Below are 286,620 nucleotides of genomic sequence, written 5' to 3'. Positions count from 1 at the left end.
TTGAATATCTATAAGTAGCACAATGAAAGAAAACCCAACTCTGCAATGTTGCCTGTGAAGTGGCACAGTGAATTAAACCAACACCTGCAGCACCAGCATCCCACGAGACCTCTGATTCAAGCCTGGGCTGCTCCACTTCCGATCCTGTTCCCTGTTAGTGTGCCTGTGAGGAAGACCTGGATAAAGTTTCCAGTTTCTTGATTCAGTCCGGCCAGTTTGTCCATTTGAAGAGTGACCCAGCAGATGAAAGATCTCTCTCTGTCTCTCTCTGATTCTCTCTCTATATATCCTTGCCTTTTAAATCAATAAATATATCCTCAGAAAAATAATTCCTTCAAAATGACATTGGCTGCAATGAATATTGGGCAAATTCACCTGTCTGGACTTTAGTTTTCTTACAGATATGAAGGGAAGGTGAATGCTATAAAAATACTTCAAAAAACTTACAGAGGGCCTGACGTGGCCCCACCTTGAACGCACCAGGATTCCATATGGGCGCCGGTTCTAATCCCGGCAGCTTCACTTCCCATCCAGCTCCCTGCTTGTGGCATGGGAAAACAGTTGAGGACGGCCCAAAGCCTTGGGACCCTGCACCCACGTGGGAGACTCAGAAGAAGCTCCTGGCTCCTGGCTTCAGATCAAGCTCAGCTCTGGCCACTGTGGTCGTTTGGAAAGTGAATCATTGGATGGAGGATCTTCCTCTCTGTATATCTGACTTTGCAATAAAAATAAACAAATCTTTTAAAAAAAACCATACAGAAATATTGCTAGCATTGGACATGAACTTGTGGAAGACTGGTAGAGAGAGATCAGCTACTTTGTCCTACACAAAGCCCACCTGCCCAAACAATGTGATTCTCACCACTGCCTGCCCAGGTCTCCTCCAGCAGGGAGCACAGATTTATTTACATGTTCTGATTACAGTTTTTTAAAATGGATGATTTAGCCAAATCCATATCTTACACACACAAACACACACACGTATATATACACATATATACACATATGTATATATATAATTATCTTTGATGTATATAGATGTATATATATGTATATATAATTATCTCTGGTATATATATAATTGTCTTTGGTATATATATGTAAAAATTATAAGTTATCTTTGGTGCATAAAATCATTTGAAAAGGATGACACCCTAACTACCCACTGACATTTGAGCATGATGGAGAGCTACAGTCTCGGTACACAGTGCCCTTCGCTGCTTCCTTATTTTTACTGCAACAAATCACCCAGTGAAGAAAGACCTTCCTCAGGGTCACACATCTCAGAAGGCTTCTTGGGGACAGATGCCAGCCCCGCAGGAGACATTGGAGACTGGTCCTGGAAATAGGATCTGTCCTGTCTGTCTCCTTGGGTCAGGCTGTCCCTAGCAGGGGCTGCATTTTCTTCATCTTTGCATTTCAGCCCCCCAGCCGCAGTCTACAAGTCAAATCCCACCGGCAGTGCATGCCCAGCACATATCGGGTTGTGCGGTGAATGCAAAGCAGCAGAAACCACAGCCCTGATCATTTCAATCAGTTTGTCTGCGATTCAGTTACCTGAATATTACTGTTGGTATCTGAATTTTGTAATATTAGTTCCAGAACTCCCAGTTTCAGAAAAGCATATGCTGCAGCAGAGAAAACACAATCCATTCACTCATACATGAACAAATTGATGTGTGCATGTATTAACTGCCTGCGTGTGCCAGGCAGGGGGGATACGATGGTGAGAACTGATTCCCCCAGCTCAGGCCAGGAGAACTCCATTAACAGATAAGAAGCAAAGCCATGAGCCAGAGCAGTGGCATAGCCAGTTCAGCCACTGTCTGCAACACTGGCATCTCATACGGATACCAGTTCAAGTCCAAGCTATTCCACATCCGATTCAGCTCCCTGCTAATGCACCTGGGAAGGCAACAGAGGATCACCCAAGTGTTTGGGCTCCTGCACCCATGTAGGAGGCTCAGATGAAGCTCCTGCCTCCTGGCTTGGACCTGACCCAGCCCTTCCCATTGCAGTCTTTTGGAAAACAAACCTGCAGATGGAAGATCTCTCTGTCTCTGTAACTCTGCCTTTCAAATAAATAAATCTTTTTTAAAAAAATGCCAGTGTGTCTTAAGGCTGGAACAGATCAGCCAGGGCCAGGATGAGCTGAGAACCCAAGGGATGTGAGTGTAGCCTCCTGGCCTGTGAGCTGGTGAGAGGAAGGGGACAGAAAAGACCTTGGAGTGAGGTGGCTTTTGGAGATATCTTCCAAGATGATTGCTAGTCTGGTGGACTGGGGTGGAGCATTGCAGAGAGTAGAGACAGGAGACCCAAGGAACAATAGCCTGTTGGGGTGGGGTGGCAGCAGGAGGTGCCAATCACATGGCAAGATGAAACTCTGAAAATGACACTAGCAATGAAATCCAGGGGACCCCAGGGGCCCCAGAGGACAGCCAGGAGAGCCAGTGCCAGACTGGGTGCTTTCTGAAGGTTCACTGTGGCAGCCAGCATGACGGATGGACCGAATGCCTGAGAGTCTGTAGGAAGGACATGGGAGGAGAGAGCAACGCCATGGTCAAGATGAGAAATGAGGAGCTGCAAAGCAGGGCAGCGGCAGAGAGGGGAAAGGGGGCTGCTCTCAGAGTCACAGGGGGCCATGACTCAGAGCTGTGCCGAGCAGTTGTGAGCAAGGAGGGAAGGCAGGGGGGGACGTGAGGACGCCCCCTTCAGCCTCAACACTCCTCCTGCTGGTGGGTCAAGAGCAGGCCCCATCACTCACAGGCTAAATGATCTTGAGCAGGCCACCTCACCTGGCCCTGCCTCCCTCCCCGCACGTGGGATGAATCCAGCGTACAACCATGTCTCCTGGATGGCGAGCATCCATGAGTAAACACAGTAGCACAGATGTCCTTTACACCTCCAGGGGTCAGCCAGCATCAAGGGGAAAACATGCCTCAGGACTGAGCATGGAAGACTTCCTTTCTGTCATTGTCCCCTGAGCATCAAGGTCCAGCGATCACTTGCACGGCCTTTACTTAGCATTGGTCATCAGAAACCATCTAGAGATGATGCAGGGCAAGCAAACGGGAGGATGGGGTGGACTGTGCAGATAGGACGCTGTTTAACAGAAGTGACTTCGGTGTCTGCGGGTTTGGTTTCCTTGGGAGCTCAAGCCCCATCCTTTGCGCATATGGAGGCAGACACACTGTTCATACTAAGTGCTTAGGGGAGGCCTGGTGCATAGCGCTCAGGGCTTCGCAAAGGTTGTCTGGTATTTATTTCCAGGCAGGAACGGAGTGATGGGCACTCCTCCACCCTGAACATCAGCTTGCCAGGCTGTCTTTTACCTGTGGGCACTGCCCAGCCTCCACCCATCCCCCTAATCCCACCACTCCTGACCCCAGGGCCTGTACTCACGGTGCAGGCTGTATTTCCAAAGGCTGTCAGAAATGGGAGCTAGGAAGGCAGTAGCATGGAACAGCATGGAAGTTCTGGGAGGGAAAGAGGGATGTAGGCTCGAAAACATCCATGGTTGTCTTCGATTGCTGGAGCTTTTCACTGAGCAAGGATTATTTTGCTCAGAAAGATTGGTTTGCTTAGTTCTCGTTATTATTGTTATTAACAGGCAGGTCGACAGGGATCTTTAGTCCACTGGTTCACCAATGGCAACAATGGCCTGAGCTGAGCCAGGTTGAAACCAGAGGCCTAGAATTGCATCTGAGTGTCCTACATGGGTGTAGGGGCCCAAGCCCTTGGTCTATTCTCCACTGTTTTGGCAAGTGCATTAGCAGACGGCTGGATCAGAAGTGAAGCAGCCAGGGCACAATCAGAAGAGGATGCTGGCACGGCAGGCAGCAGCTTAACCAGCTTTGCCAGAGTGCCAATACCTGATGTCACACTCTTCGTTTCTTTCTGATTCTTTATTTTCTAGAATATTCTTTCGTATCTCTTCCCTCCTGAAGGACATCAGTTAGTTTATGTCACTGTCTTATTCTGCTCTTTGGAATGTCTGCTTCTTCGGCTGCTGGCTCCACTTTCTGTTCCGCACAGCAGAGTCTTCCAAGCTCCCTGTGTTTCCGTGACAGCGTCAGGTGCACAAAGGCTCCCTACCAGCACTCTGAGAAGACCCAGGAAGATCTGTTTCTGTTCTGTTGCTTCCTGCACTTAGCGGTGTCCCTCGGGGTTCCCTTTTCCTCTTTGCTCAGATCACTTTGGGCAGTTGGCAGCTCTCCTCCGATGCCGGGTGAGCCTGGTGTGCGTGTGCACGCGGCAGGTGGCATGGCGCAGGTGTGCTGCAGGGCGGGGTTCACCACAGGTGCTGCTCAGCAGCACACGCTCCCACCTACCCCAGCTTTTCCCAGCTGCCTGGTAGCAGGCAGAGAGAGCCCCGGGACCATCTCTACTCAATGAAATGTTCTCTGTTCTTCTCAGCAGCCATGGAAATGACTTGCTGGATCACAGAGCCAGGCGATGGAGTAGAGTCCCTGAGCCTTCAGTGAACATGAGAGGAAGAGGTACCCCACTGTGATTCGAGAACCAGCTTATAGTCCTCGCATCGCCTGCATACCTTGACCACCTGCCGGAGGAGCCTACATGCTAACATCTGGGAGAATTTTTTTTGTTCTTTTTAAGAGCTGTTCAGGTTGTCAGAGCACAACCCCTGGATCCTTGTTCTCTGGGAGTGGGATCCACAAGGGGCCTGGGCCCTGCCTCCGGTGTGAGATCTGCCCCATTCCCTCTGCTGTGCTGCATGTGCCGAGTCCAGAGAATAACCGGCTCTCAGTCTCCAACCCAGGAAGAGCCTATGGCCCCCAACACCCAGGAGCCTACCATTTGGGGCTCATGTCTCTGCCTGTTCTCTCTCCTCCTCCACTGGAGCAGCCACCCCATTCCTGGTGCCTACTGAGGGCATCTGCAGGTTTCTGTCCGTCTACCCTCACCAAAACATGCTTTAACACACCTGGAATGAAGACAAAATCCTAACAGTTTTGAGAGAAGAAAAAAATTAGTTTATAGACGAGAAAATAAAAATTAGAATGGGCCTTGACCCCACCTAGAGATTTTGTGAGCCAACGAACAAACCATTGGATAAGTTCTTCAAATCATCAACAAAGATATTGTTAAAACAGAACTCAATATTAGGGCTGGAGTTGTGGCATAGCACATAAAGCCACCACTTGCAACATTAGCGTCCCATATGGAGGCTGATTTGTATTCCGGCTGCTCCACTTCCAATCCAGCTCCCTGCTAATGTGCCTGGGAAAGCAGCAGAAGATGGCCAAAGTGCTTGGGCTCCGGCACCTATGTGGGAGGAACTGGAAGAAGCTCCTGGCTCCTGGCTTCAGCCTGGCCCAGCCCTGGTCATAGTGGACACCAGGGAGTGAACAAGCTAATCAAGGTTCACTCTCTCTCTGTAATTCTGACTTTCAAGTAAATAAATGAATGAGTTTAAAAACAAAATTCCATATCACCAACACTGTAAGAAAGAGAAATGGAAATTTGCAATCATGTACTTTCTAAGCACTCACACTTAGGAAACGTCTAGAAATCCTTCTCCTTTGCAACAAGTCAGTGAAATCAGAAAGTGAAAGCCAAGAAGCTAGCAAAGAGGGAAGCCATGGAATGGAGGCAAAAGAAGTTTCCCTGGGCCAGGACAATGTCTCAACCCAAGCGGAACTGAAACTTCCAGAAAGGGGAGGGACCCTCTCTGAGAGGCTTCAAAACAGGGGGAAAAAGTAACACAAGGGAGTGAGCATTAAGATACAGTGGGGTCGGCCCACTGTATACACGCCCGGCATGGTGGCCTAGCGGCTAAAGTCCTCTCCTTGAAAGCCCCGGGATCCCATATGGGCACCGGTTCTAATCCCGGCAGCTCCACTTCCCATCCAGCTCCCTGCTTGTGGCCTGGGAAAGCAGTTGAGGACGGCCCAATGCATTGGGACCCTGCACCCGCGTGGGAGACCCGGAAGAGGTTCCAGGTTCCCGGCTTTGGATCGGCGCGCATACCGGCCCGTTGCGGCTCACTTGGGGAGTGAATCATCAGACGGAAGATCTTCCTCTCTGTCTCTCCTCCTCTGTGTATATCTGGCTGTAATAAAAATGAATAAATCTTTAAAAAAAAAAAGATACAGTGGGTCTAGGAAGGAGCGTGCAGCCTGAAGGGTGTGGGAGGGTGCCGTTTCAGATAAGCGGCCATTAGGGAGGGAGGGGTCAGACGGCTGGAGGCAGCTCCTCCTACAGAGAATACAGCCCCAGTGCCCTAAAAACAGCAGGCAGGTGAGCAAAGGGAGGCATGGGGAATGGCTGGTCAAAGTCCAAGTGCACAGGGCCTCAGCCGCCTGGAGCGCCAGTGAGGTGGCGATTTGGATTCCTGCAAGAAGGCTCAGGAAGCTGCCCCCTTAGAAGGACCCTCTGGATGGCCCCTTGCAGAGAGGAAGGGTCAGAGCAGAGGCCTGGAGGGGGCTGTCTCACGAGTGAGGTGAGAGGGCCCACCTTCCAGCACTCCCCAATCCTCCAGTCTACAACTCTAGTCCTCCTCCCAGTAAGCAAGGGCTGTTTGCTGGAACTCAGTAGGAGATGGACAGACCCTGAATGTGTAAAATCATTTTCACATTTCAGGCTCTGTTAAAGATACCAATTTTTACATAGTCTTTTTTTTTTTTAAAAAAAAAACAAGATTTATTTATTTTTATTGTGAAGTCAGATACACAGAGAAGAGAGACAGAGAAGATCTTCGGTCCGATGACTCACCCCCTAAGTGAGCCGCCACGGCCGGTGCTGCGCCAATCCGAAGCCGGGAACCTGGAACCTTTCTGGGTCTCCCATGTGGGTGCAGGGTCCCAAGGCTTTGGGCCATCCTCGACTGCTTTCCCAGGCCACAAGCAGGGAGCTGGATGGGAAGTGGAGCTGCCGGGATTAGAACCGGCGCCCATATGGGATCCCAGTGCGTTCAAGGCGAGGACTTTAGCCACTAGGCCACGCCGCTGGGCCCAATTTTTACCTGAACCCACATGGGAAACCCAGAGGAGGCTTCGGGCTCCTGGCTTCAGACTGGTGCAGCTTTGGCCAATGCAGTCACTTGGGGAGTGAATCAGCAGATAGAAGGTCTTCCTCTCTGTCTCTCCTCCTCTCTGTATATCTGACTTCCCAATAAAAATAAACAAATCTTTTTAAAAAATGTTAATGTAAAATGGAATTGGGAGAACTGTTAGTACAGAAAATGTTGAAATACTTGTAGAGAAGGCTACAAAATTTTCAAGGGAAATGCACACTATGAGAAAAACTATGGATTCTCATTTGGCAAAATACATTTATGTATATTTTTAATTCACCATCAAAAGGAAGTGAGTTCTTAATAATCTGAGAATAGCACTTCCATTCTGCTCTCCACTTTTATTTAGTGAGCTTTTTGGTGGTAACTGAAACCAAAAGATGACATGGCCCTTCCTTGTGGGGGTGGGGACGGTGCTATGGCTCAGTGACTAAATCCCTGCCTTGCACACACTGGGATCCCATATAGGTGCTGGTTCATGTCCCGGCTGCTCCACTTCCCATCCAGCTCCCTGCTTGTGGCCTGGGAAGGCAGCAGAGGATGGCCCAAACCTTGTGACCCTGAACCCATGTGGGAGACCCAGAAGAAACTCCTGGCTTCAGATCAGCTCAGCTCCATCCATTGTGGCCATTTGGGAAGTGAGCCAGTGAACAGGTGGTCTCTCTGTCTCTCCTTCTCTCTGTAAATCTGCCTTTTCAATGGTGATAAATAAATGTTTTTAAAAAAGAGGCCAGTCTGGTAACAAACAGGTATCTTTGGAGGCAGCAGGTGATGGATCAAGGGGTCGGACCTCTGCCCCCCACATGGGAGACCTGGATGGCGCCTGGCATGGTAGGCTTTCAGGACAAATGACCCGGTCCATTAGAACTGAGTCTCTCTGCTTCTCAAATAAATATATTTTAGGAGCTGTATGGCATGGACAACACCGGGGACTGAATGGGGCTCTCAGGATGTTCCCAAAGCTATAATGAGAACCTACCACACAGAGCCAATTTCAGGCAGACCACAGCTCTCCACTGCTCCCCCCTAAACCTGTAAACAGTTCTCTGGTAGGGACCAGACCCCAGGTGATCCACAAAAGAAGCCCAGCTCTGCACTGCCCCACACTGGTTTGCATTCTGCTAATATTCACTTCCACCCAGTAAAATTGCCTTAAAATCACGAAGAAACAAACACAGGGTTCCAGACGCTACCCCAAGAGTGACGGACATTGCGTATCCCCACATGTGGACACACAGTCCTCAGAAGGGCGGGGGCATGCCTGGGCATTGCCTATCCCCCCCATGTGGACACACAGTCCTCAGAGAGGCGGGGGCACGCCTGGGCATTGCCTATCCCCCCATGTGGACACACAGTCCTCAGAGGGGCAGGGGCACGCCTGGGCATTGCCTATCCCCACATGTGGACACACAGCCCGCAGAAGGGCGGGGGGCACGCCTGCTGAGGAATCAGCTCTTCACCTCCAGGGCTCCTGCGCCGGCTGCAGTCTCCGCTTTGCACCTGCGGAGCCCCATCCACAGAGCTGGACGGCTTTGCTGCTGGGAAGGAATGTGCTCAAGCATTTCACCCCGGGCTCAAACAAAGCAGACTGCACCAATACAGAGTGCTCAGAGGCATTTAACAAAGGGTGTACTAATGCCTGCTGGAATCCACATGCTGTTTTTAAAAAGCAAGCCTCCACCAGCAAGCAGGAGTGTTTTTTGAAGTGTCAATGCGTCATCGGTGCTCTTGTTAACACACACACACACACACACACCGTAGGGGCTTGCGTTGTGGCACAACAGACTAAGCCACCACTGGTAAGGTTGGCATTCCAAACCAGAATGTGGGATCCAGTCTCAGCTGCTCTACTTCCCACCCAGCTCCCTGCTAATGCATAATGCATGGGAGATGTGGAAGAAGCTCCTGACTTCAGTCTGGTCCAACCCTGGCTACTGAGGCCATTTGGAGAATGAAGAGCAGATGGAAGAGTGTGTGTGTGTCCCTTCCCATCACTCTACTTTTCAAATAAATACATTTTATTTAAATAAGTAAAATGAATGAGATATGGCTAAACCAAACTAAGTATTGGCTTTGAAATCATTAGCCACTGATTTTTCAAATAAGTAAAAATTGGGGCAGATGTAACCCCACGAGGGACATGCCTGCCTGAGGAATCAGCTCCACCAAGTTCTTTGGCTGTCAGAAAAAGACCCCACGTGTGACTTCGACACGGACAAACCCCCACCCGGCTAGCTCACTCTTCCTCCCCACCACGCTCCAGCCTGTGCAGACTCTGCTGCCACCTGGTGGCTGACAGCGCACAGGTGCGCGAGACCAGAGCCGGCTTCCCAGCGGGAGCGTGCAGATGGTGGAGAGCAGTTACTGCGCTCAGGGTGGATAGATGAATGGCTGGGACATGTACAGGTTTGTGCCTGGGCAGGCACTTAGAGAACTCAAGCTGAAAATCAAGCCTTTGCCAAAACTTTTTCTTCCCGAAGATTTTATGAGAGGACTCCAAAAATGTGTAGAAAATAGAATTAAAAAGTTTGGTTTCTTTGGGTCTTGAAAAATCTTATGCAAAAGCTACTGATGGGTTTGTAAAACTTTCAGCACCCAAATAAACATATGCAATAGTTCCCTTTTTACTGAACTTTTTGCAGTGCCTTCCTGTTTATTCAGGCAACCTCTGATTCTATTCATTCTTGTATCCCATCCGTCCTCATTTGCACAGAACAAAGGGCTGGCTATCCTCTCGCGCATGGGAAATGTGGGTTGTTCTACAGCCATACATGAGCCCCTTGGTCTTTGCTGGGACAAATTACAACCGCGGTCTGCCAGGCAACGTGTTCAGGATTCGCTGCATCCCAGGACTAGCAACCTGGGGAAGCAACACAAAAATGGAAGGAGAGCCCTCACAAAATGAGAGAGCCCTCGCAAAGTGTCCTGAGAACTCTGCTGGACTGTGTGGCTGATCGGCCAGTGACAGGGAATCATTGGCAGAGGACCTGCCGGGTCTGTGCGAAGAGGTCTGGGCCCGCTGCCCCGCCCTTGATACCCAGCGTATATCCTAGATGTGACCTTTTACCCAGTGTCCACATTTCCTGGAAGATGGAATTGCCATTCTTTCTTTAGTGAAATAGAAGGTGATGGACACTCTCCCCCCCAGATAGACCGTGGAGTACTTGTTACAGGTTCACGGAAAATGCAATTAAAATGATCGCTTATTTGGGGAGGAAATTGAAATTCATGCACCGAGAGGTCTTCCAAAAGTTCATGTAGATGCATGCTATGGGAAAGCTACGCCTGGATGTCAAAACCTTCTGCACCAAAACCAATGTAACTTTCAATCCCATGTTGCACATTTTGAAGTATCTTTGTGTTTTTCTTTAAAGATGCATTTACTTATTTGTGAGACAGAATTACAGAGAGAGGAAGGGAAAAAAAAAAGAGACAGAGATCTTCCTTCTAATGGCTTGCTCTCCAAATGGTCACAATGGCTGGGGTTGGACCAGGCTAAAGGCAGGAACCTAGAATTCCATCTGAGTCTCCCATGTGGGTGGTAGAGGCCTGAGCACCTGGGCCATCTGCTGCTGCTTTCCCAGGTGCATGAGCAGGGAGCTGGATGAAAAACGGAGCAGCCGAGCCTTGAACTGATGATATGGGATGCCGGTGTGTCCGGTGGTGGTTTAACCAGCTGCGCCACAAAAGCGGCCCCTGTCCTCTACTTTTTTTTTTTTTTTAAGATTTTATTATTATTGGAAAGCCGGATATACAGAGAGGAGGAGAGACAGAGAAGAAGATCTTCCATCTGATGTTTCACTCCCCAAGTGAGCCACAACGGGCCGGTACGCGCCAATCCGATGCCGGGAACCAGGAACCTCCTCCGGGTCTCCCACGCGGGTGCAGGGTCCCAAAGCTTTGGGCCGTCCTCGACTGCTTTCCCAGGCCACAAGCAGGGAGCTGGATGGGAAGTGGAGCTTCCGGGACTAGAACCGGCGCCCATATGGGATCCCGGGGCTTTTAAGGCGAGGACTTTAGCCGCTAGGCCACCATGCCGGGCCCTACTTTTTTTTTTTTTTTAGATTTATTTATATTACTTGAAACTCAGAGTTACAGAGAGAGAGAGAGGAAAGACAGAGAGAGGTCTTCCATCTACTGACTCACTATCCAGACAGCAACAATTGCTAGAACTGAGCTGGTCCAAAGCCAAGCCAGGAGCTTCTGGGTCTCTCACCTGGGTGCAGAGCTTCCAGGTATTGGGCCATCCTCTGATGCTTTCCCAGGCCATTAACAGGAAGCTGGATTAGAAGTGGAGCATCCAGGACTCAAACTGGTGCCCCTACAGGATGCCAGCATCACAGATGAAGAACTGACATGCTATGCCACCGCACCAGCCCCCACCACCCCCCTTTTTTACTTATGCCATGCACTGAGCTAGGTCATCACCCGGAGGGCTCAGAGCAAGCCTAGGCCAAGCTGCTTGCCCAGTCAGGCCAGTGAAAACTAGCAATTCTGCACACTTCCAACCCAGAGCTGTCTGACTTCAGAGCCAATGCTCTGTCCTCCTCATCACGCTCGCCTAGAGCAAACACAGGAAGGCAAATACTTCAATTCATGCCAAAGTGCACCATTTGCCTTTTCAAATGTGTATGATTTTAAATGTCACCACAAGTTCACTTCTAGGTCACTTTTCAAGTGAGTCACTTTGCTTTAAGGCAAACGGGGGGGGGGGGGGGGAGGGCGGGGCAATCCTGCTGCAGGTGGCAGGGCTGAGCACTCCACTGCTCAGCTTTCCAGGGACAGCTCAGAGACAAACCACCCTCTAGGACACACATCTTACTTGTTGCGAACCCACCCCGCTGGCTTTTCTTTCTTTCTTTTTTTTTTTTTCCCCAGCCAGTGGGGCAGCCTTTGCTAGAGGCTCAGGATTGCCTGCAGGCAAACACGGGACCTGCCTGGGAGAGTACTACCAACCGCAGGAGAACGGCAGGTGCACTGGCAACTGCGTTCAGATCAACGCAAGCCGACTTTTTACACAGCTTCTGTTCTGCTTCCGCCTTCTCTCCGGAGACACCTGGGAGTTCTGTTCTAAAGCAGCTTGTTTCACAGTGCGATGTTTCCATAGTGTCAGGACGTATGAGAGTGGGGCCTTGTTTTTTTTTTTTTTTTCTTAATATTTTTTAACGATTTCTTGATTTGTGTTGGAAAGGCAGGTTTATAGTGAGAAGAAGAGATGGAGAGAGATCTTCCATCCACTGGTTCGCATCTCAAATGGCCACAATGGCCAGAGCTGAACTAATCCAAAACCTAGAAGCCAGGAGCTTCTTCTGGGTCTCCCATGTGGGTATAGGGTCCCAATGCTTTGGGTCATCCTTTACTGCTTTCCCAGGCCACAAGCAGGGAACTGAATGGAAAGTGGAGCAGCTGGAACACGGCCAGTGGCCATACGGGACCTTGGAGCTTGCAAGGAGAGGATTTAGGCGTCCTCCCCACCCCCTTTTTAAGAATTTATTTCTTTGTAAGGCAGACAGAAACAGAGATTTTCCATCCACTGCTTCATTCTCCTTCAAATGGCCACAGTGGCTGGAGTTGGGCCAGGCTGCAGCCAGGGGCATGGGACTCCATCAGGGTCTCCCACGTGGGTAGCAGAGGCCATCTTGCACTATTTTCTCAGGTGCATGAGCAGGGAACTGGATTGGAAGCAAAGTTTCCAGAACTCAACCAGCACTCTGATATGTCAGTGCTGCAAGTTGTAGCTTACCCCACCAAGCTATAATAGCAGCCTACCCTAAAATAAAATAAAATAAAATAAAATTAAATTAAATTAAATTAAATTAAAAGGTAGCCTAACTTAATCATACATTCAGATATGACTTTTTAAGGAGGTATAGGTATTCATATCAATATCCTTCTAAAAATGTTTTTATTTTATTTGAAAGGCAGAGACAAGAGAGGAGAGCTCCCTTCTGCTGATCCACTGGCCCAAGGCCCATAAATGTCTGCAACTCAGTCCAGGACTTGTTTGTGTGTAGCAGGGGCTCAAGCACTTGTGTCATCACCGGCTGCCTGCCTAAGCAGCACATCGGCAGGAAGCTGAAATCAGAAGCAGAGCTAAGACTCAAAGCAAGCACTCCAATACACAGGGACATCTCAAGGAGTTTCCTAACTGTTGCACCAAACAGCTCCCCGCTTTAATTTTTAATCTCATTCCCTCAACTCCACTTGAAATACACATGCACTTGAGACTGCTGACCAATTCAGCCCAATATTATGTCTCTGTCGGTTGACAGGTGTGGCTGATAGCGATTTCACCCAGCCTATGTGGATCTCCTTATCTATGAGGCAAGTGCCAAGAAGTGTAAAGGTTTTGTTGTAACATTCACAGGCAATCTCGAGGTCGCTCATTCATACGAGGAACATTGTGCAGGCCTGTTGAGTTGGAGCCATGATTCTACACTGGGGATATTGAGATAATGAACAACAGGTCAGAGCAAGACTGTGCACATAATGCTAGTAAGTGAAGTGAGAGGACCCAGCAATGCTGTTGCAGGGCACGACATGAACAACTTCAGGTAGAGTGAACAAGCGAGGGTCTCTTTGCACGTGCACTCAAATGCTGAGCAAGGAGCGATGGCCCAGGAGAGTAAGCGTGAACAAGGCTGAGGCACTGTGAGCAGAGGCTAGGACAAGAGTGCAGGCCCCGCAGCTGGGCTGTGTTTGGCACACACGAGCAAGTCCACTAGAGCCCAGGTGGTAAGAGCAGAGCAAGGGGAGGCCGGAGATGCGGCAGGGGTACTCACGCAGGGGCTTGAAGCTTGGCCAGTAAAGTGGCTTTTGCTCTGAGCAAGGACTTTGAGTTGAGCATGAAAAGGTCTGACCCATGTTCCAGAAGACTCAAGATGCTGACCCAAGTGGTTGGGAGACCCAGGCACATTCCTGGCTCCTGGCTGGGGTGAGCACTTAGGGAGTAGAGGATGCAAGCTCTGTTTCTTTTTCTCTTTCTGCTCTGCTTTTCAAGTAGGATAATGATTTTTAAATTAATTAAACACAGTTATAACACACACTCTGTACACGCACGACTTCTCAAAGATCCCCCTTTCAAATGCCATCAACATGTAGTTGGAGATTGAGTTTCCAAGAGACTTTGGGGGAAACAATCTAGCCATTGCAAAGGGCACCAAATGGTCCCTTGTGCCAAAGGCTGCTGATGGGTGAAACAGTAAGAAGTAGATCGAGCACCTTGGCCAGTAGAGTGATGGGGCTGGATGCCCGGCTAGAAAGTGTTCAAGAGCAAACAAGAGAGACAGCGGAGGAGTGGGGGTGCTAAGGGCTTGTGCCAGAAGGGGGAGATAGAGTAGCAGTTGTATGTCTGTGTGTGTAGAGGGGTAGTTAAGATGGAGGACATGCCAGCAGGTTTTAGGCTGCTGGGAAGGACTCCACTGGTTGGGGATGGGGTAGCTTGCTTCTGCACAGCATTCACGAGTCTACACAAGTCAAGGATGTACTTGAAATTCATTCCCCAGCACAGGGCAGAACCCTGGCACCCCAGAACAATCAGAAGATTAGGTGGTGGAACATTAAGTGTGACCCCCCCTCCTATTCCTGATGTCCTCTGAGATCCCATAAGCAAGGATGGGGGCCTGGAATGGTAGCCTAGTGGCTAAAGTCCTCGCCTTGAATGCACTGGGATCCTATATGGATGCTGGTTCTAATCCCGGCAGCCCTGCTTCCCATCCAGCTCCCTGCTTGTGGCCTAGGAAAGCAGTCGAGGACGGCCCAAAGCCTAGGGACTCTGCACCCACATGGGAGACCCCGGAGGAGGCTCCAGGCTCCTGGCTTCAGATTGGTGCAACTCCAGCTGTTGCAGCCACTTGGGGAGTGAATCAGTGAATGGAAGATCTTTCTTCTCTGTCTCTCCCCCTCTCTGTATATCTGACTTTCCAATAAAAAAATTTTTTTTTAAAAATTTAAAACAGAAAAGAAGCAAGGAGATGGTCACTCAGAGCAAAGGGGTGTTAGGATCAAAAGCTGGAGAGCTAGGACTCAGAGCTAGAAAGCATGGGACAGTGAATGAGAGCAGAAAAACACATCCACAACTTTCCAATGATTCACATGGTAGCCTGCAGGCACACACCCTGCCCACCCCAACCCGCCTCGCCCTAAGGGTCCCATGGCAGCACCTCCGGACCTCTGGAGCCTGCACTGGGTCTCCTCTGTCTGGATTCACCCGAAAGCTGGCAGTCAGGGCAAGAGCAACACACACCCTTTCAAGTCATTGCCCAGTCCACGATCCTCTGGCAGACAGATGACCAGGACATTAGTCTCTGCACTCTGATGTTCATTCTTGAGCCTAAGATGCACAGCTGGGTGTGGGGCAGGAAGGGGTGGTCTCAGGTTTGAGTTCACTGCATTATCCTTCTTTTTTGGTGGAGAGAAATGACACGCGGTGCCTGCCTCCCCACCACAGCCTTACCTCCCACAGGTGCAGCCAGCACAAGGGAGCAGCCATGGGGTCAGCATGACAGGACAGGGCGGTAAATAGGAGCTCTCCAGGTCCAATGAGACCTGGTGCTGGAGTGTCAAGTACTCACCTTGGAGCAATGCAGCCAGGAGTCCACTGATTTGTTCCAGCTACCATTGCTAATCTGACTAACCTTAAGAATTTCTGAGAGAAAATGAGTGGGGGCGGCCTGAAGTCAATAACCAGAACCATGCGGTCAGCATGTTGACTCAGTGGCTAATCCTCCACGGGCCAACATCCCATATAGGCAACTGTTCATGTCCCAACTGCTCCACTTTTCATCCAGCTCCCTGCTTGTGGCCTGGGAAAGCAGTGAAGGATGGCCCAAAGCCTTGGCACCTTGCACCAGTGTTGGGAGACCTAGAAGAAGCCGCTGGCTCCTGGCTTCAGATTGGCTCAGCTCCAGCCATTGTAGCCACTTGGGGAAAGAGTCATTGAATGGAAGATCTTCCGTCTATCTCTCCGTCTCTCTTTATATCTGACTTTCCAGTAAAAATAAAAATAAATCTTTTAAAAATAATAAAATATCAGAATTTTTTTTGAAATACCCATAGGAAAAATAACCCTGGGCCCAGTTTTACAGTACAGAGGGCTACAGCCGTCAGCTGCCACCATGATATTCCTTACCAGAGATCCAGTGGACTTCCACCTATTCAGCTTATGATCCAGGCCCCTGCGCATGTGCCTGGGAAGGTGGTGAAGGATGGCCCAGGTACCTGGACCCCTGACACCCACGTGGGAGACCCAGCTGGAGTTGTAGAATCCTGGCTTCTGCCTCGCCCAGCCTGGTTACTGCAGTCATTTGGAGAGTGAATCAGTGGACGCAAGGTCTTTCTCTGTGTCACTCTGCCTTTAAAATAAAAAGATCCTTAAAAAAGAGAGAGAGAGAGAGAAAGGAAGAAAAAAGAACCCTAATGGAAATAGCCAAAATGTTCAGAGCAATTGCCTACTTTTTTTTTTCTGCTGCCTTTGATTTCTCTGCTTGTATTAATTTTATTTCTCAGAATTCACAGTACAAGGACATTCTTCTCGTAAAGTTCAAACGCCGTGGATATGGATTTTTCCCACCTGCCCCACCCCACGGGTAGTCTGTGTCACTGTTCTGGGGGCTGTGCTTTCGTGTTACGAATGTGTACCTGCAATGCAAACATTCATACACAGAGTCTTACTTGGTCCCTTCTTCTTGCTGCCACATCCCACAGGCTGGGCGGCTGACCCACACTAGAAAACCTGCTTGTCACCGTTGGCAAGCTGAGATGCCTGTCACCGAGGCCCCAGGTCCTGGCAGGTACAGTGAGGTCTCACAAGGGCTAGGTCCTCTAACCTCACACAGGGAAGGCATAAAGGGTCTCTCTCTGGGATGTGTCTTTTCAGGCTACTGACCCCACTCCAGGGGGAGTGCTCCTCTGTGGTTTTCCAACAGATGGCAATGCGTGTTCAGCCCCTGTATCATTTCATCCAGTCAACATGTTAGCAAACAAGAAGAAAACCCTCAGTGTTTCAGGTTCAGCAGGAACCCCAAAAATAAAGGGACTTCCACAAGTTCACAGGAGACAGAAATAAAATCCAGGTTCATTTTGATGCAGAAACCTTTGAAATCCATGTGTACAGAGTTTTCAAACAATCAAAAACTCATGGAAAATACATAGTATGAAAAAAAATTATATGTGGAATATTTGGCCCCCAGGTAAACATATTTTCTAAGTAAATTTTTTCTGTAAACTGCATCTTACTTCCTTCTGCATTAGCTAGGTCATCTGGTTAGCACTTGGCTGGACAAGGGAAACAATGAGTAAAACCAGTAGAATTCCTGAAGGAGACTATTAAATGTTGTTGCCAAGCAAGGTGTCCTTCTGCTCATGGCAGCTGATTTTCTTAGGGTGGAGGGGACTCTATCTGGAGCCACCGAATGCCTCTAGGAGTACTGGCTGCGCATCCTTGTGCTGCGCTGGTGGTGAGCAGTTCATAGGAATCCAGAGCTTCAGCCGCACTGTGCTGAGGGACCCTCGCTTCCAGGGATACACCTGCTGTCCACGAAGTCTTCTCCCCTGGATAAGAACATTCTACTATTTTACCTCAAATCAATAGGTCTGGTTGGGTGAGTTTGCTCCTGAAGTCAGGAACATAGTAGAGGGAGGAGGAGGTGGAAGAGGGAGAGAGGGAGGCAGGGAAAGGGGACGGGAGGGAGGTAGAGAAAGAGGGAGGAGGGCCCGGCGCCATAGTTTAATGGCTAAAGTCCATGCCTTGCGTGCCCCAGGATCCCATAGGGGCTCCGGTTCATGTCCTGGCTGCTCCACTTCCATCCAGTTCCCTGTATGTGGCCTGGGAGAGCAATAGAGGACGGCCCAAAGCCTTGGGAACCTGCACTCACATGAGAGACCAGGAAGAAGCTTCTGATCCCTGCCTTCAGTTCAGCTCAGCTCTGACCACTGCAGCCACTTGGGGAGTGAACCAGGGGGTGGGAGATCTTTCTCTCTGCCTCTCCTTCTCTCTGTAAATCTGCCTTTCCAATAAAAAAGAAAAAGAAAAAAAGCAAGGGGGGAAGAGGGAAAGAGGGAGAGACAGACAAGAAAGAAAGGAGAGATAGAGGGAGAGAGAGAAAGGGAGGGAGGGGGGAGTATTGTTAATATTATTTGCATAGGCTGAGACACTAAAAATAGGAAAGTGACCCTTCTCCACTAGAAAACCTCCCCACCATCAACTTTCCATGCCTCCCAGTATGTACTGCACACTCCCTGAGCCAGGAGATGGCCTCGACAGTCACGCCAGATGTAAGGGCAGCCATAGCTGCGCACGCGCACACACACACACACACACACACACACACACAGAGGCCAGCTTGACCTCAGCCTTGGGACCTCTGTAATGGGCTCACCAGACAAATCACCAAAGCAGTTCCTAACACCAGCAAACAAGGTGCATTGTAAAAACCAATATTCCATGCTGGCCTCTGAATCCCACTTTATTTCACTTTCAGGAAATGAGATTGCTTTCTTATAATACACTGTATTATAAGAGGAAATATGGAAGGGGGAGTAGGGGCAAATGGAGAGCAAAGGACGAGATCTGCAGAAAGAGAGAGAGAGAGAGAGGCAGGGAAATCACCAGCCTTCAGCTCCCATGGTAGGGCCTGGCATGAATTTTGTTTCCAGATTCGTCAATTTCCAAAACTCACTGGTGGAATAAAGAGCTTAATCCAGGTTTGCGGAAAGGAGTCCTCGAGATGTCTTCACCAGGCTGAAACGGGATTAGCTTTGTGGTTCTTATAATCTTCTTCACAGAAGAATGCAACTTCAGTCTCACTGGCTGGAAAAAAAAGAAAAACAAAAACAACTGAAATGGGGAAAAAAAAAAAAACAGTGTTCATGTAAGACTAAATGGTAAACAAGCAGGGTGACCTGTTCCCGGGGTCTCTCTGTGAGAAGGGTCTCTGTGCCAACAGCAGGGCTTCACTGGGGCTGCACGGCCTGCCCTGCCCGGGATCCCTCCGTGAGAAGGGCCTCTGTGCCGACAGCAGGGTTTCACTGGGGCTGCACCACTTCACCAGGCCCCCGGGGAGATGCCGGGGGAGGGGGCAGCTTTCAAGACCCTCAGACTCAACCAACTGAAAAGCAACAAAGAGTAAGAACACGCCCCCCACTCCACAAGTAAATTCGAGTGAACATCCAAATCTAGACTTTAGGAACTCATCAAATTGCCCCTTTACCACCTAGAAAAATAACAAACCTGGGTTTTATTTTAAGTACACTACTCAATTTCTGAAGGGGGAGGGCTCATCCCCTAGCAAAATTAGCCTGTAGGTATAATAATTTAATACTTAGAGGATCAGTAGAATATTTTACAGATCACTTTACATTCTCCCTCATGACCCATCAAAATCTGTATCTGAAGAAGTTAATTTTTTGCCCTCCTCATGACTAATTCATGAGGCTTCAACAATATGCAAAGTGAAAGATACAAATTGGCTTCTACCTCAATACCTTCAAATGCTTCTAATTATTCACAGGGGACAAGTGGCATAGCTAGAGGACCCGCAAAAGTTCAGAGCAAGTCACAATTCTTTCAACCTAGCAGGGTCAAGGACTCAGTCTTCTAAAACAATAAAGTCAGCAGCATTATTAATTCAAGGCTGGAGACGGAGCTGATGGAAAGCCTTCCAATTATTAAACATGCAATTCTTTAAGGTGTTGCACCAACAAGTTCCGCATTGGTTTTTTAAATTAAACCAGAAGTTAATACAGTCAGCTTGACTTCTACAGAAAGAGCAAAAGGGCCTTCGGAGTCTTGAGGAGAAAACAGACAAGATTATTTGTAATGAATACTGAGTGCTCAATTAACATAGGCTCAGAGAGCCAGACAAGTAAAACTCTTCAAGACAAATAAATAGGATAATAAGAAAAGGGGCCAAGGATTACCACCCATCTCTTCCTTTGCCACTTTCATCTCATCCATTAGAACTTATCACCAAGGAAGGAAATTAAAGAGATTAGCATGAAATTTCATTAGAAATGGTTTTGCTATTTTTTTTAATAAAGAATATCAAATTTAATATCACTCCGGCATAAGCCACCCATGCTCATTACAGAACATAAACAAATTCTGAGACAAGAAAATACAATCAAGCGGCATCTCAAAGCCTCATTTCAACTCCACTACATCTTCCAGATTAAATTTAATCACAGTCGATGACAATCGGATTCCAAGCTCGCATCGCTGTGAGCCAGGGAGGGGCACAAATTGCACCCTGAGCAAACAGTTACTGTACACTCTCGTTTACAGCAGAATAGCCTTGCGAAGAAAGGGCAAGAGGCATCGACCCCTGTATCATGTATCGTATAACATGTTGAGCATCAGTAACATGTTGAGAAGCAGACCTTGGAAGATGGTGGCCTAGCCTTTCTTCAGAAATCTCTGGAGGCTTCCTTCCAAGAAAGGAAGCACACCCAGGGGGTACACTTCGATCATCTGCCAGTGATTCTAATCAAACTTCTCACAGTGAGTGAGCATAAGGCACCCACTTTGTCATCAGTGCAGGAACAAGGCTTCCTTGGCCATGTGCTATTTACCCACGGAATCTGACCTGCACGTGGCCGCTGGCACAGCAGCGCACCAGGCATGGTGACAATGTTCACTTACTGCACTTGACATTTGCGTCTTCCCCTTTGGAGAAAGTCAGGTGGCGGAGGGCAGCTCCCCTGCACGGGGAAGAGTAGGATCAGGACGCAGACTGGAAGCCAGCACCGCCAAGGTCTCCTGGGTCTCATTAACTTCTAGAGCGGTCCGTTCTCTGTATAAAGCATTTATGCCATTTCTCATAATACAGGCTCAGCATGTGATTATCTTAAATTGTATCGTCAGATGATTGCTTTTTTTTTTTAATTTTCTTTTTGTGGGGGGCAGGAAAACTAGACTGACACATGGGTTAAGCTCCAATATTGCTGGTTCATGAAAACAGTTCTCACTCTTAACAAATTGGAAAACGTGATTACAAGTCACCATGAACATCCACAAGTCAAACACAAAGTGGATTTTAAACTTTGGTGAAATCCTCCATGAGAAGGAGAATCTCATGTGTTTAAATCTTTTTTAAAGATTTATTTATTTTTATTACAAAGTCAGATACACAGAGAGGAGGAGAGACAGAGAGGAAGATCTTCCGTCCGATGATTCACTCCCCAAGTGAGCCGCAACGGCCGGTTCTGTGCCGATCCGAAGCCGGGAACCAGGAACCTCTTCCGGGTCTCCCACGCGGGTGCAGAGTCCCAAAGCATTGGGCCGTCCTCGACTGCTTTCCCAGGCCACAAGCAGGGAGCTGGATGGGAAGTGGAGCTGCCGGGATTAGAAACGGCGCCCATATGGGATCCCAGGGCGTTCAAGGCGAGGACTTTAGCCGCTAGGCCACGCCGTCGGGCCCTGATGTTGAATTAAAAAAAAAAAAAAATGTACAACTGCTGAAAACATCTATTTTGTTCGTGGACTGTCACATTGCAATCTGAGTTGCTGATTTAACATTTTATTTTTTTAGTGGACACAGAACAGTGATCCAGTATAACAGTGCACAAGGTGCTATTTCAGAACAAACACGAGGATCAGATGGGGTAATTGGCACATCCCTCACCTTAAGTGTTTATCATTTCTGTGTGTGAGAACATTCGACTTCAGTGAAAACAAATTACAAATGATGCTGGAGACGTCTACATAATCACTCTTGCCATCATTAGCCCTTAAATGCCTACTTTCCAGAATTTGATTGCAAATGGTTCCTTTAAAAATGGCTGGGGAAGAACCCCTGCGGACGTCTACAGTGTGCTGGTCCCCCAGGGTACCAGATTTTAAATTAAATGTGCTGCGGGCGCAGTCAGGTACAGAGTGCCTTGGCGTGGGAATAGGAAATGAATGTGCAATCTAAAATCCAATAAATGCATTGCCACTTCATCCCTTCGTCCTCCTATCAAATGGAATCAAGTTAAGAACCCTCCAAATACATTTGTGGATCATTTTAATACTGATGCTCAAGATAAATGAAATGAACACAGGGAAGAACATGCAAACTCTGGATATGAAACTAATTGTATCATGCTGCCAAATGGGGCAGACAGATGGACACACACACACATCCCTTTAACAGAAAACTAATTATAAGACAATAGCATGCTGGACTTTCTACCACTGTCCGTACTTACAATGTCAGTATACGCTTAAATAGCTGAACGATGAACTTATGGCTGTTTATGAAGGACTACACTATCATAGTGATACAGGGGAAAATCAGTGGAGGGGTGAGGCAGGCAGACTTGGGGAGGTGGGGAGAGAAATCCCAGAGTCTATGGAACTATATTATCAAATAATAAAAAAATAAATTTTTTAAAAAGAAGAGAAACCAATTTTAAGTGTGAAATCCTAAGAAATGGTAATGTATTTAAATCCCTCGATGGACCCATCTCAGTAAATGCATCTGTTGAGGAAGATTTATTGCATCTGTCTTCGGTGTCCTGTGCCTTGCTGGTAGGAACCAAGGTAGGACAGGGCACAAGTTCTGTGCTCTGGAGAAAGGACACCGCAGACAGTTCAATGGCTCATGGCACAGGTCGTCCACCATCAGGGAGGCCGTGAGTGTCAGGTGTAGATGAACTAGACATTGAGGATAGGCCGGGGTTTCTGTGCCAACCTGAGACCCAAAGGACAAAACTGCACCCTTTCTTCTACTCCAGGGATATACTGCATCCTTCTAAATCTCACGGAATCCTAATTGCCACATCTTTCCAAAGCCACACTCACAACTGTGTTGTGCTTCCAAGTTTTCTACCAAGAAGAGGAACAGGATCCTGTTACATGTCCCACGCCTGACTTGGGTGGAAGCGCTTGCTTGAGGACTTCCTGCTAAATACACCTGCTTTGGAGTAACTGGCAGAGAAGAGTTCAAATGAGAGTTGGAAGGAAACAAACAAGAAAACCTGACCTTTGATGGACGAGGCACCGGCCTGTGATATCCACCCTAGGTGGTATGGCAGGGGCTGGGGTGGGGTGGGAGGAAGATGAGGCAGGGGAAGGAGGTTAGCAAGGGAAAGACCATCTTCGGGGGTGCATCCTGACACCCTGTTTTTTACTCCATTTCCTCACATGCCATTCACACTGTGGTACCAGATTGTCTCACTGTTATGAAAACAACAAAAACAAAACAAAACAAACAAACAAAACAGGAGAAGTGCGGGGAGAAGCCCGCAGTATTAGCTGTTGCATACAGACAGGCGAGCAGAAGGTGCCAGGTGAATGGTGAGGTTCTGGCTAGGGGCAGACGAGAGCAATGAGGATGCACAATGAACACAAACCACATGGGAGCTTGGGGTGATTATAGGCCTCGGCTACCAGGAGCGCTCACAGCTGGGCCCAGCTGGCATCTTGTTTGAAAACAGCTCCCATCACAACACAATCAGCTGGGCAAGACTTTCACTGCCACCAATTGTTTCTGAGTCCTGAAGAGCAGTAGGATGGGAGACAAGGAAACTAAAAAGATCCAATAACACTTCAAATGGAAAAAACATCCTACCTGTAAATTTAGCACTTATAGACTCTTAAAACTAATGCCTAAGAACAAGGTTTTCTTTTTTTTTAAATCTTTCGATTATAAATAATGGTTTTAGGTGAAAATCTTCCTTCCTTCCTTCCAAAAAGTCATTTTCTAAAATGTGTGTATTTAGTACTGAGTCCACAAACAACCACTTTTACGAGGTTGAGTGTGGGCTGTGCAATACAAACCTCCAGGGCGCATTAAAGGCCTGAGGAGAAAGAGGGGCATTTCTCCATGAGAACAGAGACCTCGGATAAGCTTCTTCCCCTAACTTGCACCTCTGACAGCCCAGCTTTCCTTTCACATCTCCTGTGGAAGAGTCCTAATAAATCGGTTACACTGGCATCATTCCCATAGCAACTGGCGATGATGGGGAGCGACAGTTTTACACACAGCGAGAACAAGTGGTGAAGAAGCAAGAGCGTGATGCCTTCGAATCGTTCTTTCAAACCTCTCATATGCCCAACCAGACACCACATCAAGCCACAGAACAGTCCCTAGACAAATCCCACACTCCAAGTGCCACTCTGACCGCTCAACTCTGGTTTAGAACGTTCTGTTGCTCTCTGCGGACACTTGTCTGCTTCCCAAGGCACAGCCCGGCCTCGTCCCCCAGGATATGTATCACTGCTCTCGGCAACTAAGAGGAAAGAGCTGCTGGCAGGGAGGGACTGTCACCCACAGCCAAGGGTTTTGAGAGTGGGCTGGAAATCCTGGGCCACCCTGAAGCGAGTGGAGAGCTGTGAACAGGATTTGGTGTTGATCAAAGTCTTGTGACCTGCAAACAAGAATGACAGGGCTTGACAATGTGGTGTAGTCAGTAAAGCCTCTGTCTGCAGTGCTGGCATCCCATATGGGTGCTGATTCATGTCCCCAGCTGCTCCACTTTCAATCCAGCCCCCTACTAATGTGCCTGGGAAAGCAGTGGAGGGTGACCCAACTTCTAGGGCCCCTGCTCCCACATGAGAGACTTGGAAGAAGCTCCCTGCTCCTGGCTTCCATCTCACCCTGCCCTGGCTATTGAGGTCATTTGGGGAGTGAACCAGCAGAAGAAAAATTCTGTGTGTGTGTGTGTGTGTGTGTCTACGTGAGACTGAGTGTGTAACTCTGTCGTTCCATATATAAATAGCTCTTAAAAAGTCAAATAAGGATGACAACAACAAAGGATCTGATTCTCCCATTCACAGATGTTCCATTAAAACCAACTCAGCCTGGGGGGGAGCCCAGGTGAGTCTGAGCTGGAAGCACAGGTCCTCAACTCCCCAGCCACGTGGCTGCCAATCAGGAAATCTGAGCCAAGTCAGGCTCAATGCTTGGGATCCTAGCTCTGGCCACCACTGCCAGCCAGTGGGCAAATCCTGAACTTGTCCCGAGACCTGAGAAATTGCTCCTCCCATAGTACTCACACTGTGTGTGTGGGTGGATCTCTGAGCAGGCACAGGACCCAAGCTCTGCACACCACCATCATCTTGATGAGGGGAGCTCAGGTGAGCCTGAGCTGGATGCACGGGTGTGCAACCTTCCCAGTTGCATGGCTGCTGCTGGGGGAATCTGGGGGAATCTGGGTACCAACAGTGCTGGGCCAAGCTCGCAGGTCACCCAGCAATGTGCTCTGGAAACTTGGGGGTGTGGGTTTACAGGGAGTCTGGGAGATGGCACAGGTGGGAATTAGCAGGGATCTTAGGGCTTATGTCCAGGTGAGGAATAACTTCCAGGTGAGGAATAACTTCCAAAGACAAGGCCACTCTACTTGAAGGGCTACAATATGGAATCCACCAGAGAGCATCAGAAAAGGTAACAGGCACTGTGAGGTTGGGCTATGAGGTTGACAAATATGTGAGTGAATCAGGTCTGGGTGCAGAACCTGCAGGAGAATATGCAGGCTCACCCATGTGGAACAGCAATCCCCATTGGCAAACACAAGAACTGTGACTGAGAATAGGCCTGGTTGGGATCTAAGGGGACACCCTGGATGGGCTGGAATTCCACATTGGTGAACATAAGAGCCAGAATTGGTGCATCGTCCTGGGCTGAGCATGGCTGTAATTTCCCTCGGCACGGGTTGGGCCTGGGTCTTGGGAGGGCTGGGCTGGGCTAGACTCCAGCACCCACTGGTACTCGTGAGAATCAGAGTGGGTATACAATGGGCTGGTCTAGGTCTTGGCTCCTGCTGAACCATGTGAGAGCTGTCTCTGGGTATGGACCAGGTGTAGATGGGCTGTAACACCCAATAGTAAGAATCGGAAAGGGTATGGGCCAATTGGGCAAAACATTGTTCCTGCCAAGATAAGAGGTGGACAAAGTCAACCTGGGCCAGGGACCCATCAGTATGTGCAAGATCTGCCACTCAGAGAAGACCGGATAAAGGAGTTTGTTGAACTCCTTTGTAAGGTTGCAGTCCCTGCAGGTAAGCGCAAGAACCAAGGCAAGGAGTAGCCCAGACCAGACCAGGTTACAGTACCAGCCAGCATACATGTGGGTCAGGCCAGGGGGTGGGCCAGGCCAGTTCATAACACCCACTGGCAGATCGAGAATCAGGATGGCATGCAGGAGTGGCCAAACAGGGACATATCACAGCCAGTTCACACTGGAGCTGGGACTGAGGGCTGACTGGGAAAGGCTAGGCTGCAGCACCAACCAGCACAAGCTGGAACTGGGGTCAGGCTGGACTGAACTAGGCTGAAGCACCACTGGTGGATGCCAAGGCAAGATGAGCCATGTCAGTCTGGGAGCAGTGGATGCCAGGTTCGTGAGCCCAGGAACAGGGGTCCAGCAGAGCCCAAGTCCTTGGGTCCACCTGCACGGTGGGTGCTGGATCCATGAGCCCCAGTGGTAGGGGGCATGAGGGGGCCTGGGTCTCCTGGTCCAGGTCACTGAGCCCGCCTATGTGGAGGGGGCCAGGTCCAAGAGCCCCAGGAGTGGGGGATCCACAGGTCATGGATTGCATGGCCCGGGGCCTTGTGCCCACCTGCATGGTGGGTGCTGGATCTGTGAGCCTCAGGGGTGAGGAGTCTGAAGGAACCTGGATCTCCTGGTCCAGGTCCTTGGGCCCGCCTGAGCGGCCTGGGTCCAGTTGTCCTAACACTTAGAAGTTGTCCTAACACTTAGGAGAACTGGTCCTCCTCAGTGTAGAAGATGGAGTGCTGGACAACAGACCATGGTGCACACAGAGGATATGATAGCCCGCTGGGGCCTGCAGAGGACATCTGGTACCATAGCAGAAAATGGAGAACAGAACATATGGACAACTACCCCAACCAAATGATGACAGTTAATATCTGGGTGGCTGGAGACTCTAAGGTTGACCGTGTCAGCCAGTGGACATTGAAGGGATTTCTCATCCACAGATCAGCAAGATCAACAGCATTTCAGAACTATCAAATCCACCTGGGCAGAACCTTCAGAGCATGTGCCACATTGTGATTCTGGGTTGATATCGGGTGGTCTTTCCCTATCCTCGGGTACTGGGATGGTTGGGAAGCTGGGTATGGCCTATCCCCTTATTTCTCCCCTAACCTCAGAAATGGGAAGAAGAAATAGAAAGCCAGGAAGCAATGATCACAACCACTTCTCCCTAGCCCTAGACCCTTCCCATTCTGACTGGCTATGTAAACATCATTGAAAAAAAAGTAAAACAAAACAAAGCAAACAAAGAAACAACAAGTTAACCTAAAATAAACAACAATGAGACCACCAGGTCAATGTTTAATAAATTCAAAATATTTGCAGGCAACAATAAAGGCTGCCCACATCCTGTATTGGAGCATGTGCCAGTTCCATTCCCAATTTAGGCTTCCTGCTAAAGCAGATCCTGGGAAGCAGCAGGTGATGGCTTCAACAGTCGGGTCCCCACACCCGTGTGGGAAACCTAGACTGAGTTCCTGGCCATCGGCTTTGGATTGGCCCAGCCCCGCAGACATTTCAGGAGTGAACCAGCAGGCAGTACTTCTTCCTGCTCTTCAAACACAATAAATAAATACATGTTTTTAAATTGCCAATTGCTTTCACCTGATGATTTCCAAATAAAACAAGAAATTCTCAAGGACCTTTTGCCCACACTGTTCCGGACGCCTCCACTCTTCCTCAACCCTTACTTAGAACAATCTCCTGGAATATTAACACTATCCCCATTTGTTTGTTTGTTTCTATGTTTTTACAAAAACAACGTTCAGAGAGGCTAAGAGACTTACAGGCCACAGAGCAGGTCAAAAGCACAGGCTTGATTCAAGTAATTTTCCCGAATGTCAGGGGTTTTGTTCTTTTTTATAAAAAGTTGGCTTTACTACAAGTAATACATACAAATGGTAGAGAGAAATGGCTTCAAATTATAACAGCTCAATAAAACAGAGAAGTTAGGAGGAAAAATCCAGTATCGGCAATGGCACTATGCTGAGGAGCCATTTATGTGATTATTGTGTAAGATCTTCCCCCCCATAAACACACACAAAAATGTCATTACAAAACACATATCTTTAAACAATGATGGTGTCACACAATGTACTCTGCCTTCAGAATACGTTCAGCTTACAGGTTGAGATGCCTACATCTCACACTGGACTGTCTGTTTGATTCGCAGCTCCAAACCAGAGTTCCAGGTTCCTGTCAATGCAGACCCTGCTGCAGCAGTGACGGCTCTGGAGACTAAGTCCTTGCCATCTACATAGGAGACCTGGACTACATCCTGGCTGCTGGCTTTGGCCTTGGCCACTGCAGAAATTTGAGGAACCAGAAGATGAGAACATTCTCTGTCTCTCTGTTTCCCAAATCAATGTAAAAGAATACCAACAGTTTAAATTAAGCAGCAGAACTCCACACTAGCAACTCAGAATCGGGCAAGGCGCCAGCGAGCCCAGGTGCCCTCCTCAGAAGGCTCAGCAGCCTCCTAGCCGAGGAAGCATCCTCCAGTTGGCACAGGTAGGACAGAACGTGCAGCCAGGCCTGCAGAGTGCCAGGTAACGGCACGGCGGCCATTCCCTCAGGAACTCCCTTGGATGTCATCCTTCTCCTTCACCTTGCTAATCTCATGAAAACTGGGGTGTTCCCAAGGTCACCCAGAGAGGACAGAACAACAATCATGGTTTGAACCCATACACGCTGGCTGTAAACACTGATCCTTCTTTTAAGATTTTATTATATATATATTTAAGTTTGTAAGGCAAAGTTACATAGAGAGGAGATACAGAATTTTTTCATCCACTGATTCACTTCCCAATGGACTACAAAAGCCAGGGCTGGACCAAGCTGAAGCCAGTCCCCAGTACACCATGAGTAGCAGGGGCCCAAGCACTAGGGCCATTCTCCATTACTTTCCCAAGCGCATTAGCAGGGAGCTAGACTGGAAGTGGAGCAAGTTGGGACTTGAACTGGTGCCCATATGGGATGCTGACATCACAGACAGAGGCTCAAACTACAACACAATGCCAGTACCTGAGTTCTAAGGCCTTTTTTTTGTTTAAGATTTATTTCATTTTTATTTGAAAGGCAGAGTTACAAAGAGAAGGACAGAGACAGACACCTGCAGCCCTCTGCTTCACTCCCCAAATAGCCGCAATGGCCAGATCTGAGATGATCCAAAGCCAGGAGTCTACCTGAGGCAAGTTCCTAAGGCAAGATCCTAAGAACTCAAGCCATCCCTCCACCGCTTTCCCAGACCATCAGCAGAGAGGTAGGTTGGAAGCAGAGCTACTGGAACAGGACCAGGTATCCACACAGGATGTCAGCACTGAAGGCAGAATCTTAGCCTACTATGCCACAGCAAGGGCCCCATGAACTCTAATTCTTAATCACCAGATGATATTATACAAAATATTTTCTAACGTGTACTCCTATAATTATTTGTAATATAAAAATATTTTTCCTATCTTAGCTATTCCCTCAATCAATAGAAACTTTTGCTTTTGTTTTTGGATTTTCCAGTCTTTTCAAGAAGCTGTCATTTCCTACACTGATGACAGTCTGTTAGAGTCACTGTAGCTGATGTGTCTCAATAAAACAGGTGCTACCTGCTGTAACAAAAAAAGAGCATTTGAAGAAATAAATGCAAAATGAAAAACTGTTCTTAAAGAACAACAACCTTAGATATTCATAATACAGAAGAAACGAATTCTAGTATCATGAAAAATAAGTCTAAGATTTCACAGCATGTTATTTTAAATCCCATTTAAACGGGAAGATGCATGCCAATAATTCAAGTTAGTCGCATGAATCGTTTGGAAGTGAATTCCTGACTTGTGTGGTTAAAGGAACTTCATAGGGGCTGGTGTGCTGGCGCAGCAGGTTCAGCCGAGGCCTGGTGATGCCAACATCCCATTTCAGAGCACTGGTTTGAGTCCTGGTTGCTCTGTTTCTCGCCCAGCTCTTTATGAATGTGCCTTGGCAAGCAGTGAAGATGGTCCAAGACCAGGATGGAACTCTTGCCTCCCATTCAGCCCGGTCCAGATCTAGCTGTTATGGCCCGCTGCAGGGTAAGTCAGCTGACAGGAGATCTCTTTTTCTCTCTATGTCCCCACCACACCCCTTTACTCTGCTTTTCAAATAAGTAAAAAGATAATACATTTTTAATTTTTTTTTTTACAGGAAAGGCAGATTCACAGAGAGAAAGAGACAGAGAGAAAGATCTTTCATCACTGATACACTCTGCAAATGACCACAACAGTTGGAACTGAGCTAATCCAAAGCCAGGAGCTCCTTCAGGGTCTCCCACGTGGGTGCAGGGTCCCAAGGCTTTGGGGTGTCCTCTTCTGCCTTCCCAAACCATAAGCAGGGAGCTGGATGGGAAGTGGAGCAGACAGAACTCGAACCCATGCCCATATGGGATCCCTGCGCTTGCAAAGTGAGGATTTAGACAATTGAGCCATTGCCCTGGGCTCAAAAAAATTTTTTTAAAGGAACTCAACAGAACACCTGTCAAAAAGCAGAAATGTTTTCCAATGGGGACCACACTTTTGAGAGTTTTTTGACTATGTACATCAATATTTTTGACAAACATGAGATTTGTGACACCCATTGTGGTCACTGCCCACAGAGCTGTGTGATGGGTGCAGGCCCTTGCCCTTCTCAGACAGCTTAGCTCATCACTGCTTCCATGGCAGGATTGTTTCAGGTGTTCCCCATAAGTAGAATAACAGTGACATCTAATGGTCACAGGACATGTCACACAGCAATTCTTCCAAACAGAGCCAATGCAGGATCGGGCTGGAGAGCTCCATCAGGTCATTTTCCCCCTGCGCAAAGGCCTCTGGTTTAAATTCCCTGCCACGGTCAGTCCTGAGTGACTCAGATGAACATCAGGCCCCACTGCATATCCTACAAACGCCCCATTTCATCGTCCATATGGGTTCTACTGTGCCCATTTCTCACGACCCATCAGCCTAAAAGACCCTGGCAAGATGAAGCAAATGTGGTGCAATGACCTGTCAATCACTGAAAAATGAGCCTCTGCACAATTCTGAGAGAACTTTCTGGAAAGAATGATTTGCATCCTGCCTGTGTGGAGAATAGATGTCCACAGTTCTGGGTCAAGAGATCCTAACACACACTGCCACCTTCAACCTCCTCTGAACATGATGGGACAGGGTCAAGGGCACCACCATGGGGCATATGTGCAACTATCGCCAACCAGGCCATGAGGCACAGGCTGGCGAGATGAGGAGTCCCTCCTGCAGCCCCAGGCCTCTGGCTCACCAATGCCGGCTGCTTTCAGAGTGCTTGCTTCTTCCAGCAGGAGTCTGTCATCATCTTCCAGGCTCACCACAAGGTCGTTCGTCTAAAAAGAAACATCATCAGCCGTCTAAATGGTGTTTATATTGGTTTTTAATCAACAGTGCATCTAAAAGATCATGGGCGAATGGAATGAAGGGGCTGACATCCCATACTGGCGCCAGTCCACGTCCTTCCTGGCTGCTCAACTTCTGATCCAGCTCACTGCTTATGGCCTGGGAAAGTAGCTGAGGACGGCCCAGGTGCTGTGCCGTTGCATCAATGTGGCAGACCCAGCAGGGGCTCTAGGCTCCTAGCTTTGGACCAGCTCAGCTCTGGCTGTTGCAGCCATTTGGGGAATGAGCCAGTGGATGGAAGAGCTTCTCTGTCTTTCCATCTCTCTCTGTAAAAGTCTGCCTTTCAAATGAAAATGACTGAATCTTAAACAAAAAATGGAATGAAAAGTAAACCATGGGGACCCAGTGGCGTGGCCTAGCGGCTAGAGGTCCTCACCTTGAACGTGCCGGGATCCCATGTGGGCACCGGTTCTAATCCCGGCAGCTCCACTTCCCATCCAGCTCCCTGCTTGTGGCCTGGGAAGGCAGTTGAGGATGGCCCGGGGCCCTGGGACCCTGCACCCGCATGGGAGACCTGGAGCAGGTTCCTGGTTCCCAGCTTCGGATCGGCACAGCACCAGCCATTGCAGTCACTTGGGGAGTGAATCACCGGATGGAGGATCTTCCTCTCTGTCTCTCCTCCTCTCCATATATCTGACTTTGTAATAAAAATAAATAATAAATCTTTAAAAAAAAAAGTAAACCATGGGACAAAAGTTTTTTTTTTCTTTTTCAAAGATTTATTTATTTCTATTGGAAAGTCAGATTTACAGAGAGAAGGACAGAGAAAGACCTTCTGTCCATTGGGTCACTCCCCAAGTGGCCACAACAGCCAGACCTGCGCCAATCTGAAGACATGAGCCAGGAGCTTCTTTCGGGTCTTCCATTTGGGTGCAGGGTCTCAAAGCCTTGGATTGCCCTCAAATGCTTTCCCAGGCCACAAGCAGGGAGCTGGATGGATAGGAAGTGGAGAAGCCAAGGCATGAAATGGTATCCATATTGGATCCCAGAGCATGCAAGGTGAGGACTTTAGCCACTAGGCTACTGTGCCAGGCACGGGACAAAAGGTTTTCAAAACTCATGTGCTGTGTTCTCATAATATGCATTTCCCTATGTGTGCATTTCCCAATTTTCTGCAACTAAAATAATAAACAACTTAAATTCATTTTTTTCTGTGAATGTATGAAAGCGTCCTCGCATTTGGCAGCACTTTCCAAAGAGGTAGAGCTGTTACTTGGAGTCACAGTAATAAACTAGGGCACATTCTACTCTCCCTGAGGAGCCAACCCACACAGCACACACCTACTGAGTACATATCCAGGGGAGGCCCTGTAAGGGCAGGGTTACACAGTGGGCTTCTGCAGTTAGACATGGATTCGAATGCAGAAGATCACCTCTTTCAAACTCACTTTTCCTCATTTCTAGACAGGAGTGATGAGGACAACACAGGAGGAAGTGTATGTGAATCCCTGCCCTCCCATCCCCTCAACATGGTCCCACAGAAGGCTCTCACAGTGTTAGGGATCACTGAGCTGCCCCCCTCACAATGACACAGAAGGAATCAGAAAGGTTGAGGCCCAGGTCCAGGCCCAGGGTCGACGGCCACTACTCAGCCAGTGGAACCCAGGTTCATGTTCTTGCCATCTGAATATGGGAGACAAGAACAACATCCATGTTCTCTAAAAGCTGTCCCCAAGCTTTTGTCCCAGGTCATGCAACCCGTGCTGTGTCTCTGTGTGACTGGGTGTAGGGGTGGATGAGTTTCCTTCCCAGTAATATTCATGAGTACAGTTAAGACAGCCTAAGGGCGGGAGAACATTTGGAGTTGCTTGCTGTCCCGGAATAGCTCACAGAGGTGACCATTAGCTGGGCATGTGGTACCACCTGTCAAACAGAAGGCAGCTGTTTAGCGATGTGTTCTATTTTTAGCCTGTGGCTCAGACAGGCAACAGAGAGGCCAGTTAGCAGCAAGTTCTGGAAGACAGGGTCCTTGGGATGCAGTCACCAGGGAACAGGTATATCTGAGCTCCATGGAATTCAGATGATCAAAGAAAAACTTCAGGAAAAGCACCATAAACCATGACACCCAGCTCTCTGAACACACAGGAGAGGGCGCTAGGCAAGCTCGGGGGAAGCCTCTTGGAAGCTGCGTTTACAAGAGGATTTCAAAAAGCCCTTCTAAAAATCCTTCAAAAAGAAAAATGTCTATCATAAAACTATTAAGCACAGATTTTTTTTTCACTGAAATACACCTAATCTTAGTGCCACTATCCGTGAACATGGCTAGATGAGGGAAAATCAATTCCTGCACATCCTCTGGCAGAGGCCTCTGCATGTGTCACACTGGCAGGAATGTGACTGTAAAACAATCTTCACACATACAGCAGCACATTCTATGCCACGTGCTAAAGTCTTATTAGTTTTTCTGTCGTAATAAATACAGCTAAAAATCACCGTATGTTGGAAAGAGCTGCCCCACCATTCATCAGAGCTATAGCATTTTTCATCTTGAGGACACACACACACACAGTCCTTTCTATGAACGTATAGCTTGTTTCCAGAAAGGGTGCTGCACTCACCACGTGGCACATGTGTAAGGTATAGCCCCAAGACTTACTTCTGCCAGGAAAGCTGCTGGGTCAGAGTGACATGTGACCTATCATTTTGACCAGTGTTGCCAGGTTACTCTCCAAGACGGCAGCGCCAATCCACTCTATGCTACCAGTTGCCAGAGTGTCTGTTTCCAAAACCTTTGCCAGCACAGCCAGCTGGCAAATCCCTTGCTCTCAGCCAGACCGACAGATGCAGATGTCAATGAGCAGGTACTTTCTTAGGAGTGAGACTGAATAGAGTTGCAGGATAACATATCTATTAGAGTTATAGAATATCTTTACATACTAAGGGAATTAAGCCTTTTCTGTAAGTCAGAGAAATATCGCTTTGATGCTCAGGCTCCCTAGCCATCAGGGAGATGCAAACAAAGACCCCACTGAGGTTCACCTAACTCCAATGAGATTGGCTCACATTCAGAACTCTAGTAACAACAGCTGCTGGTGTGGATGTGGGGAGAAAGGTACCCTTCTTCACTGCTAGTGGGAGTGTAGGCTAGTATAACCACTATGAAAATCAGTATGGAGAGTGCTTAGAGAACTGAAAATTGACCTGCCATATGACCCAGCTGTCCTGCTCCTAAGAATATATCCAAAGGAAATAAAAACTGTAAATGAGAAAGAAATCTGTAATCCTATATGTACAGCAATATAATCTACAATAGCAATGACATGGAAACAACCCAGATGCCTGTCAAAAGAGGAGTGGTTAAAGAAACTGTGGTACATCTACTCTGTGGAATACTACTCAGTCATTAAAAAGAATGAAATTACACCATTTGCAACCAAATGGTCCCAACTAGAGACCATTATGCTCAGTGAAATAAGTCAGTCCCAGAAGGACAAACACCATATGTCCTCTCTGATATAAGGCAACCTTCATGCAAATTTTAAGATTATTGTTTTTGCTGCAACCCATGGGTTTTGTTCTTATTTTTATTTTCACTTCTTCTAAACAGTTTTTTTCTCGTATTAAGTTCTTCACTGACTCACAGATCACACGGTAGCATCATTTTCTCCAAGAAGTTTTTTGTGATTTCTTTTTCATTTCTTCATCGACACATTGGTTATTCAGTGGCATGTTGCTTAACTCCATGGTGCTGTTAATTTTTTGTTTTAACTTTATTCCTGTTGTTGAGTTTGTTTCATGACTTCTCATTTAAGGGAATGTATAGTAACTGTGTAACAGATATTGTCATATCCAGATGTGAAAATACAATGCAGTATGCATCTCTACTTCCAAATCAAAGATGGACTCCCAAAAAAACTGTTGGATATATGTTAACAATAAGATGCTGGACTGTCTGGCATTTTCTGTATCAGCAATGTCAGGATACACTTAAATAACAGACTGATGGACTTATGACTGCTTATGAAAGACTACACTATTGTAATAATATGGGGAAAATCAGTCGGAGGAAGGGAATTTGGGCAATGGGTAGGGGAAACAGAAATAGAAAAAAATATCAAAAAGAGAGAAATATCTCTTTTCATCTGTTCCTTGATTTTTCTTTTTCTTTTTTTTCCTTTAAATCGATGGTGTTAAGTAAGTTTCTGTTAATGTATTAAGCAAAATGCATCCATCTTTGGGAGTTTCTGTTTTTTTTCTTTTTTAAGGATTTATTAATTTTTATTCGAAAGGCAGATTTACAGCGAGGAGGACAGGCAAAGAGAGATCTTCCATCCACTGGTTCACTCCTCAAGTGGCTGCAATGGCTGCAATGGCCAGAACTCAGCCAATTAGAACCCAGGAGCCAGAAGCTCTTCTGGGTCTCCCTGTAGGTGCAGGGTCCAAGGACCTGGGCCATCCTCTGTTGTCCTCCCAGGCCACTGGCAGAAAGCTGGATTGGAAGTGGGGCAGCCACAGCTGGAGCTGACGGCCACATGGGATGCCAGAGGCTGAGGATTATCCTACTGAGCCACCACACCAGCCATGGTCACTCATCTTTTAATCATGCTTAGAAAGATATTCTCTACTCTGAACTATTCTGGAATTTTGTGTTTTCTTCAAATTTTTAAATGAATTTTCTTTTTAAGTCTTTACAGAGGAATTTCACACCTAAAAGCCTTATAGGATAGGATAATAACCTCCTCACCCCATACCTATCACCCGATTGAAACAACTTGTCAACTCTTTGCCTGATTTGTTTCATCCCTAGCCTCACTTCTGGATTTACTTCTTACAGTCAAGGCATTGATCCAATGCGGATGCATTATGGTATAAAGACATGGATCTATCTTAACCATTAGCAATAGAAAGGATGCCTTCCAAACACAAAATGCTTTCATAACGCAAACTATTTCAGAAGTAGAATGTATGCTCATTCACTGATTCACTTATTCAACCAATTCTATCCATTTTACGTACCTTTGATTTATGTGCTTGATGAATAATCTTCAGTTTATCTAGAAGAGAAAAGCAGAATGTCTTTGTATAGATTACACTAAAAATTTCAAATTACTAAAGTTGAGATGGAGGGTTACTGTAAAATTGAGAAATCTCAGTCTTTGCCTTATTACCAGTGGTCTTAAAACTCACCTCTGCAAGGCACGACATTAAGCTGAAAGCACAAAGATGTGCTAAGACCTTGAGTCTGTGGTGTAGCTATTGAGGCCACAACTGGAAATCAACACAGTACATTTTCCCTCAGACTAGCAGACGAGCAAATCACATCCCTCTCTCTCTGCACAAAGACCAGAAGAGCAAATAATGCTTAAAAAACATCAAGACAGATGCTAACAAAAACATTTTTTACAGCATCTAAATGAATTCCTTGTTATACATATGATGACAGATGGTCAAATGAGCCTAACTAACAAGTGTTACCTCTCTCAAAATCCAAGCATTATCCAGGATCAGTGGTAACTGACGCAAGGTCACAAAAGCCCACAGAATACCCATGTATCTGCCCTCTGGTTTTCAAATCCCGCACAGGCTCAACCAGCTAATCTGCTTTGCTCAGATCTGTTTATCTGAAGTCAGGCTACACTGTGCTTCCCCAGTAATTGCTCCACACTGGGGTAAAATTTTAACTCTGTGATAACCAGCCCTTAATTAGAGAACAGATGAAGTCATTCAACTGGTTTAAATGCAGCAAGTTTTCAATTCTTCATTTGATTCCAAATCTCAGCCATTTAATCAGTGTGTTACCATAACAGGGTGTTATATCTGAATAAACTCTCAACCTTCAACTAAAATTGACTTCTATCAATCACACCCTGACAAAGACTCCCAATGGTGATGTGAAACAAATAACAGGTGTTATGATTTGGACCACACAGTGTGGGTGACTGTAGCTCAGGAAGATGTAAAATGATACTCTGTATAATTAACCAGAAGAGGAGGGCTGATAGGCTCCAAATAAAAAGATTGGATTGAGAAAAGTTGAATTGGGTCCCTTACAAATATGCAAGTACTACATGTTGGCCCTTTACAGATTTTTTAAATTGCAATTCCTAAAAGCAAAAAAAGCAAAAAAAAAAAAAAAAAAAAAAAAAGTCAGACCTAGATTGTGTGCTCTCCCAATATAAGCTGTTTTCCTAACCAGTTAAGGACTAGAATTCCAAAATACCCATCTTTTTAAAGTCAACTTTCAAAAGACCTATCCTTTTTAACACAAGCTTAACATAACTGTACAACTATAACTCTGTTTTCTTAAAAAAGAATAAAAATAAATCTAACATAAGTAAAATTCATGAATTGGACTACTGGTGTCCTATAGAGTAAACAATCCCTAAGAAAATAAATGTGACTTTTGGGTTCTCTATCATATTGAGTTGCCTACAGCAATCTTTTCCTCTCTATACACAGATACCAGATTATTGCTGGAGACAGAGAAGCCAAAAGTACATTTTTAAACAAGAGGTTAAAGTCTGTTATAATCCACCGGCAAAACGGCAGCTAGACCTTATTAAATATTAATCATGTTCTATATATTTTGCTAATAAGCCTTTAAATTAGAAATAGCTTTGCTTTAACAGGCTTGGCAAAGCCCCCAAAAAAGTAGATTACATTTTTAGTAGTGAAGAAAAAAATGTATTGAGCAGAAATTCTGCCTGGATTTTTTTTTCCCCGACTGTGTTCATGTGAGGCCCGAGAGGAAAGAAAGCAGAAACGGCACGCTAGCCAACGATGCTGCCATGTTAATGTCTCCGCCTGCACCGCTTCATCTCCTTCACTTGTTATTACTTCTTCAAAGAAATCCTCACCACAGCAAAACCATCAATGGCCCATGCTTTCTTAATAGCAAATTCCCTGCAGGAAACAACCTTAATAAAAATGATATATTCATCGGAATGCTTATATGAGTTGCCACATGCATTGTTTAATCAGATCTCACCACAACCTTAGGGCAACATATAGGGATTAGCAGCCTTACACCAGCAAGCAACCTCTTTCTACATTTGCATGCATGGTGTCTAGGCAACAGGCTATTTATCTTTATTTTTAAATCTTAGGTATTTATTTACTTTTTCACAACATGACTCTCCACTAGTTGAAGATATCAACAAATAGCAAGAAATAATTTATAATAATAACAAAGAACAGAAAAAAAAGCCAACAAATGATATATTACAAAAATCTCCTGCTCCTCGGGTAGATAAGCAAAGGCTTTGGGGCTGGTGCTGATACAGTAGGCTAAGCTCTACCTTTGGTGCTGAAACTCCCAGGGGCACCAATTCAAGTCCCGCCTGCTCCACTTCCCATCCAGCTCCCTGCTGTGGCCTGGCAACGCAGTGGAGGATGGCCTAAGGCCTTGGGACCCTACAACCGCAAGGGAGACCCAGAAGGAACTCCTGGCTTCAGATCAGCTCATCTGTGGCCACTGCGGCCATTTGGGAAGTGAACCAGCAAATGGAAGGTCTTTCAGCCACTCCTTCTCTATGTAACTCTACTTTCCAATAAAATGAAAATAAATCTTAAAACACACACACACACACTCTCACACTTTAAAAACAGCAGTACAAGGTCCGATGTGGTAGCCTAGTGGCTAAAGTTCTTGCCTAGCACATGTCAGGATCCCATATAAGTGCTGGCCACCTAATCCCGGTGGCCCTGCTTCCCATCCAACTCCCTGCTTGTGGCCTGGGAAAGCAGTTGAGGACGGCTCAAAGCCTTGGGACCCTGCACCCATGAGGGAGACCCAGAAGAAGCTCCTGGCTCCTGGCTTCAGACTGGCTCAGCTCTGGCTGTTGCCGCCACTTGGGGAATAAATCAGTAGGCAGAAGATCTTCCTCTCTGTCTCTCCTCCTCTCTGTATATCTGACATTTCAATGAAAAATAAATAAATCTTTAGAAAAAAAGGCAGTATACAATAATCAAAAATCCCAGAGTGTCACTCTCGTACCAATAGATTATATTTTTTGTACACTATGAATTAGTTAACACAGATCAGGGAAAATACATATTTGTCTTTGGGGACTGACTTATTTCACTAAGCATAATAGTTTCCAATTGCATTCATTTAATCTTGTCTTTTGCAGTAAGGATTTAAAAATAAATAGTAGCCTGCATGGTGAATCAATAATAGATGTGGATTCCAATTAAATGGTAGGAAGGGCTCTGAGAACTCCAAGACTCTAGTTGGCCAAGAGAACCAGGCCCTTGCCCCGGGGCAAGGAGACAGTAACCATGGAAACTGAAATGGGACCCTGTGCCCTTCCCACTCCCTGACACCAAGGGCAGTGCTCTGGCAGAAAAACAGATGAAGGGGACAGGCAAAAAAAACAGCACCTTGGCTTTTCTTACTGAACACAAAGCAGCAGGTTGTTCAAGTGCCGTCCGGGGGCAGAGCTCCCTGAGGTCTAGCAAAACCCCAGGGTTGGATAATGTCATCACAGCCAAAGCTCTCACCTTTTCTGCCAATCCATGTGAGCAGCACAGAAACCCTGGGACCGACGGGTGTTAAGGGGATGGGGCTGTCTCTAAGGCACAGAATCTTCCACAGTGAAGCTCTGCAATATGGATACTCTAGTGCTTTTATGATCTAAAACTCATCTTTCAGGGAAACTTGCATGGAAGGCAAAGTTGCATATAGACACGTAGACACACACCCAGGCAAATACCACGCTAAAGGGAACCCTATGGATCTACCTCCATGGCTAACAGCAGGGATTCGGGTTCAAGGCTGTGTTTCAGGGCATTCTACTTTCAAAGTCACAAGAGTCACAATCAAGGAATTTCGTATTTGCCTGAACTATGCACTTTTTCTTCCTTTTTCTTATTGGATATTGAGTATGTAAATTCCTCAAGTCCATTAAATCAATGTACTTTCCATTCAGCACCTCCAGTGTCTGCTTGCCTGCCCCCTCTGGACCTCGCAATCAGTCCCAGGTGGTTAAAAGGTGTACACACAGTCAAGACTGTGATTTCTTTTTTTCTTTTTAAAAATTTATTTATTTTTGGAGACTAACATATCCAGATGTGAGAATACAATGCAGTATACATCTCTACTTCCAAACTAAAGATGGACTCCCAATGAAACTGTTTATTATAAGACAATAGGATGATGGACTCTCTGCCATTGTCCATGCCCGCAATAATGGACATATGACTGTGGCGTATGAAGAATTATACTTTAGTAATGATATAGGTGAATTTGGGAGTGGGGGGAATTGGGGAGGGGATAAGGGAAATCCTAGGGGCCTATGGAACTGTATCACAAAATGATAAAAATAATAATAATCATAATAAATAAAAGGTTTTTTAAAAGATTTATTTATTTTTATTGCAAAGTCAGATATACAGAGAGAGGAGGAGAGACAGAGAGGATTAATTCCCCAAGTGGCTGCCACAGCCAAAGCTAAGGCGATCCAAAGCTAGGAGCCAGGAGCTTCTTCTGGGTCTCCCACATGGGTGCAGGGTCCCAAGGCTTTGAGCCGTCCTCAACTGCTTTTCAGGCCACAAGCAGGGAGCTGGATGGGAAGTGGAGCTGCCGGGATCAGAACCAGCGCCCATATGGGATGCCAGTGCGTTCAAGGCAAGGACTTTAGCCACTAGGCCATGCCACTGGGTCCAAGATTGTGATTTCAAATGACTTTAGGTCATGGGACATTTTATTAAACGAGACCAGAATGAATAGCCTCTCCAAAAGTAATCCAATCTGATATAAATATTACGCTTTAAAATTGATTCTGCTAACTAACAGAAACATTTATTAGGTGTGTTGTAAGTTTAAGTAAAGTTCGGTGATTGTCACTGCACTGAAGGTTTGTCACTGTGCTGTCTTTATACAGGGCTACTGCACTCAGCTTCTGGCTTTACCACAACATTTTTAAATCATCAATAGCAACAAGCAAAACTGTTACTGAACCAGCTCAAGTTATTACCCTTCCAAATGTTAAATCTCTCCATTCTTCATCTTCAATTAGTTTTCCTTCTCGAATTACCTGGCAAACAGACCCATTTTAGAGGCTTTGCCAAAAACGCTGTTCCTCACAATTATATCCCTGTTGCAGTTAACTTCAACAATATGCAAACTCTGTATTCCTAAACTCCTAAATTGGTTTCCTTGTATAGTCAGTCAATTCACTTAAAAAAATTAAAACAAAACAACGAATGCAAAATTGTATCAATCTACGTTTTAAAAGAATAAAAACTGGTTACCGTATTTGTAGTTTCTGAATGGTGGTGGTAGGCTGGTCCTTAAAGGTATATCTACAAGAAAAAAGTCTATTATTACTACAAAATATTTTAATAGCTACCCATAGTATACACATAATCTTTTGATTCTCTTGTATCTGCAGACTAGGTTACTTCAAGAAGATAAAATGATGCTAGCATGCCATCAAAATCTAAAAGTCATCTAAAACAAATCATCAAAAAAATAAAACAATAGACCATCCATAATATGCTGAGTTGTCATTAACTGAATGAATTTAGTAACACTATAAAAGAATTGGCATTTTATTAAATGTAGCAATGTCCATGTACATCTGAGATATATTTCATACGTTTGTGAGATACTTTTTTATTTTCCATATAGTTTATATTCAGACTTAACAGTAAAAAATAAGCAACTATGTTGGCATACTGGCATAGTTAACACAGAGCTGGCATGAACCAGACCCAGAACGCCAGCAAGCTACTGGCTCCTTTCCTTCCAGAAGTGTGACACTTGTCTAGCTACAAGGTGACCTAGGCATTTGCCAACAGCTGGGGAGTGTGTTTTCATGTTAAACCCACACGAACATATTATCCATTCAGAAAAACTAAACAAACAAAACATCATACATCTGAATTAGGAAACTTTAGAAAATTAACTTCTTTACTTATTAGAGAAGTGGGGTATGGCAGAAAGAGCAAGGTGGAGGTAAGAAACAGATACAGAGAACTGATTCCCATCGCATTGGTCCACAGAACTAAATACCCGCAGAGGCTGAAACTTCAAGCTGGGAATTCACTCCAGGTCACGTGAGTGTCAAGAAACCAACTACTTTAGCCATTACCTCTGTTCCTCAGGAATTACACTGGACAGAGCAGGAAGTCAAACTCAGGCATTCCAGCGGGGCACCCTGATCAGCAACTTAACGACCAGGCAAACATCTGCCCTGTAAGATGTCAAACACCCCAGTGAAAACAGAAATCACATACACAGTAGGTACCTTGAGCAGAGCAGCCAAGAACACACGCTGGGAAAAAGACAATCTCTTTGGTGGGAAAACTGGTGGCAAGAAAAGGGGGTATCGACATGCAAAAGATAAACATAAATCCAAAACTGTTTAAGATGATTCTTAGGCATGGGGCCTGAGAGGTGACAGCAGCTGAGAGAAGCAGGCCCACCAGAGGGCACTGTGGTATCCATCAAGGGGGGTCCAACCCTCAGTTCCGATGGGACACAGTGTCAAAGGGGAATGCCAGCCCAGAATGGGAGGACCTAAAGATATGAACAAAAATGGTCAAAGTCTGAGGGCAGAGGTGAGGTTTCCCAGTGTGTGAAGCCCGGTGGGTCAAAGAACACCCTGGGAGCAGGGCTGGCTAGGCAGACACCACCCTAAACCCCCACGGCATAGGCTCGCCAGGACACACACACACTTTATTTCATTCACATCTCTCACTCACTTATGAACTAGGGGGCCAAGGAGGTGTCCATCACGCATCAGACAGGAGCACTAGATCCACTTACTGCAGTGGCATTCAGATTCCCTGGAATGATGACATTCCCTGAAGGGGGGCGGGGACGGGCCCTTACCAGTTAAGAGACGTCGGCTCTGAACAGAAACCAAGCCAGTCTCCTGCTCCACCTAGACTGGAGAGTCAGAGAAAGTGAGTGAGTGAGTGAGAGAGAGAGAGAGAGAGAGAGAGAGAGAGAGAGAGAGAGACCAAGACGAGTGAGCACTTTTTCTCTTTCCCTTTACCTCTCGGCCAGGCTGTCTTGTTCACCTGCCTAAAGGGTTTTCCCTCTAATGTCATCTCCCTCCTGCTTTTTCTTTTTTCTCATAACTGCAGTTGTTCTGTTTACTTATTTTGGTTTCTCTATTAATTAATACACTCCCTGACATTAGAGTCCTACGGGCCATCTCCTCCAAACCTAGGACAGTATCTGGTCCCTAACAGATTGGTAGACCCTGGTTCCGTGAGGGCAGGGGATACAGGCTACTCATCGTGTGGCTCTAACAGGCACTGGCCCATGGCCTGGGCTCAAAAATATTCATGAATGAATATTCAGAGCAGAGTGGAAAACACTGAGGCCCCAGGAGCACAAGCTGGTCAGGCCATTCCAGATGTCAAGGGCTGGACCTGACTGCCACTCTGCTGCCCCAGGAAGGCTGGGAACCAAGGCAGCTGTCGTCTGCAGATGTAGAGAGAAGTCACTAAACACATTACAGCATGGTAAGAGGGTAGCAGAAACACACATTAAAACACACCCGACAAGAGCACTGAGTGTTGAACAATAGCCTGGAATTCCAGACGGGTTTCCTAGATGGGTGGCAGAGGCCTGAGGTCTCCCGTAATCACCTCCAAGGCATGTTAGCCAGGAGCTGGATTCCAAGTGGAGCACCCATAACTCATACCAGCACCCCATGGGATGCTGGCATCCCAGGAGCAGTTTAACCTGCTATGTTACAATACTGTATATCTACTTTTCTGTTTTATTTCCTTAACCATGTATTTTGAAAGCCAAAGTTCTTTATTTTGCTGAAGCCCGATTTAATTTTTTCATTTACAGTTTGGGCTTACTACACTGCATGTAAGAAATCGTTATCAAAGTCTAATTTTTCCCCTATGTTTTCTTCTAGATGTCTTACAGTTCCAGCTTTTTCATTTAGGTCTTGGGCAATTTTTGACTTATTTCTGTACATAGTATGAGGGATGAGTTGGGTTTTGTTTATTTGCATATGGTTATCCAACTGTCCTTGTACCTTTCTGGAAAGATTATCTTTTCCCCTAAATGGCCTTGGGCAAAAATCCACTGAACATGCTTTTGTCTATTTCTGGACTTTGTCTTTCATGATACGTACATATTTCTATCTTGATTATCCTGGATTTACAGTGTGGGCATGGATTCAAGAAGTGTCAACAGCTCCGATAAGTTTTCCCTTTTCTGTGAGTTGTGTGGACTATTTTAGATCTTTTGCCTTCACCTGCAAATTTGAGAATAAGCTCCACGTTCTCTGAAAGGGGAGTGCGGTGAAGCTGCTGTAGTATGGAACTGGAGTGTATGTACCACTTTTAGGAGACATGGCATCTTAACAGGGCTGTGCCCTCTGGTCCATGAACACGAGTATGCCTTCCCCCATTTGTATGATGTTTTACAGTTTCTCTCAGTGATGTTGAGAAATTTCAATGTCAGTGTATTTCCATCAATTACATCCAAAGTATTGCATAGGTTTTGATGGTTATAAATTTTGTTGTGCCAGTAATCAGAAATACAACTGACTTTTGTATACTGACCTCACATGCACATGAAGACCAGCTTATTAGTTCCAACAGTATTTTTTATGGATTTTGTACAATTTTCTATCTAGCTGTTCACATTGCCTTTTTCTTTCTTTCTAATGGGAATGATGATTTTTTTATTTCTCTTTCCTGCTTTAAGGAACTGGCTAGACCTGCGGTAAGTGTGAGACAGAAGGGAGTGATATGAGCAGGTGTCTCCGACCCTTCCCCATTAGCTGTGCTGTTAGCTCTCCATTCTTCATGAATACCCTTAATCCGGCAGAGAAATGTTCCCTTTTATTCCTAGTTCTCCAGTAAGTTTTCAGCAGGAGTGGATTTTGTTTTCATGGATAAAAAATAATTATATAGTTTTTTTCCTTTTTTTTTTTTTTTTTTTAAAGATTTTTTTTGTTGTTGTTATTGGAAAGCCGGATATACAGAGAGGAGGAGAGACAGAGAGGAAGATCTTCCATCCGATGTTTCACTCCCCAAGTGAGCCGCAACGGGCCGGTGCGCGCTGATCCGATGCCGGGACCAGGAACCTCTTCCGGGTCTCCCACGCGGGTGCAGGGTCCCAAAGCTTTGGGCCGTCCTCAACTGCTTTCCCAGGCCACAAGCAGGGAGCTGGATGGGAAGTGGAGCTGCCGGGATTAGAACCGGCGCTCATATGGGATCCCAGGGCTTTCAAGGCGAGGACTTTAGCCGCTAGGCCATGCCACTGGGCCCCAATGAGATTTATCATATTAAATAACTTAAAAGGAAAATAACTGGGCGGCGTGGCCTAGCGGCTAAAGTCCTCGCCTTGAATGCCCCGGGATCCCATATGAGCGCCGGTTCTAATCCCGGCAGCTCCACTTCCCATCCAGCTCCCTGCTTGTGGCCTGGGAAAGCAGTTGAGGACGGCCCAAAGCTTTGGGACCCTGCACCCATGTGAGGTGCAGGGTCCTGGCTTCAGATCGGCACATACCGGCCTGTTGTGGCTCACTTGGGGAGTGAATCATCGGACGGAAGATCTTCCTCTCTGTCTCTCCTCCTCTCTGTGTATCTGACTTTGTAATAAAAATAAATCTTTAAAAAAAAAAAACTCACTTTTTTTCGATGAACTCAGCCCTGCATTCATAGGATAAACTCAACATGATCAGAATGTATTCTTTATCCTTTTAAAGTACTGCTGTATTTGACTTGCTAAAGTTAGGTTAAGCATCTTTACATCTCTAGCCATGATGGAGACTGCCTAGCGTTTTCCAAGACTTTGAGCATCAAGGTAAGGATGGCCTCTGTGTAGTTTAGGAAACATTCCCTGTCCCCTGCCATATTTTTTTAGAGATTTTTTTTTGGTAAAAATTTCTATAGAATCAGGCTTATTACCTCCTTAAACATTTGGTAGGCTTTACCAGCAGAGCCATTGAGGCCTGGATTTTCCTTAATGGGAAGCTTTGATTAACTGCAATTTGTTTTAACAAAATTGCTTGATTCTGATTCTTTAGGGAACTTTGGTTGCTTGGGTCTCTCAAGGTATCTATTGGCTTCACCTAGAACAATGTATGTATTGATGGAATTGTTACAAACACCCCTTGTCCTTTTTTAAACATCTGTGACATCACAATTGGCATTTGGTTCTGATAGCGTGGGTCCTGCTCTCTCATCAGTCTGGCTAGTGCGTTCTCAACTTTCTTGCTCTCAGAGAATTAACTTGGTCTGTTAGTGATTTTCTCTGTGATTTCTCTACTTTTTGCTGTGGTCTTTGTCATTTCTTTTATTCTGTTTGGTTTGTTCCTGGTTTCTTTTTTTAAAGATTTATTTATTTATTTATGATTATTTTTACATAGTTAATTAGGGTAATAAGGGTCAAGGGCTACAGGAAAGTGGGTGAGACCATTATTATTCCTGGTTTCTTTTTTTTTTTAAAAGATTTATTCATTTTTATTACAGCCAGATATACACAGAGGAGGAGAGACAGAGAGGAAGATCTTCCATCCAATGATTCACTCCCCAAGTGAGCCGCAACGGGCCGGTACGCGCTGATCCGATGCCGGGAACCAGGAACCTCTTCCGGGTCTCCCACGCGGGTGCAGGGTCCCAAGGCTTTGGGCTGTCCTCAACTGCTTTCCCAGGCCACAAGCAGGGAGCTGGATGGGAAGTGGAGCAGCCGGGATTAGAACCGGCGCCCATATGGGATCCCGGGGCTTTCAAGGCGAGGACTTTAGCCACTAGGCCACGCCGCCGGGCCCAATTCCTGGTTTCTTAATACCCATCTGGAATCACTGAACTTGACACCTCTTTTAGACATTCTAGGATTTTCTTCAGGGCCTGTTTTACACAAAACGGTAGAAAGATGCACAAGCCTTTTCACTGCATTCCAAATACTTCTCTGGGGCCCAGCTCAGTGCCTAAATCCTCGCCTTGTATGCACCAGGATCCGATATGGGTGTTCCATCGAGTCCCAGGTGCTCCACTTCCCATCCAGCTCCCTGCTTGTGACCTACAAAAGCAGTCGAGGATGGCCCAAAGCCCTGGAACCCTGCACCCATGTCGGAGACCTGAAAGAAGCTTCTCATTTCTGGCTTTGTATCAGCGCATCGGCTCAGCACCGGTCATTGTAGCCATTTGGGAGTGAACAGTGGATGGAAAAAGTCTTTCTGTCTCTCCCTCTCTCTGTATATCAGCCTTTCCAATAAATAAATAAATAAACCTTTATTTTTTAAAATAAATAAACCTTTAAACAAAAATACTTTGCATTCTGATCTCTGTTTTGACCCAAGGCTTTTTGGAAGTGTGCTGTTTGATTTCCAACATACTTAGAGATTTTTTTTCAGAGCTCTTTCAGTTCCTGGCTTCTAGCCCGATTCCACGGTAGCCAGATCGCGTAGCCCTGCATGACTTGAATCCCTTTAAATTCACTGAGACTTGCTTCACAGCTTGGAACACAGTTTCTGGATGAACACCCCCATGCAACTGAGAGGAACATGTATGTTCCCATGTTGCACACAGGTTTCTAGGAATGTCAACCAGATGCTAATGTTCACACTCTGTATGCCTACTGATCTCCCACTTGCTTATTTCATCCATCTATTTGCCCTTACGGTGCTTCAATTTTTTTTAAAGGTGTTTATTTGAAAGGCAGAGCCACAAGAGAGAGAATGAACTAGTGTGAGAGACAGAGAGGGAGAGCGAGAGCAAGAGAATATCTTCTATCTGTTTGTTCACTCCTCAAATTCCTGCAAGAGCAGTGCATGGGCCAGGCCAAAGCCAGGAGGAACTCTACCCGGTTCTACCACATACTCAGGTCATTGTGTGCTGCCCTCGGCCTGACCTCCCCCCACCAGACACATCAGCAGGAAATTGGATCAGAAGTGGAAAAGCCATGACTTGAACCATTCACTCTGACAGGGAATGCAGGCATTCTAATGAGCAGCATAACCCAGTGCCCCATGAGGGCCATTCCTGAAGTGGTATAATTTATAATGATTCATTCTGTACTGGAACTACATCTAAAGACTTACAGGAAAATACAAAACCACAAAACCACAGAATTGGCTAACTCGGTGACTAATCTTCACGGGCACAAAACAGGACAGACTCTTCTTATCTCAGCCATCTTCCACCTTCACCCAGGACAACCACTCACCTGTGACTGCTTCCATAGTTTTGCCTTTTCCACAAGGTCATGTGGTTGGAATCACACTGTACTTAGCTTTTTTGTATTGGCTTTTAAAAAAAAAATGTACAGGGCCCGGCGGTGTAGCGTAGCAGCTAAAGTCCTCGCCCTGAACACCCTGGTATCCCATATGGGCGCCGGTTCTAATCCCAGCAGCTCCACTTCCCATCCAGCTCTCTGCTTGTGGCCTGGGAAAGCAGTCGAGGACAGCCCAATGCTTTGGGACCCTGCACCCGCGTGGGAGACCTGGAAGACCTGGAAGAGGTTCCTGGTTCCCGGCATTGGATTGGCGCGCACCGGCCCGTTGCGGCTCACTTGGGGAGTGAATCATCGGACGGAAGATCTTCCTCTCTGTCTCTCCTCCTCTCTGTATATCTGACTTTGTAATAAAATGAATCTTTAAAACAAATGTATAGACCCATAGTAACTCTATATATGTATAAAGTAGAGTATAAAAACATGTATATAATGTGTGGTGAAGAAATCAGGATAAGATAGGTGTCATTCCAAACATTTGGCATTGTTTGGGGCGGGAACATTTACCATCTTCTCTTCTGGCTGCCTTGCAAAACACCACAGGTGATGTTAGCAAGGGTCGCCCAGCTGTGCTATGGAACAACGGGACTTAGCCTTCCTCCCTCATTGCATTTGTCCCCCTTAACCACCCTTCTCTATTCCTCAACACAGAACATTAAGCAATACCTTTACAACAGAACCATCTGAAGGATGGCGTGTCACCAGCCCCGTGATGCAGTGAGGCCTGATTACTGCACTGGAGTCAGCAAACTCAGACTCCTGTGCAATTTCTGTGCCAAACAGCAGTAGCAACGCATGACTGAAAGTGCATGGCCGTGCCCCCATCACATTTTACTCACAAAAACAAGTGGCAGGCCGGAATGGACCACTGGCTGTCATGCGTCAACTCCTAACCTATGGGGTGAACTTGGCAAAGACAGTCCACTGGATCTAGAATGATGGTGAGAGAATAATTCACACAAATCCAAGTTAAGAATGTCCTATATAACAATAGCATAGCTTCCCCCTACCCCGTTTTTTTTTCCCCCTTTAAAAAGCCTATATAATGCGAGGCGAAAGAAGGGGGAGAGTACTCATATAAAATGAGATGACTGGTCAGAAATCTCAGGAAAAGACACAAAGGAACAGTACATACATTTTTTTTTTAAGATTTGTTTATTTTTATTGGAAAGGCAGATACAGAGAGGAGGAGAGACAGAGAGGAAGATCTTCCATCCGATGGTTCACTCCCCAAGTGATCACAATGGCCGGTGCTATGCCAATCCGAAGCCAGGAGCCTGGAACTTCTCCAGGTCTCCCACATGGGTGCAGGATCCCAAGGCCTTGGACCATCCTCGACTGCTTTCCCAGGCCACAGGCAGGGCGCGTGATGTGAAGCAGGGCCGCCGGGATTAGAACCGGCGCCCATATGGGATCCCAGTGTGTTCAAGGCAAAGACTTTAGCTGTTACGCCACTACGCCGAGCCCCTACACATTTCTTAAGTACAGGAATATGATTATGTGAAAAAAGCCAGTTTGGAAAGACCATATGCTAGGTTTCCAGCTATGTAACAGGCTGGGGAAAGCAAAACTATAGACGGGGGGCAAAAATCAGTGGTTGCCAAGGGTGCAGGAAAGGAGAAGGGGCAAGAAGAGGCGAAGCACAGGTGTTCTGGGCGACACCACAGGGGTGGCCACTGGGCACCGTACAATTCTCCAAAGCCCACAGTGTTTCACAGAACAAAGAGCAAACACCAATGCATGCAAAGTGCAAAATCAAAATAATTCAGCAAGTTGGAGGGTCTCAGGAAAGAATGCAGCTAGTCAACAGACAATCTAGTGGTATTGCAGATTTACAAAATGACCTAAGCCAAGAGAGTGGAAGGTGCTAGATGAGTTGGCAAGGAAAGAAAGGTACACTGTTTGCTTGATACCAAGTTGCTTCCCAAGAAGATGCTGTCCAACACATGCACACTGGAATTAAATGAGTCAAGGGACAGCGGGTGGTGATGGTCACAGGTCTCACTGTCGGAGTGGGAATGGATGGATGAACTACAGCAGAAGCCAGAATGAGCTACGTGGGAATAAGTTAGAGGTGGAGATTCCAGCGAGAACTTACATTTCACATTGATACAGATGGCTATGCACAAAGCACAGATCTGTGTACATACAACACATGGTGTTTGCACACAGAGTCCCTGGTTCTATCTGTAAACAGGGCCTAAAACAATGACATTGCAGGGGCTGGCACTGCAGTACCAACATTCCATATGGACATCACCTTGATTCTTGGCTGCTCCACTTCTGATCCAACTCCCAGCTAATGCACCTGGGAAAGTAGCAGGAGGTGGCCCAAGTCCTTGAGTCTTTGAACCCACATGGCAGACCCAGAAAAAGCTTCTGGCTCTTGGCTTTGGTCTGATCCAACCCTGGTCACTACAGTCATGTGAGGAATGATACTCCAATAACAACATAACATCCTCCAACAAAACAAACCAGTGCTTCTTGGGGGAAGATGGCTGATGCTGGGATTGGAGCAAAAAAAAAAAAAAAAAAAAAAAAAACAGATGAGCCTTGAGTATATCCTTTGGTACAAGAAAGAAACTATTCAAAACTCTCTCTCTCTCTCACTCTCTCACTCCCTCTCTCTCTCTCCCCCAAGTCCTTAGGCCCCTTCACCTATGTGGGAAATCTGGAAGACAGGCAGACTGATTCCACGCTGGTCATTGTCCAGTGTCTCTCTTTCTCTCTCTGTAAATCTGCCTATTAGATTAAAAATAAATAAGTCTTTTAAAAGTTTTATAGGACTTCTGTAATCACAATATCTGACTAACAGATTTCCCAGATTTCAACAAAATATTTATTATATTTATGAATATTTATTATACTTACACGTAAATGTATTTATGTACTTATATCTTGATAAATACACACAGCTTTACATATTACATTTTTATGACTTTATGTTTTAATGGCCAGCGATTCTTGATGAAGACTAAATCAAATTGATCCAAAGTTTCTTGGCAGAAGTCAAGTTGTCTACACTCCCACTAAACTGAAGTCTTTTTGCCTTTACTTAGTAAACTTCTTATTCAGTGAAATAGTAAGCCACTTTACTGTAATGCAAATTTAAAATGTTATCTCAAAAACCAAAACAGAAGACAGAAAGAAAAGGAAAAGAAAGGAAGGTGAGAGGAAGAGAAGAAAGGAATATCATTATGTTCCTAGAACTCTGTCTACAAAATCACACGAATCTGTTAAAAATTAAATATATGTTAAAAATATTTTAGTGCATTTTTTTAAGTTTCTTGGCAGAGAGAAAACACAAATGCAGTTGCCAATGGATGACCAAAAACAAAACAAAAAGTGACAATGATAAGAGAAAGAACAGTATGAAAGTAAAGAAGGCCTCTAAAATAACCCCAGGAGATGTTTGTGGCAATGACCATCTCTGTCTGGATGAAATGCACTGTGCCGTGTTGTTCAGCCAACCTTCTCACTTTCAGTACTCCAAACACTCTCAGCCAAATGAGCTACACTCAAAGACTGAGACAGAGTGAATCTTCTCATTTCGGAGCAGAAGCAAGCAAAACAGAAGAATGAAGAATGGAGAGGTGATATAGTGAGTTTTTTTTTAAGAGCACAGACCTTGTAGTCTAACTGCCCGGTCTTGGTTTGCTGTGCTGCTTTTGTTTAGCCACATAACCAGAGGACAGTTTCTTAGGTCTCTCTGTTCCCTAGTTTCTTTATCTGTAAAATGGGGCCAGGAATGGTTACTCATCTGGAAGGCTGCCATGAGGCGAGATAAACCGGGTACAGTTCTTAGCACAGTGCCTGAAACACAGTGATGTTACCTCTGGCATTATGATTATTATCTCAAAAAGAAGCCCTCACTATCAAGCTACCTGGTCTCTGTTGGGAACATGAGCCATTAAGGCAGGTGCATGCCCGCCATCGGGGGGCAATCACATGACAAAAGAGGGGTCTGGACACAAGGACACACTCAAAAGAAATCTGCTCCCCAAAAGTTCACCTTTTAATGGGCAGGACACACATCCCTTCATGGGTAACTGAAGCAAGCTGTGCTATTACTTTGGTGAGAGATGGGAGCAGGCCTGAGGACCCAGGTACCCAGGAGGCAGCTCGTGGGACCTGGCAGAGAACACAACAAGCCTGGGAAAAAGACATCTAAGGCTGGGACTCTGACAGCTGGAGGATTCTGTCCTATTATCAAGGACTCTCAGAAGCATGACAGCACTTGCAGTACCTACAAGAAACACTGTAACCCCTCACACACAGAAAGGTGGGGAAGTAGAATTAGAAACTGGAGAGCACTAACCTCCTACTCTGAAACCTGAACACACTTGAGTAAGATATTCTTAGAAGCAGGACATTCTGTAGTTGATATTGTGGGGACCACAACAGGTCACCCCAAAAGATGCCTCAACGGTGTACAGACTGTTTGGGGGGGCGATGCAGAGAGCTCTCTGCCCTCCTTCTGTAAGCTGAAATGCAGGACAGGGATCTGTAACACAAAAGCTGCCTTGCCTCCCCTCTTTTGCAGAGAGAACGAGAGATCCACTGCTGAAGACAATGGCAAGCTCTGTAGGCCTGAAATTAGCTTTACTAATGAGCACCTGTCAAGGGCTTGCCCTCACTCACCTTGCGGTCTTACAGCCACCAGACACTCAGTGTCCTTTGTCTTTTCTCTAAAAAGTCAGCATTGTTTGTTGAAGATGCTTTAGGAGCGGGAATTCAAAGTCACTTCTTAGAGCAGTTACTCATCCCCTTGGTGTCTCCCTTGTGGATATGAAATATGCATGCTAATAAACTTGATTATTTTCCTCTTTAAATACAAGTTAACAAACTTGTTTTATTTCTCTTGCTAACCTTTCTTGATAGGATGAAGGCAAGAAAAAAAAATTTTTTCCGATCCTCACAAGATTCTCTCAGTATTGGGACTGGTGTGCCAAGATCCCATAGGGGTGCCAGTTCATGTCCTGGCTGATCCACTTCTCATCTAGTTCTCTGCTTGTGGCCTGGGAAAGCAGTACAGGACGGCCCAAAGCCCTGGGATCCTGCACCTGTGTGGCAGACCTGGAGAAGCCTCTGCCTCCTGGCTTCAGACCAACTTAGCTTTGGTTGTTGTGGCCACTTGGGGAGTGAACTAGCAGACAGAAGATCTTTCTCTATTTCCTTCTCTCTGTATATCTACCTTTCCAACAAATATATCTTTTTTTTTTTTACAAAAAAAATCTCTCAGCACTGACAACTTATTTATTTATTTACTTACCTACTTACTTAATTATTTTTTACTAAGTCTATGCATTCTTTTCTGGCTGTTCCTTAGTCACATGGCCCCCATCTCTCAGCCAGTTCTCAGTTCCAATACAGGATTCTTCACAAAAGAATTTTTATACTGCTTGGTAATAAAGCGACAGTACTGGCACAAGCTCCCACTCTCTCTGCCTTCCTCAGAACACAGATTCAGAGCTAGCTGCACTCAGGTCTCCTGAACAGCAATTCCAAAGGTCTCAAATAGTGCTTTCCCTTCTTGCTGTCTCTGAGTATGAACTGAGCAATGCGATTCAGTGAGAAACCCCAGTGGATGCTCCTGGAGGCCTGGGACAGAAACACACCTAGCACTTGACTTACAGTCCAGGTGAGTATCTTTCAAAAACTATTACCTGTAACATTTGTGAGAGATGATGATTGGATGGGCCTTTGACTAAGAGGTTGAGACCCTACCTGGGGTGCCAGCAGCCCATACTGAAGTGCCTGGGTTCAAGCCCTCGCTCTGCTCATCCAGCTGGGCCCCTGCCATGTGTGGGAGGTTCTGGAGTGAGTTCCCAGCTCCTGCTTTGGCTATGGCTGAACCTTGGCCATTCCAGTCATTTGAGGAAAAAGAGAAAAACACCACATGGGAGAGTTTGCTCATTTTCCTTCTCAAATAAATATATATTTTTTAAAAGTTGATGATTATTAATGTCACAGTCAACTTTTAATACTAATAAAACCAAATGTAACATCGCCTACCTTGCTTTAGGAATACTATAAATTCCTTTACAGTTTGGTCCAAGTTAACCCCATGATACACAACAGGTCTGAAGTTGCGGTGTTCAAATGAACGAATGAGACGGACTGTGATGGTCACTTCTTCTGGAGCCATGTGGAGAAATCCCTGCAGCAGAAGATGCAAAAACCTGTCTAAATGAGTTCAGCCCACAATTGCCCACGCCATATTCCGCCCTCAGCCTTCTGCACACCCTGCCCTCCCCTCCATGCTGTATGGCTATCAACAGAGCACCCAAGTGGATCCTGGGTTCCAGGGCACCCAAAAGGAGACCCAGATTATGCCTGTCCACTCGGGGATCCTGGATAGCGCTGTGAGGGTCTCAGAGGTGTGAGTGATAGAAGGCTTACTTGGCACAGAAGTGCCTTGAGGGCAAGCATGTGTGTCCCTTTGTGACCAAATGCAGATTCCGTGGCAGACATGTGATATCACTGGGCCCTGAGAAGGAACTATATTGAGACTGGAATCAACTGTCAACAGACAGCATGTTCAGCTTAGCAATTCTACTGCATTTCAGGACTGATCATTTACTTATACTCCATGTTGTCACTCCCTTCTCATAATCTTCAAGTGGGTGTGGATATTCCATCCTAAAGCTATGTACAAGGCCCATCTGCCAGATGTTAATGTTATCTCATTTTCTGACTAAATCATTTGCTTTAAAAAGAAAAAAATGAGGGGCCAGATTTGGAAAGACTGTATAAATTACCCAAGGTCATGTAGTTGGTAAGTAGTGAAGACAGAAATTCAACAGAAAATTAATTTGGGGGCCTAGGTAAGTCTGAACAGTGGAGCAATGTGGCTGGGAGAACCCATGCGATGCCAGGCTGCCTGCTGAGGATCCTAGCTCTCCATCTACTGCTGCTAGGTGGGGAGAGGGTCATGGGCTTGTGGGTGGCCAGTGCACCAATTGGTGTCAGGCTCTGCCCACTGGTCACTTAGCAGCAAGCTCTGGGGTCCTGGTGGTATCAATTACTGCCTAGGGACTTGCATGGATAAGGCCACTGTACATGTAGATGAGGAATGAATCCTGAGGGACACGCAATGACAAAGCCACTGTACTTGCAGGTAAGTGAAGGAACTGAGACCTGGTGGGTTGGAAGGGAGAGACAGTAAGTTCTTTATGGGTCAGACTGATTGACCAACCCACATGAGAGTCCTGGGTTGGGCTTGTTAGCATGGAACATGACTGACCACCACATGCCAGCACACACACAAGCTATGGCTGGGGGTCTATCTGGCAGGGCTAGATCCCAGTACCTGACAGTGAATGTTGGATCAGGGAATGGGTCACACCAGACTGGGCCATGACACCAACTAGCAAGCAAGAGAACCAGGTCTGGGGATGGATTCTGTGGGGGACAAGTAGGCCCAACACTACGGAACTACAAGTCCCACTGGTTAGCTTGAGAGTTGGGTTAGTGATAGGCTGAGCTAAGCATGACTATGTAACTCACCGACACTCACCAGTACTGGGGCTGGGTCTATGCTGCAGCACCCGTATGAGTACCCTAAAACAGGGAGTGGGGCAGGCTGGGCCACACCAACTCATACAAAGGCTGGGACAGATGGGGCAGGCCATGCCAGGTAAGGGCCAAGCACCCACTAACATGTGTGAGATCTGGGTCTGAGAGTGGCATGAATGGGGGAAGCTGGGAAACCCCCTAGTGAATCATAGCTTCCACTGATGAGCATGTAGTTCAGGCCTGGGCGTCGGGCAGGCTTGGCACGGTAGTTCCATCTGTTGGCAAGTGTGTGAGTTAGTTTTGAAAGGGGGTGGACCAGGCGGGGCCGAGCAAACCATACCCCACTGGCAAGTGCAGAAACCAAAATGGAGCGCAGATCATACTGGGCTAGGCTGTCATACCTACTGGTTTGTATGAGCCAGGGATGCAAGCAGACTGAGAAGGGACAGGTTGCAGCACCTGCCAGCGAGAACTTGGACTAGAGGCAGGTAGCCAGGCCAGGCTGTAGCTTCTGAAGGGAAGGGCCAAAACAGGGTAGGGACTATGCCAACTGGGTCAGAGTAACCACTGGTACACACGTAATCTGTGGCTGGGATCAGGCCTGGTTGGTGAACTAAGGGGATGCTCTGGCTGGGTTATGGTGAGCTCGGGGCAGCAGTGGGGGCTGTGGTCTGGTCTGGACATGGCTGCAGTATCTCTTGGCACAGATTTGGACTAGGTCTTGGGTATGCCAGACTGGATTAGACTCCAGCACCACTGGTGATCATGAGAACCAGGGTGGGTGTAGGATGGGCTGGGCTAAGTCTTTGCCCCTGCTGAGCCTTGCTCGAGCTGTGTCTGAGAGTTGACTAGGCTTGGCTGGGCGGTAGCACTCAATACTAAGAACCAGAATGGATGAGGGCCAGTCAGGAAAGGCTACTGTTGCTGCTAGGAAAGGAGGTGGACTAAGCAGGGCTAGCCTATGAACCCATTGGTGTGCGCAAGATCTGGCACTGGGAGAGGTTTTGATGGGGGAGCTTGGGAAACTCCTCTGCTTGGACACAGTTCCTGCAGCTGAGCGCAAGAACCAAGAAAGGGGGCAGCCCAGAACAGGCCAGGTAATGGTACCCACAGGCTTACCTTTGGCTCAGGTCTGGGGTGAGACAGGCTGGGCCAGTTCATATCACCCCCTGGCAAATCTGAGAGCCAGAATGATGTGTGGGTCATGCTGGGTTGGGCCACAATACCAGCTAGTCCACATTAGGGCCAGGACTGGGGGCTGTCCTGACTGGCTGAGCTGTATTCCCCACCAGCATGAGCTCAAATTAGGGAGGGACCAGGCTAGGCCAGGCTACAGCACCCACTGGCAAATGCAGAGATAAGGCAGGCCATACCAGACTGGGCCAGAGCACCCAACCAGCACACGTGAGACCTAGGGGAGAGCAGGCTAATCTGTTAGAGGGTTACAGGGAGCTCCCCTGATGGGCCACTATTCCCACTGGTGAGCGTAAGAGATTTGGATTGGGGCAGACCAGGCTGGGCAGGGCTATAACACCTGTTGGCCTGCATGTAAGCTGAAATCAGGGAGGGACCAGGCTAGACAGACTGTACCTACTAGTACATGCAGAAGTCATAGTGTGTGTAGGTTGACTGGGCTTTGCCGAGGCATCAGCTGGCAGATGCTAGCACAGGGGGAAATTTTGTCAAGCTCAACTACAGTATCACCTGGAGAGTGCAAGCTCCAGGAGTGGGAGTGAGCCCATGAAGAAAATAGTGGGCACCTCCCTCTTGGATTGCCACTCCCACTGGTGAACACAAGAACTAGGACTAGGGGCAGGCATAGTCAAACAGAGAGTGGTACCTGCCAGTACATGTGTGGGCTGGATAGTAGAGTTGGTTGGGTTGACCACTGACATATATGAGAATGTGGGACAGACAGGACCAGTCTGATATACATACTGGCAAGCACAGGAATCAGGGCAGGGGGCAGGCCTGTGAAAGTTATTATGAGTTGCTCCAACTAGGTTACAACTCCCACTGGTTTGTGTGGAGGCCAAGTTTGCAGTGGTCAGGATCAGGCTGGACTGCAACATCCATTCATTTGCATAGAAGACAGTGATGGAAACAAATGACCCAGCAATTACAACTATCAGTGTACGTGAAGACCAATTTGGGTGACAGGCTGTGCCAGACCCTGTACTGACAAGCACACACAAGAATCAGGTAAGGGATCACCTCAGTTGAGATATCTTTGGGAATCCCCCAACTAAACTGCTGAACACAGAACCCCAACCATGGAAAGAATTACAGGTTCCATGGTCTGACTGTGGAGTGCATGTGTCAGAGCTGGGCCTCCTCAGTGGCTTAGTCGAAGCAGTGGACAACATATCCAGAAGCACATGGAGGATATGGCAGTACATTGGAGCCTGCAGAGGACACCTGGTACCATAACAGAAGATGGAGGGCAGAATCAGTCGATCAACTACTCCAGCCAAGACTTGGCAGTGAATACCTGGGCAAGTGGAGTCTCTAAGGTGGACTGTCAGCCAGTAGATTCTGGAGAGATTTCATTGTGATTGGAGTGGCAAGATCGGCAACAATATAGAACTGATGAACTATCAAAATCACTTGAGCAGGACCCTTGGAGCATGCCCCACTCTGGGGACCCTGGGATGGCTGGGAGGCTGTGTGTGGCTTCTCCCCTTATTTTTCCCCTTCCCCCAGATACAGGAAGGAAAGAAGAGAATGGGAAAATAATGGTCTCACCCACTTTCCTCTAGTCCTTGACCCTTCGCACCCTAATCAAATATGTAAAAATTATCAAGACTAAAATATATACAACAAAAAAATTAATTCAACACCCATACTTTGTGATATGTTATAAAAATAATTCCAAAGTTATTTTTTCAGAAAAAAAAATCTGCAAAGTTTCTAAATGTGTTAAAGATACAAGTCTGGTACGATTCTATTTAGTAGTAGCCACTCCAATGCTATTTCCAACTGTACACGTAACTGTTAACCATGTTATACAGTAACAGTCAGTCCTCGTTACCCCTGGGGGCTTGACGGCAGCATCTCCCACAGGTACCAAAATCCATGATGCTCCAGGCCCTTTACAAAAAGGCATAGTGCTTGTACAGCCTCACCTAGCTTCACTGTATTTTTTTTTTTAAACAGCACATCAAAAATTCCTTGTACTGCAATTTACACATTTGAACCCCAGAATATTTAATTCTGTGCCCTAATTATCAGGCTGAGCCAAAACAGACAAAGTTTTCTCTACATTCCTTTCCCACAAGTTACTGTGCATGTCAGTTCTTGGTGATAGATTTCATGCCATTGACTTCAGTTACTAAGATAAATGGGAAAACTTGAAACTTTCTGCAGCTTCTTCTCTGGGTCAAATTAAAAAATACTGAAGGAGAGGGAGTCGTTCAGATACCTTCCAACGACAGATTTCATAAAAATTACTACTGTCACTGCGGGAGGGAGAGACATCACAACTCATCTCCTCAGCTCCCACAATGATCAGTTTGTAATTCTATCTTAGCATAGAAGAGTTTTCTCTATCTTCTACATGAAATTACAAGAACAGTGTGCAAATAAGGTGTATGCTTAACCTGACCCTCTGATAATCCACTTGCATCCTAGCATTCTCAGAAGGTTCCTAGCCACGATACAAGCAAGAACTGTAGCAACACGCTGTTCCTGACTCATTCTGATCCCAATTAAGACCCTGGGTCTGGTGCAACGGCTCAATTGGCTAATCCTCCCCCTTCATGCACTGGGATCCTATAAAGCCACTGGATTGCGTTCTGGATGCTACACTTTCCACCCAGCTCCCTACTTATAGCCTGGGAAAGCAGTGGAAGATGGTTCAAAGCCTTGGACCTTGCACCTGCCTGGGAGATCTGGAAGAGGTTTCTGGCTCCTGGCATTGGCCATTGTGGTTACCTGGGGAATATACCAGCAGATGGAAGATCTTTCTCTCTGTCTCTCCTCTCTGCAACTCTGCCTTTCCAAGAAAAATAAATACATCTTGAAAAACAAAATCACTCCTTGTGCTCTTGTTTAAGCTCAGGGTATCTGCTCTTGAAGAAGCATCTCAGCTGTACCAGTCTCTCTCTCCATTTAGAGAACAATGTCCTCATTTCCATCTTTCTTTAGGCTGTTGTGGTGGACCTTCCAGTTCTGTGGAAGGGAATCTGTTGGCAGGAGTAAGAGCCCAGTTACCAAGGTCCTGGAGAAATAAAAGGCTGAATCCTGAGAATTTCCAACAGTGGACATGCAGAAAGACTCCGGGTCAAGGCTGGGTTAAGCATTTATAGTGGGTCCTTAATAGCCTACTTACAGCTCTTACCTGTTTGGGTGTCAGGGAAAGGAGATCTAGACTCTCTAGTTATTCTAAGGTCACCTGAAAAGAAAGCTAAATCACCCAGAAAGACCCTGAAAAAACCCAGTCTCCAAAACATAGAGGTGAAATGAGCCAACCTAGAGCCAAGATTAAATTCCTCTCCAGAGGTGTTAAATAATTTATAATTCCTAATACTGTATAAATGCTATGCAAATTATTGTTAAATTGTATTTTAGGAAATAATAGCAAGTAGAAAAAGTGTACATATGTGTATGGATGAGACTCTCGCTGTGGTATTTTCCTGTTTAGTTGAGTCCAGGGCTGCTGAACCCAAGATGCAGGATTAATGTATATGGAGGATCGACCGTAATTCTGAAAAGCCACATGGGATGCTACTAAGAATAAGGAAAGACAACTACCCAACTACCCTTGTTAATAACCACAGAAACTCAAAATAACAATGATATCTCTTATTCATCATATTGACAAAGTCTGATGATATCTGATACTGACAGGGCACAGTACAAGAACCCAGTCAGTGCAATGAGTACCCAAATGGGTAATCTACTTTCAAAGACAATCAGACAATACACACATACCTTTCAATCCAGCATTTCATTCAACAGTAGGTATCCTTGGGTATCTCTCACATACGTGTATCAGGACAACTGTAAAAGAACATTAACAGAGTTCATTTAATACACATGCAAAAAAAAAAACCTGGAACAACTAACTGCTTATCAACAAGAAATGAACATGCAAATGATGGCACACTTACACACTGGAATATTACATGCAGAAAAAATGAAGGGTCTACAACTGCATACATCAACATGGCTGAATCTCTAAAACCCTATGCTGAGTGAAAAAAGCGAGTTGTAGGGGTAAATATTTGACCTAGGAGTTAAGATGCTGATTAGACACCCTCAGCCTAGTCCACATGGTCCTGATTGAACATCTAGCTCCAGCTCCTGATTCCAGCTTCCTTCTAATACAGATCCTGGACAGCAATGGTGAAGGTTCAAATAACTGGATTCCTGCCACCCACATGGGAGACCTAGGTTGAGTGCCTGGCATCTGGCTCCAGCCAAGGTCAGTACAGGAATATAGGGAGTGGGGAGTGAACCACTGAATGTAAGATAGTGCATACAGTCGGGGTGTGTGGGTGTGTCTTCTTTACCACCCTGTCCCCGCCTCTGTTTCTCAAATATATCCTCAAAATATTTTGAAAGTTATAGAGCAGAGTTTACTACCGTTTATACAGGTTCACGTACACAGCTCTTAAGCCAGACATACAATTACGCAGCTGGAAAAGAGTACACAGGAGCTCAGTGATACTGCTAATGTTCTTATGTTCTAAGCAGGATGTTAGGCAGATGGACAGTGTGAGTCTGTTATTATTCATGCCTTTCAGTATGTTTCAGATAATTCACAACATCTACAAGCTACATTAATTTGGCCTGGAAAGTGGCATAACCAAGAAATATCATACAACTCTTACACTAAATCTGAGAGCATACCTGACACCTTGCCTATGAAAAGGTCCCAAAGTCTGAATGCTGTTGTAATTAAAGCTGGCATACTGCTTGTATTACGTAGTTTTAAAGAACCTGAAGATGGATTATGCCCCTAAAATAAGGTGAGGATTTTCTTTATAATCTTGTTTAAGGAGCTTAACAAATCCTGTGATAATCTACTTTTTGGTTATTAATATTATTTCTTATTAAGTCTGATTTGCAATGCTCCCCAGAAAATCTGACCCTAAATTCTACCAAATAATAACGGCTCAGCCAACATCTACAAAATAAAATACTGAAATCATTGAAAAAGAATACAGACTACAAAGGAAAGGATATTCTAGAAGCCCCACATTTTAGAAGTGTTGGTAGGTTTGCTAAAGCTAGGGCTACTTCTACCTTCTCTCTCTCTCTCTCTCTCTCTCTTTCTCTCTCTCTGTCTGTCTTTTAAGACTTATTTATTTGTATTGGAAAGGCAGATCATATTTAAGGAGAGAAGGAGAGACAGAGAGAAAAGTCTTTATCCACTGACTCACTCCTCAAAAGGCCGCAAAGGTCAGTGCTGAATCAATCCAAAATCAGAAGCCAGGAGCTTCTTCCAGGTCTCCCAAGCAGGTGCAGGGTCCTAGAGCTTTGGGCTGTCCTCCACTGCTTTTGTAGGTCACAAGCAGGGAACTGGATGGGATATGTGGGATGTGGAACAGCGGGGACACGAATCAGCATCCACATGGGATACTGGCACCATCCAAGGCAAGGATTTATCCACTGAGCCATCACACCAGGCCCCCTTCCCCATCCTCTTAACCCCAACCCAAAGACACTCAACTACAGCTCCTACATCCTCCCACCACCTGTTTAAACCCACACCTTCACCCATCATGCCACAGGGCCCATAGCACAGACCAAGGCTGCAAAGAGCCAAGAGCTAAACATATTATATTACATGTCAGGTCTACCACTTATCTGCAACTAGCTGGTATGTAAAATGAGAACCCCTTAGAAAGTTGCTTAGTGTAAGATGGACATTGGCATAAAGGTTAAAAAGTTGCTTGGGGTTCCCACATCCCGCATCAGAGTGCCTGGGTTTCAGTCCAGTTCTGTAGGAGGGCAGCAAGTGATGGCTCAAGTGCTTGGGTCCCTGCTACTCAGTGTGGGAGACACTGATTGAATGAATATCAGACTCCTATTTTCAACCTAGTCCAGCATGGCTATAGGGGCATTTGAGGAGCAAATCTGCAGATGAAAGAGCTTCTCTCTCTCTTTCTCTCTCTCTCTTTCTCTCTCTCTCAAATAAATATCTTCTTATAAAATAGTGTTCAGTGAATCTTAGAAATTAACATGTTAAACACTTAAGACAGCTCAATAAACAGTGGCTGCATGGAGTAAAATAGGTATGAGCATAAAGAATGGTCAGGCAAGCAGCAGATAAAAATGATCATTCCCAGGAACAATGGACGAACCAAAGAGGCTGGGCAGGCAGCACAAGCACACCTTACGAAACTCACTTATAATGGCAAGTCTGGGGGCTGACCCTGTGGCGCAGCAGGTAAGTCTGTGATCCTGGTACTTGTAGGTTTAAGTTCTGGCTGCCCCACTTCCAATCCAGCTCCTGGGAAAGCACGGCCCATGTCCTTGGGTCTCTGTACCCACATAAGAGTCTTGGCTGAAGTTCCTACATTCAGCATGGCCTAGCCCTGGCCATTGGGAAGATTTTGGGAGTGACCTAGCAGATGGCAGATCTCTCTCTGTCTCGCCCTCTTTTGGTGTATTTCTTTCAAATAAATTTTTTTTTTAAGTGTAGTACTGCTTTCTCACTTCATCAGCAACTATCCAAATGTACTGAAATAGTTGACATTTTCAATTTAAAAACTCCAAATTAGCATTAATATTTACTTTTGGTCAATATGTTGTCATTTTCTTCAGAAGTGGGCAGCAATTTATGCTCAGTGACTAAACAACAGCAACTTGACATGGAACCGTGATCCAATTTGCCTGAGGGACAGTGGCCAGTGCAGCTCATTAGTTTATGGAGGCTGACTCTCCCTGAAAACTGCTATTACAGATTACAGAATCTGACATTTTCCCAGAAGGCTTGACCTACTTAAAAAAAAAAGAAAAGAAAAAGAAACGAAACTGATCAAATTTAAAAGGCATGAGAAACCAACAAGAATCAACTCAGGGATAAATACATTTAAAATTTTCTAGAACATAAAAGATTGAAGTAAATGAAACGAAAGATGCTTTCAAAATACTTTTTCTCTGCTCTTTTCTTGGGAACAGAGGAACTTTAATTTGTATTATTCTCTAAAATGATTTTATTTATTTTTTATTTGAAAGGTAGATTTACACAGAGGAGAGACAGAGACCAATCTTCTGTCCACTGGTTCACTCCCTAAATAGCCACAACTGAGCTGGTCCACATCCAAAGCCAGGAGCTTCTTCCCCACATCTCCCAAGCAAGCACATGGTCTCAAGGCTTTGGGCCATCCTTTGCTGCTTTCCCAGCCCACAAGCAGGGAGTTGGATGGGAAGTGGAACAACCAGGACACCAACTGGCACCCATATGGGATGCTGGTGCTTGCAGGTAGAAGATTAGCCAATTGAGCCATGTGTTGACCCGAAAATAAATACATCTTAACAAAATTTTTTTTATTTTTTTAGAGGGTTGGAGGAAGGGAAGAAGAGGTGAAAAGAGATGAGGAGAGTTGGTGACTGGGGATGAAGAGAGAAAGAAAGCTGCTATCCTTTGTTAGGAAAGTCAGAAGAGAAGAAAGACTGGTGGCACCAATTATTGAAACATTGCAAAGTAAGACACCCAGGAATAACCTGGTAGGATTTCCACAATTTTTCAAAATACAGTAATAAAAATGCTCATGGAAAATCAAGTTACAGCAATTTAAACTGTGCTACTGGTATGGAGTGGACAGAGAAATCCATAATGGCAAACTCAGATTTCCCTAGTCCTAATGAAAACAGGCCATCCATGGAACAAAATAAAATCACAGAGAGGCAAAAACAACAAGAAGAGGTGGGCCTACTTTTTAGAATCTTAAAGTAAGAAATGCTCTAAGCACAAAGAAAGCAGTAATCATCAAATAAAATGGTCAGCACAAGCCAATATCCTAATAGAAATAAGGGTAAAAAATAATTAATGAGCAAGCGGCCAATCTTTTTTAAAGTCAATGTCAAAAGATCCACTTTACTTACAACTAAACAACTGCAATAGAAAGAATATAATATCAAGTTTGCCATCAATTTGTAACATGGAAAAAAATGAGCAAACCTGTTTTGGCAAGGATATTAAAAAAAACAGTATTTTTATAGGTTATTGATAAATACACACAATGGTAAAGTCTTTATGGAGACAGAGCTGGCAACCTGCACCAAAATTCTAAATTTATATACCCTTTGATATCGTAATTTCGCTCCTAACACTTCACCTTGATAATCACATCAAATATTCTTTTCTTTTTTGAGGGGGGGAGGAAGATTATTTTTATTGGAAAGGCAGATTTACAGACAGAAGAAGATTTTTATCTGCTGGTTCACTCTCCAAGTGGCCCCAACAGCCGGAGCTGAATCGATTCAAAGCAAGGAGCTTCTTTCAGGTCTCCTACACAGGTGCAGGGTCCCCAGGCTTTGGGCCGTCCTGTACTGCTTTCCTTGGCCGCAAGCAGGGAGCTTGATGGGAAGTGGAACAGCCAGGATTTGAACCAGCACCCATCTGGGATCCCGGCATTTGCAAAGTGAGGAGTTTGCTACTGATTCATTGCACCAGACCCCTATAATGTCTTTTAAAAAGCTAGTTAAGGACAGGCCTTGGGCCTCCAGGTTAGCGTTCCATACCTAGATCTGGCTGCTGGCCCCAGCTTGCTGCTAACACAGATCTTGGGAGGCATCAGAAATGGCCCATCCACATGAGAGACCTGGACTGAGCTTGCAGCTCCTAACTTCCTCCTGGCCCAGTCCTGGCCAGTGTGGGTATGTGGAGAGTAAATAAGAGGATGGACGCTGTCCTTCTTTCTCTCTGCTCTCTATCTCTATTCATCTCTTCTTCCCTCCTTTCTGCCCTCTCAAGTAAATAAATAAATAAAATTTTAATACAATTAATTGGGTTCCCTAAAAATTGCCTTACCAAAGAGGACAGGGAAATGAGAACAATACTCAAATATGTTATCCCTTCCTTTCTTGTTCAGACCATCCTGAGGGCTGGTGTCAGGATGGGTGTTAGATATCTCCCAAAGGCCCACATGTGAGGGATCTGCTCCCCAAAGTTCTATGTTAATGGCATTAAGGTGGCAGAAGCTTGCTGCAGGTATAGTGTCTGAAGGTGGGGCTTTTAGGAGTGACTGAATCAGACTGGGCAGTTAGAATGCAGTCACGGTTAAATCTTGGAGGCTGCCTTAGACACCACCTGGGGTCAGATAATACATATGATGCCCAGTGCCAGCTCAGGACTCTGCCTACAGGGACACCACCACCAGAGGCCAAGCCAACAGCCAATGCACCTGACAATGAACCTTTGGGCCATGAACCAAGATAAACCACTTTCCTTTTAAGTGGCTTCTCTCAGGGATTTTTTTTTTTAAAGACTAGTTCTGTTTATTTACTCATCTATCTATCCATCCAGCTAGCTAGCCAGCTCCCACATGGGTGACTGGGGCCCAAGCACTTAGGCCATTATTTGCTGTTCTCCCAGGCAGATTAGCAGAAAGCTGCATTGGAAGCAGTGCTGTTGAGAACCGAACTGGCACTCCCAAATGGGAAGCCAGTGTCACAAGCTCTGGCTTAACCCACTGCACCACAATGGCAGCTGCTGTCTCAGAGTATTTTCTTTTAAAAAAGCTGACCACCACAGTCTGCATTGTGAGATTATTAAACCGCTAGAAAGAACAGCACTTTGTAGCAGAACTATCGCTAAAAAGTACTGACAGAATGACTGGATTTAAAAACTGTCATTGTCTGGCTTGGTCTCTCTGCTTCCCAAATCAAATAACAGTCCTTTACACACCTGTCAGAATGGCTAGAAGAAAGCACAATGAGAACTCTAACTGTTGGGGAGAAGGCAGAGAAGTTAGAGCTCCCATGCATTGCTGGTGGGAATGTAAAATAGAAATGACCATGACAAACATGTTTACCATATAACTCAGCAGCTGCATTTTGTACATTAATGCCAGAAAAATGAAAACTCAAGTTTGTTCACAGCATACCCATTGTGCAGTGGGAAGCAACCCAAATACCCATCAAAAGATGAGTGGCCAAACTGCTATACTCATTTCATTAAACCTACTCAGTAATAAAGAGGAATGAAGTACTGATGCTTGAACAATCTGGAAGGAGAATCAAGCTCAGTGGAGGGGGAAAAAGCCATACTCATACTTGTATACTGCCTCTAATTCCATGATAATTTTTTTGTAATGACAAAATTACAGAAACAGGGGGCCAGCACTGTTGACACAGCAGGGCGGGGCCAGGCTGAAGCCAGATACCCAGAATTTCATCCAGGCCTCTCCTGGGGGTGGTCAGAACTCAAGTACCAGAACCATCACCTGCTACCTGCCACGCCAAGGTGGATATTAGCTGGGTTAAAACCAGAGAACCAGGGACGCAAACCAGGCACTGTGATATGGGATGTAGGCATGCCAAGCAGTGACTTCACAACAAAATACCTGTGTGTGTGTGTGTGCGCGCGCGCGCATGCTTGAATGCTCTCTATAATTCTATGCAGTTCTACTCTATGCAGATAAAGATGGGTAACACCACAGGCAAAAATCAGAACACTTCTATCAAAAGAGAGACAGATGCACAGAGAGATCTTCCATCTGCTGGTTCACTTCCCAAATGGCCACAACAGCCAGGCCAGGCCAGAGCCAGACATCAAGAACTCCAACCTGATCTCCCACTTGGGTGACAGGAATCCCAATACTCGACCCATCACCTGCTGCCTCCTTTGGCACATTCATAGCAAGCTGAATCAGAAGCAGAGGTGGAATATGATCCCAGGCACTCCAACATGGGACATAAACATCCCAAGTGGAGGATTAACTCACTATACCACAACAGTCATCCCTATAGTCCCTTTCTTAAAATCCTGAGGAAATGAATACATGAGCATCACAATATAATGACTGTTATTTGCTTTCAAATACCCTGGAAGAGGAAAAACAGTTGTGTGAAACATGTTTCATACACAAATGAAAACAACAATAGTAGGATACTATTAAAACTGTTAAAATATGAAGCATCATTTAAGTGCACAAAAATATACATTTAAGGAAGGTTTTCTGTCATTAAAGTATTTCTTTTTCTTAAAAACGTTTTATTTATTGGAAAGGCAGAATGGCAGAGACAGAGTGAGACTGATCTTGGAGCTGCAGGTTCACTCCCTAGTCACAAAAGCCACGCCCAGGCCGGGATGAAGCCAGGGCTCCCATGTGGGTGGCAGAGGTGCCAGCACTAATGCCACCACACATGGCTGCCTAGGTGATTTAGTAAGGAACGGGAATGGAAGCAGAACAGCCAGGGCTCAAACTGGCACTTCCATACAGAACAAGTTGTGCCACAACACCCACCCCTCACTGAAGCGTTGCTTAACCGACAAAACTGGAATCCATCTACGTGCCTGTCAGTGAAAACTGGCTGTGTAAATTACATCCCAACACACACCCTACAGCCACTGAAGCATGATACAGATCTCTGGATATCAACTTCAAAAGCCAGCTAGGACTTATTCATGGACAGAAAGACAGGCTGGAAATCCACAGGTGTACTGGGTCTCTATACTACGTCATGCAGATACTTTAAGGACACATACACACCGAGACACTGACAACAGCATTCACCACAATGACAGACACTCTTACTGGCCAGAGTAAGCCCATGTGGCTGCCATGAGCAGCAGAAGCCCAAGCATGAGCTGACCATGAGCTTTTTCGGTCGGCTATTTTTCTGGCATATTTATATCTGCTCCTTGATGATGCATATCTCACGCATCAACAAGTTTTACTTCACAAGGTCAGCTATTCCCATTTCTTTTAAGAAAGCCAAGATAACTGGAAAGCAGACAAGAGAGCACTGACTCAACACTGGAGAAGACAGGGAGTGAGGGGGCGCTAAGCCACAGAGCTACCCTCCTGGTAAATACCAAGGGAACCAATCACTCCAAAAGGCAGTCGGCAGTCGCAGGCGGCAGAGGCACATCACAAGCCCAGACAGAGTCTCTACTTGCCCAAGTAACACTCTGTGCCTTCCACACTGGGCACCTCCTTGCGTCTCTGGGACATTTATCAGCAGCACTATCTACCCTCCCAGCCCTGCGGTGACTGCTCCCACAGCTGCTGTCAAGCTTCCACCGCGCCCTCTCAGCCCCAGCTTCCCTCCAAACCCCCTCACCGCCTTCAGCAGGACTCCTCCAAGGCCACCCCTCCGCTCCTTACCCAGTATCCCTCTTTCTGCCACAACACCTGCACTTTAAGGGGTCTGGCCTGCAGGCTTCCTGAGGGGCAGAACGGATAAGCAGATGGAAGAGGGCCAGAATTCTTCCTTTTCCTAAGCAGGTACTGACAGCGATTCTGCACCAATCACACAGGGACCAAGACAATGTATGAGACCTGGGGGGCGGGGAGGGGCGGGAAAAGATCTTATTTCTTCAGAATACAGAAATGCTCTAATGGAAATTAACACACAGTGAAGTATGGATGCAACAGTATGTTTCCGCAGCAGTCAGTTCACTCTGTAATTCCGTATGCGTCTGATTCAGCATGGGACACGCCGTATGTTGGATAATACATTTCATGATGCAGGGTGAGGCTTCTTTGTGAGACTGCCTTAACAGCCTCCTCCCGAGGTCTGCAAACCTCAACGCTACCTCAAAAAAACCTGTTCTGGCCTGGACCTGACCCAGCAGGTTTGGAACAATGAAGCAAAATTGGTGATCCACAAAAACAGAACTCTTAGAAAGAAACAGATACATCCTCATAGGAACTCTCTCCTGGGAAGCTCTCACTTCCCTGGCTAGGCACATTGGGAGGTTGGGCCAGAAACCCCTCATCCTACAGGTGAGGGGCACTTCTTGGGTTCATGTTCCAGCATGGCAGCTGGGTCGGCTGGCTTGTGGGGCAGTGTCCAGACCTGTCACTCGGAGGGACCTTCAGCCTGTGGAAATCCAGCCCAGCTGCTCTGATCCCCATGCTGGCTCCTCTTCCCGGGCAGGTATCCAAGCCAGGGATGTGACCCAGCAGGGGTGGGCACGGCACGGCAAATCCCAGGGCCGGGCTTGCCAGCAGACAGAACATACATCCTCCCCCAAACGCTTGACTTGACACTGATCTCTATCAGCTACAACACCACGCGGGAGCTACAATCACTTCTGGTTACTAGCACCTAACAAGCCAGCTGCAATCGCTGAACAGGCAAATCCACACAGCCCCTGCTGGGAGAAAAGGTGGGGGAGGCAGGCTCCCAAGGAGCCCCTCTGCTCCCAACCTTTTCATCCCACCATCAGGCAATGCACAACCGTGTGTGTGTGTGTGTGTGTGTGTGTGTGTGTGTGTTTGTCGCTGGCCCTTCAACACTGACAGTCAATGCCAACAAACAAAGCTTAAACAAAGCTTATCAAGTATTTACCCAGAAAGGCACATCACAGCCTTCCTTTGTACAGGAGCATCAAACAACTCCTCAGCACTACACCTGGGGGACACTTTCTACAGTTCTATCTTTATTTCAAGATTTAATTATCTGAAAAGTAGAGTTGTAGAGAGATGGAGGGGAAGAGAGGAGGGAGAGAAGGAGAGATCTTCCATCCACTGACTGACTTCCCACATAGCTGCAATGGCTGGAGTTGGTCCAGGTATAGGAGCCTGGAACTCCATTCTGGACTTCTATTTAAAACAATTATGTCAATAAAAAGAAAATTTTAAACATAGACTTTTCTTTTATATGAAAAACAAATCAGCATAGATGACCAAGGATAAAAGCTAAAAAGAGTTTTTCGTAAGGATGAAAAACTTACACTCAATTCATATTTAAGACTGAGTAAAAGGAGACAGTGCTATGGTATAAGCTGCCAACAGCATTAAGCTGTCACTTGTGATGCAGGTATCCCCTCGTATCCCACACAGGCACCGGTTCAAATCCCAGCTGCTCCACTTTCAATCCAGATCCCTGTTGATGAGGGAAGTCCAAGCTACAAGCAGGTCAGGCTGATTCCAATCCTGCAGCCCCTTGCCAACACGGACACACTAAACAAAGCAGGTCAAAAGTCCTGCCTGACAAATATTTGCCTGTGGACAACAGGATTTAGGTTTCGAAAGGGAAGAGTTAGAAAGGGATCCATTTATCCGCCCTGCCTTCAAAGTAGCAAATATCCCTGGACTGCAAGACTTGGTCTCCCTATTTCTACCAAGCCCTTTGTTCACTCAGACTCCTTTTATTACTTAAATAAAACTTCACTTCTTTACTCTCACTGCAGTATCTGGTCTTGTAAATTGATCAACACCAGACTCACTGTACCAGTTTTCCCGTAAAATGAGGAAATGGGAAATGGGCCTGGGAAAACTGCAGAGAACAGCCCAAATCCATGGGCCCCTGAACCCACAGGGAGACCAGATGAAGCTCCTGGCTTCAGCCTGGCTCAGCTCTGGGTGATATTGCTAATTGAGGGAGTGAATCAGTGAATAGGAGCTTGATATTTTCTTTCTCTCTCTCTCTTTCCCCCTTGAAACTCTGCCTTCCAAATAAATTACATAAATCTTTCTTTAAAAGCTGACTAAAAGTAAAATGTTAAGTTAATTTTAATCTACTCTGGTTTACTTCAAAAGTACAATTATTTTTAAATTGTTAGATGAAGAGTGAAATTTTTTCTAAAAATAGAGCTCAGTAATAAATACCAAAAACTGATCATTGTAACAAAGAGGGGGGAAAGCAGAAAAAAAAAAAAAAAAGAAAGAAAAAAAACTCAAAATTTCTTCAAAAGTATATTCTTATAAATAAAAGAAGAGCAGCTGGCACCCCGTGTGGGTGCTGGTTCTAGCCTCAGCTGTTCCATTTCTGATCCAGTTCCCTGCTAAAGTGCCTGAGAAAGTAGATGATGACCAAGTCCTTGGGTCACTGCACCCACATGGGAGACCTGGATGAAGTTCTAGGCTCCAGACCCAGCCCTGCTGTTCCAACTGTCTGGAAAGTGAACCAATGGATAAAAGATTCATCCCTCTCTGTCTGGTCTCTCCCTCTTCCTCTCCTCCTCTCACTCTCTCTCCCACTCCCTCTCTAAATGATGAAAGCACAGTAATCAAAAGACAGAGGGATTGGCACACTGGATTAATAAAAACACGACCCAGGGGCTGGTGTAACTGCATAATTGGCTAATCCTCTGCCTAAAAGTGCCAGCATCTCATACAGGTGCTGGCACATGCCCCAGCTACTCCACTTCTCATCCAGCTAACTGACTATAGCCTGGGAACACAGTGGAGGATGGCCCAAATGCTTGGATCCCTGCACTCATGTGGGAGACCTGGAAGAAGCTCCTGGCTCCTGGCTTCAGATCAGTTCAGCTCTGACCACTGCAACCATTTGGGGAGTGAACCAGTGGATGGATGATCTTTATCTATCTCTATCTCTCTCTCTTTCTCTCTGTAAATCTGCCTTTCCAATAAAAATCAATAAATCTTTGAAAAAGAAAGAGAGAGAAAGAAAAGCCCGACCATACAAAAACAATTCCAAAAGTTCACAGAAAAATTAAAGTGCATTTCATTACAAAAATACCTGAAATCCACGTATTGTTCTTCTACAATACACAGGACTCCCAGTGCGCATGGATTTTAATTTTCTTATTCCAAAATAAACCTCTCTTCTTTTTCGATCTCATTTCCCACCAACTCTGAAGTAGCCTCATATGCTATAATATTAGAAACTTCATCTCAAAGAACAATCTAGGCAACAAGGGGGAAGTCAAGGCATTGAGGGAAGATGTATCTCACTACGAAAGCAAGAGAATGAACAGCAGGAAGTCAAACACTTCCTACACACGTGCACAACAGCACTGTTCACAACAGCCCATGGAGTGAACAGCTCAATGCCCACAAACAGGAATCAACAAGACGCAGCTCGTCCCTGTGAAGCAACAGAAAGTACAAGAAAATGAACACAACGCCGACCAGTGCCACAACACAAACAGACCTCAAAGACATTATGGCAAGTGAAGAAGCCAAGGATGGATGGTCACATGCTGCATGACTCTACTTTCAAGAAGTTTCCGGGCTGGCAAATCCATACAGGCCGAAAAAAAAAACAAACAAACAAACAAAAAAAAAAAACTAGCAGGTGCAGGGACTGAGGAGGGCCCAGAGAGACAAGGGCTTCACTGTTACAGGGTTCCCCTTTGGAGGATAAGCTTGTATAGAGTCACACAGAAGGGCCAGCTGCCACACTCTGTGAATATACTAAATGCTATGAAATTAACCAGACATTTAGAAATGGTTAACGGCTGTTATAGATATCTCAGTCTTATCTCATTAAAAAACAAAAATGGAAAGAGTGGTTTTGTAAACATCAGATAACAAATATTTTAGACCAAGGAGATGACCAGTCAGACATTTTGTTTTACTAATATAATTGGTTTGTGCACATGACACAGCAATCCTAATGTGTGCAAGTGTGTCACAGCAATAAGACGTAAAAAGTAGAAACTGACAGAATTCAAAAGAGAAATAGGTAAATCCACAACAAGTGACAAAATAACAAGGAAGACAAGCAGTAGGCCACAGAACTCAACACCCCGATGAAGCCAACAGCTATAACGGATATTGGTGGAATGTTACCAATCACAGCAGAGGGCACACTCTTTCTAGGGCCCACAAAAAGCACACCAAGACGACCAGATCCTGGGTCACAGGGACAAAAGCATGCCAGATTTAAACAAGTGATAGCATCCAATGTGGTCTCAGATCACAATCAAAAACCAAAACCAGAAAGAGCTCAGAAAGTCTCCAAACACTCAGAAACTAAGCAACAGGCAGCTAAACAAGCCCTGGACAAGCAGGAAGCTTCAAAGGAACTTTACAAGCACACTTGGCTAATAGAAAATGAAAACACAAAGTAACAAACTTTGTGCGCCATCCTTGAGGTTCAGCTAGGAGAAAATTTCAAGTTAGCTATTACGTCAGAAGAAAAAAAGATTAACAGCAACACAAAAACACAAGGGAAAAACAGAACCAATTCAAGCAGAAATAAAATTAAAAACAAATGCATCCTTACCAACTATGTAAACATCATTAAAATTTTTTAAATAAATACAAGGAAAAAAAGAAAATTAAAAACAAAAAGAAATCAATGAAAAGACAGCTGATTATTTGAAAAAAAGTTTTAAAAACCTAATAAATGGGCAAACACTTCACAAAGGAACAAACCCAAATGGCAAATAAACATATGAAAAAATGCTCAAGTTCCCTGGCAATAAGGGAAATCCAAATTAAAACATCAATGAGGTACCACCTAACACCAGTAAGACTGGCCCACATGAATAAAAGCACCAACAACACTTGTTGGCGAGGTTGCGGGGAAAACGGATACCTACTCCACTGCTGGTGGGGCTGCAGGCTGGTACAGCCTCTATGGAAATCAGTATGGAGAATATTCAAACAACTCAAATTCAACATACCGTATGATCCAGCAATAGCACTCCTAGGAATATATCCAGAACAATTGTTTTATGAGAAACCAACATGCACTCCTATGCTCATAGCAGCACAATCAGTAATTGCAAAAACATGGAAGCAACCAAAATGCCCATCAACAGAGGATTGGATAAGAAAGCTATGGTTCATCTACTCCATGGAATACTACTCAGCTATTAAAAAAAACAAAATGCAGTTCTTTGTGGCCAAATGGGCCAAACTGGAAACCATAATGCTAAGGGAAATGAGCCAATCCCAAAAGGTTAAATACCACATGTTTGCCTTAATTTATGATCTTCTGTATAACATGTTATGTTATGAATGTTATATGTTGTGTATAAACTAAAATTGAAGTGTAGGTGCGGTGGTCACAGAAGGTGGCTGGGAACTCGCATTTACTTTTAACATATTGGTTACTCATTACTATGTCAATTAATTCCATAATGATGTAAATTTTTGCTGATGGTATGTTGGAGCTTTCAATTGACTGGGATGATACTCTGCTGGCTCTGTCTTCAGACCAGAGAGGGTATACCTAAGAAGCCGTTGAACTTGACTGGACAATAAGATGCTGGACTCTATGTTTGGTATACGCTTGCAATGGGGGAATCTCAACTGAACTTGAGCTGTGGTTATGCAACAAGGTGGAGGAATCCACCATGGTGGGAGGGTTTGGGGAGGGGTGGGGAGAACCCAAGTACCTATGAAACTGTGTCACATAATACAATGTAATTAATGAAGTAAAATAATAAATAATTAAAAGAAAAAAAAACCTAATAAATGTTAAAAAAAAAAAAACAGTGGGAGAGAGAGGACAGAAATGAAACAGGAACAACCTTAGAGACAGCCCACATGTTAGGAAACCAGGAAGAACAAATTCACAAATATAAATTGTACAACTCGCCTGAAACTGACCATGCCCTCCCTCAGAAACACAAACGGCATTACAACTATTCTGACTGCTAATGACACTGAATTTGCAATATTAAAATTCCCCCAAAAGGAAATCTCCAAGCCCAGAAAATGTCACTACAGAATTCTAGAAAACCCTTGAAGAATTAACACCAGTTCTACATGCATGATCCCTTCCAGTTAAAAGAAAAAGGGGACATTTTCTGATTCATTTTGTAAAACTATTATTTCCACAATTCCAATGACTACAGGCCATAATCCTTATGGATACTGACATAAAAATCCTTTGAAGTGCTTACAAATTAGCAGTATATAAATGTTGAACTCCATGTACAGTTCCTCCATAAAAATTGGAAATATATACGGTCCAGTGCATTAGCCAAGTGGCTAAATTCCTTGCCTTGCACACAACAGGATTCCATGTAGGTACCAGTTCTGATTCCAGCAGCCCCACTTCCCACTCAGCTGCCTCTTGTGGCCTGGGAAAGCAGTGGAGGATGGCTCAAAGCCTTGGGATCCTGCAGCCATGTGGGAGACCCAGAAGAAGCGACTGGCTCCTAGCTTCGTATCAGTTTGACTCCAGCCGTTGCGGCCACTTGGAGAGTGAATCAGCAGACAGAAAATCTTCTCTATCTCTCCTCCTCTCTGTATATCTGCCTTTCCAATAAAAATAATTAAAAAAAAAAAAAGAAACAAATTGGCAATATGTAAAACTAAATATACATTGTGACCAAATGAGTTTTTCCCCTAGGGAAAGCAAGACAAACTAAGTTCAAATACTGGAAAATTAATCAATGTAATCCACCATAAAATCACTTTATCTTATCAGCTGATGTAGAAAAATCAACATGCATTCATAATAAGGACTCTCAGAAGGAAAAAAATAAAAAGGCAAGGGAAAAGGTAACTTGCTCAACTTGACACACAGCATGTACCAAAATAAGCAAAAACTCGCATTTGAGTACAGGCTTGAGTCCTGGCTGTTCTACCTCAGATCTAGCTCTCTGTGAAGGCTCCCGGGAAAGCCGGGGAAGAGGGCCCAGTGCTAAGGCCCTTACACTACGAGCAAAACCTGGATGAGGTTCCAGGCTTCTAGCTTCGCCACGTGAGGAATGAACCAGTGGATAAAAATTCTTCTCTCTCCCCAACCCTTAACTCTGCCTTTCTAATAAATGAATAAATACGTAACAGTGAAAAAGACTTTTTTTTTTCACTTAAGAGCAAGGCAAGGCTATGTGCCCTGACCACATAAGGATCAAAGTTCCAGGAAGTGCAAGAAAGCAGGAAAAGGAAATGAAGAGGACACAAAAAGATATAAAAGTCTCTCAAATAATCTGTTTCTTATATGTTACAAGCTGCATTCTTTTTATTCCTACAAACACACAAAATTGCAGAAATAAAGAAGAAATTGTTGCCAGGCATAGGGCTGAGGAGAGCAGAGAGGGACAGGAGTGAAGTGGCTGCTGTAATAGGCCAGATTTTGTCAATGTTGTCTCAACTCAACTGTATCAGCATAGGTGGACTGCGTTATGTATTAGGTATGCTTTAATACGTGTTATTATTGGGAGAAACTGAATAAGGGTTATCTCTTGATTTTATCTCTTGATTTTTTCAACTGCATGCACATCTACGATTATCTCCAAATAAACATTAGGGGTTTTTGTAGGTGCCATTGCCCTCCAAAGGAATTATCAAAGCATCTGTCATCACATGTTAATATTTCCAATCTTCTCGCTGACAGGTGACAGAAGGGCTCACAGAGAAAACCGACCTGTAGCGACCTAATCCCACCGTATTTAACAAGGACACTTGTCATAGGCAACTCGCTGCCAAGGAAACAAAGGCACAGATGACAGTGCTGACTGAGAAGATAACAGGTATTTCCAGTGAAACTGTACAAGAATTAAAGCACTGGGCTTTATCCTTCATCAGATGCCTCATTATTCCTATGCCTAGAGCCTATTTCTAATCAGCACAGGTACACCTGACCCACATTATGACCAACCCAGGACACTTCCCTACCTCTTACTCCCTGCCCAAACCATCTGGGTCCCAGGGTGCCCAGCCTGCCACCTTAGCTAGGCCGAAACAGGAAGGTATAAAAAGAAAGAAAATGGGGCCTGGCGCGGTGGCCTAGCAGCTAAAGTCCTTGCCTTGAGACCACTGGAATCCTATATGAGCCCTGGTTCTAATCCCGGCGGCCCCACTTCCCATCCAGCTCTCTGCCTGTGGCCTGGGAAGGCAATCGGGGACAGCCCAACACCTTAGGACCCTGCACCCGCGTGGGAGACCTGGAGGAAGTTCCTGGCTCCTGGCTTCTGATTGGCGCAGCACCAGCCACTGCAGTTACTTGGCGGAGTGAATCATCAGATGGAAGATCTTCCTCTCTGTCTCTTCTCCTCTCTGTGAGTTTGACTTTGCAATAAAAATAAACAAATCTTAAAAAAAAAAAAGAAAAGAAAAGAAAAGACACAGATGTAGTCCACACAGGGCCCCCACTCTTCTCTTGCAGGCACCTTCTTGCAATTGAACTTTTATTATGGGCTCCTTAAGAGGACAGGTCAGGAGCTTGCCAAGCACTCCAGCTGTCAGGCCTCCTCTCTCCATAGCTGGGAGCAAAGCCTCTTGCTTGCCCAGGGCCCTCACTAACAAAACAACACCCCTGTTGCCTCCACCACTCCCCCCTTGGGGCCCCCAGACTTGCCAAGTGCCCCTTTCCAGGTTCAAAGGCTCCCAGTCATGCAGTCCCACTCCAAGAAACTGTTACCATAACCCTTACCTTCTAGCAAAAATCTCCCGGAACTGTAGCTCATTTTGTAACGACTGGGTTACTTGTATAAATTAAAGGTTCTGTTTTACGCTGAGAAACCAAATACTGAACTCCTTTTCACTTTTCACGCCCACTGACAAGAAAGGCTTTCAACCTGTTTTTGTTATCTTGTATCTTGCCAGGCTAGCTCTCAACAGGGAGGCCTCGGGGGACCAACAGTGGTGTCCCAGGGATGTGAGGGCAAGCTGAAACAACGGCCTACTGTTTGGCAAGGTTGGTCTCTGATAAATCGGCTGCTCGGGTTGGCTGACTGAAGTTCCCTAACTTCTCTCCATTCCCTGAGGGCCCGTTTCAAATGCCAAGAGTGGTTCAGAGCCTGGAGGCCCTGGCACCTCAGTCCACCTGCATTAAGTCCATGGCTTGGTTCTTTCCTAACAAACTTAGTTCATTTCCAAGCTCATGGCCAATCAGAAGGAAAAAGTCTTCATGGAGAGATAAGTGCTTTTTCTCAAGCACCAAGTGTTCGCTAAATGTTTGACAAATCCCTGCACAGAGATTAAGCAGTGGCCACTACACAGTGACCCCCTATTCTCTCTGCTTTAAGTAGGAGCAGGGACTCAACACAGTGACCTGACAATAATTCTAAATAAAAGAATGACAAGGTGTGACAGAGGCTAACTAGGACGTACAGAGATAAGGATCTTCAAATTCCTCAGGATTATGAAATGGATAACTATACTATACTATAATGGATAACTATACTATAACTATACTATACTATAGCAGCGTAGGCTAAAAAGCCCATACAAATCACTGAGTCCAAGCAAACCCTAACATTAATTTTCTTAGATTTATTTATTTTTTATTGAAAAGTCAGGTATACAGAGAGGAGGAGAAACAGAGAGGAAATATTAATTTTTGAAATGTAATTTATATGAGTGAGACTGACATGCTGGGATTTAATTATTGTCTACCACCTTTGTCTTTACCCCCAAGTAACAATAGGTTATCTTTTTATTTTTTTCTACTTGCTACATGTTGATAACTCTACCTAATAGAGTGTTGAGGCTGTGATTGCAAAATGAAAGGAAATACACCACTAAAAAAATTAAGGGGGGAAAGGAAATAAGGCAGGAGAGTGGGTGGGGAATTCGGACAGGAGGGAGGGTCCAGGGGGAGGATGGATCGCTATGCTCCTAAACCTGTAATGGTCAATGTTCACTTCATATAAAAAGAAACCATATATCAGTAAATGCTGTCATAAGAAACTATCCGACAACAAAATACACATCTTTGACCCTTCTCTACGAACTTTGAAAAGATGAGTTGAATTTAAAATTAAGAACTCATGAAACTGCAGCTGCCAATGTGCTACCATTTCTTTATGTCAACAACAAAATGCTATCCCAACTCCCCGGGGCAGAGGTGCCAAGAGGAAAACTCAGGCCGCATGTTCATACCAAAAACAGCCACTAATAAGTGAGGCAACAGAGCAGAAAGTAGGTCAAAGAGCACATCTTCGGCTATTTTGAAATCTGGCCAGGGGGCAGGTCCTGTAGCAAGGAAATACACTCTCTCCTCCTTTGCAAGATCATTCAGCGTCCAGACTCAAGGGTTAAGAGACCTGTGTGCCACGTCACAATGCCCAAAAGCTACCCACGTCCTGGCTCCAGCTTCCTGCTCCTGCCAGCCAGTGGTGATGGCTCAAGAAAGGGATGGCTCTTCAAGAAAGGGATGGTGGGGCCCAGCGGCGTGGCCTAGAGGCTAAAGTCCTCGCCTTGAAAGCCCCGGGATCCCATATGGGCGCCGGTTCTAATCCCAGCAGCTCCACTTCCCATCCAGCTCCCTGTTTGTGGCCTGGGAAAGCAGTTGAGGACAGCCCAATGCATTGGGACCCTGCACCCACGTGGGAGACCCGGAAGAGGTTCCAGGTTCCCGGCATCGGATCGGCGCGCATCGGCCCCTTGCCAAGGCTCACTTGTGGAGTGAATCATCGGATGGAAGATCTTCCTCTCTGTCTGTCCTCCTCTGTGTATATCTGGCTGTAATAAAATGAATAAATCTTTAAAAAAAAAAAAAAAGAAAGGGATGGTGGGAGACCTGGGCTGCATGCTGGGCTCATGGCCAGGACTACTGTGGACATCCAGCAAGTGAACCAGCAGACAGTTCTTTATCTCTCCAATTTAAGAAAAAAAAAAATTAAGTCTACCAACTTTGTAACATTTAGAAGTTCCCTACAAGGCCACTATGTGGGAAAAGTTTTCAGCAACATTTTAGCTTGTTGGATTCCAACAAGCAGTTGACAAACCAACTCTGAAACAAAACTACTCCTAGACTGAAGACTCTAGATGCGTTAAGTATTAAACACACTTCCCTATTAAATACCTCCTCCAGGCTTTCCACCTCAACAGCCACAGCTGGGAAGTGCGGGGTGCAGGTGAGCACTGAATAGGGGCATCCCTCTTGCCACACACTAGGAAGTGGAGCGGACAGGACCAGGGACGTTCCCTTGGTCTCCTTGCATTTACCAACTCCTCTGGCCTCTCAAGCACCACTCTGACTCTTGCATCCACCTGGGCAGCTGCTCTCTTATTTCCATGGAGATCAGCCTGCGGAGGCACCTTCAGACTCCCCCTCCCTTCATCTCACTTCAAGTCCATGTCACTGACACCCCCGAGCCAGTCCTGCAGCAGCCAGCCAGCCTCCCAGCCCCAAAAGGCCTAGCCACCTGTCTTTGCATATTTTTCTGCCTCATTCCTGGATTTCAACTTTACACACCTCTCTAACGCAATGCTCCCTCCCCTTCTCAAGGGACCAGGTCATACATCCACAGTACCAATTCCGCAGTTAAAACTATAAATGGCCAATTTTTTTTTTAAGATTTATTTTTATTGCAAAGTCAGATATACAGAGAGGAGGAGAGACAGAGAGGAAGATCTTCCATCTGATGATTCACTCCCCCAAGTAACTGCAGTGGCTGGTGCTGCGCCAATCAGAAGCCAGGAGCCAGGAACTTCCTCCAGGTCTCCCACACAGGTGCAGGGTCCCAAGGCTTTGAGCCGTCCTCGACTGCTTGCCCAGGCCACAGGCAGAGAGCTGGATGGGAAGTGGGGCCGCCGGGAATAGAACCAGGGCCCATATGGGATCCTGGCAGGTTCAAAGTGAGGACTTTAACCACTATGCTATCACAGTGGGCCCAAAACAGCCAATTCTTATGGCCCCTAAAAACAATGACTGCAAGGAGGGGGTGGTGTTGTGCCAAGGGTTAAGCCACAGCCTTAACCCACAGCAGTGCCAGTTTTTCATATGAACTTCAGTTGGAGTTCTGCCTGCTCTAATTCTGATCCAACCCCACAAGAAAGCAGAGGAAAAAGGCCCAAGTGCTTCGGCCCCCAACACTGACATGGGACATCCCTATGAAGTTCCCAGCCTGGCTTGGTGGGACCCAGACTATTTGGGCTATTTGAGGAGTCAATCAATAGATGGAAGACTTCTTGCACTCTCTATAACTGCTTTTCAAGTCAATACATGTATATTTGTAAGAGCCATGTGCTGGGGCTGACCAGGCTAATCTTCCACCTTCAGTGTCAGCATCCCTGATGGATGCCGGTTCACGTCCTGAAAGCTCCACTTCCGATGCGGCTCCTTGCCTGTGGCCCGGCATAGCGGCGGAGTGGCTCAAGTCCTGAGAACCCTGCAACCGTGTGGGAGACCTGGAAGAAGCTCCTGGCTCCTGACTCCCAATCAGCTGAGTTCTGGTCTTTGTGATCTTTTGGAGAGTGAGCCTTGTCCCTCTTCTGTGTACATCTGCCTTTCCAATAAAAACAGTCTTGTACTATTATCTCCAGACCAACTTTTATGATGACTGGGATTCGTTAGTTTTACCCACTGCTTGTCTTCCAAGAGTTCAATAAACACTTGGGAAAGAAGATAAGCATCCTGTGTATAACGTAGGGCAGACACCTGCTCCATCCGTTTTCTTCTTTAGACAAAACTGCCCCCCCCCATTAAATGAACCAAGCGGAAAAGGGACGCCCCCACCCCACGACCCTCCAAACAGAAATGTGCAATGCAGGACTAAACCCTGGCGCCCAGGCGGATCGCAGACCCGAGCCAGGAGCTCAGAGCTGCAGAGCTGAGCTGGGGGGGTGGGGGGGGGCGATGTCAGAGGATCCCGCTCGCAGCTCACGGGCCCCAAGATGCCCCCTGGAGATGCCCCCTGCCGCAGCTGGACGCCGGGCAGCCGACCTCGGAGACACAACCACAGGCCGCCCGTCCCCACGGCCTCCTATCCTCCCTGAGCGCCCGACCATGAACACAGGCGCCCGTCCGCCCGGACCACCCCGTCCCCCACGGCCGCCCGTTCCCCCGACCACCCCGTCCCCGCTAGCCTCCCGTCCCCACTGGCCGCCCGTCCCCGACAGCCCCCGGTCCCCCACGGCCGCCCGTCCCCCAAGAGCGCCCCGTCCCCCGTGGCCTCCCTGTCCTCCCTGAGCGCCTGACCACGGACACACGAGCCCGTCCCCCTGACCGCCCCTAGTCCCCCCGGCCACTCCACGCGCGCCTCACTTCCGCCATCCCCACCTGTTCCCGGCGGCCCCTGCGGCTCTTGCCGGCCCGCCCCCTCCGCGCGTGCGCGGACGGCCCCACGTGGGCTCGGGCGGGGCCGGCCACGCCCCCAGACGCGACGCCGGCTTCCGATTGGCTGCCGGGCCTCGGCCGAGCGGGGCAGGGTCGCCCCGGGCTGGTACTTGTGAGGGCGCCTGCCAAGTGGCTCCTACGCGCTCGCTTTCCTCTCGGCTCCCGCAGGAGTCTTCACCACCGCCAACATGTCTCAGGTAGGACGCGTGCCCGGCCAGCCTGCGAGGCTGCCGCGGGGCCGGGGCGGGGTGTGGGCGCCGAGTGAAGCCCGCGGGTGTCGGCGGGGCTGGGGGGTCCCTGCCGCTCCTCCGGCCGCGTGCCCAGCCGTGGACCGTGCCTAGGAGTAGAACATTCCGTCTCGGGGGATGTTGTTCTGGAGCTGCTGCCCGCTCCGCTGCACCTGGAAAGTTGCCCTTGGGGTGTGGATTGAACACAAGTGCCTCAGGGGTGAGAGTGAACAAGTCGCAGCTGTAAAGAGAGGGGACATGGAGAGATCGGGGCGATCAGCAGGAAAGCCCAGCCCCTCACCCCGTGCAGAAGCAGCTCGGGGTGCACGAGGGGCGTCCAGTGGGAGGGAAGGAGGAGGCAGAGGCTACCAACTTGAGAGGGCAATGCAAGCACAAGGGCCAGAGGAGGTGACCTTCGGCCCATCCCACGTGCCTGCCCCTCCCCAGCCTGGGCACCAGGAACAGAGGGCATGCAGGGCCCCAGAAGGGCAGAGGGGAGGGTGGTCAACCGCCTCGGATACCCCAGCTTGCATGCCCTGTCCGCGTTCGTGTACAGGCCCCGAGCTTCAGGATCTGCCCTGTGACCAGGTAGCTGGCCGTCTTGCTGTCTCTATAGCCAAGTGCATGCATGCCTGTGGCCAGCAGCCAGCCTGGGGTTGCCTCCTGCCCCTCGTTGCTTGGCTGCGGTCTAGCAGCCTGGTGGAAGGAGCTTCTCCTTCTGCCGTGTGGTGGAGCTGGCTTTGCTGAAGGAGGAAGTGCCTATGGTTCCATAGGCCGCCCCCACCTGCAAAAAGGAGACCCTCATACGGCCGCTCCTGCCCGCACAGGCTGAGTTTGAGAAAGCTGCTGAGGAAGTTAAGAACCTCAAGGCGAAGCCCTCTGACCCGGAGATGCTGTTCATCTACAGCCACTACAAGCAGGCAACTGTGGGCGACGTGAACACAGGTATGTCTGCTCCCCCCCCCACCTCCTCAAGGTGGAACCCTGGCCAGTTGGCTTGGTGGCTCCAGCATGGGAAAGCCTGTGGGAGTGCCCCCACACGGACCATGCCAGGGGAGGCGGGACTCGATCACAGGTTAGGTGGTGCTGCTGGAGTAGCTGGGATGTAAGGTTGGGATAGTTCCCAGGAACCCTGTTTGTGGGTGTCCAGTGGCTCAGGGAGCAGAATCCACATCCTGCTGTGTAGACCACCTTGGCCACCACCTAAGCGGGCTTGGGGGCCTGCAGCAGAGGACAGAGAAGCCACCGGCTCTGAGCGGCCACTGAGACACGTCTTGGCTGACCACGGTCTGGGCTTTTCAGGGGACTGTTTGCTCCCTGGTTGTGGTTTTTGATGGTGGACTTCGGGATAGTCATGTTTGGTAACTCGTGTGTTGCCTGTCCCTCCTTGGGCAGTGTGCTCTGTGCTCCTGAGCCCCAGAGACGAGGGTGTATCCCAAGGCAGCCTAAGCCAGGTGCATTCTGTGAGAGAGCCCAGACCTGCTGTTCACGGCCACCTCTGGTCAGGCGTTAGGGCAAGCAGAATCGCCGCTAGTATGCTGGAGGGTGGAGCAGGTGGGCTGGTCACTGGTCAGCTTAGGAAGTACCCAGGGCTAAGGAGAACAGGCAGTGCCAGGCGGGACCCTGGGGTTGCACACCCAGGCTTGTGGCAAAGCGGAGTTTTTTTCAGTGCCTTTGCAAGCTGTGTCCTTGCCCCGGGGAGGGTCAGGGAGGACAAGAGCCCCTTTGGAGAGGCCTCTGCCCTGGCTAGAGCAGGAATGTGGATCCACTGGCTCAGGGGCTAGCTTTCCCTAGGGCTAGATTCACTGGAGCTGCGAGTCGTGTGTGGCCTGTCCTGTCCATGTTAACTTGGAAGTCAGGGGATGATGGTGTGCAAAGCCCCCACATCGCGGGGACCCCCAGATTGGGCCTTGCAGATCTGTTGAGGCAGAGAAGGGCTGAGGGGTGCGTGGAGTGCCTGGGATGAATGCGTGTCTCCCAAAGGACTCCAGCTGCTTGCCATGTCTCACATGCGGTGCTCTGGGCTGGCCGTAGACGGCTTCGTCACTGCCCCTGGGCAGGCAGGGTTGTCATGAGCCTGTGTCCCCGCTGCAGATGATGGGTGACAAGTCTAGGAAGTCCAGACTCAGCCTCAGCAGCAGCTACCACAGATACGCAAGAGACAGCTTTAACCATGGGGTGGAATATGCATGGACAGCCCTCTCCCTGCCAGGGACACCCAGAAGAGGCTCACGGGAATGCAGCAGGTAGCCGAGAGAGCAAGGGTGGGAGGAGGTCTGGGACAGCAGAACCCCCCCGAGCCGAGCCAGACCCCTGCAACTCCAGGACAAGAGCCTTAAAGGCTAGGACGTAATGAGAGATGGCTTTCACGGGGCCATCAAGTTGATCAAGTTCTCTGCTGGTACGTGACACGGCTCTAACTTCTTCTCTTTGAAGACCGTCCCGGGATGTTGGACCTCAAAGGCAAGGCCAAGTGGGATGCCTGGAACGAGCTGAAAGGTAAATTGTTCTCGACAGCCAAGGCTTTGCCTCTATAGAGATGGAGTGCAGAAGGGGCGTCACCACATACAGATACACACACCACCCACCCCCAGCGCTGGGGACCAGCCAGGCCAGGGCCCCCAGGAACTCAGGGCCATCTACTGTCTCCTGCTGCTGTGGAGACCTCCATAAAGCATTGTCTCTGACACCATTGCCAAACAGGGCCTACGATGTCCTGGGACACAGTTGTCCTGGGCCGGTCCTGTGTGTGTGTTCAGACCAGCCTCACGAACAAGGCCAGGCAGAACCCCTCCCTTTCCCCAACCCCCGGCCCTAGGGCAAAACCGCTGCAAGGCTGTATGAATGGAGCTATTCTGTACTAAGTCTCCAGGCTCCCACTCAGTCACGTGCCAACTGTGCCAGCGAGACCCCAAAAGCTGGCAGCAGAGCTCTGTCCGGGCAGCCTTTTGTGTCCTCGCTTAGCCGGCAGCTGAATAAGCCCTCTGTCTTGTTGCGAAAGGAGAGGCCCTTGAATGCAGGAAGGGGCGCCACACACAATGAGTCCACTCCTAGGATATGCGAGGAGCCGCAGAGGGAATGACCGCCCGTCCATTCCCCTCAGGCAATCCTCCAGCCCCAGGTACTCTTTGCTGGTGCTTGAACCATGCCCCCGTTGCCCTGGCATCCAGGAAATGGGTGAGACAGGCCCCGGGTGGTGCATTGGAGCAGGAAGACAAAGCTGGGATTCGCTGCCCTCTGAGGAACAGCTGCTTTCACTTTGCAGTCTGCGCAACTTTTCCCAGGCTGCTGCTGTCTGGAGAGGAGCCGGGAGGGTTGTGGGGGCTGGTGCTGCCTGTTCACAGCCAGCTCAACAAGCCCGGGGAGATAAGAGCCTGGCAGAGCAATGCTTGATAAGCCAAAGCCAACCAAAAGAGTGAATCAGAACTAGCACTGCGCGGATGGCTAGCTACCAAGCCTTTCTCCCGGGGTTCACACTGGCCCAATCCCCTGCCTCAGGGAGCTAGCAGGCCGGTCATAAAACCTCAGGTCAGGCCGTGAAATGATCCGGCTAGACCACGCTTCGCCTTCTTCACATGCAAACCTTCATAGGTGTCCCAGGTAACAACGATCCAAGGTCTTACAGGTGCTAAGCATTCCAGCTCTTGGTTGCCCTACAAAACACCTGGCACAGGTGACTTAGGGAGGCAAAGGAGGTCGGTTTAGCCCACGGTCTGGGAGGCTTGGGGTCCAGGTGGCATGGTGTGGGCTTTGTGGGAGGCTGGATGGTAGAACAGGGTCGCATGGCCCAGATGCTAGCGTCCATTGCAGCCTTTCTTGCAGGAACTTGAGGTCCTATATGAATGACCCAAGCTCTGGTTCTTGACCTGAGGACCTAGCCTGGGAGGGATGGAGGGAGGCTGGGACATCGGGTGCCTATGTCAGAGCACCCGAGCTGTTGAACCACCTGCTGCCTCCGGATAACGCATCCCGTGGGTGGCTTCCAGGGACCTCCAAGGAGAGCGCCATGAAAGCCTACGTGGACAAGGTGGAGGAGCTGAAACAGAAGTATGGCATCTAAGAGGCCGCGGGGGGTGGCACCCGGCTGCACGGATAACCAGAACCGATAGGCCTTGCTTTGCTAACACCGCAGACGGACAGCGTGACCACGCGAGGAGCCAGCCCGTCCAGCCCATGCCCAGGGCTCTGCAGCCTGGGTCTCTTCACAGAGTCAAGTCGCGAGGGATTCCTGCCCATCCCAGAGTAGTTTTTATCCGAGAACAATTAAAAGTTCATTTGTTACTGTCAGTGTCCAGGTGTCTGCTTGAAATGACCCTCGCTTGCTCTTTAGAAAAGCTATTCCCACAATCCTCAGATTGCTTTGGCCCCATTCTACCCTACACCCTGACCCCATGCTGTCCCACTTAGCCTGGTGGGAGCTCTTCCCCCTGCCGTCTGGGTAGGGAAGAAAAAGATTATGGGAGTAGCTTTTCCTACCCATCATAGTCACGCTGAAGAGGGTCAGGTGGGTGGGCCAGGGCTACAGTCTGCAGGTGCCTCTTCCAGCCAGCCCCTGGCTGCAGGGCACAAGTAAGGGCAGAAGCCACCATCAGGAATAGAGTTAGAGACTCCGACACAAAGCCTTCTTCGAGGGGCTGCTAAGGGGCTTGGCCAAAGGCAGCCAGTGGAGGAGGAGAGGGCGACAGTCTAAGGCTGTGGGTTGTTGAACAGCTCCTGCAAGCCCTGCCAGGAGGTAAGAACCTGCCCATTTAGTGGGTGGAAAAACTGAGGCAGGAGCTGCTATCCGAGGCCAGGCAACCCTAAGCCTCTCCCTTCTCCGGGGCCTGTGCCCCCAGCCTTAGCCATTGTCCAGCCTCATTCCCAGAAGAACAAGGGCGTGATGAGACAAACTGCCAAGGATGTGAGTGAAGAACCAGCTTAGGGACACACATGCCCTGGTTCCAAGACATGGGGATGGCTGCTTGGTTCAATCTTGGTTCGGTCTGGGGTGTGGAGTCTCCCACCAAAGCAGGACCTCGGTGCTGCACAGTGGGGGAACAGGTGGGCAAGGCAAGAGCATAACGGATGTGGCTGGCTCAGCAGCCCTTGAGGGCGACAATGCCTGAGGTTCCGGCCCAGCCACTCTGGCGTCCAGGGTGCTTCCGAAAAGTTCCTGGAACAGAATTAGATGTGGGTGCACCCAGGTCGGGAGGTGCGTGCATGGTTTTTTTCATCCTACACATTTTCCCTTTTTGAAGACTACCCACTACACATGGATTTTGAAGCACTGGGCACCCCGATGGTCTCTGAATTGCATTTCTACTCACCAGCCTTGTGGAGAAAGGTTGCTCCAACACAGCTAGAGTTTGCGATCTGAAACCCAGCTCTGGGTGACAGCGGCATTTAGTTGGGAGTTCATCATCTGAAGTGCTGATGAAGTTCAGGGTCAATGAAGCAAGGCGCCCTCCGCCCACCCTGCAACCAGGCTGGCTCTCCTGCCTCAGCCCCTCCCAAGGAGCTCCGGTCCCTGGGTAGCATCCAAGATGGAGACACTAGGGAGCTGTAGCTTCTCACCTGCCCCCCGCCATCTGCATCAGCTCCCTGGCCTTCAGGAGTAAGTCACTGGCAAGACAACCTTAAGTGAGATCTCAGATGTTCTCTCCCAGCCAGTTGCTGCAGGTGGATCCTAGCCCACCTGCCCAGAAGCCAGTGGTGAGCACTGAATGAGTTGGGAAGCCCCTGGCATGAAGCAGGTGCCCAGTGAAACCATGTCATCTGGCGTGTTTTTCCCAGCGGATCTCCAGCCCTTGCAGCAGCTGTTGAGTGGAGGACTCGCACTACGAGCCAATGGTCACTTCTGTGGTAGCTCAAGGTGAAGAGGGGGTAGGGACAGGTGTCCGGCCAGTCTTTGGAGAGGCAGCTGGGCCCTGCAGGCAGGTGATCAGATACTTCCCTGTGTCTCCTATAGTGGCCGGACACCAGAGAAGCCCAAGTGACCTGGGCCAGAGTGACGTTCTGCTTACACCAGCTCGATGACAACTGAGTGACATCTGGGGCTGACTCACTTTTCTTTTGTTGTTGTTGTTTTCAATTTATTTGAAAGGCCGTGTTAGAGTGACTCAGACACAGATCCTCCATTGGCTGTTTCACTCCCCAGCTAGCTACAATGGCCAGAGCTGGTGCCTCCTGAAGCTGGGGGCCAGGAGCCTCTTCCCGCTCTCCCATGTGGGTGCAGGGATGAGGCACTTGGGCCATCCTCCACTGCCTTCCCAGGAGGACCAGCACAGAGTTGGATCAGAACTGGAGCCCCCAGGACTGGAGCCAGCACCCCATCTAAGATGCTGACACCTCCAGCCCTCACTCGTCTTGGAGCCTCAGTTTTCATCATTGTGGAGAATGAGTCGTCTCTGCCCCTCAAGGGCAGGTGCAATGGGTCAAGCGCCTAGCACAGCACACACCAGACAAGGTCGGGAGGAGCTTCCTGGCCCGGGGTGAGGGGGCAGCTTCTCTTGTATAAGCTGTGGGCTGAAGAGAAAGCCACGCCCTCACCCCTCCCCTGCGCTCCTTGCAGATGGAATCTCTGCTATCGCCCTGGTGTTCCGGTGGTGGCAGAAATGCCCTGTAAACCCTGCTGGGTTTGCACAGCGTCCTTTGCATTGCGGAGAGGAAACCATCTTGCGTCGACCCCGTCTCCAAGGCACCACTCTGACGCCCACCAGCCAGTTCTCTTGGCTGCTCCTCAGCTCCAAACTACCTGTAATTCCCTTCCCAGCGCCTTTCATCTTCTGGCTGCCTCAACCACCCCCTCACGACTTCCCAGGCCAACCCTGGGTCCCTGGCCAAGCCGCCCTGTGGCCTTCCTTATTCCTGCTTCCAGCCTCCTGCTCAGGCTGCTGGTGTGGTGGAGGAGCTGGAGTTTACAGAGGCGGTTAGGACTGGGAAGGAGGGCGTGGCAGACAAAGAGGTGCCCCCTCTCCCTCCCTTTGCTTTTCCTCCTTCTGCCTCTTTCTTCTCCTCTTCCTCTCTGTTTTTTTTTCCTGTTTGTTTCTGGTTTAACACTGCCCTCTCTCTTATGGCTTGTAATTCTGCTCTTTTTTCTTTTTAAAGATAAATTCCCCAAGAGCAGGCGCTGTGGTTTTTGGTTGTTTTGTTTTGTTTTGTTTTGTTTTGTTTGTTAAATTTACTGCAAGGGACTTTATATAAATAACTGAGTTCAACAACAGCAACAAAACTGTAGGGGCGAGCTTTATTATAGCTCTGGTATCCCATATGGGTGCTAGTTCGAGTCCCGGTTGCTGTAATTGCAATCCAGTTTCTTGCCAATGTATCTGGGAAAGAAGCTGAAGGTGGCACAGGAGCCTGGGCCCTGTCACCTACGAGGAAACCCAGAACCCTTGTCTCTTGCACTTGCTCAGTAAGTGGGCTGATTATTGCATGAAGGAGCTAGGATAGGGTGTCTAGATTGCAAAAAAAAAAAAAAAAAAAAAAAATGGAGACCAGGCGGCCCCCGCTTGCCCCGGGAGTTCCAGGTTACCCTGTGCTTACACTGCGGTCTGCAGCTGCCTACAGAATGTGCTGGTGCACAGCCACGGGTCAACCGGAACGTTAAAGAAACCTTTTAAGGGAAGCATTGGCGCTCCCTCTGGTGGTTCTGGGCGGAATTACAACTGGACCAACTCCTCCGTAGGGGTCACACAAGCCAAGTCTGCCGCTTGGGCTGACCTGCAGTGTTTTCTTAGAGTGGCTGGAAATGGCACTGAGGACGCACATTTCTGCTGAATCCTAAACTGCTTAGGCAGATCTCAGTCCTACATCCCCCTGCCTATCTTGGGGGCCGAGGAGATCCACAAGTGCCTTTTTCTCCAATTCCCCTCTAGGTACTGCTCCACCCCAACTTCTCCATGTCCTCCTGGCCACAGGCTATGGCATCTTTGCAGGCCCTTGGAAAGACTCTTCCCCATTCTCCCCGCAGTTACTGGTTCCTTCCTCTAGCCCCTGCATGATCATGGGCAGGTTCTCAACAGCAACTGATTTGATTGTTCGACCGATTGATTGATTGATTGCAAGAACAGACTTACAGAGAGGAGAGACAGAAAGATTTTTCCATCCACCACTTCACTCCCCAAATGGCTGTAATGGCCAGAGCTGAGCCTTCTGAAGCCAGGAGCCAGGAGACTCTTCCGGGTCTCCCGCGTGGGTGCAGGATCCCAAGGAGTTGTGCTATCCTTTGCTGTTTGCCCAGGCCATAAACAGGGAGCTGAATGGGAAGTGGAGCAGCTGCAACATGAACTGATGCCCGTATGGGATGCTGGTGCTTTAAGGTGGAGGATGAGCCTGTTGAACCATGGTGCCAGTTCCAGTAGCTACCTCTTGATGCAACAGAGTTCCATTTCCCACTCCTGGGAAGCCCAGCACAGAGTTGCTGCTTCAACTGTGGCTCCCCCCAGACCCTGGCTCTGCCCTCCTCTGCAACCTTGACACCTGAGAGCAACAGCAGAGGAGTTCATGGGCCAGGGTATTCGGTTGAAAGGCAGAGTGACAGTAAGGCAGGGCAAGAAAGAGATCTTCCAACCAATGGTCTTCCCCTGCCCTGCCCCACCCTCCTCACAAAATGGCCAGGCTAAAGCCAGGAAGGATCCTGGAACTCCGTCTGGGTCTCCCGCATGGATACGGGGACCCAGGCACTCAGGCCACCTCCTGCTTCTCTCCCCAGAGCAGCCAGCACTGTAATTGGCAATGGAATGACAACCTTCTGGGCAGCAGCAAACACAACACTGGGCCACAATGCTGGCCCCTTAAAAATATATTTACCCTGTGGCCCTTTAAGAAAAAGACTAGGGCCAGGCAACGGTGGTCTAGTGGCTAAAGTCCTCGCCTTGAACCCACCAGGATCCCATATGGACTCAGGTTCTAATCCCGGCAGCTCCACTTCCCATCAAGCTCCCTGCTTGTGGTCACCTGGGGAGTGAATCATCGGACGGAGGATCTTCCTCTCTGTCTCTCTTCTCTGTATAGCCATCTTTCCAATAAAAATAAATAAATCTTTAGAAAGAAAGAAAGAAAAGAAAGGAAGGAAGGAAGGAAGGAAGAGAGAGAGAGAGAGAGAGAGAGAGAGAAAGAAAGAAAGAAAGAAAGAAAGAAAGAAAGAAAGAAAGAAAGAAAGAAAGAAAGAAAATCCATAAACAGTTTACTCTGACTAGGCTCCTCCATCTACACAAGCAGATCGCCCCTCCTCCTGCCTGCAGCTTCCCTCTGGCGAAGTATCAGCTACCAAGGGACAGACCTGGTCTGCAGTTGTTAAAAGGGAAATTCCAGACATGAGCAGTGTAAGTCAGTTCAAGCTGTGTGCTCTCCTGCAGAGCATGACGGAAATGACGAAACTGCGTGCTGTCCGGCTCTGTCCCACCCAGGGCTTGACTCATCCCTCCATCCAGTGCCCCTGCACAGTAACTGTACCCAGCCTTGCGTCAGCAGCCACCTCGGTGATCAGATCGGCTGCCACATCTGAGTGTCACAGCGCGTTCAGAGGAGAGACAGAGAGGCCGTATACACTGAGGTTTTTAAAAGGTATCTGAAAGGCAAGTCGACACGTGGAGACAGACAGTTGCCTGCAGTGGCCCAGGGCTGGGCACTCAGACCCAGGACCAGAGTACTCAAGCTAGATCTTCTGTGGGTATTGTCCATCATTTGAGCCATCACCTGCTGTTTGCCACAGTTCCCCAAAGCAGGAAGATAGAACCAAGAGTGCAGTCAGGATTCAAAGCCAGGAACTTCAGCACTGCAGCCGTGAAAGCCGCTCACATGAGAGTGTATGGTCATCACGAATGCATTCTATTATCAGGTCTCCCCATTCATCTCTCACTACGCCCCACTTAGGAACTGGACTTTATCACAAGCAGGCATCCGTAGGGGAAGAAAACCTCATCTTTTGGGCCAAGTCCTATTTATGAGTCAGGTATTCTCTGCTGGTGGGGGAGTGGGAACCTATCTCCCCCCCACCCTGAGGATAAAGGGGACCTCCAGCCACCTGCTGTAAAAGTCACACTCCCTGGGACTCATTCTTATCTCAGTCGCACCAAGAGGTATAGCAAAAAGACCTTGAAACATGACTTTTTTCTTAAAAAAAAAAAAAAAAAAGGAAATATTTTCCTTGGGATTCATTGTGATTCATTAGGGAAGCTGGATTTTCACCTCCAGAACTCAAGGAGAGAAGCATAACCTCGTCCATCCGGGCCACACAGTCCAGTGTGACTGACTGCCAGAGGGCAGGTCCCCCTCCTCGCCTGTCTCGGACACACCTGTTCATCTTTCCCCACTTCCAGGGAACGTCGTGCACAGTTGTATAAACTTCACAGGGGCTGGTGGTGTGGCATAGTGGGTTAAGCCACAGCCTGTGACAACATGCATCCCACATGTGAGTACCAGTAGGCGCCCCCGGCAGCTCCACTTCCATTCCAGCATCCTGCTAATGCACCTGGGAAGGTATCCGGTGATGGCTGAAGTCAGCCAGCCACATGTTATACCTGGATGCGGTTCTTGGTTGGCTGACCCAGATGTGGCTGTTGAGACCACCTGGGGGTAAACCAACGGATGGGAGTGTGTGTGTGTGACTCTGCCTTTCAATATATAACAATTTAAACATTGGAATGCAAAATTTGAAAGCTTAGCTTTGCATTTGGCCTAGGAACTAAGAGGTCCAACCCTGCCCAGCTCCAGCCCTGCCCAGCTCTCAGCCCTGCCCAGCTCCAGCCCTGCCCAGCTCCAGCCCTGCCCAGCTCTCAGCCCTGCCCAGCTCTCAGCTCTGCCCAGCTCTCAGCCCTACCAAGCTGCAGCCATTGAGGTACTTAAGAAATAGGATGGTGGACAGAATGAACACTAGGTATCTTTCAAATAAATAAACAAAAAATTTAAAAGACCTTGGCGCTTAGAAGTAGGGAAAAAAATTCTGTGGCAACACTTATGGTTTCCAGGCCTCAAAATGAAATGCCTTGTGAGTGCACTCATATTACAAGTTGATGTTTTTAAAACATTTATTCATTTGGGCCCACTGCGATAGCCTAGCGGTTAAAGTCCTCACCTTGAAAGTGCCGGGATTCCATGTGGGACCCGCTTCCCATTAAGCTTCCTGCCTGTGGCCTGGGAAAGCAATCAAGGACGGCCCAAAGCTTTGGGACCCTGCACCCGTGTGGATGACTCGGAAGAACTCCTGGCTCCTGGCTTCGGATTGGCTCAGCTCCAGCCACTGTAGTCGCTTGGGGAGTGAACCATCGGATGGAAGATCTTCCTCTCTGTCTTTCCTCCTCTCTGTATATCTGCCTTTCCAATAAAAATAAATAAAATCTTTAAAAATATATTAATTTGAAAGAGTTACATACACACAGAGCAAAAGCGAGATCTTCCATCCAGAACAGCACTCTGCTGATGGCGAATCGTGGTCAGGCCTATGTCGGGCCAAAGCCAAGAGCCAGGCCCTTCTTCCGAGTGTCCCACAGAGGTGCGGGGGTCCAAGCGCTTGCACCATTTGCTGCTGCTTTCCAAAGCACATTGGCAGGGAGCTGGGTCACAAGCAGAGCAGTCGGGACACAAACCAGTGGCCATATGGGATGCTGGCACTGCGGATGGCAGCTTGGCATGCTACACCACAACGCTGATCCCTCAAATAGTCTTGAAAGGCTGACTTTCCAGAAAAAGGAACTTCCAAGAACTTGCCAATATTTTTCAAAAGCAAAGAGGAGAGATAACTGAGAACAGCAAGCTCACAAAAGCTGCTGTGTACCGAGGGTGCATGGTGAGGGCCCGGGGGTGCATGTGTCCACAGTGGTGGACAGGGAGGTTCCTGCGGGGGAGGGGAGCTGGCAGGGGGCTGCCAAGGGCAGTGAGGGATACTCCCAAGGAGGGTGGATCAAACAGGGGTCCCTTTCTACTTCCCAGGATGCAAGACACCCTGTACCTGCAGCGTACCCAGCTGCGGACCCCGTCTGCTGATGTTGCGAGGGGGCCCTGGGGTCCTAGTCCCTCGGGAGGGCGTTGATGGTGCCATGGACAACATCTGGCTATTCAGCTAAACACCATCTCCCAGGAAACCCCAGGCCCTGAGGAAGGAGCTGCCATCCCATCCCCCTCAACAGGTTACACCCACCAGCAAGTGGCAAGGGGACAACAACACGTGATGGAGATACCCCCTCCCAGCCCTGACTGTAGGCTCTAGGAGCCCTCGCCGCTTGACCCTCAGCAGCTCCAGCAATCTCGTGGCACTAAGCTCCAGCTGCGGACCCCAGGATTGGGGGGTACCTGGAAGCCAGACCTTGAAGGACAGCTGTATGCAGGACGCTGGAAACCAGCACACAGGCTGGGGTCAAAGGCAGACGCAGGCCCAAGGTCAGACAGTCACCACACATCAGTAAGGGACTGGGCGGCCAGCACCCGCTGATGAGGGGAGAGGCCTTGCCTACCCCGTCTCCCCCAGCCAACCAGAGTCCTGACGGGAAATCTTACTCACAGCTCCAAAACCACGCCCACCCTCAAGGTTCTGGAGGAAGGGCAAGCTGAGGCCGGGCCAGGGATGGGTCATAAAAGGGGCACACTTAGCTGGACTTCTCCTCCTGTCCCTGAGCCTTTACTTGGCGGTGGTGATGAGGTTACTGGCGTCTCCCTGCAGAACTGGCCCCTCTGCAAGTGCCTGGTCCCTGGGCCTGCAGGAGCGAGGTGTGCGGCCCCTCTCTACCGCGGCCTAGCGGCCTCTAGAAGGCGTGCCGAAGCGTCCCCACCCCTAGCCCCACAACTCCTGAGCTATCCCCAGACGGAGGCCGCCTTCCTTGTGCAGGCTGCATTGCAGTGACTGTGCAAATGTAGCTTTTTAAGCATCTCAGTGTGCCTTGTAAACACGCATGTCCCGCACCCGGTGCGAAAGCCTAGTAGCTAACTCCTTGCCTTGCACGCACAGGGATTCCACATGGACACCGGTTTTAATCCCGGCAGCTCCACTTTCCAGCTTTCCAGCCAGCTCCCTGACTGTGGCCTGGGAAAGCAGCAGAGGAAGGCCCAACTCCTTGGGACCCTGCACCTGGGTGGGAGACCTGGAGAAGAAACTCCCAGCTCCTGGCTTAGGATCTGCTCAGCTCCAGCCATTGCGAACACTTGGAGAGTGAACCAGTGGACAGAAGTTTTTTTTTTCTATATCTGTTTCTCTCTGTAAATCTGCCTTTCCAGGGCCCGGCAGCGTGGCCTAGCGGCTAAAGTCCTCGCCTTGAACGTGCCGGGTTCCCATATGGTCGCCGGTTCTGATCCCATATGGGCGCCGGTTCTAATCCCGGACGGCCCAATGCTTTGGGATCCTGCACCCATGTGGGAGACTTGGAGAAGGTTCCTGGCTCCTGGCTCCGGATCGGCACTGCACCAGCCGTTTAGCTCATTGGGGAGTGAATCATCGGATGGAAGATCTTCCTCTCTATCTCTTCTCCTCTCTCTATATATATCTGACTTTGTAGTAAAAATAATAAAATAAATCTTTCTTAAAAATCTGCCTTTCCAATAAAATAAATCTTAAAAATCACGCCACCACCCTGGAGATTTCTGAGTCCCCACACCCATATGTGCTTGCTGTCCCCTGGAGAATGGCGTGGGAGGTCTGGGTCTCCAGGACCCTGGAGTGGTCCGGGAGTTGCATGTGCTCAGAGCCACACACCTGTAAACCCCATGAATGTGTCCCTGCTTGGCTAGGCCAGAGGAAAGCTGTCCGCCACAAGCTGATACCTCAGCCTCCTGGAAGTCTCCCTGCCTGCTCCAGATGAGGGACCCCAAGCAAATGTGCTGTTCTGATAGACAGGGAGCTGAGCTGCAGCAAGAGCCCCAGCTGAGGAATGATTTGGGAGTCATGCCTAAGAAAGGGGATCCTTAGCCATTCCAGGGAGCAGGTGCCCAAACAGCCCCCCTTCACCCAGAAGGTGAAGAAAGTTGCAACAGGGTCAGAGTTGAGCCAGGACCCCACCCCATCCACAATGCTGCAGGGTGACTCCATGCCTCCTCCTGCTGACCCCTGCCCAACCCCAAGGTGGGAGTAAGGATAGCGAAATAAATAAATGAAACTTAAAAGAAGAGAAGAAAGGGCTCGGCAGTGCTAATCCCGGCGGCTCCACTTCCTCTCTGTCTCTGCTCCTCTCAGTATATCTGACTTTGTAATAAAAATAAAAAAATAAATCTTTAAAAAAAAAAAAAAAAGAAGAAAGAGAGAGGAAGGAAGGAAGAAAAGGAAAGGAAAAAGTAAATGTGGAAGGTCAGAAAGCCCAGGTAGGGCAATTGGAAGTTGCGTGCTCAGATGGGATTCCACATCCTGATTTGAAGGAGATAACATTTTAAGGAAACAATGAAACAGATGGGAAATTTTTTTAAGATTTATTTATTTTTATTGCAAAGTCAGATATACAGAGAGGAGAAAAGACAGAGAGGAAGATCTTCCTTCCGATGATTCACTCCCCAAGTAAGCTAAATGGCTGGAGCTGAGCTGATCTGAAGCCAGGAGCCTCTTCTGGGTCTCCCACGCAGGTGCAGGGTCCCAAGGCTTTGGTCCATCCTCGACTGCTTTCCCAGGCCACAGGCAGGGAACTGGATGGGAAGCGGGGGCCGCTGGGATTAGAACCAGTGCTCATATGGGATTCCAGGGGTCTCAAGGCAAGAACTTTAGCCATTAGGCCACTGCGCTGGGCCCCACAATTAGGAAATTTGAAGGCTGAGAGAACACTTAGTGACAGTAGGAATTACTGTTCATTTGGAGAAGTGTGATGCCATTGTTTGGTGGGTTTGTTTGCTTTCTTCCTAGCCTGGACATCGTGGCCGTTTGAGCCACCACTTGGGGTGCCTGCATCCCACATTAATGTACCAGTTTCAGTCCTGGCTAATCCACTCTGACCCAGCTCTTTGCTGATGAGTTCTGAGCAGCAGAGGCTCAGCCAAGTCCTCGGGTCGCTACCACGGGAGAACTGCACGCAGCTGCAGGATCCTGGCTTTGACCTAGACGTGTGGCTGTTTGGAAACTGAATAAAATGGATCTCTCTCTGATGTATAAATAGATAAAAATGAATAAAAAATCTTTTTTAAAGAATTGTGCTATGTGTATTTTACAGTTACGCATGGAATTATTAATGGGTGAACTACTACGCGCTTGCTTAAAACCCACCTAATGGGAGGTAGGGGAGCAGGTGTGGCTTGTTCATAAAACCTCACTGGCCGGGGGATCCTCATTGCTTGGGCACCTGAAAGTCTCTGTGAGATATGACTCTTGCGAGTCGGAGAGCAGAACAAGATGAACCTGCAGGACTTTTCCCATGAACTTGCCCTAGATGCAGACGGAGACTTACAGCACCATGTACGCAGTTAAAATAGACTGAGAAAAACGCCAAGATGGCTAGCTTGGGACCTGCCTTCTTCTTCTTCTTCTTTTTTCCTGTGTGGGTTTCACCCATTAAGTCCATATCCTGGAGGCTGTTTTTTGTTTGTTTGTTTTGTTTTGTTTTTTGTTTTTGTTTTTTTTTTCACCAGTTCTCGCTGACTTATCAGAAAGGAATGGAATGCATCAGTAATTCGCACTGCTGGCCAGAGAACACCATGGGCCTAGGAGAATTCTTTGCTGGACCAGTTTTGCAATCCCTGGTGCTCCTTCCTTCCTCTTCCCAACACCCCCATGGTGTCACGTGAGACTGGCCACGTACCCCAGTTCCTCAGTGCCTGGTGACAGTGTTGCCCTCAGGGATAATTTTTCCAAGAGGGTGAAAGTCCTTTTAGATTTGACTCAAACAAGCCAAGCCAGGCAGAGCCACTTCTCCAGTGCATCCGCTTGTTAGCATACACACAGAGGCGCGCTAAGCAGGAGGAATCTAGAAAGTTGGAGGTCAAGAACCGGCAACAGGAAACGACCCGAGCACAAAGTGTGGTCATACATTAAACCCCAACTGGCCACAGAGGAAATGATCCAACCAGCAAGGGCAAGGGCCTTTTAAGAAAACACAGATCCCCGGCCTGGCTCCGTGGCCTGGCGGCTAAAGTCCTCGCCTTGAACACCCTGGGATCCCATATGGGTGCCGGTTCTGGTCCCGGCAGCTCCACTTCCCATCCAGCTCCCTGCTTGTGGCCTGGGAAAGCAGTCGAGGACGGCCCAATGCTTTGGGACCCTGCACCCGCATGGGAGACCTGGAAGAGGTTCCTGGTTCCCGGCTTCGGAACGGCACAGCACTGGCCATTTAGCTCACTTGGGAAGTGAATCATCGGATGGAAGATCTTCCTCTCTGTCTCTCCTCCTCTCTGTATATCTGACTTTGTAATAAAATAAACAAATCTTAAAAAAAAAAAAAAAAAGGGAAAAAGAAAACACAGATCCCGGTGACTGTCCAGCTTTTCACCCCAGTGGCCGAGGCAGAGTCCCAGGGAACTGTGACAGTCCATGGCATGTGTCACCTTGTCTCAGCTTCTCCACGCAGGTATGACAGCAGGTAGTCCATCCTCAACACAGACTGCCTCCTCATTTGCATATCAGTGCACGGTTTGTCCCTGCAGCTGTCAATCAGCCCAGGGAAGGTGATTATTGGCTGACCAGTTGGCTCCATAACAGTTTATGATATAAGAAAGTTTGGAGTGGAGTTGCATCCAGGAATAACTCATCATGATCAGAATGCCCATTAATTGGCTTAGATCTATAAGGATTCTAGCACAGCCAGACCAGCTCTCCAAACACGTGGACTTTCAGCTCCCCTGCTCACCTCCAGGTTAGCTTGCATTCCCCAAGACAGGGGAGAGATACTCAGCTCAACTGTTTAGATTAAAAAAAAAAAAAGTCACACCAAAACAGCGGGGCTACTGAGACCAGAATGATTATAAAACCAGCTTTATTGAGATCTGCTCCCCAGTGAGGTTCATCGGTTCACCAAATAGCAGGCTGCTGTAGTGGTGCAGGAGTGAGGCGTGCCTAGCTTAAGTAGTGATGACTGGGCTTGAGGTCAAGTAAGTGTGGTCTTCAGAGTGGGCAGCTCCAGTTAAATGAGTTGGGCAGGAACTTCTGGCCCCACCTAGGGACTTTCTGCTTGCCCCTGGGGCCCACCCCGCTAACAAAACTGAGATCCAGTCCTTAGCATTAAAAAAGCCTGGGTCCCCACGTCCAAGCACAGCATGCATGCTTCACGCTGAAGTTCAGTTCTGCACTGGGAATGATTCTGGCACACACCCAGGACTTGGCAAGAAAGCTCTGATTTATGAGTGACACCTTCCCTGAGAAAGATAATGGATCTTTGCACACGTGCCTACTATCCCAAGCTTGGAAAACTAAGATTTAGGGCCCGGTGCAGTGGCCTAGTGGCTAAAGTCCACCCTCGCCTTGAACGCGCCAGGATCCCATATGGGTTCTAAGATCTTCCTCTCTGGTCTCTCCTCCTCTCTCTATATATCTGACTTTGCAATAAAAAATAAATAAATTAAAAAAATCATACACTAAGATTTACTAAGCAGCCACTGCAACAAGTGCCTTACCCACAGTTCATCACATCAGATACTCGTTAGAAGGACTCTGAGTTGGTCATTATTACTGTTCCCATTTCACAGATGAGAAAACAGAGGCAGTAAAAGGATAACCGGCTACTCAGGTGGCATGGGGACTTACGCTCCAGCGCTAGCCTGCTCCTTCTTGGACCCAAGTGACATGCCAAATGTTGCTCAAAGGGAACCCCTGGTCCAACAGTCTCAGAATCCATTGCCAACCTCACAGCAAGCAAATGCTCAGGTTGCCTGGGATGGGAGAGTAGGAGGGGGGTGGGCATCTCAGAGAAGGCAAGGCTTTTACAAAAAATCTACACAGCCCTGCTGGTAATGCTAGCGTACACTTAGGTCTGAGAAACAATGCTCTCTCTGGTGTCATCCTGGCCCCCTTGGGCAGTGAGCACTCAGAAGGAAGAAAGGAGGATCTTGGAGAGGGGACAGCTTGGCCGCAGGGGCAGAGAGGGCAAATGTGATAAGGTAGTGCTTTCCTAAGCACCCGAGGCCCTGCAGGGGATGCTATGCCTCAAGGCACGCAACACCCCAGCTGCTGCTGCTGTCTGAGGCCAAAGGTCTCAGATTTATGACCCTGGAGCTTCGTTCTGCTCCACCCAGCAGCTGCAGGGGAAGTTCTGCTCCGTGCTGGAAATACCCACACTGAAACACAGCCCAAACACATCAGGGTAATCCCCCATCCAATCCCCTAATGGCGCCTTCCAGACCCCTCCCCCCTGCCCTCTCCCATTCTTTATCCATCCCTTCACTCATTCACTCAGCAGGCATGTGCAGAGTGCCGCTGTGTCCCACCCACAGGATTAACTGGGAAACAGCTCTGCTTTGCATACAAGAGGGCAAATGGAGGGGCCCAGGCCGCTGCCCTCTCCAGCGCTACACCCCTGACTTTTCCCATCTGCTCTTGAACTTGCACGTCCTGTGATCTTAGGCAGGACTGGCAGTTGTGGGCCCAGAATGAAATGAAAATTCAGGTCCATGGTCCAAATGCTCTGAAGGATGTCAGGATGACCGTAGCAGATCATTGAGCCCTGAAACTGATCCTGGTGCAGTGGAATCTGAGAGATCTGGTCCCTGTCCCTGTGGTATGGGACCAAGGGTCGCCCATCGAGTGCCATCTGTCTGCACCTCAGCCTGTAAGGCAGGGTTTGTGACACAGGAAGCAGTGCCCCTTCTGGACTTTGAAACCATTACTCTGGACTTTTGTTGATACCTTCTGTTATGGCCCACATGGGCACTGGGATGGCCTCTCTGTTTTCCAAACTTGGTCTTGAGGATACAATAAACCTTAGTAACCAGAAGCATTTAGGAGATTAAAAATGGCAGGTGCAAGGTCAACGCAAGAAAAATATGACCTGCACTTGTGTGTGGCTTGCTCTGTACTCAGCTGCTATATGTGCAGTTTGTCCTCCCAGGGGCCACTATGCTATGAGGAAACCTCAACTCACTTCCAGGGTCAGAGCCACCATCAAAAGCCAGGGCAGTGCTTTGGTTCCTCACTGAGCTAACCACCTGATGCAAACTCTCCCTTCCCCCGACATCCCCAGCCAGAATCCTTTCTGTGCATTTGCTCCTGGATTTTCCTCCTTTGCTTCTCTTTGCCTGAAACGGATATGCCATGGTGAGGGTCAAGGTGGAAATGGCAATGCAGACATACCAGAGGACAAGCCAGAAACAGAACTCATTTGTTACGGATGGATGATCAGAGAGTTGGAGAGGAGCCATCTGCAACAGCGTCACAGAGCTGCTCCCTTAACCCAGTAGCTCCAAACACAGCCTTTTTGCTGCAAGAGGACAAAAAAATAAATAAATAAATAAATAAATTAAGCTCCTGATCATCAAAATAAGAATACAAGGGAACCAACAATCGGTTCTGCATTCTGCATTCTGGAGCCTATTGTTGGATCTACTCATGGGGAAATTCCAGTTGGGCTCTGCCCTGGGTAGGTATGTTGGGAGGGTGAGGGGGGGTTCCTTACCCCAATAGCCTTCTTGCAAACCTCCAGAAACTCTAAGAGGCATAAACAAGGTAGCAAAAGATGATACAGAGAAGTTGGGTAGTTTGTCCTGGGCTGAGTCTTGTATTTTTTTTTTCTCTGCAGACAAAGTCTTTCCCAAGGATTCTGCAATACTCCCCAAAGTCAATCTTCTCCCCAAAGGGAATCTTTTTTTAATTTTATTTTTGATAAGTTTAACATATTTGATTAGGGTGTGAAGGCTCAAGAGCTAGAGGAAAGTGGGTGAGACCATTGTTTTCACATTCTCTTCTTTCTTTTCTGTATCTGGGGGGAGGGGAGAAGCCACACCCAGCCTCCCAGTCATCCCAGGGTCTCCGATGTGGGGCATGCTCCAAGGGTCTTGCTCAAGTGATTTTGATAGCCCCCCAGTTCTGGAGCCTGGAGCGACAGCATAATGGTTAAGGTCCTCGCCTTGAATGCACCGGGATCCCATATGGACGCTGGTTCTAATCCCAGCAGCTCCACTTCCCATCCAGCTCCCTGCTTGTGGCCTGGGAAAGCAGTTGAGGATGGACCAAAGTCTTGGATTCCTGAACCCATGTGGGAGACTTGGAAGAAATTCCTGGATCCTGGCTTCTGATCGGCACGCACCGGTCATTGCAGCCACTTGGGGAGTGAATCATCGGATGGAAGATCTTCCTCTCTGTCTCTCCTCTTCTCTGTACATCTGCCTTTGCAATAAAATAAATAAATCTTTTTTTTAAATTTATTTTGAGATCTTGCTTTATTTGTGTTTTTTTTTACATTTTATTATTATTATTATTTTATGATGCAGTTCCATAGGCTCCTGGCATTTCCCTTATCCCCCTGCCCCCACCTAGTTCATCTATATCATTACTAAAATATAGTTCTTCATACAGTCATACGTCCATCATTGCTGGCATGGACAATGGCAGAGAGTCCAGCATCCTATTGTCAGGATATAGTGAACAGTTTAATTGTAAGTCCATCTTTGTCTGGAAGTAGAAATGCATGCTACATTGTATCCTCACATCTGGATGTTAGTCTCCATTTCACAGCACTGTACATCCCCTTAAATGAAAAATCGTAATACAAAATCAACAATAAAAAGAAAAACAGAAATTTACAATGCCATGAAGTTTAATCACATATTACTAGATATGACAGTCTCCATTACACAGCTACTATACATCCCCTTAAATGAAAAGCCACAAAACACACTCAACATCAGGGAGAAAAAAGAAATTAACACCATGAAGTTAAATAACATGCTACTAAGTGATTAACATGTAGCTGAAGAAATGAAAATCAAGAACCTTCTTGAAGAAAATGATGCTGCTGTATGATCTACGAGTCATTGAAGGATTTAATCAGAAGAAACTGTTTTGAAGAGATGAAACTAACACAAAATAACAAAATCCATGCAATATCGTTTCTGCTGATTTTTGTTGGTGAAGTGTGTCTCTTCTAAACAATAAATAGATGGGTTGTTTTTCAATCCAGTCTACTAATCTATGAGGTTTGATTAACTTAAACCATCTACATTCAGAGTTTAATGCGTATGGATGGTACTTTGGTCCTGTCGTTTTAGCAATGGGTTGTTCATTGGTTTAGTCTTCTGTTGTCATTTTACTGGGATGTTCTTCCCATTTGCCTTTGGTTTTGTTTGGTGCTATTCCTCTTCTCTGTCAAGAGAACATCTTGAAGTCTCATTTGTAGGGCAGGTTGGAAGAGGCATATTCTTTTAACTTTTCTTTACTGTGGAAGATTTTTGTTTCATTTTCAAAGACAAAAGAAAGCTTTGCTGGATATGTTATCCTAGGCCGACAATTTTTTTCTTTTAGAATCTGGAATATGTCACTCCATTCTCTTCTTGCCTGTAGAGCTTCCTGTGAGAGATCTCCTGTGAGATTAATTGGCATTCCTTTATATGTCAATTGATTTTTTCACGTGCACATTTAAGGATCTTTTCCTTATGTTCCATTGAAGAGAGCTTGATGATCATGTGTCATGGTGAAGATCGCTTTTTTTTTAAAGATTTATTCATTTTATTACAGCCAGATATACACAGAGGAAGAGAGACAGAGAGGAAGATCTTCCATCCGATGATTCACTCCCCAAGTGAGCCGCAACGGGCCGATGTGTGCCGATCTGAAGCCAGGAAGCTGGAACCTCCTCCGGGTCTCCCACGCGGGTGCAGGGTCCCAATGCACTGGGCCGTCCTCAACTGCTTTCCCAGGCCACAAGCAGGGAGCTGGATGGGAAGTGGAGCTGCTGGGATTAGAACCAGCGCCCATATGGGATCCCGGGGCTTTCAAGGCGAGGACTTTAACCGCTAGGCCACGCCGCCGGGCCCTAAGATCGCTTTTGATCAAGCCTGTTGGGAGTTCTGTGCCCCTCCTGGATCTTGTTTCCCAATTCTTTCTCTAGATTGGGGAAATTTTCCTTTATTATTTCATTAAATACATTTGCAAACTCAGTTTCTCTTTCTGCACCTTCTGGAACTCCCATAACTCTTGTATTTGGACTCTTAATAGTTTCTTTCAATTCTTGAATACTTTTTTTTGGCCTGATCCAGCTCTGCTTCCAGCTTTTTGTTTGCTTCCCCCTGATGAAAGGAAATATCTTCGAATTCTGAGATTCTTTCTTCTGCTTGCTTCATTCTATTTTGAAGACTCTCCACTGTACTTTTAATTTGCGCTACTGTATTCTTAATTCCTGATATATCTGCCTTGATTTGCTTTATTGCTTCCATAAATTCTTTGAACTCTTTATGTGTTTCTCATTTTTGATTAGAATCTTTAAAATGAGTTTTATGAATTCTGTATGCCCCATTTTCTCGATGTCTTCCTCAGTGAACTCTGAGGTTGGCATAGGGTTTTGCTCCTTTGCAGGGGAGTTTTTGGTAATATTCATTGTGCCGTTGTCTCTTCTTTTGCTCTTGGTCATTGCACTTCTGGTTAGCAGAGTCTTCTCCTTGGGGCAGGTTTCTAAGCTGTATCACCCACAGGTCTACAATGTGATTTTACTTATTGCCGTTGGTACACAACTCTTTGTTTGCAACCACTTGTGCCACTCCCTCTAGCGAGTTGCAGATCTGGGTTCTTATGTTAGATTTCCACCGTAGTCTCCAAAGCCCCAGCTCCTGGCTCACTGCTCTCTACCTCCTGTGATACCGTGCTGAGGCTGCACCATTGTCTCTGCAACCTTTCTCCCACTTCCAGTTGGAGCAGGTCCCAGGATTAGGGAGAGACCAGGTGTCCTATATAGTTGGTTGTTGGTGGCGCTGATCTTGTCAGAACCTGTTGGACTTTAGGTCTGGGTGCCACATGGACCTATTTGACCCGTAGGATGCTACAGTCGGTATGATTTTCCTGCAGGACCAGTGCAGTCCACTGAGCTCAGCGAGTTCTCACGAGCTCAGCACATGCACAGTTCACTGTTGTCCCCTGCAGTCCTAAAGCTATTGCCACAGTGTACAAAATGGCACCTGACATACTCCTACTAGAGTTCTTGATCTGCTGGCAGTCAGGTCTGAGGGCTACCCAGACCTGTCTTGGGTGGTACTGTAGAATGCCACGTTGATGCAGTTCACTGAATCAGAAATGAGTTCACCCCCAGCTCAGCGCATGCTCAGTCCTTTCCCTTGCCTTTGCCTGCTTATGCAAAATGGCGCCCAATTCAGCTCTAGGGGGCTGACTGGGCTATGGAATCCACCCTGTTCTCACACTGCCCATCTGGGATCTGCTCGTGTGTCTCTGCTCCTGGTCAAATCAAACGGACCAGCAGGATGGACAGTTTTTGTCTGGGTTCACCTCCCAAGCTCCCAGTGAAAGTCCCTTCTCACCTGGTTGCTGGTGGAGTTCCGGCTGCTGGTGGAGTTCAGATCACCGTGCTGGAGTATCAGTCTCTGCAACACCACACCGTTGTGTCTGCTGCTTTCCTGTGTCTGTCAGTCTCCAGGAACCCCTCTGCTGTTGTTCTGTCCTTTCCTGTTTCCTGGAATATGTCCTCTCTGCTTCATCCTGATTAAATGTTTTTCCATCCATTTAAATGTGTCCTTACCCTATTCCGCCATCTTGAATCTCAAAATAAATAAATCTCAAAAAAAAAAAAAAAAACCAGTTCTGTATTGTTGCCGATCTTGCCACTCCAATCACAATCACAATGAAATCTCTCCAGAATCTACTGGCTGACAGTCCACCTTAGAGACTCCACTTGCCCAGGTATTCACTGCCAAGTCTTGGCTGGGGTAGTTGATTGACTTGTTCTGTCCTCCATCTTCTGTTATGGTACCAGGTGTCCTCTGCAGGCTCCAATGTACTGCCATATCCTCCATGTGCTTCTGGATATGTTGTCCACTGCTTCGACTAAGCCACTGAGGAGGCCCAGCTCTGACACATGCACTCCACAGTCAGACCATGGAACCTGTAATTCTTTCCATGGTTGGGGTTCTGTGTTCGGCAGTTTAGTTGGGGGATTCCCAAAGATATCTCAACTGAGGTGATCCCTTACCTGATTCTTGTGTGTGCTTGTCAGTACAGGGTCTGGCACAGCCTGTCACCCAAATTGGTCTTCATGCACACTGATAGTTGTAATTGCTGGGTCATTTGTATCCAGCACTATCTTCTATGCAAATGAATGGATGTTGCAGTCCAGCCCGATTCTGCCCACTGCACACTTGACATCCACACAAACCAGTGGGAACTGTAACCTAGTTGGAGCAACTCATAATAACTTTCACAGGCCTGCCCCCTGCCCTGATTCCCAAGCTTGCCAGCATGAGCAGCAAACTGATCCTCTCTGTCCCACATCCAATTCAGGGCATTGAAGCCTAGTTCAACCAAACCAGCCTCACTTTCCAGTCCACACGGATGCCATGAGTGCCACTCTCTGTCTAGCCATGCCTGCCCCTAGTCCTGGTTCTAGTGCTTACCAGTGGGAGTGGCAACCCAAGAGGGAGGTGCCCACTATTTTCTTCATGGGCTCACTCCCAATCCTGGATCTTACACTCTCCAGGTGGGACTGCAGTTTAGCATGACAGTTTGTCCTCCAAGCCACCATCTGCTAGCTGATGCTGCAGTAAAGCCCAACCAACCCACACCCCCTCTGACTTATGCTTGTACCAGTAGGTACAGTCCGCTCATCCTGGTTTGTCCCAATTCATGCAGGCCAACAGGTGTTGTAGCTCTGCCCGGCCTGCTCTGCTCCCAATTCCAGTTCTCATGCTCACCAGTGGGAATAGTGGCCCATCAGGGGAGCCTGCTGTAGCTCCTCTACTGGGTTTGGCCACTCTCTCCCAGGTCTCACGTGTGCTGGTTGGGCACTACAGCCCAGTCTGGCATGGCCTGTCTTACCTCAACATTTGCCAGTGGGTGCTGTAGCTTGGCCCGGCCTGGCTCACCCCAGTTCCAGCTCACACTGGTGGGAACTACAGCCTAGCCAGTCAAGACGGCCCCCAGTGAAATGGCTGGTACTATGAACCAACCCTAATGTGAACTGGCTGGTATTGCAGCGCAACCCAACATGACCCACACATCATTCTGGCTCTCAGATTTGCCAGTGGGTGATACGAAGTGGCCCAGCCTCTCTCACCTCAGACCTGAGCCAAAGGTAAGCCTGTGGGTACCATTGCCTGGCCTGTTCTGGGCTTCCCCCTCTCTTGGTTCTTACACTCAGCTGCAGGAACTGTGTCCAAACAGAGGAGTTTCCCAAGCTCCTTCATCAAAACCTCTCTCAATGTCAGATCTCGCACACACCAGTGTGGTCACGGGCCAGCCCTACTTAGTCTACCTCCTGTACTAACAGGAATAGTCACTTTTCCTGACTGGCCCTCATCCATTCTGGTTTTTACTGTTGGGTGCTACAGCCCAGCCTAGCACAATCCATACGCAGACACAGCTCAAGCATGGCTCAGCAGGGGGAGAGACCTAGTCTAGCCCGTCCTACACCCACCCTGGTTCTCATAGGCACCAGTGGTGCTGGAGTCTAGCCCAGTCGGCACATCCCAGACCCAGTCCATACCCATGCCAAGGGACACTGCAACCATGTCCAGACCAGATAGCAACTCCCACTCTGGCCCCTGAGCTCAATAGTGGGAACCACAACCCAGCCAGGATGTCCCCTTTGCTCTCCAAGCAGGCCTGTTCTTAGCCACAGATCTTGTGCGTGCCAAGATCTTGTGCGTGACCCAGCTTGTCATAGTCCCTCACCTGTCTTGGCCTTTGCCTTGGGGTGCTGCAGCCTATCCTGGCCTGGCTGGCCCCCAGTTCCAACTTTCACTGGCAGACACTGGAACCTGCCCCTTCTCAGTCTGCTCCCATCCCCAGCATGACCTGCACTCCATCCTGGTTTCTGCACTTGCCAGTGGGGTATGGTTTGCTAGGCCCCACCTGGTCCACCCCCTTTCAAAACCAACTCACACACTTGCTGAAAGATGGAGCTACACTGCTCAGCCTGCCCAACACCCAGGCCTAGACCATGTGCTCACCAGCAGGAACTATGACCCACTAGGGGAGTTTCCCAGGTTTCCCCCCCTTGAGCCACTCCCCGACCCAGATTTTATGCATGCCAATGGGTGCTAGGCCCCATCTGTCCTGGTTTTTGTATGAGCTGGTGGATGTTGTGGCCCAACCTACCCCACACCCTGTTTTAGGGTGTTCATGTGGTTGCTGCAGCCTGGACCTGCCCTGCCTGTACCCAGACCCAGCACTGGTGAGTATCAGTGAATTCCATGGTCACACCTAGCTCAGTCCATCACCATCCCAAATCTTAAGCTACCCAGCAGGACTTGTAATTCTGTACGATTGGGCCCAGCTATCCCCCATAGGATCTACCCCCAGACTTGGTTCTTTTATGTGCTGGTTGGTTTCATGGCCCAGTATGATGTGACCCATTCCCTGATCCAACACTCACTTTCAGATACTGCAATTTAGCCCTGTCAGACAGGCCCCCAGGCTGGCATATGGTTGTCAACAGTATTCTATACTAACAAGCCCAGTTTAGGTCTCCCATGTGGGCTGGGGCATCTGTCTGATGCATAAAAGTCTTCTGGTCTCTCCCTTCTAAACCACCAGGTCTCAGTCCCCTCACTTACCTGCAATTATAGTGGCCTTGTCGTTGGGAGTCCTTCAGAAGTCATGCCTCACCTGCAAGATACTCGCAGGATGGTCCTCCCTACCCCATATCCTCTTGCTCCTTTCCCTAATCATCCACAATCCTTGTGCCCAGCCCAACCTTCGCAAGCCCACTGGATATGTGCTGGGTCTGGTGCTCAGCTGCCCAACAGGGTCTCATGTGCTGGCCTGGTGCCTTACCCTCTATACATCCAAGATCCAGGTCCATTGTAGTCTCCCGGCCTGGTCCACCAGCACATCAGAGCAGCATGCTGACCTGAGCTCTCCTCCCCTTACCCAGGACCAAGCACATAAGGAAATCCCTAGATTCACTCCACCTGCATAGAGGTGAGCTCCCAGGTCCACACATGCCCACCGGTGTTATGCTCCTAGCCTTTTCCCTCACCTAAGACTGCATCCTCAGGTCCCTCACCACCTGCCTTCCCCTGACCCTAGCTTGTATCCTCAGGCCCTTTGCCGTCTGCCTTCCCCATCCCCCAGCCAGCACACGCTGGCAGGCGCCCTCAAAGAGGATCTTACCACACCTTTTAGAATGCAGAAACGGACCAGGTCGTGAGACTCTCAGCTGTAGGGAAAGTGAAAGTGGACCTATTGCTCTGCTACCTACTGAGGGACACAGGGCACATCCAGTGTCACTGCAACCAAGAGCTACAAATGGCATGGGGAAAGGTCAGGTGTACTTCTGCCAGGGTGCCCAAGCCTAGGTAAACTGAGGCTCAGTTGGCTGTCCTTTCCAGTGCTGATCCAGTTGGGACACGCACCAGAATGGATCCTGGGCATATCAATTATCTTAATCCATTTTCTGCTATTCAACAGAACACCGCAAACCAACTGTTTATAAAAACCTGGAAATGTATGTATTTCTCATAGTTCAGAGGCCTGTTTGATGCACCTTAACATGGTGGGGGGGGGGGGGTAGTCACCACATGGGGGGAGGGTGGCAGGGGTGGGATTCAACTTTCTCCTCCTCTTAGGAAACCACTGACCTCTTGCTGGCACCCCTGCCTCCCTGATCTCATTGAACCCCAATTACCTCCCAAAGCTCCATTTTCAAAGATCAACAACTTACCTGTTTGGGGCTTTAGTGCCCTACAAGTGAATTTGGGGGGGGGGTGCACATTAAAACTATAGCACTGTATTTCCAGTTGCAGGGATCAGGGTACACAGCCAAATCAATGTGGCAAATGTGAGGATGACAACTACCCTGGAACCCCTTTCCCCCTGGCCTGGAGGCTTCATTCACCCTTGGAGGCTCCCCCTCCACTGTAGACTCAACTCCCACAGCAAACTGCAGTCCACCGGGGCTGAATCCAGAAACATGAGCATTGCTCCTCCAATCTCAGTTTCTTCTGGGGTTTCTGTGTGCACCTGTTGTGTTTCCTTCTGCTGGGAAGAAGGTCCTCAGGCATAGACAACCCAGGCTGATGGTCTTTCCCAGAAACCATGATGTTTGTATTATACACACCCATCCTTGCATGGGAATGGTCCTGGGCTATGTACCCATTGCTGGCACCGGTCTCATGCAAAAGAGAACTTCATGCTAAAGACCTGAAGCAAGATCGGCAGAGAAGGATCATTCTATAACACAATCAAAGCAATATACAAAAAAACCAACTCCAGCATCATACTAAATGGGGAAAGACCAAAAGCTTTTCAACTAAGATCTAGAACTAGACATAATATTAGAAGTCCTTGCCAGAGCTATTAAGCACCAAAAATAAATTAAAGGAATGTAAATTGGAAATGAGGAGTTGAAATTATCCCTGTTCACCAGTAACATGACTCTCTGTATAGAACCAAAAGACTCAATCAAGAGACTACTGGAATTCATAAGAGACTTTGGCAGGATACAAAATTAATGAACACAAATTGGTGGCACTAGAATACACAAATAACTCCATAGCTGAAAAAGAAATTATAAATACATTCCCCTTTAAAATAGTAAAAAGGAATCTTAAATACCTTGGGGTTAATCTAACCAAATATATGTAAGACCTCTATGATGAAAACCATTAAACATTAAAAAAAAGAAATAGAAGAATACATTAAATGATGGAGAAACCTACCATGTTCCCGAATCGGCGGGATCAACATCATCAAAATGTCCATATTACCAAAAGTAATATACAGATTGAATGCAATCCCAACAAATTTCTTCTTAGAAGTAAAAGACACAAAAGTTCCTCTAGAAGCATAAGAGACCACGAATAGCCAATGCTATCCTCAAAAGTAAAAATCAAGGTGGAGGAATCACAATTTGAGGCCTCAATACTACAAAGTAATGATAATCAAAAGTCTGGTCCTAGTGCAGAAACAGAGAAGAAGAACAATGAAACGGATTAGAAACACCAGAAGGGAGCCCACACATGTATAGTCAACTATCTTTGACAAGAAAGGCGAAAACAATCCAAGGGGAAAGCCTGGTCTCTTCAACAAAAGCTGTTGAGACAATTGCACAGCAGCCTGCGGAGGTAAGAAGCAAGACCTTACCTCACCTGTCACCTTACACAAAAATCAGCTCTAAATGAATCAAGGAGTTAAATCTGCACCAGAAACCGTCAAACCATCAGAGGAAAACATAGGAAGCACTCCTCAAGAGATAGGAATAAGTAAAGACTTTTTGGAAAAAAACACCAAAAGCACAGGTAGTCAAAGCCAAAATGAACAAATGGGACTACATCAAACTAAAAAGCTTCTGTACAGCAAGGGAGATGATCAACAATGTGAAGAAGCAACCAACAGAATGGGAGAAAATCTTTGCTCACTACACAACCGACAGGGGACGAATATCCAGGATTTACCAAGAGCTTCAGAAACTCAGTGACAGCAAAACAAACATGCCTGTGAAGAAATGAGTGAAGGAAACGAACAGATCTTTTTCAAAAGAACAGATTCAAATGGCTAATAGACATATGAAAAAAATGCTCACACTCCATATCCATCAGGGAGACACAAATAAAAACCACAGACTGCAGTTGCACCTAATTCCAGTGAGGTTGGCCTACATTCAGAATTCCACTAACAATACCTGCTGGTATAGATGTGGGGAGAGAGGTACCTTCCTTCACTGTTGATGAGAATGTAGGCCGTTACAAGAACTATGAAAGTCAATATGGAGAGTGCTAAGAGAACTGAAAATTGACCTGCCATATGACCGAGCTATTCCACTTTAGGGAATATATTCAAAGGAAATGAGGTCTTCATATGAGAAAGGGATCTGTAATCCTATATTCACAGCGGCACAATCTACAACAGCAAAGACATGGAAACCACCCAGTTGCCCATCAAAAGAGGAGTAGATGAAGAAACTGTGTTATATCTACTACATGTAATACTACTCAGCCATTAAAAAGAATGAAATTTTGCAACCAAATGAACCAAACTTGAAGCCATTATGCTCAGTGAAACAAGTCAATCCCGAAAGGACAAATATCATGTTCTCTGATAGAAGGCAACCTTATGCAAAATGTAAGATCAATATTCCGTTCAATACTGTATTTGCTGTACCTTATGGGTTTTGATATTTTTGTTTTTATTTTCATTTTATCAAAATAGTTTCTCTTACTAAATTCTTCACTGACACATAGGTCATATAGTAGCATCATTTCCTTCAAGAAGGTTCTTCATTTTCTTTTTCATTTCTTCAGCAACTCATTGGTCAGTAAAATTTTTAACTATTCCTGCTGTTGAGTTTGTTGTATAGCTTTTCGTCTAAGGGGACTGTTACCAGAAATGCCCTGTGGGTTCTTTCCTCAGCTTAGTATAGAAATAAAAAGCCGGGAATCTGTTGCAAACAGAAAAGTTTTATTTGCGAGGGGACCAGGTGAGCAGGGAAAGAAAAGGGAAGGGGAAAGCACCTCCAGAGAGAAAGCCAGGAGGTGGGGTGCCTCTCAGAAGGGGAGGGAGAGAGAGAGAGACACCAAAGGTTTGAGGAAGGGTCTTGGGATTTTAAGCATTCCTGACCCCTCCTTGTTGGGCAGGAACCTACAGGTAAGATGTTCCCTATTGGCAGTCTCTTAATCAGTTAGGAAATGGGTGGGCAGTGCTGGTGCCGCCCACCTGAAGGCGTGGCCAAGACCTCAGCAGGCCTGGATGGTATCAAGGGACATATAGCAACTGTGTAATGGAGACTATCATATCCAGATGTGAGAATAGAATACAATATGCATCTCTACTTCCAAATCAAAGATGGACTCCCACCAAAACCATTAAATATATCTTGACAATAAAATGCTGGATTCTCTGCCATTGTCCATACCTGCAATGCAAGGATACACTTAAATTGCAGAGTGATAGACTTATAATTACTTATGAAGGACTATACTAAAGTAATAATATAGGTAAAATCAGTAGGCAGGAGAGCAAGCTTTGGGAGAGGTTAGAGAAATCCCAGAGCCTATGGAATTATATCACACACACACACACACACACACACACACATCACATGGTGAGGCTCAGGGTTGAGAGACAGAGAAAGGTTGGGCTTTGACAGCAACACTCTTGTGAGAATGTGGATCGCTCAGACCACATCCTGCATGACCCAAGTTTCTCCCTTTGCACCACATCTCCTCCATGTCCCACCATTCCCCAGTAGCGCCACTCCAGGACCATGCCTTTGAAAAACATTCAACTTTCAAACCTGTAGCTAAGCCATGCTGGAGGGGTTCTAAGGTGGAGCCTCCTTGGGGTGGCCTGGCTGTGAGAGGGATGGGGCAGTGCAAAAGGAAGGGACAGTGGGGATGCTGGGGCTGTTAAGTCGTGTGCCAGGTGTGCATCCGGAGGCTGGAAGCAGGAAGCCTGGTTAATTTCCTGACAGTCACGGAGGCAGGGAGAGGTGCTGGGGTCTGCTGGGACTTTTGGGCTCCCTGCACAGACAAATTTGATTCTGAGACCCTGAGACCATGCTGTTGTTGCGGCTGCTGTTGGGGGCCTGAGGCCAGGGGGCTGAGGACAAGGGCAGGAAGAACGGTAGCCATTCCTCTCTTGTGGCTAAGTTTCCCCAGGAGCATGGGGTGGGAATACAGAGCTGGCTAGCTCCAGCCCCAGGCTAAGCTATTGCCAGAAGGGAGGCATTTCCTGGCTCTCTGGGGGCCATCCAAGCGGTTGGAAGACCTCTAGGAAATGCCTGCGGTAAGGCTGTAAGGCTCTGTAAACAAACACAGACCTTGGTGCTGCCTGAGCACAGACCCTAGGCACCAGCCTGGATTTTAACCCTAGAACAGGCCTATCTGGGCTATTGATGTGTCTGCTTTCTCTCCAGAAAGTAGAAAAAGTAGAACCTGCCTAGAGGGGTTGTCATGGGAAACAACTCAAGAACACTGTTGGAGTGTGCCTTGAGTGTTCTAGCATGCTTATCATGGTATCTAGTACACGATTATTAAAAAGGAGTTTGTGAAAAATGTTCACTATGAAAAGCTACATAGAGACTTAAGAACAACGTGGTGTTTTTTTGGACAAAAAGAAGCTTCTCTGTTAATTCCTTTTTTTTTTTTTTCTATAAACTTTTTGAAGTGCTGTAAATGGCAACTGATCCCTTCAGGTACCACCAAGAGTGTTATGGTTTAAATGCACTTAAAGTTCTTACTTTGGGCCCAGCACTGTGGCCTAGTGAATGCCCCGGGATCCCATATGGGCGCCGGTTCTAATCCTGGCAGCCCCACTTCCCAACCAGCTCTCTGCTCCCTGCTTGTGGCCTGGGAAAGCAGTCGAGGACGGCCCAAAGCCTTGGGACCCTGCACCTGCGTGGGAGACCTGGAAGAAGGTACTGGTTTCAGATCAGCTCAGCTCCAGCCATTTCGGTCGCTTGGAGAATGAATCAATGGATGGAAGATCTTTCCTCTCTATATCTCCTTCTCTCTTCTCTCTGTAAATCTGCCTTTCCAATAGAAAGAAAATAAATCTTTCTAAAAAATCTTACGTTGTTATGCACAGCTAATTCCCATAGCCAAGTCCTCTTTTCACGATTAGTTTACCGCAAGCCAAAATCCCAGATACAGCAAAGCGCTTAGTAGGTCCTTTATTCCAGCAGGGTAGCAACGAGAGCAGGGGTGGCAGGATGGGGACTGCCAGGGCAGGGGAAGGGACAGGATGGAGGGGGAGCCAGGTAAGAAGCAAAGGGAAAAGAGAAGGGGGAGGGAGAAGGGAGGGGCCCTGCGGGCTGTGTGCTGGCAGCTGGGACTGGGGACTCAGATTATCTGAGCCGCGGGTAGGTGGGTGGAGACTAGGGGGAGGGGCCAGAGGTTGGGGAATGGGATTCTCAGGTAAGGCGCCAGGTTACATCTGATTGGTGGCTAATGGGAATGGTACTTTGGGAGTTGTGGGAAAGGAGAAATAGGAAGTAGCGCAGGGTCCAAGATGGGATGTCTGAATCACTCCTCGCCAAGAGTCTCTCGTTGATGGAGAGAAACTTTTCACATTATTTTTCAGATGTCTTTATTTTTACTGGAAAGGCAGATTTACAGAAGGAAGGAGAGACAAAGATCTTCCATCCTCTGGTTCACTCCCAAAATGGGTGCAATAGCTAGAGCTGAGCCGATCTGAAGCCAGGAGCCAGACCTTCTTCCAGGACTCCCAAGTGGGTGCAGGGTCCCAAAGCTTTGGGACATCCTCTGATTTTTTTTCCCAAGCCATAAGCAGGGAGCTGGATGGGAAATGGATCAGCCAGGACATGAACCCACAAACTGGGGCCCATATGGGATGCCAGTGCTTGCAGGAGGAGAAATGGCCAATCAAGCCATCACACTGGGCCAGGAGAGAAACTTTTAACTGGCTGAGGCTCCCTGCCATAGTCAGCAAGTGTGAGTCAGCCATTCCTGGAGACTCCAGGTCATAGGAGCATCCGTCAGTACACTGAGTTAATTCAGCATAGACTTACTTAGGACTGACTGTAAAGAAAGTCTAGCAGGGCTTATTTCCAGGTTCTCACGTGTGTTAGATAATCCTGAAACCGCCAAGAAAGCAGCAGATGAATAAGCAAGGATCACAGCTGTCTGAAGTAAGACACACGTCACAGGAGTGGCTACCTAGATTTCCTAGGCATACACAGACTGAAAGGGAGGAGTCAACCCCAGCCCCCCACTCTTAAGCCCCCATTGTTTTGTGAATGATGGTACATAAAAGACCACGGTTTGAGTATGGTTGGGCCCAAAATGCATGCACAACTTTAGACCCCAAAGTCCTAAGTTACTGGCACAAAGTGAGTAGACACTTAATCAAGGTACGGTGTTGAGCGGTGGGGAGATGGGACATGACTAGATTGCATTAGATCATTAGGATCATTAGAGTGGAGGCCCCATGATCAAAACCAGGTGGCTTCATTGGAAGATATAGAGTATCTCCCCCTCCTACTCCCTAGTTCCCCAAATGATTCTTCCTGCTCTCCCTGTTCTGCACAAGGCCTTCCCCAATGCCTACGTCACAGCATTTGGACTTCAACCTCCAAAAATTATGAGCCAAAATAAACTGTTTTCCACTATGAAGCTGGGCTGTCCCTAGTTATTCATTATAGTGACATAAAAGTGACTCAAGCACAGGGAAAACTCCAAGATCAGAATATCTGAGGGTGCAAAAGAGGGGAACAGGGTGGAGGAAGATAACAAAGAAAGGAGAAAGCATTGGTGGTCCAGCCACAGCTGCTTCTTCGATCACCTGGAGAGCTGCAAAAAAGAATGCCTGTGCCCAATTCCACAGAGATGCTGAATTCACTGGCCTGGGGTGGCAAGGGTGTGTGTGAGTGTGCGCTTAAAATATTTATTGATTGATTTGATTTGACTGATTTTAAAGGCACAGCGAGAGAGAGACTTGAAGACCCACTGTTCCATTCCCCAGAGAACTGCAACAATCAGGAAGCAGAAATTCAATCCAGATCTCCCACATGGATAACAGGGACCCAATTACTTGGGGCCATTTTCCGCTGCCTTCGCAGGCACACGTTAGCAGGAAGCTGAATGACAAGCCATTGTTTGGAACTCCTGCCTTTCATATCAAAGTGCCTGGATCAAGCCCTCACTACTGCACACTTCCTATCCAGCTTTCAAATCAGTCAAGGAAACTGTTCGAAAATTAAAGTCAACCTCCTAAAGCAATGTTAATGAACAGTCAATGTTAGCAACCTGGCTTAGGGTTTGGCCTCTGTCAAAACCCACGAAGCTTGCTGTCATTTTCCTACACAACTAGATAGAATGAGGATGAGACTGTCTTGCTGCAAATCAGTTATGTCACACGAAAAGCCTTCCTCCTGCAGGGACTGGCATACCTGATCCACTTGCCACTTAATGAGTTCCTTACGCCCAGTTGATTTCTAGGTCAATGGAGGAAGGCCAGCTGGAAAATATTGGGGAAGAACTTGACTGGACAATAAGATGCTGGACTCTATGTTTGGTATACGCTTGCAATGGGGGAATCTCAACTGAACTTGAGCTGTGGTTATGCAACAAGGTGGAGGAATCCACCATGGTGGGAGGGTTTGGGGAGGGGTGGGAGAACCCAAGTATCTATGTAACTGTGTCACATAATACAATGTAATTAATGAAGTTAAATAATAAATAATTAAAAAAAAAAAAAGAAAGAAAATATTGGGGAAGATTCTGGGGCTGGGTGTGTCCCAGTCACAACTCAAGAGTTGGGAACAATGGTCACAGACTGTCCCTATCAATTGGTTGTCATGACTGTCCAGCCCCAATCATTAAATCTGCACTTTCACGGCAGGTGAAAGCTAGGGCGGGGCAGGGCATCTTCAGGGGATTCTCTTGAGCAGCCAAGGTTAGGCAGCGCTGGTCTGGGGAGAAAGTCACCAGGAAGCAGAACCTTATTACAGGACAGGAAATGGGCAGCTGTCATCCGCTGGTGTCAAGGCAAGTCTTTTCCTCTCCTTCTTTCACTTCATTGGTTAGGATCTTTGCAATCAAAACTGATACAAGACAGGTGAGCCAGAGAAAAGACAAATTTTAATCACATACCTTAAGGAGTATCCACACACCCAAAAATGCACACATAAATTGTGACACAACGAGGTAGCTGGGGCTTGCATTTCATCTCACATGGGGACAGGAGTGGAAAGGACCTGTGGGAAAACCAAAGGACCCCGAGAAGTGCAGGTTGTTATGACAGTCTTGTAACAGCACCTGCTTAGACGAGGTGTCCACTTCTAGTCTCTGGTGCTGACAGTCTCTCATACAGAAGCACAGTTTGTGACGGGTGAGTGAGTTTGAGGTGTGGAAAATACACCACCTTTAGAGCAGCTGCTGTAGCATAGAGGGATAAGCTACCACCTGCAACACAAGGAGCCCCTATGGGCACTGGGTTCGAGTCCCAGCTACTCCAGTTCTGATCTAGTTCCATGCTAATGTGCCTGGGAAAGCAGTAGGAAATGACTCAAGTCCTTAGGCCCCTGCACTTACATGGCAGAGCTGGACGAAGTTCCAGGTTCCTGGCTTCAGCCTGGTCCCACCTGGTCACTGAAGTCTTTTGGGGAGTGAATCAATAGATGCAAGATTTCTTCCCTGTAGGAGGACATTGTGACCCGAAAAGGTCAGTGAGCACAGGATTACAGTTGGTTGGATAATATTTGGAGGAGAATAACCAAATGGCTACCTTTTGTATACCTTATTGGATATCATCTGCATATGTATATGAGAACACCTGGTGGAATATACAAGACAAAAGGAGTTCCAAACAAGCATTAATGGTTTTGTTGATAAGCTCAGCACTTCCTCCCTTATCCTATATGACCCTCAGAGTATAAAGTCTGATGCTACTAATAAACCTCGGCTTTTGACCATCAGTCAGGGGTCCACGCGTGTTATTATCGGCTCCGTGCACCAAGTCCATCGCTGCGGGACAGCGACAACTGGCGCCTGAACAGGGGCTTGAAAGAAGAAGAGAAAGTGCAGCGGAGACCCCCACAGAAAGTGGTGAGTGGGACAATGGGCCAGAACCAGTGTAGGGCACAGTCTTTTATCTCTCTTATGCAGAATTTTTTAGTGAAAAGTGGAATGAAGATAACTAGGCAGCAATTGCGTTCTTATTTAGAGCTTGTTAGTGAATATAATCCTTGGTCTCCAGATGAATGGACACTAGAAACTGGACTTAAGAATTTTACTCAGAAAAATGGTGAAAAGGCCGGAAGGATAGAAGATATTCAAGTCAGTTTTTGGATTATATCGGCTTTAATTAGAGCTATTATTATAATTTTAGAAGGGGAATCTGCAAGAAATTCCTCTAAGGGGAGACACCCCCAAAATGTAGGTAAAAAAGAAGTGTTTCATAGTATGGACAAGGAAGAAAGAGAAAGGGAATCCTTAAGAGGCCCACCTAACAGGAAAGGACGCTGTAATATGGCTAAAAGAGAAACGCCTCATAGTACAGATGAGGAGGACAGCAAAGAGGAGCCTGTGAGAGATTTCCCTAATGGGAGACGCCACCGTAATGTGGCTAGGAAAGAAACGGCTTATACTACAGATGAAGATGAGAAAGAATGTGTGAGAGACCCTCCCACGAGGAGATGCCACTGTAACGCAGCTAGAAGAGAAAGGCCTTATACTACAGATGTGGAAATTAGGAAAAGAAAACTTGGAAGATGTTACCATAATGTGACTGAAAATGAAATCAGAACTAAGAAAAAGAAAATTTTCAGTGTTAAACCACAGGATTTCTCTAGTGAGGTAAATGAGGCTGGGATAAAGCAACAGTTAAATATCAGCCCATGCCGTCTTGATCTTAAATCTGATCAAAAATGTTTCCAAATGACTGATGTTCCCCGGAGACCTCATGAATTCCGATTGCTTTTTCCAATCATACTTAGTCAAGAAAATAACCAACCTACCTATGAAAGCCTAGATGTTAATGCCATCATAGCTTTTAAAAAGGCTTGTGTGTCCTACGGACCTACTTCTTCTTATGTGTGGGAATATTTAAATGGCTGGAGCCAGGGAGCAAACTGGATTCCTTATGATTTTGAAATAATAGCAAAAATAGGGTTTTCTCCTTCTCAATATTTACAATGGAAAATGTGGAGAAGCGATATGGCTAAAGAAAAACTGCGAACCTTAGGAGCATCAGGTCGGCAACTCCCTGGTGGAGGACAACTGACTTATGATATGTTGGTTGGAGATGGACAGTGGGTTACTACAGAGCAACAGATACAGCTACCTCAAGCTGCGCTCATGCATATACGAGACGTAGCATTGTGGGCATGGGAGAAAACCGAAACTGGGTCTGAATTTGCAGGCAGTTATACAAAAGTCATTCAAGGAGCCAAAGAATCTTATGCTGATTTTGTAAGACGTTTGACAGACTCTATAGAAAAACAAGTTAAGGGAGAAGGCACTAGGAAATTGTTGTTAAAGCAACTGGCCTTTGATAATGCGAATGAGGACTGCCAGGCTGTTATTCGTCCTATAAAAGAAAGAGAGGATCTTCTGGGTTACCTGAAAGCCTGTCGCAACATAGGGACATTTAAGCACCGTGCCCGCCTAGCAGCACTTGAAACTTTTGCTATTCAAAAACAAATGAAGGCTAAATGTTTTAATTGTGGCAAGCCAGGACACCTTAGAAAAGATTGCCGAATGCTTCCTTCAACTCAAAAATACCCTGCGGATGCTTTTAACAGTCACTCCCCTGGAATATGTCCTAAGTGCCGAAGAGGCCAACACTGGAAAAAAGAATGTAAATCCAAATTTGACCATGATGGCAGATGCCTGTGGCCAGAAGACTCTGGGAGGGGTCAGCCCCAGGTCCCAAACATTCACAGGTTTACAATATGGGAATCTGCAGAGAAGCTACAAACTTAAAACTGCCACTGTCTCATTGCCCCACCTGTGCTCCTCACCCTGCAAGTATAAATCCTGGAGGCTGAAATTCCAATCAGTTGTGGTGTATGCATGTTATTCATATAGTGCTTTTTCCTATACAGCATTGCTTAATCATATATACTAATTTTTAAGTACAAGTCTTTATATTAAGTTAATTTTTATGTTCACTGCCTCATTACGTTCTCATTGTTTAAAATTAACAAAAGCGATGTTCTTGCTTTAAGGAGTGTTTGGGTGATGTCATTATATCATTATAAAGTGAATGTTTCCTGTTTTGTTTGTTAATGTACCCGAGTTGTAACCGCATGTCTTTTGGAATATTTTATAATGCTGAGGAAGCTGGCCTTCAGTTTAGTGGCTAGCTTTCACAATAATCACCAATTTCAAGGTTTTTTGTTGTGGTAGATGTTTAGCAAACTGACTTCATCTGTATATCCATTGCAACTTTTGGGAGCTTGGAATTCAAAGAAGATACTAGGCTTTTGTAAATCCTGAGGGTTTTTTGGGGGGACATTTAATAAAAATGTGAAATTTTATCATAAATAATTTGATATAAAATTGAACTCGAACACTATTTGATTATTTCAAGGTATAAGTTAATGTGATATTCATTGTCTACAAAGTGTTTGCATGTATTAATTGCATGTATTAATGTAATTCTTGTGTTTTTGGCTGGCTATCAAATCTCTCACTGCCTTTAATGTGTCAAGGTTTTGTATTTGTTTTAAAGATATTTGAGTGATGATCTCGCATCAATAACCAATTGTAATCTATCATATGTTATGCTAATGTCAACAACAAATCTTGTTTCAGATATTTTTAGCTATCCTTAAAAAAGCATTTAAGAATTCAAAGGTTTCAAATCCTAGGGATTCCCTTGGTATTCTTACGAGGCCTCAAGAATGCCAACGGATCTATCTCCCGTTTTGTGGAGACAGTTGACCAGGCTATTGGATTATACTAAGATTATTGCCAAATAACAAATGGAGTAAAATTTTATTGTGTCAAAACGTTGTATACATCCATGGAGTTGTGAAGGTTTAATTTTAGTTTGCGTTGCTAATTATGTATTCTTAGCATGGCTGTATTGCTGGGAAGACTGAAATTTGCAATTTTAGATTGATGGAGGGATTTCATAGCATGATCAATGTTTTTGTCTGAGTTTCTCAGTTCAAAACTATTGACTTAATGGTTTCACTTACTGGTTCTTGGTGAACACTACTACTAAGCTTGGTTGAGAATAATATTTTCAAGTCTCCAAAAGTGTGTGTGTGTGTCTGTGTGTGTGCGCGCATACATGTGTGTCTTAACATTTTGTCCTAAAAAGTTGTTTCAAATTGTTATCATGTGTTGCTGTTTGTTTATCAAGAGCAGGTTGCCTTGGGGCTGTGGCAACCTGCAGCCACGCCCAGAGCTTTCTGATAGGATTGTAAAATCACAAAGATGTTAAAGTTATGCTTTAAAAGCAGAGGGGGGAATATGCTACCCCTATAAATGCATTAATTTGGTCTTACTCACCTTAAATTTTGTTCAGATTTTGTCTCCTGGTGAGCACCAGCTCTGCGTCACTAGAGGCTGCTTGCAGGCCCAACACAGATGCCTTTGGTTTGATGGAGGAACCCAGCCACTCACAAGTGGAGAGGTCCTGACCCCTTGCTAACTGTGGGAAGAGGGTTTGTTTGTGTTTTTCCAGAAACTGAGCTGCAGCCTGTGTGGGTGCCAGCTGGTAATGTAAAGCCCTGGACTCCATTCACTGGAGGAAGTGCCTGCAGTAAGACAAATTCGCGACTTCATTCTGAAAGATCCATCTCCATCAAGGAGACATTGGAGGAGGAGGAGGAGGCCAGACCCCTCCCAACACCGGGTGACGTGAGGGATCCTAAGAGATTGGTGCATCAAGCGCAACTGTCCTTGACATTATGATGCATTTAATAAACACTAATAATCCGTGGGAAAGGTTATGCTCTTGTCCCTAGAATTTCCTGATGGATCCTCAAAACTGGCTCATCTGACCTCGAAAGTGCTGCAACTCCCTTGAACTCAACACTGCCCCTGGAGAAGATGGAACCCCCAGTGGAGCTGCCTCTAAGAACTGAAAAGCTAAATTTGTTTAATATTCCTCTGGTTCTACTACAGGTCAGGAGTGCAGAGAAATTCTCCACCTTCTTAGAATGTTTGAGGAAGACTTTAAGTGTAACTTGTTATTTATAGATTTTAATGACCTTAGACATTAGAAAAGCCATAGAAATTTGTGGTGGCATCCAAGGACGACTCTGACACCCTCTTAAAGGAGGTTGTGTGTATAGAGCAAGGGGGATCTCAGGGTGGAGCAGGAGGATAAGAGGAGCCCTCTATCCTAGTCCCGGAGACCCCTAGAGGCCTCCCATGTGCTTTCGCTGCAGAAGCAGTGGATATCTGCCTCATCAAGGACATCGAGAACCGTATCCCGACTGCCAAGGAGATCACAAGGAAGATGAGTGCCCTTGGAGGCCGAGAACTCTGAGGTCAGTCCTTTCCTATTGGATTTCTCACAAGGGATTGAAGCAGCCCAGTACCCTGCTCATAGGGTCTGGTGACCTGGGAACTTAAGCCAGGAGCCCCGGGAGGCACTCAGAGACTAAAAGATTGTAGGAGGAGCTTCCTCTAGTTCTTAACTAGTTCCAGCCTTGGCTCCCAGCCCTCTCTTACACCAACCATCAGGGTTGCTTGTGAGTCCCATGTAGAGTTAAATTCTTCCTCACTCACTAAGTTGTTGGGGATTTCCCTGCTCACCTACCTAAAACTTTTCTATTCTTCAATTGTTAAATGCAAAACTGTGCTTAACCTCTATAAACTGCAAAATTTAAATTGGGTTAAGAATCTCCCTGAAAAGCTTTTATTAATTTAAAACTGTTAATGCTAAACAAGATGTAACTGTAAAGAACTTTGATGTTATGTTTGAACTCAGCTGCTATGTATGTCAATGTTGGTCTTTACACTGTTCCTGTGCCACTCTGCTTTCGGTTAAATAATATTGTTTCTCCCGATTTTTCTGCTCTCCCAAGAGCATGTTTCCCCTACATACATCATTCAGGCCTAATTTTACAAAACACAGAAGGGGGATTTGTAGGAGGACATTGTGACCCGAAAAGGTCAGTGAGCACAGGATTACAGTTGGTTGGATAATATTTGGAGGAGAATAACCAAATGGCTACCTTTTGTATACCTTATTGGATATCATCTGCATATGTATATGAGAACACCTGGTGGAATATACAAGACAAAAGGAGTTCCAAACAAGCATTAATGGTTTTGTTGATAAGCTCAGCACTTCCTCCCTTATCCTATATGACCCTCAGAGTATAAAGTCTGATGCTACTAATAAACCTCGGCTTTTGACCATCAGTCAGGGGTCCACGTGTGTTATTATCGGCTCCGTGCACCAAGTCCATCGCTGCGGGACAGCGACACTTCCCCTCTCTCAGTAACTCTGTCTTTCAAATAACTGGATTAGAAGTGGAACAGATAGAACTCAAACTAACAACTCATCGGGTAAGATTCCAGCACTTCAGGCAGCGGCTTAACTTGCTACACCACACAGAGGCCCCAATAAACAAACCTTAAAAAAAAAAAATACACCATCCCCATATACGCCACTACGTCAAAAGGGTTTTTTGAGCCGAAAGCAACTGAGGGGTGGTAAATACAGGAAATGTTATTTGCCTTGAAGCAGAACATGTAGCAGTCTAGATATCCTGTCCGGGTCTCTTTATCAGGATGGACCGAAGGTTAGCACCAGAGAAGGCTCCAGGCCCTCATCAACCTGGAGATGCCACAGAGGAGCCTGTGAGATAAACTTCATCAATTAGCCCTTGTCTACCACCAGTTTCCCAATATATTTCCCTTCCCACAATTTGCTGCCCCAAAGACTCAGTCAATCCTTTGATTACCACATGTCTATAAAAATGTTTTGTTCCCATAAGATGCCGTGTCAACTTTTATGAGTCAAGTATGCGTCACTATCGTGAAAGACCTCAGGCAACTAAGCTAGGAGCTTCAAGTTCAAGATCAAGGTCACTCATTGTTTGGTCTCTATGAAAGTGGCAGACAGCCATGATTAAGAAGGGATCTGGTGGCAAGCAGAAAGAAACAAAGATGGGGCCCACATTCAGTCTCTCGTTTGTTTAGTTATTCATTTTTTTTAGATTTATTCATTAGAATTGGCAGCTTTTCAGGGATCTGCCACCTGCTGGTTCATGTACCAGATGGCTGCAACAGCCAGGGCCGGGCCAGCCCAAAGCCAGGAGCCAGAAGCTTCTTCCAGGTTTTTCATATGAGTGCAGGGGTCCAAGCACCTGGAACACTTGTCCATCTTCTGCTGCTTTCCCAGTCACTTTAGCAGGGAGCTGGACCAGAAGTTGAGCATTTGGGACACAAAGCAGTGCCTGCCTGGGACGTTGACATTACAGGCAGCAATTCTATTTGATACTCCACAGCGTGGGCCCCCACATTTAGACTTTTAAAACCATTCTTTTTGGAGTACCATTTTCCAAGGACACATCTCCAATGACCTGGAACCTGCCTCTAGACTCCACTTTCTAAAAGTTCCATCAGGGCTGGTGTTGTGGGCATATTGCATTAAGCAGCTGCCTATAGTGCCGGGATCCCATGTTCAAGTCTTGGCTGCTCTAATTATGACCCAGTTCCCTGGTCATGGCCTGGGAAATCAGCAGAGGATGGTCCAAGTGCTTGGGCTCCTGCACCCACCTAGGAGGCCTGGAGGAGGCTCCAGGCTCCTGACTCCCACTTGACTCAGTCCTGACCATTACAGCTGTTTGGGAAGTGAATCAATGAGTGACAGATCACTCTCTATATCTTTATTTCTGTCTCTCTGTACCTCTGTCTTTCAAATAAATAGAATAAATATTTACTTGAAAGGCAGAAGTACAGAAAGAGGGAAAGAGAGAGAGAGAGAATATCTATCTTCCCTCTGCTAGTTCACTCCCCAAATGACCACACAGCCAAGCTGGGTGAGGCAGAAAGCAGAAACTCCAAGAGGGTCTCCCACATGGGTACAGGGGCCCAAGCACTTGAGCCATCCTCTGCTGTCTTCCCAGGTACATTCATAGGAAGTTGGGTCAGGAATGAAGCAGTTGGACCTCGAACAAACCCCCTGATGGGATGATGCTGGCATCTCAGGTGGAGGCTTCACTCACTATGCCACCTCACTGGCCCCACAAAATGATTCAAAAATGTCTTTAGCTCAAAATGCTTTGTGTATCACAGTGGCATATTGTGAGCCCTCTCAATTTGATGCAAGTGTGGCCAAGCCTATTGTCCTTGTCTAACAGAGTAAGAATGTGACTTGGTCATAAAGACCTCCTCCCTTCAATATCAGCCCCAGCTCTGTACTTCACAGTCAGTGGTGAAGGCTAACACCAGAGGGTGGACAGAAGGAACAGATGAAACACCTGAGCCTCAAATGGCCAGGATCCCACAGTGTATGTCTTCCAGCCCACCTGCACCCCATTAATACACTCCCCTTCTTGCCCTACCTTTTTTTTTAAACTCTTCTTATTATTTTATTTTATTTTAGATGATGTTTACATAGTTGATCAGGGTAGGAAGGATCTAGGGTTAGGGAGAAGTAGGTGTGATCATTGTTTCCAAGATTTCTATTTTTTCTACCCATTTCTGGTGGAAAGAGAGAGATAAGGCAAGAGGCCATATTCAGTCTCCCAACCATCCCAGTACCCAAGGACAGGGAAAGTCCATCTGATATCAACCCAGAGTCTCAATGTGGCACATACTCCAAGGGTTTTGCCCAGGTGGATGCGATAGTTCTGAAATGCAGTCGATCTCACCAATCTATAGATGAGGAATCCCTTCAATGTCCACTGACTGACACAGTCAACCTTAGAGTCTCCAGCCACCCAGATATTAGCTGTCATCCTTCAGCTGGGGTAGTTGTCCATATGTTCTGTTCTCCATTCTCTGCTATGGTACCAGATGTCCTCTGCAGGTCCCAGTGGGCTCTCATCTCCTCTGTGTGCACCTTGGTCTGTTGTCCAGCACTTCATCTTCTACAATAAGGAGGACCAGTTCTCCTAGGTGGGCCCATGAACCCAGGTCAGGCGACCCAGGTCCAGCCAGATCCCCAACACCCTGGGGCTCACGGACTTGGCACCTACCCTGCAGGTGGGCCCAAGAGACCAGGCCAGGAGACCTGAGCCCCACTGGACCCCCTACATCTGGGGCTCATTGATCCAGCACCCACTGCACAGGCAGGTTCAAGGACCCGAGGCATGCGACCCAGGTCCCACTGGAGCCCCTCACCCCCAGGGCTTACAGACCTGACACCCACCATACAGGTGGGCCCTAGGACCTGGGCCAGACTACCCAGGCTCCTCCAGACCCACCACCCCTGGGGCCCTTGGACCCAACACCCATTGTGCAGGTAGGCCCAAGGCCCCAGGCCATGCAACCTGGGACCCACCAGACCCCCGCCCCTGGGACTCACAGATGCAGAACCCACCACACAGGTGGGTCAAAGGATCCAGGTTTATTATTTTTTTTTAAAGATTTATTTATTTTATTACAAAGTCAGATATACAGAGAGGAGGAGAGACAGAGAGGAAGATCTTCCGTCCGATGATTCACTCCCCAAGTGAGCCGCAACGGCCGGTGCGCGACGATCCGATGCCGGGAACCAGGAACCTCTTCCGGTTCTCCCACGTGGGTGCAGGGTCCCAAAGCATTGGGCCGTCCTCAACTGCCTTCCCAGGCCACAAGCAGGGAGCTGGATGGGAAGTGGAGCTGCCGGGATTAGAACCAGCACCCATATGGGATCCCGGCGCGTTCAAGGCAAGGACTTTGGCCGCTAGGCCAGGCCTCCGGGGCCCAGGACCCAGGTTTAAATAGTATAAAGATAATTCCCCACATGACAGCACACCAAGTGCTGGTTGGCGGAAACCCTGTAGTGACCTAGTTGACAAGCAAATGCAAGACACTGAGAGAACAGTGGGGCAGGTCCAGCAGCAAGGAGACATGAACTGGACAGGAGCCTGCCAACTTGTCTCCCTGTGAGCCACAGTAAGGAAACACTTCCCCCACTATAACGCTCATGAGCTGGTATATCACTGTTGCCTGTACTCTGATTCTAATTGGATGTGTTAATGGTAGGATGTGATATTCCAATACTTGTACAGGATGTGTGATAATCAGTTTGGGGTAATGCCACCCTAAACATTCATCATTTCTTTTCCTTGAGATAGTCATTTTATCTTAAATAAATCCTGATTCTGTCCTTATTAAGCTGGATTCCTCGTCACCAGTGGGACCTAACCTATCATTTGTAAAACACCGATTACTGTAAATGTACACACAGAGAGAGGTGGTCTTCAGCCATGCTGTCAGGTTAGAAAAGTAGGAAACAGAATTTATAAAATGACGCCAGCTAGAAAAGTGACCGCCTCCACATATATACATGCACACACTCACACATACATATATACACAATACATGCACATATAAACACACATAAACACAGGTAAGGTGACACAGAACCAATTAGAGTGATGTCAGATAAGAATAAACAGGAAGATAAACCCTGGAAAGAATTAAGACTTATTTTATTTAAGACTTATTTATTTTGACCTCAGGGGCCAAATCCTTTTCTTGCAAGTGCCAGGATTACATATGGGTGCCGGTTTGTGTCCCAGCTGCTCCACTTTCCTTCCAGCTCCCTGCTTGTGGCCTGGGAAAGCAGTAGAGGATGGACTAAAGCCTTGGGACCTTGTGCCAGTTGGGAGACCCAGAAGAAGCTCCTGGCTCCTGGTTTCAGATTGGCTTAGCTCTGGCCACTGCAGTCACTTGGGGAATGAACTAGTGGAAGGAAGATCTCTCTCTTCTTCTCTTTATAAATCTGCCTTTCTCTATATAAATCTGAAAGGCAGTGTTTCAGAGAAAGAATGGATAGTGAGACCAGAGTGCTTGGAGAGAGTGGTATCTAACATATGCTAGTTCAACTGCCAGTTGGCCTCAGTGGCATGGTACTCCAGAGGGACAAGCACTTAGGCCATCTTCCACCGCTCTACCAGACATATCAACAGAGAGCTGGGTTAGAAGTGGAGCAGCCAGGACTTGAACCATTGCTGCTGCTCCATTAAAGGATGCTGGCCTTATAGGTACCACAGTGGATCCTCACTATGCCACAATGGATCCTGAATGCTTCAGTGTTCCAGGCTTGAACCAGAGTGCAATCAAACAGAAAGGTAGGGTTAGGACCTAGTCTCTTGCTGGCCAAGTTTGTAAATTCCACAACTATCCAGAAACTATTTGGAAACTGGAGTCGGCTGCCTTCAGACTTCTTTGAGTGGATCAATACGATCAGTTCTTAGAGTCAGAGAGAAAAATATCTTCCAATGCAAACTTGAAAGACAGGAAGGAGAGTTCCTTGCTGTACATAGAGGTGGCACCAGACCAAGCTGGCTTAGAAACTGGCAGGAGAGACCAGGCAGTCCACATATCCTCAGTGTACCACTCAAGATCTGGGCCACCTCGGCACCCAGGGGACATGGCTGCTGTAAGGGCAGCCCTGCCTCTTAGCCAATGCTTTCTTGCCCATGACCCTGGCCACTCAGGACATCATGACCTATGCCACATAATCCTGCTTGGTCCTAAGTCACAGCGTTCAGAGATAGTGTTGGGTCCCCATTCCAGGCTGCATGTGATCGCCGCATGGAGCTGCTGGCTCTGCTGGGCTAGCAGACTCCCTGGGGAATCTGAACCAGGGAGGGGAGACAGCATGTGGCATGGGGAGAGCTGAGGATTCTGGGTAAGGGAGGCTGGAACAATGGCTAGCAGGTTGGAGAAAGGAAAACCAGAAGCCCAGAAGCCCAGGCAGGGTTCTGGGGGAGGTGGAATGACATACACACTGAAACACCCAATGGAGCACAGAACCCAGCCTGCACATGCTACTCCCAGAGGCCTGGGTGGGCCACCCAGTATGGATGGAGGCTGGTAGGACTTGCAGCCCACATGGAAAATGACCCTCAGGGTTGAAATGATCTCATTTTTCTAAGACCAAGCAGAAATCCAGGAGCAAGCATTGTGGCATGGCAGGTGAAGCTGCAGTTTGGCAAACGTACATCCTTTATCAGAATGCCTAGGTCTGAGTCCCACCTCTGCATTTGATCCAGCTCCAAGTTAATGTGTAGCCTGGGGCAGGGAGGGAGGGGAAGAATGAGGGAAGGGAGCATTAGATTTTGCAGGGGGATGGGGGGTGGGGGAAGAGAGAGAGAGAAAGAGAAAGAGAGAGAGAATCTTCTATCTGGTGGTTCACTGTCCAAATGACCACAGTAGCCAGGGCTAGACTGGTCCAAGGCCAGAAGACAGGAGCTTCTTTCTAGTCTCCCACAAGGGTGCAGGGGCCCAAGCACTTGGACCATCCTCCAATGCTTTTCCAGATGCATTAGCAGACAGCTGGATTGAAAGTGGAGCAGTTGGGATTGAACCAGCAACCATATGGAATGCCAGCAACGCAGGTGGCAGTTTTGCCCACTACACCCCAACAATGGCTCCCAAATAAACATTAAAAAAAAAAAGAAAGAGAGAGAGAGAGAAGCCAGAAAATCCCAATGTCTGAGTTGGCAATATAACAAGTCGAGGGATAGCAGGAAGTCAATACGAAAACAAAGACCCTGACCCGGAGCCTGCCCCGTGATCCCCAGGCAGACTAATCTCCTGGGATCTCTCCAGAGACCCCAGTTTCCCTTACCTGCTTCTATTGGATGCTTGGACCCAGCGTGATTTACTTGGAAAGGTCAGATCTCACACATTTTCTGGGTATAGGAATAGAGTCTTCTGGTCCTGCTCCCTGAGCTTAAGCAAAACCCCATGTCAACATTCCATGTTCACCAGCCAAAATCAGGTGCTTCATTTATGCCCACTGCCCTGATGGAGCGAGGACATGGGCTTTCCTGTTGCTAGCAGGTTGCTCTATGCAATGACTTTGGGGCACCTGCTTGCTGTCCCCAAGAGACTCAATGTCTCAGAGGGAGCCAACAAGCCCCCAGTGCTAGTCTGCAAACAGAAGAGCTCCTGCATCAAAGGAGGACTTGATTTTTGGACAGTGAGGACCTCACAGAAAAGCCATTTCTCAAAGGTACCGCTTACATCCCTGTCCGCCAGGTCTAACTAAGCAGGAACCTTCGGAAAAGAGCCAGACAGGAGCCCCATAGGTGAAATGCAAACAACTGTTTAGGAAAGGCACTTAGCTCCTGCTGGGGCCATTCTTGGCTTCAATCTGCACTGGATCCTGGCCCCTCCCCAGCAGCTCACCTCTGTCAGCAGCAGGTGTTGGGAGCTGGTACTTCCTGCAAGCCACAGAGGCAGAGTGGGTAGCCCGCAGCTCCCCAAGTATGCTAGAAATGCTACAAACAAAGTGTATGTTGCAATCCAGTGTGTAAAGAGATAGATCAAGAAGTTTGGAATGTAGGGCTGGGGCTTGAGGCACGGAGGGCCTGGATGGGAAGTCTAGGAAACCCATTGGGATCGGGACTACCATCCAGGAATAGAAAACGGAGGCAGAGGTAGGTGCAGGCAGGCTGCAGAAACAGGGGAGGGGCAAGGCAGTGGGGCTGGAGCTTTCCCTTTGAGGCTTCATGCAGTGCTCTAGGGGAGAGAGCCCAAGCAAAAGGTACAGGTGGATTGGCAGGACCAGGCAGCTTTGAAACGGCACGGGGAGCTATGAGAGGCGGCTGCTCAGTGCTATCACACTACTATCTGAAGCCCATCTAGCCCAAAGACCCACCCATGTCCACACCCCAACTCTTCCAAGGGAAATTCTTCAGCTCAGAATTCTTCCCCAGGCTATGGCCCTCTGGCAACAGAGATAGAGGTGAGCCTCCCATCTAAAGTTTCCTGGGGCCAGAGGCCACTAGACTGACAGCACCTCCGACCTGTCACCCCTCTTCCCACACCCAGCACCACCCCCAACCACCACTCGAAACTAGACGATCATAAACTAGGTCTGGTGCTGTGGCACAGTGAGCTAAACCACCACTGGTGATGTTGAATCCCACATCAGAGTGCTGGTTTGAGTCCTGGGTGCTCCACTTCCTATCCAGCGCCCCGCTAATGTGCTTAGGAAAGCAGCAGGTGATGGCCTGAGTGTCTGGGCACATACCACCTACGCAGGAAACCCAGATAGAGTTTTTTTTTTTTTTTAAATATTTTTATTGCATTTCATTTTTTTTAATTAATTACATTGCATTATGTGATACATTTTTTATGCACTGGGATTTCCCCCCCCCCCCCCCCGCGCTCCTCCCCACACCCTCCCCCCAAGGCGGATTGCTCCACCTTGTTGCCTTTCCATAGTTCAAATTCAGGTGACATTCTTTCATTGGAGGTATTTACCAAGCATAAAGTCCAGCATCTTATTGTCCTGGTAAGTTCAATGGTTTCTTGGTGAGACCATCTCTGGTCTGAAGGTAGAGCCGGCAGAGTATCATCCCTATCAATTAAAAGCCCCAACATAATATTTCCAACCACTTATAACATTGTGGCATTAATTGACATGGTATTGATTAACCAATATGTTAATAGGAAAATGCAGGTTCTCAACCACAACCTGTGACTTCTTCATAGACATTTCAATTTTGGTTTATATTCACCCGTGTTCTATACACCTTAAAATGGCTTAGATTGCTATTCAGCTGTCTCATGCCTATTTTAATTTTATTATTTAGCAGTTTATAGCATTGAAGCACGTTTTTGCTGAACCTGGCTGTTTCTCAGGTGGTCTAACTCTATATTCTAACAGGATATATGTCAACAGTTTAGGTGAGCATGCCAGTCCTGGTTGTTGGGGCCATTTGGGAAGACAATCAGTAGATGTAAGATCTCTTTCTCTGTTTCTCCTTCTACCTCTGTCAAACAGTCTTTAAAGTAAATTTAAAGAGATAAGATGAATACTTAAAAAAAAAGACCTCATCGAGTGAAACTGGCAGCGATTCATAACTGGAGAACTACTAAAACCATTTGAGCAAGGATCTCAGAGCATGCCCCACATCCGGGACTTGGGGTGGGTGGGAAACTGGGTGGGGCTTCTCCGTCAATATCCCCCTTTACCTCAGATACATGATGGAAACAATATGGACATAATACTATTACCCACTTCCCTATACCCCCTGAACCTTTTTTTTTTTTTTAACCGTAATTAACTATGTAAAGATTGTCAACAAAAATACAATAAAAAAAATTTATTAATCTGAGAGGCAGAGATACACATAGCAGTGTGGGGAGAGCAGGGAAAGAAATCTTCCATGGCTGGCTCACTCTCCAAATGCCTACAACAATCAGAGGCAGGCCAGACCAAAGCCAGGAGTCAGGATTACATGGGTCTCTCATGAGGGTGACAGGAACCCAAGTACTTGTGTCATCATCTCTGCCTTCCACTAGCAGTGAGGGGCGAGGAGCTAACCACACACTGTGATGTGGGATGCAAGCATCCCAAGCAAGAGTGCCACATGCTGTACCACCACAACTGCTCCATACTGGGGACTTAACTCATGATTGTTAGGGAGAGCGAGATCACACCAGACAATGTAGGATGTTAGAAGGAGTCTTTATTAGCCAAGCTTGGCGACAACAGCCTCCACTATACTCCAGGAACCACTGCCCAGCATGGTCACAGCCAGGAATTTTTATGCTCCCATTGATGCAATGCAGCCAGGGATTTTCCAATCAACTCAGGTGGTGCACATTACAAAGCAACCAACTTAAGCACTGCATAATCCAATCAACTTACACCTCAGGCCAATCAGCAGACAAGCATGTTTACAGAAGCAAATAGCTTTGGTCAGCCACACTCAAAATCTAGTACTAGATTAGAGATACAATGCTCTAGTACTATCTAGAGCATTGTCCCCTTCTTGTCTTCTTTTAAAATATCACATCTTCTGCCATGGGGTGCCATCACCTGGCCATAATGATGCCATGGCTTTATTTAGTCATGTGAGCTCCTCCCAGCACCAAAAAGAAGATGGTTCCCCATTTGCTAGAACATCCAGGCTCACAGAAAACAGCTGTTTGTCCAGAGTGTATTCAAACACTTAAAGGAAGGGAAGGGGAGAGGGGGACAGACTAGGTTTTCCCCCCAGGGACTGAGCTTGGAGCAGTTCTGGCTCTCCTGGAGCTTAATATGTTTAAAACAGGAACGGGACAATACCCAGGTACACACAGAGAAGTTAGGCTAGGGGTCAAGAACAGATGGGGTATTTCAACAAGCTCATGGAAAGTGGATCTAAAGGATAAGCTACCAGATGCAAATGTTTCTGAAAATCCATGCATACAAGGGGCCCATCCAAAAGTTTAGGGGAAATGTCTATTATGCAAAACTCTAAGGCACGGCTTTGAACAATATTATGGCACCAAACAAAGTTGTCTCTTCATTCCATTCTTCCACTTTCTAAATATCCATGGACAACATCATAGAGAGCGGCAAGCGGGGAGGTGGGTGTGCTTGCGAAATGCTGGCTGGGCCAGAGCTCTCAGCAGGCCAGAGGAGCTGCAGCCAAGGGAGTGAAGGTACAAGGAGGACTGGGCAGGGGCCAACTGGCCCCAGTCTTGTGGGGCTTGGGAAGGAGGAGACGAGAAGGTGCCTGCAGGGACAAGGGTGAGAGTGGAGTTGGTCACACAGGCTAGAGGAGACAGAGAAAAGGAGGGAGATGGAACATATGGGACTTGAACCATAGAAGCTAGAGCAGGGAAATGTAGAAATGTAGAAAGTGGAAATGTAGAAAGTGGAAATGTAGAACAGGTGGCATTTCTTCCCCAAGGTCCAAGTCCTTTCTTCCCTCACCGGCCAGGACTGTGCTGACAACCTGCTAGGCATTCCTGTCTTTCATTCATTTATTCACAGACTGTGTTAGGCACCTGCCATGAGCTGAGGAACCAGACATGGGCACCAGGGACACACCAAAGAACGGGGCCCATAACCTGGCCTCTTGCAGCTGATCTATCCAAGTCACAGCAGGTGCCTGCTTGGGACCAAGCTCCTGCACCAGCCCTCATAAGCCAAGCCGAAGCTCAGAGAGCAGTCATTCACCCTCAAGTGCCACTCCACCAGGCGGCTTCTGATTTCTTCCAAGAAATCAAGATTTACAGAAAGGACAGCCACGTTGCCCAAGGCAGCCCATTTCAGCCAGCAAGTGAGCCAACTGCCCTCTGCCTTAGAAGCTAAGCTTAAAGCAACCTGGTGTTAATCCATTCTGTGCTGCTGGGTCGACTTTCCTTCTCTCCTCCTCCTTCCTCCACACCTGCCTTGACAAGAAAGAACTCTGAAATAATTCCCCACTCACTCCTCTTCCTGCCTTCCTCAAACCCTTTTCTGTTGCTGCTCATTCTATTAAATAGAAAAACGTTGCCCAATTCTCAGAGTTTCAAGTAAGATCAATTAAGATCATGGAACTTTTGTATTTTTGTTCTTGTCCACAGTGGAATGGGTTTGGGGGAGACAACAGGAAGAAAAGGAACAGAGGGGGACACCTGGTTTCGGTGGGGTGATTCTAACAGGCTCGACTGACAAAGCGACCCCCAAGCCCAGGCCTTTGATGGTGGTGGGCCTCGGGGTATGGAAGAAGAAGGCTTTGTTTGTTTGTTTGTTTGTTTTAAGATATTTTTTGTTGTTGTTGGAAAGTCAGATGTACAGAGAACAGGAGAGTCAGAGAGGAAGAGCTTCTGCCTGATGATTCACTCCCCAAGTGACTGCAATGGCCGGAACTGTGCAGATCCAAAGCCAGGAACTTCTTCTGGGTCTCCTGTGTGGGTGCAGGGTCCCAAAGCTTTGGGTCATCCTCAACTGCTTTCTCGGGCCACAAGCGGGGAGCTGAATGGGAAATGGGACCACCGGGATTAGAATTGGTACCCCTATGAGATCCCGGTGCTTTCAAGGCAAGGACCTTAGCTGCTAGATTACTGTGCCAGGACCTGTTTCTGTTTTTGTGTGTGTGTGTTATTGTTGTTGTTTTTTTTTTTAAGATTTACTTATTTTTATTGGAAAGATAGATCTACAGAGAGAAGGAGAGACATAGAGAAAGGTTTTCCATCTGCTGGTTCAGTCCCCAAATGGCAACAATAGCTGAAGCTGAGCCAATACAAAGTCAGGAGTCAGGAGTTTCTTCCAGGTCGTCCACACAGGTGCAGGGTCTGAAGGCATTGGTCCATCCTGTAGTGCTTTCCCAGACTGTAAGCAGGGAACTGGATGGGAACTGGAGCAGCCAGGATAAAAGCCGGCACCAATACGGGATCCCGGCACTTGCAAGGCAAGAACTTTAACCACTGAACCATTGTGCCAGGCACTGGAAGAAGTTTCAGGGACAAGAAATAGCAAGTACAAAGTCCCTGTGGTGAGACAGTGTTTGTGTGCTGACTGATGAATCTGCTGGCTAATACACACGTGAGTCCCTGCCCTTCGCTTCACAAGACTCTAAGGAATGGCCAGAGAGGGGCTGGGGTGGCCGGCATATCCTCTCTCCTCTTTGACCCTGGAGCAGGCATATGCAAAGAGGGTGCCAGCAAGTGTCAAACCTCTCACATTGTCTGGAGACGATGCAGAGAAAGTCCAAGGCTGGGCAGGCTCTGGGCATTTCAATCCATCACTCACACTTGTCTCTGGTTTGAACACCTGGGGATGCTAACATCTCAGCCCTTCACCATGCTGACCCACCCTCCACGAGTTCTCTGCCTCTCCCCAGAGGTGGGGAGGACACCAAGAAGAATTACTGTGGATGCGTGGTTGCCCCCAAGCGCCTAAGGCCACGGGGGTCCTTGGGCAACTCTGGGCTCTCCATCCATGGCCTTCTTACAGATGGGAACTGGATAGCCAGTTCCTCTTTTATTCTTAAGTCATTTCTGCTTCTCCAGTGGTCTTGCTGACACATGGCTCTGAATTCTACTGACTCAAGACTTCTCTGTCCTTACCAGCACTGCACCCTGGACCATACACATCCTTGCACATGCCTGAGCATGCAGGAGATCCTCTTGGCAGGTGCACGTCACTGGGCCTGACCATTGCTTCCCCTTTTAACCTGAGCACTGTCCACCAGGTCCTCCTTCCGGGGGCTGAGGGAAGGGCTGGCTCTACACAGGGAGAAGCTGCTGCTTTCTGGGATGATCAGCTCAAGGTGGGAGGGGGGTGTTTGGGGAATCAGGCAGGGAGGGTCTGCAAGGCCTACCTCTTCCCCTCCCCCGCCCCCTCGACACCACCATCACAGTCCTCACCCCGACTTCCTCCATCAGAAACTTTGTCGTACGCCCCCCTGAGGGAATGGACACCCGTAGCCTAGCCCGGGCGCTGGCTCACTCATTAACCGAGGCTTAACGGACACCCGCAGCCCAGGGACACCGGGCAGCTGCCTTCCATACCTCCTTGCCCGGGCCCTCAGTGATCTCCGTCCTTGTGCAAGAGTGCCGGGCCTGATCCACCTCCCTGAACCCAGAGGCTCCTCTGGGCGCCCGCGCTGACTCAGCGTAACCGGAGCGGTGGCCGGCGGCGCCCAGAGCGCAGGGAGCTCCGGGGTCCCCGCCCCGCGACTCTTGAACGCCCCGCCCCGCCCCGCCCGGCTCCCGGGAGAGGTCCGCGCTGCGCGGCCGCGGGAGCCCAGCGCCCGGGCCGGAGCGAAGCGGTGGTGGCGCGTGGCCGCTCGGGTCCAGCATGACTGCCGTCGGCGTGCAGGTAGCCCGGGGCCCGTGGGCGCCCGCGCGGGGGAGCTGCCCGGTACGGGGGTTGGGACGCACAGCCGGTTTCGCACCTGCTGCGGGCTCCGGCAGCCTGTTGCACACCTGTAGGGTCCGAGGCGATGGCGCAGACAGCCCTTGTCGGGGGGTGGGAGGAGGTGTGCCCCGGCTCCCGTAGACGTCCCCGAGACGGCCCCAGGGAGGATTTTCCCGCGTCCCTCTGGGGTCACCAATGAGCCGTCGGTGGGATTCGCCAGGTGTGGTCTGGCTTATGTAACGGGACCACGTGTGTCCTAGGAAGCCAGAACTTTATAGGAGTGGAAGCCAGGAAGACCACCTTTCCCTCCAGCCGCCTTTGGGTTTCTGTGCCTTGATGGGAATGGGATGGGGGTCTGAGCAGCCCTGAAGAGAGCAGACACCCCATCCCCAAAGTGCTGGCTTGTTTGCGTTGTCTGGGAGCCTCCTCTTTCCCGCTGATCAGCTCCTATAGGGTAGATGCTGCGCCCATTTCATGGATGAAGTCACTGCGGCTCAGGGAGGACTGTGTCCACGGGTGGGCAGAGAGGTCACAGATTCTAGCCTTAGAGCTGCACTTAGAGCCTCAGCCTGCATTTCTGCCTCTAACTGGAGACACCCACTCCCAGGACACCTGCTTGCTGGGGTTGCATGGTAGGGTAGGGAAGGGGGAGGCGGTGCTTTCCTCTGCTTTGCTTTGCTGCAGGGTCTTGAATCTGACCCCTGCAGCTGCCCTGGACAAGCCCTGGCAAGGATGGGATCTGGAACATTCAGTCCAGCCTGTTGGAGAGAGAGACTTGTAAACAAGGAATGCGATGAGGAAGTGAGTGCTGAAGGAAGAAGTGCAAAAGCTTCATCCAAGATTACCCGGAGGGGGCAGGCAGAGAAGGACTTTGAGCTGGGTTGAACAGGAGTTGGGGGGGAGGAGGAGGGCTGGGAGAAAAGTGAGCAGAACCAGGAGGTGGTCGGTGCAAGAGGAGGAGGGGGAGGGCCAGGAGGCTGCAGGGGGGAGCCGGTGGAGGGCCAGAGGGGGTGAGGGTCTCTCCCATCAGTGCAGATGACTATGCTCAGAGCTGGGAGAGGTCCTGGGGGTGCTAGGCTGGCCTGGTTGTAGCCCTTACCTTTTTCAACCTTGCAAAAACCATGCGAGGAGAGTACCTCCAAAAGCCAGTGGAAAAATGGCATGTACAGATACATTTATTTTGGTGCCAAAGTAACAGGAAATTCAGGTCTAGTTGTTTTAGAATGAGCGCTTTTTCTTCTTCTTCTTTTTAAACGTTTTTGAGACAAAATCAGATCTGTGTTCAGTTCTCTCTGAGCTGTAGAATGGAGAGGGTACGTGCTGACTTGCTAGAGGTCAAACAGCTACAAAAACCAGCTCAGGGACCTGTAGGAAGCTGACCCCTGCACAGGTTGTTGAAGGCATTTTAAGACACTGATGCTGGGGACAACTGATGACTGTGCTGGGCCTGGAATGTGTAAGGTGGGTGACAGACAGCAAATACAGGCACCATGCTGCAGATCTGAGGAATGAACAAGGAGGAGCCCAAGGTGTTCACTTACAGGTGCTATCTGCTGAGAGGAACAGGTGAAGTTCTGGGGCACAACCATAATATTGGACTCATTATCCCAAATGATACCCTGGGACCCTATTCTGTAGGTCTTTGGGGGTCATCTGGGGTTACAGTTGAAAAGGGGGGGGCGTGCTTGCATTGGCATTTTTGGTCACAGAAAGTCAAGGTCCTTTGAGATTCAGGTGCTTGCCTGGAAGCACACGGCTGAAGGCTTGCAGGTCAGGAGCAGGAGCCACTGTCCTCTTGCCCACTACTCTTCTCCTGGCCATGCTTGGCTGGCTGCCTCCCAGGGACAAGATTTCAGATCCTGTCTTGCTGGCAGCCAGCAGAGGTGTGACAGCCTGGGGTGAGGTGCCGGGTGACTGGGAATAAAGATGCTCACATGGGTTGTCATGGTTACTAGTATTAAAAGCCATCCTAACCCAGAGCTGCCCCTGTGCTGGGCATCAGCATATGCGTGCTCTCCCTCAGTGTTTATTGGCCATCAGAGAGTTTCCAGGAAGTCTTGCTTTGGCGCAAGAAGGGGAGAGACAAAATAGGATCAACTGTTTCTTGTGTGTGAGTACGTGATGGCCTAAGTGCAGTGCACCTGGCAGGTGGGGCTGAGGAAGGCACAGTGTCTGTTTCCCGGACAGTGTGATGTATCCTGGCCTTGTGACTTGTCTTCTGTGTCTGTCCCTAAGGGCACTACAACCTGGTCAGGTGCTTCATGGCTACTGATTTCCCGAAAGTGGCACCAATTCAATTTTATAGATGTGAGAAACAAGGCCAAAGAGGCTAAAAAACTGCCCTGGGACAAATGCCTTTCTTGGTCTGAAGAATAGACACATAAAGTTTTTCTTTTTCTTTTTTTTTTTAAGATTTTTTTTTTTAATTGGAAAGTCAGATATACAGAGAGGAAGATCTTCTGTCCAGTGATTCACTCCCCAAGTGAACGCAACAATCAGAACTGAGCAGGTCCAAAGCCAGGAGCCAGGAGCTTCCAGGTCTCCCACGCTGGTGCAGGGTCCCAAGGCTTTGCGCCATCCTCTACTGTTTTCTCAGGCCACAAGCAGGGAGCTGAATGGGAAGCAGGGCCACTGGGACACGAACCAACAGCCTTATGGGATCCCCGGCGTGCAAGGCAAGGACTTTAGCTGCTGGACTACGGTGCTGGACCCCCAGAGGTTTTCAAAGTTTCACTTAAGGGCAGGTGTGGTGGCACAGTGAGTTAAGCTTCTGACTATGATGCTAGCGTCCCATAATGGCTTGAGTCTTGGTTGCTCTGTTTCTGATCCAACTGCCTGGCAATGCACCTGGGAAAACTGGAAGATGACTCAGGTACTTGGACCCTTGCCAGCTATGTGGGAGACAAAGATGAAATTCTTGCCTCCTGGCTTCTGGCTTTGGCCTGGCCCAGACCTGCTGTGCAGCCATTGAGAAAGTAAGCCAGTAGAGACATAATATAGCTCTCTTTTCAAATAAATAAATGTTTTAAAAGTTTTTCCTTGAGTCATTTCTATATACATTTTTATTTGTTTTCATTTTCTTGGAAAAGCAGAGGGAAAAAGGCATCTTCCCTCTGCTGGTCCCTTCCCCCAAATACTTGAAATGTTTGGCTTGGCCTAGAGCTGGTTGTAAATTCGAGCCTTCATTTGTCTCCTGACTGGCTCTGGAGTGCCCACTGAGTGCCCGGGTCCAACATAGTGCCAGATACTGAGCACACGGCAGCGTCTAGATACCGTGGGCAAGGCTACCTGCCTAGAGGACACCGCATCCGAGTGAGACAGATGACAATCTGCAGGGAGCAATCAGGCTGCTTGGGACAGGATCTGCTGAGCCCTGAGTGGGCAGAGGGTGGTGACAGGAGCCTGCGAGGCAGAGGGGTAAGAAGAGCCAGAGGCACGGCCAGAGAGATGAGCTGGGCAGTGAAAGAGAGGCAGGCAGGCAGTCCTGGTGTCTGTGTGAGGAATGTTAGGCACTCTTGCTTCCTGGGTATGGAGGTAGGAGGGGGATTAAGAGCAGTGTCACCATGACGTGTCCTGCACTGTGACTTTGCCCAGCCTTCCAGGAGACCCGAGCAGAGGGGGACGCTGCTGAGGTAGTGGACCTGCACCTCCCCATGCTGAGTCAGGGAGCAGAGGAGAGCTGTTGTGTTAGCTTTCCTATGCCCAGACCGATCCTTGAGTTGGCCGGCTCTAGGTGGGGTTCAGTGGCTGGGCCAGGAGCAAACGTCACTTTTGAGTTGTGAGGGAAAACAAAAGAAGGGTTGGCAGTGCCAGTGGCCTGAGTGTGGACGGTGCAGCAGCAGGTGGGCTGGGCACAGAAGGAAAGCCAGCCTTTATGACCACTGGAGGCTCATGTTCCATGCTTTGCCCCTGCCAGGCAGTGCTCTTGTTTTGAGTGCAAAGAACCCCAGACGGGTGGCATGCTCAAGGTCACATGAGTCTGGCCAGACGGGATTTCTTGGCAAGGGTAAGGTTTGCCCGGTCACTGGGGACTTTCCACCCATTGAGGAGATCCGGGTGGAAGAAAGCCCAAGGTGGATACAGACAGGTGACGAAGTACGGACAGGACAGCAGGGGTGTCGAGTAGGGGGCACCCTCCTAGCCTTGTGGGGGAAAACCGTGGAGCCTTGTGGAGCAGGAAACCGGGCTGGGATGGCAGGGAGTGTGACCTAGGGCCCTCACTGACATGCCGTACCCCATGCTGTCTTCCAGGTGCAGAGGCTGTGGGGCCCCCAGAGGAAGCCCCGCCGATCTTTCTTTGAAGCCTTCATCCGGACCCTCATCATAACCTGTGCGACGCTGGCTGTGGTTATCTCTTCAGTCTCCATCTGTGATGGGCGCTGGCTTCTGGCTGAGGACCGTCTCTTCGGGCTGTGGCACTTCTGCACCGCCACCAACCAAACTGGGCTGCACTGCCTCCGAGACCTGAGTCAGAGCCAGGTGCCCGGGCTGGCTGTGGGCATGATCCTGGCCCGCAGCATGGCCACCCTGGCCGTGGTGGCTGCCATCTTTGGCCTGGAGATGCTCATGGTGTCTCAGGTGTGCAAGGATAGGCACGCACGGTCCAGGTGGGCTGTGGGCTCCAGGCTGCTTCTGGCCGCCTTCGTGCTGTCTGGCGGGGGGCTTCTGACTTTCGTGAACCTGCTCAGGAACCAGGCCACGTTCATCGGCTTCACCTTGACCTTCTGGTGCGAATTTACCGCCTCCTTCCTCTTTTTCCTGAACGGCATCAGCGGCCTGCATGTCAACAGCATCACCCAGCCCTGGGGCTAGCCAGGAAAGTTCTGGACAGGATGTGAGAGATGTGGTCAACATGGGACTGGTCCAGTGTCACTTCTGGCAGGGGTGGGGTGGGGCAACGATCCTGAAGCTGCTGCCTTTGTGGGGCCACTGACCTTTAAATGGTCATCCAGGCTCAGGACCCCTGAGGCAGTCAGCAGGGCTGAAGGTCTTGGAGGGTGTGTCTCTGGGCCACCAGCTGTCACAGGTCTCGTCACTGCTGTTAGGATGATGATTGTAGGAGAAGAAATCTCAGTTGCAAGTCTTTTCCTTGCGTTTGTCTCTCTTGGACTGGAATAGATTTGGAAGCCCTCTTGGGTAGTTGGGGTGCGGGCCTTAGCTGCGAGCCAAGTTCACCTCACACTTGTGGGGTTGACTGAATGCTGGGAGAAGCTGTAGACTGACTGCCAAGGGTTGCTAAGAATGGATTGTACTTTCTGGCATTGGGGCCCGCTCTGGCTCTGTGCTACAATTTCTTCTGTCACTTGCAAGGGCCTCCAGGCACATCTCTGTGGATTTAGCCTGGGGCATGCCAGTGAGGGGTCTTGCAGAATTTCCTCCAGTGTCCTGTTCACAGCTGTCAGAACCCTGCTGTGAGCCCCACCCTCCCAGAAAGGCCCCCCTGACTCCCATCCTGCCTCTGGGATGTGGGCGGGGGTGTCTGCCTTCTCCACATGGCCTCAGGGAGACCTAGATTGCCAGTCAGAAAGCACAGATCTGGAGCCCCTGAGTTCTGCAGGGGTGCGGGATGCACCCAGGCCTTGGGTGATAATTAACAACCATGCTGGTCATCCACAGATGTGGGGCAGGGGTTAGGGGTGGAAGGAGGTGAGGGGGACACAGTCACCCTGAGCAGCCCAGCCTCAGGGGCGTCCCTTGCACTGCACCATTCCAGCTCAGCCAGAGTCCAAGTTTGCTTTCAACCATTTTCTTTCTACACCAGCCACACACCCCACCCCCACCTCTTCCCTTCCTGGTAAATTCTGAGTTCTGGTTTCCACCAATTGCATGGGGTTTTGGCCTTGCCCTTTTTACGGCTAGACTCCCCTTGGGACTGGACTGGGTGCCTCGGTCTGCCTCCATTGGAATTTTTAAGAAGCAAGTCAAAACATGAGGTTTCTCTTTTTCTTTAAAAGTGTTGTTTATTTGCTTCCAAAGAGAGAGATACATGAAGAGAGCCAGATGCAGACCTTCCAGCCACTGGTTCATTCCACAGACACACAATCCAAGTCTCCCACGTGGGATGGGAGGGAGCCGTCCCCGCTGCCTCCCCAGGCGTGCCTTGTTAGAGCTGCGGCCAGAAGCAAGGCAGGCAGCGTCTTCACTGCACCCAGCTCCCACCTCCATCAGGACTGGTTTTTCCTTTTTAAAATTCTTATTCCATGAGACCCCCCCAGTCAGGCAGTGACTGGGGCAGCTGGTGTGGCAGCTTCTAAGGTTGAACAACCAAGGTCGAAGTCCAAGGTCCTGGGAACTTGATTTTTTTCTGGGGAACAGAGCTCCTCAGCCACGCAGGCTGGGAAGTGTGCAAAGGGGGTGACCTTGTCTGGTGGGGAGGGGCAAGGACTGAAGGCAGGGGAGGGGAGCCAGAGCCAGGCAAAGGCGGGCCGGAGCAGCCTACCACAGGCCACAGGCCAGCTGCTGTTTCCTCTCCCTTCCTCTTGCTTCCTCTCGCCCTTGGGGTTTGAGGGTAGGGAGAAGTTGCCTCTTTTCTTTCCACAGTTCACCCTTCTGCCCTCAAGTATGGCAGGAAGCAGTTTTGAGATCCACGCATGTGACAGTCCTTCAAGAAGTTTGTGGAAAATGCAAACCATGAAAAAAAATTGCATGGATCTCAATTTTTTATGACAGATTAACTTTTTTTAAAGATTTATTTCCTTATCTGAAAGGCAGTTACAGAGAGAGAGAGAGAGAGATTTTCCATCCCTCAGTTCTCTGCCCCCAAATGATTACCACGGCCAGGGCCGGGCCAGGCTAACATCAGGAGCCAGGAGCTTTTTCGGGCTTGCCGTGCGAGTGCAAGTACCTGAACCATCTTTAATTGCTTTCCTAGACATTTAGCAGGGAGCCAGATCGGAAGTGCAGCAGCCGGAACCTGAGCTGCTGTCCATATGGGACGCTGGCGACCTCTTCCACTATGCCACAATAGTGGCTCTCAGAATAACTTTTTTTTTAAGATTTATTTATTTTTTACAAAGTCAGATATACAGAGAGGAAAATCCTCCATCTGATGATTCGCTTTCCAAACGACCACAATGGTCACAGCTGAGCTTGATCCGAATCCAGGAGCCAGGAACTTCCTCCAGGTCTCCCACACGGGTGCAGGGTCCCAAGGCTTTGGGCCGTCCTTGACCGCTTTCCCAGGCCACAAGCAAGGAGCTGGATGGGAAGTAGGGTTGCCGGGATTAGAACTGGCGCCCATATGGGATCCCGGGGTGTGTTCAAGGTGAGGACTTGAACTGCTACGCTATCGTGCCGGGCCCCAGAATAACTTTTCATTTCATCTATTGTGAACTTCTATGAGACGCACTTCCATTCACTCAAGGGAACTGAGAGCCACAGGGAGAGATGCGACAGATGTCCTCAAGAACTTTAGTGAAATGAGGGGAGAGATAGAGGCCAGTCCTTCCCTGCCTGGGAACGTGGGCAGGTAAACTAAAAAAACCTTGGATTACACACTTGTCTGCCAACCTCGCAGAGTGACTTGGGCAAATTTATAGAGCGTCGAAGAACTTGCTTCTCATCTGTGAAATGAGGTCATGCCCCATGTCCTGCCGCACCTGCTTGCTGGGCGTGCTCACACCGTGCCAGCAGCCTCGGGCTCCCCTGCCACTTGAGACTTGATCAGATCAACTTAGTTCTAGTGAGAAGACAGGCAGGTGAACTTCTGTGTGGGACCAACAGGAACGAGCCCATGGTGTGTAAGCTTGTCCTGGCCCTGAGCTGAGACCAGCAGAGTCTGGTGTGAGATGGAGCAGCCTTCTCCCCTTGAGTCATAGGGCTAATGAACACAACAGCTGCAGACCAAATCCCCACACCCTCCTGTGCACCCTTGAACTTCTCTTCCCGGAAGAGCACAAAGGGCCCCGGATGCCAGGCCCTCCTCCCACCTGTGGTGCCCCAAGTGCAGCTGCTCAGTTCTGAAGTCTCCACAGCCTGAGGTTATTGTCCTCCAGGGATGTCTGGGAGCCATGTCCGTGTGGGCGTTTCAGATGATGCTGGCTTTGTGGGTGTCCCGGCTGTGCTCTGCAGGGCAGGCCTTGATGCCAGGGGTGAAGCCACCTGTGCCATTGCTGTAGGAAGAGCTGAGAGCCACAGGGCGCAGCGCTGGCTCCCAGAGGTGCCACTGCTGCCACTTCTTCTGAACTTCTAGCTGCACCTGCATGAGACCACCGTCAGCCAGGAAAGGAATGACAGCCCCGGCCTGCACCCCACTCCATCCCCAGGGCCTCTGCACAAGTTTTGATGCTGCTGTCCAGCCAAGCTTGGCATCCTGTCATGTGAGGATCACTCAGGCGGGTCATTTCCAAGCCTTCCGCCCCCAACACGTCTAGAAGACAGAGAGCACCTGCCAGCACATCCCACCATGTGTTGCCAAACCCCAGGGCTCAAACTCAGACTCCTGGGTACCAATTTGCATGCAGTCTGCCCAGATGATGACCTGACAGGGAACCAACAGTTTCCTCAATGGAAATTTCCTTCCCAATCTTCAGCTCTGCAGCAGCAAGTCCTCGAGGCTGGGCTTGCTGTTGGCTTCTGGAAATCAGCGGGGTCATTGCCACAGGCATGTGGCAAACCTGGTACGTGGGCAGCACTCAGCATTAGGCACACAGAGGCCTGGCTGCTGGGCAAGATCCATGCATGGTGACCTGAACGCTCCATAAAAGGCCAGAGTCATACATGCCCATGGAGAGAAGTCACCAGAACACTTGTTGAATGCCTACTCCCAGGCCCCAGCCATCATGGCCCTACAGGTGACTCTGCCGTGCCTCAGGAGGTAAAAGCCCCCTGGGAGCCCAGCCTTGCCTCTTGCACATATGGCCCAGCTCTCTGTCCCATTCTATCTTCCCCCTCTCCCCCATCCTTTCCAGGCAGCTCTTGCTGCTTCCCTGGGTCTTAGGGGGCACCCCTAGAACACTCACCTCTCCATTGAGGAAACAGTAGAGTACGGCGACCACGAGCCCCTGCAGGAGAAAGGGGTGGAGGATCACAGATTAATACAGGGGCTTCAGCAGGGAACAGTCCTAGACAACTCCAGTCCATTCCCTCTCCCCTTCCACCTCTCTGATCGCCATGGGCATCAGGGCCAGTTCTTTGGAGCCACTGCTGGTGCCCTGGGCTATGCTGGCAGTACCAGCTAGCAGATTGTGGGTCCTTCTCAGCTCCTGCCTCCCCCAAGCCCTGTCCAATGCATGTGGGATGGTACTGAGGGCTGCTGACATGGGCCATCTGCAGAGAGAGGTGGTCCCTTAAGTGTCCATCAGGAGGGGGGCAGTATCAGTGAAGGAAGAGCCCCTGCTGGGCATTTGCAAGACCAGCCGTGAACCTGGAGACCACAGGACAATTCGTTGCCATGGAAAAACAGACTCTACAGGTCACGGGCTGCCAGCCAGCAATGACCTGAACCTTTCAGCTTAGTGGACAGGTGCATGCGTTGTCCTGGTCAGGGTTCCATGCGTCTGGGGCTTGCTGGAGTCTGGGCCTGGTACCTGAAGCCTCTGTTTTCTTGATATGGCCTCCCGTGGGATCCTGGCAGGACAGGGTCTGGGGTTGTCTGGGATTGTCTGGGGTGTCCACAAAGCCTGTAGACCATGAACTTCCGGTTCTGCTCAGCCCTCTTGCAGAGCCCCACCCCAGCCACCTGCCCTCGCCAACAGGCCTGATAACAGGGCACCCTCCCCACGGAGGCCTGGAGGACCAAGCCCAACCTGGGGTGGTCTCTAGTCACCCTTCCCATCCCACCCCACCCCAGGCCAGCCCTTGGCTACTTCCCATCTTAGCATCTTTGAGTCAGCCCATCTAGAGTGGGCTTGACGTTGGTAGACCCATGCTCAGGGGCACTTGGCACTTCCAAGTGACAAGACCTGACTCTTCCTAATGCTCTACATGACAGCAAGACCCCAGGCACAACTGCTCTGAACCGGACGATGCCGCCAGGCTCTGCTGGGCAGCTGTGTATGCACATGGCTGAGGATGAATCAGTTTCTCTCAAGCCCCAGACCTTATATTTACCTGCCTTCCCCTGGCAGTCAGTTTCTACTCAAAGAAAATGTAAATCTTGAAACAATTATTACTGTCTTCACTTCGCCTACTGGGAAGCTCCAAGTAAAACGTCCAGACCACTTCTGCCACCTTTATCAGACTTAATTGAATCCGTTCTTATGTATAAACTTAACTGACTTTCTACTCCTTTTTCTCCCTGTTCCTCCAATCTACTTATTTTTTTTGTCTTCTGTTTTTTCCTCAAAACAACCTCACATTATTTTTCAAAGGAAATAACTGAATAAATAAACAATGACTGTAAAGTTTAGGATTCAAATTGAGGCTCCTTTTTGAATAAACAAATTTCCTCCTTTTTTAAGAAAAAAAAAATCCTCACAGTATTTGTTGGGTTGGCAGGTGATTTTCCACTTCTTTTTTTTTTAAGTCAGTTTTAAGCTGTATACCCATCTGGCTTTAAAGGCTCAAATAATTCTTGTTACAAAACCCCAGCGGCCTCCAGGCACCTCCGCCCCCAGTTTCCTGTTCCTTAGAGGCCAAGGCTTGAAACTGCCTTAACCGACCCTAAGGATTCTAAGCAGAATGCCAAAGCAGCCAGCTTGAGGATGGAGCAGCCTGGGGCGTTTTCCACCAGTTTGCCAATGAAATGGGGCACAGCCTCTTCTGACACTACTCTTGCCCATCTCCTGCCTGCTCTGTACTCACACGTGGCCATCCACCTGCTAGGCTTGGTGGAGGCTGAGTGCCCCCACCTCTACTCTCTATGCTGCCTGTGTCTGCACTACTAACAGCTATGCACCATAGACAGTGCCTGGGGGTCGCTTTTCTTATTCATTCTCTCTCTCTCTCTCTCTCTCTTCTTTCTCTCTGTGTTTTCCCCCTCCAGTCCATCTTAGGTTTATCTCCCATCCCCACTTGACTCTTGGGCGACCATGAAACCCACCCAGAGTGTCCGTTCCTACCCCTGTCCCTTCCCAGCTTCTGTCTCACTCCTAGAAGTTGTGGCCTACACAGCCCATGGTCTCCATTTCTCGGGGTGGTAGCGGGGCGGGGGGGGCGGGCGGCGGGGAAGAGAGAGAGAGAGAGAGAGAGAGAGAGAGAGAGAGAGAGAGAGAGAGAGAATGAATCCCTCTTTTCCTTGCAGCCAGCAGCAGAGCTTACCTGGAAGGAGCCAAGGGCTAGTTCAAAGAACAGTTGGACCTCCATTGCGTCCTCGGGGGAGAAGGCGAAGACCACGTAGTGGATGCCGAACAGCGGGATCAGCAGGAGGGTGGACCTGGCCAGACGCCTGGGGACACAGGGACACCTGTGGCTCCCTGCTGGGCTCCCTCTTTGGAGGCACACAGCTCCTTCCCCTCTCTCCCCCCTGGGCCATCTCCAGTTCCCAGATTTCTCAGCTGTCAAGTAAGATTCTACTCACCCAGATCCAACACTTGCTAACTCACAGACAATTCCCAAACTCCCTGAGCATGCATCTCTACTGGTAAAAGCAACAGGGGAAATTCCCCACGGCAAACCACTTTGTTTATAAGTTAGTAGCCCGGAGAAAGATAGGGACCAGGCTGTTTAACAATGGAAAACTCTCCTCCTTAGCTAACAGGTCTCTATCAGAAGCTCTCCTATTTTCTTCTCACATGGGGGTGCCAACTTTAATTTATTTTTATTGAAAAGTCAGAGAGACAGAGAGCAGGAGAGACAGAGAGGAAGATCTTCCATCCACTGAATCACTCCCCAAGCGGCCACAACAGCTGGAGCTGAGCCAATCCGAAGCAAGGAGCCAGGAGCCTCTTCCAGGTCTCCCATGTGGGTGTAGGATTCCAAGGACTTTGGCCATTCTCTGCTGCTTTCCCAGGCCATTAGTAGAAAGCTGAATCAGAATTGCAGCTGGGATACAAACCGGTACCCATATGGCATGCTGACACTGCAGGTGGAGGATTAGAATGCTAAGCAACTACACCAGCTCCCAACATTTAACTTCTTAATTTGTCACTGGAAACGCAGAAAGAGATCTCTCATGTATTGGTTTATCCCACAGGTGTCCACAACAGCCCGGGGGGGCTGGCCCAACTAATGCCAGGTTAGGAACTCAATCCAGGACTCCCCTGTGAAGAGGTAGGAATCTAACCAGTTAAGCTATCACCTAGTTAGCCTTACAGGGTGCAAGTCAGAAGGAACCTGGATTGGGTAGTAGAGACTCGAACTCAGACACTCTGATATGGTATGTCAATGTCCCAAGAGCCATCTTAATTGCTGGGCCAAACACACTCCCTCCCCAGGGTCAACATATTTAGCAATCAAGACATAGACGGAGGTGAGTGCTCAGCCTAGAAGTTCAGATGCCCAACAGGGCCTGGGTTCGATTCCCAGCTCTGGCTCCTAACTCCAGCTTTCTGTTAGAGCAAACCCAGGGAGGTAGCAGGTGAGGCCTTGACATCCATGTGGAAAACCTGGACCAAGTTGCCAGCTCCCAGCTTCAGCCTGGGTCCAGCCCCAACCCTTGGAGGCATCTGGGGAATGAAGTGGAGAATGAAAGCTTTCTCTCTGCATTTCAAATGGAATTTAAAAAAAAACAAAAACAGGATATTCAATTTAATTTGAATTTCAGATACACAAAGGAGACTTTTTTTTTATGTAAGTATGCAAAAAACACTACTTGTTGTTCATGTAAAATTCAGATACAACTTGGCCTCCTCCGCTTTATCTTGCGGCTTGATTCCTAGGCCCCAGCTCCACCCCATCTGGCGGCCTCTACTTGAGAGCAACTTGACACAAGTTCTGAGAGCCACTGTCTGGCTCTAGCAGAGAAAGCCTAACACCTGTATGTGGGCAGTGCCCCCCTACCCCTAACCATGCATTTCAAGGCCCCAACCCCCCAGTATTTCAGAATATGATTGCATTTGCAGATGGTGGCTTTAGAACAGGCCCCGATCAAACAACTGGTGTCCTAATGAGAAGAGGAAATCGGGGCCACTGTTGTGGCAGATGAGTTAAATCTATGACGAGTGACTTAAACATGGGTCCTGGAGGCTTTCGCGCCGTTCTGGTTATCCACCAATGAAATGGCGTCTTACCTGAGAGCCTCGCCCACCGCTCTCTCATGGCCTCCCCCCCAAGTCCCCACCCACCTACCTGCCGAGTCCCCACCCACCTACCTGTGGCTCAGATCCTCTCAGTCACCCATCCCTAGGGTCCCTGCCCACAGCCCCTGCTCCCAACCAATTCCCCACGCCCCCGACTCCTACCAGATTCACCTGGTTGTATAAAACATCCTCCACGTGTACCCACTTTCCCTACTTCCCCTTCTTCCCCTTCTCCTGGCTCTCTCCCATCCTCCTCCATCTCGCTCCCCTTCTCCTGCCCTGGCAGCCCCCATCCTGCCACCATGGCAGGAGATGTTTCCCTTCCTGTTCCCCCCCCCCCCAAGTCCTGTTCCTAATCCTGTTGAAATAAAGGACCTCCTAAGCCTCTCGCTGCATCTGAGATTTTCAGCTTGAGGTGAATTTATCCTAAAAAGAGAACGGGGCTGGGTCCAGTGCGATAGCTTAGTGGCTAAAGCCTTCCTCTTCAACGCTCTGGGATCCCATATGGGCGGCGGTTCTAATCCCGGCAGCCCTGCTTCCCACCCAGCTCTCTGCTTGTGGCCTGGAAAAGCAGTCAAGGATGGCCCTGCACCCATGTGGGAGACCCGGAAGGAGCTCCTGGCTCCTGGCTTTGTATTGGCTCAGTTCCAGCCATTGTGGCCACTTGGGAGTGAACCATCAGAAGAAACATCTTCCTCTCTGTCTCTCCTCCTCTCTGTATATCTGCCTTTCCAATAAATAAATAAATAAATCTTAAAAAGAGAGAGAATTGGACTGTAAGAATTAGCAGCGTAAGAACTTTAAGTGCGTCTAAAACCTAACGAAATCACTGCCTACCAGATGGGTGCTGATTCGAGTTCCAGTTGTTCCACTGCCAATCCAGATCCCCGCTAATGTGAGTGGGAAAAGTACCAGAAGATGGCTCAAGTGCTTGAGCGCCTGTCATTCAGGTGGGAGACTCAGATGAAACCCCTGGCCTGGCCAATGCCATTGCAGTTATTTGAGGAGTGAACTATCAGAAGAAAGATCTTTCTCTCTCTCTCTCTCTCTGTGTGTGTGTGTAAAACTCTTACTCTGCCTTTCAAAAAATTTTAATTGTATGTGAGGACACAGCAAGAAGGCTGCTGTCTGCAAGCTGAGGAGACATGCCTCGGAAAAGACCCCAGGCACGGTCCCTGCCAGCCCCCAGAATGGGGAGAGGATAAACCAGTAGGTGGCCTATGGTTGGCAGCCCTGGCCAACTAATACCTTTCTCTGTGACATCTGAAGGTGTTTGAGCCATTCTAGATCTTATCTCCTTGTAAGGCTGCTGGGAACTAAGCTCTCTTTCCCCTGAACAAGGAGCATTCCTGAACAAGAGTGACAGGGGGTCCCTGAGGCCTCCCCTGCAGCCCCCAACTTTTGCAGGTTGCCTCCTGAGACCTCCTCACCCACCCTGCCCTACACACACTGCACCAGGCATTCTCCTTCCCTATCCCTGGCCACCTTGTATGCATACATCCTGGGACCAGGCCAACATGTTTTCTCCCCACCCCCTTTTTCACGGAGCCAGCACTGGTTGAGCAAACAGTCGGCACCCAATCAATGCTTGCTAATGGACTGGCTGATTAAGCACACTGCCCTCCCACTTACACTCACTTGTAATGGTTCACTTCATTTCCTCTTGTCTCCCTGGTTCTGAGTTTTCTCAGCAAGATTCTCAGAATGTTTATGAAGAGGATGAAATTCACCTGCACAATATGAGACCAGGGTGGGGGCTGAGGGCATTGCCTGGCTTCCCCACCTCCGCTCTGGACCCCAGTGTTCCCTGGATCACTGCTTGCCCTCCCCGGAGGCCCTGGCAGAAAGCCACAGTCCCTGCCTCCCCAGCTTGGCTCAGTTGCACAGCCTAGGGTTCCATGAATTACCCACGCCCAATGTCAGAACCCCCTGCAGATCTGACTGTCACACACGCCTGGCTCAGCCCAAGGCATCTGTCCTGAGCAGCTCCCAGGAAATGCCCCAGGTGATGGGGGAAGAGGGGTGTGGTTGTGCTGCTGCTGCCCAGCATGTGGTCCCAGGGTTCAGGGTACAGAAGGTGGTGGCTTCACCCTACAGCTTAGGGCTCAACAAACCTAGCTGAGAGCCCAAGACTTGGTGGGTATCACAAGTTCCCTTGGGAGGGGTGTGATCAGGGACCAGAGGCAGAAGCTGCTGGTCTGTGGACCACACTTTGAGAACCTGTTTCAGGGCCCGGCAGCGTGGCCTAGTGGCTAAAGTCCTCGCCTTGAATGCGCCGGGGTCCCATATAGGCGCCGGTTCTAATACCGGCAGCTCCACTTCCCATCCAGCTCCCTGCTTGGTCGCCTGGGAAAGCAGTCGAGGAAGGCCCAAAGCTTTGGGACCCTGCACCCGCGTGGGAAGTTCCACCGGTCGTTGCACTCACTTGGGGAGTGAATCACCGGATGGAAGATCTTCCTCTCTGTCTCTCCTCCTCTCTGTATATCTGACTTTGCAGTAAAAATAAATAAATCTTTTTTAAAAAGAGAGAGAGAACCTGTTTCAGAGCTTTGTGGAGTCTGTGACTCAGTCACTGGCTCCAGGAAGCCATCCTGGATTACCTCCCTTCCTGAATCACTGAAGTTTTTGGGATCTTGTTCACATATCCTAGAAGGTGGCATGGCCATTTGGCATGGGAATGCTGGTCTCCTGCGTCCAACCCCCTGGGAGGCAGCTGTGATGGCTCAACTGTTTGAGTGCTCTCTCTGTCTGTCTGTCTGTCTCTCCTCTCTCTCTCTCTCTCTCTCTCTCTCTCTCTCTCTCTCTCTCTCTCTCTCACACACACACACACACACACACACACACAGCGACTGGTTGCTGTGGGCACAGGCATTTGTGGAGGGAGCCAGCAAATAGGAGCTCTGTTTCTTCTCTGTCTCTATCACATGTGACAAGTTCCCAAGTGGTTGGCCAGGGCAGCCAGGAGTCCCCTCCCCATCCTTGCCCACAGCAATCACCCCAGATCATCCTTCAGGGACTTCCCCACTGTAGAGTCCCCAGATCACAGTTGAGCCCTGCTTCCCCCATGATTCCAGCTCAGATTAATAAGAGAACACTTCGAAAAAAAAAAAATCAGGAAGCACGAGGCTGAATCTACACAAGGGATATCCGGGTCACTTGGGAGGCAGCCAGCTTAGGGCCAGGAGGCAGTTTAGGGGCTACTTGGGCAAGAGAGAGGGTCTGTGAGGATTGGCCTCTTGCCCTGCCACTCACCGCTATTCCCACCCACTATTGAATAGGGGGCAGAGCTTCCAGATTTCAGGCTGCTGCCAGTCACTGGAAGGGGCGAGGGGGTTGCAGCTCATGCCTCTTGGCACTGGGAATGAGCTTGCAGCCCTGTGTCCAGACCTCTGTCCTCTCACCAGGGAGCCCACCACTGTTTCTGTCCACCCTCCCAATTCCCAGGTCAGAGGAGAATGCTCACTCACCAGGATGGAGAGGATCACAGGTCCTCGAATGATCCACCAGATGGACGCGTTGGCGTTGATGTCCCAGCACCTACAGAAGGAAGGGCAGCTAGGGACGGTCAGGAGCAGGGTGCTGGGCTGCCCAATCATGTCTCATTCCTGGAAGTGGGCCTAAGCACAGAAGCCCCCCAGTCTGTGTGGCCTGAGTCCTGGCAGCTATTGGAACCTGCCCGTCTGGGGCCACCAGGGAGTACCACCATGCCACTAGGCTAACAGGGCAGCCACCTGGCTCCACACACAAGCGCAGGAGCCCAGGAGCCAAAGACTCTGGGCCCCAAAGCCCGGGCTGTCAGGATTTGCCAGGAGCGTGACATCAGCTCAGCTGCCTCCAGAGGCCAGGGTATGCCACAGGGGAGTGAGGGGCCTGGGTGACAAACCTGTGACCCCTAGATGCAGTGGCCTGGCTGATTCTTGTCACAAGGGACAATAGAAAACATTAATAGAGTTCTCCAGTTTCTCTAGAGAGGTTAAAAAAAAAAATCTTGATTTCTTTTGTAAGAAGCAAATTCAGCGAGTTAATAATTTTTACTTTCGCCCTGACCTCTAAGCTGACTTTTTACTTCCTAAGGTTTGTTTATCTGCAACCAACTGCCATCTGAATACATCACAGAGAAAACTCTGGCACTCAACCATTCATTTTAGACTGCACCCCTTTGTGGTGTGACAATACCCAGAGCTATCTTACTCTTCCCACCAGAACAGAAATCAGCTCTTCACCCTTCGTATCCATTCTGTATACGCTGCCTGCCTGTTATTCACTCATGAGCTCAGTTATCAGATTGATTGACATGATACCAAGTTGCTTGGGTTCAAGCAATGCTTATTTTACCTAATAGCAGCCCCCAAAAGTAAGAATCATGATGCCATTTTCTTGGTGCATTACTGTAACTTCTCTGTTTTATTATTGTTAACCTTTGATGTCTAATTTAAATTGCATTTAACAGTGACTGTAGTGGGGCCCAGCAGCGTGGTCTGGCAGCTAAAGTCCTTGCCTTGAACGCCCTGGGATCCCATATGGGTGCCTGTTCTAATCCCGGCAGCTCCATTTCCCATCCAGCTCCCTGCTTGTGGCCTGGGGAAGCAGTTGAAGACAGCCCAATGCATTGGGACCCTGCACCCACGTGGGAGAACTGGAAGAGGTTCCTGGTTCCCGGCTTTGGATCGGCGCAGCACCGGCCCGTTGCAGCTCACTTGGGGAGTGAATCATGGGACGGAGGATCTTCCTCTCTGTCTCTCCTCCTCTCTGTATATCTGACTTTGTAATAAAATAAATAAATCTTTAAAAAAAAAAAAAGAGTGACTGTAGAGGAAAAAGCACAGCCTATGTAAGAGCTGAATTTTAAGCATTTCCCAAGGATCTTGGAACCTGTCCTCCACACCAAGAGAAGGAGTTGACTTGTATTTTGAAACAAGTTGGAGCTGACTTTGCACTATGACGTGTAGGCATTATCCTCCTGTACTCACTCTCCTGGCTCTGTCTTTTTGCCCTCAAGGAAATAATTTCCACTCATTCGTGCCATGACCCTTCTCCCTGGGCTGCTTCCAAGCCTGCGTTCTTTGTGCCTACTCCCAGAGTGGCCTCCCCGGGTCTCATTTGTTCTGAAAACAACACCAGAGGACCAGTTTGTGCCCATCACCTGCAGCTACTCAGCAGGGGGGAGGGACATCCCAGGTCTGGTGCCTCTTGGAGCTTCCCCTCCCAGCAATACCTGCCTGGGGTCTTGCAGCTGCTGACCTGAACACACAGCGCCGTCAAGGGGAAGCCTAAGACAGGGAGGTGCCGGTGTGGCTGAGGCTGCTGGGCCCTTCTGGAGACCCACACCCTAGGGAGCGGTGGGCATGACTCAGGGGAAGAGGCCTCTTCTGGGTCACACTGAGGAAGTCCCTCTGCTGTTTGAAACACTGGGGGATGTCAGTGCACTTGCTGCCTCTGCTCCAGCAGCTTACCCAGCATCTTCCAGAAAATGCCTGGCAACAGCCCACGAAGCCACAAAAACAGCTGGAGAACCTGAAGAGGAAGCATGGAAGAAGAGGCTGAAGACAAAAGACTCAATTTTCTTGTATTTTTTTTTTTTATTTTAAGATTTCTTTGTTTGAAAAACAGAGCTACAGAGAAAGGGGAGGGAAGCGGAAAGAGAGATCTTTCATCCACTGGTTAGCTCCCCAGATAGCCACAAAGGCTGAGATGGGGCCAGGCTGAAACCAGGAGCCAGGAGCTTCATCTGGTCTCCCCGACAAGTGGCAGGAGCTCAAGTACTTGAGTCATCCTTTGCCACCTACCCAAGTACACTAGCAGAGAACCAGATCAGAAGTGGTACAGCTGGGACTCAAACTGGCGCTTCTGTGTGATGCCAGTCACAGGCGATGGCTGCATGTAAACACCAGCTCCACCCAGGCCTCAGCTCTCAATATGTGGAAGAGCAACAGGGCAGCTGGTTATGCCAGCAGGTGCCAGCATGTGATCTCCATGGAGACCTCTTTGCCATCCTGGGCTAAAGCATCTCTCAGTACTTCAAGGGTGCCAGGGGTACCCGGGAACTAACAGAGGAGACAGAGGATGAGTGTGTTTGGAAGTCAGGATGGGACTGATGAGCTACCCTCAGAGCGAGCTGTGTATCTCTGAGTTCCAGTTCACAGAGAAGTGGGGCTCCAGCCCAGTGAGTATCAGGAAGGAGAAGATTCTGGGCTCATCACAGAAGTGATGTGATGGTCTCCACCTGTGATGGCCAGGACAGCAGCTACTGGCCACCTGTGGCTGCTGAATACACAACCTGTGGCTGTTTCCAGCTGATGTGTGCCTAATTGTAAGCTAGATGCTAGAACGAAGAAATGTAAAGTATGTCACCCGCATCCTTATATTGATCACACATTGAAAAAATACTATTTTGGATGTACGGAGCTACATAGCACCAAATGTTTCCCCACACATCTGGCCCCTAACTCTCCCCACCCCACCAGGCTCTCCTCTGAACAGCAGCAGACCTAGAGGGGTTGTGAATAACAAGGCTGGGGCAGAGGAGTGCCACTTGCAGTCCAGTGTGCCTAGAGGCACACACTCCTTCCACCCCAAATCTCCATCTGCTTTGATGTGATTCATTCCTAAATAGGAACAGACAGCCCAGGTCACCCACATCTGATTATATCATAGACTGAAACCAAAATAATTCAAGAAAAGGAACTCGCAGGACATGGACCATTTGGGGAGCAGAAGTAACTGGAACAAAACAGGGATTGTGGTCAGAGAGAAAAGAGGAAAGATTGCATCTGGGAGACATGAACTGGATGTTGTGAACAGGTAGCATTTGAAAAAGCAGAAAGTTGGTTTAGAAGAAGAGCATGTGAGCGCACTGCAAAATGTCCATGGAGAACATGAGCAAAAAGATAATGTTGCTTTGCTGCTAGAAAGTTTGGAGACCTAAGTGCAGCTTTATTCTATTAATGAATACTTTGTGTTTGAAGAGCCTTCCTGGGGTTAAACAGAAAAAAAACCAAATAACAACAACAAAAACAAGTTGAGACATGCATTTGGCATACATTAAGATGATGCTTGGGATGTCCTGATACCCATGTTGAAGTGCCTGGGTTTGAGTCCTGGCTCCTCTCACTATTCCAGGGTGCTAATGTGCACCCCAAGAGGCAGAGGGTAACAACGCAAATAGTTGGGTCCCTGCTACCCATGTAGGTTGTCTTGTAGGCTCTTGGTTTCAACCTGGCCCAGCCTGGCTGTTGCTGGCATCTGGGAGAGAGCCAGAAGATGGATGCTCTCTCTCTTCAAATAAAATGAAAATAAAATTTTAAAAAGAAACACTTTTTTTTTGAAGTTTAGTGGATAGAAGCAGGTATTGTGACATAACATTTAGGCTTCCCCTTGGGGCAAGCTGCATCCCACACTGGAATATCTGGTTCCAGTTCCAGCTGCTCCACTTGCAATCTAGTTTTCTGCCAATGCACATTCTGGGAGACAGGAGGTAACGGCTCAGGTACTGCAGACTTGGATGGAGTTCTGGGATCCTGGTTTTGGTATGGCCTAGCCCTCGGACTATTGACATCTGGAAAATGAACCAGCAGATGGAAGATCTCTCTTCTCTCTCTCTCTCCCTTTCAAATAAATACATGCATTAATAATAATTCAACAGATGGTCTGGGAAACAAAGACTTAGAATGTCTCAAAAAGCAGAACAAAGAAACCAGAGAAGAGGGGAATTAGACGAGAGGTTGATTCCAGGACGTACACTAGCTGATTAAAAAAAGGAAGTAAGACCCAGGTGGAAAGATATGGTCAAATATACAGTGTGAGAAAATTGTCTTCAGAAAATGAAGGATGCTTGTGTCCCTCTGAAAAGGCCAGAACATTCCTGCCAAATAGCGAAAAAAGACCTGCCCCAGAGCACTTCCCTGGGACAGTTCAAAAACAGAAAATCCTACACTAGAGAGAGAGAGAGAGAGACACAGAATTATAAAGGTTTGGGAAGCAAAATGGCATGGTGTTTTTCATAACACCAAATACTCAAACACACAGCTTTTAAAATGGGGGGATGGCTAATCAACCTGGGGTCCTATGTCCAGCAAAATGACGACTGGGTATAGAGTGTGGCGAAGACATTCTCAGCCATATCATGCAAAGCATGTCGTTTCCATGTACCATTTGTGAGACAGAAACCAAAGGATGTGCTTCAAAGCAATTAAAAGTGTGAACCACAGAGAGAGTGACAGGAAGTGAAGGCAATGACGTGTGGAAGGAGGGGAAGGCAATCGACAGGTCAAGGGGGCTGCGCGGGTCTGGAGAACTGCCAGCCCTCATCAGGCAGGAGGGCAAAGAGCTCTAGGAGGAACAGCGGCTGACATACTGGGTGGAACAGTGTTTCCCCAAATTCATGTCCACCCTGCCCTCGGAGGGGGGTCTTGTCCGGAAACGGGATCTTTATACGTTGCATGAGTTACGATGTGATCACACATAATGAGGATGTCCCCTACATCAACATGACGGCCAGCTTCATCAGCAGGTCATCCATCAGAGACACTCAGAGGAGACAAGAGGGCCAAGTCCATGTAAAGATGCTGGCAGAAACAGGAGGAAGGCATCCCTAGCCAAGGATACCGACGACAGCCAGCAGCCACCAGTGGCTCTCTCTTTGACTCTGCCTTTAAAATAAAATACAAATACATCTAAAGCTGCAAAGCAAAGGCTTGTAGAAGGTTTGAAATAATACAGAGCCTGCTTATGTGTGCCTGGGAAAGCAACAAGATTCGAAATTCTACATTCAGAGTAAATCGCAGAAGTAGGGTGGTGGGATGGGGCAGTAAACTTGAGTTCCCAGGACATGCTCAATCATGGGATTAAAGTAAAAGCAATTTTACTTTGCAAAATTTTGCATGTGTACAGGTAGGCACCTGTCTCTGGTGAATCCCGTGCAAACTGGGAAAGAATGTAGCTTTTGCATGAGAAAGGCAACACACAGACCTGGGGTGGGGGTGGCACTGGGCCTTCCCAGCCTCCTTCGGGTCCTGCAGAGACCTCCTTCGGGTCCTGCAGGCCAGGGGAGCAGGAGCCAGCTGCTGTTCTCTATGCTCAATCCCCAGCTCCCCCAACACAAGGTCTGGTCTATCTTAAGAGGACACTTCAAAAAGTGCATGCCAAATGGAATTAAAAACTAAGTTTGTTTGGATGCCAAAACGAAAGTCCATGCATGTGATATGTCTTTCATAAATTTCCTGCGAAGCACACACTAGAAAAAAGCCATGTGTGGATTCAAACTTTTTTTGCATCAAAATAAGCTTACCTTAAAATTCCATTTTCCCACAGTTTCTGAAGGGACCTCGTAAAAGATCAATAAATATTTGAGGTGGAAAGATTCTCATTATGTTATTTAAACCTCTTATTGATCTGTGATAGACAAATGTCACCATGATATTTTGTCTTCTCCTAAGCTACACAGACCAGTGATGGAGCTGGCCATCGTTACTACTATTATTATGATTATTTTCGTATTTTGCACTTATTGGGAGATAATCTCAATGCTTTTGTAATTCCTGAACAAAAGAAGTGTTCAAAAAAATTGAACAAATTACTGTCTTGATACCATGGATGGGAAACTGTCCAAGCTCATAAAGCTAATTCCTGATAAATCTGAAATTCAAAGCTCAATGAGTTGGCTCCAAATTGTATGCTTATTTAGTGGTCATGCATAAAGCAAGGACCTGGTCAGGCTTGCTGGGACTGCTGGCCTAGGCAGACCTGGGCACAGCCCTAGGAAACCCCGCTGGCAGAGGGTCATAGACTAATTAGGCTGAAAAAGTTCAGAAGTAGGAGAGCTCAGTGGGTTCTCCCAGCTCCAGCAACTTCCCTGCTGGTCCCACGGCAGGCAGAGCCCATGTACACAATGATTCAGACAAGCAGAAAAGGCAGCGGTAGGCATGCTTGGCAGGGATAATGCTTAATTAAAGGCACCAGGGAGAAATCAAATGAAGCTGATAGTCATCTCTGTAAGGCTGTGAGTCAGTCATAGGCTCAAATAAGCAATGGGTGGATGGATGGATGGATGGATGGATGGATGGATGGATGAATAAAAGAATGGGTGGGGGCCCGGTGGCGTGGCCTAGTGGCTAAAGTCCTCGCCTTGAAAGCCCCGGGATCCCATATGGGCGCCATTTCTAATCCCGGCAGCTCCACTTCCCATCCAGCTCCCTGCTTGTGGCCTGGGAAAGCAGGAGAGGACGGCCCAATGCATTGGGACTCTGCACCCACGTGGGAGACCTGGAAGAGGTTCCAGGTTCCTGGCTTCGGATTGGTGCACACCGGCCCATTGCGGCTCACTTGGGGAGTGAATCATGGGACAGAAGATCTTCCTCTCTGTCTCTCCTCCTCTCTGTATATCTGACTGTAATAAAATGAATAAATCTTTAAAAAAAAAAAAGAATGGGTGGATGCGTGGGTGAGTGAATGGGTAGGTGGCTAGTAAGAAGGATGGATATGTGGATGGATGAATGAGTGGATGCATGGATGAGTGGATAGATGGATGGATAAATGGATAGGTAGGTTACTGATTGAATAGATGGATGATTGGACAGAAGGACGGATGGATTGATAGAAGGTTGAGTGGATGAGTGGATGGGTGTTTGTTAATGGCAAAAATGAGGACTTTGGATTAAATTCTGGTCTTGTCTACAGTGTGACCTGAGCAGTGATATCACATCTCTGAGCCGAGGTCTCTGAGGAGCCTGTGGAGGTGATTGTGATGATGAAATGAGAGCTGTAAGGTGCTGTACCCCTTCTCTGGCACAAAGCAAGTGCTTTGGGAATGGGAGCTGTTGTCATCGTCACTGTCCAGAAAGGAAATAAGGGAGAGAGATCACAGGATTGCACTTGGTTATCTTGTTACCATGCCCCTCTTTTCTAGAACTTAGATTCTGAATGTCCATGGGGAAGCTATGTGGCTTGGCTAGCATACTCTATTCTTGCAGGTCTCTGTGACTGCTTCAAGAATGTATGAGGTTTGCATAGTCTGAACAGTAAGCCTCAGAAAATTTTCTGGGAACACTGTGACATGGTCTCTTTCCCTCACCAGAGCTGGTAGCAAGGAAGCTTGCATTCTAGAAGCTGCTGGGAATTAATTACATGGGAAGTACAAGCCCTGAAACTCAGTGATGTCATAAAAGGCCTAGGAAATTTCCTTGGTGTTGAAAGCCAGATTTCCTAATAACCAGTAGTCAAGAGCATTTGAACAGGTTGGAGAAAGGAAACTAGAAAGGCGACACAAGAATGGGCTCTAGGAAAGATGACCCAACAGGTGTTGGATGGTGTCACCTTGTAAAAGCCTTTGGAAACTCTGAAATTAGGGACACATCTTCGCTATTCTTTCACACTTGACAGGTAGATAAACTGAGACCAGCGGGTTAGACAACACGTATCCAAGATGATACCAGTTAGTTAGGTGCAGAGCCAGAACTGGAAGCCAAACCTTCTGCCTTGCTCACAAGGTACCTTCCCCAGCCCACCACCAAGAGTTCCCCCACCACTGTGGAAAGACGTACCCCATCCCAGGACCACAAATCCCTGAAGGCACTTTCTTTCTGAGGAGAAGGAGACGACAAGGAGAGTGTGGAGGTAGAGGCCTTCCACCAGCAGCCAGGCATAATTGGCCATGATGCAGTACTGGAAGAAGATCATGACGAGCTTACAGCCTACCTAGAGAGAAAAAGGAGATGCAGGTGAGCCCAGGCTCCATGGTTAGCAACAGAGGAGGCCATCACATGCCAGAAGTGGCAGGAGTCAGGCCATATAACAATCCTCAGGGTTCAAGGCCATCACTTTGGACCACACTATTGTCTACAGAGTGCAAAGCTACAGGTGCAGCGGCTCAGTCAAGATGACCAAGGAATCATGGCAGGAGTGAGGATGAAGTTCCAGGTCCAGAAGTGACTGTCATGCCCCATGGGAGAGATGCTCTTTCACTGTGCAACTGCTAGTCCATACCTCACTCTTCTAACAAGAGATCAGAGGCTGAGAGAGAAAGGAGGGGTTTATGCAACCTCCTGGCGGGGATGCCATCATGCTGGGCTTCCGCCAGGGATCCCTGGAGGAGGCAGCTCCATCGGTCTGGCTCTTGCACCTGCACCTGTGCCAAAGCTGGGTCTCCCTCGGCCCATCCTGAACTGTCCCTGGGGAGAGGACAGAGCCTGGGATGGCCATGGGGTGGCTGCAAGGGCAACTTCAAGGACAAGCCCAAGGAGGAGGAGCACTTGGTGCTGTGGCCAACAGTGGGTCCTGCCCCGTGGCCTTTGCAGGGATTCTGAGCCCTGGTGCATCCTGCTGGCCATTGCTGGACATATCCACTGCTGCTCAGTGATGGGCTGGCACCAGAGTTTAAGTTCACAATTTTTGATGCCAACTTCCTGTCTGATACTCTGGGGTCATCCCAGAGAGCTCCTGAAGGGGTCTGAATCCTACTGGAGGGACTCACATACCCATACACATTCCATACATCCATACACCCATACATATCACACACACATCACACATACATATACAGACAAATACACATACACAAAACCACACACACATATATACACATACATACACACATACACACCATGAACAAAGAGGCAGGCAGGCCAGCTGACCCAATCTCAATTTCCAGTATTTCTGCCATGTGGCCTCTGCTACAACAGACTGTAATAATAATAACAACAATAATAATATACAATTCCATCTCCATCCTCCTTTATGGTTAGGTGTGTTCACCCTACATAGCGCTAGCCAGTGAATTATGGCCAGATGTCCCTGGCGGGAGGCATTTGCAAAGTCTCCAAAATAGGGTGGGGAGGTAAGGTTTAACCTTTGATTCTCTTCACCTCTTGCTTGAAACCTAGGCACGAGACCCATGGGGATTGCAGTAGCCACATTGTAACCATGAAGTTTCAAGTTCAAAGTTAAAAACCTAGACTCCAGAGCAGAAAGAGGAAACGGGCTCGTCTTTACCCAGCGGCCTCTGTGTCACCTATAAACTGCTCAGGTGGGACTCAGCTCTGCCCCCTGTCCTGGTCCTGTCAGTGCAAGTAACTGGAGGACATTGCTCTGTGACCTGCAGGAAGGGAGAGACTCCTAAGTGACACAGCAAGAATGAAGAGCCGTCTGGAAGGACAAAGGGGGTCCCAGTAAACAAAGCACTGTGGTCTCACCATAAATATCCTGACACCTGCTCACCATTGCCTATCAACCCCAACCCTCCTCATACTTGGACCACTGTCTCCAGCCAGGCACTGGCAGGGAGAGGCATTGCCTTGCCCACTCCTAGACAGTGGGAGTTGAACAGGCTTCCTGCAGAACTGTGTTCATGTGTCCCCTTTTTAGCGCACTTGCTGCACCTCCCAGCACAAGCCTAACCCTCTGGCCCCCTACCCTGACAAGCATTAGGTGCAGCTTCAGCAGGGACTAGTAGAGGGAGGATAGGACAGCTGGGACACTCCTCTCTCTGAGGTCAAACAACCTGACCTGGCTGCACCCTCAGCCTCCCCCCACCCACTCATGAAAGCACGTTACCCTGTGGGCATCGCAGTACGTGACATCATCGGAGGAGAAGAGCACAGCATCCTTGATGAAGTTAGACAGGGCACGAAGGATGAAGGACACGAACAGGTGCATGTGAATGTAGGTACGGGTGCAGTGCAGCCTCCTGTAGGGAGAGGAAGTAGACCCATTAGGACCAGAGCCTGGAGGGGCTGGGATTTAGACAAGTCCACCCCACCTCAGCATGCTGGGCAAGGAAGCCAAGGCCATGGACACCCCCGCCTTGCTGTTAACAAGTACCAGCTGCTCTGTCTTACGTGGCAATTAAATCAAGACACTGGGTTTATTGGGACAGTACCTATTCTGTCCTTCCCTATCCCCATCTCCAGTTCCCAGAACTTTGTGGGGGGTGGGGCGGCGGGGAGGAACCAGAATGGGAGGGATGAGATGCTCAGAAAACACACAGGCCACAGAGACAAAGCAGCCCCCACCTGCCACCCAGGAGCCGTGCAACCTGGAACATTTCTGTGGGAGACAGAAATGTGGATGGGAAACCTCCCTGATGTAAAACTGTAACCAACCTAATTTGTGAGAAAACTCAGAGAATTCAGGGCAGAAGTTATGAAGCAGCTGGGAAACATGGGCTTAGGAACTCCCTTGTAGGAAGACAATTGATTAGGAGAGGACAATGGGGAACCTCACGGGTGTGAAACTGTAACCAGCTGTGAACCTGGGAGAAAGCTCCAGGAATTCAGGGCAAAGGTCCTGGGACAGGTGGAATGGAAGAGCATGGGCACAGGATCCCTAATCCTCAAGAGAGCTGCTGCTTCTCCCCTACGCTGTTAATCATTAGTAGTCTGCTAGAAGAACACATTGTCTATTAATGGACTCCCCTTGCATGTTAGCACATAGACCATATCCTGCTGCAGAGCCTCCTTCCTTATGCTTACATGATCTTCAGTCTTTTAAAACAGTCTTTTGCTGTTAGTAAGCTTCAGGTATTGACTATCAGTCAGTGGTCCATATGTGTGATTACTGGCCCCATGCACAAAGTCCACTTGCTGCTGGACAGTGAAAACATTTCCACCTCCCCAAGCCTTTGCTTCCTCATCTATTTCTTCCAGCACCAGCCTTTCTATTGAAGGACCTGGGCCAGCTCTGGGTGGGAATAGCTCTGTCTCTTCACCCTTCTGATAGTCCTGGCCAATCATTAGTTCTCCATCCCCAGCTGGCTGCCCTTAGGATATGGGGGTCACACTGCCTTTCTCCTGGCATCATGCAGCAAGTTCTCAGCAATGCTTAACTGTGAATAAATGTAAGCTTTGCATTGAGAGGTGACAAGCTATCCTGTCCAGACCTGCCCCTCTCTGTCCCCATGTTTGGGGAAGGTAGGGGACGGAGAGCTAATAGTGAGTTCTCACCGGAAAGCACAGAGGATGGCCAGGGCGATCAGGAGCATCACCAGGGAGGAGCTGTAGCCCACGGTGTACATGACCTTCAACTTCAGCAGGTAGGCATGCTGGAGAAAGAACCACATGTCAGCCCCACCTGCCCACCTGGCAGGCAAGCTCTATCCTCAGCTTCAGGCAACTTGGACCTCCCTCCCCACTGCCCAACCCTAACTGCTATTCTGTTCCTCCCCCGAGGACACCAGTTCACAGACTCAGAACACGGTGGCAGCGTGGCTTTGGACAGCTTCATGGGGGCTCCTCTGATGCTACTCTAAACCGCCCCCTCCTGAACAGAGTCATGGCCTCTCTGAACTCCTATTTATTATTATTAGTAGTAGTATTAGTATTAGTATTAGTATTAGTATTGATGGCATTTACATAGTTGACCAGGGTGGGAAGGACCAAGAGTTAGGGGAAAGTGGGTGAGACCACTGTTTCCAAAATTTCATTTTCTTGCTCCTGTATCTGGGGGAGAGTGGGGAGACAAGTGGAGAAGCCACACTCCGCCATCCAACTGCTCCAGCACCTGGGGATGAAGAACCTGGCATCAACCCAGGGTCTGCGGTGTGGACCATGCTCTGAGGGATCTGCTTAAATGGTTTTGATGGCTGGACTCCAGTCCTTTTTTTTTTTTTTTTCTTTTAAGATGTATTTATTTTTATTGGAAAGTCAGATAGACAAAGAGGAGAGAGAGAGGAGTTGTTCCATCCATTCATTTACTCCCCAAGTGGCCACAATGACTGGAGCTGAGCAGATCTGAAGCCAGAAGCTTCTTTCAGGTCTTCCACACGCGTGCAGAATCCCAAGGCTTTCCCAGGCCACAAGCAGGGAGCTGGATGAGAAGCAGGACCACCAGGAAATGAACTGACACTCATACTGGATCCTGGTGTGTGCTAGCCGAGGACTTTAGCCATTAGGCTACCATGCCAGGCCCTGAACTCCAATTTCAACTTGGTTACATTTAAGGACAAAGTGCTCACTGCCTTTTCAATACTTATTATTTATTTATTTGAAAGGCAGGCAGACAGACAGAGGCCAACATCAATCTTGCATCTGCTGGTTCACTCCCCAAATGCATGTAACAGACCCTATGGAATCAAGCTGAAGCCAGAAGTCAGGAACTCAACCCAGGTCTCCCACAAGATTGGCAGGGACCCAAGTACTTGAGCCACCCCCTGCTGCCTAGCAAGGCTGGAATGAGACGCAGAGCCAAGACTTGAACCTGGCACTGTGATACAGGGATGTCCCAGTAGCATGTTTAGCTGTTACGCCCACCGCTATTGTCTCACCTTTGATTGTAAGCGATAAAGTTGTCCCAGGATAGTGGGGAAAAACTAAAACATGACATGTACAAATCAAAGCCTTGCTTTTGGATTTGGATTTGGTTCTTAGAAAGAACCCAGGACATGAGGATGACAACGTTAGCACTAGATCATTTTTTTTTGAACCAGCCAAATCAACATATTGGACAGTAATAATACGCCATTTAGGTAAGGATATAGTAGGAGTGAAAATTGTTTCAATCCTTGTGGATGGTAATGAGGACACATGTGTCATGAACCTGTGACACATGCATTTCTTTTGTCCTGACTTTTACTCCAGGAATGCATTCCAAAGCACGGTTCTCCGCATCCACCGGTCGTACAGTACAACTCAATCAACCAACTGTGAGTGCAGAGACCTGCACCTGAGCTGAACACATACAGACTTCTTCTTGTCTTTATTCATTATTATTTATTTTTCTTAATGATTTCTTTCTTTGAAAGATGGAGTTACGGAGTGAGGGGAGACAGAGAGAGATCCTTCATCCACTGCTTCCCTAAACAACCCCCTGTAAGGAGATAGGTCGGCTGTTAGTTGAGGTTAATTTTGGACTATGGATTTATGAATAGACTCACTGCTTCTTTCAACATTTTTTCTTCTTAAAATTTATTTTATTTTTATTAGAAAGGCAGAATCACAGAAGAAAAGAGAGAGAGAGAACGAGAGAGAAAGAGATCTTCATCCACGGCTTCATTTTCTTAGTGGCCTCAATGGCCAGAGCTGGGTCAGTCCAAAGCCAGGAGCCAGGAGCTTCTTCCAGGTCTCCCATGTGGGTGCATAGGCCCAAGCACTTGAGCCATCCTCTGCTGCTTTCCCAGGCCACAAGAAGGGATCTGGATGGGAAGTGGAGCAGTCTGGACATGAACCAACACCCTTTTGGGACGCTACTGCTACAGCAGTAGGCTTAGCCAGTGCTGGCCTCTCTTCTGTGTTTTTTGGACATTAAGTTTTTCCACAGTAAGTTCTATTTGATAACCCCAAAGATTAAGATCTTATTTTTGCCCTGATCTGTGGTAACTAATATATAGAATATCAAAAATCAGGTATGTGGGTGAAATTGACATTTAAGATCTAATTTGTTTTAGCCTTTGCCTATACTTGTGAGAAGAGCAGTTTTCCTGCTTGTTACTTGTTGAATTCTTTATTTAGTAGAGGTTTGAGCTTGTAAAGTAAGTTGAAAGTATGTCACAGCAATTAAAAGAAAGAAGAGAGAGGGTGGGAGGGTGGGAGGGAAGGTAGGAGACTAGAGCAGAAACTATATATGAAATGCATCATTTGTTCCATTTATATAAAGTTCAGAAAGACTTTCAAATCAGGAATAAAAATGATTGAATTAAAAGGCTGACATAAAGGTCACCTAGCTGCCAGTTGCTCCCATGAAAATGACCTTGAGGGTGGAATGACCCTCCCAGCTGCATAGCGTCATGTAGTGCGCTGGAGAGAAAGAACTTGGGTTCAGGGCCTGCAGCCCTTCCTCACTCACTGCTTGTGTGACTTTGGGCAGAGAACTTGAGTTCTTGATCCTCACTGTACTTGCCAAATGGGGGTGATGATTTTTATGTTACAGGCTTTTTGGACAAGCTAGGAAGGTCTCAGAGCAGCCAGGCAATGCCTGGCACTAAGAAGACAGTGTATGGTCATGTTTCCCCTCCAATTCTCCATGAGATGGTCTGAAATGCAAGGTAAGAGGCAGCCATTAACAACTTGAGGCATATGGGTTAAGTCAATACGGCACTGATTTAAGTCCCAGCTGCTCCACTTCCAACCCAGTTCCCTGCTAATGCACCTGAGAAAGCAGTGGAAGACGGCCCAAGTCTTCTTTGGATCCCTGACATCCAAGTGGAAACCCGGAAGGAATTCTGGGCTCCTGAGCCTAGCCCAGGCCATGTCACAGTTGCCATTTGGAGAGTGAATCAGCAAATGAAAGATCTCCTCCTTGTGCCCCTCTTACTTGGCCTTTCAAACTAAAGCTCTTTAAAAATAAAAATAATAATAATAAAAAAGAAACAAAAGCAAAAAGAAACACAGGAGGCCTATTGTCAAGGGTGTGGATGGGCTCCACTGGCATTTGACCATGTTGTAATGCTGGAGGTGTGTGTCCAGGTCTAGGTATGCTCTGTTAAGAGAGAGGCACATTTACGGAGGAAGGTGACTGTGCCGGCTGGAGAGCTCTGGAGAGGAACAGAACCAAACTAGCCAATCCTGGGGAAAAAGTACTAAGATAATGCACACAGAGAAGGGCTAGACCTCAGCGGGAGGAAGTTACCAGAAGGACATAGGTACTGGTCCCGGCTGCTCCACTTCCAATCCAGTTCCCTGCTGATGCGCCTGGGAAAGCAGTAGGAGGTGGCCCAACTGCTTGGGCTCCTGTACCCACGTGGGAGACCTGGATAGAGTTCCCAGTTTCTGATTCTGGCTTGGCTGCGACTTGGTCATGTGGCTATTTAGGGAATGAACCAACAGATGAAAACTTTCTGTCTCCCTCTCAGCCAACTTGCCTTTCAAATAAAAATAAATAATCACTACAAAGGGAAACCATGAATGTGTCTGTGCACAGCTTCGAACTATTTAAAAATAAAATGAAACCTCTAGATGACTTATAATATCCCATGCAGTGCGCATGCTATGCAAATAATTGCTATATTATAGGGGGAAGAGTGACAAGAAAATAAATTTCCAGGGACCAGCATGGTGACACAGTAGACTAAGGTTCCTCTTGTGGCAATCGCTTCCCATATAGACACCTGCTCATGTCCCTCCCGGCTGCTCCACTTCTAAGCCAGCTCCTTGTTAATGTGTCTGGGAATGCAGAGGAGGATGGACCAAGTGCTTGGGTTCCTGCACCCATGTGGGAGACCCAGAGGAAGCTCCTGGCTCCTGGCTTCAAATTGGCTCAGCTCTGGTCATTCTCCCAATTTGGGGAGTGAACTACCAGATGAAAACATACGCTCTCTCTGTCTCTCCTCTTCCTCTGTAACTCTGCCTTCCAGAGGCCCCAGGTGCTGTTCTTCCCAGATGATGAGCTAATGATTCTCATTTTGTGGTTTTTAGGGATAGAAACTACAAGCACTAGAGTTGTTTGAGTCTTCAAAAATTCTCTCTCTCTTTTCTTAATTTCAAAGGCAGAAAGACAAAAGCAAAGAGCTCCCCGTCCTCTGCTTCATCCCCCCAGGTGACTGCCGCGGCTGAGCCTGGGCCAGGCAGAAGGGTCCCGTTCAGGGTCTCTCACGTGGGTGGCAGGGACAGAAGGACTTAGGACATCACCTGCTGCATCCCAGGTGCACACTGGCAGGAAGGCAGAACTGGAAGCTGAGCGAAGACCTCAACCCAGAGACACTGATATGGCACTAGGGCATACCAAGTAGTGGGGCTTTTTCTTTCTTTCTTCTTTTTTCTTTCTTTTTTCTTTCTTTCTTTCTTTCTTTCTTTCTTTCTTTCTTTCTTTCTTTCTTTCTTTCTTTCTTGGTAAAGGAGTTGTTTATTTATTTATAAGTCAGAATTACAAAGAGCTGGAGAAAGAGCTCTTCCATCAATGATTCACTTCCTAGAGGACAACATCTGTCAAGACTAGGCCAGGATGAAGCCAGGAGTTTCTTCTGGCTCTCCCACATGGGTACAGGGGTCCAAACACTTGGGCCATATTCCTCCTTCTTTCCCAGGTAAATTAGCATGGAGCTGGACTGGAAATGGAACAGTCGGGACATGAACTGGTGCCCATATGAGATGCTGGAATTACAGATGGTGTCTTTAGCTGCTATGCTACAATACACCCTTCCCCTCCCCATAGAGTCTTAATCCAATGCCTGTTCCCTAAATAATTCTCAATAATGCAGAAGGGACCCCAAGGCCGACTGTTTTAGAATTCCTCTTCTAAACAATAACATACCTCCTTCCTCTGCCAATGGCTGGTACAGGAGTGGAAGTACGAAATGATTTAAGGACAGGCTTGCTCGGGTCTGGGAGGGTGGGGAAGCTTGCTTACTCTTAGAAAGAGAGTCCCAGGAAGCCAGGCAGTCCCTCTTACCTTAGGAAGGAGCCCCCAGGACAAGAGCAAGGGACACAGACACAAGCGGGACTTGAGCAATGGTGCAGGGTGGCTTTGCCCAAGAATCCTGCTGCCCATTCTCTGCTTTCCCAGTGCTGAGCCAACATTTGCTTTTTCAGCCATTTGTAAGCTTCTATTACATGCAGCCCAGAGTACCCTTTTGAGCCACTGTCCTGCAACTCTTGCTGGGAGTGTTCCTTCTTGAGTTTATGGATTGCACAATTGTCTCCTGCTATTGTATGTGTCCATGAGAGGAGCAATGGCTACCTGCAGAAGGAAGAGCCCATGACCCCACAAACCCTCTTAGCAATCCTGTGCAGCCCCTTTATTGATCATCTGGCGGTCTCATGTCCTCCAGCTGAGGGTCTCATGTCTTTTTTATAATTTATTTATTTTTATTGGAAAGGCAGATCTACAGAAAGATCTTCCATCTGCTGGTTCACTCTCCAAATGGCCACAATGATAGGAGCCAAACCTCTTTTAGGTGTCCCACTCAGGTACAGGGTCCCAAGGCCTTGAACCATCCTCTGCTGCTTTCTCAGGCCACAAGCAGGGAGCTGGATGGGAAGTGGAGCAGCCGGGACACGAACCAGCACAAGAAAGGCGAGGATTTAGGCACTGAACCGTCATGCCAGGCTCAACTTCATGTCTGTTCTCCACCTGGATGACCAGTCCTGGGGAGGAAGCAGGTGCATCCTTCACGTTGCTCCCCGCCTGCCCTCCTGCACAGAGAGCCAGACAGAATGAGAAAGAGGTCAGAGAAAGTCTTAAAGGAGGCGTGGCTCACGGTCCAACCACATCCTTTCTCCCCTAATTTAGCCTCTCCTGCTGGCTCTGTGCTTCTCTCACACAGCTCATCCTGTCTTCCGAGGGACACGCAAGCTTGTCAACCCTCACTTCCCCGGGGAGCACAGCTACAGGTACGGGTGGAAGGTGGGGAATACGCCACTTAACAGTATATATTAGGAACACGAGCTTGACCTACCCCTTGCCGTGGGGTGAGTGTTTGCAGCAGCAGTTAAGATGCCTGCAGTTAAGAGTGCCAGCTCTCCTCCCAACCTTAGCTTCCTGCTAGCGCACACCCCAAGAGGCAACAGCTGATGGCTCAAGGGCTGGGATCCCTGCCACCCACAGGAAGAGCTGGGTTGAGTTTGAGGTATCCGGCTTCAGCCTGGGCCCGCCTTGGCTGTTGCAAACATTTGAGGGATCAACCAGTAGATGGACACCCTCAGGGGGGAGAAGAAGTTCTGTCCACAGCTCACAGATAGGAGAGCACTCACTCCCTATGACTCAGAGCCAGGATACACCATTGAGAATAGGGTGTTTATCAAGCACTTACTATGGCCAGACACCATCTCAGTATGTCCTGCTATTAATCCATGTAGTTCTCTTGACAAGTCTAGGGGGCCCAAATGATTATTAGCCTCATTTCCCAGATGAAGAAACTGAGGCCAAGAATAACTAAGCCCTCCCCAGCCCCACCAAGGTCAAGGCTGGGACCCTCTCTGACGAGCTGGCTCTGCATGTGGAGTCACCATGTGGATCACAGAGCTGGATGGCAACATTGAGCATCTTGTGGACCAACATCATTTCGTTTAGTTGATAAAGCTGATGGAAAGGACTTCAAGTGAGCTGGGGAGGATGGGCAGAGCGCAACCCCCCAGGGCCTAGCCCCTGCCCAGACCAGCTCCACCATATCCTCTCAGGGCTCCGCACTCCAGGGTACTTGGGTGTAGAGTGGCCGGCTTACCCGTCTCTCATTGGAAGAGTCATTCACGCTTACCCCACAGGCCAGGTCCGGCCTGGGGAAGGTGTCCGACCAGCCATCCGGGGTGCAGTTTCGGAACAGGGAACCTGTGGGGCCAAGTTGTCTGACAGTGAGTAGTGGGGCCCGGCACTGAGGTGACATGCAGACGTGATGTCTCTAAACCGTATGGAGGGAAACTAAACCAATCCAATCCCTTCCTCCTAGTAACAGGCAGAATTCCCAGCCTGGATATTGGAAAACCCACAGAGGGAGTCTGAAATGGAACCTTCTGGGCAGTGCACCACATGAAAATGATGGAGATTTATTGGTCCTACAGCCACATGGATGAAACCATTGTTGGGAAACAGTAGCCTTGCTTTGGCGTTGGTCACTGCCCTGTGCTCTTCTGCATATGACGCTTTCACAACCCCGCCCATCCCTCACTGGCCCAGGACTCACCATCTCACACTGGCCCAGGACCCACCATCTCACACTGGCCCAGGACCCACCATCTCACACTGACCCAAGACCCACCATCCCTCACTGGCCCAAGATCCACCATCTCACATTGGCCCAGGACCCACCATCTCACACTGGCCCAAGACCCACCATCCCTCACTGGCCCAAGATCCATCATCTCACATTGGCCCAGGACCCACCATCTCACACTGACTCAGGACCCACCATCTCACACTGGCCTAGGACCCACCATCCCACACTGGCCTAGGACCGCCCATCCCTCACTGGCCCAGGACCCACCATCTCACACTGGCTAGCAGACTGAGTGGATTAAGGGTCCACAGAGGAGGGGAGGGCCTCCACAGCAGGTGCTCAAAGACCACCAGCACAGGCCTTTTCTGGCACTGGGAGGAGCTTCCCTCCCTAGGTTGGGTGACCCAGCCACATTCTGTCCTTGGTCTGCCTAAGGTGGCCGAGAATGAATTCCCTAGCTTCTGCTGGAATGGTTTGTCTGGGGTGGGAGGCAGCCCTGTCCAGGGCCTCCTGAACAGCCCCAGCTGGGCCTTGACCTGTTTCTGCCATGAATACCCTGGGCCACTGGGGGGCAGGGCTTTGGGTGGAACAAGTCCTGCTGGGTTATAGAAACACATAGGCTCTGCTGGCAGCAGCCAGGATGCTGGGTGCCCTCCTGTTGGCCCTCTCCCTGTGGGTCTGGGCAGGGCCCTGTGTCCTCAGGGTCCTTGGAGGCTCTGGAGGGCTGCAGCAGGGATCTTGAGCCAGCCAGGCCAGAGCTGCAAACTTGGTGCCCCTTGTGGGTGACAGAGCTGCCTGAATCCCATCTCCTTGCTTTCTGGGAATAGCAAGCCCAGTGTATGGGTAAGCAGCTCATGGGGCTCATCCAGGCTGTGACCAGCCCTCCCACATCCTGGGGGTCCTACAGGACCACCACCTTGTCCTTTCCACATTCCCAGACAGAAGTAGCAGTAGGTGGGGCTTGGAGTCGGGGTAGGAAGCAGTTGTTTTCTGGAACGAAATCTAGGGAATTAGGCAGGCAGATGGGTCAGAGTAGCCCAGTAGCCCAAGATTAGCTTGAAGGGACAGCAAGGCAAGTTAAGGGCACTCAGAAGCCACCAGAGGGCCCAGGAGCCCAGCAATAGCTCCCCTTCACCCTCAAGGCCTTGTCCTGGAATTAGGGTACCTGTGCTGGAACCCTGTGGGACACCGCCAAGGGCAGTGAGGGGCAGCAGCCCTACAACCCCACAGCGACACCTTGTGGCTATGGGCTGAAACTTCAACAGAGCTGTTTCAGCATTGTGGTTTCTGGACTTCTGGACTTCTGGAACTAACCACACATGCCAGCTAAACCGTGAGCAATTCAAGGGTGGGGCGTGCCTTTAGAGGGGGGACAGTAGTCTTCCCGCTGATGAGGAAGGCAGGGGTTCAAGCACTTAACAGGGAAGAGAAGGGATCCTACGCATCCCTCATCTTAAGTCTGAGTTTTCCTGGAGGGAATGCGGGAAGGAGCCCTGCCGCCCTTTGTCTTCATTAGCCTGTCCAGAAACGGAAGCCACAGATGGGGGGTGCTGGCATGCGGGCGCCCCCATGGGAAGAAGATGCCTGGTCTGGGATTTAAGCACACAGACCTCCAGAGAAATGAGATCTAACTGATCCTCACCACGATTGCCACATTCCTGCACCGTGGGGTGTGGAGCGTGGCTGAGCAGAGCTGGGAGCTCAGGGGGCAGGTGTTTGCACGTGTGTGTGCACAGGTGTGCACATATGTTCAAGTGTGTATAGGTGACTATTGTGTACAGGTATGCACATATCTGTGAACATGTGTGCATGGGTGTTGTGCTTGATGCATACATATGCATACGTGTGCAATTGTGCATGTATGTGCATGTGAGCATTTGTATGTATACATCCACGTGCCCTAGAGAACTGTGCTGAGAAGGGCCCACACTCCTCTCCCCATTCCTTCAGTCTCCACTTTCATAGTCTTCCTCTCTTCCCTGGCTTTGGGAGACAGGAGGGTTTCTAGAGTTAAGTCACCTGTTCTTTGATCCCATGAAGTGTCTCATTGCCATAAGGAAGCAGGGACAGCAGGGCCAGGCTGGGGCAGGCTTTCACCTAGGGCAGGGGCCAGCGGGCATGGGCCCAGTATTGCACCTGACCCTGGGTCGCCCTTCCCTGGCTGTGGCCTGAGGTCAGAGGGCCAAGGTATGCAGTCAGAAACACCTGGGACTGAGTTCTTAGTGCCTCCTCCCCGGCTGGCTGTGATCTTGAAGGTAAATTGCCACAGCTCTTTGTCTCTGTTGGGGTCCCTCTTTCTCGGTCCTGGAGAAAAGAAGACTGATCCAGAACAGTGGTGGCTGTGACGACTTCAGCAGCCCATATTAAAATGTGTCAGTGACTTTTAACTCCAGCAGGTCTGTCAAGGAGACCCTCAACCCTGCGAGCGTCCTCTAGGAGATCCTCCCCCTCCCCCAAGGCCCCTCCCTGTGTTCCTCCATCACCCTGCCCGTGGGTGATCAGAGAAGGGTCCCCCGTGCCAGGCCCATAGAAGGTGGGAGTAGCGGTTACCATTTCTGCTGGAGAGCAGCTGCAGGAATCTGGGGCAGGCCACCTCCACTGTTCTCCCCGGGGCAGAGGACGGCCAGCAACTCACGTTGTCCCACAGCCCCTGGCAGCCTGCAGAGAAGAGCCGCAGCGTCACGCAGGGAGGGCTGCACCTCTGCTCCCAGCCTCTGTTACCACCCTGTCATCCCCCCACCGCCATCATACACCCCGGCCCGCCGGTCCATCATAAAGTCCCCGTTAGTGATGGTTCCTAACGATCAGCCGCCCATGGCAGCTGAGGCAGCAAATGCACATTTGTACCTTTGGATTTGGCCATGCCCAAGGTATGTGCTCTGTGTTGAAGAAACAGAGCGGAGGAAGCCAAGCGAGAGCTCAGGCATGGCTCTCTGAAGCGGAAGCTGGTGCACCTGTTGGCCTCAGTGGTATTAAACAGCTCAGCGGTGGCAGCTGGGGTGGTGGGGAGGGGGCTCTCTCCTGGCAGCAGTTGAAGCTCCCCTGGAGAGCTTCAAACACTCACCTACCCAGGCCCTGAGTCCAGGGACTCTGGATTGGTCTGGGAGTGCCATGGGGGCAGACATGAGCTCATGTTCAGGCTTTCCCAGCCATGCTCACTTAGTGGAGGGCAAACCCAGCACCCTCAAGCTACACACCTCGTGTGGGAGGCACCACAGGATTTGTTAAACATGGAGTGTTGTGAAGCGCTGGGGCTGGCCTGGGAGTGTGCATTTCTAACAAGGTTCCCGGGTGATGTTGAAGCTGCCAGCATACAGATCCCGTTTCTACCTATGGGAGCTGCTATACCACCACCGCACACGGGCACCACTGTGTCCAGGATGCTGCCTTTAAGCTCACAGTGTTTCCGCTACAAGGTCCCTGCTGGAAGCTACAACCCAAGCTCCACGCAGCGGGGAGCTGAACTCGTCCCTGTGAATGAAGCTATCTGTCCGTAAAGGCACTGACTCTGGGTGTTAATCTCTTCCGTGTGGCTGCTGGGAAGCTCAGAGCCAGATTCCCAAACCCGCCTCTAGTCAGGGAGAGATTTTGCCATGAATCAGAAGGCCTGCTGGGGGTGCTGCCACAGCACAGCGCAAGTTTCCTGGCTTGTCTCAGCCTTTGGCGTTGGTGGCCTTTCATCGTATTTGAGCGACTTTTCAACAGGACTGACAGAGGTGAAGACGTTCTTTTGTGCAAAGGCACGCAAATGCAGAGGAGCGTATTGTCCGGAGGAGACACAGTTGGCTTCCCTCCCCGCCACTTGTATCCAGCCAGCTGTGCACCTGCTGGCCAGTGTGCTTCCCCATGCAGGTACAATACTTCGAGCCGTTCTATAAATTGACCATCTTCCTTGTGCCCTCACCAAGTAAAGAGAATGTTGGGCTGGATATTTTATGCTTTTTTTGTGTTTACTTTTAAAATGGCATTATTTATTTATTTTACTTGAAAGGCAGGAGACACGCACATACACACAGAGAAAGAAAGAGATCTTCCATTCTCTTGCTCACTCCTCAATGCTTACACTAGTCAAGATGGAGCCAGCTGAACCTGGGAGCCCAGAGCTCCACTGGGTCTCCCACAGGGGCAACAGGGACCCAGCAGCCAAATGCCCACATTCATTCATTATTTGGCCATACTTGTGACAACCGCCATCTTTAAGAGCTATGCTTTCTCCTAACCAGCCCCGGCCCTCCCAGAGTTGATCCCTACCACAAAGAACCCAGGCAATCAATTGCCTGCAGTGGCTCCTGGGGACCTATGCAATGGGGGAGGACACCCCCCACTTTCTTTAAAGAGAGTCTATTTTCTGGCCCTAATGAGGCCAGGCTGAAAGCACAAATGTCCCCTTTGTCTCCTCCCATCCAAGTGAAGTTTCCAGGGCCACCTATCCTATTGCCAAGGCCCTGACTGTCAGTGGACATCGGAACTACCCAGGAACATCCTACCCTCGGATCCCATTCAGGCCCTCAAAGGCCAGGCCAGGAATCTGCATCTTAAAAAAAAGAAAGAAATACATATATATTTTTTTTAATTTGAAAAGTGGAGTGATACACACACACTGGGCTTGCATGGTGGGGAGAGGATTCTTCCATCCACTGGTTCACTCCTCAAACAGCCACCGTGGCTGGGCTGGGCCAAGCCGATACCAGGAGTCTGGAACTCCGTCTGGGTCTCCTACAAGGCGCTCAGGCCATCCTCTGCTTTCCCAGGCACATTCGCAGAGAGCAGGATTGGAAGCTGAGCACCAGGACTCTGAAAACGGAGCCTTCCTGCCCCGGAATCTGCATCTTAAGAACATTCTAGAAAGGCTGAGGCCCCTTCAGCCCACAGAGCCCTCCTGTCTACAGACCAGGGTTCCTCTCTGGGCCCTGCATTGCAGGCCCGGCAGAGCCGAAGACCTCAGCACACCCTGTGACCAGTGATCAGACGTTGGGATTAAGGCTGGAGGCCCCAGCTGCCACTGCTCCCAGCACAACCCACTCCGGGCACAGGTTTGCACTGGACTCCCCGCAGGCTTCTCCGATCCAGGCCCCTGCTGACCAGACCTTGGTTTGGTGCCAATGAGGATAAAGGCCTTATTGGGGTGATTTGTGATGGGGAACTCAGCCAACCTGAACTCATGATTGGAGGAGAGGGAGGGGCCGTGGTTTCCTGGGCTGACCCACCTGTGGCTGACACAGGCCCCCCCCAACCCAGCTGGTGCGTGTCCGGAGAGGTGACCAGCAGGCAAGGAAGGCATGGACAGGGCCAGGAGGGATCACACAGAGACCTGGCAGGCGGAGAAGGAAACCCGGGTCTGAGGGCCTGGAGGGCCAGGGTGGGGTCCCAGGAGGCCAAGGCCGCCCTTTGTCCTCTTAGCTCATGATTGTTCATATGCTGAGCCTCCCCTCCCTGAAGTAGCAAGGACTTCTGACCTCACTTGGGGACAAAGGGATTTGGGGCTGGCTGAGGCCGGCTAGGTCACAGGGCATTGGCAAGGGCTCCAGTGCATGTCCAGCCTGCCAGACACAGCCGGAGGATGCCAACATGTCTGAGAGCATTCCTGGGGCTGGGTCAGGTCAGGCAGCATCCACAGGGCACCGGGTCTGGCCCTGGCAGAGGATGGCAGCAGGGGAGTGGTGGAGGAGAGCAAGCTCTCGCCCCGGTAGTGGGGTCCACTGGCTGGAGGTGGAGCCGAGCCTGGGGCAGCTGGAACTCAAGATAGGTGCCAGAGTGAGGTTAAGGTCTCTGTCCCATGCTGGCGAGGAGGAACCCAGAAGAGCTGTGAGCCCACCCAGCTGGGTACGGGTCCCACCCTTGGGGGCCACTGCTGAGCGCTCAGAGGCAGCCTCAGGGTGGCGGGGCAGCGAGGGCTGGGAATCGCTCTGGCAGCCTCGGATTGCCAGGAGTGTACCGTGCATGCCCGGCGTCCACAGCTCAACATCTGTATTCCAATAAATGCACTTTTTGAAAAAAGAGAATATAATTCATTTCAAACAATCAGCACCAGGCCTCTGCCGATGTATAGCTTCTATGCAGGCCAAGGCTGAAGGTTTAACTGTGCTTTGGGAAGGGAGGACCGCGGCCATCCACGCACCTGTGGCCTGTGGTGTGGGGGTGCAGCGTGGGGAGCTGGTCACTCCTAGGGTCTTTTTCTTACCCTTGTACAGTTTTTGTTCCTCCCCTCTTCCCTTGCTCCTTGGGTTACCAGTTGGTTCAAAGTCTCTGAGGGGAAAGGAAAACTTTGTGTCTCCCAGGCCAGTGGGAGCAGAGATAGGTACTGGGGTGTCATCCACATGCTTGGGAGCAAACAGAAAAGGAGCATGATTTCCTGGGAAAGGGATGAATAGGCACATGGAAGGTTCCAGAAACAGACATATGGAAAGTTCCAGAAACAGGCACACAGAATGTTCCAGAAGGAAAACCATGGTGGCCCTGCTGCTCAGCCAGCCCTGGGGGCAGGCCAGAGGATTGGATTGCTCCACTGCAGGGGGGATGCATTAAATAAGCATAGGTTGTGACAGAGGACCAAACCACACACAACCTTGCAGAACCATCACCCCTCTCTACCCCAGCCAAGCACAGATGTGTGCCTCACCGCTTGAGTGCAGCCCAGCTTGGGGCTCATCTCCCAGCACTGCAGAGCCATGCTGTGGTCTCACACACCACAGAACTGGGGGAGCCCCAGAGGACACAGAGGCCAAGGAGTTTGCCATCCCAGACAGAGGAAGACCCAGAAAGTGCAGACTCTTCCACTGGTGCAGGCAGCGAGTGTCTCATTCGTGTTCAAGGACAGCCTGGATCTGGGCCAGGCCCCATGCAGACACTCAGGGTCAGCGCGGTGGCCCAGAAGGGCGGGTCTGGGCAGAGGGTGGGGCCGGGGAAAGGGGAGGGAAGGAGGCCCCATGGTCTGTTGTCAAGTGCACAGAGAACCTTAATATTTATGTGAGGCAGCTGGGTGCTTCCCCACATCCACCCATCTGCCCAGATGTCGGTTTATTTATAAGTGAGCATGGATGGCCTGACAAGACCCCGGGACTATTTCTGGTGTGAGGTGTCAGGCTGCAGGCACAGAGGGCTGAGAGTCAGCCATTCCCACACCCCCACTCACAATCCAAGACCAAGGCTGGATTGGTGGGTGCTGCATGTCTCCAGTGCCCACTGCCCCTGCTGGCCTTTCCCCTGGGCCCCCAAGGCCCTTCTAGTCTCTGGACCTGTCAGCGTTCCCTCTTTCTCCTGTGTAGCCACCTGCTTCCTGGCTGCACCACATCATGCCCTCAGGCCTGCTGGACCCAGGGTCCATCCACACACATACAAGTTTTCCCTGGCTTTGACAATGACCTGACTTTCACTGTGCAGGCCAGGAAAGGCTTTGCTTTCCCCACCGTCCTCCTACCCTGGTCTTGCCACCCTGGATATGTGGGTGTTTGGCTGGAGCACACTCTGACACCAGGGGCCACCTGGGGCTGGAGGCACTGAAGTCCTGGGTGGCCAAGGCCTTACAAATCACACAGCACAGAGAGCAGCTGAAAAGTCCATTGATCTTTGGATCCAAGAAAGAGAAGACAGGTATTGGATAGGAAGAACTGTCTTTGAAGGAGTGAGCTCTCCATTGTAGGAAGCATTCAATACGAGGGCCACTGGATGAGTTAGCACAGAGGCGGCACTGGATGAGAAGGACCATCCAATCCCTGCGTCTGGCACCTGCTTCCCAGCAGCAGGTTGCTTCGCTTATCCACTAGAGGGCGCCGCAGGCAAGCGTCTGAGCACAGAGAGCCTCGTCCTTCCCATCCTAGGGGCCAAGCACACTGAGCCACTCCAGGGGAACCAACCCTTCCTGGCCCACCCAGGAGCCGCCGCTGGCCCGAAGCACTTTGCTGCTTAACACACGAAGGATTACTTGGTATCAACTAGCTCTATCTTTCAGTCTCTCATTTCTTTCTAAATGCAAAAAAAGAAAAAAGAAAAAAGAAAAAACCCTTCTCTGAAGTTCAAGGATATCAGCCATCCCCCACCCAGCCCTGCTGTTTCTTAGCCCTTCGTGCTACCTTAGAAAACGCCAGGGTTTGCAGTTAAAATGTAGGGGCCGAGAGTCCTGCTGTAGTTCTGGGTGATCCGGGGCTTCTTGGAGCCTTTGTTTTCTCATCTGTGCAATAGGCAAAATAATGGCACTCATGGTTCAGTGGTTTCTTTTTTAAGATCTATTTATGTTTATTGGAAAGGCAGATTTACAGAAAGAAGCAAAGAGAAAGATCCTCCATCCACTAGTTCAATTGCTTTAAAAAGCCTTTTTAAAAATAAATAACATTCTCTAGGGACCGGGTGGATGGTGCATCAGGTAAATCCTCCACCCTGTGGCTCTGGCATCCCTATGGATGCAGGTTCATATCCCAGATACTCCATTTCCTATCCAGTTCCCTGCTTATGGCCTGGGAAGGCAGTGGAGCAGGGCCCAAGGCCGTGGGTCCCTGTACTCACGTGGGAGAGCAGGAGGAAGCTCCTGGCCTAGCTCAGGCCACTGCTGTCATATGTGGAATAAAATAGTGCATGGGTGATCTCTCCTTCTCTCTGTAAAAATCTGCCTTTCAAATAAAAACAAACATTTTTTAAAAATTTTAACAATGGTATCCAAATGCTTGCTAACATTGATAAAAAGCACAATGCAAGCTTGGTCTCTGAGTGGTAAGTGGGATGGTCCTCCAGGGTAGCCGGGAAGGGTGTGTGGGGCCACTGGGGATAGTGTGGGGATGGGGACAGGGAGGGGACAGGCTGAGGGATTTTTTTTTAAGATTTATTTTTATTGGAAAGTCAGATACAGAGAGGAGGAGAGACAGAGAGGAAAGATCTTCCGCCCATTAATTCACTCCCCAAGTGGCCATGACGACTGGAGTTGTGCCTATCCGAAGCCAGGAGCCAGGAGCCTCTTTAGGGGTCTCTCACACAGATGCAGGGTCTCAAGGCTTTGAGCCATCCTCAACTGCTTTCCCAAGTCACAGGCAGGGAGCTGGATGGGAAGCGGGGCTGCCAGGATTAGAACCGGTGGCCATATGGGATCCCAGTGCGTGCAAGGAGAGGACTTTAGCTGCTAGGCTACCATGACAGGCTCTGTTTTTTGTTTTGTTTTGTTTTGTTTTTTAAGAACTGATTGCTGCCACACTGGCTGGCTCTCAGAAACGAGCTTTGTGACAAGGTGGCAGACACAGAAGGTCACTGAGCATATGATTCTGTTTTGATGACATGTCCAGATGAGGCAAATTGTGTAGGTGGCTGGATAGAGGCAAGCAGAGTGCTCACTGCCCGATCCCCGGTCTTTATTTTGGAGTGTCAAGGTGGACCAGGACGCCCCCAATACCACACCCCATCCTTAGGAAGGGGAGACTGTTGGGAACAGACAAGATGACAAGGGAACAGCATGCCCAGAGTGGAGACACACAGCCGAGAAAGAGTAGGTCACAGTCCAGGCACTGTCTGATCACCAGGGCACGCAGCATCCTTCTGGAACATTCCTTCCCCTGAGGAGAGCCAGAGAACCCTAAGATGCCAGCCAGTAGGGAGAGGGCGCAAGCTTCCATAAACAAAGCTCTGCCTGTGATCCCAAAACATTTGTACAAAAGGCCAGGAGGATGTAGGCTACAACTCAGAGCAGCCAAATTTTTTATCTGTGGTCAGGGTGCCGCGCTCTGGGACAGCTCTGTGATGAGTGGTGTTTCCTGTGCCCTGCCCACAGTCTGGTGCTCAAACATTAACCCCAACACAGGAAGCAGTGTGTGTGTGTGTGTGTGTGTGTGTGTGTGTGTGTGTGTGTGTAGGGGTGGGGAGTGTTTAACCATTAACCTGTACCCCCAGCAGAGTATCTGCCAGCTGCTGCCACTCCAGCTTGGGCCCAGAGCAGGTACAGTGCTGGCTGACCTCCGTGGGGGATCCTGTCCCTATGAAGGGATACAGGGCTGGCTCCAGGGTGGTACAAAGCCTTGGAGCCTGTCACCCACTAGCACACCTGTCCCTTCCCTGACCCCCCACCTTGGTTCTGCTGCCAGGGCCTCATCAAACATCTCCAAGCATTTGCAAATCCAGGACACCCCCTTACTCTCCAGGAACCTGAGGTCTAGAAGAGCGGGGTACAATCAGTGCCCATCCCCACACCTGATCCCATCCAAAAGTGTGAGACAGAACTCTAATTGGAGTCCCGAAGGAGCCCAGGGTGCACCATGCAGGACTGCGGGCCATAGGACGAAACCCCAAGGAGAAAGGATGGATCAGCCCTCTTCTGCGGTCAGCCAGCTAAGGACTGGGCATGGCCAGCTGGCTGCCCCCCAGTCGAATGATGTAAGCATGCACTTGGCACTGATAGAATGAGTGGATGAGTGTGCGAGTGGGCTGAGAGCCCACAACACACACCCAACAGAGGACCATGGAGTTGGGACGGAGGAGCTCCCTGTCGCACTGAGACTCCCACCTTCACACACGAGGGGTCGTTCCCTGGGACCCACACCAGCATCACAAGGTCCACAGGGGACGACCCCGATGCATGGATGGGCCAGCTGGGGAGCAGAGGAGTGCAGTCTCTTCCCATCACCTCGCCCCACGGGTCAGGCCTGGGAGCCCGCTCTGGTGACAAGCAGGGCCTTGGCTCCTTCCCTGTCCTTGGGGACTCTCTCTCAGGACTCCTAGGCCCTCTTCCCGGGGGACAGGCAGCTGCCTTAGCTGCACCCCAGGCTACCCTTGTCAGCGCCTTGCATTCTGCTGGGCCAGACACGATCTCCAGGGCTGGCTACATGGTGAGGGGTCTGGGGGAGAGTGATGTGTGTCAGGAGCCTCTAAGTGATGCCCCTCCCTGGGGGCAAGTGCCCCGCAGCGCTGGGAGCCGCCAGCAAGGGTAGGAAAGGCACCAGTCCCATCCTGAGGTGAGGGCTGCCTGGGTGCAAGCACACATCTGCAACACACACACACACACACACACACACACACACACACGATGGCCTTCTGCCTCTGGCCGCTAGAGGCCATGAGCTGTTGGAGGTTCTCTCTTAGATCTCAGCCTCCCGGGCTACTCTCTCACCTGGTGCACCCTCAGCCACACCCGTCACCTTCACAGAAGATCAGCCCTGGCCCCAACCCTCCCTCCCTCCATCACCCTTTCAAAGTCTGGGCTCCCCAACCTGTCTCGACCTATTGTTGTGCCCTAACTCAGCTCTCCCCCACAATAGGCTCTCTTCCTCTGATGCACCTGGGGTCATCCTATGCTCTCCCTTTCCTACATGGCCCCTGGAACTCCCAGACATGCTCAGACCTCCACTCAACCATCCCACACTTGGGAAAGCCCCTCCAGTGGAGGCCCAGAGCACATCAAGACCCCCAGTTCTACGCCTGGGGTGGGGGTGGGGCAGCCTAGCATCTTCATGTCTTTGTCGCTTTCCATGAATTTGCAAAGGTTTGATTCACATTTCTCTCTCTGGATGCTTCCTTCCAGTGCCGTGGCTCAGCCACCCACAGCCTTTCCCTTCTTGTCTCTCTCAGAACCCGGTTAGCACAAGGCAGGCAGCTGTACCTGCACTGCAGCCTGGGACTGGGCAGGAAGTGTAGGAAAACAACCCAGGTGGGTCCCAGGGAAGTCGGGCTCCCCCATCTGTCCTCCTTCCTGCCCTCCCCTCTGCAGGTGCAGCAGGGCAGTACCATCCACCCTGAGGCAGAAAGTGACCATGAAGCCAACAGGGACACCTGGTACTCTGTGCCCATCCTGGTGGTGTGCTACAACCTCCTTCCCTGGGACAAAGGCAGCACCCTCAGCCATGCCACACGCTGCCAAGCCCATTCCTAAATATGCATTTGGGGGCAGGGGGTCCTCTTTCTTCCTCACCGCTTGTGTTCTCATCTTTCTCACCTGCTCTGCCAAGTGCTCAGTGCATGGGTTTTTGCATCAAAGCTTATTTCCTGTCAACCCATTAAGCAGATGTGTAAACTGAGGCCCAGGGTTATTTAGTACCTAGTTCCAGATAGCACAGCCTAACTTAAAAGTCTGCCTCCTCCTTCTTCTCCCTCCCTTCCTCCATTCCTCTTTTCTTTCTTCATCTTTTTGTTTGAGCTAAAATAAATAATAATAATAAATAACCATTTACCATTTAAAACGTACCATTGTGGGGCTGGTGTGGTAGCACAGCACATTAAACCACCACCCACATCGCCCAGCATTCCATATGAGTGTTCCACTTCCGATCTAACTCCCTGCTAATGTTCCTGGGCACAGCAGAGGATAACCCTTCCCCCACCCCAAATCTGGGGCCCTGCCACCCAAGTGGGAAATGCAGATGGAGTTCTGGCTCCTGACTTGGACTTGACCCAACCAACAAATGAAAGATCTCTCTATTTGTCTCTCCCTCTCTCTCTCTCTAACTCTGCCTTCCAAATTAATCAAGCTTAAATTGTGGGGCCCGGCGGCATGGCCTAGCGACTGAAGTCCTCGCCTTGAATGCCCCGGGGTCCCATATGGGTGCCTGTTCTAATCCCGGCAGCTCCACTTCCCATCCAGCTCCCTGCTTGTGGCCTGGGAAAGCAGTCGAGGACGGCCCAAAGCTTTGGGACCCTGCACCCACGTGGGAGACCCAGAAGAGGTTCCAGGTTCCCAGCATTGGATCGGCGCGCACCGGCCTGTTGCGGCTCACTTGGGGAGTGAATCATGGGACGGAAGATCTTCCTCTCTCTTTCTCCTCCTCTCTGTATATCTGACTTTGTAATAAAATAAATAATTTTTTTTTTAAAAAAAGCTTAAATTGTGCACTTCAGCAGTGTTTAGTGCATTCATGATACGGCATTGCACAACCCCCACCTTTATCTAGTTCCAAGCTGTTCTCATCACCCCTATAACAGGAATCCTGCATGCATCAAGCATCCACTCCCACCATCCCTCACCACAGCGCCTGGCAAATCCAGTCCAATTGGTGTCCCTATAGATTGGCTTCATCCGTGCATCTCACATAAGCAGAACCACCGAAGTGGCTAACCATGTCCGCTTATTGGACTTAGCACCACATGGTCAGTCTGTCCAGGCTGAATCATCTCTCAGGCCTGTCTTCATTTTGGCTTCTCCATTCACCAGCGATGGGCACGAGGATTGCTTCCTCTTCTTGGCTATAGTGAATAATGCTGTTGGGATGAAAGTCATGTCCAAATGCATCGGGAACTTCTGCAGGGGTGTTTTTTTATCTTGATGTTATACCCCGCTTACTCTCAGATGATTCAGAGCAAAGAACAGAAATTAGGGAAGGCAATAACAATGACATTTAAATAACACATCAGGGAACTTGCCCTGGCATAGCGAGGAAAGCCACGGCTTTGTGGCACTAACATTCCATAAGACTGCTGACTTAAGTCCTGGCTGCTCCACTTCTGATCCAGCTCTCTGCTAACGTACTCAGGAAAGCAGCGGAGGGTGGTTCGAGTCCTTGGATTCCTGCACCCATGTGGAATACTCGGATGAATCTCCTGGCTTCAAATCAGCTCCACTCCAGCCATTGGGCCATTTGGGGAGTGAGCCAGATGATGGGAGATCTCTCCCCTCTGACTTCTCTCTGTAACTCTTACCTCAAATAAACAATCTTTTAAAAATAAGTAAGTGGCCTGGCATGGTGGCCTAGAGGTTAAAGTCCTCACCTTGCACATGCCAGGACCCCACATGGTTCTAATCTTGGCAGTCCTGCTTCCCATCCAGCTCCCTGCCTGTGACCTGGGAAAGCAGTTGAGGATGGCCCAAAGCCATGGGACCCTGCACCTGCAAGGGAGACGCTGAGGAAGCTCCTGGCTTCTGGTTCTGGATCGGCTCAGCTTTGGCCATTGTGGCCGCTTAGGGAGTGAATCAGTAGACACAAGATCTTTCCTCTGTGTCTCTTCTCTTCTCCGTATATCTGACTTTTCAATAAAAAGTAAATAAATTTTTTGAAAAAGTAGATGAGTAAATACTAAATCAGTAATATTTAGGGGTGATTGGTTATGATCTACAACGGAATAAATAATATTTACAAAGCAGCTGCACTTTCATTTTTCATCTTTACAATATAGAAGCAGACGTGGTCACCTCTAGGCTGTATGTCAGAGGCTGGTGTTATTCTGACCCCCACCCGGCCTGGTCTCCCGCCTCACACAGTGGAGACAAGAGAAGGGATGGGTGACATGTGACCTGCAAAGTCACTGCCGACAAACCAATGTCAGATCGAAATCCACACACAGAATCTGGGGGCGGGGAATCGCTGGCCGCATCCTCAGCCCAGAGGAAAGGAGAGTAGTCACAGTCTGGACATGTTGACTTCTCTCCACACCAATCCAAGCTCAATGACTGAACACAGTAAACTCAGCCCTCCTCTCCCATCCCACACAGAGTCCACGCTCCACCCAACCCAGGGAACCTGGAAGTGTCTCACACGCACAGGTGCACAAAGCACCCGGCAAGCCTCGTACCTGGCACCGGTGGCTCCTCATCCAGGGCTCCTGGCTGCTCTCTGGAGAGCTCCCCCAGACACTGGTCTCTCTCCTCCTGCAGCACCCACAGCACGTCACACAGTCGGGGCGGGGTGGCCACCTGCAGGTGCAGAACGAGGATGTCCATCAGTGTCGCTCCCTTGTCCCACGCAAGACCTGGATTTCCAGGAGAGGAGACACAGCAGCGAGAGAGGCAGAGCCCTGCCCCTGGGAGATGCCTGAACAGAGCTGGCTCCCTCAGTGTGGCTCTGGTCACTCCATCTGCGTGGCTAATCATAGTTTTGATTCATGCCAGTGCTTCGACACTTTACCGTCTCCTTGTCCCTCAGTGGACACCATGAATACAAATCCGGTAAACACAGCTACAGGATGAGGCATGACCAGAGCATGGGCCTGGCTTCTTCTCTGTCCCTGAGTAGACACCTGTTATCCCACTGCTGCCTGAGACCTGGTTAATAAACTGAATGAATGAAAGAATGAATGAACAAACAGATGAATGGATGAGTGAGTTGACCTGCTATGATCCTTACAGAACCCAGGAGATGAGATGCAAGCAGTAGAGTCCTTTGTCAAGCGTTCATATACTCAGCTCTCCAAATAATATCCTGGAGAGAGGCAGACCAGGAGGCTGAGGCCCATGGGTCAGTGACTGGCATCTTGCAGCCAGGGCTCTGGGTGTCAGAAATCAGCCTTGCAAGAGGTCAAGTCCAGGTGTTAGTCTCTCCTTGTCAACCCACATGAAGGCATCACAGATAGAGCTTCCTACCCAATAAGAGCAGGGACAAACCTCCCTTGGGGGACAAAGTGGCCTGAATAAAGAAAGCCCCCAGGGCCTGATGTGTGGCACAGCACGTTAGGCCCTCGCCTTCCATGGTATCCCACATGAGTGCCAGTTCTGGATGCTCCTTTTCTGCTCTGCACACCACTCTTCGGTGGTAAACAGTGCTGGGCTGGTGAGGTCTTTTAAGCAATTCAAAGACTTCTCTCTACAGAGCATCACAGACATGTCAATTGTCCTCTGCTCCTGAGATCCAGCCCATGCAGGGGGAGCTTTCTTAGAGTCAGCAGCAGCTGTAGATCTAACGGGAAACCCAAGAAACAGAATAAACACACTTCTGCTTCCAGGACAGCAGGTAACATAGACTTATCCTGACACTTGCAGGAAGTACAAATAAAACCCAGGAGAAATTCCATATCATAGATAACACTAGCTGCTACAAATAATAGAGCTTCTAGTTATATATAAAAGATTCTGAGGGCCAATACATTAGTTCAACTGGCTAATCCTCTAACCCCAAGCTCCAGGATCCCATATGGGCACCAATTCATGTTCCAGCTGCTCCATTTCCATCCAGCTCACTGTTTATGACCTGGGAAAGCAGACAAGGATGGCCCAAAGCCTTGGGACCCTGCACCTGCGTGGGAGACCTGTAGGAAGCTCCTGGCTCCTGGCTTCAGATCAGCTCAGCTCTAGCTATTGCAGCTAATTGTGGAGTGAACCAGTGGATGGAATATCTTTCTGCCTTTCCTTCTCCCTGTAAGTCTGTACTTGCAAAAAAAAAAAATTGATAATAAATGTTTAAAAAAAAAAAAAAAGACTGTGGGAGATGGAGAGAGAACAAGGGATTCCATGGCTTGAAGATGGACACAGGACTGAGTTCTGCTTCGTTCATCACTGCAATCAGGGCTGAAGAAGTCAGCTAGGAGACACCCCCAACTCCAGACAAAAAGAGTAAAAAAACAAAGCACAACAAAAGTCTACTGTCTCTAGCTAATATCCAGGGAAGCCAAATTATTAGATAACATTCCCTCTGCCCTGGCCAAACCCACCAAAGAAACCTCTAAGGCCCCCACTCACATCTCCCCAGAGGCCCTCCCCCTTGTCCATCCTGTAACAAGTGAGCCTTGCTGGGTGAGGATGGAAAGGTAATGTGTGTATGTGTACGTATATGTGTATGTGTACATGTACATGTATGTGTATGTGTGTGTGTGTGTGTCAGGGTCTGCCATCACTGGCCAACGTGGTCACAGAGAGGCTGAGTGAAGAGCTGGGGCTTTCATCCCAGCCACAATGTCAGAGGAGCTGAGACCTCCACTCAACCAGAAATGGTATGGGGTCACCTCCTGCTCTCCATAGATACTGTCAGAGGAGGTCTGGGAGTCACTTCCCACAACCGCACCCAGATAAACCAGGGACGCTCTCAGAGAGATAATGTGGGAGCTGATAGTCCCACCCTTCCAGGAGCCTCCTCTCTTCTTGGAAGGTGTCTAATGAGGCACAGGGACAAAACTGGACTCCTATCTGCAACTGGCAGTTAGTTAACTAAAAGGAGAGGCTTGTACTATTGTCTGGAAATGCTCAACTTTGAATCACAGATCACTAGTACTAGCAAGAACCAGTGCTATTGCAAACTGACACCAGTAGACAGCAATGCAGATGAAAGAGCTGCTAGAAGGCTCTGATGAAGATTTGAAAGCAATTATCATAAAATGCTTCAATCAAGGGCTGGCATGGCCCAGCTGGCTGATTTTCCACTGGCACCTGCTCCTGGCTCTTGGCTTCAGATCTACTCAGTTCCAGTCATTGCAGCCATTTGGAGAGTGAACCAGTAGATGGAAGATTTTTTTCCTCTGTCTCTCCTTCTTTCTGTAAATCTGCTTTTTCAATTAAAAATTTTTTTTAAATGTTTCAATCAGCACCATGAACATATTTAAAGGCAAAGATATAAACCTCCTTTAAAAAAGTGATCAAGTGGAAATTTTGGAATTAAAAAATACAGTAAATGAAATTGAAATGCAGTGGATGGACTCGACAGCAGAAGAGTGGTGGTGTAAAGAATCCACGAGGTAGGGGCCCGGCGGCATGGCCTAGCAGCTAGAGTCCTCGCCTTGAATGCCCCGGGATCCCATATGGGCACCGGTTCTAATCCCGGCAGCTCCACTTCCCATCCAGCTCCCTGCTTGTGGCCTGGGAAAGCAGTCGAGGACGGCCCAATGCATTGGGACACTGCACCCACGTGGGAGACCCGGAAGAGGTTCCAGGTTCCCGGCATCAGATCGGCGCGCACTGGCCCGTTGCGGCTCACTTGGGGAGTGAATCATGGGATGGAAAATCTTCCTCTCTGTCTCTCCTCCTCTCTGTATATCTGACTTTGTAATAAAATAAATAAATCTTTTAAAAAAAAAAGAATCCAGGAGGTAGAAGGCAAAACAAGAGAAATTACTCAGTGTGAACAACAGGAAGAAAAATATGAACTGAACATGAAAGTGAACGGACCTTCAGTCCCAAGCCCTGGAGCCAAGTGGGGAGTGAAGCAGTAGACAGAAGATCACTCTGTCTAACTCTGCCTTTGAGATAAACAAGTAATTTTTAAAGGAATTTTTTAAACATAAAGGGAAAAGTTTTTTTTTTTAAATAGAAGAAAATCTGAAACTTGAGAAAGAAGTGTAATGTGGGTAAATGCAACAAGCATTCCTCCTCCTCCTCCTCCTCCTCATGACGCTAATGATGGAAGCGAAAGCCACACCATCTGCTGTGGGTCTGGACACAGCAGGGGGTATTGAAGACAAGCATCTTATAAATGGAGAGTGGTAAGAGAACATAATGTGCAAGAGATTGCGCCTTTCACTTGAACAGGTGAAACAGTACACTAATAGTCTGTGGAAAGTACTCATGTGTAATGTAATAGCAAGGACAGCCGCTAAAAATGGCTGTTAAAGGACATGGGCACGTGTTTAAAAACACAGATAAATAAACCAAAATACAGTTTTTAGAATTGTTCAAATAACCCACAGGAAGACCAGGAAAAGTAAATGGTAGCAACAACAATGAAAAGAAAAAGAGAGAAGTTGAGGGACCAGTTTGCGATGTAGTGGGTAAAGTCACCTCCTTATGTTGGCCTCCCTCATGAGCATCAGCGCCATGAGCCAGGTGCTCCACTTCGGATCCAGCTCCCTGCTAATGGCTTGGGAAAGCAGTGGAAGACAGCCCAAGTGCTTGGGCCCCCGTGCCTACATGGGGAACCTGTACAAAGCTCTTGGCTCCTGGCTTCCGCCTGGGTCAGACCTGACTGTTGCGGCCATTTGGGAAGTGAGCCAGCAAATGGAAGACCTCTTTCCATGTCCCCCTCTCTCTTTGTAACTCTGCTTTCCAAATCAATAAAACAAATACTTTAACAAAAGAAAAGTTGCAAAGAATTTAGATGACAAGCATAAAATTAGAGGAAGACCTAAGTGTTAACAAAAATAAAATTAAATATAAATGTTGTAAGCACACCAATTTAAAAAAAAAGATTGGCAAATTCAATTTGAAAGCGAAATTAAACCATATGTTATCTACAAGAAATTCTAAATATGATATGTTGAAAGAATGGGAAAAGATATACCATACAAACATTAAAGCATCCAGAAAAGGCTATAGAAATAATAAATAAATAAATACAGCATAGCACAAAAACAATGATCAGCAACAAAGAGGGACAGTACAGTAAAAAGACAAGCTGACAGATGCACACTGCAATGTTAAGTGTATATAGCGTGACCACATAGCTGACAAATGTGAAACAAAGACTGATAGAACTGAAAGGAAAAACACAGAGAAATCTACTGTTTTAAACTTGACATGTTAACTAGACAGTCAGCAAAGACACAGAACAATGCCATCCATCAACACAACCTGGTTCACATTTACAGAACACGTCAGCCAACAACAGAATTGACAATGTCATCAGCTTGGTATGGAGGATTTGCCAGAAGACCATGTTCTGGGCCTAAGGAAAAACTGTTACATTGAAAAGGGCTAAGACACACAGACTGTGTCTTGCACCCCAGTGAATCACACTGGAAACCAGTGATGCGGAGAATCTGCAGACACAGAAAGAACAGACTTCTAAACAGCCTGTGAACTCAGTTTGGAGCATCAACCAACAGGACACCAAAGTTCTGCTTTTTTAATATTTAGATCTCAAAATTATTCATATGTCTGTTGTCTTTTACAGGGACTATAAGTTAACATTCCTTTTTCCTGCTGATGGCAAGATGCACAGGCCCTTCATTCATTGTACATCCCAGTGGCACCTCAGGATTCTACGTGGAGGGGCTGGTGCTGTGGCGTAGCTGGTCAGTCCTGGTTAATGCACCTGGGAAAGCAGTCTGGGATGGATCAACTGCTTGGGTCCCTGCACCCAGAAATGGTTTCAGGTTCCTGGTTTCAGCCTGGCCCAAACTCTACTGTCGCAGCCATTTGGGAAGTGAACTAGCAGACAGAAGATTCTCTCGTTTGCTTCCCTCCAAACACCCACAATAGCCAGGGCCCAGCCAGGCAGCCAGAATTACATGTGGGTCTCCCATGTGGTTGACAAGAAGGCTATCACCACATAAGGCCTTGAGACCTTGGCCCTCCCCAACCTTGAGTCATAACAACCCTCTTTTCTCTATACATACCTGCTTCAGGTGTTTCATTATGGAAAGAAAAGGCTAGCAGATACAGGACACAAAACTGCATTTACATGAGACGTTAAGTCTAAAATTCTAATGTGTGACCTGAGGTTAATAACACTGTGTACTTGTTGGAAGCTTGCTAAAGGAATAGATCTCAGATGTGTTCGTCACAAGAAAGAAATAGTAACTATAAGAGGAGGTGAATATATTCATTTGCTTAACTGTAGTAAGCATTTCTATATATGAATGAACCACCATGTTTTTCAATTTAAATATATACAAATTTAAAATGTTTGATTATTTATTTGAAAGGCAGAGTTCCCAGAGAAAAGAAGTATAGAAAAAGAGAGAGATTTTCTATTTGCTGTTTCATGCCCCCCCCCCCCGCCCCCACAAAGGGCTGCAACAACCAGGACTGGGCCAGGCAGAAGCCTGGAGCCAGGAGTTCAAGGGCCCTGGCATGTGGGCCAGCTTCTTTTCTCCAAGTGCATCAACAAGAAGCTGGATCAGAAGTAGAGTAGCCAGGACAAAAACCAAATGCCGATCAGGAATGCCAGCATTACAGGTGACAGCTTAAAAGCTGTTCCCTAGGGAGAAAAGAGGATTGCGGGGACTGGGAGGAGAGAGGGAGGAAGCCTTATACTTGCAAACTTGTAAAATGGAAAAATAAGAATGAGAAAAAAATCTAGTCCCTGAAAGATAATTTATTTATAAGAGCATCATAAAAAGAAGAGAAAGTGAGAATGAGAGACAGAGAGAGAGAGAAAAAATCTTCTATCATTGCTTTAGTCTCCAAATGGCTGCAAAATCAGGGCTGGGCCAGACCAAAGCCAGAAGCCAAGAGCTTCACCCTGATGCAGGATCTCAAGCATCTGAGCCATTTTCTGCTTTCCTAGGCACATTACTAGGGAACTAGATGAGAAGTGGAACAACCAGGATAAGAACCAATGCTTCTATGGGATGCTGACATACAGGTGGTGGCTTAATATACTATTGCACAAAACTGGACCCTACATATATACACATTTAAAAGATTATTTATTTATCTGAAAATCAGAATCCCAAAGAGATAAGGATAGTCACATACACAGAGGCCTTCTGTTTTCTCATTCCATCAGGGTCTCCCACCTGGGTGGCCATTGTCTGAGGCTTCCCACATGCACAAGCAGGGGGTTCAACTGGATGTGGAGCCACCAGGCTTTGAACGCACACTGATATGATTCACAGGTGCTACATGCAGCAGCTCAACCCACTGTGCCACAAGGCCCACTCTACATGGCTTTTTACACCTTTACAACAAAATGCTGTAGAAGTGTCTGGTGGTTATGACAAAAATGCAGGTCATTGGTGAGACTGCTCATAGAGAAATGGATAAAGTGCAGACTTGGAAGATACTGCCCACCAGGGGGTAGACCTGGGTTGGTGGCTAGAATGGTCAGGATGCAGAAGGCCAGAGGCTGGGTTAGACTTCAGCAAGCTAGCCAGCTAATGGGGAAAGGCCGGTAGAGGGGAGGAGTGAAGAGCAAGTGAGGTGGCTGGGATGGTATCACCTGCAGAGGAAGCTCCGGAAGATGCAGGTGGGGTAGAATGGGTGCAGGGGTGGGGAGTGGGCAGGAGAGCCCCCAGCTCCCAGTGGGGGAATGGACTGAGTGCAGACTCAGCTATAGAAGCTCTGACCCTCAATGCAGCTGCACGCAAAGGCAGGGCCCACAAGGAGGGGGTTCAGTCTGAGTATGGCTGCGAGGGTTGAACCTGATCCCAGTATCTTTGAAAGAACAATCCCCAACAAATGCTCCCCCTTCTCCCCCAGCCCAGCTCCCTCACCCAGGAAACCACCTGAGGAGGACAAAGCTACCTGCAAGCCAGGAAGTGCATGGAATCCCACCCCTGCCCCCGCCCCCTGTCAGATCCTTGATCTTGAACTTCCAGCTTACAGCCTCCAGAAAGTAAGAAAGTCAACTCATACTGTTTAAATGGCCCAGGCTGCTTGCCTGTGATGATTCCAGCTGGCTAGGATGAACAGGCAGGAAGGGGACAGAGTGGCCATTTAGACCCACATACCAGGGCGCTGTGCAGGTTAGAGGAAACTCATCCAGGCAGCCTTGAAATCCTCAACAACTGGAAACCAAAACCCTGTGTGTTGGCAAGGACAGAGAATGAGGCAGTCGGGTATGGGGTAGAGGGCATCTTTGAGAGCCTGGGTGAGGAAGCCAGGTGGGCTATGGCGGGATGGTGGCCAGGAAGACCTCCCCCAAAGACCCCTGGGAATCTCATTTCCCAAGTCCTCCCAGGGTGGAGCAGCGCTCTGCTCATCCCCTAAGTGAATAACGGAGCATTGTGACTTTGGTCAGAGGTTGCAGGTTGCCCCAGGGCCTGAGGGGAGGTCAATGGTGAGAACCCCCGGGGGCTCAGGGCAGAGGCAGGGAGCCAGCCAGGGGCAGCTGGAGGGATGCTGTACCATCCGGACCTTGGATGCTAGGCATAAAATCTGAACACATCTTTGGGGCTGCCTGGGAGAGAAGCTAAGCCTTCCCTTGGCAGAAATGGATAGAAGTGTGGTGCCAATGGGGGCCAGGTGGAGGTGGGGGGCAAAGGGAGATGCCTCCCTCCCCATAACTGGTCTCCCCAGTTTGTGCTATCTTTTAAAAGAATATCTATCAATCTATCTATCTATCTATCTATCTATCTATCTATCTATCTATTTGAAAGGCTGCATTACAGAGAGAAAGAAAGAGAAAGAGAGAGAGATTCTACCACAGGGACAGGCAACAGTGTGCCCCAGAGGCTCCTTTGAATCTTATCTCATACGTAAACATTTTAGGTTTCTGAGCCATCAGTTGGGGTAGGGGTGAAGGTAGGAAAAGAAATGAGAGCAAGCAAAGGCGCCAAGATCCAGGAACTGCCCCCAACAGAAGCCTGCAGTCTGCCTGTTTGTCACAGGCACCAGAGTGCAGCCCCGAACCCAGCACTGTGAATACACCTGTACCAATGCACATCTGTGGTTCTCAGCCCGGGACAACTTGCCCTCCACCACCCTGTAGAGGACACCTGACAGCGTTAGAGATGCTCCTTACTGTAACCAGACAGGCTCTATGGCTGCCATCCAGTAGAGCCCAGTGATACTGTCAGGCAGTGCCCAAGGCATGGCACAGCCTCCTTAGCAGGAAAGGATCTGGCTCCCACTCCCAACAGCATCTGCCTGGAGGAACCTGGCTTATTCTCCAAGCAGCAGCCCACCCACTGGATCAGAATTAGAATCAGAGCCTATAGTGGATACCTGCTATAGCACAATTTTAGCTCCACTCCCTCTGACACCTGCATTTGTAAGGGTTAGTAAGAAGCAATTGGGCCTCAGTAACCACCCCATGTTAGCACTCACACACACACATGCACACACTTGTCTAGAAGAAGCCTATGATCTTCCTTAGTAGGAAAGTCCCAAGTGAATACAAAATTATTTGAGCAGTAGGCATTTGGACCAGTGGATAAGATGCCCATATCCCACATGGCAGTACCAGGGAACATTGCCCCCTCCGGCTCCTGACTCCAGGGTCCCACTAACACAGACCCTGGGAAAACAGTGACATCTCAAGTGACTAGGTGCATGCCACCCACCTGGGAGATCTGGATCGAGTCCCCAGCTTCCCATTTGGGCCTGGGACAAAGCCCTGTCACTAGGGGACAAACCAGCAATCAGGAGTCTTCTCTGCTTGCCTGCCTCTCAGATGAAATACGTAGAAAACTAAACATCTAAAAGCTTATTCGATTCCACTCCTCCTTCCTAAAGCAGTTCTCTGCCAGGAAGCCCACAACCTTGGACCTGATGAAGCTGGGTAATCCACCTATGCACAAGAAAGTATCTTGTAGTCACACAGGCCGTAATATAGAGTGCATCAAAATGTCATCCATCCACCGTGCATGATGCACAGAGCACGGGTGGCTGGGAATCCAGGCAAGTCTCTCACTTCTCCCTCTGCTTTTCCAGAGGTAATCCGCAAGTCCCCCGGGAAAAGGAATGTCGGTTCAACCTCTGTCTCTGATAGCCCAGGTAAGCAGCTTATAGCAAATGCCCAGAGAAGAGGCTGGGAGAGGCCCCAAAAGCCACTGCCCACCTCAGCCCTGGAATAACGTACTTGATGTCTGTGTTTGGCTTTGAGCTAGCCCCCAGAGTCCTAGAGGGCAGCTCTCCAATTTGGAGGTGGCTGCAGTGGGTCTAGCACCAGCACTGGCCACTGAGCGAGGCTTGAAGCCTGCGGGGGGGGAGCTGGGGGGGGAGTGAGCCCCCAATTGCATCTTCCCAAGTTACAGGGATGGACAGCACACCCAGTGACGGCACCATCAGAATGAGTCCCGGACCAAGGGCTTGTAGATGGCACTGGGAGTTGGTCTTGTAACAGAGGCCTGGAGGCAAGTGTGCACACACTGGAATGCTAGGAAAGAAGGGACAGTTCTAGAATCTACCCCCCTGCCTCACCCCTGGTCTCAACCTATGCCTCAACCCTCTCTTTCTGCCTTCCTTGGGGAGGCAACCACTCTCTCATTAAAACAAACCCCATGGCCGGAAGCTCAGGACTCCCCAGAGGTTTCAATGGGAAAGAAAAACAAAGCGACTCACCCCTGCCCCAGCCACCACCACCACCATAGCTGCCCAGGAGAGGAGGCTGAGCAACAGTTCCCAGGGGAGACAGGAGGGACAGTCACCAGACCCGGGGGCTCCGGAGCCAGGGCTGCTGGAGGTCTTCCCACGGATGTCCCAGCCCCGCAGGAAATGTCAAGGCCGGGAGGGGTGAGAGGGGGGGAAGGAGGTGGGCTAGGGAATAGGAGTTCCAATCCTAGAGGCACACTTTTCAAAAGCTTTTCTCTCTGAGCTTTGGTTGTTTGGAAATTGAGGATGGGGATGTGTATTCGGAAAGGTGCGGGGGTGGGGGAGGGAGGGGTTGTGTGGGATTTCTGTCTGGGAGGAGTTGGGAGGCTCAGGGGAGGGAGTGGAGGGTGAGGTGAGGGGCTTCCTGTAAACCGGGAACTACCAACTAGGAACAGCACATCCCACTGTGATTTTTGGAGACGCGCGTCCCTCTGCTGTTGGAGTAGGGTGGAGGCAAGAGTTCCCACTTAGCAGATAAAGAACGGCTTGTCCCTACCCTCCAATGCCACCACCATTCCGCGTGGAACCGGAGAGGTAGGCGACCAGTCCTGCCGTTTTCCCCCCTGCCCACGGAGAGCGCGGTACTCACCGTGTGCACAGCGCGGGCGAGAAGCAACAGCAGCAGCAGCGACAGCCACAGCGGGCGCATGGTGCCCCACGCGCTCCACCACAGCAGCTGACAGGTGCGCCTGGGCCGGATGGCGAGCTCAGCGCCCCGCGCAGGGTCCGGGGTCGCAGGCGGCTGCAAAGCCCAGAGGAACCATGGCTGGGCCACCCTGGAGCGAGTTCAGTGGCTGTGCACAGTATTTTGCGGGGCCCTGGTGATAAAGATCCTGCCCTGCGGGCGCTGGTCCACTCAGAGGAGGCGGACTGGAGCGGGGCGGCCTCGGGGCCGGCGGAGGAGGAGGCGGAGGCAAGAGAGGGGCTTAGAGCCGGCTCCCGCAGGCTCTGCCCAGCGGTGGAACCCGCCCTCTCCCTGGAGTCCAGAGCAGACGCTGTGCCCACAGTGTGCGGACCTAAGCCATAATATAGGCTTGCCCGCAACTTCGGTGTTGTCTCATTCCCCTAACAACATATCCAGTCACATCCTGCCTCCCAAGGTGGACAGGCGCCGGGGCAGCCCATCTTAGCTTGTTCTTCCTTACCCAAATCAATGCGCTCAGGGAAGCTTCTCTCTCAGGAGCAGCATCTCTGGAGGGAGCCTTTGATGAACAAGTGATACCAGCAGGAGCCAGGTGCAACTCCAGCCTTTGGGGATCGCGCTGACCTTGACTGATCCAAAGATTTTAATTTCTTGTCTCCTACCCGGTTCTCCCATTCCTCCTCTCTCTCGCAGACACTTGCAGCACACCAGCTCACTGATTGTCCCTTACACCTGCAGCTATTGCTATGTCCTTTTGACAGACAGGGCCAGCAGAGCAGAAGCGAATTCCACTCTGAGATGGGAGCGCTTGGGGAATACTCACTTTCACGACCTCTGTGTATGTTTAGTTCCGGGCTGAGAGCAGCTATTAGTAGCTTTTTCTCCTAGAGAGAACAGGCTGGTTCATCCCAGCTAAGGCAGAGGGAGGAGGAGGGATACTTTTCCGCTACTGAATCCAACATCACCACTCAGTACATTAAACAATGCATAACTCCCTTCTAGAAGCTACCACAGACTCTCTTCTATTTATTTGAAAGGCTGAGCGACCAAATGGAGAGCCTAAGAGAGCAAGAGATTTTCCAACTGCTGGTTCACTCCTTCCATGGCGCCAGTGGCCAAAACTAGGAGCCAGGAACCCCATCTGGTTCCTCCCCACTCTACTCTACCCCACACAATGTGAGTGGCAGGGGACCAGGCACTTGGGCCATCACTCACAGCCTTCCCAGACACATGAGCAGGAAGCTGGAGTGGAAGTGGGGCAGCCAGGACTCAAACCTGAGCTCCGATGAGGCTTGCTAGTGTAGCAATAAACGACTTAGATTGTGTGCCCCAAATGCTAACCCTCCTTCTGGGGCCTCCTTCTGTATCAACATGCACCTGAGGGCCTGATGCAACGTGCAGGGGGAAGCTCGTGGAAACGTGGTTTACAGAAACCAGAGCGCGGGGAAAATGTCAAGGGAATCTGGGGCTTGCCCTTGGTCTTTTGCCCTCCTTGTCGTGAGCAATCGTTTCTCTACCTCTGTGAGTGTGCCTGCATGTGAGTGAACTCCACATGATTGAAGCCTTTGGAATAAGGAACTGACCTGAGTTCTGCTCCCGCCCCTCAACTTCCTTAGACAAGCTTACCCACCTACACAGAGCCCCCAGATGGGCTAAGTCTGAGATTGGTGGCCAAATCTCTGGGCCCTACTAGTGACCAAGTGGTGATCCATCTAACTCTAGTGGTGTTGGAGCTTTGATGCAGTAGGTTGGGCATCTGTCTACAGTGTCAGCATCCCATGTGGGCACTGGTTCAAATCCAGGATGCTGCACTTAGGATCTGACACTCTACTTACATGCCTGGGAAAGCAGTGGAAGATGACTCCCAGGCAGGAGACCCGGAAGCAACTCCTGATGCCTTCAGACAGTCCAAGCTCCAGCCATTGTGACCTTCTGAGGAGTGAACCAGTGGATGGATGATCTCTCTCTCTCTTTGTCTCTCTGTTGTCTCTCCTTCTCTTTGAGAGTGATTCTGCTTCCCAAATAAAAGTAAATAAATCTTTTTTCCCCCTTATTTGTATTTGGGGCTAGTGTGGCAGCACAACAGGCCAATCCTCCACCTCTGGCTCCAGCAATCCATATGGGTTCTGGTTCCTGACCCAGTCACTCTGCTTCTGATCTAGCTCCCTGCTTGTGCCTCAGGAGAGCAGCAGCGGATGGCCCAAAGCCTTGGGACCCTGACCTCATGTGGGAGACCCAGAAGATGCTTTGACTCCCATCTATTGCTCAGCTCAGCTCTGGCTGTTGTAGGCATCTGAGGAGTGAACCAGAGGATGGAAGACATTCTTTGTCTTTCCTTCTCTGTCTGTAAGATATGCTTTTTTTTTTTAATGAAAACAAATAAACTTTAAAAAAGTCCTACATGCTCAGAGTTGTAAAAACACAAACTCCAAAACCAAGTTTATCATTAACAAGGGGTACCTGACCTTGTCTATGTCAATCTTATTTCTCAGTGGGTCCAAGATTCATTCAGACTGGAAAGGAGAAAAGAACACGGTTATTTTCCAAACCCTTCAACCCTCAACTCCCCCTGAATATGCATCAGAAAACACAGGAGGTAAGGACGCTCCGTGTTCACGGTACGTACTTCTCTGTAGCAACTCCATGCGTTGTTTGATGAAAAGAAAGAGAAGACAACATCAAAAATGCATTCTCTGTTCTGGACCGGAAGCTCATGATAGCCGAGGAAAGAGCAAAACAACATTTGTCTTGGACAATTCAATAACTTTCTGGCTGATGGCAAGCAAGCCTCGCCATCTGTAAATGGAGATGTTTGTCTCAGCCCTAAACGAGGACTTGAATATTCTATGAAAGGCCCCTTGACAAGCCATGGATGCAATTGGCAGCTTTGTATAACCTGTCTGAGAAAATGAGTTTGTAACAAGGAGTGGAGAGGCCGGGTGGGTAGGTAGAAAAACTAACCCTCTGTGTGTCCCCCTGCCATGTGTAGGGGATTTTGGATGTGTGAGCACACATATGACCCTCTGACATTCTAGAAAAGATGGGAGCCAAGGAGTCAGGGCCTGGCAGGAGAAGAGAAAGCATTGCCCTGGTGGGGTTGCAGGGATGCAGTGAAGGACTGTGTGCAGGCAGAGGGCACCAGGGGTCAGCCACAGAGACTCCCTCCTTGACCAGACTTTGACCAAATTCCTTCTAGCCCTTCTCTCTCCTAAACCTTGACTTTGTTCTCCACTGGTCTCATACAGATACTCCTAGAACCCCAGTGAAGCAGAAATAGGCTAGACGCAATTTTTTAAGTTGTTACTTTCCCTAATACTGAAAGCAAAGGAGATCTCTTCTCCTCTCCCCCTTTTCCCAGCGTTTCCTGTAGAAAGCCTTTGTGTCTTGGAGATGTATGCCAGTCTTACACAAAGCCAATCAAGGCTTATGCCAGTTCTGCGTCCAAGGAATCCGATGGAGCCACCTCACTGAGGTTTCCGGGGCCACTGAGCTGAGACTCCTGGTTCCTGGTTACAGTCACATAATTACCCCAGAGATCCAAAATGTTTTCTTTCTCCGTCGGACAAACACAATCCACATGTGTGTGTGGGAGTGCATCCGCCTGGCCCACACAGAACGGTGTGACTTTTCCTTGTCTTTGTAATCGCTGGTGGTTAGCTGAGGGTGCACAGCACTGGCTGGCATGGTGCTGATATAGTAATCAGATGGTGTCTTTTCCTCCCTTCCCTGATTTGGCTGTGGATCTTACTTTTAATTACTCCCTGAAACACATGTTGTGCTTTGGAGTTTTTTTTTTTTTAATCATTTTGCATTTTTTTTTCCCCAAAGCAATAAACACTTGTTGAGACATGAGGCCTCATTCAGTGAGCTTCACCTTCTGGAGCAGGTGTTGTGCTAAGGCAAAAGAAGCCTGGGGAAGTTAGCTTATACAGCTTCAGCCCCATTCAAAAAGGCAGGCTACTTTGAGTGCACCCCACTCCCAGAGCCCTGGAAGATAACTGAAGCCAGCATTCAAGGCCTACCAGGCAGGCGTAGCCACACACTGAACTAACCTCCAGGCTGCCTGACATTGGCAACTGTACAGTGGGTGATGGGTATCACTGCAAATGACCACAGAATCTATTAGAGTGTGTTGCAACAGGGCCACACCGAGTCAGGTGGATTCATTTGACCTGAGTTGTGTCAGTCACTGTCCTTGTAGATCAAGTATATCTGGACATTAGCACTCTTGTAAGACTCAACATCTTAGGTCCCTGTTGATTTTTGCCTGCCCGGCGCCCAATCCCGTGTCTTCCAATAGAAGAAAAATCTCTCAGACCATCCCCCCCACCCTGCCCGCCCAACCACTCTCAGGCCTCATGGTTGGGGGAGTTCCACCAAGAGAAGACCAGGGGGATCACATAACCCAGCCCTGGACAGGGAAAGTCAACTCCCCTTTCCTCTTCCCCCCAACTCACCACAGTGATTGATCAGGCATGGGTGGTGACTCAACACTTGTGAGGGGTTGAGGGTTACAGACAATAGGAATGCCATTTATAAAACCTATGTCAGCTTTAGGGTCAAGCTCATTGCAAGATGCAGCTGGTCCAAAGCATAAGGAGAGCTTGATGAGGATGAAGTCAATTTGGATGGGAAAAAAATACCTGTGTTGAGAAAGACAGTTCCCCAACATGAGCATCTGGCACCTAGATACAGCTGTTACTGAAACCCTCCCCTGCCTGCCTCCTCGTGTGTGTGTGTGTGTGTGTGTGTGTGTGCATGTGTACACATGCTTTGAGTTCATTTCCACCATTTCTAGCTAGAAGAGTCTGAGTTTTACCTAAACAAGTCTTCCCCAGGGAAATGATAGTTGAGCCCAAGGGACTGGTTTGGAGCAGTTGAGGACAGAGAGCACCAGTAAGAGGGAAAAATCAGCAAACCCTGGGGAGGTCCTGTCCACAGGTCTTTACCAAATGACTACGCAAGGAGCCATGCCCTGGTGCTGTTCCTCTGAGGGCTGAATCAGTCAAACAAAGGGATCCTTCCTCTCTGAATGCCAGCTTTCCTGCGAGCCAAGCTAATGTATAATTGATAAGCCATAAATAATGGGGTAAGTGTGATTTGCTATTCAGTCCTGCAGTACAAAGACATAATGCTGACATTTTAATGAGGTTGTTATGGCCAAGTCTTACTGTTTACAATCTGCAAATGCAGCTTGGCTTTCTCAGGGAAGCAGTATTTCCTTCACTTTTTTTTTCTGTTTTCCTCCTCCATCTGTCAGCATCCTTTTGAATATTTAAATGAAATATTGTAGTTAAAACAGACCACATAAAAGAAAGCAAATAAAGTCTTCTCTGAAAGACGGTGTTCCTAGCACTGGCAAGGCCTCACTCTTGCTGGAGGGCGCAGGAGAAAGTCAAGGGCACCCCAACTTCCCAGAGACTCCCCTAGAGTCTGGAAAACCTGGTAACTTGAGCCCTCAAGCCTCCATCCCCTCCATATAGCGGGGGGGGGGGGGGGGGGTGGGGTGGGGTGGTGGAGAATCCTACTCCTCTTTCTGCCAGCAGGTTGAAGATAACTGTGAATTTGGTGTGGCAAGTTAAGCTTCCATTTACAAAGTCAGCATCCCATAGCAGAATGCCAGGTTTGAGTCTTGGAGGATCCACTTCTGATCTAGCTCCCTGCTAAGGCACATGGGAAGGCAGTGGAGGATAGTCGAAGTGCTTGGGCTCCTGTCACCCATGTGGGAGAGCTGAATGGAGTCCCTGGCTCCTGGTTTCAGCCTGGCCCCTTCTCAGCTGTTCTACCCAGAGCAGTGAACCAGCAAATAGAAAAAAATGAATACCGTTTTCTTTCTCACTTGTTCTTTGCATTAACCTGCCTTCCAAAAAAAATCTTTAAAACAATAAATTATCTGGATAGACAAATTAAAATCCACTGGATTTCAGATAATAGAACAAACATTTATAACTGGCTAACACGGCAATGGCGAGGTCCAAGGCCAGGGCATAGGAGGGCGGACTAGTGCAAGGTCCAGGCTGGGTCCATCCAGAGCTCTCTTGGCTCTGTGCTCCTTGGAAGTGACAACCTCAAGCTGGTGGCCTCATTGTTCACCGCCAATGCCGGAAGAGTGGAGAATGCTCTCTTAGGATGTTGACATTCTGTCACCAAAAGTGAAGTCTCTGTCTTTCTTCTCTTTTTAGACCTGGGTGAGCCTTTGCAACTGCTTCACTCTGGAGAAGGCGGTAGAAGCAAAGCCGCAGTGCTTCTAAGGCTCATTCATGAAAGGAAGTGCATTTGAAGCCTGGTTATTTCCCCTGCGACACCTGCCCTCGGAACTCAGGGACAGTGCGGTACAGAAGCCTGGGCCACTTACAGATCTATTGGCCAAGAGTCTTTTTCAACCTCCCAGCTGACAGCTTCACTGTCAACCACCATTTGATGTCTTCAGACAACTCCACTCCACTTCCCAGCTTTCAGCTTTTGTAGCTATGTCCCAGACTCTGCAGAGCAGGAACAGGCCATCTCTACTGTGACCTGTCTGAATTCTTGAGTGGAAGAAACCACCTGAGACAGGAAATTATTATGCTGGAGTGGTTTTTTGTTTTTTTAATATTTACTTATTTTTCTTGGAAAGACAAATTTACAGAAAGAAGGAGAGACAGAAATATCTTCCATTTGCTGGGTCACTCCTCAAATGACCGCAAGTGCTAGAATTGAGCCTATCAGCCAGGAGCCAGCAGCTTCTTTTGGATCTTCCATGCCAATGCAGGATCCTTTTTTTTTTTTAACATATTTATTTTTTATTAATCACATTGCATTATGTGACACAGTTTCATAGGCTCTGGGAATCCCCCAACCCCTCCCCGTCCCTCACCCCATGGTGGATTCTTTCACCTTGTTGCTGTATTACATTTCAAATTCAGTCAAGAGTCTTTCATTGCAAGAGTATGCTAAGAATAGAGTCCAGCATCTTATTATCCAGGTAAATTCAACAGTTTCTTGGGGAGACCATCTCTGGTCTGAAGGCAGAGCTGGCAGAATATGATCCCAATCAATTTAAAGCCACAACATAGCATCAACGACAATTTACAACATTATGGAATTAATTGACATGGAATTGAGTAACCAATATGTTAAAAAATGCAAGTTCTTAACCACATCCTGTGACTACTTCACTGACATTTCAATTTTAGTTTATACACAGAACCGGCTGCTATACACCTTAAAATGGCTATAGGTTACTACTCAGCAGTCTCATGTCTATTTTCATTTTAGTATTTAACAGTTTATAGTGTTGAAGCATAATTTTGCTGAACTTGGCAGTTTTTAGGACAGTCAAACTGGGTTATAACTCTAACAAGGCATATGTCGACAATTGAGGTGCAGAACAGTTTTAGGAGGGGTGTGCAGAGAAATCTTCAGTACCTTAGTAAGGAGTAATTAATATTTGTGTCCTACCTAGCAAGGTATGTGTGAGTCCATGCTGACCATTTCCTGTCTGGTTCTAAGCTTTCCTTGTTGTTCTCTGCCTATCTATTCTAATGTGTGTGTGTGTGTGTGTGTGTGTGTGTGTGTGTGTGTGTGTGTTGTGGGGGGGCTCTGGAGCCACCCTGATGGTCATTGCAAGAGAGGGTGGGGATCCAAAGTTGGAACTAAGTAAGGACCAGAGAAAGCTCCTCTCCCTAGTCCCGAAGAAAGTTTACTGTTCTGTTTCTGTGGACCACTCAGGGTTCCTGGCTGTTGTTCTGATGACCTTGGATCCTGCGAGGAAGGATTTGGGCTTCTTCCATCCCATGTGGTAGATCCAAAAGGGGGTGGATGACCTCAGAGTTCTCAGCCTCCGAAACCAATGCAGGATCTTAAAGACTTTGGGCCATGCTCTGCTGCTTTCCCAGGCCCTAAGCAGGAAACTGGATGGAAAGTAGAGCAACCAGGACACAAACTGGTGCCCATATGGGATCCTGGAACTTGCAAAGTGAAGATTTAGCCAATTGAGCCATCTCACTGGGCCATGAGTGCCTTTTATTACAGCGTCCTCACCCAAGAGCCCCAGTGAGCTCTCTCTCCCCACCCCTAGCTCTCTGCTAGGGGAGGAACAGCATACAGAGATGAAGCCAAAAGTGTGCTCTTCCAGCTAGCACACCTGCTGCAGGCTTGGTGGTGGACTTGCCAGCTTCAAGAGACATGAGAAGGAGGTTTCTGTGTCACTAAGCCACACACCCTGAGCAGCCTCAGACAACCTTGCAGGGAGTGGCAGAGAAAGCGAGATCTGATGTAGAAAGGAAGCTGGACAGAGTGAGGATGAGTCAACTACTGGGTGTTGCATCATCTAAGAACCCACACATGGAGTCCTGGGACAACAGCCAGTTGATTATACCTGATGAATAAGGGATGGAGGGTCAGAAACTCAGGCAGGACACAACCGAGTGATGGAGGCAGTCACAAGCCCTCCCAGATGAGGAGTTGGGGTTGGGGAAGGTGTCAAAGGATTCATAATTAGCCTTAACCTACCTGGCCAGTCTAGGGGAGGAGCACAGTGGAGTGGGAGTAGTGAGGGACCAACAGCCTGGTGCTACATAGCCCTGAACAGGTGAAGAAGTTTGAGTTTAATATTCTGTGCAGTGGGAAGCCTCTGAAATGCTTTCTAAAATTCTTTTCTTTTGGGGGCCCAGTGCCGTGGTATAGCAAGCTAATCATCTGCCTGTGATGCAATTGACCCATGTGGGAGCCGGCTCCTGTTCCGCTTCCAAACAGCTCTCTGCTTGTAACCTCAGAGGGCAGCAGAGGATGATCCAAGTCATTGGGAAACTGCACACACATGAGAGACCTGGAGGAAGTTCTTCATTCCTGGCTTTCGATCAGCTCGGCTCCGGCCATTGCAGCCACTTGGAGAGTGAAGCAGCAGATGAACAATCTCTTTCTGCCTCTCTTCCTCTCTCTGTAAAATCTGCCTTTACTTCCTTCCTTCCTTCGTCTCTTTTTTGATAAGTGGAGAGAGAGGAAAGAGGGAGCAAGAGATTTTTCCTCAACTGGTTTGTTACCTGCCAGCTCCCTGCTTGTGGCCTAGGAAAGCAGTCAAGGACAGCCCAAAACCTTGAGACCTTGCACCCATGTGGGAGATGTGGAGGAAGTTCCCGGCTCCTGGCTTTGGATTGGCACAGCTCTGGGCATTGTGGCTACTTGGGGAGTGAATCGGTGGACGGAAGATCTTCTGCTCTGTCTTGCCTCTTCTCTGTATATCTGAATTTGCCATAAAAATAAAATGAATCTTTTTTAAAAATGAAATCATTATGTCTAAGGCCATCTGCTGCAAGAAACAGCTTAATAGGATGCAAGGACAAAAGGGCCAGAGGTGAATGACATCTTTCTGTCTCCCACCTGTTCACATCGCCACCTTCTCCATCAAGCAGGGGTCCCTCCGTGGCCACTGATGGCTGTGGCCATCCCGGGATTCACTTCTACACACTCTGCAGGAAGAGAAAGATTCTACCTTTCTAAGCAAAGGGAGCCTTTTCCAAAAGTCTTTCCTAACACCTCTGTGACCAGACTTGGGTCTCATGCTCAATCCTAAGTTAGTCATGGGCCAGGAGAGGCAAGTGAGACTTATACCGTGGCTCAAATGAATCTGGGTCTATTGCTAGAAATGGGGAGGTTGGGAGACTCCACAAGCCCAGCAGGAGTTCTGCTTGGAGACAGAAGGAGGCTGCCATTTGGGGTCCACTAAACTGCACAGTTCTTTCTCCCTCACTCACAGCCTCACTTTCTGTTTCAGTTTCAGTTCTCAATGGTCAACCCCTGGCCTGAAAAATACTAAGTGCAACATTTAGAAATCAAAAATTGATTCGTTTTAAAAAACTTGCAGTGCCAGTCTATGAAATTGTGCTGGGGCCTGGCATGTTGGCTGAGTGGCTAAATCCTCGGCTTGCATGTGCTGGGATCCCATAGAGGTGACATTTCATGTCCTGGCTGCTCCTCTTCCCGTCCAGCTCCCTGCTTGTGGCCTGGGAAAGCAGTCGAGGATAGCCCAAAGCCTTGGGACCCTGCACTCGTGTGGGAGACCTAGAAGAAGCTCCTGGCTCCTGGCTTTGGATTGGCTCACCTTTTGCTATTGTGGCTACTTGGGGAGTGAACCAGCAGACAGAAGATCTTTCTCCCTGTCTCTACTTCTTTTTGTAAATTTGCCTTTCCAATAAAAAAATTAAATTTTGGGTCTGGCGGCGTGGCCTAGCGGCTAAAGTCCTCGCCTTGAAAGCGCCAGGATCCCATATGGGCGCCGGTTCTAATCCCGGCAGCTCCACTTCCCATCCAGCTCCCTGCTTGTGGCCTGGGAAAGCAGTTGAGGATGGCCCAACCAGGTACCAGAAGAGGTTCCTGGTTCCTGGCTTCAGATTGGCACAGCACTGACCGTTGCGCTCACTTGGGGAGTGAATCATCAGACTGAAGATCTTCCTCTCTGTCTCTCCTCCTCTCTGTATATCTGACTTTATAATAAAAATAAGTAAATCTTTTTTAAAAATTAAATTTTAAAAAAAGAAGTTGTCGTTGGTAATCTATTACTGTGCTGTAGTTAAAAAAAATTAGCTTTATTATAGGAATATGTGAATAGGGAAAAACATAGTGTGTTTCAGGTTTGGAACCGTCAGTGGTTTCAGACATGTGTCAGGAATTTGATTGAATTACTTGCATTGAGACCTATGTATCAATTATGGTGAAGAATGTGGCAATCTAAGAAGATCATTTTTAAAGTTGTTACCCAATATCCACTTTAAAAATGTGTAGAAACACATATCTCATGACCTGAGTTGGGCCAGAAAGGTCTGGGGCTACAGGCAACATGGGACTGTTTTGAATCCCCAGTCTTTGTTGGGGCAATAAGGAAGAACTACAGCAACTCGTTGCATAAACACACGGCTTTCTCACTCCTGCGGCCCACAGCTGCTCAGTAATCATCATGTGACAAAGCACTGTGTCAAAGGTTGCGGGAGATCCAGAAATAGAGGCCCCCCCTCCTCCCAAGAATTCTGCCAGCAAAGACGTCAGTACCACCAGTGCACGAAGCTGGGCAACAGGCAGGTTTTTAGTAGGTGGTGATGGGGAGAGGAAGATTTTTGGAGCATGGGAAGTTGGTGGGGGGCGGGGGGTGAACATTCCAAGGGAAGAAAAGTACAACACCTTTAGCATAGCAAGTATAGGAAGGAGAGTAGAGGCAAGGCAGGTACCCTCAGAGTCTATTAGGAACATGAACCATGGTCAACAAAAAGCATCAAGGCACACCCTAACAGCAGCAAGTAAGACAAGAGGAGCTTCTGAGCCATCGGTGTCCGGCATAGGTGGAGCGGACAGGTCCGGGCAGGGGACCAGGGTCCGGTCTATGCTTCTGACCTCTAAGTATCATGGTCAAGGACAGAAATGGTTACTTCCACAAATAAATTAAAAAAAAAAATTGAAAAGAGAGGCTGAGATGGATGGTGAACCTGTTGGTGAAGAGACACACCCATCTATCCGAAAGTATAAATTTGGTTTGAATTCTGATGCAAAAAGGCAAACTCTGAACATGTTTTATGGCATGACTACCGGATATGTTAAGGCGTTAAGAAACCGGTGTACTTTTTAAACATGCCTGCGTTGGGATCATTTTTTAAAGATTGCTTATCTTTTGCAAGTACAATCTGCACTATTTATGGGAAGAAACGATGTGTGGAACCTCAAAAGGAGACGCAGGGGTGAGGGTAATAGATGCAGCCAGAATGGCCATGAGGCGATCAATTAGCAGCCAGAAGTGAGGTTTATTCGGTCGCTTTTGCCTGCTTGAATTCCCCCCAAGTTAGAAATCACACACAAGCTCACCCAAGAAGGCCTGTCTGCCAGGCGGGAGGCCCCGCCCACCGCATCTGGGTGATCCCGCCCCTAAAGGGTCTCGCCCCGCCCCCTGAAGGACGAGCCATTCTGCGGGTGTTCAGCTTCCTCTCTCAACGACAGCCTCGTTTCTCCTTGCAAACCTGTCCCGCTCCCACACCGTAGGTCGCGCCGCCTATTTTCCCCCAGGCTTCTCAGACCACTCCCAGCCCTTAGCAACCGGACGCAGATTTTGAGTTTTGGGCCACGGCCGCCGGAGTCCCCCTAACATCCTGAGGGAATTTGGTCTCGTCCAGCTTCCCGCCCTGGGAGCGCGTCCGCGTCTCCATGGCGACACTGCAGCCCGCCCTTGCGGGCCGCCGCCTGATTCCCGCCAGAGAACCTCCTCAGTCCAGTGGTGAGCGGCCTTTGACCTAGGGTCGGGGGGAGCCCTGAGTTCCCGGTGTGTGCCCAGCCAGCCGGGGCGCGGGTCCGAGAAGTCGGGCCCAAAGGGATAAACAGGGGAGAGCGAGAGGTGGTTGTGGGTGAGAGGGCCTGGGGCGACCCCTAACCCACAAGAGAATGAAGTTAAAGGCTGCCTGCTTGGCGTCCAGAGAGGGCACTTGAGAGACAAAGAGAAGGAGCAGGAGAGAGGGTGAATGCGGGGCAGGTGTGAAGGCCTAGGGGCGAGGTGGGTGAAAGAAACTTTTTTTCCCAAAGTGACAAAGCACCTTCTCCCTGTATTCACTGTTGCATTGTTTGATGCTGTGTCCAGGGGCTTCACAGAATGAGCTCCACTCCATACCAGAGTTCCTCTCCCCCGCCACCCTCCCCCAAGACCGGTAGGAATACTCCTAGGTTTGTGTACCTGGTTAATTGTAGCATCATCCCTTCCTGGCACCCCCCCACCACCACAGGTGACCTCTGAAGCCATTGTCCCCCCCAACATCAGTGTCTCTGCCAACAGTGCCTCCTCCAATCCCAATGTTTCCACGGTTGCAGACCTCTAGGAAAACTATCTGAAGATGTTCCGAAAAGGAGAGCCCTCTTTCACTGTCTATATCAACATTTTCCAAGCATGCTTGACTGGGAATGCCCTTAGGAAGACATTGGGGGCAGGGGGAGGGTGCAGAAAGCATTTGAAAAAAAAAAAATTTAAAAGAACACAAGGAAGGGTTTGGAGCCATGGAGCCTGACGCCAGGTTGGGCTGTGTTGATTTAAGAAGATGAATGGGGCAGCCCCGTGTGGGAATTGGAGTGAACAGCAAGGCCAAGAGGCAGGGGACCTCACCGCACAGGTGACTACTGTGACAAGAGGTCCATTTGTCAAGAGTTGAGGTGGCAGGGGAAGGGGGGATGGTGCATGGATTTCTCATAATAATTAGACTGCTGCTGTGTTCTGCAGGGAAATGACCTTGAGCTCACGACAAAATGGCAGCGGTGAGTGCCCCTGGTGGAGAAGTCAAGAATGTTGAAGAACCCTGCCCTAGGATGACACCTCTGCTTCTGAAGAGCCTGGTGGAGGAGCCCAAGAAAAGAGAAGTGTCCAATCACCTCCTCGAATCCAGTGAGTGGACACAAAACACCCCACGTGGTCCCAGAGTCCAGTGGGATTTTGGGTGCTGATTTGCCTCTGTTATTTTATGGGCTCAGCATAGATCTTATTGCTAAGAACAGTAACTTCTATTTAGATTTGTCTACTGGGGTGATAGAGTTTTGAGGTGTGAAGGAGTCACTAAGGGTTATTGCTGCCACTTCCTAAAATGTCTTTCCTATCTGTCCCCCACTGCTGCTTTCTCACCCCAACTGGGGCCAGCACTCTCGTCCCAGTCACACTCTCTCCCTGTCACTTTCCACTCTAATCCTAGCTCAGCTTTGTTCTCCCCCTTGCTTGCATGCAGAATAAAGTGACTCTCTCCTTGGCATCGGGTCCCCTTTGCTGTCAGAGCTGAGCCTGGCTACACAACTCCATCCCACACTGTGCCTCTCAGGATTCCCAGCTCCTCCTACACAAATGACTCCCCATGTGGCTGGCTAACACCCCAAGCTGGTTGGATGCATTAATGTAGGACCCCCCCCCCCCAAAACTGGGTCCACTCACTCAACGTGCAGAAAACCCCTCACTCACCTTGGGGTAGTTGAAGAAAATAGGTACTTACTGCAAAGTGCAGATCAAGGAGCGGGGCAGGCGCCCAGAGGAGTTATGGGTGAAGGTCCCTGTAGACAGATAATTGGGGCTGATGAAAGGTGCGTACGTGCAAGGTTCCTGTTTGGTCAGTGAAGCTCGTGACCTCCCTTTGATTGGTCCGTGATGCTGTGCTCTTCAGGGAATTTATGATGACCAGGTGGGCTCCAGTTGGTGTGGGGGTCACGTGCATGCGGCAGTTACATTCTGCCCAGATCTCAGTTCCCTTATACAAATCACCCTAAAACAACACTGGCCATTGAGGTTGAACACTGGCCACTCGAGTCCGGTGTTTGGAAGCGTGTAAGGCCAGCTGGATCCCTCGTTTTGATAAAGGGCAAGCAAGGACACCTTGGGCTAAGGGAAACAGATACGAAGTTGGGTCCTGTTTTACAGTGGATAGGAAGATCTTTCTGTCTCTGTGTAAATCTGATCTGCCTTTCCAATAAAAATAAATTTAAAAAAATGAAATCACAACAACAAAAAGAACTGCAATGTTGTGGTGTGGCTCTTGCTACTGTAACACTTGCTGAGTGTAAATTGGCGCCCTTGGCCATTTCTGAGGAAATATGCCAGCTGTCTCACCTCCACTTTATGTGTCCTCCCCCAGCCAAATCTTTCAGAATTAAAATGATTCCTGAATGAAGGCAAGTTCAGTTCTTAAAAAAAAAAAATGACCTGATAATAGCCTACAGAAGCGGGCAGTTCTCTGACCCGCAATCCTTACCCAATTCCAAGCCCTTCATTATGGCCCAAAGCCCCTGACAGTGACACTCCAACCCCACCAGCCCTGCACCCTGCCCCAAGGGAGCAGTGTAAAACAAGCATTTCTCAAACATTTCAGATGCATTCTAGAATCTCAACGGGTGATAGGATGACTCATAGTTGCTGCATGTAGCCAAAGTCAAAATCCTCCGTAAGAAACCTGTCTTGTTTTGAGGGAGAGCAGTGGCTGGAGTCAGACAGACCTGGGTGTCGGCTTTGGCACCCCCAAACCCCTGCTGTGGTCAAGCCACTTCACCAAGACTCAGCTCCCTTCATCTGTGAAGCGAAAATGACATCAAGTTGAAGGGAGGATCTTAGAGCCACGTATGCCTCTGGCGCAGAAGTGTTAGTACAGGGGTCCTTGGTGCTTTCTCCGCACAGCTCTGCTCCTGGCCAAACCAGGCCTGGGAAAAGCATCACAGATGGTATGATAGGTATGGTGAGCTCCTCTGAACCTTGCTCTCAAAAACTTCAAAAGCTAACGTCCTCCCATTACAACAAGAACCATTTGTCTTTCTTTTTTAAAGATTTTTTTTATTGGAAAGGCAGATAAGATATTTTTAGGAGATAAGGCAAGAAAGATGTAACATCTGCTGGTTCACTCCCCAAGTGGCCACGATAGCTGGAACTGAGTCCATCTGAAGCCAGGAACCAGGAGCCACACGGATACAGGGTTCCAAGGCTTTGGGCTATCCTTGACTGCTTTCCCAGGCCCTAAGAAGGGAGCTGGAAGGGAAGTGGGACAGCCAGGACACAAACTGGCATCCATATGGGATATCAGCGCTTGCAAGGTGAGGATTTAGCCTTTGAGTCGTTGCACAGGGCTCCATTTGAGTCTGTGTCATCTTTCATGATGATTATTTAGAGTTGTAATCCCACTCAGAGGAAATCAGACTGTGAAAGTTAAACACACAGTAGTAACATTCAACACTTGGTGTCGGTGTGCTTGGGGCTGAGTGCATTGCATAAGGAGTAGATGCAGTGCTTGCATGCTCGGTGTGAGCTGGTGTTTTGTTGCAAAGATGAGGACGTACAGGCAGAGCCTGTTACTTCAGACAATAGTAAACATCAGCTATGAGTCTACATTAGGAGGGCAGCGCCTTCCAAAGGGACGTGCAGTGAGCAGCAGCCGAGCTTTTGTGGAACATGCCGTTAGCCTTGTAGGCAGCGGCAGGCAGCACCTAACGCGTTCTTATGCCTTAAATGCCCTGCGTTAAAAGACATTTCATAGGCTATGCTTTAGCTCAGTAGTTCCTTTGTTGCCTCGTATGTCTCATTTTTACCTGTGTACTTTGTTTTCCTAGAGGTTTATGCAAAACTGCTGAAGAATAAGGTCATAGAGGCAAGGCCTGGCATTGTACATTTTGGAGGCTATCAAGTAGGAAAGCAACACCAGCAAACTCTGGTAGGTACTTCCCCGGTGCAGTCATTCATCACGGGAGTGAAACGACTGCATGTCCCGTGTGTGTGTGTGTGTGTGTTACTCGGGAAGTGGAATCAGCCAGAGTGTCCCTGTAAGTTGGGCCAAGGGCTCCTGCCAGGCTCCTCCTAGCCCTCTTCTAAGTAGCTGCCCCTCGGTGGCCAGGGACTGGACTTTGTGTTTTATGGGACCTAGCTGAGTTCTTGGGCAGGTGCAAACTCTCTCATGACTGTATCATTACTCTCATATATAGACCGGGAAGCTGAGATTGCCAAATGCTATGTAGTGCTTGTGTTCAAGCACACAGACTCACTGGGCAACAGAGGCAGAATTTGTGTTGGCAACGCCCTCGTCGCCACGTACCCCGAGCCGAGCGGAGGGACTAGGGTTGCAACGCAGACAACGCAGAGAGACAACACAAGGCAACACGCAGTACACCGAATGCCGATCGATGACAGAATGATCTTTATTGCAACTCCAGACTTTCTTTTATACTCTGCTTAGCTCCTCCCAGTAGTGGCCACCCTAAATCCCTTCAGTTCCTCCCAGTAGTGGCAACCCTAAATCCCTTCAGTTCCTCCCAGTGTTTATCCAATCCTCTCGTGGCCACCCTAAATCCCTTGAGTTTTATCCAATCCCCTGGCAGATAACTTGACAAATAGGAAGCAGGAACTTGCGGTTAAGCCAGTGGCTATATGTATCAGGCCCAAATTACCAATCCTGTTATGCTCTGAGAAACAAGTTAAGCTGTGGAGTTAATCCTTGGGAGACCGGTGCCTGCATGTCCCCCTTTTTTTGTTTTTTTAATGGACGCCTGTCTTAGGTTGTCCAGCAGTCAGTTGACGCCTTACCCGTCATGGGGAGCCCCACCTGGGGAATCCCTGTCTTAGGTTGGTCATCAGCGCTGCCAGATCTTACCCGTCTCTGGCTGCCCATCACACCATGTTCAGCACTAGGGTTTTCCACAGCTAAATCCATCATGGTTTGTCAAATAATGACCTGCTCCCAGGCTTGTTGCCTGCATAGGCGGCAAAGAAGACTAAACAGTACTGCAATCATGGCTATGACCATCAGCCTCATGGCCAAGATTCCGCTTTGTTCCTAAAACATCCATGCTGCCAGTTAAATGCCATTTCACAGGGGTAACATATGATGGTAAATCGGGGAGCAGCTGGAGATCTGCGTTTCCCATGGGCAGGATATCAGGAAGTTGCACCACTGCTGTCAGGGTCTCCTATCCTGCAAGAACATCATTAGGAGTGGGATCATGTTGAGTTGGAGCCAAGGAGATTTGTCGTGTAAGTCTCTCGGGAACCCATCTAGGTGTTTCTTCATCCTGGGGAAAAATACAAACGGAGCCTCGCCCCCACGTTAGTACTGGATCTGGTCCTCGCCATTTATTTGTGGCCAGATCTTTCCATTTTACTTGGCCTTTATTCTCATTAGCAGGGCGAAGCCAATGGCGCTCTGCAGGAGCTACATCATTAGTGACAGTTAAAAAATTTAACACATAGATTGCAGATGCCAGTAAGGAATGGGGTGAGCTGCAATGCTCAGCCACATCCCCCTTCTTTATTTTTTCTAAATAAACTTTAAGGGTGCGGTTAGCACGTTCAACAATGGCTTGACCCTGAGGATTATAAGGAATGCCTGTTTTGTGAGTTATATTAAAATCTTGGCAGAACTTCTCAAAACCTTGGCTAACATAGGCCGGTCCATTATCGGTCTTAATTTGTTTGGGGACGCCCATATAGGCAAAGGCCTGTAAACAGTGGGCTTTAACATCTTTTAATTTCTCTCCTGAATGAGCGGAGGCATATATTACATGGGAATAGGTATCAACTGAAACATGCACATATTGAAGTTTTCCAAAGGAAGGGACGTGGGTAACATCCATTTGCCACACATGATTGGGCAATAACCCTCTGGGATTAACCCCTAGGGATGGGACAGAACAATATTGAGCGCAGACTTCACAATTGGTGACAATCTGGGTGGCTTGTTCTCTAGTCACCTTAGCATGTAATCTCAGGGAAGCTGCATTGAGATGGAACCTTTTATGAAGGCGCACTGCCTGTTCATAAGGGTCCATGGTCAGGGATATGTGCAACACCTGAGTCAACGAATCTGCCCATACATTACCCTCGCTTAGGGGGCCAGGCAAGGAGGTATGCGCTCTTATATGCCCAACAAATAAGGGACAAGTGCGCTGCCAAATCTGCTGCTGTAATTGTGGAAAAACAACTGGATGTCTCTTAAAAAACTGTACTAAGCGATGGGAAGGATAATGATTAATTAACTGAGAAGAAACCGTGGCACAAAAGACAGACCAATCATCAATATTATTCTGCAACCATACCACCTGTTGGGAATCATAGGGGATGGAGATGAAATCCTTGTCGCAGAATTTTGGGGCACTGTTTTTTAAAATGTCCAGGCTGTCCACATCTGAAACAGGTTTTGGGAGGTGCCCTAGGGTGGGGCTGAGGGTGTTGAACAGCTGCTGCTATCACTTGCCCAAGGGCATGGGTGGAGTCAATATGTCTGCAAATTTTGAGATAATCATGCAGGGACTTATCTCTGTGGAACCTGAGAGCATCCTGGCAATATTTATTAGCATTCTCAAAGGCTATATGCTTAATTACTGGCATTGCTGGTTCCACGTTACCAAAGATCTTAGTAGCAACCTGCATAATACGGTCCACAAATTCTTGAAAAGGTTCTGTAGGGCCTTGCAAGACCTTGGAAAGCTGGTCTCCTGTATTAGCATTAGGTAAGGCCTTCCAGGCTCCAAGGGCTGCATTTGCTATCTGTGCATAAACTCCTAGGTCATAATTAACTTGTTGTTGGATGCCCTCAAAAGGTCCAGTGCCAGTAAGCATTTCAAGGCTTCGATCTGCGTGTCCCCCAGCCGCGTTCTGCTCAGCAAAAAATCTGCACCTATCTTGAAAATCCCCTTTCCATAGGAGAAAGTCACCACCATCGAGAGCAGAGCGGCACAATTGCATCCAATCACTAGGAGTAAGATTCAAACTCAAAAAGGATTCTATGAGTGCAAGAGTAAAGGGTGCCTGGGCACCATAATCTTTAACAGCCTGCTTTACATTTTTGAGGTCTTTAAATTGAAGGGGCTGATGCTCCTGGCGAGGGGGACCTCCTCGAACTGGGACCTCTATTACAGGGAAGCATCGAACCCCACCCACCGGCTGATCAGTGAGGCCGTCATTCCATGGCCGTGTGGGGTAATTATTGGGTGAATGGCCCGTGGCTTCCTCCTCAGGAGGAGCGGTAGGGGTCACAAAATTAGGGACATATGGTGGTGGTCTGGAACTGGACAGTTTGCCAGAGGAACATGCACCTATTCCTGCTTTCTTTAACTTTCTTTTAATGTCCCTAATTTCCCGCTTTAAGAAAACCTTCTCTTTATCCTTAATTTTCCGCTTTAAGAAAACCTTCTCCTTATCCTTAATTTTCCGCTTTAAGAAAGCCTCCTCATCTCGTTTGTCCTCACTCTCTTCCGAGGAAGAGGCCTCGTTCTCATCTGAAAAAGAGGCTTCACTCTCCTCTAAAGAAGAGACCTCACTCTCCTCTAAAGAAGAGGTCTCACTCGGGGTGGTTTCACTCGAGGCCGCCTCGTTCCAGGCTTCCAAGGACCGTAGAACTTCCCACCCCTGGATTGCTTCAAAAGTAGTCTGTACTTCTCTTAACTGTCTCTCAACTTTCACTTTATCAGTAAATAATGAATCACGGACTAAGCGCCACAAAGAAAAGTTAACAATGGGGAAATTATCTGGGTCTTTTTGTAAACAGGATTGTAAATTGGCCTTAACCTGTTCCCAATCGGGAATATTGAAGTTGCCTGAAACAATAAACCAAGGACTGCTAGATTGAATGGCTTTAACAAAATTTCTAATCATTTTAAATTTAACTGGCATCCCCAGTTGACGTAGAAGTTCTTCAAGCTCGGTGGCCAATTTATCCCGGGAGAAGGCAGAACCCATTTTATCGTCCTTTTCACCGGATAAATTAAACACCAAGACCTAACTATACTTCAAAATAAATCTAAAACCTGACTATACTTCAAAATAAATCGAAAACTTAAAAAATAAATCCAAAACCTAGTTATATTTCAAAATAAGTCTAAAACCTAACTCTATTTCAAAATAAATCCAAAACCTGACTATATTTCAAAATGAACCTCCCTCTCCTACCAGTTTAGGAGAGACTTACAATACGTCCCACTTGCCTGAATCGGCTGGCCAGACTCTTGGGACGACCCTTCGTCGTATCCTCTCTTTCTCAATCTCGGTGGGAACCTCCAGATGTTGGCAACGCCCTCGTCGCCACGTACCCCGAGCCGAGCGGAGGGACTAGGGTTGCAACGCAGACAACGCAGAGAGACAACACAAGGCAACACGCAGTACACCGAATGCCGATCGATGACAGAATGATCTTTATTGCAACTCCAGACTTTCTTTTATACTCTGCTTAGCTCCTCCCAGTAGTGGCCACCCTAAATCCCTTCAGTTCCTCCCAGTAGTGGCAACCCTAAATCCCTTCAGTTCCTCCCAGTGTTTATCCAATCCTCTCGTGGCCACCCTAAATCCCTTGAGTTTTATCCAATCCCCTGGCAGATAACTTGACAAATAGGAAGCAGGAACTTGCGGTTAAGCCAGTGGCTATATGTATCAGGCCCAAATTACCAATCCTGTTATGCTCTGAGAAACAAGTTAAGCTGTGGAGTTAATCCTTGGGAGGCCGGTGCCTGCAAATTTGACTCAGCTTCCCTCCTTCTGAATCATCCCTGCTCCATACAGGAGCTGTCTCTTTCCTGGGAGATTCCAGGCAGAATTCCCTTTGATCTCCAGCACAAATCTGATGCGCACACTCAAGGCACTCAGCTCCTTTTCTTTTGTTATCATCCCTGACCTCCCCACCTGCTCCCAGGAAACAATCACAAGAAAAATGAAATACTGAACAGTGAGATTTTTTTTAAGGCCCAGTGCAAATAGCTCAGTGACTAAATCCTCACCTTGCGAGTGCTAGGATCCCATATAGGTGCCAGTTCATGTCCAGGCTGCTCTACTTCCCATCCAGCTCCCTGCTTGTGACCTGGGAAAGCAGTAGAGGATGGACCAAAATCTTAGGATGCTGTACCAGTGTGGGAGACCCAGAAGAAGCTCCTGGCTTCAGATCAGCTCAGCACCGGCCATTGTGGCCACCTGGGGAGTGAAGCAGCAGGTGGAAGATCTTTCTGTCTCTCCTTCTTTCTGTAAATCTGTTTTTTTCCCAATAAAAGTAAATAAATCTTTAAAGGTAGGATTTAGCCTTGGATTGTCACATCTAAGATTGCTTTATGTACATGTCGCTCCCCTTGTACATGATCCGTTAAGTCTACATAGGAAGCAAGATCTGCATTCTGTCTGACAGCAGAGGTCTTTGCTGCTTACGAGGGGACCTAGCACAATGTCCATCATGCAGAAGTAACTTAGTAAACACCCAAATGACATGGAATTTGCTTTCTTGGAGGAGATTGATTTGGCATGATCTTGCTCATTCCAAGAAAAAAAAAGCAGTGGAAACTGTAATCACACCACTCCTATCAGACATTAAAACCAATACACACAGATAAAAACGTACAAATGATTCCATCTTAATAGCATGCTGGGAGATCCCAGGAGAGCCAGCTTCCTGCTCCCACCAGTGAAGTGAAGCTTAAGGCTATGACCTTACTTTGAGAGTCTGCTGAAGAAGAGGAAGAAAAAATTCCAGCAATCATGCATTTATCTTGGTTTTGCCTTAAGAAAGTAGGGAAATTGGGCCCAATGTTATATGCCTAAATCCATACCTTCCAAGCACCAGGATCCCATATGGGCATAGATTTGAGTCTGGGCTATTCTACTTCCAACCCAGCTCCCTGCTGGTGGTCTGGGAAAACAGTAGAAGATGGCCCACAGCCTTTGGACTCTGCACCCAATGGGAGACGCAGAAGAAGCTCCTGGCTTCCGCCTTCAGGTTGGCTCGGCTCCAGCCGTGTGGCCATTTGGGTAGCAAATCAGCAGGTTAAAGATCTTTCTCTCCCTGTTTCTCTCCTTTTCTCCATAAATCTGATCTGCTTTTACAATAAAAATGATTTCTTCATTTTTATTACCAAGTCAGATATACAGAGAGGAAGAGAGACAGAGAGGAAGATCTTCTGTCCAATGATTCATTCCCCAAGTGAGCGCAACAGTCGGTGCTGTGTCAATCTGAAGCCAGGAGCTTCCTACAGGTCTCCCACGTGGGTGCAGGGTCCCAAGGCTTTGGGCCGTCCTCAACTGCTTTCCCAGGCCACAGGCAGGGAGCTGGATGGGAAGTGGAGCTGCCGGGATTAGAACAGGCATCCATATGGGATCCCGGCATATTTCAAGGTGAGGACTTTAGCCGCTAGGTCACTGTGCTGAGCCCTAAAAATGAATAAATCTTAAAAAGAAAAAAACACAAAACAGCGTTGGGATTGAAATGGAGTGGAATGGCTGAATGTGTTCACAGCCACAATAGGGACTGGCACTTTGGCTCAACAGGCTGGGCCTCCACGTTCAAGCACCAGTATCCCATATGGGCTCCAGTTGGTGTCCTGGCTCTCCACTTCCCGTCCACCTCTTAGCTTGTGGCCTGGAGGATAGTGGAGGATGCCCCAAGTCCTTGGGACCCTGCAGCCACATGGGAGACCTGGTTTCAGATCAGCTTAGCTCCAGCTGCTACGGTCATTGGGGAGTGAACCAGCAGATTCCTCCTGTCTCTGTAAATCTGCCTTTATAGTAACAATAAAATAAAAAGGACCACACTCAATGGTCATTAATGTTTGAGTTGGGTCCAGATCTGGTCAAGGATTTGAAACAATTTCTTACTTGAATTCGCTCTGAGAACAACATCCCAGTTTAGCTTCAAACTTAAAGATAGCGATCTCTAGTGGCTTCAGATCCAAGACCCCTTAACTTTTTTTCTCCGTGCTGTGGAAAGATTTTGTCTAGGAAATTGTATTTGTTAAGTCAATAATACATGCATTTTCTCATGGGACGACTGACATCGTTGTTGTTAAACCCAAATGACATCAGTAGCCAGGAAAGCTTTATCTTAAGTAAACGAACAGTTCCTTCTGGTTTTCTGAAATAGTAATGTTACTTTTCCATTCTCTGTGATAGCCTATAGGGACCTCAGCACTGTGCTGCTTTTTTTTTAAAGGATGTATTTTATTTTTGGGTCTGGCACTATGGCTCAGTGACTAAATCCTCACTTCCAAGTGCCAGGATCCCAAGAGGCACAGGTTCATATTCCAGCTGCTCCACTTACCATCCAGTTCCCTGCTCATAGCCTTAGAAAGCAGTGGAGGATGGCCCAAAACCTTGGGACCCTGCACCTGCTTGGGAGACTTGGAAGAAGCTCCTGGCTCCTGGCTTCAGATCAGCTTACCTCCGGCCATTGCGGCCATGTGCAAATAAATATTTAAAGATTTATTTTATTTTCATTGAAAAAGCTCAGTGACAGGAGACACCTACACACACACACACACACAAACACAGAACAAGAGTGGTATCTCCATTCTGTTGGCTTACTCCCCAAATGGTCACAATGGCCAAAGCTGGGCTGATCTGAACACAAGAACCAGGAGCCTCCTCCAGATCTCCCATGTGGATTCAGGACTACAAGGACTTGAACCATCTTGCATTGCTTCCCAGACCATAAGCAGAAGAGCCACATAGGAAGCGAAGCAGCCCAGACTCGAACTGGTACCTATATGGGATGCTGGAGGCAGAAGCTTAGCTTAGTCAGCTATACCAAGGTACCAGTCCCAGGACTTTGCTGCTGCTTCTTTTTTTTAATCTGTTTTTTTTTCCTCCATTTATTATTATTATTGCTTTTTAAAGATTTATTTTACTTTTATTGGAAGGTCAGATATATAGAGGGGAGAAGAGACAGAGAGGAAGATCTTTAGTTCATTGATTTACTTCCCAAGCAGCTGCACTGGCCAGAGCTGAGCTGACAGCTGGAGTTGAGCCAATCTGAAGCCAGAAGCGAGCCAGGAGTCTCTTTTGGGTTTCCCACCTAGGTGCAGGGTCCCAAGGCTTGGGGCCATCCTCAACTGCTTTCCCAGGCCACAAGCAGGGAGCTGGATGGCAAGTGGGGCTGCCGGGATTAGAACCAGCACCCATATGGGACCCAGCACATGCAAGGCGAGAACTTTAACTGCTAGGTTACTGTGCTGGACCCTATTATTATTATTTTATGATACAGTTCCATAGGCACTGGGGTTTCCATCATCCCCTACCCCCTAAACCTACCCCCACACTGACTTCCCCTGTATTATTATAATGGTATAGTTCTTCATAAGTAGCCCTAAGTCCGTTGTTGCAGGCATAGACAATGTCAGAGTCCAGCAGTTTCACTGGAAGTCCAGCTTTAGTCTGGAATAGAGATGCATACTGCATTGTATCCTCACATCTGGCTATGATAGTCTCCATTACACAGCTACTATACACCCCCTTAAATGAAAAGCCACAAAACAAAATCAGCAACAGGAAGAAAAACTAGAAATTTGCAATGCCATGAAGGATTTCGCTTCTTAAAAATTAGAACCAGGAATGCCAATGACTTCTAAGTGTATGGAGATGGGGGGTACTGAAATCATCCTGAAAAACCGGGGCATCTCCCTACAGTGGCTGCTTCACCCTCCTCAGGGAAAACATTCAGAAACAGAGGTGCTTGAAAGCTGTGCCCACATGCCTGGAAGGATAAGTATAACCCTTTCTGAGACACTGTGGTGCGGAGGGGAGATGTTGAAAGATCCCAGCCTGAAGGCTGAGAGTTGGGGTTGGGGAGGTGCTAAGGTCAGTGTTTGGGGTTAGAGGTTAGCCCCAACATGCCACAAGTCCCCAGAGGGCGGTTCTGTTTGTTACTCACCCTGGGAAGAAAGGAAGATGCTTGGCCGGACACACAGAAAGGAGTGAGAGGGCTGTGGGTCCCGTCCGTGGAGAAGTCCCGATCAGTTCAGGGTAATGGCTGTGAAGTGTCTGACTACATGATATGTGCTTGTTTTTTGCTATGTGGGTTTGGTTTTATTTGTTTATTATGTTCTTTTATTTGAGTCTATAGGGCGCCCTGTGGAGGCCAAATCACTTAAACGGGCGTCTATGCAACCAGGAGAAAGCAGCCCCCTGTTTCCCCCAAGGGGAACCAAGATCCTGTGGGATCTGGCATCTCCTGACCCCAAAAGTGGAAGAAGGAGTGGGATTGTCAACATTTTTATCTCACCTCCAGAGCAGTACTTGGATTTCTGGGTTTTGTTATATATATATATATATATATGTCAAATCAACTTTTAAGTCATTTAAAATACACTTTTTAGATACTTCGTTTTCTTAATAATTTTTTTCTTTTTCTTAAAATTTATTTGAAAGGCAGGATTATAGGGAGAAGAGAAAGACAGAGAGAAATCTTCCATCCACTGGTTTACTGCCCAAATGACCACAACAGCCAGAACTTAGATGATCTAAAGTCAGGAGCCTGGAGCTTCCTCCAGTTTCCCATGTGGGTACAAGGCCCCAAGGAGCTGGATGGGAAGTGGAGCAGCCGGGACGTGAACCAGCACCCATATAGGATGCTGATACCACAGGTGGAAGCCCAGCCCGATGGAGCTAACCCTCTAAGGGTTAATTTATAATATCTTTGATTATTCTTTTTCCCAGTTTTAGTAATGACTGGGAAGTCAGGAATACCATTTTAATTCCTTTTTGTAAAGTGATAATATAAATAAGTTTTAGTGTTTAAATATTATTTATTTATTTATTTATTTATTTATTTATTTATTTATTTATTTATTTATTTGAAAAGACAGAGTTGAGGTGGGGGAGGGAGGGGAGAGAGTGTTTGAGAGATCTTCCATCTACTGGTTCATTTCCCAAATGGCTGCAATGATTCCGTGTGGTCCAGACCAAAGACAGGAGCAAGGTACTCCATCCACATCCGTCACATGGGTGACAGGAACCCAAGCACTCGAGCCACCTTCTGCTGACTTTCCAGGTGGACAACACTGCCTTCTACCATTTTATTCCTGAAAAGATATAATTTTAATTTTTAAAAAAGATTTACTTATGTATTTAAAATGCGAAATGCAAGTGGGGGGCATGGAGAGATGGAAAGATCTTCCATCCCCTGGTTCACTCTCCAAATGGTCACCACAGGCTGGAGTGGGATCCTGTCCAAAGCCAGAAGTCAGGATCTACATCAGGGTCTCCCACATGGGTGACAGGGGTCTGAGCACTTGGACCATTCCCAAGTGCTCAACAGGAGCTGGATGGGAAAGGAAGCTACAGGGAGTCAAACCATCAGTGCACTGTGGCATGCCAGCGTTGCAGGTGGCAGCTTATCTCAGGGTGCCACATGGCCAGCCTCAGGATATTATTTTTAACTATCTAAATATAGGGCTAACTCACTGATAAGGCATGTAAAAACACAGAAAGGAAATGTAGTTTGGGCACTGAGATTTGTTGGACTATGAGATAAGAGAAACGATGTGAAAAGAGCCCAAGCCTAGAGTTTGAGACCTGGCTTTCAGATCTGCTTCTGCCACTTAACCCCGTGTGCTCTGGGCAGTCTCTGTTGGCCACATCCTCATCCCAAACGTCCTCACTCATCCTCCCAGGGCTTGACAAATCCCCAGCCAGCCTCTCCAGGTATTGCCAGTGCACTGGGAAAGTTTGTCACTGGGTTGTTGAACTTGTTTCTTGAAGTGCAAGGAGCAGTTTTTTCGCTCTGGTTCTCTTGCTCTCAGTTCTGTCATTGGAAGCCCAGTGACTCCGTGTCACCTGGGACATGGTGGGGAGGAGGGGAATGTAAATCTTGTCTCAGGCAGTGTTTGGTTTAAGGGTTCCCATCCAAAGAGGGGTTTCTCTCCCACCATCATCACCATCTGTTGGCTGCCTTCCCTGCCACCTGCCATGTCTTGACCAGTCTCCGTTTAATTTCCATCCCCATCTCCATAGAAGGGAAAACCATCTTCTACTCCCTGCCCTCCTGTTGCCTAAATAGCCACCTTTTTGTTTGTTTGTTTGTTTGTTTAGTTCAATCACTTATTTTTCTGTTGATCCAAGTGAACAATTCAGGATCAAGATTCTTACAGGTGAATATGGGAAACTTGTGTCCAAATAATACATTTTTATTATCTCAAATGACATCTGTATCATTTTCCTCTTTCAGAAGATAATATCTTACTAATTTCTTTCTCGCTTGAATATGCAGATGTCATTTCATGGTCCTTCACATTCGGGTGAGTTTTGGATGTATGTGGAATTGCTCCACCTCACACAGATTCGGTTCCTTTATTTTTTCAAATCAGAACCTGGGCCAAGCCCTTGTCCACAGGTGCTGGTTACATCCCCAGTCTTGGCAGTTTCCATTCTTGTCTTCCCTGGGATTGCTCAGGAGTATCACAGTAGCTGGACCAGCCCAAGCAGCCAGGAGAACAGCTCTTAGAGCTTTAATACCTATGATGCCATGTGTTACAGACTGTCCAAAGCCAATGAAGTTATTTCTGATTGTCAGGTGCACACCAAACCTGATGCTGGAAGCCTCCCCTGCCATACCCCAGCTGGCTTATAGTCTGAGAAGTAATTCTACCACACATGCAGGCACATACTAGCAGGCCAGCAAAGTGGTCGTTGTATTGTCATGCCTGAGACATCTCAGTTGTCCTTCTGATATGGAAGCTTTGCTGACAACAGGTGCAGCAACTGACAGAATAGAATGTGGGACCCAAGAGATACTTGGAACTCATAGCCAAAGGCTGACTGGTGGGGAGGGGAGGGGTGTTGTGGTACACAGCAAGGCCAGCCACTGCTTGAACTACTTGCCTCCCAAGACAGAGGGCCTGCTTTGAATCCAGCTTTCCACCAGTCCACACCATAGGAGGCAGCCATTGTTGGCCTGAGTACTTGGGTCTCTGCCAATCATGTAGGAGACCCAAATGGAGTCCCCTGGGCTCTTGGCTTCAGCGTGGCCCAACCCTGGCTATTAAAGACATCTAAGGAGTGAACCAACGAATGGAAAATCTCAATAGCATTCTCTCTCTCTCTCTTCCCCTCTCCACAGCACCCCACTCCCACCCCATCTATTGCTCTTTCAAATAAATAAAAATAGATGAAACACTTACAGGTAATTCTAAAAAGCAATGAAATGAGATTGGGCATCTGGGCTCACAGTTTCTCATTCCTCTTGTCTGAGAGTACAGATGCCTGGGTACCATGTTCAGTTTATCTTTTCCACCAATACGAAAGACCCTGCAGCATCCACTTAGGAGAGCATAATGGTTGTCCTCCAGCAGCCGTTTCTAGAGCAGCAACATTGGATACGGGGTCTTTCCATGCTTAAGAAGCATGCCTGGGGTGCACATTACTGCTCTCCCAAAGTCAGCTATGTCTTGGGGGGCATGTGAAACCCAGTGCATGTGCTTCCGTGTGTGGCACCGTCCTTCCTAAATTACTCTTAAGTAGATGACAGGCGACAGAGCCTCCTACTCCCAATTTTCCCCCCTGAACTCCCAGCTCAAGGCCTTGGTTGTCCTTAAGCCCTGCTCCTCGCCACTTGCTGCACCCCTTAGCCAGCACAGCGCCCCCTACGCCAAGGACTATGCATGTGCAAGGCCCAGCACACCTGTCCTCCCAGTGTCTCTTGAAGGGACCACTTTGTGGATCTGGCCCCAGGGAGCCCGCACTCCTCCACCAAGACCACTCTTACGCAGCGCTTCCAGGACGACAAATCCCAGATGTCCCAGAACTCAGAAGTTCTTGTCCCTCCCTCTCACCTCTGTCCTTGGGGCCCCGGCTGATTCCCCCACCAGTGGTACTGCCTCCTCGCAGCGCCTCCTGGTTCTCCTGTGGCCATCAGAGAATGCTCCTTGTCATGTGCCCAGGCCTGGGCAGGAGGCCAGCCTGACTAGTCTGTTTTTCCTGAAGTCCTGGTCTGGGTCCTCTGCAGAGTAGAGAGCCTGTTAGGGGTTGGTTGGGGTTGGTTTCTGGGCTCAGGCTAATCTCAGGATCAGGCAGAGATCAGCAAACAGAACCCAAAGTCCCTGCTTGGAGGGAGAGTGGTAGAGGAGAGTGGAGAGTTTGATGAACAGGGGAGGGGCCCTTGGGAGCTGTAGGCTCTTTTCTTTTTAAGATTTATTAATTTTTATTGGAAAGGAAGATTTACAGAGAAAAGGAGAGACAGAGAGAGAGAGAGAGTTTCATTTGCTGATTTGCTCCCCAAATGGCTGAAACATCCAAAGCTGAGCCAATCTGAAGCCAGAAGTCAGGAGCCTCTTTTGGGTCTCCCTTGTGGGAGCAAGTCCCAAGGCTTTGAGCCAGCCTCCACAGCTTTCCCAGGCCACAAGCAGAGAGCTGGACAGAAAGTGGAGCAGCTGGGATTAGAACCAGCACCCTATGGGATGCTGGTGCTTGCAGGTGGAGGATTAGCCAATTGGGCCACTGCACCAGCCCCAGACTCTGATATTTTCCTTAAGGGGATCCTTAGGTTCATGGGTTATATTTCATTCGCCTTTATTTGTTACATTTATCTTAGGAGTCTTTGATTGGTTTCAAACATACTTGAAAATCTGTTGCTGCTGCTGCTGCTGTTGTTGTTTAAATATATGATACCTGCCCAAATGCTTTGGGGAACAAGCTGGGCTGTGAACAGGTAGATGTGGCACCGCTTACAACAGCATTCTTCCTCTGATGTTTCCTCTCCCCAGCACCTGGTCAACATTTCCAATGAAGACACCCATATTCATATCTTACCTCCGCAGACCAAGTACTTCCAGATCAGCTATGTGAAGAAGGTGAGTGCCGTGGGAGTGGTGGTGGAGGGAGTGTCCTCCACTCTTGTCCCAGGCCCCTTGACCAGGTGGTGGGCTTCTGTGTCTCAGGCCTGGGTTCACACACACACACACACACACACACACAGTGCTGCTGCCTGCCTGCTCTGGAGTTCCTCCCAAGAACAGTACCCCCCACCCCCCGCATGTCTTTCAGAACCACCACATTGTCCCTGGCTTGTCGCTCATGGTCACCATTATGTTTTCTCCAGATGAGTGGCGTTACTATTACGACTGCGTCCGCATTCACTGTAAGGTCTGTACATTTCTGCAAGTTATTTTATTTTTATTTTAATGACAGGCCAGGGTGGAAGGAGGAGAGATGGAATGAGCACAGATTGTTTTCTCAACCCAGTGCCTGGTGGCCCCAGGTCAGCAGGCGGACAGCAGGGAAGCTTGTGGCCTGGTGACATGGGTCCCAGTTGGGAAAGTGTTCAACTGCCAAGAACCTGAGCAAGGTCAAGAAATGCCCTTGGCTGCGGGTTCCCCACTGCCCTGTGCCTAAAGCCTCCATTGCCACGCGTGGTTGAGAGCTGATGAAGGCTTTGCTAAATAATGTGTTGCTCTAGATACAGGGACATAGTATGATTAACTACACTGGGGACTGCCCCAATTGATGTGTTGGGGGTGTCCACAGAGGCAGCTCCCGCTAGGGCAGGGGAGACCCTCGTGGCCTGACCTAGGGCACTATGCAATTGAGCTTTCAAGAACCTTTTCAAGCTCAACTGATTTTACCTGTTGTCAGCCCTCCGAAGACTGTCACCTGTAACCCCCACCCCATCCCCACCCCTCTGCTCCACATTCTAGGCCCAATCTTGTCCCCTCGAGAACCCTTAAGGTTAACCAAATTCCTCAAATTTCACAACTAGAATGAGAGGGCATACGTTTGGCCTAATGGTTGAGATGTCAGATAGTGCGTCAGCCTTTGTGTTGCGGTCCCACACTTGCGACCCCTCCCTCCTGTATCAGAAGGCCTGAGAGCCAGGCTCACCTCCACATTCCAGCCCAGCTTCCTGTGCTGCTTGTGCCTGGGAGGCAGCAGGTAACGGCTCAAGGACCCGAGTCCCTGCCACCCACATGGGAGACCTGGGGGACGGAGTTCCTGGCTCCTGGCTTCAGTCTAGCAAAGCCCTGGCTCTTGTGGACATTCGGGAGTGACCCATTAGGAGCAAGATCTGATAGATCTGATTCATTCTCTCTCTCTCTCTGCCGCTCTTTCAAATGAATAAAAATTAAAAGAAAATGAGAATAAGAGTGAGATAGACAGGGCGATGCCAGCAAGAATGCCTGCACCCCATATTGGATCCCTGAGCTTGAGTCTCAGTTTTAGTTCTTGATTGCAGTTTACCATAAGGCAGACCTTGGGAGCCAGGGTTGATGGTTCAAGTTATCAAATTCCTGACACCCACGTGGGTGATGTGGATTGAATTCCTGGCTCCTGGCTTCAGCCCAACCCAGCCCTGCCTGTTGCGTTGGGCATCTGTGGAGTGAATCAATAGTTGGAAGATTCTCACATGCACACGTGCTGTCTCTCCATTCCTCTCTCACTGTTTCATTCTCCCTGTTATTCTCCTGTTCTTTTAGAAAAGATTCATTTATTTTGATTGGAAAGGCAGATATACAGAGAGGAAGATCTTCCATCCCATGGTTCATTCCTCAAGCAACCGCAAAGGCTGGAGCTGAGCTGATCCGAAGCCAGGAGTCCGGAGCTTCATTTGGGTCTCCCACACGGGTGCAGGGTCCCAAGGCTTTGGGCCGTCCTCGACTGCCTTCCCAGGCTACAGGGAGCTGATGGGAAGTGGGGCTGCCAGGATTAAAACCTGCATCCATATGGGATCCTTGGTACATTCAAGGCAAGGACCTTAGCTGCTAGGCTATCGCGCCGGATACTCTCTTATTATTCTTTTTGCTCTCTCTGTCATTTGTGCCTCTCAAATAAATATTTTTTTCTTAAGAAAAAGTTCAAGGATAGAGATTAGGTTAATAATTAAGGCACCTACAAGTTCATCTTTAGAGATTATGGACTTCAGAAGGTTAAACTTGATTTTTTTTTGTCTCATTAATTTCAGGGAGATGACACTTTGCTTGTTCCCATCCATGCCTATCCTATCATGAACTCACTGGACTTTCCCAAATTCATAAATTTATCCAATGTTCTGCTGGGTGAAAGGTGAGTTGCCAAAACAAATCAGCAAAAAATGTCATAAACACTTGACAATTTGAGAGAGAAGCACGTATGTAAACATTTAGACTTGGCAATTACCCTAATGGAAGTTTATCTTTCCACCTGGATTAGCCAAGACTTGGCATTGAAAAAAGCAAACAAACCCATGTCAAAACTTTGGAGGCAGGCAGGTGTTATGGCGCAGTAAATCAAGCCTCATCTTGTGGAGACACCCACATTCCTACACCACGGTACCTGGATCCAGTGTCGGTTAGTTCTCAATTCCAATCCAGCTTTCTGCTCGTGTGCCTGGGAGGCAGCAGATGAGCAGATGATGGCCTAAGGACTTGGATCCCTGCTGTCTGTGTAGGACCCGTTTGGAGTCTCTGGCTCCTGGCTTCAGCCTGGCTCGGCTGTGGCTGCTGTAGGCTTTCAGGAGACGTGAGCCAGCAGGTGCAGAATTGCTGTCTGTGACTGCTTCCTTCTGTATTTCACTCTCCCTTTTTAAAATAAAATTATTTACTTATTTATTTGTGTTGGAAATGTAGATTTACAGAGGGAAGGAGAGACAGAAAGATCTTCCATCCGCTTGTTCATTCCTCACTTGGCCACAACGATCAGAGCTGAGCCTATCTGAAATCAGGAGCCAGGAGCTTCTTCCAGATCTCTCATGCTGTTTCAGGGTCCTAAGGCTTTGGGCCATCTTCTACTACTTTCCCAGGCCACAACCAGCAGCTGGATGGGAAGTAGAGCAGCCAGGACATATAGGATCCCAGTGCATGCAAGACAAGGTTTTAGCCACTGAACCATCGTGGCAGGCCCTCTATTTTTCCAAGAAACATTTTGATATCATAAGCAGGTAAAAGAATTGTAAGGAAGAATCATTTGACTGAGGAGGTATGATCTTCAGTCATGGCTCATTCTGTGAGTTTCCATCAGTTGCAGGAATTGAATTTGCTGCATGTTTTCGTTCTGGTTGCCCCATATTTGGTTTCTGGTCCACAGCCTCCCTCCCCTTCAGGGGGCAGGAAGCTTCTGGAAGCTGTGTAGTGTGGCATTGGGAGTGAATGGAAGAACAGCAGGGGTTGCAGAGGCCAGGCATACTCAGATCAACCCAGGATTGAGTCTTATGGCATCTACCTGGATCCCAGCACCCAGTCTGTTTTTGAAAGGATGACAAAGTCAACAGAAACTCACTACGGGAGCTGAATGGCAGCCTCTTCCCATCCCTCTGTGCTTGTTGGGAAATGGCAAATGATTCCAGATGTAGTTTACTATATGCCTTGATCTTTCTATAAGTTAACTCATCAGATGTCTACTGCCAGACCCTATTCCCAGAGGTACAAAGAATGTGGATGCTGAACAGCTAGATATGGACATATAGCTGCCATGCCAGTTGTCACAGTATTGAAATATTTCTTTGCCTGCTGGACAGTACAGATGATGCTGAATCTCCCAGACCTCCAACCCACTTGCCCATCCTCCCATCCCCCACGCCTCCCCCACCCCACCTCTCAGTAACTTCAGTAGGTAAGCAGTGAATACCTGGCCATCTGGGAGCTGACAGGGCATCTTCTGTCCACTCTGATTGAACGCTGCCTGTAAGGTGCACGCTGATGGACGTTGTGAACGTTACCCAGGACAAAAAGCATAACCAGGCAGATTCTGGTTCAAATGTGGTCCATGCCTAGCAGGTGAAGCAGAACCATTGAGTAATTTCTCTGATTCACTTCTATGTATTTATGCAAGATATAGAAAGATAAAGACAGACAGAAATCTTCCAGCTGGTTTGCTCCCAAAGTGCCCACCACAGCTGCAACTAGGCTGGTGTGATGCCAGAATCTAGTAACTCGGTCTGGGTCTCCTATGTGCGTGTCAGGAACTCATCAGCTTGAGCCACCACCACTGCCTCCCAGGAGGGCTGCAGCCATTAAGGCGCTGAATTCCTTTTTCAGAGCCTAGAGTTGAACCCCAATATTCTGATCTGGGTTTCTGCTCATTTCTGGGACTTTGATCTGTTTAAGGGCTGGCAGATGCTAGATGCATCTTTGCCCCCCAAAAGGACTGGCAAAGACCAGGAGCTCCTACAGCAAAAACAGGAGCAGGTGAGGTGCAGGAGGGACTGAGTAGGAACATTCAAGGTGCTAATGGCCAGGCGCTTGGGTCAGCAAGAGGGACATCTACACCCTTCTGATGGTGGTGGAGCTGACAGAGTGACACGGCTGTTTCTTGGGTGCAGCTGACGTGGGAGTCTCTTTGCCCAGCAGCACACCTTCCTGCTGAGTTTCTGACTCATGACCTCTGCTAGCTGTCGCTTTTAAACAACTCTTTAAAAACTTTGAACAGAGAATAACAACTTGTGTAGTTTAAAGAATAATAACCGTGACTACTGGGATTAAGGCGTAACACGAGACTGGCTCTGCAGTTCTTTCCCAGTCACCCTCCTGAATCTTGTCGTCCTCATTCCCTGTGCGTACCTTAACGGTTTGGAAACATAGATGTGCGTCCTGAAGTAGTACACCATTTAGATTTGCCAGGTCCCATTCTTTGTAAACTCATTCTACATGAAGGTTCTGTTGTTGATTGCTTTTTTAATTACTATTTTTTAAAACTTCACCAATAGATGTTTGTGGCCCATCCTTGCTAATGCAGGTAGCTTTGGCTTGCTCGCATGTGTGTCCACCGGAAGGACATGTCCCAGTTCTTTATCTACTGCTGATGGACCTATGGGTTGTCTCCACTATCTTTTCTGATTCTTTTAAAAACTTGTTTATGCTCATTTTATTCGAAAGGCAGAAGGGGGAGAAAGAGAAAGATCCTCCGTCCCCTAGTTCACTCCCCAGAAACTCCTGGTTGACCAGGAGCTGAGGCTCAGTCTGGGTCTCCCATCTGAGTAGCATACATCCAAGCACTTAAGCCAGCACACCTGCTGCTTTATAATACAAACATCAGTCTCTGCTCTGAGACAAAAACTTCCCACCTCCCCAGGGGCCTCCCTCTGACTGCTTTGTGTAAAAAATCCTTTTTCTGTACTCAGAATGAAACTTGTGGCTGAATAGTTTATTAACTGAGTTACTGTGTATAATGCGTGTGTGCGTATGTATCTGAGTGTGTACATGAGTGTTTGCATTGACATGTGTGAGTGCATGCATAAGTTGCATGGAAGTGTGGATGCATGTGTGCACACATTTGTGTGCATACATGTGCATATATGTGCATGTGTATGTGTAAATGTGTTCACGTATGAATATGTGCGTGTTGTGTGCATGTTTGAGCATATGCATGTGTGTACACACTGAAGATGTAGTTTTCAAAATTGCCAAAACCTTATAAGATGAATTACCATCTTCCCCATTTCTAAGGTTTACAGGCCCACAGTGTTCGTGTATGTTGTTGTACAACCAATCTCCAGAATTTTTTTCATTTTGCAAAACTTAAAACTCCACATCCAATAAATAATGCTCGACTCCCCCCTCCTGCAAACCCCTGTCCTCCACCTTTCTTACTCCTGTTTGCTATGGATTTAACTCTGCTCTGTGTCTCAGATTAGTGAACTCCTACAGGACTTGTCTTTATCTGGCTGGCATATTTCACGTAACTGAGTAATGTCCACAAGGATGTATGTTGTATGTTCATGTGTGTGTCCAAATGTGTATTTTTGAGCTGAATTACATTGCACTGTCTGGAGCACATTTTGCTTCTCCGTGCATCTGTTGACGGGTTGTTTCTGCCCTTTGGCTCTTGTGACTGATGCTGTTGTGAGCACAGCTGTGCTAGTATTTCATTGAGACTTCACTGTCCAGAGGTGGAATTGCTGCATCATTTGGGAATTCAACCTGAGGTCTGTGAGGAACGGATCTACTGCTTTCCCTAGTGCCTGCACACTTCCACATCCAGCCTGCCAAGGCACAAGAGTCCCACGTTGTCCACATCCTCGCAACTGGGGTGCTTTCTGTGCATCTGTAGGGAGCTGGCACATGCCTGTTGTTTTGCTGTCAGCTCACCCCACTCTCTTCTTTTGTTTCCCAAAGTTTGTTTTTCTCTTTTTCTTCCCTGCGGGAAGCCTAAAGCTTCAGACAGTTTTAAGGTATTTTTAGGTTCTTGGAAGATAGTGAGGAGGCGTGACCCACCAAACCTCAAAGTTCCACTGCAATCATTTTGTCATTTCTTCTTAAACATTCATTCACTCACTCATTCATTCTGAAAGTGACCTGCTCACCCCTGGTCTGTGTGATCTCTGATTTTTTAGCTTGACCCACACAATAGTGGCCCACAATATTTGGGTCTAGGGAAGTGGAGTTTTGAAAAATAGTTATTTTTATTTGAAAGGCACGGTTAGAGAAGGGGAGACAAAGAGAGAGAAAGAGATCTTCCTTCTGTTGGTTCACTCCCCAAATGGCTACATTGACTGGAACTGAGCCGAACTGAAGCCAGGAGCCAGGAGCTTCTTCTGGGTCACTCAAGCACTTGAGCCATCCTCTCCACCTTCCCAAGCTATAAACAGGAAGCTGGATCAGAATTGGAGCAACTGAGACTTGAATTGGCACCCATATGAGATGCCAGTGCCACAGGGACAGGCTTAGCTTACTATTATTCCACTGCACCAGCCCCAGAAGAGAATAGATTTTAGAAGACATTTCAGTTGCCCGTGTTGAAAAACTGATAGACTTGGCATACAGAGTTTAGATTTCTGCCCTCTCTTTCAAAAATCAAAAAGAAGGACCTAGCAACGTTAACCTCACAGTCCTGCATGGCCAGGTCAGCTGGGACTCAGTGGAACCTGACACACCGCCCAGTTTGCCTCAGGTCCCACCAGTTTTTATTGTCTCATACACCAAGCCCTCTCCACTCACGCTTGTTACCAACCTGATCCATAAAGATTTCCACCAAAGAAGCAGAAAGGGAGCAACTGTGGCATGGTGCAGCCCAGGACCTTGAGAATCGAGAGCCATTCTGCCTGGGCACCCATCCAGTATCCCCTACGTGTCACCTGTGTGATCCTGGGCCGTGGCAACGTCATAGAACCTCTTGGAATCGTCATCTGTGAAATGGCTCGTCAGTGTGCCTTCCATGCTGGGCTGTTCTGAGGGCCAAATGAGTCCAAACAGAACTAAGGAGTCAATAGCAACAGTTCATCATGTTATATTTAACAGGCTGAACTGTTAAGTGTGTCCCTGTGCTTGTGTTAGAGACAGATAATTTCTATTTTTCATATCTATGTTTCTAAAGAATCACGTGAACTCATCGCAAAAGCGTCTTCCTGCTACGAAGTCACTAGCTGAAATCTAGATCAAAGACAGTCAGCGAGGGCCCGGCGCGGATTCAAATGTGTCTTCACACAAATTGACTTTTGTCTTTATTTTATGTGTCATTTAGACACATAGGTCTCCATTGCTTCTGGCCTTAGGCCCACAGCCGGAGAGATTGGGTCTTCCCAAATAAGGCAAGCCATATAAGATGCCCAAACAAACAGAAATGATCTGAGAATGCTACCCTCCACTCTTTATGTCTTTTTGAAATTACTGCTTAAGGCCCGGCGCGGTGGCCTAGTGCTTTAAGTCCTCGCCTTGAACATACCGATATCCCATATGGGCGCCAGTTCTAATCCTGGCGGCCCCCTTCCCATCCAGCTCCCTGCTTGTGGCCTGGGAAAGCAGTCGAGGATGGCCCAAGACCTTGGGACCCTGCACCCGTGTGGGAGACCCGGAAGAGCTCTGGCTCCTGGCTTCAGATCAGCACAGCACCGGCCATTGTGGTCACTTGGGGAATGAATCATTGGACGGAGGACCTTCCTTTCTGCCTCTCATCCTCTCTGTATATCTGACTTTGCAATGAAAATAAATAAATCTTAAAAAAGAAAAAGAAATTCTGCTTAAGTTGACAAGGGTTGGGAGTGTGACTTATTAGGGAAGTAATAACGTGTCTCAATCCATTATGCCTCCTCTTGGTTGCATTCTGCTTGGAGCCATTGGCATCTGACACTAGCATGGAAATAATGGGAGAAGAAGAAACCCTTTGCTGTTCCAGAATGGTTCATTCATCAGGAATTTGATTTGTGTCTGTTCAGGAAAATGCAAAGTGATGAATCCAAGAGGCCCAAGCTGTGTACCCCGCTGAGCACTGCCCTGGCCTTGTCAGCTGAGAGCCGCCAGGTCTACACGGCCAGGCCGCTCACTGGCCGCTCACTGATCTGATCTTCCAGAAGCAGAAATGCACAGCTCATCCACATGCTGAGTGCTGCCCAAAGCTGCCTGGCTCCCAAGGGCCAGGTGCAGCTGGCTCACAGAGGGAAATGGCAGTCTTCGTCTTTTCTGTCTGTTGCTGGTGGGGGCTCACGTGTGTCTGTTACATCGCATTGCCTTGAAGACCTAATGACTCCTCATAAAGAAGATTAGGAAGCAGGGCCAACGCAGTGCTGCAAGATGAGCCACTGCCTGCAATGTCAGCATACCATCTGGGTGCCGGTTCAAAACCTGGCTGTTCCACTTCACATCCAGGTCCCTGCTAATATACCCAGGAAAGCAAAGGAGGATGGCTCAAGTCTTGGGACCCTGCACTTCTGAGGGAGACCTAGAGGAAGCTCCTGCCTCCAGTTTTGGGAAATGAACCAGCCAATGGAAGACCTCTCTCTCTCTTTTTCTCTCTGCCTCACCCTCCCTCTGTATAACTCTGCCTTCCAAATGAATAAATAAATATTTAAAAGAAAGATTAAGAGGGGTAAAGATGGACTGGGTACCTCCAGCAGAGCCTAATTTAGAACAGGTTTACGAGTTTGGTAGGAAAGTCCATACTGTCTCACCACTGGATGAACAGATTACGCTGTGTGGTGGCCTTTAGTCCAGATATAAATCAGAAGCACAGGGTTGAGGATGGGCGTTTGGCCTAGAGGGTAGGACACTGCTCGGGATATCTACATCCCACATTGCAGTGCCTGGGTTTGAGTCCCGACTACTAATTCCAGCTTCTGGTTCAAATGCAACCCAGGAAGCAACCAGGGAAGAGCTCTCAGCGCCAACCTCAGCCTGGCGCAGCCCAGCTGCTGAGAGCATTTGGGAAGTGAACAGGTAGATGGTAGATCTCCATTTCTGCTTCTCTATCCTTCCAGTAAACAGAAGAAAGGTGAGAGGAAAGGGCAGGGAAGGGAGGAAAGAAGAACAGGGTACTTGTATAGACTATAGGAAGATAAGGCAGGTCTGTACCTTGTGGGGGCCATGTTGAAACTGGGAGCCAGGAGTGTCTGTGGAGTCTCTCACACAGGTGCAGGGAGACCCAAGGAGTTAAATTATCCTCTGCTGCTTTCCCAGGCCATATTCAGGGAGCTGGATTGGAAGTGGAGCAGCCAGGATTCAAACTGGTACCCATATGGGATGCAGTACTGCAAGTAGAAGCTTAGCCCTACTATGCCACGGCACCAACCCCAGCCTCCCTCCTCTTATAGGCACATAAAAGCAAACACCTGTGAAAGTGAGAACCAGGACACAGTGTGGCAGGCAGCGGGAGTGCGCTACCTCAAGAGGTATCTGGTGAAAATGAAGCACTGAGCTCCCCCTGTGGTGCGTCTGTCTCTTCTACTCCAAACCCCTACCTATGACAAACCAACTATGAAAAGAGACATAGGCTCAGAAGCAAGGCAAACAGCTCCAAGGAGCAAGAACAGAATGGAACTGCTAAATGAAGAGCGTGAGGAAGCCACGGACTTGCAGGCTGCGGGTTCTGAAGCCAGTAGCCGGCTGTGGTGCTGCTTGGGCAAAGAGACGATAGGGCCCCAGTGACCGTGCCTGAAGCCAGAGGAAGAGGTGAGCTGCCCAGCATTCACACTCACCTTGAAAGGCAGCTGGAAAACCTCCACTGCCTGTCACCCGAACCCAAGGCATCGTGTCCTGTCATGGACAATAGGAAAGAAGGCAAAACTGGCCAATGCTGACCAAGAGATGAACCGTGTTGCCTGCTGGGCCAGTGCCTGAGGACGACGTAGCTCTCCACAGTGACTTGGCAGGAGCCTCAACCTACAGTCGGTGCACTCTTGGCAGAGTGGTTATGGCACTGCTTAGGAAAAGCCCACATCCCATGCAGGAGTGCCGGGTTTGAGTCCCAGCTTCACTCCCAGTCATCTTCCTGCTAATACAGACCACAGGAGGCAGCAGTGATGGCTCAAGAGGTTGGACCCTCCCCCCCCCCCCCGCCACACCCCTGGGAGACTATAAAGCTTGGCCCAATCCTAGTCACTACGGATGCTGGAACACTCTCCAGCTCATGGGGAGTGAGCTCTCTGTCCATCTCTCATTGTCTGATTTTCAAAACCAAGGAAATTCAATAAAGATTAAGTGCTTTTGATCAAAAATGAGCCTGAAAAATCTGAATTTCAAAACACATAAAGAAATTATGCCAAGAAAGACAACCAAACCCCAAGCATTAAAATATCCTTGAGTGAAATGGATTTTTTTTTTTTTAAGGACAGTTGGATAAAGACTTTAAAATCGATGGCATTTAGGCCTCTCAATGACATAAATGAAGCAAACTTCCACTTAACAACAGCCATTTAAGGAAATAAATGTAGACACAAATTAAACAATGATCCGGTGGATGGTAAGAATGAATATTGAATCCCAACCACCAGGATGGTCGTGTTAGGGGGTGAGGTCCTTAAGGGGCAGTTAGATATAAATTGAAACACACTCCTGAATGTGAATGACCATGTCACACATGGGACAGTAGTTCCCTGACCCTTCCACTAGGTAAGAAGGTGGCCACCTACAAACCATGAGGGGAGCCTGCCCCAGACGCCCAACCTGCCAGAATCATGAACTTGGACTTGCCTCTCTGCTGTTTTGAAGCTGCTCAGTCTGTGATCTTCTGTTGTAATAGCCCCATCATATCAAGACAAGTAGGGGAGAATTAAGGAAAAAAAAAGGTAGCCAAAATGTGTAAGCTCATTATGCAGGAACTTGTAAAATTTGATGGAAAGATGCAAAATTAAACGTGAATAATTTTGAGGCATGTCAGGTTTGTCAGTTTGAAACAGATGTCAGTTCTCTCCAAAATCAAGCTGGACAAAGCTGATGGTTTTAAAACTTTGGTTCAACTAAAATCACTATTTAGTAAAAAAATAATGGGTTGGGAAAGACCACTACAATGCATTTAATGACAAAAGGAATGTCAAAATTGACAAATGGATTAAAGAATAAAACCACCTGATGGGAAATGTATGGTAGAGATGCACAGGTAATTCGTGGAAGAAGAAACCCAAAGAAATTCTCAGAGATATAAGTGATCTTGGCCTATAAGGAAGGGGAGTTGAAACAGAACAAAATGACGTTTTAACTTGCATCAGGCTGGTGTAGTGTCTGAAATCTTCACATGCCGGCAATCTGCAGAACATCCTGAGCTGTAAGCTGAGAGGGGCTATGAACACTGCTTGGGCCATATGTGGTGGAGTTGTTTGCTTTACTCTATCAGAACTCAGCCATTCTACCTTTCTACCGTCCCTGGAGCAGCACTGTGACAGGTACACTGGGCCGTTTGCAGCCACATCGTGATGGTGAAAAAGTGCCAGCTGCCAAACGTCCATCAGTCAGAGAGGAGATGCACCCACACTGGCAGACTTGGCATGGGATGCTCACCTTTAGTTACAATAAATGAGCAGAACTTTACCTGTCAGAACCCTGGTGCCAAAGAAGAATTAGCATTTTGCAGATCTGTGCTGCGGGAAGCATGTATGTTATGAGTACATCAGCATGTAGTGATGTGATTAAATTGTGTGGCAATGACTGACAATGATAGCAGCGTAGGTCTTCCCCCACTGGGGAGGAAGGAACAGGTGGAGGAACCAGGAAGGGTGGATGGGAACTACAATTCTTACAATGCTTTGTTTCTTTAAAAACATAGTTCCAGTTAGGGTAAGCACTGGGCTTGTTTGAGACACTGGTGGAAACACCCACATCACATGCCACAGTGCCTGAGTTCAAATCTCAGCTCTGGCTCCTGCCTGCAGCTTCCGATGCCAGCACCGTGGGAGGCAGTGGGGATGGCTCAAGGGAGACCTACCCCCAGGGAGACCTGGGCTCATTTCCAGCTCCCAGCTTCCTCCTGGCCCAGCCCCAGGTATTGTGGGCATCTGGGAGGGGAATGAAAGGATGGGAGACCTCTGTTTCTGCATGTCTACCTCTCCACCATTTTTTTAAAGGAAAAAAAAAGCATAAAATATAACACTGATACCCATAGCAAAAGATTCACTAGAGTATGGTAGTAAATTAAAGGAATCTTTGGTTGTTATTTTTCTGTTTTTCTTTAAACAAAATATTTCACAGATTTTTTTTAAAGATAATGCATTTTTTAAAAAAAGATTTATTTATTTTTATTGGAAAGTCAGATATACAGAGAGGAGGAGAGACAGAGAGGAAGATCTTCTGTCCGATGATTCACTCCCCAAATGGCCGCAATGGCTGGAGCTGTGCCAATCTAAAGCCAGGAACCAAGAGCTTCTTCCAGGTCTCCCACATGGACGCAGGGTCCCAAGACCCTGGGTTATCCTCGACTGCTTTCCCAGGCCACAAGCAGGAAGCTGGATGGGAAGCGGGGTCACCAGGATCAGAACCGGCACCCACATGGGATCCTGACACATGCAAGGAGAGGAGTTAAGCCACTAGGCTACCGTGCCAGGTACAAAAGATAATGCATTCTTTTTTTTTTTTTAAGATTTATTGATTTTATTACAAAGTCAGATATACAGAGAGGAGGAGAGACAGAGAGGAAGATCTTCCGTCCGATGATTCACTCCCCAAGTGAGCTGCAATGGCCAGTGCTGCGCCGATCCGATGCCGGGAACCTGGAACCCCCTCCAGGTCTCCCACGTGGGTGCAGGGTCCCAAAGCGTTGGGTCGTCCTCGACTGCTTTCCCAGGCCACAAGCAGGGAGCTGGATGGAAAGTGGAGCTGCCGGGATTAGAACCGGTGCCCATATGGGATCCCGGGGCGTTCAAGACGAGGACTTTAGCCACTAGGCCACGCCGCCGGGCCCCAAGATAATGCATTCTTAAGGATTTATTTATTTATTTGAAAGCCAGGGTGGCAAGAAAGGAGAGAAAGAAAGCAAAATGGTAGGTGCAGGGAGCAGCCGGATGACTGATAAGGGGCTCAACTTTCCCCTACTGCAAGGGGAGCTGGAAACCCTGTCAAAAGAGCCATGTAGGACACCCAGTGCCTGCTGGAAAGGGCTCCAGTTTCTGAGTTCTGCCAAGTTTGAGGATTCCCTTGGGCTTTCTCCACAGCCTGTTGGCCCAATATTTCCTAGGATCCCTGAGGCCTAACTATGTGTAGTGTAGTGGGAGTGGGGAGGGATCACCTCTTTCTTCACACTCAGAGTCTCTGTGGTCTAGACCTCCCAGTACTCGTGAGGCACCAAGGGAGTGCTGCTAGTGTAGACGTCAGGGAAAAGATGAACAAGACCATGATGGCAGCGTAGACACCAACAATCATGGCCAATTTTCATTCAGTCTCAGCCATGCTACCTTGTGGGCGCCACCTCCCCCTCCTGTTTCTCAATTTCCTCTTCTGAAAATGGGGATAGGACCTGGCGTGATGGCTCAGTCTCTAATCCTCACCTTGCCAGAGCCAGGATTCCATATGGGCATCGGTTCATGTCCTGGATGCTCCACTTGCCATCCAGCTCTCTGCCTGTGACCTGGGAAAGCAGTAGAGGACAGCCCAAGTCCTTGGGCTCCTGCATCTGCATGGGAAACCCAGAAGAAACTCCTGGCTCCTGGCTTTGGACCAGCTCAGCTCTAGCCATTGTGACTACTTAGGAAGTGAACCAGTGAATGGAAGATCCTGCTCTCTGTCTCCTGTTCTCCATAAATTTAGTCTGCCTTTCCAATAAAAAGAAATACACTTTTTAAAGATTTATTTATTTTTATTGCAAAGCCAGATATACAGAGAGGAGGAGAGACAGAGAGGAAGATCTTCTGTCCGATGATTCACTCCCCAAGTGAGCACAACAGCCGGTGCTGCGCCGATCCGAAGCCAGAAACGTGGAACTTCTTCTGGGTCTCCCACTTGGGTGCAGGGTCCCAAAGCATTGGGCCGTCCTTGACTGCTTTCCCAGGCCACAAACAGGGAGCTGGATGGGAAGTGGAGCTGCCAAGATTAGAACTGGCGCCCATATTGGATCCTGGCACTTTCAAGGCGAGGACTTTAACCACTAGGCCACCACACCAGGCCCAATAAATACATTTTCAAAAAGAAAAGAAAATGGGGATAACCATTCCATTACCTCATGGGATCAAAATCCTTACAGAAATACATTAACAGTTTCCAGCTAGATCTGTGTTGGATGCTGCCAGTTTTATTCATTATGTATGTTGAGTCTCCCTTCCTTGCTACTGAAGGAGCTAGTTAATAAGAAATATCATAATTTTTTTCATTTTGTTTATTTTTGCTGATCTCCTTTGTAGCAAAAGCTATGTGATTCCTCTGCAGTGCAGCTGCCCTGTGGATTTTGAGTTCCACATCACCTTGATTGAGTCTCATCAGGCCTTTGTGGTTGAGCCAACAAAAGGTAAGGCGAGGAAACACGTCCGGGTGCTCATTCCTTGCAGGCCTTAGATCGCACAGGGGACTGGACGAGTAGGTCTCCAGTTCCTATAGAAAGAATAAGCCACATTTGAATATACAACTCTATGTTCATATGGGTAAGGGTAGTGAAGTCCAGCTGTCTGGTGTGATATAGATTGGGATTGGGCACTTGGGAATCAGGGTACTCTTGAATAATGCAGATCATTCATAAAAATATGCAGGTAAGTTTTGGTCAAGGTCAGGACTTGACATGAGCAGTTAGTTCGGTCTCATTCTGATTTTGGCTCTTAATATGTACCTGGCTTTACATTTGCCTTTTAATTGAATCACAGGGGTAGCAGAAACGGCCTTCCCGGCTTTCAGAGGCTTAGTGATGTGTCTAAGGAATTTGTCTCCTACCCAGCGGGAAAGATCACCTTTGCTTGCCCCAAAGAAAGCACCCATCTCTAGGGTTGGGAAGTAGGTTCCCTCACATTTGAAAGTGAAAGTATGCACCTGAACTGATTTCTGCTTCCCAGGGTCCTTCCATTTCTTGCTATGTGGGTCTAGGATTATTTGTATGCAGCAGTCTGAGATAAATGCTAAAGCAGTTTTGTTACAAATCTGGGTGTTTGTTGATTGCTAACTCTCCTGTCATTGCGAGCACATATTTTGTCAAAAAAACAAATGTTCATAGCAGATATTTTGAATTAATTCTAAATTATGAAATGCGAAGAGATTGTTTTCTGGAGAATTGGAGGTTTTTTTTTTTTTTTTTTTTCCAGTACAGGGTACCTACTACTCCTATTGCCAAGAAAAATAGGGCTTCATTTTCTTTCCAGAGAGAAGAGGTTTATTGTTTCCAGGTGTTTGGAGCTTTAGAAAGATGGGAAAATAACTGGTTATTAAAATTATACTAAAGAAAATAGTATTTCAGACTTTAAGTGTAGTTGAATATTCTCACAATAAACTTTTCAGGATAATAATGATTGTAAAACTTGGAGATTGTTATACACCTGGGTTCCTCCTAAGTAAGACACAAACACATTTAATCAGCACCACAGCTGCACCAAGTGGAACAGTCGTTATTTCCATCTCACAGACGCGGAAGTGAGCCAGTCAGGTTATGTTTCTCATCTTGGGCTATTCCGGTGCAAGTGATGAAGGGGGTACTTGAGTCCATTCCGACCGGCCTCCAAGTTTGTGCAAGTACAAGCAGAATCTTCTACCATGGGGAGGTTACAAAGTCTGTCCTACAATGTGTGTGGGAGCAGGGGAGCTGGCTCCTTGATCTTCACCTAGACTGGAGAAAAGACGCTTGTGAGAAAGAGGAAGCCCACCACCTGCCCCATCCCGGCTCCTCTGTCCTCACTGGAGCTCCAGGACTTTCTCTGAGAGCCACAGGGGAAGGCAGACTATAACAACAAGGTAATCCCTACAAGCCATAGGCAAGGCAAAAGTCAGACCTAGGGAGCACCAAGTCAAGTCCTGTCCCTCAGCCCTCTGCTCCATCCTCTCATAGCCGGGGAGCCTCCCCATCCATCCTTGTCCACGTGTTACATACATCTCACTGCACCTGCTGGTCCATGGCTGGCTTGGCTGCTCCTGTTCGCGGTCACGACTTGGCTCCATGTGTGACATTCATTTGTTTGTTTCTTTCTGTTGGCTGGAATGCATACTCGAGGAGTTCCAGGACTGTGTTTGGTTTATTGCTGTATCTCCAGGGCCTAAATCAGTGCTCTGGTGCAGAACTGGTGCTCAGTAGATGGTCGGATGTCTGCATGAATGAATAGTGATTATGGATGAACAAACAGAAAAAAGAGATAGAGAGAGAGAGAGAAGTGAGGAGGGAGCACACGGGCAGGAGGGTGTGCAAGGCACAAGGAGGGCTGGGCAAGAACAATGGAAGGACCAAACATTCAGGGGTGGGAAGTCTGGTCTGGAGAGCAAACGAAATGGTCCTTAGTGAAAGTCAAAGAGAACCTTAGCCCCCATCACACCTGCACATTGATCCTCCCTCTCCTCTGCCCTTTTTCCCATGTTTGTTGAATGCTTTCTACATGCTAAACCCCACTGGCACCAAAAGCATGAAGGAATAATAAGGCACAATGTGAAAGTCCATCCTAAAGATCTAAAAGGAAAGAAATCACACATGAAACTATTAGAACTTGAATTATTTGGGCTCAAACTCTGTGTGTGTGTGTGTGTGATTGTCTTTCCTTATCACTTACAGTATCTAGTCATTGGTTTCTAGGCTGTGGTTCTGGGAATTCTACCCTAAATTGCTAATGCAGATGAACAGGTGCATGTTTCTATAGGGGACATCACCAAACAATGACGACAAAAGATGAGTGCAATGAAGAATACATGAGCTCAGAATACACATGTGGAGGTTGATTCAGATGCATTAAAAAAAAAAAAGCTAGTATTAAAAACGGGAAGCTCAGGTTTGTACCTCTTGAACTATGGTGGCAAGGAGAGGGTATCCCACCTTCTCACCCTGTCTTTCCTCTCAGGAATAATCCCAGCCAACGGGAAGATGAATGTGACAGTCAAGTTTACACCCTTTCAGTATGGGACTGCACAGATAAAGATGCAGCTGTGGATCTCAGAGTTCAACTCCCAGCCCTACCAATGCGTCTTCACCGGAACCTGCTACCCCAACATGGCCTTGCCGTATGGACTTCTTGGGATGGTTTTGTTTATTCTTGATGCTTTTTTTGGCATCCAATTCTTCTCCATTCAGCTCTCTCTATATATACACCTGCTAACCTAGAACCCTATCACAAAGTTAGCAGAGGGATAGATGTTCAGAGTAGCAGTCAAAATGCTCTTTGGGAGATTGTTCACATCCTAAAATCAGAGTGCCTAGGCTGAGTCCTTGCTCTGCTTCCAAATCCAGCTTCTGGTTCTTGCAGACCCTAGGAGGCAGCAGGTGCTAATTCTACCCGTCAGGTCCCTGTCACCTCTTGGTATACCCAGATTGAGCTCCAGGCTCCTGGCTTTGTCCAGGTCCAACCCCAGCTGTTTGAAGGGGTTAACCAACAGATGGAAGACCTGTCCCTCTACCTTTCAAATAAAAATTTTAAAAATAAATGAGTTTTAAAAGAATTTAAAGTGGCAAACCTATATGAAATACATTTCAAGTATGAGTAGTACATAGAGTATCTCCAAGCTAGCTATAATAGTTGCTTTTGCCAAGAGAGGGTGAAACCACTGAGAAAAGGAGGTTTTTGAGAAATACTTTCTTTGACTGATTGCCACAGGTAAACTCTTTGAGTGTTTCACCATGTGCATGTATCACTGTCTACTTGGAATTTAAATAATAAATTCAGATCAACAAAATTATATTTGAAGATTTTCATATATATGTATTTATTTTATTTATTATATATTATATTATTTTATATAATTACATAATATTATATATATATATATATATATATATATATATATATATATATAAATAAAATGGCAGAGTCACAGAACGAGAGAAAGAGAGAGACTTTCTATCCACTGGTTTGCTCCACAAATGACTACAACAGCCAAGGCTAAGCTAGGCTAAAACCAGGAGCCAGGAACTCCATGCGGGTCTCCTATATGGGCAACAAGAACTCAAGTATTGGGACCATCATTCACTGCCTTCTTAGGTGCATTGGCAAGAAACTGAATCAGAAGCAGAGCAGCTGGGACTCAAACCCGAAATTTGATATAGTCTATGGGTATCCCAAACACTAGATGAACCCTTGGTGCTACAACAGCCATCCCTGATCAGTATTTTTTAAAGTGATAAAGAAATCAATTGAGTTCCCTCTCCTTCCCTTCACACATGAATGTTGAATGTGTTAAACACATTAAACCTCATGTATCAACCTCACGCCTGAATATAAAATAACTCCATATTGGTGTTAAATGTAAAGAGGATTACCCTCCTTAAAATCCTGAGTCAACCACAATGAGCTATGGAACCCGGAGTAAAAATAAAATCCCCTGGGGCCCAAAGGCAAACAGAGTTAAACCCAAGAGAAGTGTTCTGACATCAGATCACCAGAAGCAGATTGCGACTGCCACCTTGCAGCATGTGCTGCCGCGCATTGGTAGCTTTCATAACAATGTCACCTGAGTGGGTTGTTAGCATGCAGCCTTCAAAACCAAAAGCACCACATGGTGTAAGCACCCTGCAACTGCACGGGGACTCTGATTCTAAACTGCTGCATTTCCAAGCATCAAGTGCACCAGAAAAAGACCCTAAATTTAACACCCTCTTTTAAAAGAAAACGTTGTTTGAAAGACAGATTTATAGAGAGAGTAGTAAACACAGAAAGAGATCTTTCATCTGCTGATTCACTCCCCAAAGGGATGGTGCCAAGTCAAGCACAAATCTGGAACTCCTTCTGGGTCTCCCACACTGGTGGCAAAGGCCCAAGCACTTGTGCCGTCTTCTGCTGCCTTCCCAGGGGGCATGAGCAGGGAGCTGGATGGAAAGTGGAGCAGCTGGTCATATGGGATGTTGGTGTTGCAGGCAATGGCTTAATCCAGTGCCCCACAATGCTGGTGACTAGATTTAGTACCTTCTTTAGCACATTCTTTATTCTTCCAGGAAATATGTCTCAACAGCTGCAGGTCTCCTTAACAATAAATAGTAACACAATGCACATAAACTCCACCACAAAGGAAGGAATCTCTGAGGTTTGGTTTTCGTTGCCTTTGTGCTTCCAAGTAGGATGTGTAGGGCCAGCATTGTGGCACAGCAAATTAAACCTCTTCTTGCAAAGCCAATATCCCATATGGGCACTGTTTTGAGTCCTAAGTGGTCCATTTTTGATCCAGCTCCCTGCTGATGGCCTCTAAAAGCAGCAGAGGATGACCCAAGTGCTTGGGCCCTTGCACCCATGTGGGAGATCCAGAGAAGCACCGAGCTCCTGGTTATAGCCTGACACGGTCCTAGCCATTACAGCCATTTGGAGAGTGAATCCGTGGGTGGAAGATTCTGTGTGTCTCTAGTCATCTCTGTAACATTGCCTTCTGAGAAAGAACTGCATCTTTAAAAAAGAATAGAATGATGATAGACTTACGCCTATCCTAAATTTGGGATTGCCAGACTTCGTGTGGAAGGCTTTCAGTTATGATTTCCTTAGACCCCTTTATTTCCATTCCCAGTGATGATGATTATTGTTCTGTGGGAGACGATTCTAACACATCCTCTCCAAAACTTTATTGTTCTCCAAGGTGTACGTCAAAAGTGCAAAAGCTCCAGTAAGAAGTGGATAGTGGGGGGTGAGCACTGTGGTGCAGCAGCTTAAACCACTGCTCTGGATGCTACACATTCCACATCAGAATGCCAGTTCAAGTCCTGGCTTCTCTTCTTCCCATTCAGCTCCTTGCTAATGTTCCTGAAAAGCACATTAGCATTCAGAGTATGGCTGAAGTGCTTGAGTTGCTGCCACCTACATGGGAGACCAGGATGGAGCTCCTGGCTTCAGCCTGGCTCAGCCCTGACTTCGAATCCTTTGGGGGAGAGAGCCTGCAGATGGAAGATCTCCAAAAAATATCTCTGCGTGTGTGCATACATGTGTGTCTTCACTTCACCATTGAAATTATAGAAAAAATGATAGCCAAGTATCTGGTAGCTAAGGACCTACAGCTAAGTGCCCCAGTCCTGCACAACAGGGCTGTCAGCCAGTATGGATCACCAGAGGACAAACTGCCCCATGCTGAGGTCCTCTAAGGATGCTTCGGCACGACTAGCGATTAGCTTTGTAATTATTAGCACCTGTTCCAGATCATGCAAATGGGTCTGCTGAACAGGAGCTCAGCAGATGGATATTAACTGTTGGGACAGATGCTACTGCATTCTGAGGTTAGTCCTAAAACATCACAGAAAGCAGGTATCTCCACCCTCTTTGTTAAGACAGTGCCTCATGGGTAGCATTGCTGAGTAGACCGCAGCTGCACTGTGTCTCCTAACAGATAACCTGGGTCATTTCGGCCTGCACAGTCTCTGCCTACTGTCTGCCAAAGGTGATTTTCAGTTCCAGAGAAGATCCAGACACTGGTCCAGGTCTCTGTTCAAAAGAACTGGCTACAAACAGTCAGAAAAAAATCACCATTTTTTTTTTTTTTTAAAGAAAGCCATAGCTACAGATAGAGAGATCTTCCATCAACTAATTCACTCTCCATATGGCTGCATTGCTCGGGGCTGGACCAGGCCAAAGCCAGGGGCCAGGAACACCATTCAAGTCTACCACATGAGTAGCAGGGACCCAAGCACTGGAGCTATTTTCTGCTGCTTTTCCAGGTGGTTTTAGCAGAGAGCTGGCTCAGAAGCAGAGCTGGCACTCGTGTATGGAATGGAACCATTGCAGGTGGTGGCGTTACCCTCTGCTTGGGGTCAGTCTTTCATTAGGAAGATCACTGACATTTGTTAAATGTAGTAACTTTAGCTACCGGAAACCAACAGCCTAGCAATGCTCTGTTGGTCTGAATTTTTTTTCAGTGTCTCTTATTATGGTCTTAAAGAGCACAAGGAAAAACAATTATCAGTGGGGTCTTTTTTCAGAAAAGAAAGAGATCTAATATATTTTTATTTGAGAGGCAGAGCTACAGAGAGAGAAGCGATAGATCGTGCGTCCCCTGGTTTACTCCCTTAAATACCACAATGACTGGAGCTGGGCTGATCCAAGCCAGGAGCCAGGAGCTTCCTCTGGGTCTCCTACATGGGTGCAGGGACCCAAGGATTGAGACATCCTCCACTGTTTTCCAAGGTCATTAGCAGGAAGCTGAATCAGAAGTGGAGCAGACAGGACGGGAACTGGAACTGGCACCCATATAGGATGCTGACATCACAGGTGCAGGATTAGCCTACTATGCCATGGTGCCTGTCCCAGTGGGTTCTGTACACACAAGTATGTAAGCATACTCTAATATGCTCTAACATGTGATGGTGCATTTATTTTAGTAGATCATTGTTTTGACACACACATTTATTTCGGGGCAGGGGGGCAGTGTACAAACAGATTGAAAGTCAATGAGATGATTGGAAGGAATGTAAAAATAGGAGTGTCAAGTTATCAGCTTACATACGAATTTAACATCTGTTTTGAACTGTAGATTAGAAGAGTTTGAACGATTAAACACCCTCTCTAAGAAAGTGAATGCTCCCCCAGAAAAAGCCAACATACACAGGCACTTCTGCAGACCCCCAGCCAAGAAGCCGCCTCAGAAGATTAAGGTAAATGGGTGAGGTCCCCACCGCATGCCACCTGGGACCACAGAGCAGCCAGGTGACACAGTTTTGCAGCTGACGTCCCTCACAGGAGATCGAGTACCAGAACTTGAGGTTTCCAGCTGATCTATCAAATCCCTTTGCCGTGGCCACCGTTTTAAACCAAGAACCAGGAAAACTCAAGATCAAAGAATTACGAGAAGGTAACTGACAACCCGCTGGCAGATCAGGGATGGTGGCTGTTAGTGACATGGATTGTTGATGAACAACAAAATTTCCTCAAGACAGCTATTAGGCTCAGCCATGAGAAATGGGTCTGTTTCTCTCAGCCAGGGAGGCTGATTCAATTACTGATCTAATGGCAGTTTGCTTCCACTTGTAGTTTTGGACCAAGGCATTGAGATTTCCAAAACCAGACAGATGAAGGAGGCGCTGTTTGAACAGAAAGTCAGACAAGACGCTCATGAGGAAATGCAGAATCATCTCAAGTGGTGAGTCCGGAGCAGCCGCTTGCAGCCAGAGATGGGGTGGAGGACTGGATTTCTATTTCAGAGTGAGGATTCTCACGGGAATAAACAAACACAACCGAGCCACATGCTTTCCTTAATGCGACCCAACAATTCAGAACACAAGTGGATCACAAGCCTTATTGAATGGGGGCTCCTGCTTTCTGCTGCCCACACCCACCTCTGGCCCCAGGGGAAATCTGAGTGTCTTACACATCCCGGTTCTCACCCCAGCTCTTGTCACCACCCTCCCACCAGCAGCTCTTGTGGCCTGTTCCATTGGCCCCCAGAGGCCTTGTTGGAATACAGCCAGAGCATCACATGCATAGCTGTGTGTGCAGGTCTCCCATGGAGTTACAGACATGCCATTGAAGTGTGGACTGGGGTGGCCACCTGTGCTGCAGCCCCGCATCCGCACTTCCCAGACACAACAGGATACACTCTTACTTAAAAAAAAAAGTAAGACAGATTTATAGAGAAATGGTGAAAAAGATCTTCCACTCGCTGGTTTACTCCCCAAATGGCTGCAACAGCCAGAGCTGAGCTGATCCAAAGCCAGGAGCTTCTTCTGGGTTTCCCATGTGGGTGTAGCATCCCAAGGCTTTGGGCCACCCTCTACTGCCTTCTCAGGCCACAAGCAGGTTGCTGGATGGAAAGTGGAGCAGCTGAGACATGAACCGGTGCCAATATGGGATGCTGGTGCTTGCAAGGGGAAGATTAGCCAATTTAATTATTGTATCAGGCTCCACACACTCTAATCTTGAGGGGCTCCCAAGGTGTGCCTGTCTTCTGCTACTGCCCATGTGACTGGGGCACTGTAATCCACACACACACATCATATACACATGTGTACATATGCATACACACAAACACATGTATATGCATGTACACACACATGAATACAGCTGCATGTGCACAGGCAATGCACATGCACATGTACACACATGCACACTGACATCTGGTCTTCCTAAGCACCCTGAAGGCAAGCCGGGGACATGAGGAAGCCTCGCCTCTAGGCACTTGACCATGTAACGCTTAACAAGCACATTCTCTGGCATCCCCATTGTCACCTCCATGAGGTGTGCTGCCGAGGCATTCGCGTCACCTGAGAGCAGTCAGTACACATGCAGATTTATACCCCGGTGTCCCTGGACTCTGCTGCACCCCAAGCTTTCTGATTTGGGTCATCTGTCTCCCTGAGGCCCTGGGAACCAAGAGTCTGATTAAACGTCAGGACCTTGACATTTGGTTTTGCTGGCTCCTTAGTCTCCTTTTCCGATTCATTCCCCAAATGGATGCAATAGACAAAGCTGGATGAACCCAAAATCAGGAGTCTCTTGTATGGGTGCAGGGACCCAAGCGCTAGGACCATCTTCCACTACTTTCCCAGGCATGTTAGCAGTAGGAAGGTGGATACAAAGTGTAGCATCTGGGATTTGAACCAGTGCCCATAAGGGATGCGGCATCCAGGGCTGAAGCTTACCATGCTACACCACAATGCCGGTCCCTAAATGTATCTTTTAAACTCCATTTTCCCATGAGCTTTTTGATGTCTTATCTCATTTCAGAATCTGACAGAGATATTCTGGGTGGCTTCCGAAAGTTCTTGGTTTTTTGTTTTGTTTTGTTTTGTTTTGTTTTGTTTTGTTTTGTTTTGTTTTGTTTTCTCTCCAGGCAGGTGCATCTTGGTAAAGATCATATGTCCTTTAAACTAAGAAAAGACCTTACTGAGGAGCGACAGAAAGCATACAACAAGTACAAGGTAAGGATTCCTGCTGCACTTGGTCATGTGTGTTTCATATTTTAAAGATGTGAAATGCCAGCTCAGGAGAAGGAAAACTAATAGGTCAGTGCGGAGGAGAGCAGGCTGATGAGAACTGCAGTGGTTTTCCCCTAAGTCAAGGCTAGGTACACATGCCGTGAGAGACCTGCGCCCAGGATCACGAGGATTAGGATGCTTGAGAGGGCGTGGGTGATGCGGGATAGCCATGACATGTTATAAAGAAGACAGGAGTGTGAGGATGCAGGCAGAGGCGGATTCAGACATTTAGATTACAATTCTAGATGAACATGGGGTGGCCTTTTTTAAGATTTTTTTTTTTTTTTTGGAAAGACATTACAGAGAGAAGGAGAGACAGAGAGAAAGATCTCCTATCTGTTGGTTCACTCCCTAAGGGGCCACAACTACCAGAGCTGAGCCATTCTGAAGCCAAAAGGCAGCAGCTTCCTTCAGGTCTCCTACATGGGTTCAGGGTCCCAAGGAGTTGAGACATCCTTTGCTGTCCTTCCAGGCCACAGACAGGGAACCGGATGGGGAGTTGAGCAACCAGGACACGAACTGGCACCCATATGGGATCTTGGCACTTAAGGGGGAGGGGTTGGCAAATCGAGCCACTGTACTAGATACCATGGGGTGCCCTTGTATGTTCATTCACTGAAGGTACAATGAAGAGAGACCCAAAGGTGGAAAACTTGGGGAGAGCCAGACCCAAGCCACAGTCCCCTATCAGAGACACTCAGAGGGGTTGAGCAGAGAAAGGGAGGTAGGCTGCCCCCAGGAACACCTAGGCAGCAAACGTAGGTTCAGTGATGGGAACCATGGTGCTGAGCAACCCCATGGCCTTCCTATACTGCTGAAGGACTGATAGTTCCAGGCAAGGGAGAGGGCAGAGGATGCTCGGACCACCCAGGGCTGTAGTGTCTGAAGCCCAGGCCACATAGGGGCTTGGCTCTTGGCTGGGACTTGATGTCTTAGGAGTTTGGACTGGAGTGTAGGATACACAGCATTAGCACCTTGGCAGCAGCATAGGCCACAGTAGTGGTTACCTCAGCCCTGGAGGCTATGAACAGCTGACATGCACTGCTCACAATTCCCAGGGTCAGAAGGAGTCCAAGATCAAGGAGCTGGCAGTGCTGACTTTTTCCAGGGCAGGACCCTCAGCTTCCCAGATGGCCATCTTCCCACCATGTCCTTACATGGGCTTTGCTCTGTGTGTGTCTGAGTACAGATTTTCAGGGAGAAGAGGCCAGGAACAATTGGCCAGGGATGGGGATAATTAGTCCAGGGAAGGAACAGGTAGCCTTCCAGGCCCAAAACCATCACTCAACGTCAGCCGTCCAAGAAGTGGAAAAGAATCGCTGTGCACTAGGTGGTCGACCCCAAGGATGTTTATTTTAATTCCTTTCCAATGAAATTTGTCGCTGCAGACTCCTGTAGTTTCCTGGTGCCCTGACACCCCACTGGTGGACTTTGAATGCCTTGAAAGGAGGGAATTGAGTCCATGCTGCTGCTGCTGCTGCTGCTGTGTGTGTGTGTGTGTGTACTGCTCCCAGCTCCAACTTGCACAGCCAGATTTGCCCACTTGCTCCACTGCTGTCCACCAGTTCCTGGGATGGGGGGAGAATTGGACGCCCCTACGTTCCACTGTAACATTTTCTGCTGTTTGGCGAATCTCAGCTCGACAGAGGTGACCCTGTCCCGGATGAGGAGTTTCAGCGACTCAAGACGGAAGTGAGCCAGAAGCGGGTAGTGCATAGCCTGCAAGAGGTGGGTGACCTTGCCTTGCTCGAGATTTTACCATGGGCAGCTCTTTTGGTGCTTATTCTTGAACTGCTAAAAACACTTTGTGGGCAATCACTTCACCCAGACATCACTAACCCTTGATAACACACTAGAATTTTCAGATGGGCTTTTCTTTCCACCCCCTACCCAACCCTGGGTGGTGTATTTACAAGGAACGCATCAGAACTCGCCGCAGATGTGCCTCTCTCTAGAAGCTGAGACCGTCACATTCCCTGGCTTCTCCATTCTGCCCTTTCTCCACTCTCTCTTCCTTTTCTCTTGGCCTCTTTGCTGGCCCTCAAGAGTGGTATGAGGATGGCTAGGAGATCCATGGTCTTCCTCCAAACAGGTAGAAAGGATGCCAGACCGGAAGTCAAACCTGGGATATGCCAAGCTTCATGTCCTGATGAACCTCACAACATGACATGGGGACAGTGGTACCTCTTTCACCCAAATGCCCTCTGTCACTGATGCCTTCTGCTTAGAACTCCACCTTTTCGTCTCAACCATGAAAACACCTTTCTAACCTCCCCACCACCACTCTCTCCATTTTCTGCGCTGGGTTAGCCACACTGAATTTATCTTTCTCCCTTTTTCTCTCCCCCTTATTGAATCTGGCCACGGAGTCTCGCCAGGAGCTCTTACATACAAGGCCGCACTGGGCTTCAACCTTCATGTTCCACACTCAGCCAATCCAAGCAGTCTTTGTCCATCCTTTCCCCTCAATTCTGTATGCCATGCATTCTGTGGACTTGATCTTGAGTGATGTATTTTTTTCTTGGGTGGTCCCACATGCTTGCTCCCCAGCTAGACCATCCGTATCTTAGCCACCCAAATCTGGTCTCCCACTGTCGTTTCCCAACTCTAGCTGCAGAGCGTATAATACTAAGTACTCTAAAGGTGCTTAATAAATGCTTACCAAATAGCAGAGCACATACATAATGACTTCACTGAGGGTGAATGTCTTATTGGATCTGGAGTCCATGGCAATGCCAGGAGCTAACATTTAAACACACAATGTGCTTATATCCTATTTTCACAGAAACCCAAGGAATTCCATCCTGAATTTGACCCACTCATTAATAATACCTGGGTCAACAGATTTCGGGCACAAAGACGGTTTCAGCAGGCGGCACGCAAGGTGAGTCCCAGCTCCCAGCTGAAATGGAGATTTCTTCCATTATCAGTGCAAGCATCACAAATTGTCATAATTCATTTGTGGGATAGCCTGCATCCATCCCTGTTCCTTTTGCTGGCCAGCTAGTATTCCATTGTCTGTATCTATCACAGTTTCCTTAGGTATTTGTCGGTCAATGGCAATTTCAGTAGTTTCTATCTTTTAGCTTAGGCACAATTCTGCTGTGAATGCTGTACTACCCAAATTTTCAGCTCTCTTGAGTCTATGTGCTCCAGCATGGAACAGCTGGGTCACAGAGTCCCTCCCAAATGATGGGATTTTGATCTGTTGCTTTCTTAGAGAACACAACTTAGGCTCCCAAGAAGAGTTGTAAGGTCATGGCTCTGACATGTCCCCCACTTCAGTGGCTTCCTCACTCTCCCATTTCATTTCCTCACTCTTCATCAGGGTCAGATGAAGGCTCCTGAGCTTCACCTGCCAATCGATGGAGTAAGGAGACCCACTAAACCGTCCACAGTGTCACTTCCCCAGCTGTATATTGTACTGTATGTTTGTACTATATGTTGTCCAAATCCCTGTCTTCCCTCTTTTCTTTAATGTTTCTTTTTTTGAAATGCAGAGTCGCAGAGTCTTCCATCCACTGGTTCACTCCCCAAATGACTGGAACAGTTTGGGCTGGGTCAGGGTGAAGCCAGGAGCCAGAAGCCTTATCCAACCCTCCCAAGTGGGTGCAGGGGCACAGGGACTTGGACCATCTTCCACTGCTTTCCCAGGTGCATTAGTAGAGAGCTGGATGAGAAGTGGGTGTACCAGGACTCAAACTTGTGCCCGTCTGGGATGCCGGCAGTATAGAAGGAGGCTTAATCTGAAAACCTCTTCCCTGGGAGGTGGGGCCACATTTCCAGAAGGTGGAGTGTGGTGGTTCAGAACCAGTTCCTAGAAGCCAGGCCTCTGCCCTCTACCCTTGAGCCTACCTGTCATGACCCTTCTGATCCTGACCAGTGATGTCACCTCTGTGCTCCGGCTTGCTCCTCTAGACCCTGGGAGGAACTATGAAGGGCTGTCTCCTGGGGTAGGTGTGTGGATGGCATGAGTGAGCAGAGTGGTATGGGGCAGACAGGCTGGCTTTGCAGGTGGACTCTCAGTCTGCACCCAGCATACCCACTGCAGCCAGGGACCACCTCCTCAACCAAGCTCCAGTGCCCCTCCTGGGTTCTACCTGGATGGTTTCTGTGATGGGCAGGGAGGGGGCAGCCCCCAAGAGGCTTAGCGTACTGGGCAGTGGCAGCATAAGGCTGTGTTCTATGGGAGGAAGGCACAGCCTCAGAGAGCAGGCATATACCAGTGGGAGTCTGGCTGGCCAGGTTGCCACAGGTGGGCCAACTCCACAACCCGCAACAAATGTGTTGAGCGTTTATGGGGTCGATTCTGCATGCTGGCTCCACATGGTCCTCATGTGCCATAGCAAGGACCATTAGTCCTAAGTGTCAATGTGAAAGGTCTCAAAAAGAAAAAAAAAAAACTGTCCTTGGAAACAGAATTGAAAATCAAATTATCCTGGTGCCAAACAGTTTGGAAATCCATGCATATATGGGTTCTTCAGAAAGCTCATGAAAATGTATCTTTTCAAAAACTGCATGGACTGAATTTTTGTTTTTGTTTCTTGCAACAAAATGAACTTAGCTGGACTTCTACTTTCCACACACTTTTTGAAGTCCCCTCCCGTGTCCCCAGCCCAATGACTTCCTGTCCTCTCCCCAGCTTTAACCACAGCCCAGGTCCCCAGACTCTCCCCACCCAGACCACAACCAAGACCAGACCAAATGGTCCCCTTGCTTCCAGGCCCCACCCAACCACCTCAATAGCATTTGCAAAACTTTAAAAAAACAACACCCTCCCCTTCTGGAAGCTTCCAATGGCTTCCAATGGGAAATGCACAGATGTACTCAGGCTGCCACAGTGTGCTTGTTCCACTTTCCCTTAAGCACCTGCCCTAGAGCTCCTGCACCAGGCTCTGGTCCTCAGAACCCTCTGCTCAAGACCTGTACCCTCATCATCTGGGTCAGATCTCACCTCTCCGAGAGCCTCTCCCCAAAGCCCTACATCATTTGCACCTAAGTGGGCAGACCCTTCTCGCTGGTTCTAGCCCTCCCAGGCCCCTCTTCACGCCTCTGTTCTGGTTTGGTTTGCTCCATGCCTGTTTACCCTATTTAGCCATCCAGGTGCTTGCTGCAGGTGCTGGTGCAGGGTGACTCCGCTGTGTGTCTGGTGTCTTGTTCAGCACTGAGCATGGGGGAGCTGCTTAATAATGCAAAAGGGGCCCTCCAGAAGACCATGGAACAGCGCATGCTAAGGAAACCCAACGCTGTGTGGTTCCAAAGGGTCACACACCCAGACAAACCTTTGAATGCCATTTTGCTATGAGCTCTTCTTTTTTTTAATAAAAAAATTCTATTTTTATTGAAAATCAGATTTACAGAAGGAAGAGAGACAGAGAGGAAAATCTTCCATCCACTGTTTCACTCCCCCAAATGGCCACAATGATAGGAGCTGAGCCAATCTGAAGACAGGAGCCAAGAGCTTCTTCTGGGTCTCCCATGTGGGTGCATGGTTCCAAAGACTTGGGCCATGCTCCACTGCTTTCTCAGGCCACAAACAGGTAGTTGTATGTAAAGTGGAGCAGTTGGGACATGAACCGGCACCCACATGGGATCCCGGTGCTTGAGTCATGTACTGGGCCCATAAGTTGTTTTTTAAGCCTACACTTGCTTATACCACAGGAAGCAGTATGAGTCCCTGAACACACAATGCCTTCAGTTGCAACTCTGTGAGCAGGAGGCACTCTCCTGCAGTCCTAGTCCTGTGAGCACAAAGCTCAGGGGCATGAAGGAGGCACTGCCCTCTCTCTCACAACACTGCTGCGACAGAATCATTTGTGTCACTTGGCCTTTGCCTCCAAAAATAGGACAGCGGAAGTGTGTCCATTCAGCTCAATCCAGAAGAGACGAAGGTAGAATGAGTCACTCTTTCCATCCTGGAATTAGGAGAAAAGCAGCTCTCATAAATTGAGTGGTGACAAGGCCAGACAACAGCTTGTTCTTTTGTTGTTGTCTCAGACCTTGAAGTCCTCAAGGTTAGGTCCTGAGCAGCCCACTGTCAGTCTCCTGGTAACTTCTTAGAGCAGTGATCCAGGCCCTTTCATTGTGATCAGAAGACAGAAAAGAGATACTTGGGGTGAGGGCCAACATAAGCATCCACCCACCCATGATGGAAAGTCATTGTTCGCCATTCCAGGTGATGGTTCAGCGACGCCTGTTGGCCATGCTAGCAGCTATTCGTGAGATGGTCACAGAGAACATGGTGAGAAAGCTCAATAAGAAAAAGCAGTCTCTGGAGAAAGGTAACGTACACGGCCCCAAGAGGGACATCCACACACATTAGCAGGGAGCGAGATAAGAACTGGAGTACTCGGGACTCAAACCAGCGCCCATATGGGATGTCTGCACTGCAGCCAGCAGCTTAACTTGCTGTGCCATAGCACCGGCCCCCTATGCCTGATTTTTTCATAAATGTTTTTCCTGAGGTTTTGAAGACCAATCAAATGCATGATTTCAAAATGCCTTACAGCACAATAAAACTTATATTCAATGCATTTCTCCACATACTTTTGGAAGCCCACCTCCCGTGTGTGTGTGTGTGTGTGTGTGTATGAAGATGAATATTCTTTTTGACTTGGCATGGGGTAGAATGCAACTAAAGATATGTTTTCTTTTCTTTTCTTTTTAAATTTCGTTTTACGACACAGTTTCATAGGCTCTGGGATTCCCCCAATCCCTCCCCAAATCCTCCCCCCAAGATGGATTCCTCCACCTTGTTGCAGTATTGTAGTTCAAATCCAATCATAATTCCTTCATTGCAAGCATGCACCATGCATAGAGTCCAGCATCTTATTGTCCAGATAAATTCAACAGTTTCTTGGGGAGACCATCTCTGGTCTGAAAGTAGAGCTGGCAGAATATCATCCCATCCAATGAAAAACCGCAACATAACATCAACAACAGTTTACAACATTATGGAGTTAATTGACATGGTATTGAGTGACCAGTATGTTAGAAAATGCAAGTTCTTAACCACATCCTGTGACTATTCTTTTTGACTTGGCATGGGGTAGCATGCAACTAAAGATGATGTTTTCACAGCAAAATACCCGAACCATTCCCTAAGAGACTGTTTTGCTTTTTCACCTAAAGACAGGAATCCCCCCAAGAGCCTGCCGGGCTCGGGCCAGGATGATTACTGCAGTCGCTTCTCAGTGTCACCCCAGCAGGTGCTGCCCTTCGCCTTTCCATCCTACAGCCCCACTGAGGACTCCAACGAGCTGGTGGGTGCCGCGGGGCTGGGCACTGTCACCGGGTTATCGGGCAGTCATTTGTAAAAGCCCTACCTACCTGCTATCTGGAGACAGACCTGGGCCCAGGGGAACTAGAAATCAAGGATCCCGGCTGCTTTTGGCCTTGTACCTGCTACACAGACACCTCCATGGGGCTCCCTGGTAGCCTGAGCTGGGTGCTTTCCAGCCAGGCCCCAGCATGAGCCCTAAGCCGTACCACCCGCTGCTTGGCAACTGGGCTCAGGAGGACTGGCGAGGCTGAGGGGGCAGGCTCTACTCTACTGCTAGGTTTGAGGCTGGCTTACCAGGGAAAGAGTGCAGGCCCAGAATCTTACAATCTGACCCTCCAGGTTCACAATTCCACTTCACCTCCTCTCCCCACACCCTTCTCTCTGTCTCTCTCACTCTCTTTTTCTCTGTCCCCCCATGTAACAGTTTATCCTTTCTCCTTCTCACAAAAATAATAAACCCTTCCATTGCATTTACCATACAGCAAGCAGTGTCTTACCATTTAGTCGTCACGAAATCTGTAAGATAAATTCGTCCTTTTACTGATGAGGTCACTGAGGCAGAAAATCCAAAGAGCAGTCATCGTAAAGTATGCCTCAAGTTCACCCAGGGAGTAATAAAAGCTGTGCTTAAATCCTACCCACAAGTGCAAAAGATTTGTTTCCTTTGAAAGAAAAACAGACTTGCCGTTGGTGTCCTTTTGGTATTAAGTTTGCGGTTTACTCCCTCCAAGAATTGTGGGGCTGAACTGACAACTTGCGGGTGTTGTTTTCTGCATCAAAGGATTAAATTATTTAAAGGTGTCAGAGTATGCCGATGCTAGGGTATAATCAGCCCGTGATTTCCATGTGATAATAAATACCTGCCACTCCGTAATTAAGACCCAATGCAATGCGCGCCCACTTCACGTGGTGTTTCACTTCACACAATCAAGACTCCCCCATTGGTCAGGGTTGCTGGAAATGGCAGCATTCAGCATAGTTGTCTGCCAAGAGAGAACTCGCGAACGCCTGTGATAAACGATACGATGCCCTATCCTCCACATGTAGCACCTGCAAAGCCGGGAGCTATCTCAGAATTGCTGGCATGATGCCCCATGGCATCTGCATGGCAGTGTCCCCAGCTCACTAGGGGAACGTGCTATTTGAGGGCCCACCTACTCCAGGGATCCTGGAGGTGGTTTCTTAGCACGCAGGAAGTATCTTTAGGGAGCTCTCAGGGCATGGTGCTGGAGGCAAAGCAGAAGGAGTGTGATGGGACAGAGAAACAGGGCTGCCCCTGAGGGGCGCTTGTATAGAAATGTTCATGGAGTCTTTCCACCAGATGTAGCGGGGACAGACGCATGGCCACTTCCGCTCGGCGTCAATGACCTGCCACCTTTGGATGTGTCTTTTGATTTTCCTATTTTAGGCTCCTGATGGCCTGGGACCAGTTCCAATTAAGTCCTATGAGATTCAAATCAAGCAGAGTTACTCCTTCTTCAATCTGCAGGTGAGCTCCATGACATAGTATCAATTCATTGGATTGCTTCAGAAGGGAACAACCCTGTTGAATTGGATTGCATCAGCATGCTAGTTTGATCCTCTTGGTGGATTATGCCGTGTGTGTGTGTGTACATGTGTGTGTCCACTATTATTTTATAAAGTGTGGGAGGTGCCAAAGACTCTTATTTCCAAAGTGGATATTTGGTGAGTCTACCATTTATTACACACACGTAAAGCTGGCTAGCCAATATACATTAGACACATCAAGAAAAAATTGAGGTGAAAGTGTGGGAGAGTTGTTCAGCCTTGCTTGAAGTCCATGTGAGTTTCTATTGGTGTCCATCCCACCAAGGCCAATGCCAGTAATGCCCATCTCTCAGCACCAGATGGCTCTGTGACTGAGACATCCCCAAAGCCAGCCAATGGGTCACCTGGCATCTTCTTTCACCCTCAGGTTCCTCAGCTGTACAAAATCAAGAACTACCAGCCCTTCTCTGTCCACCAGGCTTACACAAGCTACAGGTCACAGAAGCTTGCCCGGCCCCTGAAGCAGGGAGCTGAGGTAGGAGGTCCCTAGCCATGGGAGCACCTACCCACCCCAAGTCCACCACCTGTCCCTTCCTGTCCTGGTTCTGCAAACCCCCTGACGCTCATGGTTCTTGTTCAGGACGAAGCCACCACTGTCATAGCCCTTCCCAAGCAGGGCTGTCCAGCCCAGCCTTCCAGCACAGACGCCATTTTGAGAATGAAGCCGCCCGAGACCTTGGCCATGTCTGTGGAGTATGACCCACTCTACGTTTTTGTAAGTAACGACCAGTAGAAGTCTTGTGTTATTTGTTCGCCTGTTTCATCCGTTACTCTACAAGAAGCAGAACTGTTCATTGGGGTGTATGTGTTCCCTTTGGAAGCTTTCAGTGGTATATCACAGCTGTGAAATGGCTTGCCAGGGATTTGCTGTTTGGAAGAGATCAGCCTTTCTATGTGTTTACCATTTCCACATTTTAAAAAAAGATTTATCGGTTTTACTTGAACATCAGAGTTACACAGAAAGATCATCCATCCTCTGGTTCACTGACCAAATGACCATAATGGCCAGAACTGAATCAGTCCGAAGAAAGGAGCCAAAAGCTCCTTCTGGGCCTCCCATGCAGGTGCAAGGTCCCAAGGCATTGGGCAGACCTCGGCTGCTTTCCCAGGGAGCAGGCAGGGAGCTGGATGGGAAGCGGGGCTGCCAGGTTATGAACTGGTGCCCATATGGAATGCTAGTGCTGCAGGGAAAGGAATAACCTCTAAGCCACTGTGCCAGCCACTCCTCATTTGTTTTTATCATTCCAGCCTTATAATCTTTCTTAATTATATCTAATATGCAAATTATAGGCCAAAACAGAAATTGAAAGAGAAACTAGAAGGTTGGTCTTAGCTGGATGAAAATAAAAGCCCGTGGCCCCAGCGCAATCACAAAACGGTTAAAGTCCTCACCTTGAACTTGCCAGGATCCCATATGGACCCCGGTTCTAATCCCGGCAGCCCTGCTTCCCATCCAACTCCCTGCTTGTGGCCTAGAAAAGCAGTCAAGGATGGCCCAAAGCTTTGGCACCTGCACCTGTGTGGGAGACCTAGAAGAAGCTCTGGGCTCCTAGCTTTGGATTGGCTCAGCTCCAACCATTGCAGCTCACTTGGGGAGTGAATCATGGGATGGAAGATCTTCCTCTCTGTCTCTCCTCCTCTCTGTATATCCACCTTTCCAATAAAAATAAATAAATCTTTAAAAAACAATAAAAAAGTAAAAGTTGGTGAAAATTTGTAGGAAACTTACAATCAGATCTGCAGCAATTTCATGGAAGATGCATCTTATTTAAAAAAATAAAAAATAAGGCCTGGATTCCAGCCTTGGTTTTTTGTTTGTTTGCTTGTTTTCATCAACATACTCATCCTAATCCATTATAACATAGTTGAACAGGTCCTATTTTCTGACTCTCAAAAGGACAAGACATCAGTTAAAAGGCACCTCCTTCACTGAAGTAGAACAAAGTACAAATGTCAAATTAATGGTTAAGCAGGGACAGAAGAAAAGTGAAATTGCTGCTGCTTTAGATAAAGTTGATGATGGGCCAGCTCAGTGGAGCAGCATGTTAAGCTGCTATGTGCAATGCCAACATTCCATGTGGATACCAGTCTATGCTGCTCCACTTCTGACCCTGTAACCTGCTAATGCACTGGCCTAGCCTCAGGCACTATAGCCATTTGAGGAGTGAAAAGGCAGATGGAAGATTCTCTCTCTCTCCCTCTCTCTCCTTTCCCTCTCATTTCTCTCTAACTCTGCCTTTCATGTTAATTAATAAATCTATCTAGGGGCTGACTTGGTGATGTAGCATGCTAATCCTTTGCCTACGGTGTGGGCATCCCATATGGGTACCAGTTTAAGTTCTGGCTGCTCCGCTTCTGATCTAGCTACCTGCCACTGGCCTGGAAAAGCAGCAGAGGATGGTCAAAGGTCTTAGGCCCCTGCACTCATGTGGAATTCCCAGAAAAAGCTCCCAACTCCCAGCTTCAGACCAGCCCAGCTCTGGCCAGCTGTGTCAGCCATTTAGGGAGTGAACCAGCATTTGGGAAATCTCTGTCACTCTCTTTCTGTAACTCTTTCAAGTATAATAAATAAATCTTAATTCTTTAAATACATAAATATTTTTAAAAAGACTGAATTGACATGATAAATTCCCAGGACCCTCAGATCTTTAGGGATGGTCTAAAACTCTGGTGTCATCACTTGCAAAAGTGTCTTGGGCTTGATGGAGTTGATACTGAGAAATAAAGCTTGTATTTTTAAAATCATTATCTTTTAATTACATTTCCCACAAACTCTTTGAAATCTCTTTGTGTAACAACAGATGCCTACATTAGACAAGAAGATCTTAATGTCCTAAGCTGTCCCTTTAAGAAACTAGGAAAAGGAGATCAGATGAAACCCAAACTAAGCAGAGAAAAGAAATAGTAATAAAAGATCAGGTTTAAAATTAATGAAATGGAAAACCTTTTTTTAAAAAAAAAGCAATAGAGAAAAACTGGCTCTTTAACACAATAAAATGGATAAACTTTTAACCTAACTAATCATAAAAGAGGGTACAAGACAGAACTTGTCAGAATCAGGAATGAGGAAGGTGCCGTGACCACAAATTGTGCAGAAACTCAAAAAATAATACATTAATAGAGTGAAAACCTTGATCCAGGAAATTCAACAACTTCAGTTCACAAAGTCCCCAAGAAACACCAATTCTGAACTCTTACTAGGAGATAAGCCATTCAAACAGCTCTCTGTCTGTTAGATATTGGATTTCGGAGGCATGCTGCCAAGCACTCGAAAGAAAGAATAGTAGAGAATGGAAGAGGAGTGATTACTTAACCAGCACATTGTAGATGTTAGTTATTTAAAAAGGTGGTAGAGACCTAGTTCATATGATATTATGATATTATCATACGCAGCTAATTCCTGCAACCTGGTTGTTTACCATAAGCTGGAAACACCAGACGCAACGAGGTATCTTAGGAGGTTTATTCCAGCGGGTCAGGAACAGGGTGGAGGGGAAGGGGAAGGGGAGGAGGGGAAGGGAGGCGGGAAGAAGGGAAGAAGAGCAAAGAAGAAAAGAGAGAGCCACACCTGGGTGGCTTTGTCTTGCAGGTGTGGGGGTAGGGATTGGGAGGGTTTGAGGGCAGGCCCCAGGGGATTGGCAACTGCAGGTGAATGCCTAGGGATGATTGGTGAGTGGGCAGGGTTGGGGAAGGGGCTGGAAGATTGGGGGTGGGAGTCTCAGGTGAAATGCCAAGTTACATCTGATTGGTGGATGGCTGGACTGGCGTGAATTTTGTGAGCTGTGAGGAAGAAGAAATGGCGCAGGGTCCAGGGTGGGATATTCGAGTAACTCCTTACAGTAGAAGCTCGTGTTACTCTCCTATCACAGCCAGATGCAAGTATACACCAGTATCCTTTATGAACACAGAGGAAAAATGTGTAACCAAACATTAACACATCAGATCCATCATAATGGCTAACAGGACAATGTGTCCTGAGCTAATCAGGGCCTGTGCCAAGACTACAACATTAGTTTAATGTCCAAATGCCAATGTCATTCACATATTAACAGAGTCAACAGGAAGAACAGTAGGTCCAGAAAAATGATCTGACATCTGTTCCTGACTTTCTCTCCTGGCTGGCAAGGCACAGAAGGGACTATTGTCAACCTAACAAGGGGCATCCATTCAAGTGCTACAGGCTGGAGTAAGCAGTTAGGTAAAGCGGTGGAGAGTACAGTGCCATGACCCAGCTAGTTAAGCATCTACCTGTGCTGGCATCCCATATGGACATATGAACACTGTTCAAGTCCTGGCTCCTCCACTTCCAATCCAGCTCCCTGCTAATGTGCCTGGGAAAGCAGCAGAAGATGGCCCAAGTGCTTGGGCTCCTGCCATGTGTGTGGAGGATCCAGGAGAAGCTCCAGGCTCCTGGCTTTGGACTGGCTCACCTCTGACCATTTTAGTCGTTTGTGGAGTGAACCAGAGGATGGAAGATCTTTCTCTCTTTCTTCTCTTTCTCTAAATCTGCCTTTCAAATAAAAATAAATAATTTTTTTAAAAAAAGATACTGCTAGGAATACCCATATCCCATATCAGAGAGCGTAGGACCAAGGCTTGTCTCTCCTGCTTGTCTCTCCTGCTGAGTCCAGGTGCTAATGCGTACCCTGGGAGGCAGCAGTGAGATTGCTCAAGCAGTTGGACCCCCACCATCCACATGAGAGACAAAGACTTAGTTTCTGGCTCTTGGCCTCAACCTGACCCAGCCCTGCCATTGTGAACATTTGGGGTATAAAAAAATACATGGCGTCTCTCCCTCTCCCTTTCCCACCTTTGAAATAAATAAGAATATTAGCTCAAAACCATGTAACTACCATCAGATTGAATTATTTTCCTCTAAAGCATCTTCATGCCCAAATGAACTTATCTTTCAATTGCATTTTGCCACAAACTTGAAGGATCCTTAAAAAAGATTGATTTATTATTATTTGAAAGGCAGATTCACTGAATGGAGAGAGAGAGAAAAACCTTTCATCTGCTGGTTCACTCCCAAGATGGCTACAATGGCTGGAGCTGAGCCAGTCTGAAGCCAGGAGCTTCGTCTGGGTCTCGATAGGTGTAAGGTCCAAGGTTTCAGGCCATTATGGACATCCTTTCCCAGACATATTAACAGGGAGCTAGATTGGAAGTGGAGCAGCCAGGATATAAACCAGCGCCCAAATGGGATCCTGGTGCTTGCAGGTGGAGGAGTAGCCAGTTGAGCCATCATGCCAGGCCCAAGGGATCCTCATACGATAGTCTACTTCCTCTCCGCAAAAAGGAAAAAAAAAATGCAGTAAGCCCAGTAAATGAACTTAACAAGATGGCCAGGCCCAGGATCACCATCTCTGAGCCAGCAACAAGCTGAAATTCAAATTGTAAAAATCGTTATCACCTAACAGTAGCATTTCCAGCGTGAAACACTTAGAACTAAATCTGCAACAAACCTCTCTATCTGCCTCTCAAACTTTTCAAAAAAAAGATGTTGAGAATTCAAATAACAAAACCACAGCTTGGTGACTCTGAAGCACCTAAGATTAAATGAGAGTAAGAGGGGAAAGCTATGTTGTTGCTTAGGCACGAGTTGGGCATTTGTTGGGCCATCTCTGGACAGAACATTAAAAGGTTCTGTATTCTAACATCTTGATGCAATTGTTCTGTGACTCCATTGGTCCTGCTAGAAAATTAGTTACCCAAAAACAGGATCTTTCTTAAAACCAAATACCACATCCGACTGGAACCTTCCTAAAGTAGAAAAAAAAAAAAAAGCACATTACCCAAACTGAATTAGATGTTGTCATTTCCAGGCCTATCAGATGTCACCCTCTCCTCTGTTGGATCCTTACAGTCAGTTTCCAGGAAGCTATTTTCCTTTTCCAAACCAGAAGCTAATTTACCTCTTAAAACCAGCTTGCTTATTCAATAGCACCCCTGCTGAGTCATCCTGGCCTGAAGCAGCCTGTCCTGAGAGCCAGCTCAGTCACATTGGCGCCCCCCTCTCCTGTGTGAGTTCAGTAAATCTGTTAAATGCAAGGAAGCTTGGAGACAGAAAGACAAGCAGGCTTCTTCTCTTGTCCCCACAGTGGGAGCCCCAGAGAGTGCCAGCTGACACCTGACCCAAGACTGACTCAGAGACCCATCAACAGAAAAGAACGATTTTCTTACCTTCCTCCTGCAGAATCCCAACCCAGGCTTGTTTGCGGTGATGCACCCTCTGAGCTACACGGAGACATTGATAGATTACCACCTGTGCTGTCACCCCAAGTACAAGGTCACCAAGGAGTTCCACGAAGGCTCCAGCATTCCTGTCACCCAGAAGCAGTTTCTTCACCATACGGTAGCGCCCTGGCACAGCCCTGGGATGCACGGTGGGGTGGAGAGGAGGTGGGGACAAGAACCAGGCCTCGGAGGATGTCAGCCATCGCCACCATGGCATTGCCAGCCCCACAGGGGCATGGTTAGGAAAAATGTAGAAACAGCCAGAGCAGCTTCGGGTGCTCCCATACCTTTGGAAGACCCTGGCATCCTATCCACTCCTCCCCACCCAAACACCCTGCAGGCTAATGCTGCCTCATGTCCCCCATTTATTCCTCTGGAAGGCCATTCCAAATGCCCATCATTCACAATTCTAGCCCCGGGAAGGCCACCATATGGTGTTCCTGGCCCCATGATCGGATCTCCTGCCTTTGTGGTCCAGCAGTGTGGACAAGGGGACAAGGTGACAAATGCTCACAGTAAGGAAGTGGCTCTGAAGAATTCCTTCTTCCAGCCACGGGGATGAGCCTGACCTGGCTATTCCAAGTCACTTTTGTCTTCCCACACAAATCTGATCGTGCGGTTTCCTACTTCAAACCCCAGATGGGTTCCTGCTGCTTGCAGGAGGGACTCCAAGTTTATTGACCTTTGCCCCCCAGGGTCCTCAGGGGGCCTGTCCCTCCTCGCCCCTCTTCCACACCCTTTCCAGCTAGTGTCCCCTGACAGCATGAGGCCTGCTGACGCTCCTGCACTCACACACTTAGTTCTCCCTTCCTGGGAGACCATCCCACAAACCACCTATCCCTACTATGAGGACACACTGGCACAGCAGCCACAGTGCTGCAGGGCCACACCTGCCTTCCAAGACACCTGTCACCTGTGTGATGAAGCAAACAGCAACAACACTGCTACTCCTTTGTCTACCATTGGTTTGCATGAGTAAAGAGCCTTTGGTTTTACAGAGAATTCACTCGAGCCCAATGAGATTATACATTTTGAAGCTCACCTTTCAGGACTGAGAAATGAGCCGTGTGACTGACACTGGGAATCGTTCCCAACCTTGACAATGTCCTCGCATGCAGTGCCTTTGTGCTGGCTTCCCTTACAGGACATCATCCCTGGAGTCATGCACTGGAAGAAGTTCCAGTCCCCACTGCTGGTGCTCCCCTCCCTGCAGGATGGATCTAGGCTGGAGATGACTCAGAGGTGAGTTGCAGCTTGTCTGTCTGTGGCAGCTCACTGAAGCCATGATTTCCAAAAAACCATTGCCAACAGCACATCAGATCAAACATGGAAAGTGTGAGGGAGGGACAGGTGTCTGGTCTAATAGTTAAGCTCCTGAGTAGAATGCCCACATTCCGTATTGGACTGTGGGTTTAAGACCCAGCTCCACATTACATCCCATCTTCCTGTTACTGCATATTCTAGGAGGTAGCCAGTGATGATTCAAGTAGTTGGGTTCCTGCCAGCCATGTGGGAGACGTGGATTGAGTTCTGAGCTCCTGGCTTCAGCCTGGCCCAGCTCTGACTGTTGCAGGCACTTGGGGAGTGAACTAGTAAATGGAAGACAGTCTCTCCCTCTCTTTCTCTCTACCTACCTATCAATATAAATTTTCTTTTTTTTTTTTTTTCCAAAAAAATATCAACAAAAGCATGAGGGAAGTTTACCCATCAGAGAATACAATCATGGATTTTGCTATTCTGAATTTACCTCAATGAAAATGGTTTTTCCAAAAAATAATTACATGGCTCATTGACAGTGCTCCAGGGAAAGTCGATGACCGATCAGCATGATTCCACTGAAATACTCATCGTCAGTTTTTAAACTTTGTGAATTTCCAAAGATTAGCCTTTCACGCCCTCCACATCTAGTTCCAAGGGTTCCTCTTCCTGCTCAGACCAAGCTGAGGGCAAGTGAAATGACAAGTGGGCAAACATGAGCAGTGTTCCACCCCGATTATCATGGGCTGTCACTTTGAGTTCAAATCTCATGGCCCAGGATGAGGCTGAGCTGAGCTCCTTCATCACCTGTCTGCCTGTTCACCAGTCACTGGGGACTGGACAGGTTGTACGACGCAGGCATGGCGTTTGACTGGAGTAGGAGTACAAGCAATACCCCAGACACACTCACTGCCCACCTGCCTCTCCCCAGGTGGTGGGTGAGACAGTCAGCTTCCATCTTGGGACCACAGGACCTTCATCTCCAGCAGGAAAAATGCCCCCTAAATGAGGCCACGTGCAGCCTCCTTCCAGAATCTTCTCTGTTCACATTCCCTGTGGGTCATTTGCTTAGTGTTTCTCTGCCACCATCCTTGGCTTAGAGGTTAGCAAGAGATAGAAAAGCACCCAGTAGAGCCAGTATCATGCAGCAATGGGTTAAGCCGTCATCCGTGATGCCAAAATCCCATATAGTAGCCCCAGTTAGAGTCCCTGCTATCCCACTTCCAATCCAACTCCCCACTAATGCAGCTGGAATAGCAGCAGAGGCTGGCCCAAGTGCTTGGACCCCTGCCATCCACATGGAAGACCGATAGAGTTCCTGGCTCCTAGCTTCACACTGGCCCAGATCTGGGCTTTGTAGCCTTTGGGGGAATAAAACAGCAGACGAAAGATCTCTGTTGTGCTCTCTATCTCTCTCTTCCTCTCTGTCTCTCCCTCTCTTCACTCTCTCCCTCTGCCTTTCAAACAAATAAGTGAATCTTAAAAAAAAAAAAAAAAGCACCTAACATTTTGCCTAGCAGTGAAGACCCCAGTGAAGCTATTCTTGGCTGCGTGCCACTCTGTCACAGGCATTTAGGGAATGAAGCCGCAGGTGAGATCTTTAGATAGAAGGACAGACAGATTAGAGAGAGGGGTGTTTCTCTCTTCTTTCTGTCTCATGATTCCTCAAATATTTAAGAAAAAAATCACACAGCGTAGGATTTGGAACATGATAAGCCCTTGAGTGTATCCGCCTCTTTCCTGGGAATTCATGTATGCCTTGTTCACCCGGCTTCATCCTCTGTATTCTTTGTCTTAGCATAAAATTTGAAGCTGCCAAAGCCAACAGCATTGTAAAAGTTGTAGCTTCAGAGGTGGCTGCACGACCCCATGGGCACCACTCTGCCCTGGGGCAAGTCATTTACTGCTACAACTCCCTAAGCAGTGGCTTCCTGGCAAGCATGGGGTTTGTGGGGAGAGGGGTGGGCAATGGGGTCCTCCCTAGGCTGCAGTGAGGATTGTAGCAAAATGACCAAATGAGGTTTCTGGCCTCACGCCCCCGCCCCCCAACATGGTGTGCATAGAGACAGGACACTTCAACATGGCCCCAAGTCATTGATAAACTTCGTCATGCGAGACTGGATGGGCTTAGGGCATCATGATGGGACATGAGGGCTGAAAAGAAAGACAACCCTCTGCATGCTTTCCGAAGCAGGGGCCTGGCACCCATCTCCCAGGCTGTGTTTGCAGTGAGCCATGGATGAACATGCAACTCTCCTGGGCTCCAGATACCGTGGATTCTACAGGAACCAAGAACCACCTCCCAACACCTGAGTTGGCACTTCCTGCACCTGCCCCTGCCCCTGTAGGCTCTGTGGGACTGATTCGCAACTCAAGAGCCACAGGGAGGATGCCAAGCCCACTGCAGGTCCCATTCCAGGCCATGTGTGGCTATTACTACACACAGTGCCAGGATGATAATGGCTTTGCCCTCTGTGAAAGTCCTGTCTTCACTTGGAACAATAGGCCGCGGATCACGTGTCTTCCAAAAAATGCATACTTATGACTGACACTTCAGGATGTCAGTGACCCCAACCTTGACATCCCCAGCTTTTCTCAGTGTCTTCTCGTGATAGGAAGAGGAAGGCATTCTTCTGAGCCTCTTTCCTACATGAGTGCACTCATGCCTTTCAAGAGAGCTCCTCCCTCACTGCCTGACCACCTCCACAAAGCTCTACCCCTCCCAACATATCCATAATGGGATCAGGACTAGGGAGAGCACAGGAGTTCAGTCCCTAGCATGTGCCTACAAACCCAGTCACAATGTGTTCACTTCCCAGCCTGTTGAATGAGTTCCTGTTCCCTCCGAGGTTCCCGCTTACATCTGTTGGCCCCAAGAGCTCTTTGCAGTAAAGCCACACCACCCAGGCTTCAGTGATTGTTCCAAGTCTTCTTGGTCTTCAAACGGCATTGAAGCAGCTCAGCATTTTACTCTCTTCAGTACAGCAAGATCATTGGTTGGGTGTCTGTGGGCTTCTAGAAAATGAGTTAGCTGCACTGCAGGGAGCTGCTTAGGGGTGGGGATTTGGCCTGGCAGTTCAAAAGCCTGCCTCCTGTGTCCCAGTACTTGGGTTTGACACCTCACCCCACTCCTGATGGCTGTTCATGCAGGTGCTTGGGGGCAGTGGTAACAGCTCAGGTAACTGGGTGCCTGCCACACACACATAGGAGGCTTACAGTGAGATCTGGCTTCCTACTCCACCAGATCATAAGAAGCAATTTCTTAAAAAAAGGAAGACTATATCTAGTCCAGCAGTTCCCAAACTTTAGGATTTTTATGGATCAGTGGAAAATGTTGGAGACTTTCACTTAGGTTGTCAGTTTTGTTAAGGGAGGAAGGTATTTGGTGCAGTACTTAAGTAGTTCCATGGGCCACTGCACCCTGTAGCACGGGGCTTGATTCGAGTCCTACCTCTCCTTCCAATCCAGCTACCTGAGGATATGCACTCCTGGGGGCATCAGGTGATGGCTGAAGCTCTTGGGTCCCTGCCACCCATGCGGGAGAACCCAGATGGAGTTCTAGTTTCCTGGATTTAGCATGGCTAAGCCCTCCCCCCACCCACCTTCCTCACCCCCAACTCCCATCTCCCCTACTCCTGCTATTAAGGGTGTTCAAAGAGACAATAATACATAGAATATCCCTGTCTGGCCATTGCTCTGCTTTTCAACTAAAATGAGCATAAGTATTTAAATAATAACAAGAAAACAAGCAAAAAGAAAAAAAATTTTGCCCAACCACCATCTGCTATCATCACCACTTCCATTTCCAAAGAAGATGTGAAAAGCAGGAAGAATCTGGTCTCGGGATTTAGAATTGGCTGAGCTCATATGGGGAGCAGCTCTTGGCTATCCCTGTTTAGTCTGCACAGACATCTCTTCTCCGGAGAGGGCCCACCTTCCGGCTTCTCAGTCCTTCTTCTTGGCAGAAATTCCCACCCCCGCACTCCAGGCCACTGCCCCAGCCCTGATCCCATGCACTCTATAGATTCGTAGGATTTCTCAGGGTGAGCCTACGTTCCCCATCATGAGTTAAGCAAGAAGGGTTCACTCCAGAACCTGTTTTTGTGGTGAGTGGGATTATTAAAGACCATAATCTGAGTGCTGGATGTGCCCATTGCTATTGGAGTGTCTTTGTTCTTGGCCTCCTCAGCAGTCAAATCAGGAGGCCCACACAGGTGCGCGCACACACACACACACACACACACACACCTGCCTACATGCAAAGATCCCTACATGCCTGTGTATATACACACACACACACATAAGCACACTTCTCCACATGCATATTCTAGCAGCAGTTAATCCACGCAGAGCTACAGCCCCACTGCTTGCTTTCCACTCAGTATGTCCTCTTGTACCTCCTGTTTTCCACTGGGAGTGTACTGGCTCCAACATAGCGACTTACTCAGTTTTATTACACATTGAAAGTCTTGTCAGAATTGCTTCATCCACAGACACTGTAGGCCACAAACCCAAGAAACACATTTACTTGAAGTTCTCCCTGGACTCCTCTCCTAGCCAGAACTAGTGCAGAACCACCCTCTCTACCAAAAACTAGCTGGAGGGGTTTCCTGTAGAACCCCCAAATCTGAATCTGCTTGCCCAGAATGAAAAAAAAAAATCACTGGCTTGTGGGAGGTGGAAGAAACTATGTGTGTATTACAAGGTGCAGAGCAAGGAGCTGGGTGGCCAGCTCTGGATCCCAGAGCTCCCCAAGCAGAAGGGGTGAAGGTTCTTATAGGCTGAAGTTGGTGCTGAGTGGTCCATCGTCAGCTCATGTCCAAGTGCCTGCTTGGCTGCTTGTGATCGCCCTTTCATTGGTCAGTGATGCCATACTCTTTAGGGATTTTTTTTAGGATGGCCAGGTGGACTCCAGTTGGTCTTGGGAGGGATGGGTTTACATGCAGGTGGCAATTACCTTCTGCCCCACACCTGGAATTCCCTTACACAAACCCCTCTGGATAGCACTGGCCAAGCAGGTTTTATCTAGTCAAAAGCAAATGAGTCCTTGAGTCTAATGTTTAGAGCCCCGTAGGGCCAACTGTATCACTCCTTCAGTTCAGCAAGCTCCTTTTGATCCAGAAGGACAGAAAAAAAAGATGCTTGGGCTAAGTGTGGGAAGCTGGGTCCCGGTACTACCCTTGGTTTTAAGGACACTTGAACAGGGGTTCCATTTCAGGACTGGGAATATAAAATACTGCAGGGCCAGGCATGGTAACCTAGTGGCTAAAGATCTCACCTTGCACATGCCAGGATCCCATATGGGTGCTGGTTTCTATCTCAGCTGCTCTGCTTCCCATCCAGCTCCCTGCTTGTGGCCTGGGAAAGCAGTTGAAGACGGCCCAAAGCCTTAGGACTCTGCACCTGTGTGGGAGACCTAGAAGAAGCTCCTGGCTGCTGGCTTTGGATTGGCTCAGCTCTGGCCGTTGTGGCCACTTGGGGAGTGAACCAACAAACGGAAAGTCTTTCTCTCTGTCTCTCCTCCTCTTTGTAAATGTGACTTTCCAATAAAAAGAAATACATCTTTTTTTAAAAAAAATACTGTATTTACAAGTTACTGGTATTCTTTCTCTTTCTTCTTTTCTCCCTCCCTCCTTCTCTTCTTTCTATCCCTCCTTCTTGCTCCCACTCTCTGTGTTTCTACTTGTTTTCCATTTGGTGTGAGCATGGATTTCAGGCAAAAATTTTTCCATTTGAATTCAGTGTCTGACTTCTATTTTTCTGTCTTATTGATTTCATCTTTTGACTGTTTCAAACACTAGTTCCCCAAACTCAACTACGCAAAATGACAGACGTGGGGAAGCATCTTTCTCACCCAACTTGTTCACAGCCTTTTTTCCCATCCACTATTGCAAGCAACCAGCTTGAATTGATCATGTACCTTGCTGTGGAGGTCTTAGCAGAATCAGTGGATTTTTCTTATTTTCCCTTCTATGAACTATGACACTCTAGATATGCTTTTCTCTATTGGTTTTGTTTATTTTTACTCAATTGTGTCTCCTTTTATCAGCCTGCCTCAGTTCCCTGTGTTCCTCAGATTCCCTTCCATCCGTAAACACCGTGATGCCAGAGTTCTTTTCAGTCAACCTCCATAACTGACCAACAGGTGCATTTTTGAGAGATTTGTTTATTAGAAAGGCAGAGTTAGAGAGAGAGGTTTCACCCACAGGTTCACTCCCCCAAATGGCTGCAATAGTGAGGAGTGAACCAGGCTGAAGCCAGGAGCCTGAAGCTCCCTCCGGGTCTCCTATCTGAGTGGCAGGGACCCAAGCACTTGGGCTGTCTTCCACTGCCTTCCCAGGTGTATTAGCAGGGAGCGAGATTAGACATGGAGGAGCTGGGACTCCAACTGGCATTCCTGTGTGGTGCCAATGCAGCAAGTGGTAGCTAAGCCCACTACGCTACAATGCAAGCCCTCAACAGGTGCTTTTTCGCACAAGAACAAGGGTGAGACTTAGCTCAAAAATCCTGCATGTCCAGGCCAGTGTTGTGGCATAGTAGACTACGCCTTCTGCGACTCCAGCTTCCCATATGAGCACTGGTTCATGTTGTAGACTGCTCCCCCTCTGATCTTACTCTCTGGGAAAGCAGCAGAATGGCTGAAAGCCTTGGTCGCCTGCCCCCACGTAGGGGACCCAGAAGAAGCTCCTGGCTCCTGGCTTTGGCTTGCTCAGCTCTAAGCATTGTGGCCATTTGTGAATCAATAGATGAAAGTTCTCTTCTCTTCTCTTCTCTTCTCTTCTCTTCTCTTCTCTTCTCTTCTCTTTCTGTCTCTCAATCAGCCACACCCTCCTCTGCAATTCTGTTTTTCAAATAAAAACAAAATAAATCTTTAAAAAAAAAAAAGACCCTGAGTGTGAACAAGCAGAAGAACCCAAATAGAAAGGCCAACTCTCTCCATGTTAGCCCCAGCTTGTCATCCTTTACTTGTTAGCATGACACAGCAATTTATCTTCCAAGCTTCTAGAAATCTCTCCCGTAGTCTTGTTGGAAATTGTTATCCTCTGATGGCCTTGTCCTCTTTGCTGTTGCATAGCTCATCTTTTATCCTTTTAATATCATTTGAAAGGCTTTTAAGGAAGCAATGGAGACCAGAAAAGCAATATTCATTCCATTTTCAGACAGGGCTAGCCTTTACAATAATATTTCCCCCTATCTTAGTAAGTTCCAGCATGAGAAAAGTAAACAATATATTCAGGGATGGGAAGGAAGTTTTGAAGCTGAACAGAGTGGCCAAGAAGAGTGTAAATGCAGGGAGGAAATAACTAAGAACCAAGATCTGATTACTTAAAGCACCTCCCCTTCCCATCCAGAAAATACAACCATGGGCTCTCCCAACTGAGAAGTTCTTATTGTGCACTCCAGAATAAGACCCTATTGGACATCATTCTCCTGCCTCTGCCCTTGCCTCTCTGGAAGCTAGAGGGGGGCGTCAGGAGCAAGGGAGGACGGAGCCACAGCTCTTCACCTACAGCAGCATAGGAATGTTTTGGGGAGTTATACCAGGGTGGGCAATGGACCTAGTGGTCTAGATGCCCATACCCCAAAGGGCCTGGATTCAAGTCCCAGCTCCAGCTCCTGCCCAGGCAGACCCTGGGAAGACAGACAAGATGGCTCTGGTAGCCTGGATCACTGCCACACACATGGGAGACCTGGGATAGAGCCCCTGGTTTCTGGATTTGGCCCCACCTGTTGTAGGCATTCGATCAGTCTTTCTCTCTCTCTTTCTCATAATTAAAAAAAGAAAAGAAAATGCTATAATGATCTCCAGGCTGCAAAGATGACTGCCAACACTTTGCTACCTGTGTGATTCTCCCCACAGCTCTGATGCCTTGAATTCGGTGATGCTCCCTGTGGACGTGCCCACCCCGCTGGATGCCTTACCAGAAGAAGACAGACTAGAGGCCGAAGAACGGTAGAACCCTAGCCTTTGCTCCTCTGCTATAATATGTTTTCCGGTAACATGCAATGTGTAATATGTGTGACACCTGCCACACAGCCGTACCAGCCCCTGCTTCAACACCAGATAGAGAGTGGGCAACCTCCAGGGCTGATGTCTGCTTCCTTTAGGGGCCCCCAGGAGCTCAAGGGAAGGGAGCTCTAAGTGGCACTGACAGGGTTGGAAGATATCAATGATCATGCGGACATTTTGGGGGGAGTTTGGACAGATATAAAAAAAGGTGGGACCAGCATTGTGGCACTGCAGGTAGAGTCACTACCTGCACAGCCAGTGTCCCATATGGGTCCCAATTCCAGTCCTGATCCAGTTCCCTGCTTATGTGTCTGGGAAAGCAGCGGCGGAAGATGGCCTAAACGCTCTCCCACATGGGAGATCTGGATAAGGCTTCAGCCTGACCCAGTCTTGGCCATTGTGGCCATCTGGGGAGTGAACCAGCAGATGGAAGACTTCTATGTATCACTCCCTCTCTTCATAAATTCTGCCTTTCAAGTAAGTAAATCTAGTTTAAAAAAAAAAAAAGAAACGAAACGGACCTGGTGCGGTAGCCTAGTGCCTGAAGTTCTCATCTTGCACATGCCTGAATCCTATTTGGGTGCCGGTTCGTGTCTCAATGACCCTGCTTCCCATCTAGCTCCCTGGATGTGGCCCGAGAAAGCAGTCAAGGATAGCCCAAAGCCTTGGAACCCTGCATCCAGGACAGAGACCTGGAAGAGGCTCCTGTCCCCTCACTTTGGACTGACTCAGCTCCGGCCCTTGCAACTGCTTGGGGAGTAAATCAGCAGATGGAAGATCTTTTTTCTCTGTCTCTTCTCCTCTCTGTATATCTGACTTTCTGATAAAAAAAATACAATTAAAATCCTAAAATTTTTAAAAAATGTAATTTAAAAAAAGAATTGAAATATAAGCTCATGGGCTCATATTGTGGCACAAGTTAAGCTGCCACTTGCAACACCACCAGCATCCCGTATCAGCAATGGTTCAAGCCATGGCAGGCAGCTCCACTTCTAATCCAGCTCCCTGTTACTGTGCCAGGGAAAGCAGTAAAGGATGGGCCAAGTGCTTGGGTCCCTGTACCCATATGGGAGACCTAGATGAGATCCTGGTTCCTGGCTTCAGCCTGGCCCACTCCTTGCTGTTGCAACTATTTGGGGAGTGAGCCAGCAAATGAAAAATTCTGTCTGTCTCTCTCTGATGCTCTGCCTGTCAAATAACTCTTTAAAAAAAAAAAGTTTTATCTCATGAACATGAGTACGGAGAACTCAAGATATTGTGCAGTTTAGTGGTAAGGGGTACAAGCTGTGAGTTCACACCCTCCCCTCCATTCACCCTCAGTGTACTTTGGGCAAGTGGTGTCACTTTCCAGCACTTCCATATCCTCACTTCTAAAATAGAATAAACCCTGGATGCATCTCACAGGTGACTGTGAAAAACAAATGAGGGAATCCAGGTATAAGTGTGTAGCCAGGCACCTGACACATAGCAAGGTCTCAGGGACCATTAGTAATGACCTTGGAAAACCAAATCTCTACTGTGCCATTCAACCTTCTGATACCACAAAGAGATGACTTGGACAAGCTGTGCTTGGAGGAAAAGAGGTGGCTATTGGCTGCTGGGTTTGGAAGCTCATGATCCAAGGCCAGGCCGTCCCTTTGATTTACATCTGGCAGGGCTTGAAGACAGCGATGGCAGAGCATGTGTGGGGAAGGATCCCACAGTTAGCCCAGAAGAGCCTGGCAGTTGATACTTTCTGCCCAAGAATGGCAAACAAGAGCCAGGTTGGTCAAGGTCATGGGGAGATCTGTCTTCTGACAGCCTCCCTTCTGCTTGCACTGCCAGCCTTGTTGTTTGCAAATGCTCCTGTTTTCAGTCCATCCACATTCTAAGCAGCACCTTCAGCTGGGTCTGTACTCACTGGAAATGGTCTACAACAGGCACAGCATCTTCCAGGCTTGAAGATACGCCATGATCAGTCTTGTCCCTCACTGTTTCAATCGCTTCCTCCTATCCAGTCTGTTAGCACATTTCAGAGTGCACGTGATCCATCAGTGAAACCCCAACTATGTGAAACATAGGATGCCCAGATCTTCTAAGACCCACTGCTATGCACGGTTGCACGAGCTTCTTGAGGTTGGAGTGCTGACGGGAAAAGGAAGTGCCTTCCACTCCCATCTGCTACCTGCAACAATGCCTGGACTTCAGGTTCCCCCGAACAAGTCTATCTGGCCCAGCCTGCCAGGAGGGTGGAAAGGAGGACCTGCAATGGAAATTAAAATACAGCCAACTGACACCCCTCCACCCAACAATGATGTGCACGCTATTGCAATTCAGTTTCATCATCTACACTATGGAAGCAGTCACCATACAATGAGTTGTCAGAGCTAAAGACGGGAAGCCAATGCTGATGCGATGATAGCGTTAATATCAAGACACAAGGAACCATCAGCTTCGCTTCAGCCTCTGAAGCTTTGTGCCTCTGTCCATCTCAGAAGCGTATCCTCCTTGTTTGAGCCTTGCACAGACAGCTGCGGTCAGATGTGTGTGGCAAGGCAGTGGCGCAGCAAGGTTAAGCTTGTGTTGGAGTGCGGGTTCGAGCCCCGGCTGCTCCACTTCCCATCCAGCTCCCTGCTGACATACGTAGGAAAGCAGTGAAGGATGGGCCAACTTGTTGGACCCCTGCCACGCATGTGGAAGAAGCTCCTGATTCCTGGTGTGGCCTTTGTGAATAGGATGTTAGCACACAGGAAGACTTACTAGCTCGAGACTCTTAGCAAAGTACATCCATGTCCTCCACACTTACCCTCCAGCCCCCTACACTCTGAGACCCCAAAAAGCATTGACCCAGCTTCAGCTACCAGCCAGCCAGCAAAGCTCCAGGCCACACGCAGGTGACCACCAGCCGAGTCTGGCCTGTCACTTGTGTATATAAAGAAAATTTCACTGATGCAGCCACTTGCATTTATTGCCATATCATCTGTGATTCCTTTCGCACCACTACAGCACCGCTAAGTATCATAACAGAGATCTCACAGGACCCTTGGTGACCCCTGTTATAGTAAAAATCTACAGAACGATTAAAAAAAAACCTAGAGCCTTTCATTTTTTTTCTCCAGAGATTATTTAGAAATCCATTGCTTTGTGGCTGGCATGGTGGCATAACTACTAATCCTCCACCTGTGGCACCATCATCTCATGAATGAGATGCACCTATGTGGGAGACCCAAAGGAAGCTCCTGGCTCCTGGCTCCTGGCTTCGGCTCAGCCAAGCTTGAGCCTTTGTGACCCTTTGAGGAGTGAACCAGCAAATGGAAGATATCTCTCTGTGTGTGTTTCTGCTTCTCTCTCTGTAACTCTGAATTCCAAGTAAAATAAACAAATCTTCACAAAAAAATGCTTCATTCTGTTATTCTTTGCTATTGATTTTGCTCCTACTCTCATTTTGGCTGAAGGATATACCCTGAGTGATCTCTGGCTTTAGAACTAGTGTGGGACTTTCCCTATAGCCCAGGATACGGTCAGTATTGGTAAACGGTCACTGTGTACCTGAATATGAGCTCAGTAACCCTGTTTTATTTTTTAAATCACTTCTCCTCGGTTATAAATAACTGTCCCTACCACTGCTGGAGGGAAGGCAATTTATCACTCTTGTACTTCTTTGAATGCAGACTTTGCAAAAGTAGACAGAACTCATGTTGACTTGCGTAACTCCTCAAATGCCCGTGGAGTTTCGTCCTAGTTTTTGCAGTAGGAAAGAAAGTGGCTCCCACTAAACTTCTTGCATTTTTTTTTCAGTGAACTCTGCGAACGCCACATTGAGATCATGCTGACTCCGGAAATGATCCAAGCCGAATTCCCTTTGCTGGACCCCAAGGACGTCAAGAAGGAGAAGTAGGTGTCCCATCCTTGTGCTTTCTTAAGAGGCAGCCCAGGGCTCAAGTAAATCCCACATGGTCTGCTTCTAACACTCTCCAGTGGGAAAGAGATGCAGTCTGATGCTTCCTGTACCTACACGTGTGCGTCTGCCCAGGGACCCCACCCATGCACACGGGACCAGTCGTTCTCTTGGTTCATCATTCATCATGTGCTTGTTCTTGTCAGTACCTGATTGAGCTTCTTGCAGGTGTCAGGATTGGATGAAATGTCAAAGAAAAATAAGAAAAGAAAAAGCTTTATCCTTTGTCACCACATTGGGGGCTCACTCACTCACCAAGCAAGCCCCATTTTTTGGCTTTAAGGAATACTTTTCTAGTATAAATAACCGACTATCCTAATTTTGCTCTCTTCCCTTTAAAAAATGCCCTTTGATTTAAAAAATCCAGAAAATGATGAAGAATAAAGGGGCAGGCATAGTGGCCTATTGGGATGCCCGTGACCCATATAGAAATGCCAGTTTCAACCCTGGCTGTTTGGCCTCCAATGTTGCTCATTCATCTTGGGAAGAAGCAGATGAATGGCCCAAGTGGTTGGGCCCCTGCCACCCATGTGGAAGATCTGGGTGTAGTGCCAACTGCCTGGCTTCACTCAGTTGTAGGTATTTAGGAAGTGCATCCCTCCAGCTTTCACTGGCAGACTTGGGCATCAGTGGGTGACTTGCGTATTTTGTTTATAGAGGTTTATTTACGTATTTATCTCAAAGTCAGAGAGAGAGACTTACTGTCCTCTGGTTCCCTTCCCCAAGTGGCCACAACAGCCGGCGCTAGACCAGGCTAAAGTAACACCATGTGGTCTCCCATGTGGGTGGCAGGGACCAAGAGCTTGGGCCATCTACCTATTGCTTCCCAGGCACATTAGCAGGAAGCTAGATTGGAAGTGAAGGAACTGGGACTTAAACCAGCACCCATATGGGATATTGGCATTGTAGGTACCGATTTTACCCACTTTGCCACAGCACCCTCCCCAGCCAGCGTGGTTTATTCAGCCCCTCCTTCTGTTCCTCTGTCCTTTGCCACTCAGAGACATGAAAGAGCAAGCCCTGCCCACAGAGAAGCTGGGAGAGAAGGTGCTGGAGGAGATGAGGACTCTACGGAGCAAAGCCCTCAACACGTACCTGATTCTGGAGTGACAGCTGCCAACAGGTCAGCTCCCTGCAATTGCTTAACTGCAGTCACAGCAGTCCTCTGGGTCCCTTTATATCCCAGGGACTTTCACAATTAAAGTTTCTAGAGGAAAAAAGCAAAAAGAAAGATATGCGAATGATTCATACATAGTTTTATTGTAACTGTGACTTTTTAAAAAAATATGTCATGAGTGTGATGGAGTGGCAGAAGCTTCTCTGTGCAAGGTTTAGGGCTGGGACAGAACTTTCATGAGCAAGGCCAGAGAATCTTTGGTAAGAGACTTAGACACTTGTTTCCAGAGGCAGGGGTGGGGAGATCTTTGGGGAGTTGGGGGACATATGCCTAGGGGGACAGGATGGACATAACTGACCTTGGCATTGGTGCTACTCCAGGAAAAGCAGCACTGCCGAGGATATCAGCTCTCTAAGCAGCTGACACTGAAAGCTGGCAGAGTAGTCTGCAGACAACTGTAAAATGGTCCTTTCTCCAGGGGCATGTGGCTGGTGTGTGCCAATGGCCAGGAGTCTTGTTGAACACTGCCTGCGAAGCCCACAGGAGACCATAGCTGCCATCCCCGGTAGCACCAGGCTGACAGCCATGCCTGGGGCACAGCCCAAAAGCACCATGTCCCTGGGGGTGGGGAGGAGAGAGGATGGACTGGCATGTGCACCTGAGCCTGTTCATCCTGAAGAATTATCTTTTCAATACTAAAGGGTCCACACATGGCAGCATCTTGGCCTGGACTGGAGGGAGCAGGGTCTTTCTTTAGACAAGAAGGAAGCTGGATAGAGTCACTCTGAATACCCTGACCCTGGCCACGGCTACGACGCTTATGTGGATGAGACACAATGGGGCCTGGCCAGGAAATAGCCTAGGATGCCAAGGACCACTCAAGCCTACCCAAGCTGGCCTGGCTCCATGCAGCTGCACTTTGGAAAGCCCAGCCTGGAGTCCCTGATGTGCACCCCAGACTGGAGACCCCTTGTTTACTGGGTGTCCCTTCCCCCACCTGGCAAGTCCCGCAGCGTGCATCTCCATCTTCCAGTTACCAACTGAAATCTACACCTGCACATGAGACCCCAAGAACCCAAACTCTTAAGGGGTCTCAAGCCTTGGGAGACAGCCCATTCTCACAGTGCCAAGAAGCAGTTGGGGAAGGGGATTTGTTTTTCCATCGTGAACCCGAATTCTTCAGGGGCAAGGCACCAGCCACAGTGTCTCTAAGTCAGCTGTTCACACGCCACAGACAATGGCATGTTGTCAAGCACCAGGTCTTAGTTGCCACTTACATTAAACTGGCCTAGAGAGCAGATCTTGGCACAGCAGTTAAGCCATCGCCGGAGTTGCCCCTTCCCATGTCAGAGTGCCTGGGTTCAAATCCAGGCTCTACTTTTGATCCAGCCTCCTGGAAGGCAGCAGGTGAGTTCAAGTACTAGGGCCCCTGCCATTCGTGTGTGAGACCTAGATAAAATTCCAGTAGCTGGCTTCCACCTGACCCAGCCTCGGCTGTTGCAGGCATTTAGGAAATGAACCAGTTGATTGAAGATCTCTCTCTCTCAATATCTCTTTGCTCTTCTAGTAAAATACAAATAATTCTTTTTTTTTTTTTTTTACAAAATGGCCTAAGCTTGCTTCCATAGTTTTAGTCTCTATAAATTATATGACTTGACTTAGTAGTATCAAGCTGCAATCTCATGAGTTCATTTTTATGACCAATGGCTGAATCTCAGCCAATCAGGAAAGCTGAGGTTCAGCCAAGGAAAGCTGAGGTTCAGCCAACTGCAGGCTGTCAGCTGAGCAGACCACACCCATCAAAGACACCTGCTGAGCATCACGTGATGTATGTGTGTCACTTCCTTTTCTTGTCTGTCATCATTGCCTGCCCACATAGCTGGGCACAGAACTCAGACCATCTCTTCAGTCTTATCACTGCCTAGCCCATGAATCATTCTTTGGCCAGGCTCATCTTTGAACGCTCTGTATAGCTGGCAAACAAGTGAGCTTGGATTGATGAGGCCCATTTCTTTGGTGTTTGCCTCCAACAGGTGCAAAGTGGAAGCTTCCATTCATGGGTCATGAAAAGCAGGTCCCTGTGGAAAATGCCCTGGGAAGGAGAAAGGCAGACTCTGATTGTGGGTTAAAAAAAAAAAAAAAAAAAGGCTAGGGTAAAATCCACAGTACCCAGGGGAAAATGCAGTTTCAGCATTGCAATTGACAGCATGGTGACACAGTTGTGCATATTCTTTGGGACATACTACACCAAAACATCCCCCATGTTTCGTCTGAGCCTCACATGGAACTGGGCACCCTACATTTTTAGCTGCTGACTCTGACAACCCTGCTCACCACAGTGGTGGTCCTGGTGAGACAGGTGTGAACGCAGGAGAGGATGGTTGCCTTAAACAGTAAACACACAGGGCTTATGGGTGAGGCATGAGGCAGCTTTTGTGACCTAAGAGGAAGACAACAGTCCATTTTCCTTGGGGTCCACCATGCGCCAGACTCTCTGTCTTGAGCTTTTACTTCCTACCTACAAAGAGGCAGTAGTGAGCAGCCAGGGGACTGCCTAAGTTGGTGACAATTCTGGAAAGCTGTGTGTCCTCCAGGCCTGGGCAGAATATGGGCACCTATAATACAACAGTGCAGAACTGTGCAGGTGCACTGAACAAATGGGATAGAGGTGGGGACAGGGGGCAAGGACACTGTTTCTGCTTGAAGATCCCACAGTCTTTTTTGTATCCTATCATCTTTTCCTCCTGCCTCACCTGGGTCTGCCTTATCAGCCTAAAGGAATAAAATTAGATTGCATTGCTTCTGCTAGTCCAAACTCACAGCTGTGTCCCCATCTCATCCAGTGGCCTACCTGACTTCCCACAGGCTCCTCTTGTTCTCCAGAGAGGTTCCAGCACCTGGGATGAGAGCAGGGGCATACTCTCATGGCCTAGGAGGCTGCTCCTGATGACCATTAATGAACCCGCTACCTTTGGTTGCCTTTGCTGGCCCAGCACAAAGGCTTTTCTGCTAGCTGACATCCCAAGAGTGTCACTGGCTGAGGGGCCTGAAACTCATGCCACCATACCCAGATGGGCAGTCTTCCCCAAGGGCAGAAGGCAGGCAATGTCCCCAACAAGCCAGGCTGGGTCTGACATGACCCTTGGGCAGGTATACACACACCTACCACAAAGACACAGCGCACACACACGTGAAGAACACAGAAGACCAGCTGAGGACCCTCCCTGGGCAATGTGCTTAACAGGCAAAGTATCAGGAAGAAGTTCCAGGGTTGAAGCCAAGGCAGAGACACTGGGCCAGGGAGCCTCATCTCACAGCCAGGGTGTAAATAGATGGCCCATCTGGGATTTCATTGGCAGGTGGAAAGCTCTAGGCAGGGAAGCAACTTCAGCTGTTCGAAGCAGGTATTCTTGAGTCTACATGTAGAACTGCTGCTGGGGACCAGAAGTGCTATAGAGAAGGATTTGGAAACCTGTGACAGAAGCCCCATTCTAGAATATTCCACCAGATACCTGTCTGGTACCAGGGCCTATTCTGAGGCCAGAGGTTAGGCTCATCTCACGGTTAGACATTTCAATCCACCA

At 48.3% G+C, this 286,620-nt stretch overlaps 5 protein-coding genes across 14 annotated transcripts; 3 read left to right on the top strand and 2 right to left on the bottom strand.

Annotated features, from left to right (window-relative positions):
• Positions 1–17,410: 17,410 nt before the first annotated feature.
• C5H2orf76 (chromosome 5 C2orf76 homolog) lies at positions 17,411–82,981 on the bottom strand. 6 transcript variants are annotated; one of them, XR_009245424.1, is made up of 7 exons: positions 57,241–57,310; positions 54,619–54,763; positions 41,637–41,687; positions 36,399–36,436; positions 31,291–31,372; positions 18,715–18,845; positions 17,411–17,587 (listed from the first exon to the last, which is right to left on the bottom strand). XR_009245424.1 is itself a non-coding variant. In XM_058664398.1 (7 exons), the coding sequence occupies exons 3-7, from the start codon at positions 54,749–54,751 to the stop codon at positions 18,769–18,771; spliced, it is 381 nt and encodes a 126-aa protein (XP_058520381.1). In that variant the 5' UTR covers positions 54,752–54,763; positions 61,054–61,122; positions 82,909–82,981; the 3' UTR covers positions 18,492–18,768. The 6 variants fall into 6 exon arrangements, 4 of the variants coding, with proteins under 4 accessions (XP_058520380.1, XP_058520381.1, XP_058520382.1 ...); XR_009245425.1 differs by lacking the exon at positions 17,411–17,587 and adding an exon at positions 18,486–18,605; XM_058664398.1 differs by lacking the exons at positions 17,411–17,587; positions 57,241–57,310 and adding exons at positions 61,054–61,122; positions 82,909–82,981 and having other exon boundaries at positions 18,492–18,845.
• Positions 82,982–83,013: 32 nt separating this feature from the next.
• On the top strand, positions 83,014–87,474 carry DBI (diazepam binding inhibitor, acyl-CoA binding protein). The gene is made up of 4 exons (XM_012928209.2): positions 83,014–83,162; positions 84,020–84,137; positions 85,629–85,691; positions 87,179–87,474. Exons 1-4 carry the CDS (start codon positions 83,154–83,156, stop codon positions 87,250–87,252), a joined length of 264 nt encoding a protein of 87 aa, XP_012783663.1. The 5' UTR covers positions 83,014–83,153; the 3' UTR covers positions 87,253–87,474.
• Positions 87,475–138,186: 50,712 nt separating this feature from the next.
• TMEM37 (transmembrane protein 37) lies at positions 138,187–143,466 on the top strand. Of its 3 annotated transcripts, none has more exons than XM_058664190.1 (2): positions 138,187–138,342; positions 142,633–143,466. In XM_058664190.1, exons 1-2 carry the CDS (start codon positions 138,322–138,324, stop codon positions 143,191–143,193), a joined length of 582 nt encoding a protein of 193 aa, XP_058520173.1. In that variant the 5' UTR covers positions 138,187–138,321; the 3' UTR covers positions 143,194–143,466. The 3 variants fall into 3 exon arrangements, with proteins under 3 accessions (XP_058520173.1, XP_058520172.1, XP_058520171.1); XM_058664189.1 differs by having other exon boundaries at positions 138,198–138,384; XM_058664188.1 differs by lacking the exon at positions 138,187–138,342 and adding an exon at positions 139,093–139,182.
• A 2,515-nt stretch (positions 143,467–145,981) lies between these two features.
• On the bottom strand, positions 145,982–199,292 carry SCTR (secretin receptor). The gene is made up of 13 exons (XM_004589385.3): positions 199,233–199,292; positions 188,539–188,659; positions 176,620–176,727; positions 173,581–173,684; positions 166,433–166,530; positions 165,045–165,177; positions 163,037–163,190; positions 156,953–157,013; positions 154,967–155,036; positions 153,138–153,229; positions 149,581–149,707; positions 147,342–147,383; positions 145,982–146,578 (listed from the first exon to the last, which is right to left on the bottom strand). Exons 1-13 carry the CDS (start codon positions 199,290–199,292, stop codon positions 146,408–146,410), a joined length of 1,341 nt encoding a protein of 446 aa, XP_004589442.3. The 3' UTR covers positions 145,982–146,407.
• Positions 199,293–211,228: 11,936 nt separating this feature from the next.
• Positions 211,229–283,175, top strand: CFAP221 (cilia and flagella associated protein 221). Of its 3 annotated transcripts, XM_058664394.1 has the most exons (24): positions 211,229–211,521; positions 212,509–212,670; positions 215,358–215,458; positions 229,242–229,328; positions 229,522–229,620; positions 231,434–231,534; positions 243,977–244,080; positions 246,593–246,752; positions 251,187–251,307; positions 251,393–251,504; positions 251,684–251,792; positions 253,482–253,569; positions 255,265–255,354; positions 256,412–256,510; positions 259,802–259,907; positions 260,758–260,888; positions 262,317–262,397; positions 262,845–262,952; positions 263,058–263,192; positions 268,674–268,832; positions 269,859–269,956; positions 277,833–277,925; positions 281,760–281,855; positions 282,921–283,175. In XM_058664394.1, exons 2-24 carry the CDS (start codon positions 212,535–212,537, stop codon positions 283,027–283,029), a joined length of 2,523 nt encoding a protein of 840 aa, XP_058520377.1. In that variant the 5' UTR covers positions 211,229–211,521; positions 212,509–212,534; the 3' UTR covers positions 283,030–283,175. The 3 variants fall into 3 exon arrangements, with proteins under 3 accessions (XP_058520377.1, XP_058520378.1, XP_058520379.1); XM_058664396.1 differs by lacking the exon at positions 211,229–211,521 and having other exon boundaries at positions 212,555–212,670; positions 215,360–215,458; XM_058664395.1 differs by lacking the exons at positions 281,760–281,855; positions 282,921–283,175 and having other exon boundaries at positions 269,833–269,956.
• Positions 283,176–286,620: the final 3,445 nt, after the last annotated feature.

This window comes from Ochotona princeps, chromosome 5 (genome assembly GCF_030435755.1).
Source record: "Ochotona princeps isolate mOchPri1 chromosome 5, mOchPri1.hap1, whole genome shotgun sequence".
In the NCBI taxonomy this organism is placed as follows: Eukaryota; Metazoa; Chordata; class Mammalia; order Lagomorpha; family Ochotonidae; genus Ochotona; species Ochotona princeps.
This window is presented reverse-complemented; position numbering and strand designations above follow the sequence as displayed.

Excerpts from the sequence above, each read along its gene's own strand:
- C5H2orf76 (XM_058664397.1), bottom strand. The coding sequence starts at position 57,282 with ATGAACTGGCCCAGCCTGTCTCACCCCAGACCTGAGCCAAAG. Across the intron at positions 41,688-54,618 it reads TATAGTATTCCTAAAGCAAG|ATATACCTTTAAGGACCAGC; the intron begins GTAGGCGATGTT and ends TTTTTCTTGTAG. Across the intron at positions 31,373-36,398 it reads ATCAAGCACATAAATCAAAG|ACGAACGACCTTGTGGTGAG; the intron begins GTACGTAAAATG and ends GTTTCTTTTTAG.
- DBI (XM_012928209.2), top strand. Across the intron at positions 84,138-85,628 it reads TGTGGGCGACGTGAACACAG|ACCGTCCCGGGATGTTGGAC; the intron begins GTATGTCTGCTC and ends TTCTCTTTGAAG. Across the intron at positions 85,692-87,178 it reads TGCCTGGAACGAGCTGAAAG|GGACCTCCAAGGAGAGCGCC; the intron begins GTAAATTGTTCT and ends GGTGGCTTCCAG.
- TMEM37 (XM_058664188.1), top strand. The coding sequence starts at position 139,114 with ATGGGATCTGGAACATTCAGTCCAGCCTGTTGGAGAGAGAGACTTGTA. Across the intron at positions 139,183-142,632 it reads ACAAGGAATGCGATGAGGAA|GTGCAGAGGCTGTGGGGCCC; the intron begins GTGAGTGCTGAA and ends GCTGTCTTCCAG.
- SCTR (XM_004589385.3), bottom strand. The coding sequence starts at position 199,292 with ATGCGCCCGCTGTGGCTGTCGCTGCTGCTGCTGTTGCTTCTCGCCCGC. Across the intron at positions 188,660-199,232 it reads TCGCCCGCGCTGTGCACACG|GTGGCCACCCCGCCCCGACT; the intron begins GTGAGTACCGCG and ends CTGCACCTGCAG. Across the intron at positions 163,191-165,044 it reads CGTACTGCGATGCCCACAGG|GTAGGCTGTAAGCTCGTCAT; the intron begins GTAACGTGCTTT and ends TTTTCTCTCTAG.
- CFAP221 (XM_058664394.1), top strand. The coding sequence starts at position 212,535 with ATGGCAGCGGTGAGTGCCCCTGGTGGAGAAGTCAAGAATGTTGAAGAA. Across the intron at positions 229,329-229,521 it reads AGATCAGCTATGTGAAGAAG|AACCACCACATTGTCCCTGG; the intron begins GTGAGTGCCGTG and ends CATGTCTTTCAG. Across the intron at positions 262,953-263,057 it reads CCCTGAAGCAGGGAGCTGAG|GACGAAGCCACCACTGTCAT; the intron begins GTAGGAGGTCCC and ends GTTCTTGTTCAG.